At 42.2% G+C, this 237918-nt stretch overlaps 2 protein-coding genes and 4 long non-coding RNA genes across 21 annotated transcripts; 4 read left to right on the top strand and 2 right to left on the bottom strand.

Annotated features, from left to right (window-relative positions):
- Positions 1-7583: 7583 nt before the first annotated feature.
- On the top strand, positions 7584-44608 carry TXNRD1 (thioredoxin reductase 1). Of its 13 annotated transcripts, none has more exons than XR_014935327.1 (16): positions 7584-7779; positions 15927-16145; positions 19721-19967; positions 22160-22282; positions 25804-25876; positions 25985-26104; positions 26934-27076; positions 27183-27298; positions 29322-29547; positions 30849-30941; positions 32333-32409; positions 33898-34054; positions 37105-37184; positions 38271-38366; positions 39746-39880; positions 43047-44608. XR_014935327.1 is itself a non-coding variant. In XM_085518467.1 (16 exons), the coding sequence occupies exons 4-16, from the start codon at positions 22196-22198 to the stop codon at positions 43113-43115; spliced, it is 1500 nt and encodes a 499-aa protein (XP_085374593.1). In that variant the 5' UTR covers positions 7584-7779; positions 15927-16145; positions 19721-19967; positions 22160-22195; the 3' UTR covers positions 43116-44608. The 13 variants fall into 13 exon arrangements, 10 of the variants coding, with proteins under 10 accessions (XP_085374593.1, XP_085374599.1, XP_015719978.2 ...); XM_085518467.1 differs by having other exon boundaries at positions 37077-37184; XM_085518473.1 differs by having other exon boundaries at positions 7584-7684; positions 37077-37184.
- Positions 14518-19731, bottom strand: LOC107314819 (uncharacterized). Of its 2 annotated transcripts, none has more exons than XR_004307608.2 (2): positions 19228-19731; positions 14518-15299 (listed from the first exon to the last, which is right to left on the bottom strand). It is a non-coding gene; the product is annotated as an uncharacterized LOC107314819 (long non-coding RNA). The 2 variants fall into 2 exon arrangements; XR_001555636.3 differs by lacking the exon at positions 14518-15299 and adding an exon at positions 16762-17174 and having other exon boundaries at positions 19228-19725.
- Positions 44609-54825: 10217 nt separating the features above from the next.
- On the top strand, positions 54826-71650 carry LOC146762401 (uncharacterized). Of its 2 annotated transcripts, none has more exons than XR_014935347.1 (3): positions 54826-54963; positions 58245-58325; positions 71524-71650. It is a non-coding gene; the product is annotated as an uncharacterized LOC146762401 (long non-coding RNA). The 2 variants fall into 2 exon arrangements; XR_014935346.1 differs by lacking the exon at positions 71524-71650 and adding an exon at positions 60101-60231.
- Positions 71651-74865: 3215 nt separating this feature from the next.
- Positions 74866-77654, top strand: LOC146762402 (uncharacterized). The gene is made up of 3 exons (XR_014935356.1): positions 74866-75307; positions 76727-76791; positions 77516-77654. It is a non-coding gene; the product is annotated as an uncharacterized LOC146762402 (long non-coding RNA).
- Positions 77655-83969: 6315 nt separating this feature from the next.
- Positions 83970-232628, top strand: CHST11 (carbohydrate sulfotransferase 11). Of its 2 annotated transcripts, none has more exons than XM_015864524.3 (3): positions 83970-84194; positions 146224-146309; positions 228144-232628. In XM_015864524.3, exons 1-3 carry the CDS (start codon positions 84077-84079, stop codon positions 228990-228992), a joined length of 1053 nt encoding a protein of 350 aa, XP_015720010.2. In that variant the 5' UTR covers positions 83970-84076; the 3' UTR covers positions 228993-232628. The 2 variants fall into 2 exon arrangements, with proteins under 2 accessions (XP_015720010.2, XP_015720019.2); XM_015864533.3 differs by having other exon boundaries at positions 83970-84179.
- LOC146762403 (uncharacterized) lies at positions 184200-222204 on the bottom strand. Its single transcript, XR_014935357.1, has 2 exons — positions 217771-222204; positions 184200-217627 (listed from the first exon to the last, which is right to left on the bottom strand). It is a non-coding gene; the product is annotated as an uncharacterized LOC146762403 (long non-coding RNA).
- Positions 232629-237918: the final 5290 nt, after the last annotated feature.

Consider the following 237918-nt stretch of genomic DNA (forward strand, 5'->3'; position numbering starts at 1 on the left):
AGGAGTCTCGGAAGGGGGAGATTAGATGGAATGGATTAGAGATCAAGACATCTTTCATTTTTCCAAAACTCTCACATATATGGAAAAAATTATTTAGCAACTCCAGTGTGGCTTGCTTTTAGATTGTATTGCCCTTTCAACAGTAAAAATCCTGCCACACTTGGAAGGAACTCATTGCTCAGGTGCCATTCATGGTTAGTGGTCCCACAGATCTGAAAGAGTCGTGAGCAGGGTCTGTGTTGTGACAGCACGACTGAGAGGCGGCACTCTGATAGTAGAGAGCTTTGCTATCCCCACTATGAGGACTGAAGGATGTGCTTATTCTGAGTGAACTGGTACCCAGCCAAAAGCGGGATGGGCAAAGCGTGATTCTGAAATAGCCACAGCTCATTTGGGAACCATGGTCCAAAGAGCAAGGTGCGAGCTTGGATTCAGTTCCCTGCACACTACTTGTATAATCTTGGGCAAATCCAGGCCATCAAATCTCAATTGAGAGCTAAGCAAATACATTTGATAGTCTGTTTTGTTAACTGCATTTTGTCTCAATTCCCTGTCTGCTGCATCAGTAACAATACTACTTTTCTAGGTTGAGATGAACTGAATTGCTTAGATGCCAGCATGCTTCGGTACATAGATGCTAAGGTACTTAGTACTAGTACTAGGATACCAGATACTAAGATAACGGTATCACAGCTTACAAGAGGCAAGGGAAGCTATTTCTTGAAAATCCTTGAGGCTGAGATCCTATGTGCAATCTGTAATAGGAGCTGAACAAACTTTTGAGCCATTTCTTCTCACTCAACTGCCTTTCTTGCAAAAGAAGTACAGAAATAGAGTATATAAGTTTGATTAAAATTGGCCAACATGTCCAAAATTATTGAGGGAAACAGGACAAATAGGCAGTGCACGAATGCATATGTCTTGTTCCTTCACATACAAGAAAAATTAGCTTGTTGTTTTCACTAACGAAGCAAGTACATCCAAAGATACCATTTGAAGTTTAGGTGTACTTTAATTTTTGCCAGGTGGTGCTTAATATGGCTAGCAGCAATCCCTTTGAAATGCTCCTGAAGCAGAACTGACTTGTAATCAGGTAATTTGTATGTTAAAACATGACTAAAACATCAAATGTAAACATACCACAAAAGCAACCAAGAACTTCAAAGTACACATGCAAGAAGATGGTCCATACAGAATTGTTTGAAGGCTGATATCTTGAAAGAAGTCTCTAACTTGGCCATGAGTAACACAGCAACAGTAAGAGATGAAACTATAACTGTATCTACACTGCTTTGTTTTCAACAAAGCAACACGGCACTGTTACTAAGATGAAATCTGACAGGAGCCCTGCTTTGCATTTGTGCAATTATTGCCTCCTGGATAGGGAAACTTTTCATTGCTCTGGACTCCTTTTGAAAAACAGGGGAAAAAAACAATACTTATTTACCAAATATAAAATGAAAAGCCAAAGTGTCTCTATTAAAAATTTAACTGGTCATTTTTATAGCTAAGTACATGATGTGTTTTCAAACGTTATTCACATGGATTTACTTGTTATCTGCATTTCACTGCACTGTGGTTATGTGTTTTTTATTTTCTCCTGTTATCAGCTGTGTGTGGGATTGAATTTATCCAGTGGTCTAAGTATGGCGAAACAAATCTTAATTCTACTGTGGAAGAGGACAAGCAGCTGCTTAATGTCTCTGCAGTGAAACTCTACATTTCCCATGGGCTGGGAAGCTGGGTTCCATTAATGCTTTGCTTTGAGTATTGCAGAGAGAGCCAGAAGGTATCTATGTCAGATGGAAATGGGAAGTGAGGAAATGTGGACTGTTGCCCAGGTCAGTTGTGATTACGAAGCTGCAGTTAGGAAAGCCTCATGACTGACAGTGCTGGGGCACTGGAGTCACAGAGTAGGGGCTCTGGAGGACTGTAGGTCTAAAATTTTGCACTGTATCGTCAGAATTTCTTTTCAGAAGTGTATGTTTTCAAGCTTTGTGTTTGCATTTCAAAATGGTAATAAATTTGATTGCTTAGTTTTGCTTCTCATGACTGGAGGAATATAGCACGTTCCTGGAACCATTTGAGTTTTCTGGGAGCTATCTCACTTGTCTCTATTTGTAGTTTCAGTTTCCGTGAGTTCAAGAGAGGTAGGTTCTGCTTAACCAAGTGGATCTCCAATGATCAAGTGAACCACCTGGTGGATGAGGGAAAAGCTGTCAATGCAGTCTACCTAGATTTCAGCAAAGCCTTTGACACTGTCCCACAGGAGAAGCTGGTAGCCTATGGCTTGAACAGTCTTTGCTAAGAAAAGAACTGTCTGAAGGGCTGGACCCAGAGAGTGGTGGTGAATAGAGTTAAATTCAGTTGGCGAATGGTCATGGTTAATGTTCCCCAGAGGTTGGTACTGGGGCCTGTCCTGTCGAATATCTTTATTGATGACCTGGATGAGGGCGTTGAGTACAGCCTCAGTAAGTTTCCAGATAACATCAAGGTGAGATGAAGTGTTGATCTGCCTGGGGGTAGAAAGGCCCTATAGAGTAATCTGGACAGGCTGGATCACTGGGCTGAGGGCAGTGACATGAAGTTCAACAAGACCAAGTGCCAGGTCCCGCGTTTTGGGCACAATTACCCCAGGCAATACTACATGCTTTTGTCAGAGTGGGTGGAAGACATTATGGAGGAAGTGAAACTGGGGCTATTGATTGACACTCAGCTGAAAACGAGTCAGCAGTGTGTCCAGGTGGCCAAAAAGGCCAACAGCATCCTGGCTTGTGTAAGAAATAGTGTCACCAGGTGGTTGTCCCTCTATACTCTGCTCTGGTGAGGCTGAATCTTTAGTGCTGTGTTCAGTTTTGGGCTGATCACTGAAAGAAAGATGTTGAGGCCCTGGAGCATGTCCAGAGAAGAGCAAAGAATCTGGTGAGCGCAAATCTTATGAAGAGCGGCTGAGGGAACTGGGATTATTTAGTCTGGAAGAATGTAGGCTTAGGTGAGACCTTATTGCCTTCTTCAACTGTCTGAAAGGAAGTTGTGGTGAGGTGGTGGTTGGCCTCTTTTCCCATATAATTAGCGGCTGGGCCAGAGGGAATGGCTGCAAGTTGAGCCAGGGGAGGTTCAGTTTGGATATCAGGAAAAATTTATTCTCCAAAGGAGTGGTCACATACTGGAACAGGCTCCACAGGAGGGCGGTAGAATCATTGTCCCTGGACATGTTTGAGAAACGTATAGATGTGGTACTAAGGTATGTGGCTTAGTAGGGAAACATTGGTGATAGGTGGACTGTTAGACTAGATGATCTTGGAGGTGATTCGGTGGTTCTATGATTCACCTGTAGAGGTCACTGTAGGGGATTTCAAACTGCAGAGTTGAAAGTTTACCACTGTATCAGATCACTGAAACAAAATTGCTCTCTAAGCCAGAATCTGTTGCAACAGTTGAATCTTAACTGTGCCCTTTAACCATCACTAAGATTCTGACACTGTCACATTTATAGTGTAGGCAGAAACATAGATTTCTTCTGTCAACTTAAGCATGAAAACTGAAATTCTCACTTGAATTTGTCCAAACAAAGGGCTATGGATAGATAGGCCCACTCTTCAGAAGTGCTTGTCTTTGGAGGGATGAGCTACCATCTGGAGATGTCTTTCTCGGTTGGCTGCAGTCTGAGTTTAGATCAAGAGCTTATAAGGGAGGCCAAATTCTTAGGTAACTGATGTAAGAAGTATCTAAGTTTGCAGAAATGTCAGTTATTTCAATGACATTATTATTCAGAAAATGCAAGGACTGTGCCAGCTATAATGATGTAAATATCTAGGTGATTTTTGCATTCAGCACCAATAATTCAGTCACTTATAAGAAGGTGGCACTGTGGGCTCTTCATTTACTGACAGAAGCCTTCCTCCTAGTTTACAAATAAAAGGACCATACAGAAATATTGCTGAGGACAGAAATTATAATATTATTTTAGTGATCACTTGTGTGGTAAGGAATTGGGAGTCACTTAGCTCATGTACATCCCCACTGATGTACCATTTAATTTATTGTAGCTCTGTTTCAGGGCTCTTCAGCAACAGTCATGCACCAAATACATTTGCCGTACATTTCCAAGACTTCAAGATGAAATGAAACACTTAACATTTCATTTTTTATGAAGAACATTGTCATTTAGTATCTTACTGTGATTGCTATTTTTATTATTAATTCAGGTATTTTGTAGACTTCCTAGACCTATGAATTAATTGAACAGCTAGCTGATCTCTTAACATCAGCAGTGGTATTTTATGCCATCTGTGCTCTATAGTAATCCGGTATTCAACACAGGATGCTATGTGACAGACTTTAAAGCCTTTTGTTTTTTCTACGGGTGTTTCTAATGGGGCAGTTGTTGCTGTCCTGCTTCTTAGCACTACAGTTTTTGAGAATCTGTACTAAATTTTCATGTAGACAGAACTAACATACTAAAAGACAATCTGAAAGCATATTTCAGTCAGTGCTTTGGAATCAAACTGAAACAGGCTTTCAAGGACTTAATTGGTCAGATCTATCTATGACTCCAACAGGGATTTAATTAGTGTCTGTATCAAGTAGGTGTTACAGGAACCAGGGCTTCCTCAAGCTTTTATGATCCTGAATACTGTTTTCCAGTGTGTGTCCTTTCTACTGGAAAAGGACAACATGAAGATTATTTATGAGGAGGACAGCAGTAGATATTGAAATGCCAAGCATTTTCTAAACAGAGAGGAAGATAAAGTCTCTCTCCCAAGGAGTCTAAACAGAGAGAGGAAGTCAAAGAACAAGGGAAAAGTGTGTAATATACAAACAAGGTAGCAGGACATTGTACTATTAATACTGCATTATTTTTCTTTTATCCTCTTCCTTCTCGTTAGCATTCTTGTCATCACATTCTGATTTCTTTTCAGTGGCCCAGCACCAGACCTTGTGTATGTATGTGGCTCAGACAGCTAAGGATAAATTCTAAGATAAATGGATGTACCTGGCTTTTCATTAGCCCCAAGAAGTTTGATTTCTATGAGAAATTGAACTAAAAAATGCTTCTTGGATTTGCCTAGAAGCAGATCTTATGTGGGGAATGCTGTAAGAATAAAATGCCCTTGTGGGAGATCACATAAACAAGGTAAAGAAGTGGATATAACTGGAGAGAGAGGATGATCTAGCAGAATAACAAGTCAGCACAAATGGAAAGAGTTTACAGGATCGTGAAGTTGATCACAACCTGTGACTCATGAGAAATTATGAAGCCTATGGAAGATGTTGAAAGGAGTTATCTTAAAGAGGCCGAGGTAAGGAGTGGCATGATTAAAATAACAGTTGAGGAATATAAGTAAGTACTCAGGCTGCACTTTGAATGGCCTGAAGGCAGTATTAGTGAGGCTTTCTAATGATGAGGGTAAGTGGAGAGGTGTGTAAGTAAAGCTGTGTAGGAAGAAGCAGCATTTGGAGGAGTGGGATGAAGATGGTGAAAATGAATGCTAGCTTTCAGGTGCAGCATCAAGATTCTGTTCTACAATGACATAACATTTGGATTGCCACACATAAAATTAAAAAGTGATGTTGGAAAATAAAGATTTTGGTTGCACTGTTTTTCAGCATTATGGAACAAACACTTCCAATGTTGGACTTCATTTTTTCTACTTCCTCAATAAACCTTCACCACAACAGTGTGAGATCTTTTTTTTTTCTTTTTTTTTTTTTTCCTTTTCCTAATGAAAGGAGATGTTATGAGAACGTAATTGCAAAGCAATAAACAAAATGAAACACAGTGAATGATTTCAAGGACGGTAATAACACACCAAGGTATTTTTAAAACCTGTTTCTTTTTCTCATGTTGACTGCTTGTCTTCATTTTATGAGAATATTGAGATGTCTTTTGACAGAACAGAGTTCCTGCCTTAAACTTATTCATCAAGTGATTTTAATAACTTTAATTCAGAAACTATAATAACCCCTGGATGTGCATAACAGTTATTATCCTAATTGTCATCGCAATTTTCTTATATCACATATATCTATGTTGAAGATATCAATTCTAAAATTTCAGTGATCATACCCACAGTGAGTTCAGAGATTTTATTCCACATACAAACTTAGTCGTAATTTTTTTTAGTAGAAACTCCAGCTTACATGGGGAGATATCACTATGGAGTGAATGAGTAATATAGCAGCATAAATGGGAGCAGCTGAATTCTTCTGTGAAAAAACAAACAAACCACCAGACCCTGAGGACTGGTAGGCAGTGCATCATAAGCTTTAAAATTCAGAAGTTATTATCCTGTTCTGTTTTCCCTTTCTATTATCCCTTTGCTGTCACTATTGTGGTGCAGTAGAGAGCCTAAGTGTTTTGTCATCACCTATGAGAAACATTACTGAGGTCACCTGTGATCTTAAAGAGACACAGTCTTTGCATATTACACTGGAGGACACTGAGCATGAGTGAACTCGGACCACAAAGCAACTTCAGAGTTTTGTTAGGAACCGCCCAGAGATGTGGTGGTTGCCCTGTCCCTGAGATGTCCAAGGTCAGGCTGGAGGGACTCTGGGCAATCTGATCTAGCTGTAGAACATAGAACTGTATAATTATTAGAGTTGGAAAAGACCTCTAAGATTGTCTAGTCCAACCATCCATCTGCCACCATTACTGTCTACTAACCACGTCCCTAAATACCACATCCATGCATTTCTTGAACACCTCCAGGGATGGTGACTCCACAGTCTCCCTGGACAGCCTGTGCCAGCACCTGATCACTCTTTTGGAGAGGAATTTTTTCCAGCTCTACAATCTGAACTTCTCACAGTGCAGCTTGAAGCCATTTCCTCTCATCCTATCTCTGTTACCTGGGAGAAGAGGCCAACCCCCGAGTCATGTAGTGACTACAGTGGCCTTCTTTCAGGCCACTGTAGAGAGGGATGAGTCTCCCCTGAGCCTCCTCTTCTCCATACTGGTCAATGCATGTTTCTTCAGCTGCCCTTTGTAAGTCTTGTGCTCTAGATGTACTTGCAGGGGAGTTGGACTAGGTGATCTTTAAAGGATCATTCCAACCCAAACTATGCTGTGATTATACATAATGGGCTCAGAGCAATCACTGTGCTTTGGAATTCAACATTTTTCCTTTTGGAGCACAGCAGCCTTCACACTCAGCATGCAGCACAGTGACCTGCCTAACCAAAGAAGCTTCATCCACCAACAATGCTGTTTTATTGAGATGGGTTTTTTTGGAACCTTTCAGAAAGTGTTGGTATCTGCTCTAAGAAAACTAAGGAGGCAAATGGCTATGTTTGGTGTGACAAGTCACATGCTTTCCACATGAAGCATGAAAAAAGTTCCAGTTAGAGCTGACAGCAACGGCGGATACCTGCGTGCTGCTCTGTTGGTGGCTTGTGGAGCCTCAGGCCTTTTTGTCCACTCTGTTTATGCCAGAAACTCTAGGCAGGCACTTGGCACGGTTTTGTACGAAAGCGGGCACAGCCGGGCCACGATCTGCTCTCCCGGCCCTGCGCGGCCTCGGGAGCCGCAAGGGGTCGCACCAAGCGCGGGGCTGGACCTGTGCCCGCTCGGTCGCCGTGGCGACGGGCCCGGGCTGTGGGCGCGGAGGGCCGCGCCATGGGGAGCGCCCCGCGAAAGAGCCAGGCGGCGCGGCAGGCCCGGAGCGATGGCGGCCGGCAGGTAGGCGGCTGCCGGCTGTGGTAAGAAGTTCGCAGCGGGGCGGCAGTCTGCGAAGGCCGAAGTACAGAGAGCGGCCCAAGAAACTCGGTTTTTAGGTAAAGCGGGCGGAGCTCGGTGGGGAGCAGCGCGTTCGTGTTTCGGCTTTCGGAGCTTCAGCCTCCGGTGCTGTTTGGATGTAGTTAGAGTTGCCCGCACTGGTGCTGTATAGCGGTCCCACCTACCGTAAAAGCACCCCGGATATAGTATTTCAAAGAGCATCTACTGCTTAAAGAGTGCTCTCAGCTCTCTTGAGAAAGGAGCCTGTTTTTAAGGGTGTTTTTATTGATGCAGTAATTGAGGATTGTTTAAACTAATATGCCTTGGTAGCTTTAAGATAACACAGAGCATCTCAAGGCTTATTATGCAGGATGGAAATTGTCAGTGATGTGGCAAACAGGAGCAGAGGTGCCTGTGAGGTAAGGATCTGTGTAAGGCAGGAGCTGGCAAATACGAAGATGAGGTTCATAGCTGTTTAAAACTCTTGAAATAGGCTTATTGTTATGGCTGCATCTTGCTTAGCATCTTTCAGTTATATAAAGTCCTATAAGCTGAGATAAAGGCATGGCAATGGAAGCACTGGGTGTTCTTTTACTGTAGCAAGAAAGACCAACAAAACAAACAAACAAAAAAAAACAACAAACAAAAACCCACAAAACTCTCCAGCTGCTGCCAGAAAAATAACTTGCCTTGCATTTGGAGGCAGTGCAGCTCCCTGGGAAGACTTCAGGTTGGCCCACAGCAGGTAAGCTCCCTCTCCTAATACTGCCACATGCCTATTATGTGTAGAAATACCTAGTGTGGCTTTACATCAACTGCTAAATGTTAGGCAGCTGTGGTAGCACAGGGTTTGGAGCAGAATTAACAGTCTGTAGTTAAGATACTCAGACCTAATTCTTCTTGACAGTGATGTTATCTTCTGACACAAACTCAAAAGTGAAGCATGCATCTTAATGAGTTTTTTTCATCCTTGTGAATCTGACTCATTTAGGCTAACATGACTTAAAAGAACTTCAGATTATATGCTCTGCTGAATCTTGTTTCCTTCGGTGTAAGAAAGTGTAAGCCATCCAGAGAGACAGGTTGGAGCAGTGGGCCCAAGAGAACCTCATGAGGTTCAACAAAGCTACGTGCTAGGTCTTACATCTGGGTCAGTGCAGCTCCCACTGTCAATACAAGCTGAGAAACAAAAGAATAGACCACAGCCCTGATGGAAAGGACTTAGGGATGCTGGTGGATGGCAAGCTGGACATGAGCCAGCAACATGCCCTCAGAGCCCAGAAAACCAACCGTATCCTGGGCTGCATCAAAAGAAGTGTGGACTGCAGGGTGAGGGAGGTGATCCCGCCCCTCTGCTCTGTGCTGCTAAGACCTCACCAGGAGTACTGCGTCCGGATGTAGAGTCCTCAATGGAAATTTAAAAAAAAAAAAAAAAAAAAAAAAGTGAGTTAATTAATCATTGTTTAACTAATCCTGAAGCATGGAGAATCTTAAATTAACCCTTTTCTGTAGTTAGTCTTACCAGGGAGTAGACTGTTGTTTTTTTTAATGTCTACGTACATCACTCCTACAAGGTATATTCAAAATTTTGTGTCCCTTCAGTAGTAGGAGGATGAAACTGGGTCATTCCCAGCTGTAAGAATTTCTTAATTACTTTCTGCATCTTTTCCCACCCTTCCATTATTTTGTCGATGACAACAATAAATTCAGAGTTACTAATTTGTTGAAATGTCTTAAGCAAACAGTTTCTTGCCAGTAATGAGCAAAATTGACAAGAAAAATGTTGGCTAGCATTGGAAAATGTAAAACTGTTAAGATAAACTGCTTATATATGTTTTATGTAACATAGCTATTAAAAAAAATTCCCTTGTTCTTAGCTTGTGCTTTTGGAAAGGTTATCCTGCAATCCTCAAATAGTATTTGGTTTACTTTACTGGCTGCAGTACTTATGACACATTTTGTGGATGTGAAAGTATGAAAATTGGAATTAACTCAGAAAATAATGCTCTTCTGAGTTAATTTTGCTCATCTATCTTTGTGTTATTTTAGTATTTCTGTGTTATGAAACATGCATTTTATTGCCAAAATAAAAAGGAATCATGATAAAAATCAAAGCTAACTAACATTACATGGCTGAAAATTAAGATAGCATGGTTTTCATCCTTTGCATTATAAAATACAGTGTTTGTATGATATGGGAAAATACAGTATTTGCATGGCTCTCTCTTGTTATCTCCTCACGGGGGATGAATTTCACAAGCGGCTGTGTTTTCAGTTCATGTAAGTTGAAGTTGCCCAGTTCCTTTCAGGTGGAGATAGAAATTTGTTTCAGACTTGGAATGAAATTTGGGTTGGACTCTAGAAAGTGAATTTGGATTGTACTGTTCAAAGCATTACTGCCTGGTTTTGGTAGTATGTGAGAGGTCCTAGCTCTGTGCTGGAATACCAGCATTGAGTGTGATCGAGTTGCTTTGTTATTTATGTGTGATGATGAAGTGAGTAATGAGACCTCAAAATTATGTATTTATTTATTTTTGTAGTATTTCCTGCAAAGTTTTGGCCATGTGATTTGCATGTGAAGTGCTTGGGCGTCACAGTAATAGATGTCATTGCACTCTGTGGGGAAGACTTGCCTCCTGGAGGTGGTGTCATGCCTGCTTGTGCTTCCTTCTGCCCTGGTTAACAGTTAGGCCATCCCTTTGACTTCTGCTGTGAATGGGAGCAGTACTTGTCCTTCACAATGTACTGGTTGTCTTTTTTCCAGTTTTTTTCATGTGTTCATGAAGGAGCAATCCTTTAACTAGTTAAACTTTATTAGATATTCTCTCTCTTTCATAGAACCATAGAGTTAGAGTTGGAAGGGACTCCTGAAGGCCACCTAGTCCAACTCCCCTGCAGTGAATAGAGACACCACATCTATATCAGGTTGCTCAGGGCCTTATTCAGCCCTTTTTTTTTCTTGCTCTTCAGTTTTACCAGCAGGTTCTGGTTCAGCCATTGTTTTTTTTTGCCTTCCTTTCTTGACTTGGTACACTTGGGGATGGAGAGCTCTTGTATCCTGAAGAAAGCCTCCTTAAAGATCTCCACACTCTTGCCCTTGAGTACAGTTTCCTAGGGATTAACTTCCTGAAGAGCAGAAAGTTAGCTTTCCTAAAGTTGAACTTCCTAACTTTAGGAATTTCCAGGAGCCTCCTGGATCGTCTACAGCAAGTTGTGTTACTTTTCCAGCAGATGTCTGGGTGGCTTAAGTTCCCCAGCAGGATGAGTGCTTGTGGTCATGATGCCTCTTGGAGCTGGAGGTAGAAGGCCTCACTGATAGGTTCTGACAGATCTGGTGGCCTATAGTAGTCACCAATCACAAGGCTCCCTTTGCTGCCTAGGTCTCTGTCACCCACAGGCTTTCGACTTGCTCGTGACTGTTCTTTAGGGACAGCTCTTCACATTCTATTCCTTTCCTGGTGTGGTTAGCAATACTCCCACTGCTCCTTCCTCACCTGTCTCTTCTGAACAGTTTGTAGCCATTGATAGCCACACTCCTGTCATGGGAATCATCCCACTGGGTTTTGATGATGACAACTATATTGTGGTTTTCAAGCAGTGCAGTAGCATCCACCTCCTCCTTTTTGTTTCCCAAGCTGCGTTTGTTGGTGTAGAGGCACTGCAGCTCAGCAGCTGATCTTGTCACTTCCTTAAATGATAACTCCTTAGTTCCTTCTAGGTATTTCCCTTGAATTTCCCTGTTGCCTTCTCCTGTTACTCCAGCAGTCACTGCCTCATCATCACAGAGTTTTGTATGTGCTTCAGTGTTGGCAGCAGGTCCTTCAAGGCCCCTGCCAGCACCCTGTCCCTCTAATAGAGCTATGGCATTCCACACCTTATCTTGGGAAGGCTCATTATCTCCCCTGTTCCCATTCACATCTAGTTTAAAGCTTTCTCAATGAACCCCACTAGCTTTTCCTCAAGGATCCTTCTCCCTCTTTGAGAAAGTCTAACCCCATCTGGTGCCAACAAACCCAGCACCATATATGCTAGTTTTAAAAATAACCCCAAGTTCTGGTGACAGGACCAGCCATAAAGCCAGGTATTTAAAGAACTGAGCCTTTCTTTTGATTGCCCTTGACCTACATGTAGCTGGGTCTACATGTGAGACCTATATGGAAAAACAGTAAGGGGCTGTGGTGTGTCAACTGTACCCCAGGTTAAATAGTTTCCTGTTGATGTTCCTCACCTGCATGCCAGGAAAGCAGCAGACAATAGGAGCCTATGGTAGGGTAGTCCCAAGCTTTTCTTTAAGAGTCTGAAAATGTTTTTAAGTAGTAAACTGAGACATCCTCCTATTTCACGTTCCACAATAGCAAATGTCTCAGTTTTACATGTAGATGTAATTACTCAGAGAAGAAAGTATTATTTGGCACAGTGTCCCAGCTGTGGCAGTAAGGAAGCTTTCTACTTCCTCAACCCCACCACTGTGTGAACAGCCTGACACAAAGCAAGCACATTTCTCTACATTGTTTCTCACTTCTCAGAAGTGAACTGTTCATTGTTTTCCACCCATCTTTCACAACCATTTCCAGTTAGACCTTTGTCAGTATCTGTACGCCTCAGTTTGCATTATTAGTTACATGGAAAGGAAGTTTGAGGGCAGTGATCTGCAGGGATACAGTATTTTGATCACATCCTACAACTGCTGAAATTGTTTGCTGAGCTGCTACAAGCAGGAATAAATGGTTCCACCTAAGTTCTTCTGTTTTTCAAGGCTTAAAAACTGATTTCTCAGGCCTAAAATAAGCACGTTTTCCCCTCTCTTAAAATAGTCCTGCTTGGATTAAATACTGAAAAGTATCTCAAACATTCAAGCTTGACTACTTTTCACAGTGTGGTAACAGCATTAAACTTCTTTTACATTCTGGGAGACTATTTCAAAAACCTTGTTTTCTTTTAACCTTGTTTGTTTTTAACACTGACTTGTTTGGCACAAAGAAAAAAGTAAGATTCTAGGTGAGATGTTTTTCTCTTTCTCTTTCTTTTTCTTTTTATGTTCCCCATGACTCAAATGCAAGCCTAATTACAAAGAGATGTGTGGGAATGGATAAATGACTTCAGTGTGATAGAGACAGTAAAGGCATGGCTGATAGCAGTATGGTCTAATGAGTGGTACAGTGCCAGGAAATTCTGTTCCAAGTCCCACTGAGCACTGTTTTACCTCCCTGTGCCTCAGGTCTCATGCTTGTTAAAGTGTGGCTGGTGGCTCTTCCTCCTCTAGCACAAGCGTATTAATCACAGTTTGTGGTAGATACAGGTTTGAGCTGACCACAGGAATGTCAAGAAAAAACAAAAATGAGGAAGCTCAGTTATTTCAGCTTGTCCCAAAGGAAGGGTGAGCCGGTGTTGCATTGGGTATGATGTGCCCACGGTTAGTTACATCAGGAATAATTAACTTTCTATCTTTTGATTTGGATTAGACAAAGTATTATACCACCATGTGTAAATCCAAAAGCAACAGTGACTTTTGAAGGGAATAGATAAAACTTCATGGTAAAAATTGTTGTTGCTACAAGGTTATATAAGATGAGATCTTACAGGTTTTACTACAGTTCCAAAGCTAGAGAAGCTTTGTTTTTCATAACGTAGTTAATGTTGCTCACAATTAAATAGATTGGAAGAGGCAAATGCAAAGATAGGTGATTCACTGAGCATTACTTGCCTTTTTACTGAGGAAGAGAGTCTGAAGTTTACTCCTGTTTATTCAGCTTGCTCTCTTTCAGGCAGTAGTTTGCATTGTAGCTGCTCTAGAAATATTTGAGGTTAGCATGTGATGCTATACTCATGGAAAAACATTCTTATTAATGCTAATTAGAGCAACCTCACTAAATCCTATATGATTCGCTGTAAACAGTTATATAAGACCGAATACTTTCTAGGACAAGTAGCAGTTGCCTTATATTGCTACAGGCTTTGGTGGTGCGAGAGTTGATGGGAAAGTCTGTGTGAAAGCCTGGATCTTGTTGGAGTGGGCTTTCAAGTTCCCTTATTTCTATGGCAAGTACATGTCTCCTAAGACTTTTCAGACTGAAGGCTTTTGTTGAGTCAGTCCCAAGACTCTCGTTAGAAAATGGAGCTGAAAGGAGAGAATTTTGTCACTTCAGGCTTTCATTTGAGTAAGTGTTTTCCAGGGGTGTAGGGAATGTTGAATTAGGCCATCCGAGAAATGGCACTTGAAAACATCTTCATTTGGTGTGGCTTTCATCATCCCTCTGCCAGTGTATCTTCAGTGGTTTGTCTTGGGTTCCTAATTCCTATTCTGCTATGGATGGGTTTCTTTAAAATTTCTTGGTACATTTTTCTTGTCCTTTGAGAAAACAGAAGAGATTTTTTTCTACCTTTTTTCATATGTTAATTGCATTTGATTTGCTGGGAATGATGATGTTTTCTTCTGCTTTTTCTGAAAAGCTCTCAGAAGAAAATTTATATTTACATGCTTTTCCACTTAGGAAAATACTTCTAATGCTCTTTTTCCCCCTCTCAAATATGAATGAAAAAAAAAAAGAATTCATACTTTCATAGAGAGAAGTATTTTGCAGTAACACCAGGACTAGGCTCTTCATTAACAGAAGTCTGTAGCAAAGAAAAGCCTCATAGTTTCTGTTAGTGTACCTCGCTTGTACTACACCAGAGTTATGTTATTCCACATTGTGTTTGATGGTGATCCCATTCAAGCTATGCTTTGTTTAAATAGAAGATGTTTTAGGCACTTAGATATGAAAAGCAGGTTAAGAGAAATACAATTGAAACAAAAGCACTTTTCAACAGTATATTGGAGAGATACAAGCTTGATAACGTAGATAAGACTTCAGATTCAAGAATGTGCTTCACTCTCCTGTTTGTCAGTAATGAAGCTTTGTGGTTTGGGACTTTAAGAGTGAGTCAGAGCCCAGCTTTGTACAAAATGCCCCGTTCTTGATTCTTCTTGACTTTAGGAACACCAAGGAAATGAGCATACAAAAGAACATCTCTGGGCCAGGTCACACATCCCAGTCTTTTGATGATGTCAGAGCTGGCTTGGATCTGATCTCCATATCAATCAATAGCCAGTGGTTGCAAAGCAGAAATATAATTATGTAAGGAGGTGAGCCTCTCCAATGAGGTTAAAGTTTTCTTGACATAAAGCCAAGCTCCTCTCAAAGCCAAGAAAACTTCTACTAACCAGTGAGATGTTTCTTATCTGAATCATTGCATACGTATTTCAGCAATGTTTCAAGTAAGTCACTGGTAGGAGAGGAACTGTTTTCTAGGCTTATGTATATGTATATTGCTGCTTGTGTTACAAGAACAATGCAGGCATGGGAGGCCAGTAGGCAACATAGTAGACCAATCATCCAAGGGAAAAGGCAGGAGGTGATGCCACTGTGCAGTCTGCTTCTGCTTATGTACTCTGCAGGTGAAAGAGCTATTCAAATGCCTGGAAGTTCCTTCTTGTTCATTTGAACTACGCTGAACAGATAAGCAAGGCCAGAGTGCGTGGCTCATTCTTTTATACCTTTTTGCTTCCTCAGTGCTTACATATGCAGGTAGTGAAATTCTAAGGGGAAAAAAACAAAACAAAACAAAATAATAATAATAATAATAATAATAATAAAAAAAACCAACACAACAGACCTTCAGCCAATGGGAAGGTGTATTTTTCTGTGATGTTCCTGAAACCTATTTGTTTGCTACTTGCTGTGGGATATTTTCCTTGCAGGCTTAAATTAGAATCCACGGGGAGTGCATGCAGCTTTTGTAAGCTTCTGCTAATGCATGTAGGTGTGAAAGCTGCACTGATGTGGTTTTCTTATTTGTTAATATTTGACATTTAGGATGGAAAGTAAAGATCTTGAACTGTGTAATTTCTATGGAGTGATCACTTGTGGTGCTTTACTTAAGGGTAATTTCAGAGAGAAAGCTGAAGGCATTACATTTGGGTGTAACATAGATCTTGGCCTTATATATAGGTTTGTGTGTGCTAGCCTTCAGTAGTAGCGCTCATCAGATGTCAGATCTCCGCTGTGATTACACTGCTTGTCAGCGTGCACTGAATTCTGAGTATATAAATAATGTCAGGTGGGTCTGTCTTAACGTTCCTGGCTTATTGTGGGATCAGACTTTGGCAGTGCTCAGGTGAGGAGTTGAATGCACCTCTAAGCTATTGTTTTGCTTCCCCTGACAGGGCAGCCAGGTGCTGAGTCAGCTCTTGGAAGGAACCAGAATAGCCACAGGGCTGCTAGTTTACCTTGTCAAAGATAGCTCTGGTTGGAGCCAGAATCACCAGAGCACAACGTGTTCAGCCTTTTATGTGGGCCCTGACACATCTGCTCAAGCCAGCTCACTTGCTTCCATTGGTTACCTGTAAGGTTGCTGTCTGTCACAGTGAAAATCAAAGCGTGAGGTAAGCTGAGGATTTAACTTACATGACTGACTCAACAAAATAATGCTTCTATGTATTATTTTTTAACTTCTCACCCACTGATCCTGAATGTCTCGAAAGCATGGATGCATTGTGATTCATCTGGGGTAAGGCAAGCTTTATAGGTTTTCATCCTTTCCTGTCTTCTGTCCCACATTTCCATCCCTTCAAAGTGCTGTTAGTTCAGCTGATAGCAAGACAGCCTCTCAGCACTCATTTATGGTTGTAACCTGGATAATACAATGGCTCTGTTGCCCATCACTTCCAAGTATCTGAGCTTATGCAAGTGGGGAGGTAGTGACCTGTGTTGGAAGGGTAGCGGCAAGCTGGTTAGTGGGCATGGTGGGGATGGTTTGATGGTTGGACTAGGTGATCGTAGTGATTTTTTCCAACCTCAGTGATCTGATGTTTCTATGGTTCAAGCATAAAAAGGGGAAAAAAAAGCTGAAACTTTCTCTACCAAGAACGAAAAGCATAAGATAAGTCTTCATCATCACATGAAATACTTTGCATTCCTCAGGTGCCTGTGGACAAACTGTAAGGCAAGTCACATGCCTGTTTATAAGCTCTACATAATTAGAGGCATCTTCCAAACGACTGAAGACAGCTATTTTTTAATTATATTACTTTGTCAAAAACATTGCAGAGTTCTTTCCTGTAAATAATGTCTTGCTATGTGGCATATGGAACCAAACTAAGTCAGAGCACACCTCTGCCTTGCAGAGCCTTCAGTCTCTTCATGGTGAGCAGCTAAGGGCTGGGGGTTGCATATCCCATGCCCTGCCTGCATGGGGCTGGTTCAATCCCTGGGTACATGCTTCTGCAGAACAAGGCAGTTCTTATCCTGGAGCATTTCTGCACATGGACAAGTTGTTCTGCAGGGCTTGCCAGGTGCCCCCATGGTCAAGGCCTCTGAAAGCCTTTTTTCATACTCTCCTTTCAGGAGTTACCCAGGTCTAAAGTTCAGAGGCCGGGACCAGCGTGGACTTTGGTGCATGAGGAAGCTCTCTCCTGATAAAGAAGGATATGAATTTAAAACACCACAGTTTTCTTTTCTTTTCTTTTCTTTTCTTTTCTTTTCTTTTCTTTTCTTTTCTTTTCTTTTCTTTTCTTTTCTTTTCTTTTCTTTTCTTTTCTTTTCTTTTCTTTTCTTTTCTTTTCTTTTCTTTTCTTCCCTTCCCTTCCCTTCCCTTCCCTTCCCTTCCCTTCCCTTCCCTTCCCTTCCCTTCCCTTCCCTTCCCTTCCCTTCCCTTCCCTTCCCTTCCCTTCCCTTCCCTTCCCTTCCCTTCCCTTCCCTTCCCTTCCCTTCCCTTCCCTTCCCTTCCCTTCCCTTCCCTTCCCTTCCCTTCCCTTTCCTTTTTCCTTTTTCCTTTTTCCTTTTCCTGTACAACAAGGCAGTGAGGCCTGATAATGTGGTCTGCTTCAGAAATGGATTCAGTTGAATGCTAAACAGTTGATTTCTCTGCTGATTTAACAGTGTCCTGAGCAAATCTGGCAGCCTTACTGAGTCTGGTAAGAGAAATCTTGCTGCCTGCTCTTCCTCTGCACTGGTTGATGTGGATATGCCATCTCCTCTGTACCAGCTGTGCTACTGGTGGCATACCTCCTGTGAGCAGAGGGAAGGGTCAGCCCAGTCAAAAACCATCCATGTGTCCTTTTGTCCTGGGTCAGGGCACTGGTGCTAAGTATGCACGCAGAGTATTTTGTCAAGAGGAACTAAAATCAGGATGGTGGAAGAGCCTTATTCCCTTGTGACAGTTTGTTGGCTCCATTCGCCCCATGTGAAAGAGAGCTTGGCAGCAGCAGGGAGGTGGTGTCTGATAGCCACCGCCTAGACTGGGGCTGTTGAAGGTTGCTGAGAAGGAAATGCAGGTCTGAAGCCTGGCTGGATCTTGCAGCAGCTGGAGTGAATGCTGATGTTTACCAGCAAGGAGTGCAGTCCTGAGCATTGCATCTCTGAGAACTGCTTGGAGCAGCTCACTGATCCAGGTTCTGCTTAGCAGCCTTAGTCTGAGAAACGGTACATGCAAACAGATTCCAGGAAAGTATTGATTCACCAGCAGGGGGTTATGATAATTGCCATTAATGGATGGAATTTTATGGAGAGCAAGCACATGATACAAAAACAGTTTTTGCTTTGTCATTCTGGCTGTGGCAGATTGCCCAGACAAGACAGGGAGAGGCCCCTGGCCTAACAACCTGCATATAGAAGGCTTTCAAGTTCCTGCCAGAGGTTACGGGTTTGGGACTATTGCTAAAGCTGTATACCTTTAGCAGAGATCTACCTGAAGATAGAGGTGCTTATATAAATGCCTTTGTTGTCTAACTACTTGATTTTTATCTGATTTAAGATGCAGTTTTACATGAACATTCCTGAGACTGTTCGAACTTGTTTTAAGAACAAAATGTAAGACTTCAGTTGCTCTAGGAAGCCACAGCACTGCAGCTTTGATAATGTATCAAGCAAAAAGCCCTCCTTTGTTCAGGCTGTGACCGCTGTTCAAACCTGTGTTCTTGTTTTTCCCAAGTATGTGTGTATACCCACGTGAATTCCCAGGTTCCTTCCTCAGGCTAAAACAGGTCAAGAGTTATCCATTACTAATATTGCTATTAACTATTGCATAACAACCTCTTAGTGGATCTCTGACTTCTTTGCCAACATCAGTCAGAGGATTTTTATCACCAAGTTGCAGAGAGGACAACAGAGACAACAGCATTACTGTTCAGTTTTCAGGCACTGCCTTTGTGCGTATGTGTGTTTGGGTGAATGCTTTTCAGACCTGTGGGCTCCCTGCCCAAGGGATGCATGCATGCTCAGGATGGCTGTGTGTCCAGGTATGCACACGTGTCAGAGTTCGCTAATTAATGATGATTGCGCCGTGCAAAGTATGTACGTGGTTAAGCACCAACTAGCACGTTCTGACCCATTTCTTGGAACTTAGGCTTAACATAACCCAGAGACATGTGGAGAAAGGCAGAGCTAATAATGCCTTCCAATCATCATCGTGCATAGAAATGCTATTATTATTTTTTTTCCTTGCTTCTAAGATATTTTTACCCTTACCTGGTCATAGATCAGTTATGACCAGTGAGCAGGCACAGCTCTGTTCCAGACTCTTGAAAACACTTCTTTAGAAGATTTCAAGGCAGGAGCAACACCACATGGCAGGAATAATCTGGAGGAGGGAGCAGGGAGCTGCCTGGAAAAAAACAAACAACTATTATATATTAAAGTTTCCAGAGGAATAATTGAAAGAGCAGAATCAAAACGTTTAATTCATTGTCAAGTGTATTGGGGGGAAATGAGAAAGGGGAAAAAAGATGGCACATTAAATAGTCACTTTCTATGTGACAAAAGTAAAAATTCACTACTTTCCTTTTAGACTGAAGTTTGAAGCTTAACCAGTGCAGATCTTATTTCCTTGTTTTGTTTCAAGTGTATTCCTGGATTGGCAGAATGTCCTGGAATCCCAGCCAGCTCTCGTATGTGATTTTTGTTAAGGACAAAAATATAGCAAGTCATCCTAACGTTGCAAATGACTCATCGGTTGCCTTAGGGAACACTCCCCTGAGACGGCAGCTGCCGGTGAGGAAGTGATGAAGCCACAAAGGCCACTCCCCCGGGCAGTTTCACTGCTCAGCCTACATAAGGGACGTCCCTCCAGACGCGACTTTGTTTTATCCTTTATTTCACGGAGAGCGTACAGAAGCTGCGAGGAGTGCAGTGCGAAGTAACCACAGACTTCACAGCCAGTTGGCTTTGTAGAAGAGAAGCAAACAGGAGGTCATGAGAAAACTTTTAAGGTAGGGGGAGATGCACTTTAAACTCTATCATTTAGTTTTGAGATTAAAACAAAAAGCCTACATTGATTTTGTTTTTTTTATTATAGTTCTTGGGAGATGAAAGGAAGAGATTTGTTCTCAGCATGGGATCCCATTTCTGATTCCATTAAGTTTCCTTTTTAAATAAGAGCTTGTCAATCTCCTAGTTTTTTCTGTGCAGGCTTCTGGAAGATAATGTCACAGGGGGAGGTTGTAATCTGTGAAGTGTGAGCTATACTTCTAGCATGCTCTCATGAAGAGCTAGTATGATGAACGTGTGAAAAACAAGCCAAACGATAAGGAACCACTGGTGGAATAAAGGCTGAAATTTCTTAATGCATGTGTGAAAATACAAAGCATTTTTTTTCTTTATAGGAAGAAAAATGGCGTAGTATAGTTAATGATCTGAGTAAATTCCATGAGTAGGTATTGTAGTTTTGTTATACTCTGTGTTTGTATGCATCATAATGATGCAGTTCTTGATACTTGAGTCTTATGACTGTGTGGGAGTTAGGTTTGAGACTGTCCTTAAGTTTCACACCATCCCATTGTCACTGAGCAGCCAAGGTGAGTTTTGGAAAAGTACAATGTGTTTCATTACTTTCACGTCCCTAAACATTAATAAAATGAAACTGTATGCCATTATACAGTCTTTTTTCAGTCTTTTTCTGATTGTAGTAGGAAATACAGCTGATAGCTGTGCTAGAAGAATAAAAGAAAGGAGAAATGATTGCAGACTATATTCAGTGGTGGGGTTATATTGGGGTGGCAGAGCAGGAAGAGGAGGGGAAGGAAGCCAAGGTATTTTTTGATGTCTTCACCACAGCAGATGTTTTCTAGGTTTTGTTTCTAGTGTTAACATGCTACCCAGGGTTATGAAAGACTAATACAAATGTAATTTGCTACAAGCAGAAGTGCAGTCTGAACTTCTGCTGGCATTTCAGTGTAGCTGAGGGAAATGATAGGGTTTTGGTATTGGGTTTTTTTTGTACTGATACAGATACACTGGCAGTTATACCTAAAGGGACTAATCTAATCCCACAGGAAGGCAACTGTAGAATAGGTTGAGCACAAAGAGATGCTTAATGCAAAACAAAATGAAGATGAAAAGAGAGGGAAAACTTTTACGTTCTCTTGTATTGTGTTTACCATGGCTATTCTGGTAGTATTGAATCAAGTGCCCGATTAGGCAGATAGAAACACTTTAGTAATATAAAACAGAAATGTTGAGTGTTTAAGTGTGTGCTTCTTCATTCACTTTTTTAGTCTTAAAAGTTTTATAATGTTGTTATTTGAAATTCACTGATTTATATCTGTTGAGAAATCTGATATTTGCTCACTCCAAGTCTTGTCTGCATTTTGAGAAGCATTGAGAAACTGCCAGCAACCTCAAAGGCCTGAAGGTCTGAAGTCCTGGTTGAGTGACGCTCACAAATTGAGTTCAAAGAACCATTTTACATAGGGTATATGAAGATTAATGTAATATACTGTGTGGCATACAGCCATCAACATGCTTTTAGGACTTGGGTGGTTGCTTTTCACTGGTACTAGTATGTATCTGTTCCAAAAGAAATGAACCTCTTCACTTCAGTGATCACACTTGGTCTGTTTAACTCCAGTGTTAGTTATGAAGTTAAGCCAAAGAGCCATATTACCAAAATGTAGCTTTCAGAAATGGTTTTCTTCATGCAGTTCTTTCTGTTCATTTGGATGGTAAGGATGATAACTGCAGTTATTGTGCTGCATATGGTTGTTGTATTTTCCTACTCATACATGTAGCAGAAGGGGGAAAAAACACTAATTAGAAAAGTCCCGGGCAGGGGAAAAGAATGAAATGGGTTAATGAGATGCATGTATCAGCAGGTATGCACCTCATCCTGGAGTCTGAAGTTTGAAGAGGCAGTGTAGTTGTGGTGATGTGGAAAAGTAAGCTATGTAAAGAAACCTAGGTCTCCAAAGAACAAAGTTCATAGCTCAGTCTCATAGCTGTATTGAGATATCCAAGGATGGATTAAGATGACAAGATTTTAAAAAGCTAATTGAAAACAGAGCTGAGAAAATCCAATTGCACTTACATTTCCTTATCATGATATTTACTGCTGAAAATACTTGTTTTTGAACAATATAGGTAATTTTTTGGTGTTCGCTAATCCTTTTTTATTTTCACTGTTCAGGCTCATAAAGAAGACAAGCCTCAGAAACTGCTAGAAATGAATGGGCATACGTTAGTGCCCCATTCCTATGACTATGATCTCATTGTCATCGGTGGAGGCTCAGGTGGTCTGGCTGCTGCCAAGGTAAGAGAGAGAAAATATAGATTTATGCTTTCCTTTTGAGTGGGTGATATCCTCAGTAACTTGTATCTTGGATATGCTTCAACACTGAGGGCATGACATTTGTGTCTGTTCAGCTGGACTTCTGTTGAATTTAGTTCTAGGTTAAAGATGCTCATATCTTACCCATATTCATATGTATGTCATACAGTGTACTACTGTGGTCAGGAAGACCAAAGGTATATTAGGGTGCATCAAGGACTATGGCCGGCACATTGAGGGAGATGATCCTCTTTCTCTATTCTGACCTGCTGAGGCCAGATTACTGAGAATAGTGTGTCCAGTTCTAGGCTCCTCAGCTCAAAAATGATAGGGATCTTCTCGAAAAAGTCAAGTGGAAGGCCACAGAGGTGATCAGGGGCTTGGAGCATCTTCCATAGAAGGATATTGCAACTCTTCAGTCTTGAGAAGACTGAGAGGGGATCTCATCACTGTTTATCTAAAGCATGGGAGACAAATTGAGGGATGGGCTCTTCTTGGTGGCATGCAGCAGTGGAACATGGGACAGAAGCTGGAAGATAGGAAGTTCCATACAAGTAATAGGATGTACTTTACTGTGGGAGTGACAGAGCACTGGAACAGGCTGCCCAGAGAGGTTGTGGTGTCTCCTCTGCAGACACTCAGGACCCTTCTGGACACTTTCCTATGTGACCTACTGTAAGGAACCTGCTTTAGCAGGGCTTTGGGCTCAGCAGTCTCTAGAGTTTCTCTCCAGTCCCTACAGTTCTGTAATTTTGTAATACAGTCTGCTTTTCCATGTGCTTTGAAGAAGAAAAACACAAAAACATCCTGGTATAGCTTTCAGTAGAGTGCAGATTGGTTCATTTGTATCCCCTCTAATGAGAGAGAATGATTTTACAAAACAGTAGGTAGATAACTTTACAATGAGAAAGCAGATAGCTGAGTGGTGGGTTGTAATGTGCAGTGTGGGTCCATAATTTATTTTGGTAGTTTGCTGCTCCCTCATCAATAGGATCACTGTTGTCATGGCTGAGGGTGAAAGATGAATTTTATGATAATTCGGAGGTCCTAGAAAGACGCAGAAAGTAGTTTTTAGGGGACAGGAATGCTCAGGACAAAACAGTAAGAAGAGTAGAGGAAAACTTGCAGTAATACAAAACCGACTTGGAGTAATGAGATGCCATCTGTTGGAATTTCCATAAGGAAGCTGCTTTGTTTTGCTGTATGCATATTCTAGCTTACAAAGCTATAGCTATAATGTTTATTGCATCATTTCTCTGCTCTAGAGCTGAAAATGCCTGTCTAGAAAGATTAATGGCCTTGTTCCTTCAACTTAAGTATGGAAAAGGTAGGGAGATGGGCTCAGATGAGGGGGAAAATAAAACAGGCTACAAGCCAAGAAAAAACTAATTTATTAAAAATGATAGTGGAATGTGAGATAATACAGGATAATTGGAATTGAAGCTAATAAATAAATGAGAGAGAGAGTGTCTGAAAACCAAAGGCCTTACTCTAATGCTGTAGGTGAGATGGCCAGGGAGCACACAGAGCCAAAGCAGGCAAAAGAGGAACAGCCTTGTGACTCCCAGTCAGTTTTATCTTTCCATCTCAATGGGAAACTGAATAATGTAGTCTTCCGGGAGCTGTAGTTTACTTGTCTCTTCTGAGGACCTTGTCCCCAGAACTATCAACAATCCAGTGTCTGGATGAGGAGCTACAAGATATAGTTTAGTAGTTTGTGGTAGCAATGGTAATGAGAGGACGGTTGGACTAGATGATCTTGTAGGTCTTTTCCAACCTTGTGATTCTATGATTCACAGAACTGCAGCATTAACTCTTCAACTCTCAGTTTGCTACATGATGCTATGATGCAGAACATGGATAACAAACCACAAACTGTGACAGAATGTCTTCCTTTTTCTGTCTAAGTGGTGCTCAGCGTTTGGTATTTTGGAGGCTTGTCTCCACAGTGAATGTAAATGCTGCCAGTCTGACTCAGCAACCCAGCTGCAGACCCAGACCAAAACTGCTAGACCACCACTACCAGTTCACAGAGAACTGCTGTTGTTGTAGTCATGCAGCGCTGCACTAAATCTACTAAGGCCCTAAAAGCCTACAGATCAGGTTTTGTTACTGTGGGCATGTCACTGTGCAGAATTAGTTATATCTGCTTGTGACCTCTGCTCAGATGGCAATATGGGGCTGTGCTCTGTGTTAACATACAGCTGAGCTTGGGAATCTGTGCATTCTGGTTAGTTGACTAGCTGACACTAGTAATGTTCTTCCAAATTGTGTGTGAGAGCTGTCATTAAAAGGAAGCAGTAATAACACATCTCAGTCCTCAAATGCTTTTCAGAGGAACTTTCTCAAAGTGCTCCTACTGTACAGAAACAAGCCTCTTGGTCAACCTTGATCTTCAACAGAAAGCAAAAATCCAGTACATCAATATTTTCCTAAGTGGTCTAAACCTATATTCTTTGAAATACATTTTGTATTTTGCATGGAATAAGGTACATTTTAACTTTTAATTTTGATAGTCAACTGTTTGAATTAACAAGTATTACTTAGTAACACAGTGCTGAAGGCTGTCCAGACTCCTCCTAAACCAAACCCAAAGCCCTAGGGCAATACTCTGTGCCTACAGCTGCTATTATGAGTCGGGGAGTTCATCATGTGATGCAGCCCTGTTGTGGTTACTCAATGTATCAAAGCTGTTTTGCTACATCTCTTGGGGGAATCTGTTGTCTCAGCTCTGTAGTGCTTAGCTAAGTGTTCTTCTCTGTCACTGGTTATTTTCAGTGATTTTTGCCTTCCTCTTAGAAAATACAAAGGGAATAATGTAGTCAGTATGGAAATTCTGGTTTTCAGTATCATGCACACATCTGTTGGCTTGCTAATTAAATTTCTCAGGGGAATTACCATAAATCAAATCATTGCTTTTCTAGAATGGATGACACATGCACATCCTGTCAGTCAACTTACCACATGTTGACTAGTCTGTAGATTGTACTCAAAACTGAGTTCTTCTTTCTACCATAATGAAAAAGACTGGATAAGTGCAGCAGTGATGTTTGGTGACATGACTGCTTGTGTCGTTGTGTGACGTGGTTTCAAATAAATATTAGAGAAACCATCACTGAAGGGAAGATGGGATTAGTGAGCAATTTGTTGCATATATTAAATGTCATGTTGGGCAATATTATAAACAAAATGACAGGATGAAAGAGGGATGAAGAGGTTTGACTCCTGGAGTTCTCTGTCAACTGGTGCCATACTCTTGTTTAGCAGGGTAAATGGCTGTTTTTTCCCTTCATCTTTTTTTTTTGTTGTTGTTGTATTTTTTTCCCCTACTGACTACATAGACTAATTCTGATGATTAATGACTGCCTGTCCATTCCCTTGCAAATCATTCATTACTGCTTAATTAAAAGTCACAAAGCTTTTTAGCAATGCATGATGTTATCATCTATTCCAAATTTAACCTCTAATATTTAGGTATGTGTCTCATTGCACTTGTTTTGCAGGAGGCTGCCAAATATGAAAAGAAAGTGATGGTCCTAGACTTTGTAACACCTACGCCTCTGGGAAATTCATGGGGTAAACATTTATTAATTGTACACTCTTTATACTTTACTAAGAGACAGATTGTCTTCTGGGGTCAACCATACCAGTGTGTGAAAAGCACATTCTGTTTCTTTCTCTCAGGTCTTGGAGGAACATGTGTAAATGTGGGCTGTATACCAAAAAAATTGATGCACCAGGCAGCTTTACTGGGACAAGCCTTGCAAGATTCACGAAAATTTGGATGGCAGTTTACCGAAGAAGGTACAGAAGAAAAATGTTTTCTTTTTTTATTTTAGCTGTATCGTTTGTGCTGGAAATACTGAGGTTCCTTGCAAAGTCAAGTGCTTGTTGTACTTAAGCACGTGCTGACTTTAACAATGTGAGGCAACTTCACAGAGACTAAACTTAAGTGCTCTTCAAGGCTTCTTGCCTTGCAGCATTTGATCTGGTTTTAGTATCTACTCATCACCTCATTGTTTGAGAAGAGTGCCATGTGTATAAAAACAGTAAGATACTACTCCATTTCTGAATGTAACACAATACCCAAGAGATTACGCCAGATTGTTCTTCATTAGAATCAGAAACTTGCTAATAATTGCCAACAAGCATTTCTCCATTTCTACATCAGAAATCGAATTTTACTTTGTATTAGCTCTAATATACATTATTATAAGATTGGGATTTAATTAGGGTTCGTTTATTGAACAATGTCACCTGCTTAGTATGTGACATTGGGAATCTGTTGATAAAGTGTGAAGTCCAAATGTTCTGTATTTCAAAGGCTGTGACTGCACTAATACAAGAGGGAAAATATCTCAAATGGTTGGCATAAAAAACATCACTCAGTTTTGCTTCTTTTAAACATATCTCTTTCATGGTGATTTCTTGTGTTGTCTGTGCTAATATAGTTCCTTTGAGTTTCAGTTGAGTTATCCTGAGGTAAAGTAGGAATAAGACAAAGGTGATTGGGTTGTGGGAAAAAAAAAAAAAAAAAAAAAAAAAAAAAAAAAGTCTGTCTGGGAATATAGGGTTGGCTACAAAAAAGGGTTCACAGACTGAAAGCTGAACATCTCTGTTTTGTTTCCAACAGTGAAACACAACTGGATGACTATGACAGAATCTGTTCAGAATTACATTGGCTCACTGAACTGGGGCTACCGGGTAGCACTGAGAGAGAAGAAAGTTACGTATGAGAATGCATATGGAGAATTTGTTGGGCCACACACAGTAAAGGTACTGTGTAGCCATACTTGCTGGATCTTGTAGTGCTTTCAAAAAGTATTTTCTTCCCTTAGTAACACTGTTAAATGTTCAATTTCAACAACTGCTTTGTTCTCAGGCAACAAGTAAAAGAGGAGTTGAAAAACTGTACACAGCTGAGAGGTTTCTCATTGCCACTGGTGAAAGGCCACGGTACCTGGGTATCCCTGGAGACAAGGAATACTGCATTAGCAGGTAAGAACAGTGAAGAATATGATGTCATTCACTGTGTGTAAATACTAAACTTCTAAGGGACGGTAGTGAAGGATAAACAGGACTGCTTGCTTGGTGCTGTTTTTCCAATGTAACTTTTTTAGAGGAAAGTAAGCAGCTATAAACAGATGCTAAGGTGGTGAGAATGTTAGTGTCTGATGGACACCGCCGAATTGTGGGTGGCTGGCTGCAGTCGTTCTGTTTCCAGCTGATAATAGCAGTAACTGAAAATATCATAAATCATATGCATGTTTGTCACAAAGTGAACTGATCAGCTGTGCCCGTTACAATTCCATGTGCTTTTTCCTAGTTCCTTAAGGTTTTTCAGTTCATATACAGAGGTTTGTTCATCATAAAGAGCACAGCCTGCTTGGAGGAGAACTCTCTGCTCAGATTTCAAGAAAAGAGGGTGTTCTGAGGCAGCTGATAGCTGAAGCTCAAGTTGAGTACTGGGAAATGTTTCTTCTCAGAAGGAGCAGTGCTGCAGTGGCACAGGCAACCCCGGGAGGTGGTATAGTCACCGTCCCTGGAGGTGTTCCAGAACCGTGTGGATGTGGCACTGAGGGACATGGATTAATGGGCGTGGTAGAGATGAGTTGGTTGTTGGACTATATGATCTTAGAGGTCTTTTCCATCCCTAATGATTCTATGATGTTGTGAAGGTGGTTGAAATGTATCTGTCATCAGGTATTTTGGAAGTACTGAAACTTGACCAAATTTTTTCCCAGCTACCTAGTGAAGTGAATTTAACTTTTGGTAGAACCTGTTTCAAATGTTTAAAGTGCTAAAGATGAACAATTTTAGCACAGTTTACACACGCACACACAAAAAGGATAGTTGGGGAGGAGAAGATATATACAGATGAAGTGTGTTTTCATACAGACTAATTTCTAAGAATTTCTTACTGTAGAAACACAGGTTGGAGTTACAGGCTCCCACACCTTTAGCAATGAAATAAATAACTGGTAATTTTGTGGAAGCAAAATATCATGTTGTTTGTTTCCCTTTTGCAAAGTAGCAGTGAAATTAAAGGCAATAGATTATGTAGCCTGTAAAGTAGAACTTTAAAATAATATTTGGAGGGTCAGTAATGTCAGATTTAGAGACTGTCAAACTGAAGCTGCCTGCACAATCTTAACTGGGTTTGTTCAGGGTTATGAACAAGGCTACATCAAGGCTATGATGTAGCCTTTAATTATACAGTCAAATTTATTCTACTATAACATTTGAAGAGATCACCTTGTTTAGCCTTTGCAGTTGTTGGCTGAGAGAGAAACACTTTTTAAGATGTAAATCTTTGGAGAATTTCATTACCAAACTCTGACTGAGTCTCTGGTGAGCAAGTGTGACACCTCCCTGAGTCTCTGCTTCCCTGAGCAGCCCTGGTTTTGTAGTCTAACTCCAAAGTGTGGCAGAAGTGACGTATGTTGATGAAGTTGAAACAAATGGAAAACAGGCAAAGAAATGTTTTCCATAACTTTGTACTTATATCTCTGCCTGTTTATGTGGTTTGAATTAATTCATTTTATTGTCTGTATGTATTAGTCACTGTGTATGATGCATTAGCAAAAGAAGAAATCTTCAAAGAAGTTAAGATATGTGTGTCTGTGTGCTGAACCATTCCTGTTCCTTTTAGCTACCAGGAACTAAATTTTGCAGCAAAATATGTAAAGTGATTCAGTAAGAATATCCTTCATTTTTTAAGAAAATGTAATAAGCTTCTGCTTTAAAAAAGAAATAACAACAGCACAGGGTTTTTGTGATGATTCAGAGCATTTCATGCTCTTTTTTTTGTATGTGTTCCTAATTAGGGCTTTTTAATCTGCCATGTACTGATTATATAACTAACTGAATTTCCAAAAATAGCTTTTGTTTTGTTATTGTCAGTGATTATGAAAAGGATTAAGTACTATTCTAACAAAATAAAGTAGACAAATGTGAAGTGCAGTGTTTTCTCTTGGTTTTCTCTAATAGTTTTTTTGTTGTTGTTTCCCCTCTTTTCCAGTGATGATCTTTTCTCCCTGCCTTACTGTCCAGGGAAAACCCTGGTGGTTGGAGCTTCCTATGTTGCCTTGGAATGTGCAGGATTTCTTGCAGGTCTTGGATTAGATGTCACTGTAATGGTGAGATCCATTCTTTTAAGAGGATTTGACCAGGATATGGCAAACAAAATCGGCGAATATATGGAAGAGCATGGAGTCAAATTTATTAGAGAATTTGTTCCAATCAAGGTAGGTTCAAAGTAGTATAGGACTACAGTTGATTGCACTGTACATATCATAGTGTTTTAAGTTACACATATTTTAAATAAATAAAGAGGCTGAATTTGCAATGTAGGACCAACTTCGATATACTACAGGTTAAGTACAATTTAGCCTTAGTTTTGGAATTGTCTGAGACTGCAGAATTTGTTGTTTTTATGAGAATTAGATGGGTTAGTATATGTTTTGTTAAAAATGTTATGTCTCAGTGCTAATCTTGATCCTGCAAATGCTACATATACTTAAAGTTCAGCAGCTCTCCTGAAGCCTGTGAGACTTCTTGCAGGCTGATACATAGGAAGATACATAAGTCTTCTAAGATCAGGGCCAGTGCATCACAAATAATCATATATTTTCATTGTCAGTTCTCAAATTCTCAGCCAACAAATACTGCTTACAATGCTCAGGATCAGCCGGCTGTACAGAAAAGTCTGAAGTACCCATCTATATTGTTTATGTGGCATAAACAATACATTAAATACATACCTAATTTTCTTTGAACTCCATGGGGATACTCACGTAATTAGTTATGTGTGGATATAGGCAAATACAGGTGGTAAAGTAGATTAGGTAAGCTCTGGAGTTTTCCTAATGTTAAATTGCCTTAGGTATTAGGAATGAAAGTATTAAATAGAATGAAGACTGGTTTTGTTGTTTGTTTGTGTTCTAGTCCACACTTAGCAGCTTCAAGAGTAGTTTAGGAAATGCTCTTGCTAGTTGCCACTCTATAGACCTGATGCATAGAGGGTCAAGGATGATTAGCTAGCTTTTAGTTTTTTTCAGATATAGCTTTCTGTGAAGTATCTGGGGGGAAGGAGAAGTAGGAGGTTCATCTTACAAGCATAAGATCATTTCAGGCAAATTACAATGGTCTCCTCCAGCCAGATGCACTTTGTAGAGTCCATCACTCTAGTCATAAAACAGTCTGTGTTTTATCCTGTTCCTTTATTGCCTGTCTTCAATTTTTTGTTTTGTTGATATGTAGGAGTTGCATGTGTATAAACAGAAACATGTCCTTATTGTGTTCATTAAAATAGTAAATCCGCAGAGATGAAACAAAATGTTTAAATATGTAAGTAACGATCACAAATCTAGAGAATGGTGAAAATATCTTTAGAACGTATGTTTGAACTTTATGTCATGGTTAAATGCTCACTTTCAATTGTAAGATATTGAAAACAAATATACATTTACTTACATATTTTGATTTGAAGCTAATCCCTGTATTTTTATTTTTATTTTTTTTATTTATTTCCCCCTAAATGTTGTAGGTTGAACAGATTGAAGAAGGAACTCCTGGAAGGCTGAAAGTTACAGCCAAGTCCACAAAGGATGACCAAATAATTGAAGAGGAATACAATACTGTGAGTCCTGTCTAAATATGTAAAGAAATCGGAATAACTTTCTGTTAAATGTTAAGATTTCTGAGAACTTTATATCCGTATGTTAAGTTTTATTAAAAAATAATTTTAATTATTACAATATGCTAGTTGCATACAATCAACATCCAGTTAACATGAGAAAAATCTAGGAATCCAGGGGCACGAGTGCCTTCTGAATCACCTGCATGATTTTGAAACCTGTATTTTAGCTCAGGGTAAGGAAGAGCTTGATCGTGTGGAAACAGATATAGGATTTTTTTCCCAGGGAAATATATGTCATAAGCTGTTGGTAATGATTTTCATTAGCTGTCACAGTAACTGAAGCATGTTCTTTTGGAGTTAACATTAAGCAGTTGTCCTTACAAGAGCTAAACAAACTGGTGTCGTGTCTTCTGAAGATCTGCTGTTGATGCAGCATCTTTAGAAAAACAACTAATGCCCTGTGGCAAGTCAGGCAAGGAATTTTAATACACACTTAAAGCAGCAAGATTATGGTGCAGATGTATTCGGGTGTGCTATTTTATGTTTGATGGAATGTTTCCATGGCTTCTCAACCTCTCACATCACTCATTTGCTTGTACCTTGATGCTGAAAGCAAAAAAAAAAAAAAAAAAAAAAAAAAATTAAAAAAAAATTTAAAAAAAAGTAAACTTGTGGCCAAATTATGTGAAAGCACACAGAGTATATAAAAATCAGCATTTGTTGACTTGGGATTTTAGAAACTGTGCAAGTGACTTCATCTACTTATATACTGCATCAGTTCATTCCATAACAAGGATATGCATCAGTGTCTCTGAGCGCTGATGATATGAGAAAGCTAAACAATAACAACGTTGTTGGTTCATAGATGTTTTATTGTTTTTTCCTCCTCTGTGGAACTTGCAAGTTGTTTTGGTGTTGTGTTGTTTGTTTTTTTTTTTTACTTTGTAAAGCAGTGTAAAGAGAACCTGTGTAAGTGAATTATACTTTTGACAAAAACAATGATTTTACTGTCTTCCTATTTTCCTAAGTATTTGAGTTTCCTTCTTAACCCTTTCTTTGAAGAGCATTTGATGTCACTTGCTTTGGTAGAAATATGATGTGACAACTCTGTATGAAAGTGCAAGGAAATAAAATAACAGATTTGTTTAGAATGCTCTTTGTGCATTTCTCCAGGGAAAGGTAATTGGCTGTATTTAACCCCAAAGCTGAAACAAGGTATCAGTAGGTTGCAGTGATGGAATGGCTTGTCAGTGAATGTACCGTAGGTAACTGGTGTATTCATCTTAATGTTACCAAGCCTTAGCTTCTGATCTTTAGTATATAATGGAAATCGTAGATGGCAACAAGCAGAGTTTTAGGAAATCAGTAATGCATGCATTTCTGTTTTGCAGATGTTGCTAGCAATTGGAAGAGATGCCTGTACAAGAAAAATAGGTTTGGACAAAGCTGGAGTGAAAATCAATGAAAAGTAAGGAGGAATGTCTATATCACAGACAGCTGAACTTGAGTTATTGACTTGCTCTGTGACAGCAGTGTATCAATTTTCAAATGCTTTGAGGAAAAAATTGTTTCATGTTTGCATGCATTTGCATAGGAGACAATGTAGCAGATATTTGCATTTTCTACATAGTACTAAATGTTTTCTTTTATTTACTGAAATGCCAGTTCCTAAATGTTGAGTTTAAATGTGACTTTCACATTCCATCTATGTTCATGAGCCAGTCTCTCAGCTTCTTCCAATGACTGGACTTTGTAGGATCTGCAATTCATTTCATGTTCCTGTCACCTTGTTTTTATCTCCACCATCTCTTGTGGTAGAGATATGTTTGTTCATATGGACTTTTAATGGGGTGGATTTTGTTTAATGTGCAGTTTAATGTAAATGTTACTATATGTTTATTTATTTTTTTTTAAATATAAGGCCAAAGAAGAACTCTTAAACTCTCAGCAAGAGTTAGGGATGTGTTTTAGTATTTAGAGTTTATTCCCCAACTTTTCCTGCAGGGAATTCCAGGTTCAATATAGTCAGACTGATGCACTGGGGAGTGGAGCTATGGGTAGCATTTTCAATACTGGTAACTTTAAAACAACTTCTACATATGAGGGAGCAAGGCTACGTTCCCTTTTAATGAAAAGATGCTGGACCACGAAATTGACTTGGCATTCTGTGGGAGAGTAGTGCAGAGGGCAGCTTATATATGAGTTCACTGACTGATGTTGCTGAAGCATTCCATTACTCTAAAGTGAAAATTTTGGTCTACTAAAATTTGCCAGACCCATGCTGTCTTGGAGAGCAGTGTACAACTTTATTAGACACTGGGACATTTATTACAAAGTTTTTTGCCTGTCTGATTGGTTTACCTGCTAGATGTGTTTCCTGCAGTGATTACTACACTATCTCATTAATTGAATAGAAAACATTAATAATTTAAATATTCCATTAATCCAGTACATTTGATGCTAAAAGGCTTGCTGGCTGTCCCTTATGCAGGGTGTGTAATGACTTGTCTCTGCAAAGAACTCTAGAAAATAATTCGTTCACTGAACTGGAATTTCAGCAGTGGAGAAATTCCTTTGCCCTGCAGCTTAAGTGGGAAAATGTCTCTTTTTGTCATTTTTCAAGGTTGCCAGTGCACAACACAGTTCAGATGGTGGTAGAGTGTGTGCTGAGGAAAGCAGTTATGTCTCACTGAAGAACTGATTCATAAGATGAATCACGGGTTCCTAGGCTACCTCCTTGACCAGTGTGTACATTCCTGTAATTTAAATGGATACAAAATTTGCATGGTTTACCTTCTTGCCCATGATTATAGGATTGTGAATATGACTTCTTTACCTCATATTTCACATATTTCTTTCTTAAAGCTAGAGGGCTCCACTCCTGCGATGCTATTTACCACTAGAGTCTTCACAGCAGAATACTTACATCTTTTATTTTTGTTAATGCACACTGTAGAACGGGAAAAATACCTGTCAATGACATGGAGCAAACAAACGTGCCATATATTTATGCTATTGGAGATATACTGCAGGACAGGCTGGAACTCACACCGGTGGCAATCCAGGCAGGAAGACTGTTAGTTCAAAGGCTTTACTCTGGGTCAACCACTAAGGTAAGTAACCAATTGCTACAAAACTTTGTCATTGCTCTACTTCTAAGAAGATGTGATGCTTTGATGTTTCAGTGTTATTTACTCTAGTATTTCTTTCCTTTTGTTTTCAATGTCATACATAGTTATGCTACAAATTGAATGTGAACATAAAGATCAAATCTGCCAGTAAGTCAACACATGCTTATACCTGAGAAGCTGAGTCTATGAAAAAAGTGTTAACATCTCATGTTAGTGCAATAGTATGTTTCCATCAAGTTATACTAGTCCAGGTAGAAGTAACATGGTTACTTATTTACACCTTATATTTAATGTGTAAATAGAAGGAAAGGAGAATATCTATAAAGAAATGTTACTGAAGCACCATTTATGTGGGTGTTTGTCTCTCCTTCATAACCATAGGTCATAAGCATAAAGATTTTTCTTTTGTACAGTTTGCAGTATCTATATCAGGTTCTGTTTTCAGACAGATTTAGAACTTGAATGAGTTGTTTATTTAAGGTTGACAGGTATCAGAGTAACAGAATCCTGAATAATTATTACATCAGTCAGGCAATGTTTAAGAAAACCGTATCTGCAGCCAGAATTTTCTCTTACTGCAATACTACGCACACATCCTAATTTACATTTTATGCCAGATAACTATCTCACAGGGCATGAAAATCTTTGTGCTACTAAAGAAGACATCATCACTTTGAATTAATCCAATAAATGAATAACTACTTAGGTGGAATCCTGGCTTACGCTGTAATTTTAGCAAATCTAGAAAGGATGATTGTATGAAATATAATGAAATGTTATGTATAGGTGGGGAAAGAATAATAAACAGCACCTTAATTCATAACTAGCCACAAAGACAATTAGAGTTGAAATTAATAGACTGAAGTTACTAGAAATTAACTAGTTCTGACCTGCCAGCCTTCTGTGACAGAATGACTAATTTGGAGGATATAGGGAGAGCAGTGGATGTTGTTTGCTTTGATTCTAATAAGGCTCAAGTAACATTCCTGTATACAAACTGAAGTATGGGCTAGAGAAATTAACAGTATGGTGGACTGAAAACCAGCCAAACTGCAGGATTTAAAGGACTCTGATCACTATTACAAAGTCCAGCTGGAGGTCAGTCGTTAGTCGTGTGCCATAGGATTTTTCTGCTCAGTCCAATACTGTTTAAAATCTTCAGTAATGATCTGGATGATGGGACAGAGCCCACTCTTGATGATTTGGAAGGCAAATCTAAACAAAGGCAAGCACTGTAGCTTGTTGTGTTGTCACTCAGAGGGACCTCACTGGGCTGGAGAAGTGATCTGATAGGAGTGTCAAGAAGATGAGTAAGGGGAATTGCAAAATCCTGTGTCTGGAGAGGTTTGGCTCCTTGCATCAGTACAGGCTGGGGATCCACTAATTTAAAAACAGCTTTTCAGAGAGGCTCTTGGAGGAGATTGGAGATTAAGAAGTTGACCAGTGATGTACCCTAATGGAAAGAAGGCAAGTGGCATCTTGGACTATATCCTGCAGGTGCAACCTGGCAGACCATTGTCGGTAGTTGCAGAAGAGCCACCTTCTCCCTCAATACTTAGCACTGGTGAGACAAGTCTGGATTCTGTATCCAGTTTTGTCCTCCCAAGTACAAGAAGGATGTGGACATAGAGGGAGTGAGTCCAGCAAAGGGCCATGAAGATGATTAAGGGGTTGCAGCATCTGACACACAAGGAGAGGCTGAGATAAAATTGTAGAATCATAGAATGGTTTGGGTTAGAAGAAAGCTTTAACATATTTAGTTCTAGCCCCCGGTTATAGGCTGGGACACCTCCCTCTAGACCAGGTTGCTCAAAGCCCCATCCAGCTTGGCCTTGAATGCTTCCAGGGAGGGGGCATCCATACACCCAAATCCTTCTCCTCAGGGCTGCTCTCAAGCCATTCTCCACCCAACCTGTATTTGTGCTTGGGATTGCCCCAACCCATGTGCAGAACCTTGCACCTGGATAGCTGGAGCTTTTTGTACCCTCTATAAAGTATGGCTTGGTAGGCTTTATCAGCATGTATAAGTACTTGATGGTAGAGAGTACAGAAGATGAAACCAGCCTCCTTTCAGTGGTATAAATTGCAAGGACAAGAGGTAATAGGAACAAAATGAAGTACAGAAAAATTCTACTTGCACGTAAGAAAAAAACTTTTTTTGCTGTAGGGGTCATCAGATCTAAGAAGTTTGCCCAGTGAGGCTGCAGTCTCGATACATAGAGATATTCCAAAGCAAGTGGACTCAGTTGCAAGCTGCAGCCGGTTCTGCTCTGAGCAGGGATTAGGACTAGGTAGTTTCTGGTGAACCCTTCTAACCGCAAGCACTCTGTTTGTGATTCTGTGCAAACGATAGAATTTGCAATATGAACTTGCAGTGATACACATAAAAACACATACATAGGTAGATGTCTATACAAATATAGCACCTTCCTGTTCTCCATGCATAGCTCTAAGTTGGGAGAACCATTCTGAACAGAGAGCACTCTAAAGCTTCCATGAAGTCAGGGCTATTTGACTCATGGTATGTATTGAGGCAAAGCTTTAGGTCTTGCTGTCCCTTCAAATGGTTGTAGTTCATGCCTTTGGTTCTGTGGCATCTCCTAGGCTATGTCTGAAGAAAAAGATGATGGGTAATGGATGGTGGATGTCTTTGTATCATTACCTATTAAAAATAGGGTGCTTTGGGGAAGCAGCTGAACAGTTTGCTTTTTATTACCAGTGTCACTCATGATCGGATATGCTTTAAAATGGGCCACTTAATGTCCTCTTCTTAATCTCTGCATGTCAGTGTCAGTATGGCTTTAAACAGACTTCCTGTTCATGGCCTGGTTAACACTTATGAGTGGCGGACAACATGATTTAAAATGATCATTAAAAGCAACTTTCAGAGTAGAATAACAATCTAACTTTCCTTCCTGTCTTTCAGACTACTGAATTTTTACCCAGTATGCTGTTTTTATTACTAACATTGTATGTCTTTTGTTTTATTCTGAATACCACACAGTGTGACTATGTGAATGTTCCCACCACAGTGTTCACTCCTTTAGAGTATGGAGCCTGTGGATATTCTGAAGAAAATGCAATACAGAAGTTTGGGGAAGAAAACATTGAGGTAAATGTCTTAGTTTCATTTGGATATTAAGTTCCAAATTTGTAATTTGAAATAATGTTAAGGGTTGATTCAAATAGCATTCTGTGTTTTGATGTAAAGGTAGGGGGAATATACTTCTGACTTCCTTAGCAGAGGATGTTATAAAAAGTTCTCAGTTCAGACAGTTCTGGTTCCAAATGTACTTTGTTTTTGGCACATACAGCTCATAGCTGGCATATTTGTCTTTAAAGAGAAAAAACATTCTGCAAGTGCTTCAGGCTGAATCAAAGGTGTGTGTGTGTGTTAGAGGTAATGCATCAGTTTCAGTGCTGAAGAAGAGATTTTTGTAGCCACAATGTAGTGATTATTGTGCCACAATGATTTTAACTTTATGTTCGCAGTGTTGCGACGTTATTTTCTCTGCTTGACTATGTAAGCAGGTATTTTACTCACTTGAGTAATCCCTTTTCACTGGCATTGCTGTTAAGTGAAATTAGACACTTAGTGCTTCAAGCTGTTCTTACAGTATGCCATAGAGACCACATTACAAAGCTTAAGGAAAGGGAGTCAGACAATAATCTGAATTTGTCTTATGTCCTGTGAAGATCGCTTGAGGAACATTATTTGAGGAAATAAGCATATGGGTGATGTTCAACTTAAGGTGAGGGATATCAAGATTTTGGGGTAGAACTGTCAAATACTGTCAAATAGAAAGAGTCAAAATACTCTTATTATTTTGAGATGTATTCTATCCAGGTGGATGAGGAGCCTCACTTGCAATAAATGGTCAGTCCAGAGATATTGGTTGGGTGGTATGGGGAACCCTGAGTTCATGTTTTCCAAATTTTGTGTACATAGCTGGTTGCTTATAAAAAGCTGCTAGTTGATCGTTCATCCACACACTGCATCTCAGTTGTTGAAAGTTTTTACATGAATGATTTCCAAAAGGGCTTTGCCCTCTGAAGTCTGCTGCAATGGCTGTCAGTAGTGAGGCACTGCCTTTGGTGGCAGACAATGCAAATTTAAGGTAAACTGGCAGCTTTTGGAAGATCATGCTGTCTGCTATGTAACTAGGGAACTTCTTGTTAATCTGTGTTGTATTTCCAGGTGTACCATAGTCATTTCTGGCCACTGGAATGGACTGTACCATCCAGAGACAACAACAAATGCTATGCAAAGATCATTTGCAATATTCAAGATAATGTAAGTGTATCTTTCCTTCCAAGGAAAGCAGAAATTGTGTTCATAATAGGAACCGTTAATGTCACAGCTGTAAACTGATAGAATTATTCTGTTGGAAGCTGTATCGGTGGCATCTTATTCTCCCTTCCCCAGACTGGGATATACTTTTTATGGGAGATTCTTCTCTCTGAAATTGAGGTCGCTCAGAATGCATCACATCTTGTGAACTCTGCAAATCCACAAGTGTCTATAGAACACTTGGGATGCTTCCAACGGAATTAATATATCTTGTCTGCACAAATATCATTTAAAGTGATATGCCAGGATTATTGCAGGACTAAGGTAAAAACCCAAAATTTCTGGTTAAGGAAATATTCAGTACCAGCTAACGCATGAACAAAATTCTAATTGCAATAAGAAAGTAATATTATAAATATATTAGCCCTAATAAAGTGTTGGATCTATTTCACAGATTTTCTTTTATCAGATAATCTTTCTGGAGTTTTCCTAAGCATTACACTATCATTTTGTAAAGTCTGCAAACCTGCCTGGTTTTGCTCATCTCCTGTTACTGGTGGAGTTTGTTCTAGGGTGGATGCTATTTTAATACCCATGCTTATGTTTCTACTCCAAGTTACTTAAGAAAATGGGAAGACTTAATGGCGATTTAAAGCGTTTCATTAATTTGTTTCTGTTTCTTGTCCTGAAAAACAGAAATGTATTTTAACATCTGGGGATAGAGTTGGAAGTTCTCTTGGATGAAAAATTTGTTCAGGAAATATTTGAACTAATAGTGGAAACTAATTTTCTGTACTTAATTTTTGTAGTTTTATTTACACACACACACACATATTTATATATACATACATATATATATTATATATATATTTTATATATATATATATATATATATATATATATACACTTTTTTTTTTTTTTAAGGGAAAAATGAGGATAATTCATATTTTGTTATTCCCTAGTTATAGCTTTTCTTAATTGTATGAACCTGTGGTAACACTGTCCTCAGGCTTACTGAAAGTAAAAATTAAAAAAATAAACCCTTTCATTGTTTTGAGTATCCACACTCCCCTTTATTTAAGAAAAGCAACTCAAGTCAGTACATCTTGTTCCTTTGAACGTTCAGGAAGAATATGTGCAGTTTGGCATATTTTGTAGTTGAAAGGGAAGCTGATTCTTGATGTAATTTTTTCATAGAGAAGACAGCATTTTTCCCACTAAATCCCTTCTGTTGGAGACAACGATAGTTCACGTTTGTGTGGCTGCACTGATTTGTGGTATCATTTGTAAACTGATGAAATTAAATACTCTGAGTAAGAAAACTCAGCAAAAACTCAGAAAAAGTGGATGACTGCTTGCATTTGATTGTCTTTGTTATTTAGGAGAGAGTCATTGGTTTCCATGTCCTTGGTCCAAATGCTGGAGAAGTCACCCAAGGCTTTGCAGCAGCTATGAAATGTGGATTGACCAAAGAACAGTTGGACAGCACTATAGGAATTCATCCAGTCTGTGCAGAGGTTTGTATATGAAGGCACCTTTGTATCCTGGTTTTGGTAGTGTTCTGGAATAAGGTGTTGGAAACCTGAATATCAGAATTTAACTAAAGAAGGCAGAAATTGGGGAAGGTAGAAAAAAAGGTAGACCAGGAAATTATCTGTTTCTAACATTTATAAACGTAGCATTTAGGTTTAATGTGACTTTTTTTCTCCCCCGTTTGTGAAGTATTTGCCGTGTCCCCTAACCCAGTGCTCCCTCTGCTGGGGAGTAATGAATCTTCGTCCCACTCATCCATTTTTGAAGGCTTCAAATTCTATTTCTGCTGAGGCGGTTGTCAGAGTTAATTTTCCTGGATATGTATACTGAAAGTAGGCTCATATAGTGGTGTTGTGGAATGGAGGGACCAGCTACATGGCAGTTTTTCTGTTAAATTCTCTTCTTTTGAAAACCTTTTTTTTACTCTCTAGCACTTCATTTTTGAAGTGAAGTACCCAAGGCCACATAGCTACTTCTTGTGTTTCTTTGGCTGTTTCTCTTCAATGAATAACTGCTTTTTCTCTTTCGGGTGGGGAACAGCTCCTCACAAATGTAAATCAGCGATGGCGTACTAATTTTAGTAGACTTAGGACCTCTTACTTTAGTTGATAATATCAGGTAATGGCATACAACTTTTGTAAGTCATTGTACAGAATTTGGTTTTACCTACATATTTTAGCTACAGGGTGTAAGACAGAGCACTGAGGTACTGGTCTGTAGGAAAGAAATCCAATTCTTTTGTATTGTGTTCCCAAACTGATGTGATATAAGCCATACAATGTGAGCACCTTTAATGTAATTGACTGCAAGCAATCTGAATAATCTCCAATGCATCTGCAGTACAGATTGTTTTTTTTTCCTCTGTGATATCATCTGCTGGTGTTCTTGGAAGCCCTTGAAGAGAGGCAGTACGTTCTTATCAGGGGCCCTATAGAGGGGGAATTTTGAGTGAGGCATTCAAACCTATGAACTTGAGTAGGATATTAGCATATGCAGTGTGAAGAGAAGATTATAGCCATAATTTATTCTGGACATCTGAGCTGCTAAAACTGAAACTGAATAGAATGATGATTAGGTATAATTTAGGGAGGTAATTTCAGATAATCATATTTGTTTAAGTGGGGGAGGAAGAAATTGGCTTAGGAAAAATACACTATTTAAAAGCTCCAGGGAACAGTGATCATTTTTAGTGCCCATCTTCAGAAGGCTTTTTTAGGCCTGTTACTTAATTTAATCTCTTATACAGTAAACAAAAATCAAAGTGCAAGATGGTACTCTTTGATTAAGAAAAAAATGCTTTAAATTTGTTTGGAATTTGTCAGAACTGTGCACATCTGGCTGAAGGTAGTGGATAACGGCATTCCATTTATCATACATCTGTAAAAAAAACGGCTGAAGAAAGTGAACTCTGATCTAAGCAGTAAAGGCACAGCATTGCAGGATCAAATACTGACATCTTCACTGGTATTAGTACTGTCTACTCAGAGTCTCATGTGAAACACAGTATTACTCAGCTTGAAAATGACTATTAGATTGAGGATTCCATTTCTCACTGTTTACAAAGTAGAACCAGATTTCACTTCCCTTATTTGAGCAGCATTTTGTTCAGCAGAAAGCCCTGTTCAGAATAACATCTCTTGTAAGGCAAAATACAAATATCTGCAAGTAAGTCCTCAGCCTTACAGAGAGTTACCTCTCACCCTGCACTGTTCTGCACAGCTTGAAATACAGGCATTTACTGAGTGTCTATGATGGAGAAAGCATCCTCTGAAAACAGGGACAATTCTGTGGGTTTGCTAATGACTGCTTTCCAGTTATGGGATCTACAAAGTTTTCTTCACTTGCATAACTAATATGTTCTGTCAAAAACTCATTTTTCCAATCATTACTAAATTACTTCCAGCTGGCTTACTGGAGCTGGGGAGCTGAGGGGTCCCTGCAGCCAATGGAGCTGGCTAGCAGACCCAGAGCTTGCACCTAAGCCAGAAAGAATCAATTGTGCACTCTCCGATTTCTGTCTTTCAAAGTCAAGTAACAGCAAATGAAAGTACCCATACAATGTCAGTCACAAGTCACAACTAAGAGTTACAAACTCCATCTCAGACCATTCACCATGGTTTAAATCTGTTTCTGTTCTTCCGCCATATACATTAGAAATGCATTTATCTTCCCAAATTACGCATAATGTTCTTATGCTTGTAGAAAGTGGAGGATGTGTATCATTTATTAATGTTTTCTGATGTGCTCTGGCAGCCTTAATGCACCAGAGCTTCTACTTGCAAGACTGTGGAGCTTTCTGATACCTGTTATCTTCAGATACTTTAGTGTTATTTGCATAAAAGAAATATGTATATTCTTTATTCTGTGCTAGGTTTATTCTTCCAGAGAGATGTCTTCGATAGTAGCTAATTATTGCAACTTTGAATCACTTAGATAGAAGTGGATCTTGTTTCCCTTTTTTCCTTTCTCTACCACATCTATGCAAAACTGTGCAATTATTTGCATAGTAAAGTTCTAATATTAAACAGTTTTGTAGAATACTTCCTGTTCAATTTTGACTCTATTTAGTTTTTACAGTAATTACTTTTGAACATGTTATTTTCTTTAATGTGACTTGAAAGCACTAAAGATTTTACTTTATCAAACTGGATTTACAAGGTGTTTCTTAGCTATTGTCCAAAGGGTACAAAACAAAAACATAATACCTACATCAGCAATCAGCTCCACATTCCTATAATATCTAGGAAGATAAAGAGGCAAAACTCATGCTTTCTTCAAATGCTATCGCCTTCAGTTAGCTTTGATTTACCAATGAATAATCAGCTTTGGGAAATAAAGACACTTAATCAGTAGGTGTACGAACTGGAGAGTATTATTGCTGAGCCCTTTTCTACTCTGAAACTTAATAGCAGTAAGACAACAGGCTGTAAAGCAATGCAACATGCTTCACTGGTATAATGCAAATGAGGAGAACACAGGGTGTTTGTATGTGTGTGCTATTTAGTGGCAAGGATTTTAAATGTATGTCTCTCATTGTTATTTTATTACAAGAAATGACTATGGTTTTGAGCATGATGCCCTTGTTGATCTTCCAGAAGAGAAGATTCATTCCAGCCATACTAAATGTTGTCTTTTTTTCTTTCTGTCAAGGTTTTTACCACTCTGTCCATCACCAAACGTTCTGGTGAAAATACCCTTCAGTCTGGTTGCTGAGGTTAAAGACCCCCATTCCTGTTATTGCCAGAGACTGACTTTCATCGCTATGGCTGACTTGCACAGCTCAGAAGAAAGATTTAGAAAGAAGTCATCCTCAGACGGCTGCAGAAATGTTTATGTTTCAGACAGAGCACTCCACAGACCTGAGAAGAAGAGCACAATGGGAGTTAGCCACCAGTGGTGATTGACTGGCAATCAACAAGCAATGGGCACATTCACATTCCAGCTGATGTTTAGCATGGCATTTCACAAATGCTTTCATGAAATCACAGCCTGAACCCTGCACTGTCTGGTGGGCAGTGATGGAAGAACTGCTGGCACAGCTGAGCAACAACTTTTATTTTTTTTCCCTCCATAGTTTGTTACTTGAACAAAGAGCCATCCTGACTCAAGAACATCACTGCAAGTTCAGGCGACTGTGTGCTGAGTTATAACACTGCAATTGCAAGTTCTCCTTTAGAGCATGCATTTTTACCAATGACCGCTGTATGTCAACACTGGGGATATTATCTGCATGTTTGGTTATGAGGCAGAGGTATCACTGGAAAAAAATTAGTACTGTTGATAATAATGACTCTCTTTGCTTCCAAATGGACTGCTATGACTGTTTATTTTAGAGATACTTATTTCTGAAAATAGTCCTGATGAGAAAGAAAATAGTTTTTATTAAGGCCTTGTTATACAGAAAGCTTTTTTTGTTTGTTTGTTTTGTTTTCTGATAGTAACAACCTTGCACATAACACAGAAGTGACCTCCGTAGCTTTTATCTTGCAGTCTACATGATTATAAATAATCCAGTTTGAAACTGACAGAATTCCAGTTTGGATTGAATTATATTTCAAGAGCATGACAAAGCTTTATTCAATTGGATAAATTCTTCCTCTTCAGATGAGTTAGGGATTACTGTACAATTTCAGGTCTGAACTGGTCACTTTGCACACAGTGATACTGAGGCTGCCTTCACATTGATGGAGTGATTAAGTCAATGTTCAGGTTACTTTCATGATGTGGTTCTTGGGAGTTCATTGCGGTGTGAAAATGGGATGAATTCTCCATCCCTCCAGGCAGAACACCATTTGCCTACATTTCTACACAGTAACAAACTTGTGGTTTTATTACTAGAATACTGTTTTAAGTTATTTTTATGAAGTCATAACTGAAGGATTTTAAAGTGAGTTCTGTATGGTATCAAAAGGATTGTTTGTGGTGGTCTTTTTCTGGCCAGTTTATTAAATAGATTGAATTTTTGCACAAACAGGCTCTCGTTTTGATGACTTCCAGGCAAAGAAAACAGGTGATGGCAGAATAGCTTTTTTAATAGGCCAGAAGAGGGCACCTTGATAAAGTCGTGATTTTTTTTCAGCCTTTTGAGTTCTGAAGGTAGATATGTCTCTGAAAATGAAATATGGGGCTATTCCATGTGTGGTTGTTTTTTGCATGTTAAATATATCAGAAGAACATAATTAAAAATAAGGAATAAATTGGGACCAACTCTACCAGTGTTCGCTGTGTGTATGTAGCTTCTGAAAAACAGAGGTTTGACCAAGTTGCTTATCTTGCTGTGGGACTCCTGATTCATCATATTCCTCCAGTTACAAGTTGTGGGATGAGGTGACTTGAGGTGTCTCCAAGCAGATTTTTCCTTTGGTGGCACTTTGAGGTCACTGTGTGATGGAAAAAGATCCCATAGACAAAAACTATGCTGTAAGCAAAAGCTGTTTAGTGTTTTAGTGTAACCATTTCCTGCAAGGAGGGTTTCTTGTCCCAGCACCATGAGCGTATCCCAGAATAAAAATACACCACTGGTATCTTCCCATGCAGGCAGGCTGAGACAGCAGTGTGCACAAGGGCACTGCAGGTCAACACCTGGCTGGCAGATGGCTGCAGAGGAGCTCACTCTGTCCTTGCTTGCACTTTCCTTGGCTCTGCTGGCACAATTTCTCCCTTAGCTATACAGCTGCTAAAAATAACAGCCTTAAGCTAATAGCTTGTGTTTGTATTAAGCTGTTGAACTTGCACTGGTTGTATTAAAACTGCTGCTTATTGCCCACTTAGAGCAGAAATGGGATTCTTTGAGGTTCCCTTTTGGTAGCTGAATTCGGATGGATAACACATTGCATTTGTGCTGTCTGCAGAGACCCTCAGGAGCACTCTGCATAATTATTACTGCAGCACCTGGGATGAAATAAAGCAGAAGTGTGGCTAACACCATTCAAGGTATTGTTTGAAAGAGCCTGACAGATGGGTACCAACCTTTGTTTATTTCTCTGTAGAAGCTGAAAGAAAGCAATGGAAAATGTCTATGAGCTCTGTGCTCAGGCAGCTATTGGGCTCATTTCAGTGCCTTGGGCCAATTAAAGTGCAGTTGTTAGGAACGAGAGTTGGGTAGGAGGCTGGGAAATGTGTCAGGGTGCATGTGTACCTTTCAGCTTGGGAAGCTAACGAAGAACACACGTCAGAGCAGGAGTCAGAGCCTTCCCTATGCTGGGGACACATGCTGAGCCATCATCAGGGTGTGCTCTGAAGTACCTTTGAAAGGAAAATCATAGTGGAAATCAAAGAAGCCTGAAAAGAGAACCGGTGGAGAAGTTGCCATGAAACACCTTAAAGTGGTGTCTCTGCTTTAGACATGCTGCCTCTGACAAACAAGACAAAGGAAAAGCAATGCACTCAGGAAATGATATTTTCTTGTATTGGGGGGAACCAAAGACTTACATGTCTGTCCTGCAGTGCTTTAAAACTCACTGCTGGTACAGATTTATTTCTGCTTTTATCCGCTTCTCCCTTTGTTTCTTTGCAAGCTTTTTGCAGTGTCAGACTTGTCCTGGAGTGTGTTTTCACCAGTCCCCAATCCATACAGCTTGTGGGAAAGGCAGTCCAGCACGATTTCTCACTGTGGAAGAGCTATGGTTAAAGAAGTTGAGCTGTCAGGAAGCTGCTGGCTTCAACAAAAACCATGGAAGGTTGTGAAGATTTTGTTGGTTCGGGGTCTGACATGTAACTAAGGGGAAATTGCAGGGTGTGCCTGAAGATATAACTGTGTTGGAAAACACAAATTGTATGCATGCAGGGTTGAGGGGTTGATACAACCATCACCCCTTGCTCTGCTTATGGCACAGGATGTCCTTCAACCACTGAGTGCAGAAAACTCAGAAAGGCAACAACCCCAAGCTCTCCTGCAAGCCTGTGTTATTCAGGGAAGCAGTTGTGGCACCAAGCTTGCTGGTGTTCAAGAAATGACTGGACACCTCTCTGAGAGACATGGTTTGATTTTTAGGAAGTCTTGTGGATAGGATATTCTGTGGCCATGTGAATATAAAGCAATCATCCTTTCTGTATACTCAATGTTTTTGTAATCATTTTTTTCAATATGTTTTGTATTGTTATTTTTATACATATGTGATTTTAGGGCCTTTACTTTCTTGTCTTGTTCCGGGAGATGGGACATCAGATCCTGTCAGGGTCAGCTCTGGGGCATTGCCTTTCAGCAGCCTTAACTGTGCCAACACCATATATTTGTCTGCTCAACAAGCAGCCTGAAATAATAAGGGATGAACTTAAACTAACCCCATGTAAAACATGCTGAAATTGAATTCAGTACCTTCCCAACGCCTTTTGAATTGTTGAACAAATTGAAGTGGCATCTTGTTCTGCATCTCTACAATGCAGAACTTTTATACTTCTTTGAAGTACATGATGAAACATTTTTGAGTGAAGTGTTTCAGTCTGTAAAGATTTCCTTTCCCCACAAGTTGTTGTTAGCCCTGCAGCTTGTGTGCAAGATGATTTGTTTCCATCTTGCAGTCATCCTGACACAGCACAGAAGTTGCAAAGCGCATTTGTACTGCTGCTAAAGAGTTTTTTTTTTTCCTCCAGCCATGCTGCACATTGATCCGATGGCATTGGGGTACAAAGATAACATTATCCACTCTGACTGAGATCTTCCAGCCATGATCTGCCTTGGCTGCTACACCAACCACTGTGGACACAGAGGGATTATAGTAATTGTCTCTGGAGGATGATTAGTGCTGGCAGCCACAAGCTCAGTTACCTTCAGTGCTTTCTTCTGCCACACTTTATGGAGGAAGGAATGCTCCCCAGCTGGCCCTGCCTTATGGACTTACAGAACATCCTGAGTTGGAAGGGACAACAAAGATCATGGAGTCCAACCCCTGGCTCCATACAGCACCACCCAAAATCCAGACCTTGTGTCTGAAACTGGTGTCCAAATGCTCCTAACTCTGGTACCTTGGGGCCATGCCCACCGCCCTGTGGTGCAGCCCCTGTCCCTGACCCCCAGCTGCCCCTTCCCTGGCACAGCTCCATGCCGTTCCCTCGGGCCCTGTCGCTGTCACACAGAGCAGAGCTCAGCGCTGCCCCTCCGCTCCCTGTCAGGAGCTGCAGCCGCCATCAGGCCTCCATCAGCTCAGAGCATCAGAGCAACCTGAGCCACTTGTCACATGTCTTGACTTACAGACCCTTCACTATCTTTGCAGCCCTCTGGATGTTCTATAATAATTTTATGTCCATGTTATGTTGTGGGCACCCAAAACCTACACAGTGCTCACGGGCAACCTACAGCTGCTGTGTCACTGTGGGAATTCTGTGCACACTTCAGATACGTGGAGAACTGTAGTAAATTCCAGCAGCTTCTGCCCATTTGCTTTCTTCTTGTGCTTGCTGGTGAGCCTTAAATTGCACAGACAGAGTCATTTGGCAGCATTTGGTCCTTGTGTTGGGTAGAAATGTAGAAACTTTTGGCTTAGTGCTCAAGGGGATGGAGACAGTCATATCATGCCCTTGAAGATCTTCGTTGTTATGTTTTAAACAAAATCTAATTTGAACTTTGTATAGTGTGGAAGTTTGGCACATTATCCACCTGATCTGCTCCCCTTCCTTACCTCTCATGTATGGCAATACTGTATGTCACAACAGTGTGCCATGCTGAAATGCTCAAGCTCCCTCTAAGTGTCCTTTACTTCCCAGCCTGGGCAGGGTGCTTCACTGGCTTGGCTGTGCCACAGTGTCTGCTGAAACACAGGGCTCTCAAAGCTCACTTAAATACCTCTTTGTGGTACTTTGCTATGCTGATACATGATTTTTTTCAGAGCACAGGCTGAGCTGGAAGAGAGGAATGCTGTGGTGTGCTGAGAATGGGAAAACCACATCCTCAGTCAGGCAAATCAATGCACTGATTTTGATCTTAGCTACATCAGGTAGGGGATTTGGCTCCTGCCCTACTTTCAATACCTGTGGTTGATCCTAAGTTGATTTTTTTCCAGTCTTTCTTTCATAACTTGTCTTTACAGGACTGTCAGGATGTTGTTGCTTGTAGGAGGCATTTTTTTCCTCTCAACAAACTCTGAAGACCAAAATGTCTAAACTCCCAGGACTTGGTAATTAAAGTCCTAGTCAACAAGCACAAAATTGCACAGAGCCACCCAAAAAGGGTGAGACTGTACTTGTCAGTATGTGCAATTCAACGTTCATTTTAAATCATATCAATTAATAACCAACTGGTTTACAGAAAACAAACCAGTAGAGCAGTTTAGAACTTTAATGAAACTTCACAGCATGTTTTTGTTGTTGTTTTTTTATGTTTGTTTGTTTTGGTATTTTTGGCATTTTATGGGTCCTACAAGAAATCACCAGCTTAGTACAAGTCCAGAGCATTCATGATTTGCAGCTTGGCATAAAGACAAAGCATTCTGTGAGATACAGGCATTGGCTGAGAAAGGCAGCGTCACACAGGCAGCACCCTCTGCCTTCAGGAGTTAGAGCATAGAGCGTTGTTTGTTTTTGCATATGGGATTAAGAGATTTTGTTACAAAACCTATGAAATAGTTCTGTGTGAGCATTAACTGAGGAGAATGAAATCTTGTTTTACGGTGGATGTTTGTATCTGTTTGAACAATGCTGATTTTTCAAAAGAAGGAAAAAAAAAGAAGCGTTGCTATTCCAAAGTGAAAAATGACATTATTATTCACAGTGAAAAATCTTACTGCTGTGCTAATAACTGTTGACAGGTACTTGTAAAGGCTGTGCTCTGTGATGTGCTAATTATTCTGAAGTTCAATCAGAAGGCATTTTATGTTTTCATTTCAGCTGTAACAACACGCTACTCATGACACGTTGACAAGCGCGTGTTTAATTGCTCCATGGTTATCTTCTGAGCTCATATGTTTTCCATTTAGTTTGAGAAGAAAAGATGTGTAATTAGCTCTGAGGCTACAGGGTGTGTTGCTCATTGCTGTACTTTCATTCTCTCTTTAGTGATAAATACAGAACGGTGACAAAGATGAAAGCCCATTTCTGATGCTGAATGCTACCTCAGCTGGACTTTACAGTCCAGGTGGAGAGCTCTGGTTGATCCTGTGAGCCATGGGCACCAAGCAGCTGCAGTGAGGCTCTGTCCTCAGCTTCTCTGTGCCTTGCTTCCTGTTACAGGTCAAAGTTCAAAAGGATCCACATTAATTAGAAATAAAAAGGCTGCCTAATGCATAGCTGGGATGCATGGTCATTAGCACTGCCTGTTGTTTCCAATTACAACTAGGAAGACAGAGTTGGGTTGTTGCTCAGTTGAACATGTCTTTCTCAGCAGAATCTGGATCTAAATATCACAGCAATTGACTCTGCAGGTACAAAATCCACCCCTGTGTTTAAAAACTAAGTCTGGTCTATAGGAGGAAATCAGGATAGGTGTTTTCTCAGCAGATTCTGAGATGTTAGTCTGAGGCTGTGTAGGCCCTGTGTAGGACTTGATGACCTGACACTGCTGTCTTGTCCTGCCTCTTATGGTCCTGCTCCAGCACTGTGAACTGTGGTGATGAGGCAACTCACAGAAGACTGTTGTTTGCAGTAATTCCAGTTTTCATTTAAGCTGAAAGCAGCCATATTGAATCCTAGCAAGGAGAGCTTTAAGGTTAGGGTCAAGAAGAAAAAGCATCAAGATCTTCTCCCCTTTATGCCTTGCAAGGATATTCTTCAGTTGCTCCTCCAAATCACGCAGAAGAAAGCCCATGGGTACATGAATCCATTTGCATATATAAAGGCATTAAGGTGGCATCAATCAGGACTCATTATGCGCTATTGTACAGAAATGTTAATTGTAGCTTTTTTTTTTCAAAGTATGCTACATTAATTCTTTAAAAAACGCATTAATCTGTCTGCTCAGTCAAAAAATATTCTAAGTATAAATTAGTTTGTGTTTTTGTTTCCTACATGGGTAACAAAGCCGTCAGGATTCAGAGGTACATGAGACCACCCCAGAGTGACCACTGTGTGGCCTGGCTTGCTTTCACCCTGTCAGAAACATAGAAGATCTGAAGCACAGATACCTCTTGCTGAAAACCTTTGTGACTGGGAGAAAGGGTGAACTGGTGATAAAAATCATGGCTGTGACCTTTCCTGCTCCACCTGGAAGAACTGGGTGTGTGGCTGTTACTCTGCAAACTTCCTTCTGCTCTCCCCATCATGCTGTCACCTCAGCAGACTCAGTTGGCCCAACAAGCTCCATCACAACTTTAACAGCTTTGAAAGAAAGATGGGTTAGGTCTTGCTGTATTAAGGTGAGTACAGGAGCTTGCCTTCTATTTCCTCTGTGGTGTTCAGTGATTGAGCATTAACAATTTTAGGATAATTTAAATGTTTCAGGACAGTTCTGGCTCATTAATTTTCTCCCTGTTTAGAATTCAGAACAGCCAAACTGTTAGAAAAACCCTTCAATCAAGCTGTCATTTTCTTCCTCTCCATCCTTAAATGTACAATTCCCAGCCTTTCCTTGGCTAAGTAAGCTTCGTGTGCTCCAGCCTGGGAAGAAAAGCAGAGGCTCATCAGAAAGGGTCAAACCCTGAGACTAAATGTCAGTATGTCTTCACCATTCGAGTTACAGGCTTGTGGAACATTACCTTGCCAAGATGCTCTAGCAAAAAGTATGCAGCCAAAGTTTAGTATTTATAGTCTATTTTTCCTATGTAGCCTACTCTAATGAATGTGATTTAGCAGGAGACAGGACTCGATGATTTCCAGAGGTCCCTTCCAACCCCAACAATTACATGATTCTGTAAAACATATACTGGGGAAAAAATAATTAAAATTACAACAGAGAATTCAGACATATTTGCCATGTTCCTTTCTTTGCTGGTACAAAAAGCAGTCACCATGGAATGACAGACATTCTCATCTGAGCCTTCTGCTTTTCTCTTGACATGACCATAAAGTTATTCTGTTCTGCTTTCATGCCTCTTGATGCTGATTTCTTTTAAAATAGCTTTTCTCCTCATAAGATGAAGTCAAATACTTTTGATATATAGCCTCTTACTCTGATACTTGAGGGAAAATGCATTCATTTGGTTTCATTGACTGCTATATTGGCAGTGATCACTCAGTGGATGTACAAGTTATTTCCTGCTTCCCTCTGCGCTGTAACCATTTTTGCATACAACAGCTAGTGAAATGAGTACTTTGTGGGGGAATAAGGAAACATGAAATTTACCCACGTAACTGCCCTGTGTCTCATGTGTCATATACAGTTTAGTGCATTTAGGTGGGTCAAATTTGTTTTACACTCTTACTTTCCTGTATTGTGCATTGGTCTGTATTTATTAGACAAACAAGGAAGAAGCACATCTTATTTGTATGCAGGAGTGATACCAGGCTGATGGAATGGAGCAGCTTCAGGAGCTGCAAACTGATACATCTTTATTTTACACTGTTTTTTTTTTGTTTTTTTTTGTTTTTTTTTTTTTAATGAGTAAGTGTGTCTGTTTGGGTTTTTCCTATATTTCTATAAGTTTGTGGACAGTCAATGGCCTCTCTGAGCAGCATTGTGCATCTAAGCAGAGGGATGAAGGTGCCCAAGTTTCTATACACATACAGCAGACACGCAGGATAGAAATTAATCAGATTTTATGTCTATTGTGCTACAAGAGAAGAAAATATGAGTGTTAAGTCAGAGCACTGAGAGCTGCCGTACTCCAGAGATGTCAGGGCTACAGATATGGATAAACTGAGGTCTGTGTTGCTACAGCTTGTTTTATACCTGTTCTGCATATGAATAGAGAGCCTCAGTCCCTCTGCTTATTTTGGCACCTTTCCTGCATTTAATATTAATTTGTCAGGACTTTATGCTCCTTATAATGTGGTGATTGCCATTTTCCAACCAAGTGACTGCTCAACACAAGGAGTTGAGCCTCTCTCAGCCAGTCCTTGTGTTGGTGTTGTGAGGCTGTGCTGGCATTGATGGGCAGAGACAAGTATCTACCACGTCCCTGATTTGTAGGTCATCCCTTCTGAGAAATGGAAGGTAGAAGCATTTCTGCTATTGTTAGGTATAGTGAATTGATCAGATCAGTGGGTTTTTACTGAACGGGAAGTAAACTATATGGCTGCTCCTTGAACTACATGTAGCTTGCTGTAAATGCTTCTAGTGCCAAATCTAGCACTTGAGTTATGTTCTGCTCCATAAATAAATGTTCTGCAGCAGCTCAGGTTAGTTACATATGTATGCTCACAAGATTTACAGCATTTCTCAGGGAAACTTAGGAGACACAGCATGTTTGTAGTAAAAGCTGGAATATTTCCCTTCCTCATAAATATTTAAATAGTTTTCTTAATGGATGAAGAACCAGTAGATGTCAGCTTACTTTTATCTATATTCCATTAGCTTAGGCTTAATAGAAAAGATTCTCATTGAGTTTGTTGGGAAAATAACATTTTTCTATGCAAAATAATTAGAAGAACATCCTTGGTTTATCAAGAAATGTGTTTAAATTACTTTAGAAAGCTGGAGTGAAGCCCAGCGGTATCTCACCGTGAAGATACTGAAGCTGAAGGGTAATCTCAATAGTGGTCATTGTGCTTCATAGCTGTAGCAGAAATGCTGAGTCATGGCCTGAAACAGTGACTGAGCACCTGGTGGGAAGGTAGGGCCAACCCGGGGGAGCTCAGCTGCATGCAGCGCATCCCAGTGACTGTAAGGGGTGAAGCCAGAGTCCACCCCTTCCCAAACCTCATTTCAGGGTTGGCAGGAGAAAGTGAGGGTATCTCACTGGAGATCCCTGCTTACCTGAGACATTTTTGGCGTAACATTGTGTTACGCTAGCAAAAGGCAGATCTATGATTAAGGATTCCCTTCTGGACATTCCATCCAACGTCCTTGCAAGAAACCCAGAAGTGCTTTTTTCAACATGTTGCAAATGGAGAAAACAACTTATGACTGTGGAAAAATGGGAGATGCCCCCTAGAATTTTAACATAATTGAGGCCCAGACTTTCAGCTGTGAAGTCCAAATATGGAGATGAGCTTGGGTGAAAGAAATGCAGGTTAGCATGATCCAAAGCGTGAACTCTCAAGTTCTTCAAGTTACTCACACATTATCAATAGGGGAAAGAAAAAACACCAAACAACCATCAGCAAAAAACAGAACAGTTCTTAAAAATAGCTGGATTACATGTTAATTAGGAGCCTGTTTAGTGTGGCAGTGTTCACAATGAATATTTTCCTGTTCCAATTCATAATATGTCTCAGCTGTGCTCGTGGTAATGTCAATACAGCACCTTGTTGTTTAGTGATATCAGTACTGATTTTTATTTCTATTCTTTTTTTTTTTTTTTTTTTTTTTTTTTTTTAAGTCTAGCTAAATTTTGCTAAAGAAAAAGAAAGACGTAGTTACTAGGTAACAAGATTCTTTGTTGTAGGCCTATTTCTCTATGAGTCAAAATGTATTATGTGAGCGCAAACCAGACAAAAGCTGAATCAAAGGAGAGTTTCATAGACCCTGCAACCTTTTAGGTTGGCCTTCTGGAAGTGTTCAGAATGGAGGTAATTTTTCTGTCAATCTGGTTAAAATGTGGATTATCATTAATGAAGGCCTCACCAATTGTGCCTGGTTGAAGTTACTGGGTCAAGGTCTTGCACATCAGGTAAGGATTCATCTCCTCTTGCCTCAGGCATCTAAACATGTGTTTCTTATCTAGGCAGGGTGTCAGGTTCTATTCTACAGTTGATGGGCACCTCCACAAGAGAACTCTTCCCTTTTTTCTTAGGTATCTTAAAATGGACAGGTGTGACTCCTTGTCCTGCTAATGCTGCTACGGGCAGTCTCTTGGGACTGGCCCCAAATAAAAGTTGTTTGCTTAAATTAAGAAAATAAATCCCCTTAACTATAGCATTAAGTAGTCTCAGGGCTGACTGTCTCAGACAAGAATGATGTCCTTGGCTCTGAAGGTTGGAGGACACCTGTGCTGGCCTTGTGCGGCTGTTGTCTTGGTACTGCGAGTTGATGCTTATAGCATCATCAGCCTACTAGTAGGGTCAGTAGTATGTTCTCAAGCCTGCATATTTATTCTTATTTGGGATGCTAAGAAGGGACGCTGTTGAAGACAGTGTTCCCTGATGTGAGAGCTGGGGAACTAGCTTGTGTATTTTGCTTGCTTTGTTTGTCTTGTTTTTTTTTAATCCTCATCTTCTCACCTTACACACCTGACTGATGCTGAACATAGCCCATCCCATGGGGAGTGTAGCATTCATTTTTAGTAGGGAAATGTTCTTGCAATCATAAAAAATTGATAGCTGTCTGAAGCAGCAGTTAATCTTGTATGAGAACTGCATCATTAACCTACAGCAGAATGTACACATTATGGACATGCTTATAAATGAGAGAGAGTGTGAATATCAGTTTCTAATTTCCTCCTTGCAGAGACTCATAAAAATCACAGGGAAGACATTACCTTTGACATACTGCCATGCCAGTCCTCTGCTGCTGTAGCTCCTGTCAGAGGAAGGATGGTTCACTGCAGCCACATCAGCGAAGCAGGACAGAGAAGTGACCTTCCTGCACTTGCTTAGGCAGGTGGGTGACTTTGGGATCTCTGTATGGATGTGGACTCATTTCAACAGTGCAGAACTATGGATAAATTTGTGCAGCTATGAGGTCTTTCCAAGATGACCTTATGTTTCACAGGGTGATAGAGTATCACAAGTTGGTAGGGAACCATAAGGTTCATTGAGCCTGAATCCTTTTCATATAACTGCCAACCCTGAAAGGCTTTGAAAGAAACTAGAAGGTCACAACTAGCAACCTGGTTCTCTGTTATATATAAGCACAGTGGAGGTTGTTGAAGAGGACTATTGCAAGCTAAAGGAAGCAGAAAACTTCTGATGTGAGCTCCCAGTGTTACTGCAGGTGAGTGCCTTAAGACAGTGACTGGCTGGAAGTGTAAATAGTGAGAAGTGATAGCTGACACAAACATCTTGTCTAGCTGTGTGCACAAGCCATTTACATGCAATCTCGGAGGTGTTTCCTGTAAGACACAATCTATTTGCCATTCTCCAAGTTTGAAAATGATGGCAGTGGTGCTCTGGTTCTTGCTATGGTCTTATAAGCTATTCAAGCACATAGGGGAGCCAACCAAAAGGAAATTTTCCAGAACTTGTTCAGAGGCTGCCATTGAAAGTGTGCAGGACATACCTATTTCTTAAGCACACTCCTAAAATTTCCACTGCCCCTCGTACATTTACTATGGAAATTAATTGGTACAGAAAAGTTATTTTTGGCAAAAGAGAGATCTGTCTTTGGGAAGTTTCATAGTGCAACCAGTCACTAAAGCCAAACTTTGCTGTCCCAGTAGCGTACCTGTAAACAACTGGGAGTGAATAGAGAGCATAGAAACATTCTCTCCTTAATTTTTATTTTTTGTTTGGAAAACAAACAAACTGGAAGAATTTCTTTGCTCAGGGAAGGAGGGGACTGAAAGTGCCAGTGAGAACTAAGCTCAGTGCTGGTGGTAAGCATGAATTACGTTCAGTTCTACTCATGCCCTGTGTACATGATGTACAGAAGCCTGCTATTTAGCTGGAGCACTCCTAACCTGTAGGATAGTGTCTCGCTCCAATTTAGGAGTGAGGCAAAGGTTCTTTTAATAATGTTATGCCCGGCGTGAGATTAAGAAGAAGAGCATTCAAATGTTGATCCGACCAGTTTATTGGAAATAATAGACAATTGAGGGGATGGGGAAGGGAGAGTGACGAATGCCAAAATTAGGGTGATGGGGAAGGGAAAGTAGGCGATAGAAAAAGGAAGAAAAGAGCAAGAATTACGTTAAAGCGGGGAATAGTCACCTCCTGGATGCAGCAGCGTCCCGTAGCACGTTGTTAACGTTGGTCCAGGGCAAAATAAGCGTAGGGGAGAGCAGCAGCAGAGTAGCAGGCCGCAGATCGATGAAACGCAGAGAAGATGGTCAGAGTAGCAAGGTCTCAGGAAGCGGAGTCTCGGGCAGCGAGGTCCCACGAAGCAGAATCTCGAGCAGCAATCCCAGAAGAGAGTAGGCAGCAGTAGGACAACGGTGGAGGAATCTGAGGTCAGATACCTAGAAACCCTCACAGGTTCTTCAGCATGCAGGCATCTTCTTCAGCATGCAGGCGCTCGCGTAGAGAGGCATCTGATGACAGAAAACCTCCTTGTTTCCGTAGTGAGGCATCTGGTGTCAGAAAACCCCCAAATTCGGGGTTTGTCCGTGCCCTTTTTATCCTTCTTTCCAGCCTTCGAGACATTTCCGGACGGCTCGGGTCAGTGTCCTGTGATTTCCTCAGAGATGTCAATCTTCCTTGAGATGAGCCAACACAAAAGACCACTTAAGGGCCATTGATCAGTATCTTATCTCCCTTTCCTAGCTCCGGGACTTGTCCATCTCCTAAACAAAGGGATTTCTCGAACCTTGGTTCCTGTGTGTCTCAGACAAAGGCAGTCCTGGAACCTTGGCCAGGACTTGCCTGAACTTGTCCATTTCAGCAAACTTTGAGACAGTAATGTAAAAAGCATGGCCTCTTACAGATAGATGTGTTTTCCTTACACCCCAGCTTACCCTCCTTAGCCACTGACACATATATCTTAAGGGATTTACAAATCAAAGGAAGAATGAGGGACCTTTAGAGGTCATATCTGTCAGGAAGCAGAAAGGGAGGACATGCTGGGCCACAGATCCACCTGACTGTCCTCATAAGCCCCAGGTGCTGTGTTCAGGGTTGGCTGGACCCCTGTTCCAGCAGCTGAGCCTCTGGGCTTTGTTACTTTAGAGAGTTGATGTGCAGGGAATGCAAGCTGTGAATCTTCACTCATGCTCCATGCAGATGCTGCATGCATGATGATTCACTCTTTGTATAACTGAAGCATAACCATGCAGGCAGTTCAGGTGCTGTGAACTGTAATTCACCGTCTTGCTCACTGCACACAAACTTATTTTGGGGAGTATCTTAGAGGTGATATAGACAGTTGTAAGTCCATCTCTATAGTGTGTTTACCAGTAATACTCTGGTCCGTTGCTGTGTAGAGCATCATCTCACCTTGCCTCGATATCTCATGTTGTCTTTGTCATGTCTATTTAGCTTTTAAGTGCTGCAAGGACTAATGAATATTTATTAATAGAGGTTGTAATGAGACGCTACCACAATGAAACAAGAACATTATAGTTGTGTCAGAAATGGCATCAGCCACATGAAACTGCACTGGGAAGAGATAGAAGGTGTCATCTGAACAGAGGGAAAAGCCCCGCTGAGTCTGTGTGCTGAGGGTTTTCTTTTGGGAGGCGTGGAGGGGGGGAATTTTGTATTGACAGCAAATTTCTGCTTGACACCAAGCTGAGACCAAGCCAAAAGTAGTTACTGAGAGTTCAAGTATGTATGTCAGCATTTTACCTGAACAAGAAAGAGAAAACTCCTTTACCTTGCTCTAGATGGAAGCCTATTTTTCTTGTTCAGAATTAAATAAGAAAGACAGAAGAAAGCATTGTGAACTATTAGAGCTGGTAGCTCAGTCTGACCTTTTCCACTCCAAAATCTAATCCCAGAGAAGCAGGGTTCCTGGAAACCTAATTTTGCCTTTGAGGCTGATTAATTATTTGATCATGCAAACCTTGGACAGCCAAACAGTTTACCTTTCCTGCATGGCTGCTGCTCCAGCTAACAATGCAGTCTCACAGAATAATCAGTTTAGAGTTTAAACTGAGAAGCTGTAGAGAATTTTGCAAGTTATAACAGGATTCACTCCCACACCTGTTCCTAAGACAAGAAAATTAAGTATGTATAAAAGCAAGTAAGCATATAGAACTGTGTTGTTTTTCCCTTTTGTTGTTACAGGAAGCTACTTTAATTACTGGTGATATGATGGTGCGTAGCCTTGTGAAGATTGTGTAATCTCCTTAAAGTGGATAACACCAGGTAAAACAAGACACTTCTTGACTTGACATTAATGCTTTTTGCAGCGTAGGAAAATGTATGGGATATGTCTGACATCCTTACAACTTCCTCTGGCCAGTTCCATTTGTGTGCAGTAGTTTTGTCCAACTGCAGTTTCAAAAGTTTTAATATTTGTTTGGAGTGCTGACTTGTCCAATGGCTTTTCTGGTGTAAGAACCATGTACATGAACTGACACCTGTTCTAGAAATTGTGCTTAGGCAGATGGAAATACCTATCCCTACAAGGGTAGTGGGGCACTGGGGTAAATTATCCAGGAAGACCATAGTGTCTCCAGTACTGGAAACCGTCTTTAGGCACTCCAGGCCTGGAGCCCCCAGCACAAGAAGGATGCAGAGCTGTTGTAACAGGTCTAGAGGAGGGCCAAAAGGATGATCAGGGGGCTGGAGCACCTCTTATGAATAAAGGCTGAGGGAGCTGGGCTTCATGGAGACCTCAGAGAATAATTAGCTTTCAAGTACTTGAGGGGAGCTCATGAGCAGGAGGGAGATCAACATTTTTACATGGTCTAATAGTGATAGGACAAAGGGGAATGGCTTTAAACTAAAACATGAGAGATTTGGGTTAGATGTTAGGAGGAAATTCTTTACTCAGAGGGTAGTGAGGCACTGGCATAGTTGCCCAAAGAAGTTGTGGTGCCCCATCCCTGGAGGTACCCCAAGGCCAGTTTGAATGGGGCCCTGGGCAGCCTGAGCTGGGGTTGGCAGCCCAGCACATGGCAGAGGGGTGGAAATGGATGGGCTTTAAGGTCCCTTCTAACTTAAGCCATTCTATGAAACAGGTAAGAAACTTCAAGAATGGCATAAACCTAGTTCAGTCCTGCTAGGATCTGGTCCTTTCCAACTCTGTATTCATGAATTCTATGTACATCCATAGAGAAATGTGGGGATGCCCACCATCACTCAGACATTCGCGTTGCAGCCTCCCTGCAAAAGAAATCTCCTCTAACAAGAAATGGCAGTCTAGGGAATAACTTCCACTCTTCAGAATAACCATCTTTGTAACTTGTCACACATCCATTTCAGTGACAACTCCCTTTTTCTGCTGAGGAAAAAGAACTCATCTGTTTCTCACAGTAGAAAATGTCCACATTGTAAATACTTCCTTCCTCCTGTCAAAAGGTAAAGGTGGGGGCTGCAAACTGTTTAAGAAAGGCATTTTGTTGAAGATGTGCCTCTCTGCATGACAATGTGGTTTGGAGAATATTCTGCTCATGAAAAAGGCTGAAGCCCTCGTATCTGTTCTCAACTGCTCATTCCCCCATGCTGCTCTGCTCTGATTGTGGCTTATGGGCCAAGTTCATTCATCTGCTCTGTGCCCAAGTTCACTGTGGCCATAGTAGACTGGAGACATTCCAAATCTTACACAACACTTCCTGTTCTCTGCAGTGGTCCCCTGGGAAAAAAAAAAAAAAAAAAAAAAAAAAAAAAGCATAAGAGAAATCATAAGAGAAATCATTTTCAAAGTGTTTGTTATGTCTGGGGCAAGGAAGAATTTCCAACCAACAGCCACACAACCCCATCTGTTGTCATAATTCCAAAACAAAAGCTATGTGGGAAATGTGACACTGAGACACCTGGTTAGTGGGCATGGTGGGGATGGCTGGTGGTTGTTGGACTAGATGATCTTAATGGTCCTCAAAACAGGGTACAAACTTCAGGAAGGGTGTGAAAACATCTTAACTTTTCCACCTCCTCCCGAACCTCAAAGACCTGGTGTCTGTCACCGTCTTCCGCAGTGTGTGGTGCATGTGACTGAAGAGACAACATCCATCAGCTTGAGGAGTCTTCTCAGGAGCAGGCAGGGATCTAAGCAATGGACCTGCTTTTGTGTCTATGCTCACGACAGAGTGTCACAAGTGACTCCCATGAGTGGTCGCTATGGGTACTGAGAAAGACCTTCAGCCTCCCAGGCCCTCCCGCAAGGCTTCCAACGCGTTAGGGCTGATCTAAGTCTCAGGACAACGCGCCTCCAGCCATCAACGCAGCCTTCATGCCACAGCTGACGGAGTGAGGTCGGCTTCCCCAGCGCGCCGCCAGGTGGCGCTACAACCGCGCGGGCGGGGCCGGCGGCGGCCTTAGGGCTTCCCACAGCGGCCCGCCCTGCTCCTCGGGTACCGCCTTCTGAGCCCGGCTCCAGGTGGGACCTTATGAGAGCAGAGCAGAGGTGTCAGTCCCCTCCCTTGCCCTGCTGCCACCCCTCTTTTGATGCAGCCAGGAGGCTCTTGGCTTTCTGGGCTGCGAATACACACTGCTGGCACATGTGCAGCTTTTTGCCCATCAGGACTCCCAAGCCCTTTTCTACAGGGCTGCTTTCAATGAATTCTTCTCTTTCTGTATTTATATCTGAGACTGCTTCAACCCAAGAGCAACACCTTTCAATTGGTCTTGTTAAACCTCGTTAGAAGTCTTCTCCCTGCATACAACATGCCACTGCAGCACCCTGCGTGCAGGGCAGCCCAGGTGCTCCTGCACCATGTGGGCTGGGCCGTGCTGTTGAGGAGCCTGAGTGCGACTCTGCTGGTACAAAGGAGGAGGAAATGGCAGATGAGCAGCAGGCCACCCAGTGAGCTGTGATGTGGGAGGCAGCTCAATGAGGGGGAATTCCTGTCCCTGTCCCTGTGGAGCTCTGCATAGGGAAGAGGGCAAAAATGTGTTCATTTTCAGGCCTGAGTTCATGTTTTACATTCACTCACTGCAAGGGTCTCTGTTTTTCATTACAGTTTCCATCATAAGTAGGATTGGCCCAGGGAGCCCACAAAAATCCCAAGTGCTTGATGGGTATAGAAACAAAAAGCCCTCCATCATTTTCTTTGTGGGGATCTATTTAGTGAGCCAGACTTTCCAGCATTGATTTCTCCCTAAGACTCAGAAGAATCAATCGATACCACCCTCACCACCCCCAGTTTGTAAATTTGTATCTGATGTAGGAGTTAGATGCCTGTTAGGGCAGCAAAAGTTAAGCACAGCGCAGCTCTACTTGCCTAAATAAATCTAACTCAGCCTCCATTCACACTGCAGGGGTATTGCTTCCCTGCTGCTCTTGCTTTCCTCCCTAGCAGAGCAAGAAGGGCTGTTCCTTCTGCTTTGGTCTGCTGTAATCCCAGGTGAGGTGGTGGCTGCAGCAGTTGGTGGTCCCCTGTGATGGAGCCAGAACTAAAACTGCCTGGAATGTCTTATTCATGAATCTACAGCTGATAACCAGGATGAGAAAGGTGTTTAGCCAGTCACACATGATGTCTGGAAAACAGAGCACGAAAAACCACTTACCAAACCATCAGCTTTTACCTGGAGCTCTTTGCATCCACATATTGACTCACAGTCATCCACAGGTTGTAACCTGACAGGAGTGGGGCTTTTCATGTGAGGTGTATCCAGTTCGAAGTTCTGTGATGACCTGATCAGGGATCTGCAATGACGCCTTCTGTGACCAACAACAATAAGCACTGACTTCAAAATCAAAGAGTGAAGAAAACAACCAAAAATCTTGTGTTTAGTATCACTTGGAGAGTAAATGAGACAGACCATAAAGAGCTTTTAAGCTGGGACTAATAATGGGTGATCTTGAAAGGGTGGAAGGTGGTAGGTGACAGCAACTGTAGGAGAAATAGTAAGGTTAATACAACAAATTCATTGGGATGGAAACACTTAAATGCTCTACTTTGTCTTTCACTACAATTTCTTGGTAGCACAGAAGTCCTGACTCTGTCTTGAAGCACTGATGGCCATGTATGACAGTATCCATGCCACCTGTACTTGGTAGGTAAAGGAGACGAAGTGTAGTGGGTAAAGAGCTGACTTTACAGAGCATCTTTGTAGTAGAACTAGGAGCAGAATACAAGTCTGCTAATGACGTAATTAGCAATATTAGCAGTATTGGTGTACTAGTGTTATTTCTGTAGGGAATAAAAGTCAGCATCCCAAGGGTATAACTGTAAAATCTCACTCCATATGAAGGATAGAGCTAGTCTGGAATTTCAGATCCTATTTGTGTGTACTGAATGCAGATATTTCACCTGTGAGCCTGACAGAGAAACAAAGAACTGCAACAAGTTGCCCTTGAAAAATTGCCTTTCTTAGACCAGTCTTGCTAAAGTTGCTGGGAGTAGCAGATTCTACAATTGAACTTCAATTAGTTTCAAATGGAAACTATGACAGCCAGCCTTAAAGTGGAGAAAACTGGATTTAAGAATTGGACCCTGGGCATAGCAGGATGTCTGGGAAGTTGCTGTGCTATAGCTGATGAACTCACATGGAGCATGGATTTCATGCTGGTGAATAGCAACGTAATAAATGTTCTATGGCATCGTGACAGACATGGGCTGGAGAAATGCCCTTTAAAGAAGTGGTTTGGGTGAGAAAATTATTTGTAGTCAAGTAATCTCCACAGGGCAAACTGAAACCCCCATAGCTACAGACACAATTGGAATCAACGGATGGAGGAGGAGGAAGGAAATGTTCTTTGAAACAGAGGAGTGAGAGTGAAAAGGGCTAAGATTCTGCAAATGCTTTTGAAGAACTTTGTGACTGCAGAACATTTCCAGGGGCTGGCCTTAGTCACACAGACACTTGAAGGACAGCTCCTTGATGAAGAAGCCCTTCAGCAATGTTAACTACATCCTTAAAGCCTGATGGGTTCTCATTCTACAGGGACTGATAAAGAAAAGGTGGAAGAAAGCACAGAAAGTTGAAAGAGGGGATGAATACTTGGATAAATTATGATTAAAAGGCTTTCTGGGGAATGCAACAGAACTCCTAATGTCAGCTTGCTTCACTCATTTGAGGAAAAAAATGAACATTTATTAGCCAAATCACAGCATGAGAGAATTGTCAGGGCTGGAAGGGACCCCTGGAGATTATCTAGTCCAAACCCTCTGCTTGAAAATACTGGGAAACAGCAGTACCAGGAGAAGGGGAAAAGAGAGGAGAGGGAGGGAGCAGCAGTGGCTGGAAGTGTCACTGCGATTACTCTATACACACATGAAGAGACAGGGATGCAAAGTGCTGCTGGGGTGAGTGCTGTGGGGGCAGAAGAACAGCAGTGACATCACTGAGCAACAGGCTGAGATGTCTCTGAGCAAGGCACTGTGATCACAGCACCCTCACTGCTCAGCTTTGGGTTCAGGCACAGCCTGGCTCAGTCAGACTCATGCCTGGACTCCTGCTGAGCGTGTGTGCAAGGTTGGAGGTGGAGCGAGCATTTGTCTTGAGTGCTGGGCTGTGCTTTGGGCACTGCTGGCAGCAGCTCCCAATGCCCATCCCTACAGCCATCACCTGCATTTCCAATCCTGTAAGTGTGACATGGAAGAAGAATCTCTTTTAGAATTACTTGTGAGCAACTTTACTTTTGGAGGATTAATGGTTCACAGGACTAGTGCATAAATGGCACTGGGGATAAACAGGATAAAAAAAACCAAACCAATACGTCATTAACTCTATAGAACTTGTGTGTTTGCTTTTTTCAAGTGGACTTTTCCTGTTGACATGATGTATAAAGAAATATGGATGGTGGCTTTGTGTTCAGATTAATTAACTAAATAATACAAAGTAGTTAATATTATACCTATAATTATTACATAATATGTAGTATGTATCATTATTTCATATCTGTTTATACATATTAAATATTAAATTGTATTATTAAGGCAAATGTTGCTGCTGGTCTCTTTGAGATTCATATTGCTGTTTCCATATGCCTTTTGGCTTCTGCATTTACATCTTGTGTTAGGGCTCTATTTAGAATGCAGTCAGCACTCACAGCAAGAACTATCAATATACTACTTAAAATGGACAAATGAGATCAAAGTGTGTTTTGGTGTTTTTGTTTTTTTTTTTAATTCTTTTCAAGTTCAGAATATAAATGCATAGTTTCAGCATTTTCTGATTTCTCTGTGTAAAGAATCCATGTCCTTTTGCAAGTGCTAAGCAGAGTCCTGGGTTTGGTTCCAATTTACTGCGGACTTCATATATTGACTCATATTAATTCAGCTCTTTGTCTTGTCTCCTTATCTGCAAGATGGAGGTGACAGCACTGTCCTGAAGGGGCGGCATGGGAATAAATATAACCAAGAGTATAAAGAGTGGTGTGGGTGTTATTATAGTAGTAAACACAAAATACCTAAGATCCCTTATCTAAGTATGTTGTTAAGCAGGTGCTAATACAAACGCACTTCTGAGAGACAGCCAGTTTGTATTCTGCTCATCAAATATATGAGGGGGCTTTTTCTATGCACAAAATGAAGTGCAATGGGCAGTGATATCGATACCCTTCAAAATGCTAATGATCAGATTTCCAGCAAAGCCCCCCACTCTAAATGGAGATTTGGCATTTTCTGAAGTGTTCATCTCCCATTAAGAACAAGAAAAGGCTCTGGGAGATTAAGCTCTTTTGAAACAAAATCTGGCCTCTTTACAGGAGCTGAGCTGTTCTTAAGAAGGTAAAAATGGAGGGAGGGTGAAATCAAATCATAAACAAGCTCTGTGATATCACTGGCAACTGTTATAGTTTTATATAACTATATATAACTATATATATATAACTATATATATATATATATATATATATATATATATATGAGTGCAGTGTGCATGATAGTGGTAAGAATTGTTTCAGAACTGATGAGACATCTGGACCTGCACTTCAAAAGGTTAATACGTTTGTCACAACCTAGAAGTGGGTCTCTGCTGACAGCTGCAGATCTTCAAAGTTCTTTTGGCTGTGTTGATGGTTCTATATGCATCAGTATTGTGCTTTTTGGCTGCACAAGTGGCCTTAAAGTCCTTCTGGCCCAGTGTGCAGGCAGGGATACTGAATTTCACTTCCTTCTCTCTGTAATGGGAATGTTTTAAACTCTAATGCCAGGCACCATTAAACTGACACCAATTTCTCTTCTGTCTAGGGTAACTGGTAGATCAATATTTTGATTAAGGATATATTTTATGCTAAATATAATATTTTACAAGATAGCTGACTTGAAAATAAGAAGAATTTAAATGTTTAGCTTTTCGGGTTTTATATGCAATAAAAGGATGACTGGTGTCAAATGGGTGCAATTTAATTTTTATAGGACTGTTTCTCTCTCTCCAATTCTCAAATAAAATGCTCAGCACCTTTTAAAAGGCCCACCTACACTACGAGACAGCTTTTTGTTGGCCTCCAGAGCACTAGTTTTAATTTGCTAACAGGAAAAAAGTCTATTGAAGGAGGACTGAACAAGCTAAGAGAGATTTTTAGAATGGGAGAGAGAAGGTGCAATAGCAGTCAATGAGCTCTAGGAAAGAAGCATGGGATGAATGGGTACAACCTTAACTGTGCATTCTCTTCTGCAACATGTACTCAGGCTCTTTACATCCTGCCCCTTTTGCTTGCTGTATGGGATGAAGTCCTTCAGCTGGATGGTACTGCAGCCTCTTGTGTTACAGTTGGCAGGAAAAGCAGAATTGCTACTGGTCCCATTCAGCTTCTTTTAACTTTTTGGTCAGTGAGTGCCGCCCTCTGCTACAAGAATGGACAAGATAAAGGATTCAAGGAACCAAAAGCCAGCCAGCTTTACCTTGCTACCTGGGACAGTAATGAGGCAGCTCGTTCGAGAAGCCATTTATAAACACACGAAGGATAGAAGGTGACTGGGAGTAGTCAGCATGGATCCATAATGGGGATCTCATGCTTAACCATCCTGATAGCTTTACACAGAATCACAGAATCACAGAATTACCCGGGTTGGAAGGGACCTCAAGGATCATGTAGTTCCAACCCCCCTGCCTAGCAGGGCCACCAAACATACGCCTTTACTAGATCAGGTTGCCCAGGGCCCCGTCCAACCTGGTCTTGAACACCTCCAAGGACGGGGCATCCACAACCTCACTGGGCAGCCTGTTCCAGGACCTAACCACTCTTCTAGTAAAGAACTTTCCCCTAACATCCAACCTAAATCTTCCCTCCTTCAACTTAAAACCATTTCCCCTAGTCCTGCTATTATCAGCCCTTTCGAAGAGTTTACTCCCCTCCCGGGAGTAAGTTCCCTTCAGGTACTGAAAGGCTGCAATGAGGTCACCCCGCAACCTTCTCTTCTCCAGGCTGAACAAACCCAACTCCCTCAGCCTGTCCTCATAGGGGAGGTGCTCCAGCCCCCTGATCATCTTTGTGGCCCTCCTCTGGACCCTTTCCAAAATCTCCATATCTTTTTAGTACTGAGGGCTCCACACCTGGACACAGTACTCCAGATGGGGCCTCACAAGAGCAGAGTAGAGAGGGACAATCACCTCCCTATCCCTGCTGACCACCCCTCTCCTGATGGAGCCCAGGATCCCATTTGCTTTCCGGGCTGCCAGAGCGCACTGCTGGCTCATGTTAAGTTTCTCATCTATCAGGACCCCTAGGTCTTTTTCTGCCGAGCTGCTCTCAAGGACAACTCCTCCCAGCCTGTACAGGTGCCTAGGGTTTTTCCGGCCCAAGTGCAAAACCTTGCACTTTGCCGTGTTGAACCTCATTAGGTTCACCCGAGCCCAGCTTTCCAGCCTGTCAAGGTCCCTCTGAATGGCATCCGTTCCCTCCACCGTATCAACTGCACCACTCAGCTTGGTGTCATCAGCAAACTTGCTGAGGGTGCACTCCATTCCCTCATCGATGTCTTTAATAAAGATGTTAAAGAGCACCGGTCCCAAGACAGACCCTTGAGGGACACCGCTCGTTACCGGCCTCCACCTGGACATTGAGCCATCGACCACCACCCTCTGTCTGCGGCCTTTCAACCAATTGCTTATCCATCTAGTTGTCCACCCATCAAATCCACCTCCCTCCAATTTGGAGATGAGGATGTGATGGGGGACCATGTCAAAGGCCTTGCTCAGGTCCAGGTAAATGACATCGGTCGCCTTCCCTTCATCCACCAACGCCGTCACTCCATCATAGAAGGCCACAAGATTAGTTAAGCATGACCTTCCCCTGGTGAAGCCATGCTGGCTGTCTCGGATCACATGCTTGTTCTTTATGTGATCAAGCATGTTGTCCAGGAGGATCTGTTCCATAATCTTCCCAGGCACAGAGGTGAGACTCACCGGCCTGTAGTTACCCGGGTCCCCCCTGCTCCCCTTCTTGTAAATGGGAATGACGTGACCCTTCCTCCAATCATCTGGGACCTCACCTGACAGCCACGACTTCTCAAATATGATGGAGAGCGGCTCAGCAACCACCTCAGCCAGCTCCTTCAGGACCCTGGGATGCACGCCATCTGGCCCCATAGACTTATACTCATTCAGTCTAAGGAGGCACTCTCGGGCTTGCTCTACCCTTCCAGTGGGGAGGGATTTACCCCCTTGGTCCCCACAAAGAGGTATGGGGGTGCAAGACTTAGGGACGTGAAAAAGACTAGAATCCTGGCCACCAGTGAAGACCGAGGTGAAGAACTCATTCAGCACCTCAGCTTTCTCTTCATCTGTTGAAGCCATTTCTCCTTTTAAATTTACCAGAGTAGGTACGCCCATTTTGGCCTGTCTCTTCTGGCCAATGTACCTGTAGAAGGTTTTCTTATTGTTTTTCACGTCCCTCGCCAAGTTCAGTTCTGCCTGCGCCTTGGCTTTCCTGATCCCACGTCTGCAAGTTCGGACGGCATCCCTGTATTCTTCCCGGGTGAGACAGCCTTGTTTCCAGAGCTTGTACACCCCTTTCTTCACCCTCAGTTCTCTTAGCAGGTCCTTGCTGAGCCATGCCGGTTTTCTACCTCTCCTGCCCACTTTCTTAATCAGGGGAATGGAGACCTCTTGTGCTGCCAGGAGGGCATCCTTGAACAGTAGCCAGCTCTCCTCAACGTCCTTGTCTTTGAGAGCAGCGCGCCAGGGGATCTTGGCCAGCATTCCATTGAGTAGCTTGAAGTCAGCTCTTCTAAAGTTCAGCATCCTGGTCCTGCTCTTTGCCAGGCCCACATGGTTTGAGATCACAAACTCAACCAGGGCATGATCGCTGGAGCCCAGGCATCCTCCAACCTTGACGCCTTTGATGGTCTCCTCAGCGTTGGTGAGCAGCAGGTCCAGCAACGCTTGACCTCTGGTCGGTCTGTCCAATACCTGAACCAGAAAGCTATCATCAATGGATTCCAAGAGCCTTCTGGAGCTCTTGCAGCTCGCCGTGTGGTTTTCCCAAACGATGTCCGAATGGTTGAAGTCCCCCACCAGGACAAGAACCTGTGAGCCAGACGCCTCACGCATCTGGAGCAAGAAAGCCTCATCAGCAGCCTCCCCTTGATCAGGTGGCCTGTAGTATACCCCTAATACCAGCTGACCTTTATTAGTCCCATCTCTAATCCTAACCCACAGGCTCTCAACCTGTTCTTGACTGTTTCTCATGGGGAGCTCCTCACAGTTTATCCAATCTCTGACATAAAGAGCAACTCCCCCACCCTTCCTACCTCGCCTATCTCTCCTAAAGAGCCTATAGCCATCGATGGTAGTATCCCAATTGTGGGAGTCATCCCACCATGTTTCTGTGATAGCAACAATGTCATAATTTTCAGAGTGCATCACAGTTTCCAGTTCCTCCTGCTTGTTACTCAGGCTCCGTGCATTAGTATAAAGGCACTTCAGCTGGGCTGTCCGTCTCACCACCTTCATAAGCGATCCAGGATCCGCTAGAACAGCGGCATCCCCAGCATCCCCCTGCCCTACTCCCTCCTTTTGCACTCTGCAATCATTGCCCACTGAGTTTGGTACAATCCCTTGAATGCACCGTTCAACCCCGGTAGCCCTTATTTTGCCCCCTTCCCCCTTCGTTCCTAGTTTAAAGACCTATCAATGAGTCCCGCTAATTCTTCAGCTAATACCCTCTTACCCCTCAGGGACAGGCTGCTTGCATCAGCAGCCTTGTATGGTGAGACTGGCTTGGTGAATGAGGGGAGAGCAGTGAATATTTTATCTTTAATTTAATAAGGTCTATGACACTGTTTCTTATTGTTTATCCTCATAAACAAACTGAAGAAAGTCTTGAGAGTTTCAAGCCTGGTGCTTAGAGCTGATAATACTTCTGAATTCCAGTCCCAGCTGCAGGGGTTGTTAAGAGTGCAATACTTACACTATTATCAGACAATGTACCTAACTGCAGGCTGTGAATCCCAGGTGGACACAGCCATGAAATGAGATCATGGAAAGAGGCAAGAAGGTACCACATCCCCTGCAGTAACCTCTGAAAACTGCTTAGTGCACTATTTCTTCCCAATCTTGAACACATACCTTGTCCTCAGAGTGTGAGGATTCTCTTGTGGGAATAAAATACCTAATTCCTCTCACAGATTTTCTCCCCAGAATCTCCTGGTATAGAGCTGAGGTAGCACTGCGTTGTATGTACATTAATTGCTTTTCCAGCACCAGAATTACCAGTAAGAAGTTGGAAGCCATCTTCTTTATTCTCTAAGAACGCATGCCCACGTGACCCTTACCAATATAAGTAAGGTTTCAAATTATTAAGGTTTTTTGAATTGAGCTCACTGCTCACCAATAGGGAATACATATATAGGTATTTGTTGCTGCTTAAATGGCTCAAGTAGACAATCTGCTTCTGGAGCAGCTCACGTGTTTTTGCATTTGGTTATGAACTGACCACAGTGTTCCAAGCAGCACTCAGCTGTGAAGATATGTCTATATATACAGCACCAGTTTGGAAGAGAGATGTGTCCACTCTGTGCTTTGGAAGTCAGACAGGGATGGCATGACTTTAAATTGGCACAGCCATGTCTTTGTCATTTCACTTCGCTATCACCTAATTTGTATAAATCAGGGACAATTTTAAAAGGATGTTACCATAATGGGAACATTCCACAAATGCCTTATTTGTAGCAAAGGGAAGCAGTCCTTGTAAAAGTATTTCACTTTGCCTTCTGCAATTCACATGGGATGTGCAATTACAGCATTTGTTCTTAAGCAGAATTATGGATGAGACCCAAGGCTAACTGACTGTTCAGTTATTTCTTCCTGATGCATTTCATTAATAGCCCCCGCCCCCTCACCTCTCTGAAGCTGGCAACCAGTAAGGTGCCTGTAAGAGGCTAATTGCCTCCAGAGTCAGTTGTCCAGGAGCCAATTGTTAATCTCCTGGTGTTAATTGTGAAAAGCAGGAGTAATCAAAATAGGCAGGGTGCACAGGAGTTGCATGCATATTAGAACTGTGTAGCCAAATGCAGAGGGTGTTCAGCCCTGTTCCTTGACACCACTGCAGATCTTAGCAATTGGAAGCATGGTGAGGCATTAGCTGAGCGAAAATCCTGAATGTTTTGCTGCTTTTCTCATTCCTCACCTTCATGTTGTTATTCCACTTGCAAGGCGTAAAACAGATGGGGTGAAATCTGGGCCCTCGAGGAGGTCAAGTAAAATAGACTAAGAGATCTGACTGGGATACCTATACTACTTGATTTGGGATGACAGCAGCAGTGTTGTGACAGGCTTGGAGAGAAAAAGAATAGATGCATAAGAGTTGCTTAACTTGGTTTGCCATGGCTTGTTGATCTGCTGTTGTCAGCCAGAAGACTGAATTTGACCCTAGGATTAAATTAGTCCCTGGAGCTCTTGAAGTAACTTCAGTGGATCCTGCCTACATCAAGGCACACCTTGTCTGACTTGTGCCTTTGGATCTTCCTTCCTAGCAAAGTAATTGAGTACTGAGAGAGAAGGAGATAAACTGAAATGCATACGAACTACAAGATTATACAGAATGTAGTATGGGCCAAGAATCTGGCTTGTGTTCATCCTTCATTTAGTGGGAGGGAAGTATGTTTGATAAAGTACCTATTCTGCACATAATCTGCTGCAAAAATTCTGCCGGGCTCCTTGTTGCAGTCTATCAGGCTTTCGAGCATCCCAGTTTACAGCTTCTGTCTAGACTATGGTTTGACCTTTTGTTCCTGGTGCCAAGAGCCTGTGCCTACTGCTGTCGGGCAGAGATGGAAATGGGTATTTTACTAACCTGAGTAGCTGGAACATCTGCTGGGGGGTTGTTGGTCTGGATGGATGAGTGATAAGAGACTTTGGCTGCGGAGCTTTGTGTCTCTGCATGACAAATGTTTTATCCCTCAGTTTACTGTACCATAACTCTTATGAGCAAGTACAGATTACTTTATAACTAACTTTAGAAAAAAACCTTTTTCTTTTCTTTCTTTTTTTTTTTTTCTTTTTAAACCAGCATCTAGATGAGAAAGAGACAAATCCTCTGTGACTGCTGCATAATTGTAATTGACGCTTTGCAAACGAGTAACAACAATCTAGTTCACTTGCACACTCAAATCTGGCAACTGCCTGCATGACTCAAGGGACTGAGAAACACTTGGCAAATAGCAGATTTTGTGTTGCTGGTGACACAAATCAGAAGGGGATTATATATGAAAAAAAGGCTAAGACTACTGTGCTGATAGCATTAGCAGCATAATGATGATGGACTCAAAGAGCATCATGGTAAAACACAGTTTGTTTTGATTCAGCATGCTGCCTCAGAAGCTGGCTGTAATCTGTACTTGTAAAACGCATCATACATATGCTGAAGGGCCATCCACAAAGCTCTGCCCTTCAGCATCATTCTTCCTCTCTGTGACATAGTGCACTGACACGTAGAGGAGCTGTAAAGGGGGGCAAGGGGAAATAATCTTTGTGACCTAGTTTTATATATACAAATTAAAAAGCTTAATTTGAGGCACAATCATTTCATCAGGTGTGTGTTACAACTTAGACTGGCAGGTTGATTGAGTCCCTGGAGAGAGAATTCCATTTAATATTTTTTTTCCTGCCCTAAATGCAAAGCTACTTGATATCTCATTTAGTATACATAGATTTGACACCCTACTGGTAGCACTGTAATGGCTAAAGGCAGTCACCAAAATTAACATAACCTTGTAAATAAAGTCATCACACGCAAAACCCCTAAGGTTCAGCTAAAGGCAAGGCATGCCAAGAGGTTATTAAATAAATGACCTATTTTTCTTTCAGCCCTATACCTTATGGTGAGTCTGAAATTACTGAGTATAATGTCAAACTGAAACAACCAGGTGTTTTAGGGAAATATTCAGTGTGGAATGAAGAGGGCACCCTTTTCTAGGGGAGCTTTCCTAACTGTCCCTGGTAGTGCTGCCATAGGCCTTCACTTGTTGCTTTCCTTTCATCTGCTACAAGAAGAGAAAAGGTGATCTAGAGCATTTCCTTCCCAATGAGGACCAACATCCATGAGGATGGCTGACCATACTTGAGTATCTGTGAGAGTTTTACCACAATGACTCATACTGCTTCTTCAGGTAAGAAAGCCAACAGTATTCATTGCTGTGTTAACAGATTAAGTATCACCAGCAGGCAAAGAGAGGTGAAACTTCTGTTCTGCTCAGCACTGGTGAGGCCACAACTGGATCCTGGGTCCAGTTCTGGACTCTTCAGTACCAGAGACATGGATATACTGGGAAGAGTCCAGCAAGGGGCCACAAAGGTAGTGAAGGGACTAAAGCACATCTGTGTGGAGAAGCTTAGAGAGCTGGGGCTGTTCAGCATAGAGAAGAGAAGGTTCAGGGTGACATCTCATCAGTCCTCTAGGGAGACTCTGCCTTCATAGCTAACCCTGTGGTTGGCCTCCAAAGGGACTAGCTTTGCAGGGAAGCAGCTAGCCCAGAAGGGCTTAACAGTCGTAACCAGTGCTTCTGGACTGTTCTGGAATAGGGGAAGGTGTAGTTCTCAGCCTTATGAAGGATTTGTGCCAGTGGTACAGATTACCGCTGCTGCTGCTTAGATTTTGTAAAGCCTCAGATCTTGCTACGGTGGGAGTTGTGCCACCCATATCCAAAGCTGTGCACACACTGACGAAATCCACTTCCCTAAAGTGTTTTCTGGTCATGGTTTACATTCTCCTTAGAATGACTCACAGATGTATTTCTTTTTTTTTTTTTTCCCTTAAATCCCATTAGTTACATGGTGGGCTAGCAGACTGTGGTTTGAACTGGGTCTGTTTAATTTTTCACTCCTCAAACAAACTGGTGATAATGTGAGGAGAAGATAGTGTGAGGAGGAGGAGGGGGGAAGGTTTATAGTCCAAGCACCCAAAGCATGGTCATGTCAACTTCCTCAGTGTATTAGGTTTATGTGTCCAAGCTTGGGCAGCAGGGGAGCTGCAGAGGTGGCTGACAGAGTGAAAAGATGCCAGAGATTGCCCCTGTGTTAGAAACAGCTTCCCTGCTGGTCAAAGCTGAGCTTATCAGTAAAGCTGAATGTGCCCCTGTAAAAACATATTTTAGAAAGGGTAAAGTATGCTGTGTAGCAGCTGTGAGAAAGAGAAGTGAAGAAGACACAGGAGAAACAACCCTGCAGGCATAATGATCAGTGAAGAAGGAGGGGTACTTGAGTACAGATTCTTCTGCAACCCCTGAGGAAGACCACGGTGAAGCAGTTTGTGCCCCTACAGCCCATGGAGGATTGTTCTGAGCTGACACCCACATTGCAGCCCATGGAGGACCCCAACACTGCAGCCAGTGGGTTACTGAAAGGAAGCTGCTGCCCTGAAGAACTGATGCTGGAGCAGGCCTTGCCACATGCGGAGGATCCGTACTGGAGCAGTCTTTTCCTGCAGGTCTGCACTCAGTGGTGTGGGCCTATTGCTGAAACAATTGTAGAAGAATTGCAGTCTGTGGGAAGGTCCCATGATGGAACAGTTCATGAAGGGCTGTATCCTGTGGGAGGGAACCGAAGCTGGGGCAGGGGAAAAGATGAAGGACATGGAGTAGTAGAGAAGAACTGTTAAAACCACAAGCCCTATTCCCTTTCTTCCCTACGGGACTTATCTGTGATAGAGGGAGGTAGTAGAGTCAAGAATGAAGGAATGAGACTGAATGCAGGGAGAAGATTTGTTTAAAAATACATTCTTTTAGTTCTTTGTTTCTCACCAACCTGCTGTTTTTAATTGGCAGTGGATTGGTCTTTCCCAAGTTAAGTCCATTTTGACTATGATTATCATTGGTAAGTGACTTTCCTGTCCTTGTGTCAACTCACAAGCTTTCCCATCTTATTTTCTCCCCCCTGTCAACCAGCCAAGGTCAACCTCCCTGACTCAGATGCAGCACAGCCACACACAAAGGTAATTTCAATCTCTAGTTTTGGTGAGAGTTAACAGCCAGCACCATGTAGAGGTGCAAACTTCCCTGAACTGATCTCCTGAACTGACAGCAATTTCTTCTTCCAGTGGTTGACCTTCTCCAAGAAAACCCCCCCTCCTTTTATGTCAGGTGACGACTCAGCTTTATTGCATCATTTGCTGAAAGGATGACACTCTGTCAACAGAAGCAGATAGTTTTACAGTAGCCTGGGTTTAAAGTTCTCTCACTCAAAAGGAAATAGAAGCAGTAGCTTTTACTTATAAAATGGTAGGAAATCCATTTTTCATCACTGGAAAGGACTGGTGCATTGGCAGAAAACTTTCTTCTTAGGGTTAGTTATGTGTTTTTTGGAGGAAAAACAATGAGTCCTCCAGTATTCATCTGCGATATTGTTTGATGCTAAGTCCAGCAAAAAGGCAATTAATGCAGGTTTAAAGTACACTGAAGATGGAAAATTCTGCAGTCTGAATGATTTTTGAGCATTATTTAAATATCAACTACAAGAAAGTAATGATGCAGCATGTAACCTATAGGAAGCACTTCTAAATTTATTTATTTATTTATTTTTGGTTAATGAATTGTGCACAGCAAATGGCTGTTCTTCATTTTGCAGGGTTACACGGACATCTTAATGGTATGCTTTCCTCATCAACTTTTGACAGATGTTGCAGAGTAAATATGAGTGTGTTATTCTGAGCCATCTCCAGGAGGATATACATGCTGATAGACTTATGGCTCATGGTTCATCAGAAAGATCTGAAACCACAACAGAGAGGATCGTGAAAATGTGCTGTAGTTGCTGATGTCACTTTGCAAGAAGTTCTTCACTTGTTGTTCAGAAGAAAGGTGACATAAGTGTTTCTTTTTGCCTTCTAAACTACTGAAGGAAAACTTATTGAGTTACTAGAACAGGGTTGCCTTTCTAATTTTGCCATTTTTTCTTAATATGGTTAAACACCAACCTTTTTTATTCCATGGAATCATGGAATTGCTCAGGTTGGAAAAGACCTTAAGATCATCGAGTCCAACCATGACCTAACCATACTGCCCTAACAACCCTCCGCTAAATCATGTCCCTGAGCACCACATCCAAATGGCTCTTAAACACATCCAGGGATGGTGACTCAACCACCTTCCTGGGGAGCCTATTCCAGTCCTTAACAATCCTTTCTGTAAAGAAGTGTTTCCTGATATCCAAATTAAACTTACCCTGGTGCAACTTGAGGCCATTTCCCCTTATCCTGTCAGCTGTCGCCAGTGTAAAGAGACCAGCCCTGCTTTCTCTGTGAGCACCTTTCAGGTACTGGAAGAGGGCGATAAAGTCTCCCCTCAGCCTCCTCTTCCCCAGGGAAGAGCCTCCTCTGCCCCAGCTCCCTCAGCCTCTCCTCACAGGGCACATTCTCCAAGCCCTTCACAAGCCTTGTTGCCCTTCTTTGGTCCTGCTCCAGTACCTCCATGTCTTTCCTGTGCTGAGGTGCCCAAAACTGAACACAGTACTCGAGGTGAGGCCTCACCAGTGCTGAGTACAGGGGCAGGATGACTTCCCTAGTCCTGCTCACCACACCATTCCTGATACAAGCCGGGATGCCATTGGCCCTCTTGGCCACCTGGGCACATTGCTGGCTCATATTCAGCCAACTGTCCATCAGCACACCAAGGTCCCTTTTAGTCAGGCAGCTTTACAGACACACCTCCCCAAGTCTGTAGGGTTGCCTGGGGCAAACAAAATGCAGGATCTGACACTTGGCCCTATTGAATCTCATACAGTTTACAGTTTACCTTGGCCCATCGATTCAGACTTTCCAGATCCCTATGTAATGCGTTTCTATCCTCCAGCATATCAATGATCCCTTCCAACTTGGTGTCATCTGCAAACTTACTGAGGGTACACTTAATCCCCTTATCAAGATCATTGATAAAGGTGTTGAATAGGAGGTCATTATATACTTCATTTAAACCATGATTTTCCATAGTCAGCTGTCAATGGTTTTTACAGATTCTCATTGCTGGATCTGCATCATGTTCTCTTGTGCAGAGAATTCATAGCAGAGTTGGAATCACAACCCCACTGCAGGTCATTCATAAGAATGGGGAGCCACATCAGAGTGGAAACATAAGGAGCTACTAGTTACATAGATGCAATATTAGTGAAGTGGTGAATGTGTGAAGTGATTTGGAAAAACAAAGTTATGGGTTGCTTAGTATTATTTCAACAGCTTCAGTGTGATTTATCATCTCTGCTCCCTCTCCTGTAATATCACCTAGACATCCTTTAAATAGAAAGATGCCCTGAAGTCACACCTTTTAATTGAAGATGGATGGTGAAAGAGGTAAGGGAAAAAAAAAGGAATTTAATTAGCACTAGAAAAACCTTTTCCTTTAGATGTGCTTTTAAACAGTTCTCTATAATCCTGCAGTGTTTTTCAGTTAAACTTCTCATAGCACTTCTCAGGCCTAAGGTCACGGAGGTGTAGACAGTGAGAGAAGTTTTGGTTATGAGTATGAATTGCTGCTTCTCTTGCTGTCTGCAGATTTTCAGCAGTGCTGCTGTCCATTAGGCACAAGAAACCCCACTTCAGCTGCAAGCCTGTTTTTCACACCTGTGCTTATACTGGCTTCAGTGGATTTTTTTCTCCTAGGGCAAACATCAGAGGAATGAAACATAAGAAAAGTGTGACAATGAGAGCTATGTGCCTTTCTATTTCAGACCATGTTGACTTGTTGACTTTGAAAATGCTTCACTGGATGTAAGGGCTTCAAATATACGTTTAAATCAGTTGTGTGTGCACAGAATTTGTTTCACAAACATGATTTTCCCAGTACATCCTGACCTCAAAATGGCCTTTGGATGAAGCTCCAGATAAAGAGCATGTATATTTAACTTCAGTTTTAGCCTAGTTAGAAGAAGCAAATAAACAAACAGAAAAGATCTTATGGCAGTTATGATAATCTAAAATCTCATACAATGGTATTGAAATGGAAAATGTTTTATGTTTGTCCTGTGATAGATTTTTTTTTAATTTTTTTTATTTTTTTATTTTTTTTTTTGTGCAGAAGAAGAATGTGGAAAAAGAGAGAACACAGAAGTGGCCTAAAATGAACTCTACTGAAATGCATGTGCTTAAGGAGCAGTGGAGAATGTGGCTCTCATTTCTGACTGCAAAGTATTTTCTAAGGTAGGTGATGTGAAAACAGAACATAATGCTGAGCACCAGAATACAAAAAATATGAGTTTTCTTTCAAAGCAAAAAGGGATTGAGAGACCTGGATTGGGATTTATTTCACTTAACCTTCCCTGTGTGCAATGTAAGTGTCTGCAGCAGAGCAAGACATCCAGGAGCTCAGTCTTTGGGTGCTTTTAGGGCATGATTCATCACACTGCACTTTAGATGCCTAAAACAGGCCAAGTGAATGGTGTCATGTAAATGTGTATTCCTTCCTGCGAATTTAACCTTGAGCCAACATGCGTCTGCCTGGAGACCAGCTGGATGGAAATACACACTTGGCGAGATGGATCTACCCCAGAAGCGACAGTAATGATCATTTTGAAAGAAACACAGCAGAAAATGCCAGCAACTTATTTACATAATCAGAAATAATTACAGAGCATTTCAGGAAAGTTAAACAATCATCTTAAGGCACTTCTGCATTCCCCACATACAGGGGATTTCTTTATCCTTTGATCAGAAAAGTAGAAAAGGGGCAATCTAAGTAATCCTTTTTCGTTTGGGTGTGGTGGGTATTTTCCCTCTTCCTTTTTTTTTCCTCCTTACTAATATCCAATGACTCTCTTTATTTCTTCTTCAAATGGGATTTTTGTCATTTTTAAGTATGTGTGTGCTTGTTCCAACTTGGCTGGACTTTTTCCCCCTCAGAGTAACATATAAACCATTCCATTGCCTGGAAACAAATCAATTTGCTCCTAGAAGCAGCTTGCTTGGATTTTAGCTGAGCAAGTGCTGTGGGGTGAATGGAACAAGCACACTTATGTCTTGTAGAGTCTATGTAGTTTGTACTGCTCTGGGGTCATGGTGCCAGCTGCTACTTGCATCCTGCCTTCATGGCTACTATGTGAACCCTCATGTCCAGTGAACAGTATAGCAAGCTAACATCATTATGCTCAGAGGAGCATGAGTGTCTGAGAATAGAATTAAGTTAAGCAACCCTATGAAAAGTCAGTAATTCCTCCTTATTTCAGCCTCTTCATTCTCTGAGTCACACTTCTGATGAAGCTGGTGCTCTAAGGTCAGCAGAAAAAGAGGTATCAGCTTAAGCACGATTTAAGGTTGCCCTTTTGCTGAGCAAAATACTTGACCATTTAAAAAGTCCTTTTAACAAATGCAACTAACTCAGTACAAGGGGAACTTGCATGGACAGACCAGATTGCCTTGCAGACACCTCATCTCGTACATTTGTTAAGCTCTACTCCAATAGTTTCACGTCTTCATAATGAGTGTCCTTAACTGGCAATAGGAAAAAATGTGAAGCAACTGCACATAGAATGAAGAAAAAAAAGCACCTACTTGAATGGAACTTGGCAAATATTACAGTGTCTGCTCTGCCTGAGCACTTGTGTTGGCTTCTGTAGTTGTAACTGTGGTGATGGGATGCACTGGAATTTCCCTTGGATTTGAGTTTGGGGGAGGGGTGGGGGGTGCTCCCCAAGTGTATCCATTTGCATGGCAGGACAAAAGCCAAGCTCTAGAAAGAAAATGTCAGCCTTTTGTCAGACCTAACCGCTGCTACCTGATATAGATCTTACTGATGCTTCCTCTGAAGTGACATTGTCCTGAGCTGTGCTGCACCTCTGGGTGCACCCCAGTGCAGCTGTTGATCACATTGGGCAGAGGTATAAATATCCATCATGTCTGAGAACTGTAAACTCCAAAGCAAAGATTAAAAACTTACTTCTGTGCTTAACTCCCCCAGGTCTAACTAATGGTCTTGCAATTAATATACAGTGGTCTTGCAACTATCAACCTCTGGATTCCCTTGTAGGTATTACTTTAATCTTCAGAGAAATCCTACATTGCTTCTTCTAATTGCTTCTTCTTAAGAATTTTGTTAAGTCAACTGTATGTTTGTCCTTTCACTTATCTTGTTTGACTTAACAGTGATCCTGTGTTCTTCCATATTTAAATCAAGGAAGTTCTGCAACAGAGACAGCATTGTGAAGACATGTAAATGTATGGCATTGTTCTTGTTTTTAACAGACATGAGGATATTCATCTCATCTCACCAGTGAACTGTTTCCAGCAGCACATCTTAGTGTACTTGCAGACCACATATGTGCCACGCTGGCAAAGATGTTCCTTGCAAGGAACCCTACTAGAGGGGAGCTTCCTAAAGCTTGCCAAGATGCTTTTCTACTACTGAGGATAATAGGAATAAATGGGCTATAATTAAGACTAATAGCAGATAACGATAAAGGTAGCACATGTGTTTCAGAGGTGAGAGTAGCTCGGTGTTTAGACCTGGAAAAACTTCTGCTTCTCAGGTTGAACTCTCTGTGGAGAATGGAGTGACATCTAGTACAATGTATTTTAAACTGGAAAATGGTAATCATTATATTCCTGGGGAAGGACAGGTCCTGGTCCTGGAACAGGTTGCCTAGGGAGGTTGTGGATGCCCCATTCTTGGAGGTGTTCAAGGCCAGGTTGGATGGAGCCCTGGGCAACCTGATCTAGTAATTGTGGAAGTTTGGTGGCCCTGCCAGGCAGGGGAGTTGGAACTTCATGATCCTTGAGGTCCCTTCCAACCCAGGTCATTCTGTGATTCTGTGACACTGGAGATCTACTGGGAAACAAGAGATACTGCAAGAATTTCAGCTTGCCTTTTCTAACTACATACTTCAGGTTGCTCTGGTTATAGAGGCATTAAGGCATAACCTGACAAAGGTAAAGCTGAAAAGAAAACCCCACAGGTGAGATTTCTGCCTAGAACCAATTAGTCTATGATTCAAATTAATCTGTTAGTGCTTAGCAATAAACAACCACTCACTCTAGTGAGGCCAAGATACATCCCTGCATCTGTTACTTCTTGAGTGGTTGAAAATGCTCTGATTTCCCATGAGGTGGCAGTGTCCTGAATCTGTATTTCCTGTGTTTCCTGTATTATATTATTTGTAAATCCTGTATTTCCTAAGATTGACAGCATTCATAGGACAGCATAGGAAATAGGAAACACTGTCAAGTACAACCTGTGCGTAAACCCCATGGAGTTAAGTATTGTGATGGGACTGGCTTTGTAACAGTGCAGGGATACAAGGCAGAGTCTGAAATTTGCTCTTTCTGTTGCAGATCTAAAGAAGAGCTTGTGTGCCTAAAAGCTTGTGCATATTCCCTCAATAATATCAGTTGCCCAAACCCATCCCGAAGATTTTTCTTTCAGTATCTAAAGGGGAGCTCCAGAATAGGAGGGGACAGATTCTTTATTGGGGTCTGTGGTGACAGAACAAGGGGAAATGATTTCAAGCTCAAAGAGGGGAGATTTAAGTTGGATATAAGGAAAAAAATCTTTTGCAGTGAGGGTGGTGAGGCACTGGAACAGGCTGCCAAGTGATGTAGCTGTCGCCCCATCCCTGGAGACTTTCAAGGCAAGGCTGGACCAGGCCCTATGGTCTGCTCTAGCTGTGGCGTCCCTGTTCACTACAGAGGAGTTGGACTAGATGGCCTTCAGAGGTCCCTTCCAACGCTAAGCATTCTATGATATTTCCTTCATGCGTCATCCTTTGTTTTTATGAGGATGAAGTTTATCAGTTTAAACAAACTAACAGAGTTGCACCAACACTTGCAGGTGTCTCATTGCCTCCTCTATTTTCTCACAGCTTTCTGGTTCACATTTCAATGTGCTCCTTAGCATTAGCGTGCTTGCCATTTCTTCATAAATTTCACTACGAGGTGGCTACACACTGCAGTGTAGCAGTGACTTCTGTCAGTGCTGCTATTTAGCTGCGGTTTTGTTATTTTTAGAGCTTTATCAATAGCGATGTGGGTGGTTTTGTTTGTTTGTTTTCTTTAAAGCTTTTCTGTTATACAAAACAATCTCCAAAACACTGTCTGGACTCCTTCTGATGTCACCAGCATCTGTTCTTAAGCTCTTAAGTCTTTCTTTCCATAAATCTCTTGACGCTGAGCCTATTTTTGTTCAGAAGTACCGAACGCAGGCTATTGTCATGGGAATGGTAGGTGATCACACCTACAGCACAGTCCAAGGTCTCCCTGCTGCTCTGCAGCTGCTCAACCTTCCACTCAGAGATATGCTTTAGAAGTGCCTGAGCTGTGCCTCTGTAATCTGTTAGAAAACTTGGCAGCCGTCTGCAAAGACAACAGCATTTGCTTGTATTCCCTTTTATGCTCTTTTCTGTAGGAAAACCAAAGCACAGGTGTCTTAACCTCAATGAATGAATGAATGAATAAATAAATAAAGGCTGCTGAGCTGCTGTATTTAATTGTCCTAATTCATCAGTCGCTAGAAAGGATGCAAGGCTTGAAATTTGCATAGATGCTGCAAGCATGAGCATGAATGCTAAGCTTGTAATTGCCAGTGTATGCGATGAAGGTATTGCCTTTATGATGTGCTGTTAATAGCGAATGGCAACACAGCTGTTGCTTCTTTTTCCTGCTGCATGTTAAAAATGCTACATCATTCCATCAGAGGATAATGTCCAGAAAATAGAGTGACCACCTTTAGGCTGCACTGAGCAACCATCCACTTCCTCCAGCAGCATGAAGCCTTACTCTCCTCACATTTCTTGCCTGAGTGTTGAGTTTTCAGCTTCTGCCTTCATCCCTTGGTGTCATAGCCACATTCCTGGACACAGTCCAGCTCTCCACGTTAAAACGCTGCAGTTGCTCATTGTGCTGCAGTCTGTATACTGATGGATGTGTACTGAAATGACAGCCTATACTTCTGGTTGACTTTGGTCCTTTGCCTTTGCCTTTAGGAATGGCCACTTTAGATGTGTTACAGAATGGATATTTCCTAATGAAAGCAGCTTCAGGCCAAGCCCATATGATCCACTGTTACAAATGCTGAGACAAATGGTTCATCCTTTAGGTAAATTTTAATTGTCTGAATGGGAAACCCCAATAACTTTGCATGGTTTTGTCACAATTACCCAGGAAGGAATACTCGCCTTTCTTCTTTTGGTTTTGTTTCTTTTCTGGCTTAAAATGTGCTTTTTTATCCTACCTGCTTTCCAGCCGCCAGCTTTGGGCTGGGATCTGTTTGGGGCTATTTTCAGTTTAAAGACCTCTCCCCTTTGACCCACCTTGGAAGACTAGACAGAAAGCTGGGAAAGAAAATGAAAGTCTTGTATATCATGGAGTCATAGAATGGCTTTGGTTGGAAGGACCTTAGGGATCATCCTGTCCTACCCTGTGCCATGGGCAGGGCCGTCACCCCTCAGCTCAGCTGCCCAGGGTCCCATCCAACCTGGCCTTGAGCACCTCCAGGGATGGGGCACCACAGCTTCTCTCGGCAGCTGTGCCAGTGCCTCACCACTCTGAGTGAAAGATCTGCTAACATCTAATCCAAATCTCCCCTCTTTAATTTCCAAGCCACCCCCACTTGATGGTGTTGGCTTCAGCAAGATGGTTTTTGCTTTAGCGAAAAGGAAAGCAGCAGCAGAGCAGTACTTGGGCACAGCAGGGGAACAGGCGGAATGCTTAAGACTGCACAAGGATGACGTTGACGCGCCAGTCTCATTCTCAAACACGCTTTGCAGCACCTGTCCTGTTCTGAGCAGGCGGACCGTCCCACCGTGGGAGCACTGCGTGAGGTAACGGTGGGAAGCGCAGCACAGGCCTCGGTGGAGGCAGGTCCGTTTAGTTCTGCTGCGTGTCACCGCTCCGTGTCCATCTCGTACGGACCACCCGAGGGCTTTTTATTTCTCCACGTGGAACCGAGCAGCGAGTTGGTTCGCCGGACAGAAGGCACGGACTTAAACCCCGAGCCATTTCTGCCGTGCCAGGTAGCAGAGTGAGCGCTGGAGATGATTCAGTGCTCCCGAAAGGCTGCGGTTACAGATATTCACAGCTACCTGTCGGGACAGCGCAGCGACGGTACGACGGGGACGGCGACAGAGCCGTGCCTTACATAATGACGAGCGAGAGGACGCCTTAGGATGAACGGAGCCACTCGCGCCACGAGGGCAGGGCACGTTTCCCCACGGTCGGATCGCGGGGGCACAACCGGCTGAGGCCACAGCGGCCAAGTTCAGGGCGAGCAGCAGCAGCAGCACATCGCTGCGGCGCCGGCTACGACCCGCCCCTCCCCCCGCGGCGGCGGCGGCGGCGGCCCCTCGAGGCAGCTCCGCGCGTCCCCGCCCGCCGCCGCCGCCGCCGCCGGGCGGGACCATCTCTCCCCCTGGCGAGGGGGGGGGCGGCGCTCCTCCCCGGCTCCCCGCCCGGCCCGCCTCCCCCCGCGCCGCAACGAGCGCCCCTCCGCCTGCCGAGCGCCGTGGTCACGCCCAGCGCAGGCATTAGCGCCCCCCGGTACAGGGCGCGGGCGCCCGGGCATCCTCAGGCGCAGCGGCGGCTCCGGCTCCTCCCTCGGCGGTAGCGCGGAGCGGCTGCTGAGCCTGAGCCGGGCGGTGCGCTGCTGGGCAGCGCCATGAAGCCGGCGGTGCTGGAAGTAATGAGGATGAACCGGGTGTGCAGGATGGTCCTGGTCACTTCCGTGGGCTCCTTCATCCTCGTCATCTTCTATTTCCAAAGTATGTTGCTCCCAGGTAGGGCTCTGCTGCTCAGCTCTCCCCGCCGCAGGTGGCGGCCGCCCCGGGGTGCGCGGGGCGGGTGGAAACTTTGTTGGGGTTCGGTCGGTGCGTGCCCGGCGTCGTGCGGCGGGACCGGTAGCCGAGAAGCGAAGCGGAGATGGGTACAGGGCAGGAAGGTCGGAGCTCGGCTCTTCGCTTCCCAGCTGGCGGCCGCTGAGACGCAGAGGATTAAAAATCGCCTGCCCTGAAGTTTTTTTGGTGGCGTGCGGCGCTGCAGGGCCCCGTGCTGCAGCCGGGAGGCAGCGCACTTACATCTCTACGGAGCGGGGCTCCGTCAGCCGTCTGCTCCCACGAAGTTGGTGCCGTTGGTTTGATGGATGCGTTCTCTCTCGGCTCCCATCTGTGCCGGCTCCTGGGGAAAGCGGTGGGTGTCTTCGTACCCGCTGCGTCCACACCGCTTCCATCGGACCCGGGGATGGCTTTACCGGTGCGCTTCAGGTCACCGCACGCGGCTGCTAGCTGCAATAGAGCTCCGCGAATTGAACTCTTTTTCCATTCATTGATTGCCTTCTGCACGTACTGTAGTCCGAGTGTGTGCGCAGGTAATTGGTGGCCAAGAGTTGCCTTTCCCCAAGTTTTGGGTGAATGGTGCTGCCGGAACAAAAAGTCAGCGTGCGCTACGGGGGAGATCGACACAAAACACTTAACTGCGTGGTTCTGAACGTACCTGAATCACCTTCAAAAGGATTCTCAGTGCATTCCGTAGTTAACCGCTGAAGATCACGGCTTTGTGTTCGTGCTGATGTGGGGCTGTAAGCGGGCTGAGATTCGGTGCCGTTCAGAGCATTTACCCGAAGCTGAGGCGTGAGTGTGGTGCTGTGAAAGCACGGGGAGGATGAGCTGCACCCGTCTTGCATTTAACGCATATTTGGGTTGTTAGCATGCATGGAAATAAATGAGATCCAAACCCATTTTTATCTCTGTTGTATCTTCTCGAACATTACCAGCACATTCTGTGCTTTTTTTTCCTCCTAAATGGAGGTGGTTGTTTCTGTAGAAACCAGACACTAATCTAGGTTGAGATACGGTCTGGCCGTTCAGTTTGAATGTGTTTTGCCAATCTCTGGCAGCTCTTTTAGTCAGGTATCTGCTATGTGGTTGTGCGTTGGCTGTCTGGGATACAGAAACCTTGCTTCCAGTTGCACCCTTTTGTGATAATAGGATTTCCTTATAACCCTTCCTGTTGTATCATTCAACTCAGTGGGGCTGGACTCTGAGCTAAGTGCAAGGCTGGTGATGTATTAAAACTTTTCCAGGTCTCGGCTGGTATCCTTCTTGTAGAGGAGGAGGTTTGGTGTTTTGGCCCGAGGTTGGCACAGCAGTGTGTGCCTTTGGAGGGCTGCAGGAGGGAGCTGCCTCAGACCCTGGGTTGCCAGCAGTCACTTGCAGTGCTCTGTAAGACAAGTGTCTTGCTGTCAGAAATAGTTGAAGAGTTTCTACCTGCCCTTGTGGATGGGAAATAAGGTAGGTGTTTGATGAAGTTCTTTGTGAGGAGTATAAGCTCCTTATTCAAGATCTGGCTGTTTCTTCACTCCCTCAGTGCTCTTGGTGAGCTTTAGGAAAGCTGCTCTCTGCCTGCAGAGCTTTCCGAACCATTTAGGTGCAGCGCAAAAGGTGAAGGTGTTGGAAAGCTGCTGAATGAGCTGTGCTCAGGGGCAGGATGACTCCATAGTGTTAGGGGGACACTTCCCATTTGAGAAGGTCTGAATGTAGGTCATTGCTAGAAGGTTTAAAGTAAAATCATAGAATCATTAAGGTTGGAAAAGAGCACTGTGAGATCACCTAGTCCTACTGTCAGCCCGTCCCCACCTTGCCCACTGACCTCATCCCTCAGTGCCACATCCACACGGCTCTTGAATGCCTCCAGGGATGGTGACTACACAGCAAACCCAACAAGTACTCCAGCAAAAGTCCCTGCTGGCAGATTGTTCCCTGGGGGAAAAATGACAGCCAATGGAAGGCGTTCTTAGGATAAACTGTAGAGCAAAGTCAGGAGCTAATCCCAGCCCATGGGTCCTGTTTGGGGATCTGGGGGAGGCCAGCTCACTGTTTGTTCCTGAGGGAGGAAATGGCACTGGTGACTGTGTGTTTTCCTGTTGTCCATCTAACCCCTTTTGGGGAGGGGAAAGAAAAAAAAAGACAAAAACCACCCAGTGGAACAAAAAATTCTTCAGTACTTGCTTTAGCTGCATGGGGATTTTTCTGGGTTCTTGCTCAGGATTTTTCTCTTTGCTCTTTTGCCACTTGCTGACTGTGGAATGATTAATTGCTTTGTGCTCCTGGGTCTTGTTTGCATATGGAAGGTCAGCCCTGGGCTGTTACGATGGCCCACTGCAGTTCCTGGTGCACCTGCATGTCCTGGCATCCAGTGGGATGGTGCCAGGGTGTGTGCAGAGCTGCTGGGCTGGGGTCAGGCTGGGCACATTGGGTTCCCTCCTGCAGACTGGAGTTTTTTTGCTCCCTTTCTCAGCTCCTTTTTTGGTGTGCTGCTGCTCCTTGCAGGCCAGGTCTTCCGATGAACTCTGGTCTGCAGTCCTCTGAGCAGTTCCTCACGTGGCACTGCCTGACAGACCACTGTGCCTTCCTGGTGGAGGGCTGATGCCTACCTTTGTTCCCATGGCAGAACAACTCAGATGATGCGAGGATTTTTTTTCCCCCTCTTTGTCTGAAGATGAGCTTATGTTTGGTTTTGATGGAAGATTCTGTTTGAAAATCAATGCAGCATTCTGCCGTCTCACAAAGTGATCCACGCTTCCTTCCCTACTTCTAAAAGGGGAAGGAGACTTGCAGAGCAGTGGGTGTGTGGCACTGCTTTGATGGCCCCCGTACACTGGCTTTAAGTTATTCCATTTGGGATGCTGAGATGGAGCTCAGCTGACAGCCACAAGGATCTGGCCCTCATTTAATGGTGTGCAGTGAAATTCATTCCCTGGAGCCCTGCTGTGATTGCTGTTGCTATCCCTGGCAGCTTTGTGCTGACTTCCATGGGTCCACATGCCCAGGGTGCATGGAGCTGCTCAGGTCTTTGCTCTCAGTGGTACAGGTAGTCTGGAAGTGCTCAGAGTTAAGCTGTTCTGTGTCTTCTGCAAGCCTTTCTAGTGACTGTGAGACTTAGCAGAAAGGCAGCTTCTTCTGTCTCGGTACATCTGCATACAGTTTTTCTGCAACAACTATTCACTGACCTTAGGAAATAGGTTTTTATTTCTGAATGTTTCCAAGCCGTGACGACCTGACGCCACAAGCATGTCTTAGGAAACAGTAGTTGATCAGAATGCTTATTGCTCTGCAGTTACCATTCTTACTGTGTAGATTTTCATAAGCTTTCAGTGTTGTTGTTCTTTTTTTAGTACTACTAATTAATGCTGGGGGAGCCACGTGCTGATTTTCATAGCACTAAAACTCCACATTTACAGATGTAAAACTGACTTGGCTGAAGTCGGAATTTCTCAGAGATGAAGAGTTGATGTGAGTGTGAACTCATTTTCCTCTTGAAATAGGAATAAAACAATATTAGGTAATTTAAATGCTCTAGGCTAGGCTGGATGGGGCTTTGAGCGTCCTGGTCTAGAGGGAGGTGTCCCTGCCTATAGCAGGGGGTTGGAACTACATGGTGTGAATGGTCTCTTCCAACCCAAACCATTCTGTGATTCTTAGAAATGAGTTACACAGTTGATGGGGTACAACTAGCACGTCACTTTCCTCTCTGCAAAGGGAGAGTATATTTGTGAGTTCTTAAATAGTTTCCATTGTTTTTGGAATCTCAGGTCATTTATCTTACACTGTACCACGCGACAGGTCTAGAAGTGGTTTGGAGACTGGAAGAAGTGAGGTCCACATTGCTCTTCCCAGCACCAGCATCTGTTGCCAGGCATACTGCATTAAATCCTGGCTGACAAAGCTGCTTCGGTTGTCCTTGTGTGAATGTCATTGTAGAACAGTTTTTTTGTGGGTTTTTTTTTTCCTTTCCATCTCTAGCCTTTTGGGCTCATGCATATGGATTATGTATCAACTCCAGGGTGATCCCAAGGGAGCTGGGGACAGGAGGGTTTCGGCATGATGGGTTTTTCCTGCAGATGGTTCGTGTTGTTCGAGGCAGGTGTTTGAATTCTGTGTGTGACTTGTCGAAGTGTCATCAGACATAAAATCAAGTGTGGTGGTGCGGTTGAAGGGTTGTGCTCAAATCGACAGAGGGAAAAGGCTCTTCTTCCTTTCACATTGAGGAAACAAAAGTAAATTCAAGAACTTTGTTTATATTCAACATGTCTGGGATGAAGACAGATAATGTCTGTGGCAGGTCATTTAGATTCAGTAACCACATACTATGAGGATAATGCTTCAAAGCACGTTCCCATTTCTGTTGGATGCTCCTGCTCCCTGTGGAGCCCATTCATGTGAGATCTTTGTGGATGAAGTAGGTATTTGTCCTTAAAGTAGCAATTCAAACTGTAGAGTTCAGTTAATTCCTTCTTATTTGTGTTTCAGTATCCAAGTCGTAGATATCATCCTTTTGTCGTGGGCAAAATGCTGGTGTGTGACAAAGTGCTGTTTCTGGCACCAGCCTTATGCTATGAGTAGGAGATGAGACCACCAGAGACTGCAGCAAATCGACGGGAGAATGCAGCTCCTAATTATCTCTGGCTCATGCCTCCAGACAGAGGGATTTTCTGGGATTCCAATTTTGTGAATGTAATCAGCAGAGGGTGCAGCGTGTTCCCCTTTCATGTAATTGTTTGGCACCTGAAACTAAGGGTTCATGAATAATTCACAGTTCCACTGTATGTACGTTTGGACTCTGTGTCACTTTTGCATAATGCTGTTATCCTTTTTTTCCATTTAATGCCTGATCAATGAGCAGGGCTAGTAAGAAGTTAGGTGGGTGATGTTTTCAAGGGGAGATAATTCCCTCCCATTAAGCTGCAATCACAGGTCTTCCCCTTGAATGGCACGTGTTAATTTCAGCTCCCTACCTACTGCCTGGTGGGGTTGTCACATAGCTGTAGCATCAGGGAGGGATGTGACGAAGGGTGGCCCAGTGCACGAGTGATGCCTGCTTCTGTACAAGCAGTAAATTCTTCAGTGTTGGGGCTGTCCTACCTGCATGTATGTCTCCTGCTCTGGCCTCTCTGCAGCAGCCTGTTCACTGTTTATGGGGTGTTGGTGAACCCCTGATGTTGGGCATATGAGCTGCAGGTAGGATTCCACGGGGTTGATTTGCTTGTCACGCTTCACTCTGTGAACTTACTTAGCGTGAAAAGCTGTGAACCATAACAGATGATGGCATCCTCCTTTCTGTGTCAAACAACAGGACCTGGACTGCACAGTGTGCTTTAAGTAGGTGCAGCATGCGTATTCTTTTGCAGCAAGTGAATTTGGTATCTGTATGAGTCAGGGAGATTTTCCTGCTTTAAAGAAGTTTCCCTGCATTATGCATTTCACAATTAAATATTCAGCTAGCTTTTATTTTAGACAAAAGAATTCTTTTTGGCTGTTCTGTGCACCTTGCCCAGTGTTTGCAATGAAAGTAGAGCACAGCTTTGCTTTTAACCTTATTAATTTGGCACGTTAGAAAAAGAGGTCCTAAATGAGGCATTAATGTCTGGCTTGTAAAGCATCAGGAAGGAATGTTATTTAAAAGAAATAAAGCTAGATAGCTGCCACTGGAAACTTTGGTGTAGAAAGTCATTGGCGTGTACTGAGTGACACTGAAGTTGGATTTGTAATCTCATCCCCCAAGGAAGGGGAAAGGAAATACTTTAAATATTTAAATCCCCGGTTTAAGAAAGCTGTGCATGAGCACTTAAGAAATAGTAGCTTTAAAACAGAGGGCTGCACGCAAGTGGATGTGCATATACATGCCCACCCACATGTCTTCCCTTGGTTCAAGCCGTAATTGGCTGCAGTGGCAACCCAGGTAACTGTGGATTGATGCAGTGCATGCACTTTCCCCTGAAGATAACTGATGTAAGGAGCATGGAGTTCTTTGTCATTAGAGGAAATCCCAGAAGGGCTGAGGGCTTTATGTAGGTGCCTTTGTTATTTTTAATGATTGAAACATGCATCCAGTGTGGGTTCTTGGTTGCGTTTTTCCTTTCTCAACTTATTCAGTATGTGGAAGCTTGGGAGGAATAACCTTTTTATGAATTCTTTCTAAGCTGTGGAGGAGCGTGAGTTTCCATGGGGGTATCAGCCTGAACAGTAAGAGTGGCTTTTTAAGGCAGCCTTCGTGTGATTAATGCCAGGTTGTAGATGATGAGGGATGACTTTGCATCCTTTGTTATCAACTGCTGCTTCAGTGGCTTCACGTTCTTATGAAAGAACTTAAAAGAAAGTCCTGGAAGGAACAGAAAATGCAATCCAGCAAGATTTCTCATGGCAATGTGATTCCAGGGGCTTGAGGGATAGTAGTTAAACCCAACAAATGGCATGCAGGTAAAATGGAGAAGCTGGTGTGAAGTGATTATGTCCCATGGGCATCTGCTCTTAGTTTTCTGCATCCTTAATGTCAAGGATTTGAGCAAAGTGATCCACATACGGTTCTGCTGGATGAGTGACCTCAGTCTCCCCTCTAGTAGGTGAAAGAGAGAAGGCTGTGCTCATTCTCAGCCATGCTTGCTTGCAGAGGATCTGCTGCTGTATGCAGGCTGGAAGATGCTGTTCTTGGCAGTCTTGTCATTGAAAGATCCTGTCTCTTGATGCCAGTTGTCTGGGTGGTGGAACACGACGGTTTTTAGTTGCAGAATCCATACAAGGAACAAAAGGCTCTGAGCTTCAACAGACACATCGAGCTGTGCGTGAAGCAGAAAACTTTTTTTTTTTTTTTTTCCCTCTTTCTTCTGGTTTGTTTTATTTTAGAAGCCAACGCTTTCTATTCATGTCTATTTTTTAGAGTGTTCACAGAATCCAAGAGATATTTTGCAAGCAGTAAGATCTGTGGTTTGCAGGACCCTTGGAGAGTAGTGCCTTCTGAGTTCACTTAACAGGCAGCATACTTCATAGCTAACTATTTTCATTCCTTTTTGGCTAATAGATGATTACATAAGCAGGTAAAAAAGTTTCAAGTGGGTAACTTACAGGGATTTTTTGGATTAGGAAAGGTAGACTTTTAATTAAGAGGGTGATTTTAATTGGATCTTGTAGATGATCTCTCCTGTAATACCTTATCTTACAAGGAAGAGCCTTTGGTAGTTAAAATCCTTTTAAAGACTATCTGGGTTATTATGCTTTAAAGTTGGTTGGAGTGCTGCCAGGACAAAACCGACTGTGCTATCTGAAGTGACCTGCTGTGGAATAGCACATTCTGCACCCATGGTGGTGGGCACCAGGAGCTGAATGTGTCCTTCGGGTAAGCTGTGTTTTTACAGCCTGTGTTGCAAGTGAGAGTGGAGAATTTATAGTAAGTGAGGGGGAGGGAAGTAACACTTTTTAAGCACTTGGTGATTAATAAAAATGTGTCAGTTGTGATGATCATAAGTCTAAAACTGAAGAAGTTGATCTTAGTTATGAGTTTTGGACTTGATTAGCTTCTAAAACATATTTGAGCTCCCAGATGGAAATAAATCCCATGTCTTTGAGGTTAAATGTGTGTATTTGTGCACGTAATTATGAAGTTGATGTAACTGCTAATTAAGTAGGACAAATCCGCTACTGAATCGGCTGCACATATTGAATGTTGACTACTACCATGCATGCTCTGCTCCCAAGCATTGCTGTTTCCTATGTTCTTCTTGATTGTTACAGGGAGCAGGATCAGTTGGGTGGACACTATGAGCAGAGCTCTTGCTTGTATTGCTTTGACAGACATACGGACCATGCCTGCTGATCTCTTCCTCTTTGCTTTCCTCCTTCTCTTCCCACACCAGACATGGTGGTCCTCTGCAGCAAGCCTGGGGAAACTCAAATGGGATGAATGCAGCTGCTTGCTGGGCTGTTGGGCTTGGGGTTTTGTTCTGGGCAAGCCATAAGATTTTATGATTTCTTTTTCTGAAAGAAGCACAGTGATGAATGGTTTGAATATGCTGGTGGATTGACTGCATGAGTTCTGCATGACTGCCTGGAGGAGTCAGTGGTTGCCTTTCTGTTGATTTTTAGTGAGTGGTGGGTCAGGGCTACTGTGCCAGAATGGAGGCTTTCTGAATTGCATGAAGGGCATACATCCCCTGTGGTGGTAGGAATGTAGGATTGCAGGCCTGGGTGGAGCTCTGAACTGTAAATTTTGGTTTTACTCAATTGAATTGATTATATTAATTCTGGATCAAAGCTACTATAATAAATGGCAGATTTTGTCCCTCCCGCAGCAATATACAACAGCACAACAGCTTTGCTTTTCAGCTTATTTGACCTTCACAGAGTACTTCTGCATTCAAGGAAATAGCTTTTTTTTCTTCCACAGATGTACGTGCTGGAAGTATTGGATGAAGGTACTGTCTGTTTCTGTCAGGTTTTGGTGGGAGTGACACTGACAGGTTATTTACACAACCATTAGCATGCAGACCATCAAAGTTGTCAAAGTTTTCTGGTCATCCTCAAGGGAACTGGAGCACAAGTCTTATGAGAGGTGTCTGAGGGAACTGGGATTGAAGAGGAGGCTTAGGGGAGACCTTACTGCTCTCTGCAATGACCTGAAAGGAGGCTGTGGTGAGATGGGAGTCAGGCTCTTCTCCAAGGTAACTTGCAATAAGAAGAGAGGTAATGGCCTCAAGTTCAGGTTGAAGGGGAGTTCAAGTTCAGTCAAGGGGAGGTTCGGGTTGAATATTAGGGAACATTTCTTCTCTGAAAGAGTGATTGGATGCTGGCACAGGCTGCCTAGGGAGGCAGTGGAGTCACTGTCCTTGGAGGTGTTCAAGAAATGCGTAGATGTGGTAATAAAGGATGTGGTTTAGTGGGCAGTATTGATGGTAGGAAGGTGGTTAGACTAGTGATCTTAGAGGTCTTTTTCAGCCTTAATGATTCTTCGAGCATTTTCTGCATGGGGTAGAGAAGTTATGAATATTTCTGATGCAGCAGCAGAAATATAACTGCATCAAAATAACAACAAGAGAAAAAGCTGGGACTGCAGGAGCTGTTAACTGTTTTGAGATGAAACCGTTTTGAGATGCTCAATGAGCTAAAGTGGATAACAGAAGGCAAAGAATTGAATTGAAATTGTGTTCATGACCAGCTGTCTTGATACAGCTTGCTTTTTTTTCTAGCACACACATCAGTTTTTCTCATGAGTCTTTCCATGCTACCTTGACTTTTCCTCAACACTTCTCTTTAAATGCTTCAGAGAGAAGAAAGAAGGATTTTGCAGAGGATGTCGGGATAGCTAGCAAAACAAAAATATACATGGCGTTATTGTATCCGAGGGATTAGTAATGTGCCAAGTCTATACATCAGTATAATGTCAGTGACTTAGAGCCACATCTATCTTAAGAATGCTGTGACCAGTGTGGTAACACGTTGCTGTGAGAACTCTTTGTGCAGCTAGAAATGTCTCGTTCCCTCCTGTGTGGTTGGGCACCAGGGAAGCAGGCCGTAATTCCTGCACGTCCAAACTAGTGTGGGTTGTTTCCTATTGCCAGACTTCATGATGACTTTTTTCCTTAATTTTCTAGACCCTTTGCTTATTTCTACATTCACTGAGGTGTGATGTCAAAGGGAGACCACGTGGGGTTTATTTCATACTCCCCTTCCAGCTGTGAGGGGAATCTTTTGTTTCTAGGAATCTTTGAGACTTTGGGTCCAAGTCTACTTCTTTAGCAGTAATACTTAAAAACATTCCATGGAGTAGGCCTATGCTTCTTTTTGCTACCTAAGCAACAGGCTCTCTTTTCTTCAGCAGAAAGGTTACTCTTAATGTTGAACACAGAGCAGTGGTTACCTTGGTGAAGGTGTCACAGCACTGTCATTATACAGATGTCTACTGATAGGGAAAATGGTAAAGTTCTCAACCAGTATGCTACTCATGTATCCCCTGTATAGCCCTGAACCATGACCCATGTAGGGGTGTTAGACTATAAAACAGCAGAGTTAGATAATAATAGTGCTGACATTACTATTTAGTAGTTAATAAGTTAAAATCATAAGACAGATGGAATGGACTGGTCTAGCTCGGATGGCTCGGATGAAAGAAGATAATGAATTTTTGGACAAGTTCAAAAGAAGAATAACACGTGAAGCATGAAGTCTGGGCCTGAGATGGAACACAGCGTTTTGGGAAACAACTGAAGATAGACTGATTAATCACAAGAATGAATAACATAAGTGATGTATTGTTTTCCTGAACATATAAATATAGGACCTTTGTAAAGCTTGATTGTCATTCACTAGGAGTGACCCAAGCTCTGTATGCATGTTGCACTGAGCACTGAGCTTGTTAATAAAATCAACCCTGGAGTACCCACGAGTTTGAGTCTCAACCTGGTTCCTTTCTGCAACATCTACTAAGTTTCCATGTTGTGATGCAGATGGAGGCCATGCTTGGAAATCTCTTTTCTAGACTTGCAAACCCATTTATACTCTAGATGTATTGTCCCTGGACAGCTTTTACCTAGAAAGGATTTATTTGCTTGATGATAAACACTGGTGACCAAAAGCCCTACCTCATCCCTTGTGGTTTGGGTTTGCCTTTGTGTGCAACTTGACTGGAGGTCTTGCCAGGAAATCCAAGTTGAAACAAAGACACAGAAAAAGGGTAAGTAGAGAACAGATACAGCGAAACCATATCTGTTCTGTGTTCTTTGTCAAATATAGTGGTGTTTGGTTTTTTTTTGTTTTTTGTTTTTTTTTTGTTTTTTTTTGGGTTTTGTTTTGTTTTTGTTTTTTTTTTTTTAATCACTTTTGGTATAATATTCCGTGAATGTGTTTGCTGCTTCCCAGGAAGGCCTTGAGTTGGATCCTAGCATCTTTTTCAGTTGCTTTGTTTGTAAGTGTGAGGTATTAGAGGTAATGTTGTGTAATGTTCTAGGTGGGGAAATTGTTCTTAGTGGCCGCTGCTAAACATGCTGGAATTGAAAGGATTTTTCTACTTCAGTCTTTCAAGCATACACAAAAATCTTCTAATCTTTCAAGTAAATATGTCTGTTTCCCTCACAAGTGTGTGTACGCAGGACTCGATGCTGTAGTTGATGAACTGCAGCAAGGAACTTTGAACAGGTAGACCTTTTGATAGCTCTGCAAGACAGCTTGAGTCCTTTCCTGCACATATTTCCCCTCCTGTGCTGCTTTGCAAGTCCATGTCCTCCTTCATGCTTGAACAAGGATAGCCAAAAATGTACCAGTGTGTGGCATTCTGAAGTTTGCTTCTTGCTTGTCTTTTGGAGGTTAATTTTGCATTGAGTTATTAGAAAACATTGCTCCATCACAAATTATGTGTGCTACTAGATTGCTAGCACACTACATCTGAATTCAAATATGTAGGATAAAGGCTACTGTAGAATTTCATGTACAGCCTAAAATATATGGAGCCTTTTTTTATAGAATCACAGAATGGCATGGGTTGAAAAGGACCACAGTGATCGTCAAGTTTCAACCACCAGAGCAGGCTGCCCAGAGCCACATCCAGCCTGGCCTTGAATGCCTCCAGGGATGGGGCATCCCCACATCTTATTTCCTTTCTGGAAATGACAGAGTCATGTCACTTCTGTCATATTTTCTAGCTGGAAGCAGTTTTAAGCACTAGAAATGTAGTAAAGTGGAAAAACATGAATAATGCTATGGGCCCACTAAGTACCACACCTGTGGAAATTAAAGGACCTGATTTTTGAGCAGACAACCAGTGTTTACATGTTTAATTTATGTAGTAGCCCTTTCAGACCCCATCTGTTTGTGCCCTTTGGCAAATGGGTTTGCCTTTTTTTCTTTTTTTTCCTAACAAAGACATTGTCAAGTTTAGAGAATGACTGATTTTACTTTGCTTGCTGCTTTCTTTGTTAGGAGATGATCCTTAGGGAGAATAAGTTGACCCCAAAAAGCGGGGAAGCTTTGTCTTTGTGGGCTGCCAATATTCTGCCACTACAATACAAGGTCGAGAGGCCAAAACTGCAAGTTAAGCACTTACAACCCTAGTGTGTCTCGCTTTCTGATATGTAAGTGATGTAGCAGCCAGAGGTTTGTGCTACAAATGAACATGATCTGAAAACAGTGTGTTATAAATTCACAGCGAAAGCATGGCTGAGGCTTCCTGCTTAGGTGCTTCATCTTGCAGAGAGGTTGCAAAGACCCCACATTTCACCTGCAAATTTGCAGTTTTCTGATGTGCTGAACGTGTTGTGGTGACCCTGATGTGTGTAACAGCTGCTTGGAAGCCACACAGCCTAGCATAAGTGGTGAGTAGTTCCAGTAGAACAGGAAAGCAAGTTATTAATGAAAACAGGAGCTGACTAGCAGAACTTGTAGTTCTGGCATGTCATGAAATCTTAAGCATTGATCAAGGTTCACGTGGGCAGTCCTCCTTTTTGTATGCACACCCAATGACTAGCAGCTTTATAAACTGAAGTGTTGTATCTCTGTAAGATAAGATATTTCCCCTGTACTTTTCTCATCCTAATTTATTAGAGTTTTAAGGTCAGCATAGGGCATCATGATGCCGCTAATGTCAGGGCTGAGTATGTTGCATAGGAGCCTGGAGATAAGTGCTTGACAAGGAGAATTTGCTGTACCATCAGCATCAGTGTAAGGGTTTAATCTTTTGTGGAGATGTAGGGAATTGTGATTAACCTTTGCTTTTTAGCGTTAGCTGATTATGTGTGTATGTGTGGAATGTCATGGCTTTTGTTGCTTCCTCATCTGCAGCCATGAACCCACTACCTTCTGGTTTCTTAGCTGTGGTGGTGCTGGCATGCGGGACACAGCAGCATGCACATCTTTGCTTCCTGAGCTGTACCTGGTGGTGAAGCAGGCAACACCTGATGAAAGCACGTACCTAATTGGATTTTCAAATACTCCCATGAATGGGCATTAGTACTGAGGGGAAAACGTGGCTGGGTGAATTTTTGAGTCAGAATTTAAATATAATTAGAAAGAGCTTACCGAACACAATAGTATTAACAGAAATGGCGTTCTGGAGTGAAGAACACATATGAGAGCAGCGGGCAGAGTGCACACCTGTGGGTGCACTGCAGCTTGACATAAAGGCGGGAGCACTGTTCTCACAGTCGTGGGAAAAGGACACTGATGGAGCTGTGCAGCTTTAGGGTCAGTGTTCCTGTCACTGACTTCAAAAGGTTACGTCAGTGATGTATGTGAGGGGCTGCAGCTGCTGACGTGCTTTCCTGGGTCTAACTGTGAAAAGTGAGAGCAATTTATCTGCAGCAGTAAGGACAAGTTCTAATTTTCAATTGCGTATCACGCTCAGTGCTGTTATGACAGGAATTTATTAAGCTTGTCTTAAGAGCATTTGAGTCTGCCACTTCATGTTGCTACTAAGTGCATTTTATGTCATGTTATTCATTAATATTGTTATTGTTTGTGGTTCACCAGTGGTTGCTCTTGGCTATAATTTTTGTCCTATGCTTGACTGCTTTTCTCCTTTCTACTGAAATGTTATTCGGGGGCAATATCTTAATGGGAGACACTTCCACCTGTGCATTGGGCTGGGAAGCATAAGTAATTACTTGCATTCATTGTGAATTTTCAGCTGCTGTTGGACAAGCACTGGAACTGGCGCTACTTCTGCAAAAACCATGTCTGCTTTTCCTGGGCTGTGATGGTGCACAGATCTGTAGCGATATAACAGACCAATGCAGAATACAGTCCCAGCTGAAGTTGGGTTTGTACCTTAAGACAGGACAGCCATAAAGACTTGGGAGACGGGAACATTTCTTAGGAGTTGTTGTACCAAAACTGACTGAAAAGGGAAATTTGTTTTATATTTTGATTTTTACAGCATTGCTGCTTCACTTTGTTAGTGACTGTTAACAGTGCTAGAAGTAAGCTGCAGGCTACCAGGCTTGCCAGTTCTGTTTTCATGAACAGAAGAGAAAATAGAGAAACCACTGATGTGCAAAACAAATGCTGCTTTCTTTATCTCCATGAAATATCAAAAAGATTCTCCTCATTTATTATTCTGAAAGAGACTGATTTTTATGGCATCAAAGACTTTAGCGTGGAGCTTGGAATTGTAGTTAAGCCAAAACTTAACTGGGCTTAAGTGAAAAGCTTGACAGGTGATCTGGCTGTAAAAACAAAATTACACACCAAGAAAGAGAATTTAAATATATGTCAATTTATACAGTGTTAAATCTCTGCAGAGATGATCTTAATTTAAGGCTGACAATTTGGGTCATGTCTGAAATTGATTTGCAGATTGGTCTTGATTGCTTTAGATTCAGTTCCAAAGCTTTATTGTGAGTGTGAATTGAGGATCGAAGCCTAAGCTTCACTTCATCTCAAGCTTGAGGGGCAAACTGAAGGTTCTCATTTTAAAGTGTTGAGTTTCTTTTGTTGCATTACTCCAATTTCAAGTGCAAAATAAACCATTGTACTGAAAATTTCCAGTCTTTCAGGCTTAAAAGACTCATTGAAGATGAAGGTGAAGCTGTTTGTGTTCTTGTAAGCATTATATGAAGAGGCTTCAGTAAGAATAAAAAAATATAAGTGGCACAGAGAACCCTGGCAAAAGAGAAACACTGCAATGGAGCTGAGAGAGAAATGCTTGAAGGCAGCAGCTCTGCCAGTGTTTGAAGTGGTAGCACTAGTGAGTGAGTATGTGCTGTCTCCTCTCAGGGAGGGAGAATCTGGTAGCCTCAAGAGCAGAGCAACTTTGGTAAGATACTCTCATTCTGAGCTACTGCTGCGTCAATGCATAGAGCTGACTTCTGTATTGTTAGCCACCCCCTGATCGATAGGCCCCTACAGACACAGCTTTGAAAACAGGCTGGCAAAGCTGGAAGAGGGTTATGAGTCTTCTGTCCTACTTTGGCATGGGGAAAAATATTTACCACACATCAACTTCTTACCCTGCCTCACCTGTAGGATGCAGTCCTGTGGTACAATGTCTCAACCAGGAGTGAGGGCAGACTGAGAAGGCCACCAGTGGGGGCACAGGGAAATGCTGCAGGAAGAACTGAGTGTAGAGCAGTAGGCAGTCTGTTCACCCCTGTGTGCCCTGGCAAGCTCCTAGTGAGTCTCAGGTCCAGAGCCTGCAGGTCCAAGGAGAATAGAGCAAGGTGTGTGCTGCTGGGGAGGTGGGGGCACGAGCAGGCTACGGGGCCATCACTGCCTGTGTGCAATCCCATCTACATCTACTTCCTGATAACCTGCTGACATGGATACGTGACAGTGGCACTTCTACCTTGATTCCATCAGTCTTTCTTTCAGAAAGAAGCATTTCACTGTCTCCTGAAAGGGTTTTCTTTTCCCCTTCCAGTAAGTTAGTCTTGAGTAGGTTGTAACAGAGCCAGTTGAAGATGGTACAGTGAAGAGGCAAGTCTGTTTAGAGATTGCAAGGAATTAAACATTTGGCAATAACTGATGTCTCTTTCTTGGCAGGATCCAAATAGCTCAGAAAGCATTTTATCTTCATCAGCGATCCAAATTTTATCACTGCTCCTGAGTTTCGTAAGCTCTTTTGGTAAGGATGAGAGGCTGTAATTGCATAAATCCAAGCTTTACCCTTTATTATGAAGGCAGAGATTTAAAGCTGAAATTGTGCAGGTTCTAGGTCACCTCTACATGCGCCTTGGACACAGTGAGCACTGAAAGCCAAGAGGATTGCTGTCAGTCAGAGCTGCATTAGGTTGTGCTGTCAGAGGCTTCTGGGCAATGCTTTGCCATGTGGACACAGATGAAACAGAAAACATTCATTTTATTTATTTTTAGTCCAAACAGTGTAAGCTCTCTGCACCTTCTAGCATAGCCCTCACAGCTCATCATTTTTGGTGGTTCTAAGGATACTTGGGGGGTTTGTGTGGAAACTGTCCCCGATGGCTTTCAACCAGCCCCAGAGTCCTAATTAAATATTTTAGGTCAGGCATGACTGCAGTGAGCCAAATCCTTTGCCTTTGGTGTTTTGTTTTATTTAATCAGTAGGCTATTTCTCAATCTAAAGCACTGCAGTATTCCCATTCAGCTTGCTTGGTTAGCGTTGAGAGTTCCCATTAAAAACTGTTTAACCAACTTTTTCTGTTTTACTCAACTTTTCATTCTCGGAGACCTGTTCCTTCCTGAAACTGTCAAAGGCAGCATTGGGTTCCCTGCAAACTGGTTCCAACTTCAGTTAGTACTTTTATTTTGCTAACAAACGTAGAATCAGTTTTGAAAACATACTTGCAAACAGCCTTCTCACCAGGTTAGGTTTATAAGCCATGCTCTCTGACAACCCACAAAGTAGTTTTCTTGCTTAAGGAAACTGAAGCAGTGAGCCCTGTCAGTTTTTATCCAACTTAAATGAGGAAATGTTATTCCTCAGCTGGTTCCCAGCAAGAAAGGAACTGAGATTAAGTCCCCTCTTCTGAGATTCAAGGCCTTCTTAGTCACTGGGCTGTGTGGTTGTTGGGATTGATGTCCTCTCCACCTTGCAAAGACATTCTTGTCCAAGAGGGTCAGTGAAGGTGACTTTCTGTCCTGCTGGTTGTGCCATTTCCCTCCAGTGTTTTTAATCACTTTCCACAATCAGTTTCATAGTTTATTTTCACAGCTACTTCATGTTAGAAAAAAAAGATCAGCACATTGAAAGAGAGGGGGGTAAAAAAACAAACTTTTTTTGTTGGGGGGGATTCTAAGAAACTTTTGATTGAAAAAACAAATCAAAGACATATTTCTCTTGGTTTTGCCACAGAATTAAAACAGTCCCTTGGGGTTTATTGCATGGCTTTGTATGGTTGTTATCTGGTGGCTGAACTTCAGCACCTGAATTAGCCAGTTGGGTGCTGGGCAGCTTGGTTTTGGGCTGTTCCTTGATGTCCATGCTTATGGTCATTGTACTAGTTTGATTACACTTTTCAGACTCCTCTGAGATTGGAATGTGGCCCATTGGCTGAGATACTGGATGATTTCATACATAAAATATTTACAGATGCTAATGATTTCTTAGACCTCTAATCAAATGTCAGTCATGTATGTTATTTATCATGGTCTGCCCTTCTGGGGTGACAACCAGGCACATCTGTTTACTCATCTAGCTATGTGTGTCTTGAAGAATCTTGAAAGACCATCCATGGAAGCATCCTGGCCAATGCAGGGTGCACGTTGATCCACCCACTTACTTGCATCCTTTGCTGCTTTTACTTTGTGCTGGTGAGTATAACTGAGGTTATATTAGGATCTCTGTGCAATAGGACATTTGCAAGCAAAGTGGAGCCTGATTAAAGCCCAATCTCTAGAAAAATGAAAAAAACATGCAAACTTGAATTGAGAACTTCTCTGTAAGCCAACCAGTTTTGGTGTGAGATGCTTCCTAGTATGTGTTTTTGCAGAGATAATGGAATTTGGGATCAAATCATTAGAGAAGTGTTTGTTTTGGTGTCTGGACCTCATCTGCATTGTTGAATGGTAGGTCCAGTAGGTCTGACTGTTAAGATGAAGTTTAGAAGGTCGTTTGAATATAGGTTAGCTCTAATGCAGTGAGCTAGAAGCTTAATTTGTATTGCCTGTGTTATATTTATGAAATTCTTTTCATTCTCCAGCCCTTTCTCTGAGATCAGTGACCACTTGCAGCTCATTGTTTTTATCCCTCAAGTTTCTGTTCTATGATTTTGTTTTTGATGTAATTTAGCAATATTCAAGTTCAGTTGACAAATGTGCGACCACCATGCAAGATCTACAGCAGTGTCTGGTAATAGCTGCTTGTGTGCAGTGGTTTCCAGATTTTCATTCATTGTTCCCTGGAGCTCCAGGGCAGCTTTGAAAGAGCCAACAAAGCGATCTAAAGAAAGCAAGATTCCTTGTGCTATTTGACCAACTCTGAAGCTTCTGAAGAGGCTGTATGTTCACTGGAAAATGTGAAGGAATGAATATGGAAAACCAGAGAAGCATGGGTTTTAGCACACTTGATCCTTTTCTCCATGCTGCAGGGGCAACAGTCTACTAAAGGAAGGAACTTGAGCTTTCCCCAATTGTTTTTTTTCCTAGTTACAAATTTTCTAGTAGTGTTAGGTGTGTAAGCAGGGATGGTGAATGGAAGGACTTCTGAAGGCAGAGCCTATTTATGAAACTTTTGCTCTTAAGAATCATGGCTGTGTTTTGAGCCCTAGTCTTAACAGGTTGTTGTCCCAGGTCACCTTGTTGCATGTGTCATATGGCCTTTCTTGCTCAGAAACAGATAATACCCTTCTACCAGACTGAAAGCCAATCTGATTGACTGTGCCTCAAAAGAACCAATGATTCTTGGTAGAAATCAAGAGAATACTCTCTAAAGAAAAAGCATTGGAAGTTTGACTTGTGAGCAATAAGATGTAACTGCACTAAAATAAGGAAGGCAATTGTCTTTGGAAAACTAGCTGAACTAAACAGACCTCCTTTAAATATCTCCAGAGAAGGAAAAAAAAAACACAAAAAAACCAAGGCAGCAGAAGATTTGAATAAAACACAATTGGTAACAGTGTGGGAGGAGAGAAAGAAAATAGGATCGTAATATCCCCAAACAGTAGTTGCTGAGAGAGGTCCTGAAGCGTGTTGCAAGTTGTGAAGTTTATACTGGCCAGAGCGCTTGTTGGGAGTAGATGAAGACAGGCATCACAGCATGGAGCAGGGATAGCTGGCCAGGGGTGCTTGCAGTTTTTCAGTGACAGATGCTGGAGGCAGATGTGGAGCCTGTAATGTTGTCTCCTGCAGGGAAGAACCATGCAGTAAAAACTGACTTACCAAGGAGAATTAGGAGGTTTGCAGCGACAGGCGGTCGTTGGCTGTGTGAGTTTGACAAAACCAAGTGGTTAGATTAAGTTGTGTAGGTGGGAAGAGGAAGATTGTTTCAGGTAAATGCAATGGTGTGTCAAGGAGGCAATGCATCCTAAGGCTACTGCATGGTTAATATAAACAGCTACCCACAAAACCAACCCAGCTTGTGGTAAGTGTTGCAGTCAATAGTAAAGCACATAGCAGGTTTCATCAGGGTTCATCCTTGAACCTCCCCAAGCACAGTAAAGTGCAGATAATAACTAATATCTCCAAGGCTGTGTTTCAAGATGAAGCATGCACCATTAAAATGAATGAAGGCTCAAGGAAGTGGTTAACAGAGACCTGTTTGTCAAGTAGAGCTTATTCTTTCAGGTCTGTTGTGTGCCTTTTTGTAAATAAATGCGTAGGTGAATCAGTGCCCTGAAAATAGGATGTAAAAGATATTTTGGTTCCGATCTGTTTCTGCAAGTAATTCATTGACCAGTAATTGAGCAAAGACCAAGGTGTAGTGAAGCATAACAAAAAAAAAATTTCATTTTTTCCTTGGTAGCTAATTATTGACTGCCCTAACAGTTCCTTTGTCCCTTCTGTTAGGTGGTAGAAAACAAAGGAGGAATTTCAGTCAAAATACCTGCAAATTGCTGAGTCTGCTTAATGCTGTCCTTGTTTCCAGTTCTCAGCTTGCAGCTGAAAACTGTTGATGGAAATCAAATACCATGGCTTAAATGGCTTAAAGAAAGTTGGTTCTTAACAATATTCAAAACTTGCACATGTTGTTTGCTCTGAAAGAGTACTTCATTTGGGAATGGAGGCCTGAAATACCAAACCTTCAATACATACAATCAGTTTGGGGTGGGGGGTGGCTTGTGGTTTCCATTGCTTGGAATCTGTCTGCAAGAAGAAACTGCGGCATTGTCTTTCTTAGGTCAAAAGCCTTATGTGAGGTGTAGTGCTTTATGGGTCTTCAAGCAAGAAGACTTGATCATAGCTGCTTCCACTTCTGCCTTTGTTTGAAAAAACAGCTCCTTGGTGTGGAGTTCCCAGGCCTTTCCTTCAGCACCAGCTGCAAGTGCACTCTGCAGCAGATGAGACTTCTGCAAGCATGCCAACAACAACAGCACAGAAAGAGAAGGGGTGATTTGGATTAAGAAGAATGGACATCACAAATATATGTACACTGGTATGAGTACAGAATTTAGAACCAGCAGAAAAACTTTGGCGAAGAAGGAGGGGAAAAAAAACATTTTAATGGTTGGTGCTTGTTTATTTTTTAAATGATGTCATTCAGTATGTCTATCTGCAGCAGCAAGAAGTGATGATCTATCCAGGAAAGAACTCCCTAGGGTGAGTAACCTGTGAGTCATGCCTCCGAGAAAAAGAACAAACCCTAAGAGATTCATGATTGCATTCTTCCACCCTAGCAAATGCAGGGGTAGTACTTTGAAAGATAACACTGAATTTTGTTTCTCTTTTGTTGATAGTTCAGCTCCATACCATGAAGGAAGTCATGTCACAGATCTGTAGGCCACAAAATATGTAACACATGAATGAGTGATGGCTGTTCCTTTTCTTGAGTCTCTGATACAATGCTGTATTTATTTATTTTTTGACTGCTGTAGCAATTTTGCTCACTACAAAAGTCTAAAATGCCACAAGATTACAGCAGAAGTCCATGGTGCTGATTCTAATGGCTTTCGTTAGCCAAATCACAGATCTCTGGGGTATACCTTGTCATGTATCCTCATGAGTCTACAGCATCTGAGGCAGACTGATTTATCTACTTCCTATGACTCCCTATATGTTTTCTTTCTCCTAGATGGAAAAATAACTATATCTAACGGGAATGCTAAGTGAGATCCTGACCATACGTACCAGCTTCTATCAGTAAAAGGCAAATGCATATTTAGAAGTCTTTTTATTACAGGAGTCCTAGGAAATGTATGTTTATGTGGTTTCAGGCAAGAACTGAGTCAAAACATGTAAGTGTTTCAACAGGCAAGACTGGAGAAGGATAGCTGGGCACAGAAATAAAGCAACTTGCTCACAGTCATTTTGGGATTTGGTGTAGAGTCATGTAGGCAGTACATCTGCCCTGATTTGTCTCTGGTCATCTTGTCATTTGCCACACTTCTCTGGGGTGTTTCAGCTGAATGTTTTTAATTTAGTATGTCAGAATAAATGGATTTCTCTCCGTGTTAACTGTATTTGATAGTTTTACTTGTTTTTCATCTCTGATGGCCTGAAGAGCCTCTTTCTGTCCCTGTTTCTCCTGTTTACTTGCCTGCTTTAAATAAGAGACAGTAATTTTTTCATAGTAGCTTTTGTGCTTGTCCCCATTTGTAGTCAGGCTGTGCTGTGGGTCTAGCTTGGGCTCAGGGAAGATGCAGCCCTATCTGGTTAATATTTAGATGATTACGTTTTCCCTGGTGAGACCTCATCTGGAATATTGTGTCCAGTTCTGGGCTCCCCAGTACAAAAAAGACAGGAATCTCTTGGAAAGAGTCCAGCGGAGGGCCACTAAGATGGTGAAGGGCCTGGAGCATCTCCCCTATGAGGAGAGACTTAGGGAACTGGGTCTGTTTAGCCTTGAGAAAAGAAGGCTGAGAGGGGACTTGATCCAGGTTTATAAATACCTGAGGTGTGGGAGCCATAGTGGTGAGTCTGGTCTCTTTTCAGTAGTGCGTGGGGATAGGACTGGGGGTAATGGGATGAAAGTACAGCATAGGAAGTTCTGCACAAATGTGCGGAAGAACTTCTTTACAGTGAGGGTGATGGAGCACTGGATCAGGCTGCTCAGGGAGGTGGTGGAGTCTCCTCTGGAGATATTTAAGACCCGCCTGGACGCCTACCTGTATGATGTGGTGTAGGGAGCCTGCTTTGGCAGGGGGGTTGGACTCGATGATCTCTGGAGGTCCCTTCCAACCCCTACAATTCTGTGATTCTGTGGTTCCTCAGCTCTACACTTGGAAACTCAACAGCTCAGTGTAGGTATGGTTTTATCCTGAACCTTCTTTTCCACGATTCACAGAATTTTCATAGTAGTTCTGCATCTGAGCAGAGGCAGCATGAGAGAAAACTTCTCTTGCATCTGTCTGCTTTCAACACATTCCCCCCTCAAGTCAAATGAAATATCTTAAGTAAGGGAGGTGTTTAGTGAGGCAGAGGCTAAACGTTTTACTTCAGAGTAGAAAGTGTTCTGAAGAGGAATGCATAATACAAACGCAATTCATATTCTCACTGCCTAGTCAAGATATCACATTCAGGGTTCACAGTTTCATTGGAATGAGCTGAGGTAAAACACTGAAAGAAGACTGGATTTAGCCTGTGAAGGATGATGTGTTCTGATCAGGAGCAGAAACAAAAGTCTGTCTGAGCCATGACATTGTTTTGCAAAGATGATTTTTTCCTTGCTTGGAACTCGCTTGAGGGGCTCCTGTATTTAGAGTGAAGTGCTTCAAACTATTCTCCAGTTGACCAGCTTTTCTGTAATGCGAGCAGCTCTTCTCCCCTGTACATATGTGACCTTCACACATACAAGTATCCGTGGAATAAACACTGATGATTTTCATGTGCAATTTTATTTGCTTTGTCCAACCTGAATCATCTTCAACAGCTGATTTATCTGAGGTTTACAATCCATTATTCACTTCTCAATTCTTTAATAAGTGCATAATTTATTGAACTTGAGACTAACCCTCACCAGATTTACCATTTCAAGTTGTGAATTTTCTTACATTAAGCCTTCCTTTATTTTACAAAGTCTTTTTGAAAGCTACTAGCAACTGTCAGCCCACAAAACCCACGTAAAGGATTTTTTGCAACTCCAAATTTCTTAAGCCTACATTAATGTGAGAAGCTGCTCGTTTCTGTGGCACTTCTTACAAATTGATTTTAAAATGTTGTTCAGAAGTGAGACAAATGCAAAGAATGATTCAAGGCCCTGTTCTGTACAGAATAGTAGACAAGGCTTCCACATCTGAGCAGCTTTTCCCACGTACCAAGTAGGGAAATGAGATGTGTAAAGGATCCGCTTTTAAGAAAGGTTTTGTTGTCCATTCTTTATTTTAGAATTTTAGCTCCAGATTTGAGATTCTCTTCTTCCTTTCTTTTCCTCTTTCTTAAATGCCTAGTTTTGATTTACATTGCTAAGAAAGATTTCTGAGAAAAAACTATGTCGTAGTGAGCTTTTTTTGGTTTTACTTTGTTTTTTCTGTAAATCCAAGTTGTTGGTGCTTAAAGAAACTGCTCCAAATCCTGGTTCTCAGCAATTTTTAGAACGGTCCTAGGGGATTTCTGAGCATGTTAATGTGTTTTGATTTTGATAAGTAGCGTGTACTGTATTGCTGTGGCGAACCAGGGGAGTTGCAGAGAAGAAAAGTGCATCGCTTCTTTACAGACAAAGTAAGTGGTAAAAAGCTGAGGATAATCCCTAGACTCACTGATGCGTATTGTAACTGTTGAGAAAAACATTCACTCAGCGTGTGTTGGAATGAAGTTTATATATATATTTCTTAATCTGTCCTGCAAGAAGCAAAGGATGACAAAGCATCAGTTTTGTTTTGGGCAAATCTTTCAGCAAGCTCCTTGGTATGGATGTTACAGGAGTGTGTAGTATGGTCAGGATAGAAATAAGATGCTTTTGTTGTTTTGGAGATTCCTGAAGAACCAAAGCAGAAGTTAAAATCCCAGTTAATGATAAATCTGGCATTTCTGTATTATTGCGTTTTTTTTTTTTCTGGGGTCTGCTTTTTGAATTTTGCTCTTTAGTTGCTTAGCTCAGAGGAAGGCCAAGGTGTATATCACTATGTTGTGTCTGCCTCCAGCACCAACAGTCCTGTGGTGGCAATGGACAGAGGGGCCTTCAGATGCCAGTCAACCATTTCATTTCTGTTTGTCAGTGGGTGAGATGGAAGAAGGGGAAAAACATTATATTTAAGACTAAGTCATGCTCTTTTTTTTTCTTTTTTTTTTTTTCCCTTCCTACTGAGGCATCCGGACACCTGAATCTCTTTAGTTGCCCTGTGGAAAATCCTTGTTTGGGCCAAAACACCCATCTCTGAAGGCCTCGTGCTGGAGCTGAAGCAGTCCCACAGGAGGGGAAGCAGGGGGTGGGACAGCAGTGTCCAGCCACAGGGACAGAGGGGAGATTTATGTGATACTGCTATGGCCTGAACCCCAGGGCACTGGGAAGAAGGTGTGGAAGGACTGTGATTAGTTTAACTGGCCTCAGGTATGGAAGATGATCAAGCTAGAGACAAATTATAGGGCAGGTTCTGGGCCCAGCTATTGCTTTACCCACATGCTGACCTCAGGGCTGGGCATTTCCCTATGCTGGGACTTGGTTGCAACAAATCACAGCCATTGGGGGTGCAGACAGTGAACACTAAGCTGTTACAGATCCCAGGTTTTTGCGCTTTCCCTCAAAAACCTATTAATTAGCTTTTGCTGCTGTTTTCTAAGCCTCTTGCTGAGCTTGGTTCTTTTAAGAGCTAATACTTGTTTTGATTTCCTCGTGGAGTTCACTGTTGAGTTATTTGACATATTACAGGCTTTCTCACAAGGACTTACAGGAAGCTATATTGTGACTTCCCACGTGTTTAATGCATTGCCATTTTAATGGCTGTAAGGGAAATGCCTTTCTGGATCACTAACCTTAATTTGCTTGCATTTACAAAGCAAAATACAGAGCACAGTTGGCTCCAGCCCACTGTTGGTTTACGTAAGAGTAGAGAACTTGTAGATCTCAAGTAGGAATCTTGTCAGAATTTTGTCCAGTACTTTCCAAACAACTTTTCTTGGAGTGTGGACAGAGAAGCGTGAGGAAGGAGGGGAAAAAACATAGTAAGAAACATAAACACATTGTAGATCGAATGCATGATTGGCATTGAGGCAGAAAGCAGATTGACTCAGCAGTCTGTTATTACCTCCTCCCCTCTGCGCAAATGTCTATTGTGTATATAAATGACAGAGAGTCCTTCATGACCCAGATATAAGACTGCTATTCACAGTAGGTAGCACCTTTCTCTGCAGGCAGTCCTATCAGCTGCAGTAAAGCTACTTGTAGTGAAGGATATTAGGCAGTGCCAGTAGGGCACAGCTCATCAGCTGTTGCAGCAGATGGGGTCTGTATGATCACTACTTCTGCTTGACTCCTTGTGCCCCTCTCTGTCAAGCAGTCACCCTTGTTTAGTCAACTATGATTTGTCTGATTGTGCTATGTGACTGACTTGGATTTGATCTCTAACCCAGTTTATTTCACAGGACCAGAGGAAGTCACAGCTAGGCATGCTTTTTTTTTTTTTTTTTTCTGCCCTGCTCAGTTTTACAAAAGTAAGTGTTTTCTCCATTATGGGGACAGTGATAGAAGTAAGTTATCACACAGGCCATTGATTGTAACTAGCCCACAAATGCAGCTAAAAGCCCAGGTTCTGCACTTGCACTATTTTTTTTTATCAGTCTCCCAGTGGCATTGTTGACTGTGAGTGCCTAATGCCCCATCCCCTCCTGAGCTGGCACCTGTAAGCTGGAGTAAGTTGTGCACCACTGGTTCTGCTCCCCTTGGCAGCTCCGTCCTGGCCTGAGACTGAATTATTTGTTACACTTACGTTTTTATACTACTAGCATACAGCACTGATATCTCCTGCAAGGCTCAGACAAATATCTTTATTTTAAAAAATATATAAATAAATAGTTCTGCCACACTGTGTGTAGATGCATTTAGAGGTAATTTAATGAATATAGAAAGCTGCACTTCTCCATGAGGTTATTCTCTGTTTCAAAGAGGTCGCTGCTACTTATGCTAAGACATCTGTCGTCTGAGCATCCTACAAGACACTGAACAATAGGCCTGTTTTTTGGCAAGCCTCCATAGTCACTGGCATCTAAGAACAGCATATGGAAGGTCTCCTTTCAATGTTGATGTTGATGCGTGCGGGCAGGTGAGTATTTAAAATCTTTGTTATATGGAGTCTAAAACCCTTAGATGTTACAGTTCCTACTCTGGACTACTCAGTTCATGGTCAGATCAGATCCCTTTACCAGCAGGGTTGTGGAGAAGCTAGTTGATGTAGGCAAGTATTTTGTTGCAGGAGCACCGTCTCTTAACATGTCTCTTAATATCCTTGCTGCCAGCATCTCTTCCAGTGCGATGTTGGTAGAATTGGTAGAATTGCTTGGTTGGAAAAGACCTTCAAGATCATCAAATCCAACTGCATCCAACCATACTAATCTAGCAACATCCCACTAAATCATGTCCCTGAGCACCATATCCAGATGATTTTTAAACACATTCAGGGATGGTGACTCAACCACCTCCCTGCAGAGTCTATTCTAGTGCTTAACAACTCTTCCTGTACAGAAGTTTTTCCTGATATCCATCCCTCATCCTGTCACTTGTCAGCAGTGAGACCCCCGCTATCACTGCAATCATCTTTCAGGTATTTGAAGAGAGCAATAAGGACTCCTTCCAGCCTCCTTTTCCCCAGACTGAACAGCCCCAGTTCCTTTAGTCTCTCCTTGTAGGGTAGATTCTCCAAGCCCTTCACAAGCCTTGTTGCCCTTCTTTGGACCTGCTCCAGCACCTTCATGTCCTCTCTGAATTGAGGTGCCCCAAACTGAACAATGTAACAGCAAAAGCACGTAAAGGAAATCATTTCAAGCTAAATTATTTCTTTCCCTCTTCTTCTCAAATTTTCTTATACCTACAAATATAAAATCCAACTATTTGGAACAAGGATTACTCCTACTTACCCAAGAATGCTGAAGGAAACAACTAAGTTTTATAATTTTTTTTCTTTTCTTTTTTTTTTTCTTTTCTTTTTTATTTTGCTACCCTTCTGTCACAAGCAGAGCTAAAAGGTCTAGGGGAAGAAACTAGAATGGAAATATTCCTTATGTTTTCCCAAAACACAGTAAGATTTCTCTGTTCAGTGAGGAAATAAAACAGACATGCCAAATCCCATTAGATGACACTCATATCTTACTCAAGATGTCGGATATGATTGTGATGGTAGTCCTGATTGTTGTAATTAAACACTACTTTGGAAAGCTACTTCCACCTACTGATTCTGAGGAAGAAATGTCCTGCAGGAGCATGAAATTTCATTGGAGTGCACGTTTTAGCAAGGTTCAAATGTGCTTACCTATTAAGACCTGGTAACAATAAACACTGAGATTCACAGAATCACTGAATCTATTTGTGGAAGAAACCTCTTATATTTTGTCTGCAGAAGCATGCTGTATGTCTAATACTTTTCTTCAGGTAATGTTTTAAATATTTCAACAGAAAAACATCCCATACTTCACTGGGACGTTATTAGCTTCAAAGATCTCAGTGTCAAGAAGTTTTTCTGGTACATATCACTTAAATTCCTACTTGACTTCATCCCATTACTTTTCTTATTCAGCTAATTAATTCTTTGCTTCATGAGCACAATCTTCCACCACCTGTACACTCACCCATCACCAAGTCTGCCATTAATAGCAAAACTCAGCTACTTACTGTCATTTTCTGTTTTAAATAAATCACTCCACTCCCCTAACTTTTCATCTTCATTTTCTTATTTATTTATTTATATTATTATTAAATATTTTCTCATTACTGGTGAGTTTGTATACCTTTCAGCCTGTAGGTCCTTCTGAATAAAATAGCAGTTTCTACAATTAAAGCAAAAGATTTCAGAATTAAACTCTTCTTCAAAAATAAACAAAAAATGCCAGTTTGACCCTTCGGTATAAGCTCTAGAATTATAATGTAATTTACTGATACTTGCAAATGTTATTTTTAAATCTCTTTTTTTCCCCTCTCTGCACTGCCTATTGGTACAAGTTATTTCAGTAACATTTGTACTGTGAAATACAGAAATCCTCACCACTAAACTGACTTAGCTCAGACTGGATAATTCAAAAAGTCATTTCAGAATCACAGAATCACAGAATTACCCGGGTTGGAAGGGACCTCAAGGATCATGTAGTTCCAACCCCCCTGCCTAGCAGGGCCACCAAACATACACATTTACTAGATCAGGTTGCCCAGGGCCCCGTCCAACCTGGTCTTGAACACCTCCAAGGATGGGAGATGTTAAGTCTTGGTTGTATAATGAGAGCTGGGACATGCAGCAACTTTTTCCTTATGAAGGGACACTGATAATTTCTCTCATCTGCTGCTTATGTTTCCCGGACTTCTGAGAACTGGAGTTTCTTATATCAGGTTTGTAGCAGAATTGCCATACGCTTAATGGAAAGAGAAACACATGCAGAGTGAGGGTACAGAAATATTCTTTGATGATTGGAGCAAAATAAGCTTATGGATTAGAGGCTATTTTTTTTTTTTGCAATTTGTATATCTGGAGTTAACAAGAACTGGAAATTTCTGTTCCACTTGAAAACATAGAACTTTCAATGGAAAAACTTGAGAGTGTGCAATGTGAACTAGAAACCAGAGACTGTGAGCATTATGTCGGTTGCCTTGACGTATGCTACCAATGTCTCTGCAAGTAGTCCATCTGATGCCTGGAAGATCTGAGACCCAAGGCTTTGAGCCTAGGTTGCATATATAGGGAAAGAAGAGTTCTCTGCAATTTGAAAACCAGTATTCGTGGTTCTCTAATTACCTGGACCAGTAAATTAAATTAGGAGAAGTTTCTGAGAGGAAGCTGTCTGCTAGCAGCCTGACCCACACTAATAGGTGATAGAAATACCATGCGTGGAAGCCAGTGAGGACCCTGGAAAACTGTATATTCTAGTGAAAAAGGAGCAGGAGAAAAGGGACAGGAAACAGGGACAAAAATTGAGCCAGTACACTGTCATCTGTGATGAGGACTTCAGCAGCAATTCTGTTGCAGAACAGAAGTTTTATGGATGATCTTATGGAAATTGCAAATAGAAGTCACAACAACTAACAGAAAGAGACAAGTAAGACTTGTGCCCGCAGGCTGGAAAACTATCCTGTTAGGGATAACTTCTGGGTACGTTTTCTTTGCTAAATGGAATATTTTACAGTTCATATTTGGTCTAGACGGTTTAGCCACAATATTTTAACATTCTTTGGAGATCTTTAAAAAAAGTTCCTGCCGTTTTGAACAAATGGCTTTTCATCAAGTACTTGCCCCCACTTCAGCTGTAAGACTAAAACGAAAAGGTTCTCTCTTTTTTTTTTTTTTTTTTTTTTTTATTTTATTCCCTGGTGATCAAGCTGCTAGGGAAGAGAAGAATTGCTCTGTGGAGCACATGTTGGGGAACAGAAGGAGCTCTTTTTCTTATTGATAGGTGCTTATTTATTAACTCTCAGCCCAATAGCAAGCTGCAGGGGTTCAGGCTAGAGTTATCTTTGCTTTGAGGCAATATGTTCCCTTGTTAATTCCTGTATGAATCCCCAGTAGTTCCAGTTGCTTCAGTGCTGATACTGATTTTAGAAATGGTTCCCCCGGAGCAGGTGAGGGGTAAAGATCGTCTGTCTTAATTTTAGTAATTGTCTGTTTTAATCCTTATTAGGCATAAGAATGAAATGTAGCTTAACCTCCCCCCCAGAAAACCCTCAAAACACAGACATTCTATGTGTTCTCTGTATTTAGTTTCTGATGCTTGTAGTGAAATAGTTGATACAGCTGAAAATAAGGATGCATGTGAGTGAGTGTAAAACAGGAGCCTAGAAAAAGGGCATAGCTCTCAGAAAACAAGAACATTGAGGTAAACTTGCCTCCTTGTTATCCCAACCTCTGTCCTCAGTAGTGGGTTTTGCCATGAGGACTGTGAGATTGAGCCTGTGTTTTCTCTGAATGATAAATCCTGCTTAAACACTGGTTAGTGTTGTCACTTAAAAAAAATAATAATAAAAAATGGAAAGAAGTTTGTCCCATCCTGTCCAGTGCACTTAGAATTGAGGTTCCAAAGTTAGTTTGAAGATGAAGGGTTATTCTGCATGCATATATATATATATACACACATACACACACACACACACATATATATATATTTATATGTAAATATATATAAATATTTCTACATTCATTCAGTTTCCAGGAATATTATGAAAACCATTATTGAAGAAAAACCACAGAGCTATTTTTTCTGGGCCATCTCCAGAAAGCTGCGCCAGTGTGCTCAACTACAGACCCATAAAGTTAGGCACCTGCTGGTAATCTGGTACAGTGGTGTGCAGGAATAGGGTTCCCTCCTGCATTGCTGCTGGAGCATTATTGCTGCCATTATCAGCAACAGCAGCAGGTACTCAGTGTCCTGAAAAAATTAAGCTACTTTTAACTTATACAGTTAACAAACAAACAGAAAAGGATTCTTGAGGTATTATTCTGTATTGAAATCCTGCAGTGTACAGTGGATATCTCTGTGTATGGTGCTGCAGTGATTTGTCAGGTTTTTGAAACATTCACAGATTTTTCTTGTTGTTGTTTTGTTGGTGTGAAAAGCAAAGCTAGAGAGGATGCTCTCCTGCTGCAGTTACCTTCTATTTCTGTATGTGGTATTCCCGTGTAGTATTAATGGCTCTGTAGCTGAGCCATGATCTGTGAAAGAGGGTAATTACTGGTGCCTGGGGCTCTCACGTATGTGCCGTCTAGGCCCTTGTTTCTATTTTAGTACTGATGAAATATTTCTGGTTCCTGTGCAAACATTAGTTTTGTTTCCCAGCTTTGTGGGCGCTCTGGTAGGCATTAGCCAAATCCCCAGCTGGGGAGGCATTTCACAGCCTCAGGTCAAAGAATTAATGCAGACACGTCCAGAGTCAGCCTCTAGCAGGAAACTCAATATCTAAATGTGTAGTGAAAAGAGCACATGTACGTGGTGAAGGAGGAAAAAAGCCTGCCTGGAACATGTGTTGAAGTGTGGATTATGCAGAGATCACGTTATCTTCTGGAATTAGTCAGGCAGATGTACAACCCTTCCTTAACAACAGGCAGACCAACAGAAAGTCCTGTTGAGGGTATGGGGAGGAAGGGCACACTGTGGTACATTCCTCATCTTTTGGTGGTTTTCAAAGGAGACTTGCTTGGCTTTTCTGGTAGACGTTAGGCCTGTGGAGTTGAACCCAGCGCATGGGCTCATGCTGCAGGCAGGTCCTGCTGTGGTGGTTATTGTGATATAAGATGGCTGTGCAACTTCTGGATAAAAATTGTCTTAACACTTGGTGAGCAACTGAAAATAATCCAAGGTACCCTGCTGTAGGTGGGCCAGCATAGCTGGGGTTGAACCAGATGGCTCCTGAGGTCCTTTCCAACCTCAGCCATTCTATGGGTCTGTGATTCTAGGTGTGCAGGTGCCCTTTTCAATAGGACGCTCTCATTGCAGTCTGAAGACCTTGGGTTGTCTGCATCTACCATCTGCAGTGCTGGATGAAGTCTCTGCTGCTTTTATTCTGGGAGCTGCCTGTCTGAAGAGCTGCGGGTTCATCTGTTGCTTCATGCAGATATTAAGTAACTACTAGTGATGAAAGGATTGCTTTGTTGTAATGTTGTAACTGTCATAGTTGGAAAAGTTATCACAAAAAAAGTAATTTACTCTTTCATATCTAATTAACAGTGTTACTTTCATCTCAAGGCTTTCTTATTATTTTCCTTTTTTCTTGTCTGGAATAAAAATTTCAGATCCAGATGCTAATATTGATGGTTAATGTTTGGGAAGGGAGAGAGCTTATATAAAATGTTCTGACTACATTGTTGACTTTGCTTCACACATCAAAGCAATTCATTTTAAAGAAAAAAAAAAAAAAGGAAAGGGAAAAAGATGATTAGGAAAGCATGAAAAGTACAAGAAAAGCATTGTTTGATTAAGAAGAAAATCTGTAGACCACTCTGTATGGGAATTAACTCCAGAGAATTTAAGAAAACACGTTTCTGTAATGAGAACTTAAACTAAACAGATTGGCTCCTTTATGAAGAAAGAAAACATTTGGATGGGGAGTATAACTGCCTACACAAGGAAAACGTCTCTGGTCCTGGGGGTTCTTCTCTTCCTGTGGTTCCAAGTTAGTCAGCAGAACTCTGTTAAGGAGGGGAAAAAGCATATTTTAACAGAGAATGCAGTGAATTAGTGACCGTGATTATCAGTGATGTGATAAATCCTCAGCTTCATGGAGTGTTTATTTAAATTGGATAGGATTCTAAATAACATGCTGTATGTTAGCTGAAGGTTATTGAGAGAGGGAAGTTGTTAAAATGGAGGATTGCTTTTTATGCAGCTGTCAAGCTATTTTATTTCTGATGCAAACTGAAATAGACTGAAATATTTAGTTAATGGACTTCTTGGATTTGGATGTATGTACAGAACATTAAAAAAAATAAACGTTTTTAATCATCAATCCATAAAATGTAACAAGGGAGGAATACAATTCTGCGATGTGTTCATGAAGCAAGATGGCAAAATCCCTACTTCCAAAAATCTCAAACAACCGAAATCTGCAAAGGCTGCAACTCATGTTTGATTGAAGCTTCAGTGGACTATATGAGACCACTGTGATTTGGTTCTATTTTTGTTTCATAGCTGACAGCTAAATATGATCTTAGGGGTTTGGAAGACTTGTGGCTTCTTAGCTACTTGTAATACGTTTGGCACCAAAGGCAAAAAAAAACAACCAACCAAACAAACAAAAAAACCAAAATCCCCCTCCCCCCCAAAAAAAAAACCAACTGGCTTGTTTGTTTGAAGTGTTTTTAGCAGTGAGGTCAATGTTCAGCTGAGAGCAACCAGGTTATCGTTCCCTGAAAGCATGCGGAAAAGCTTCTAGCCTCTGTGGAGCGACTTGTGGCTAGCGTCACAGATGGAGATTTGTACCACATCTTAATTTATTCTACGTTTGCAAGAGGCACAGTATTAATTAGCGAGAGTATTGGGAGTTTTGCATCACAAGGCCAGAGCAGGAATGATTCTGTCACTGTGTCTTCGATGCAAATTTGAGCAGCAGTTCTGCAGCATACTCTGGTTACCTGGGTCCTCAAAATCAGGTACCTACATCTCCTTGGGATCAGTGGCAACCCACTGAAGACTCAGCCTTCATCTCACCCTACATCACCTGCTTTCTCAGAGCAGCAGCGAAGGGCTTTGCAGCACCCTGGAAGGATGTGGGGGATGAGTTGCTTGGTGGTGCTCCAGGATGACTTCCCCAGGGGTCTTCTCTCAGTGCTTGGTGTGTGTGGATGTGCAGCAATCCAGCACAGCAGGAACCTGGTGCTTCACTGGGATTGCAGTTAACGATGCTGTAGAAAGGGTTATGCAGTAAACTATCTCCCTCCCCTGCCCTCTCCGCATTGAGCAAAGCAAAATTTGCCTATTTGAGATTGAACAAATGTTATTTCCTGCTTTCCATAAAAATAAAAGCAATCTATAAATGGAGAGAGAGGGAGGGAAAGGCTAGTGTCTTCTGATCATATTTGTGTGATTTACACAAGTGAGACTTTGCCAATTCCTTTCAGACATGGGGCAAGATAATTGTCATGGAAATTCTAGGTGAAAACTAAATTGTTTGATGAAGTGATTTTGATTCTCCGTGGCAGATGAAGTAGTTTAGTGCAGAACATTAATATTTATAGAGATAGGTAGCTGTAGAATTGATTTTAATCACTAATCCTTGTAGCTTTGTAACCATTATAGATATGATTTATTAGTGGTGTAAATATGAATCAGTGATTGCACAAAATGTTAACCCAGTTAGAGAAGACACAGTTGGCTGTTTTTATACCTCTACTTTTTATGCAGTCAACAGTTCTACCTTTTTTGCTGTTGCAGAACCAAAACGGCCCGATCTCATTCCACTGGAAGCTATTAGAGAAAATATCTATGACCTTTAACAGCAGCAAAATCTGTTCTAGTGCTATGCTAACACTTTCACATAACCTTTATCAGGGTAATAATGTACGATGGTTGCACTCTGTCTGTATTGACATTTAGTGGAACTTCTATCTCACCTTTTGAATCTACTATTTAAAAAAGAAAGTAGGGGAAAAGAATCTGCCTGACATTTTCAATATAATTGTTTGAATGGGCAATTTTTGAATAATGGTGCTATAAAAGTGAAGTAAAGAATCACAGCCTTTTAATATGTTCATCTCCTAACAAAGATGCATATTCCTTACCGTCCCCTTAGTGGACCTGCTTTAAAGCTGACTGCTTAGGCCTGCAGATGTGTAAGATCTACAGATTATGACTTGGTGAACTTTTGATTCAGACAGACACTTTTGTCAGTTTAGTTACATTGTCACTTTTGAATATTTTTCACAAGTTAGTTTTTTAGCTTTTAATTAGTATAAGTCATACAAGTGATTTGTGACTCATTTTATGCCCTCTTTATTTAATATCTTCAGTCTTGTACACTAGTTTCAAAAACATAATTTAAACAGTGTTTTTTTCACATACAGATGGGGCTTTAGAGACTTCAGCACGTAAACCATCATGAAAGATCATGGAATGGAATGATAGAATGGCCTGTGTTGAGAAGGACCACGATGGTCACCTAGTTTCAATCCCCCTGCTATGTACAGGGTCGCCAACCACCAGACCAGGCTGCCCAGAGCCGCACCCAGCCTGATGAAGTACTGTAGGCCTTTTAAAACCTCACCCGAATTCTTGACTATTTCCCGGGCAGATGTGGTGCATTGAAATAGCTCCCTTGTTCGCACAGGTTGGAGAGTGCGTCTCAGAAAAAAATGTCCTCTAGAGGAACTTGAAAATATTTATTCTGGTGTAGCATCCAAAGTTTAGTGAGTAATTTTTGAATCGAGTTTTCCCTATGAACATTTTCTCTGAGGCTTTAACTGAAAACTATGCTTGTTTTGTTGTGCATTTACTCACTAATTTCAGCTTAGAAATCTGAGTTGGATCCTTGCTATGTGAAGGAGGCAGTGCTGTGCCGCTGAGCAGAAAACCAGAATATGTGCAATGTACTGCACCCTGTTATTGTGCATCATTTTGTTCTTGTGAGTTCCCAGCTCTGCTCTGGGAAAATATCTCCCTTTTTCATTTCCCTCTTGCCCTCCAGCTCTTTGGGATGTTGGATCTGTGGAATTCAGTTCGAGGTATGTGTGCACACAAAAATCTTCTTGCGGGCTATGGGAAATGTGGAACAAATTGGCAACCTAAAGGATCACTCTTCTTTCTGTTTAAATTTTTTCCCTCCCCTTGTGCACTGTATGATAAAGAAAATAGTGCCTGCTGAGCTAGAGGTTTGGAGGCTACATTGGCCAAGATGAAAACTGGATTGACACAACAGGGATATTGTTCTTTAGCCTTACCTTGACAGTGTTCTGGGTATTGCTTTACCAAAGTTGTGTATTTGTACATATGTTCCTCATTTAACAGGCAGGATCTTCTCCAACAGAGTCCAACGCAGTCGCGATCTGCAGTGGATTTTGTTGGATGAGGAGGTCCCACAGACTATGTGATGTGTTCTTGAGAGCTGTCTGCTGGCACCTTTGTCCTCATATCCTGTTGGGTACAAATACATTAAAACCTTGTACATTTTTACTTCTTTTTTCTTTTTTTTTTTTAATTCCTAGAGGCAGATATTGGTTCATGCTCATGTAGAATCACTTAAGTAGCCAGTCACAGGACTGCATGTGCAAAGACAAGCATGGTGTTCATTGCCTTCAGTAAGCTGTTTTCTCTGCAGCTCATCATTGAAATCTTTCTTTCAGACCTTCTGATGAGATACTGGCAGATGCATGGGAGTTTTTTGGGATGGTATCGAAGAGAATGATCTCAGAAAGTCAGTGAGGAGAAACCAAGTGAAAAAGCAACAAACTTTATCTGATAAAAATCTGTGTGTGTGTATAGTTTGTGAAAGCCTCAGTCTAATGACAATTCAGTGTTCTCTATATCTTACTGCGGTCTTGAGAGCAGCTTGGGGTTCCTTTCTGATGTTAGCCTCTCCATCTTTACCTCTCGGAAGGTAGCGTTTTTCTTCAGGCTGGTTGGTTTTCCTTACTAGTGCTACCTAATGGTTCTTTTTTTCTCCAGCTGAACCCTGAGGTGGGATGTTAGAAGTGCCAAAGTGCTGAGGGTGCACTCTGTCATCTGGTAGTGAAAATGCTAAGCTTTCTTTCATCTGAGATTCTAAGAGAAGCAGTGGCTAAGGGAATATATAAGATGAGTATAAGATTCAGAACTACTCCTAACAGAAGCAAAGGAGAGAAAAATGTAGAGGAAAATGTATCTGGATGGTTCGATTACACTGATCGAAGTGTATCTCATCGCTTGTGAGCATTAACAGTCCATGTAATCACCAGGCCATTCAGTCATTGCATTCAGAAAAAAAATGATTTCTTCCAGCCTTGTTTGCTAGATGCCCTCATTTGCATTGCTGTCTTTGTAGCCATGCTTTTGTGGAACATGTAGTTCTATGGCTAAAATGGAGCACCTGTTATCCAGCTGGAGGCAGCAGGACCAGAGCTGAATCAAGTCCTGAGATGTATTGGGTGAATTTTTCAGCAACAAAGTGGAAAGAGCATTTATCTCCCCAGGGAGGAGCAGAGTGTTTGGGGAGCTCTGAATAAGGTGCTGTTGGACATCTGGGTATCTGTGCTGGTGTTGCTGAGAAACCGGATGGTGCAGAGTGAGTTTTATAGTCATGCTTCCATTTCTTAGCACTTCCAATGAAAAATACCCTGCTGAAGGCTGTAGACTGTTTTGTGGAGAAGTGCAACCTGGCAGCTGTGGGTGGATTTGTGAGGTGCGGCATGCATTTATAGTGCAGTGTGAGTGATGGTGATGCTGGCAGCTCTTGGCAGAGGTAACACGGTGGGTTGTTGGCACCGTGGCACAGAGAAATGTTTCATACCCTCCTCAGTAGCACTTAATGACATATCTCAGCAATCAAAACAATCCCAGGCTTTTTAATACATGTTATGCACATTAGGTATTTGTCAGTGTTCTGTGCAGAAGAAATGGGTTTGGGCATTTCCTGCAGGAGCTCTAGATTTGTCAGAGCTGGATAATTAGGATGGACCCTTTGGAAATGCAGGGAAGGAAAAGTACTGTGACTGTTGCTTCTTCTTTCTTACTAATCTGTTCTTCTGCAATGAGCAGTGGAAGGCTTTTGTATAAACTAATTCAGAGAAACTGGAAGGATTTGTCTCATGGAAATGAATGTGATTATGAAGACACTTGGTACTTTATTATATTGGAAGAGGAAAAAGGAAGATCTTCTCACAGTTCTCTTTAATGTTATGTGTTTAGTTCTAGAGCAGCCTTCAAACCTGAAGAGTTAATGTCAGGAAATGGGCATACTTAAGAGCATATCAATATGTAAAATTTGAAAACAAAAAATACAAAACAGAATGCTTCTGGAATATGTTGGATAAACACTCAATTACCTTAAGTGGATCTTATGGATAATTATCAGTTTCCTTTTGTGTGTGTGCACGCTGCTTAAGCAATATGCCTTCTGGCTTACACAGCTCATTCTGTAGTTTGCAGTAGAAGCACCTATTGCAGGTTAGCCCATTCTTTCCAGTTGCACTCTATGCCCTGATTTAGGAGCCTGGGGAAGCCTCTTCATTTGCTTCCAGACAACTGCAGGGTAACTTTGCTACCTGCCAAAGGTAGCAGCAGAACAAACTTCTTGCAAGAACACATATCCATTACAAAGTTTAGGATGCACTTCCTCTTTCTAATGTAAATTGTATTATACCTGAGGAAACTGTGTGTGACAGAACACTGATGTCAGAGGCTTCCTAGCTTTTTAATGTTAAGATTTTGGGGGAATGAGGTTCAGTTCTGCTATTTGGTAAAACAACGCCTTATATGTCACATTAGGGAGCATTTTGAGAAAACAAGGCTCCGAAACTACCTGAGATAGTGGTTGAATTACAGAGTTACAAAATACATGACAAGTGAATGGCCAAGTGAAATCCTGAGGAAACCCATCTGGCGTTGGATGTGCATTAGGATGGAGGGATAGATGTGCATATGCTTTGTTTTCATCAGGTTGTTCCACTGGGGCATGGACTATCCAGTGTTGAAGCAGCATACATTTGTTATCTGTATTTGAAGGGAAAAAAAGGTCAGAATGAAGACATTTTCTTCAGATTAGTGTTGTCTGAAATCCACATGCTCCCAATGCATTCACTGGCTTTGAGATGGTGGCAAAATGTCTCTCCAGAAGCGAGTGTATGAGAGTAATTGCAAATGCATTGCAAATTTCCTGGCTTCATCAGTGTGCCTTAACATTTTGTTTTCCTTTTCTTGGAGATGACATCTCTTATTTAGCCTAGAAATGACTTCTCTGGGGGAGAGGGCACATCAGTGTGGACATTCAAGAACAGGTGCTATTTGTGTGATCAAAATATACCCTCAAATAATAGTGCAGATTGAGACCGTAGCTCTGCAGTATGCAAAGAGTTCAGTAGAGCAAAGTGATTTACTTTGAGAAATCTGACAGTAATTCTGCCTTTTGTAACCAACAGTTTCAGGAAATTTTGCTTTCTCTCTTATCTTTAACTGCAGACCAAGGGAAAAGAAAACCTTATTTTGTTATTTGAATTATCTTGAGTTGTTGATAGTAAAAATTATATTTGTCTTATATCAAACCTTAGCAAAAAGCCAGAACAAAGCAACTTTAATTTTCCAGCAATCCTCTTATCACAAAGATAGATAAGTAACAGGAAAGAGAGGATTTTACTTGAGAACGTGTTGTGTGGTGTCCTTACATCCTCCAGGTCTCAGTTGCAGCACTTTGCATTTGCAAAGAGCCATGTATGGGAAGTTTGGAAACTGCAGATTCTTGCAGAGAAGTAGCAAATCCCTTGAGTGAAAGTGTGTTCAGCCTCCTTGGTAAGTGATGTTTTCAAAATCATTATAATTGTCCTAATTAACTAGAATATTCTTTTAATTTTGTATCAGCAAGTGCAGTATGTGAATTGGCAGGCACGATGGAATAAAGGCAAGTTCCTGTGCCTCCCAGAGAATAGAACAGGCTTCTGAGTCTGTTTGGATAAGATTGCCAAGATTGACGCTGCTTCACAGAACACAGAACAATTTGCTTACTTTTTTTCTGCTTCCTTATGCCACAAACAAGAAAACATCTACTGCAGAAATGGAGCTAGTGCACTGAGCAATAATCACTGTCACTTCCTTTCACCCTATAAGTAAGGTTAACAGAGCTTGGGAAATTGCTTGAACCAGATGGTGAGGGTTGAATTGTGGAAGCATGTACAAAGCTCTGAGAAAATCTCCTCGAGAAATTAAATCCTTCCCATGTTATGTTTTCCTTTTCCTTATGCAGACAGCGTCTGTATCCTGCAGTCATACTTTCAGTGCAGAACCATAGCCTATTGTCATCCGTTTCCTAAAAATTACAGACTAATGAGTATCCCTTGCTTGAAAAACAAAACAAATGTGAAATAAATGTGCGTGCATGTAACACCTGTGTTATTCCTCTTATTTAACATGCCCTGAGTGCTTTGGTTCTCTGAGAAAAAAACAAAAGCAACCTAAAAAAAGCGATTAGTCTGGCTTTGCTTGGCATTTAATTACTTCTGTAATAAATATTTATATGCTTCTCCAACACACACGTATCATCTTTACATTGTATTAAGCAGCAAGACAATCAATATTTAATTTTATGCAAGCCCTAGGCAAAACATGAAGTTAATGAAGTTTACATTCTTGCCAGATAGCCACTGGGGATTTGTGCTTGTATTTTAGCCAGCGTAATGAATTGGTATCTTGTAGACATGATTAGTTTCTAACAATTTGCTGCAATTGGAGCAGCTGTTTAAGATGAAGGGACATGGTTTGCAGTCCTTTAAGTATGGTAAGCAGAAGACATCTAATGGTAGTTCACATTTATTGTTCTTTATCATCCTACGATGTATACTGTTTGAAACTGATGGAAATGATGTTCAACATGGCGATCCTTCTGCAGGAGGCATGCTGTCCTTCCTCTTCCCCCTGTGTGTGGAAGTGGCTGAGGGATATTTCAAACAGGTTTGCCCAAATGTATAACAGTGTTACTTACTAAGATAAACAAAACAGGAGGCTAAGCCTTGATAATCTTCAGGACGAGGTTTAATCCATTAATAGACTCCATCTCATCCGCCAGATGTAACTCCTTCAGATATGCCTTGCCTCAGTATTTACCTCAGCCTTTCCCAACACCAGTGTGTTGCTTGCTGCCTGTGGTCCTGACATGGGCCTCATCAGCTGCCCTCTCTCAGAAGGGATGTGGCGTGTTCCTCATCCTTGGTGCTTACCTGCCTCGGGTGGGACGTTGGTCTTGGGGTGTCCCTCTGGGCTGCAGGTCCCACTCATCCCCAGCTGGAGGGAGTAGGGAGAAATTGAGTGCTCTCCTTGGTGTGATGTCTCCAGCTCTGCGGTGGAGGTTCCTTGCCTCTTAATATGTTTATTGGATAAGAAGTAGTAGCCAGTGTTAGAGAGATCAGAAGTACAGAAAAACTTGCCATAAGGAATTGGAAGAAGATAAAAAGTGGCAGGATCTGGAATGATGTGAAGGCTACAGGAACACTCCAGGAGGGAGAGTTGGGCTTTTGCAGTGAAGTAAGAAGGGTATGCTTTGGGTTCATTATGGAAATGCATGAAAAGTAAAAGCTGTTTCCTTACTTACTGCATCTTTTTTTGTAGACAAAATATTGTACTATTTTAAAAACTGTGAATGTTTGTTTGTATGTTCTCCTCTTTAGAGCTAAGGTATGGCCCTGCTTTGTGCAAGTGTCTGAAGGGTGTGAGCAGCTCTGGTCAGCCAGGTTCTGCAAACACGTCTTCAGTCTGCAAAGAATAATCTGGAAAAGCTAATAAAACAGTAAATAAAGCTGACCTAGAGACTGTAGCTAATTTGGCTGTTCAGAATTGAAGTGTCCCTGAAAATAAGCTGTTCTGTAAAATAAATAACCACAGGGATGAAGGCAATTTGGATAGAAATTAGGAATTGGTATTGTAGTAGAACGGAGAGCCAGCCTGAGCAGAGAATGGCTTCTCCAGATGCTAACTGTGTTAGTGTAGGTGGCTAAGTCAAGGCTGAGCTGATACAGCTTGATTTGTTTGCTGGTGGCAGTGAGTTGGTTGCATTAGTAAGCACTGCAGTTCTGGTGAGATGCATACATCCCGAATATATGACTTAGTGTAAGGAATTAGCATGTACATGGAGTGCAGGGTACTTCTATCCTGTTTGTAGAAAAGCAGAGAGATCTTGATTAAAAGGAGAAAATAAATAACCTGTTCTTCAGTCTGACCAGTCACAGTCTTTCTTCTGTTAAAGTAAAATGATAATGCTGTGTAAGAGAAGTTATTTGAAGTCAAAAGTGTCATCTTGCTCCTTGCAGTAAATTCCCACGTTGAATATCCAGACAGTAGATTGGTTATGGTAATGACACAGTCGTTAGTAACACAGCATTGGTGCAGACAGAGATAACAGCACTAGCTGAAGATCATCACTTGAAAGACCATGGAGGCTGTTAGGAAATAACTTTCTTTTTTGTGTTTAGCCCAACAGCAGATGTTAAATGAGATACTTTCACTGTACATAGAGACAGACAACAGCAAGCTGACAGCTACTCAGCTAAATGTGCAAGTCATGCTCTACAGCAAACTTCATATTCCTATCCAAAGGGTTGCAAATTTTCTGTTTTTGTGTAACTCTCCTGCCCAGGTTATGATACTTTGCTGACAAATAGATCCACATCTTCCACTTAATCTTTTCCTTCTTGGAAATCTTACTTTCAAAGGCCTTTTGGACTGTGAAAGCTTTCACCTTTATTTCTCCTTTAAACCCTGATCCATGCTATCAGCTTTCCCAGGCTCCCTGGGCTTTGTACTCTAGCAGCATGGCTCCGTGTGTGTTGGCTGCTGTCTTCTTTTCATCAGTGCATCAGGCCTGTGCTTCCTCTGGTGTTTAGTCCCAACATGCCGTGCCATTCCTCCATAATGACGGCTGCATTTTCTCATGTTTCTTTTTACTTCTGGCTCTGCTCAGACAGCATGGAAGCACTTGCCCTTTCTTTGATCCCTCTGATCACTCTGGAAGTGTCCTTACCTGCCTTTTCTGTGTTGGATTTCAGTTTGTGTCCTTCATTTTGCTTCACCAGTTACAGAAGTGGCTTTCCCTCCTTGTTTTCACTGCCTGTCCTCTGCTGTGCTTGAGTCTGACTGTTCCAGGCGAGGAAAGGATCTCTTGTCTCATCTCTCCTGCTTCCTGTCACACACTGTCATGTAGAACTTGTAGCTAAGAAGTCCACATTTGCAAACTGCAGTATTTCAGTGCTGTAGTTGTTTTTGTTTTGTTCTGTTTTGTTTTTTAAAGCTACTGTTGAGGCTGCTAATTTTGTCATTGATACTTCTCATCTTTCATGATCCACACCCTGATGTTTCTCCTATTTCCTTAGGCTGTCACTTTAGACTAGCTTAAACCAATTCAGTTCATGTGCTAGAGGCAGAATCCTATATCTTTCCATTTCACAGCTTGTATTATTCCATCAGCAGGTTAATAAGGCAAATTAAGCTAGAAAAAATGGTGTATTTTAATCAGTGTAGCTTTCTTAATTTAGGTTTAGAAGGTAGATAAGTCATTTAAATATCCCAGATCTACTCTTATGTTTTGTGCTGTTTTACCTATTTATTTATTTAAAATATTTAAAGCAGTGTCACATATTTAAGCAATGTCAGCTTTTTTCTTTAGTTATGCCCTGAATCAGAAGAGGCTACAGAACTTCTCCCATTGAGTTTATTTTAAGTGCTATCTTTGTGTCAAGGTATAGTTGCTTTCATTTCAGACCTCATCTATGTTGATGTATGTAGTGTATGTGTGGCTTTGCTATCTAGGGGAGCTGCAGTTAGACATTTTGCAGCACATTCCTAATCAGTTTCACTTCTGCCAGGATTTTTGTACTATTCTGGGGGTCTTTGTGATATTTTCAGCGGCTTTTCATTTACTGTGGGTATTCTACTTTTGAAATTAACTGGATGTTTCAGCAATCTGTGGGATTTCCAAGAAAACCTGTTATCTTCTTTTTGTGTCACATGTATTTCCTCCAATTGTGGTTTTGTAGTCTTTCAAGTTTCATTCACTTACGGACTTACAAAAGTTGCTACATTTTTTGCCTGCTGTTAATAGAACACTGCTGTCCTGTGTTAGTGATCCTGTAAGTGACAACATTGAGGAAAATATCTCTTTATTTTTCTTTTGCTTTAACTGCTTTGTTACCTTGTTATACTTTGGAACCAAAATCTCAGTAGCTTTAAATTTGTGTGGTGCTGTCAAAGTCAGTGGATTTACTAAGATTTGTACCAGCTGTAGATGTGGCTCTGCATCTTTTGATAGCAATGGAAATCATTAAAAAGAACAGGAAAAAAACCTCTTTTTTTTTTCTTTTTTAATTTTTTAAAAGTTACTTCCCCACAGATACCAGCACTTCTCTTTTCAGCCAAAGAGAAACCTCTACTTGTTGGCTCTAAGTAGTAGCATGTGTGCACATCAAGTGATCTCAGATCATGCCTTGCTTCCTCCAGCGAAAAGTTTAATCACCCTCCCAAGGTGGTCCTTCATTGCTCTATTTAATGAGTTGGTCAGGAGAGAGTTGGCAAAATACCTCTCTGGAAGGGGAGGATGCTTATGTAGTTTAGTTAGTTGAGCTCTGTGCAGGAAGAGATTAATGCATTAAGTCTGCAATGCTCACCAGTTTGCTGACTCCACACTGTCTTTACTCCTTGCCCAGTGAGAAATTTAGTGAGAAGAGCAAAGGAGTGGAAACCCATCAGGATTTACTACTATGTGCTATGTTTCTGGTCTGACTAGGGCTGGAATGGACATTGCTTGAGGTGAGTTAAGAGTCTTTTTCTGTGGTGGACTTATTCAGCAGACACACATACCTGACACACGTAGCTATGGTAAATATAGCATACTGCCTATTGTGTTTATTCATCTCCTGTGCTGTACCAGTGCAGCATTCATCTCAGTGTTTATAGACCTGACAAGTGAGTATGTTTGAACCTCTCCAAAAGACTTGCTTTGCTGGGGCTTGTTGCCTTGTAACAGCTTCTCTGAGAGGTTTAATGAGCATGGCAGGGTGGTTTCTCTCCTGGCAAATGCAAAGGACCTTTACCATAGCTGTGCTTACCTAGCAGCATGCATGTTACCAACACGATGGGCATAGTGCTTGTGGTAGTTTATTAGCTAAAGCAAGCAAACACAATTCTTTTTCCAAATCCCCAAATTTGTCAGTCGTCTTCCTGTGACAGTGCCTTTCACCTTGCCAGTCTCCCTTTGTAGGAAGCCCTCTGACCCGTGGACAAGTGGTGCAGATATCACTGGCAGTAAATTATCCGGTCACGCACACACAGTAAGGACTTGATTAGAATTCATCATCAGAAATGTGGACTTGCAGACATGTGACAAGTGTCAGTTTGACAGGAATACTGACAGCTGGCATCCTTCCAGCTGACCAGTAGTTGCGTAACTGAAAAATGGCAGAAGACAGAGATTTTCTTTTTCCAATACATTTGTCTATAACACAGAGGTGGTGCTAGTGTGATTTAAATCATAGCTCGTTGATGTTACAGTCATTTTCAACTCTGTCCTTCTTTTTCCTCTGGCGAGCGTTGTGTTTTATGACAGGTAGCTCATGAGAGGTCAGTGACTGAAATCAGATGGTCTTGTGCCTTGTTTGATCTTTGTCCACTTCTTCCTGTCCATATTTTGAGACCAAAGTAGGACTAATTTGGCTGCACGCATTTTACAAATGTTTTTCTCAGGTTACAGAAGTACAGAAATTAAGCATTCGTTTCTGCTGAGGTTCAAGTGTGATCTTAAGTATTTAAATGAGTAATTTATGTAAGGGGAATTCCTACTGATTCCTAAAATGATCATTTCTCATAATTTGCATTTGGACTTCCATATTCAATTAATCTAAAAATTCTATTCCTTAGTCTTATTCCCTTATTAGCTCTTTATATTAAAATGTGCTCTCAATGCTTGCCAACAGGCCTGTATTTTAAGCTAATTATGATTGTCATCCTTATCATACTCAATTACTTTTTCCTAAGGACAGAAATTATTGGGCTAGTGGCATGGGGGTGGAAGTTGTTACTTTGAGCCAACAAATTTAATAGCAACAGAACTGGGAAACATTACCTGATCTCTGAAATTACTCAGACCACTTGCAGATGAATTGTTTCTCGTGTTAATTCATGCAAACGTGGCCTGGAGATTAAAGAAATTGATCCTGAGATCAGAAGATCTCTTCTATATTTCCAGCTCTGTCATCAGTTTGCTTTCTGACCTTATGTTATGCAAGTTATGAATATGTCACTTCAGCAAGATACTTGTATTGACTTTCTACTTGTATGTATGATGCATGGCAAGTACTTTGGTGTACAGCTACATTCAGGCTAAAGTGATATTCTAAGGGTGTAGCAGAAATGGAAAGTCATGGCCCAAACCAGTGATTGAGCACCTGGTGGGAAGGTAGGGCCAACCCAGAGGAGCTCAGGTGCATGCAATGCACCTGAATGAAAGTAAGGGGTGAAGCCAGGATCCATCCCTTCCAAGACCCCATTTAAGGGCTGGCAGAGGGGACAAGGGCACTTCTTACTAGGGATTCTTGCTTAATGAGGCCTTCCAAAGGTAAGCAGCCCTTTTCCTTTGTTTCTGGCTGCTATATTTGGGCTTGTTCTTATTTGCTGTAGCCAAAGACTTTGCTACCCCGCTGTTATTGTGGTACTTTCCATCCTGTTGTAGCATTACAAAGGGTTGTATAGGAAGGCTATAACGGAACCAGTACTGGGGCCAGATGTGAATTCCAGTGCAGTGTAAAAACCATAGGGGTCTTTGCTGTCTGTGTAGAACCCAAAGCTAAGCCCATTGGTTTTGAAAAACAAGTGCTCATAGTTAATAAAAGGGCACGGAGTATATGAAGATGGCAGTGGTGATGCAGAGTAAAGCTGTAACTGCATTTGGTCCTTCACAAGTTTCATTGGTTAGCTCCCGCTAAATAAATACGAGCTGTTCTGTGTGACATTTAAATACAGACAAGTACTGATGTGCACATTTTTTTTTTCATGAGGAATCTGAAGCCTGAGGGTTTCTGTGCCAAAGCTGCTCTTGAATGCTCAGTTTTAGACATGGTATATTTTATCATCAACTTGTTCTTTTATCTTTAAATACCGGTTGTTTTGCAGCTTAGTAACTCTGAAATTCTTCATGCCAAGAATAAGTTGTCCTTGCTGTCACTTGTAAAGGAGGAAAGTTAAGGAGAGAGATAAGCAGCTATGGTTAACAGAGATGTAGTTTGATGTATACCTTTGAAAAGCTAATAGATGTTCTTGCTGGTACTGGGCACTTCTGTGGTTTTTTTTCCTCTCTTGGGCTGTAATAAAACCAAAACCAAACCAACAAAAAAAAACCCCTATGACAAAATACTCCTTAGCCAAAGATCTCTAGCATCCACATGGTGCGGCTGGATGAAGCCGTGTAGCACAGAGAGGGTCTGGCTTTCCTCATGTGTGGGTGACCTAGGGACCAGGTGTGGAGTAAGAGCAGACTGTACACAGAGCTTGAGAGGGATGGTTCTCTGCTTCTCTTTATCTGCTTAAAAGCAATCCCAAGCTAACCTCACCTTGTAGCTCAGCTGAGCAGTTCCTCCTAAGTGCCTCCAATTAACAAATTTGCTTCAAAGTCGTGTTCAGATTTGATACGTGGAGAACAAATCCTGTCTGCCGGTGACTGTTTTTCTTATTTTGCTTATGTCTTCTGTATGAATACAAGCCTTAGTAGAGTCTTCTACTATAATACTGTTTTGAGCCCTACTCTGGGTCTTCCCCCATGGGCAGACATGTGCAGTAAAAGCAGCCCATGGCTGAGAGCTGACTGGTGGATGTTTCCAGAGAGCATTGTAGAGAAGGAACATCTTGGGAAGGAAAGGAGCTTTAGGGAGGCAGAAATGTTCTTTCTCTGCTCCACACTTCAGCAGCCAAATAGCAGTGCTGCTTACCGCAGTGCAATGTATGTCAGAAATGAATGGTATCATTAGTAGCCATTGCACGTGATCTACAGTTTGTGCTGCTTCTATCCCCTCCTGTGTGATTTTGAGAGTGAGATTTACACAACAGCCACTCATTTGAGGAATTAATCTACAGACAGGGATGTTCCCAAGAGCCAGGTAGTGAGCCTGACCTTTGCCCAATACACAGTTAGCATGGTGCCGAGTTCTGATGACTGCTTGTAATGGCTATGTTCTGCTGTGTAGTTGGAAGTTATCTCTTGGCTTTTGTCATCTGCATGTTATGCTTGATTCAGCCAGTGAAAAACCATTTGTTTATCAGACTTTTTTCCCCCTTCTAAGCTAAGCTTTGCTGCATGGAGGAGTGGCACTGTTTTGAGGGCAGCTGTTCCTGTGGAGGAGCTCACGGAGCCCGGGTAAAGGGGGCAGAGCTCTTCCCATGTTGTGTCTGGATACTTGGGAAGAAAAATGCTGTTTGGGTTTGGTAGAACCATTTTGATCACTGACTTGTCAATATTAAAGTCTATCTGAGTGTCTAATCTCACCTTTGAAGAGAGCAAAGAAGTCTGTGTTTTGTTTTGTCTGCAGGGAACAAGCAGATGCTATTTGAAACAGTGGCTATTCTTTAAAGAAGAAAGAAGTAGAGAAAGGAAATGAAGTTTTGCTTTTTTTCCCCCTTCAGTGTTGTCCTTGCAACAAAATGCTGTGATGTAGCTTGTTGACTTTTTGATTAGACAAATAGCTCTGGGAAAACCGTGATTCTGGAAACCTATAGTCATGTGCATAACTTAACTGTGTTTTGGCTGTGAGAATAGCAGACAGATGAAAGAAATCCTTGCACTTGCTTGGGACGGGCTGTGCTTTGGGTTTGTTTCCCCTTTCCTCTCTGTGCCCTATGCCCTTCAATTGGAGTTGGACTGGAGGATAGGGATGACTTGACCCTTAGCTACTTTTTGAAAAGAAAAGTAAAAGGCAAATATATTTAAATAAATGTTTGACAGATGGCTGTGATACTCTGCAAACTGATAGGACAAAGCTTTGAGCAGAGCTGGCACCAGCAATCTGAGCCTTTGTTGCTTCAAGTAGGGCGTCCCGAGTGTGGAGGTGAATCTTCTCTGGCAGCAGCTTTCTGGAGCACTGTGTGTCTAGAATAAGTGTGTGGTTCTGCACTGTCCAGACAGAGATGCTAGCTGCTGTGGGGGAGACGCTTGGAAAGCTGAGTGATGCCATCACTATTAGGAAGAAGCCCATGAGAGTAAGCTTATAAGTAAGTTCTCCCCAAGTCCCCAACCATGTATTATTCCTGAAAGCTTGAACTTTGTTCAGCCTGAGATAGTTTGTTTGAACACCGCTGTGCATATGACAAGAGGATGGCAGTGATGCTGCACAGAGAGAAGAGAGCCTGCTTAACAATCTTTTTTCCTCCTACTTAGGACATTTCTTAGCCAGTCAGGAATTAAATGACATCCTGAGGGTGTGCTGGGGTTGGTGTGGCTGTTGGTGGGCGTAGGCATTAGGTCTCTTCTCCTCTCTTTTCACAGGGAAGCAGAAGAGCTGCTGCAGAAACAGAGAAATTTGTCCTGATGCTGTAAGCAGAGTATATACCAAAACACGCTGTATTTTAATTTCCCCATAATATAAAGAGGACACAAATGAACATCTGCAGAGCAAAGAATAAATCCTGTTCACGTGGGAGGATCTAAATAAATCACAGGTTACCCTGCACTCTTTTCTTGCTTTGCAATTACCTCAGGGTGATTAGAAGCTGTGAGGTTTTTTTTTATATATACTTTTTTCTTTCAGGTTCACTCCCATCTTTAGCTACATCCTTTTATAGCCTCCCTTATTCTGTGACAACAAAAAGAACAAAAAAAGTATCACAGCTCATATCTTGAACGGCAAAATTAGCCCATACTGGTGGTTTGGATTTTTTTCTTTGATATGCATATTCAGCTTTCATTAGAAATTAGTACATAATTGGCAGCAAATACAGCAAGTCTGGTTTCCACAGTACTAAAGCCAGTGGGGTTGTCATCCTGGTGTCTTTTCATTTTCTTTTGTATTTGTCATTTGGTCACATCAGAAAATTGCTCAGAGCTGAAGTAGAGGTATGAGTGAGTCTGTCTTCATTCTGAGGTTGTTTGTATTTGCCTCAAATGCTTTTGTTTTCTCCTGACATTGATTTTAGCAGGCGGGGATCTTTGGTGGGACATCTAAATTTCTGGTGCATTCTCTTACAAAGTAACGTATGAAGTCTTGGACTATTTTTCATACTCGCTGCCTTTAATTGTGAGGGGGGGTTGTTTTGTATAAACATATGTAATATAGCATAGAAAGAGAGCATGTAAAATGGAGAGCAAGCACTCAGCAGCGTCTGTGCTCTGGTCTAATCATGCCTTCATGCACCCACAACAGCACACTTGACCTCGAACTCTGTCATCTTTCTTAACTGCATAGCTACAATAAAAACAAAGCGCCAAGTAAAAGCTATAAATAAAAGCAGGCATGCCTCATGGCCGCCCTGTCCTTGTAATTTTCCTGCCTCTGAAGCCTGTTGTTCCTTCTGTTGTTTTCTGTGTAGTTTATTTAGTTCAGGGCTTCTGTGTGTATGTGGCCTCTTAGCAACAGATGAAGGGAGTGCTGAGCTGGGCCTGCAGGCACTAAGACACTCAGGGGAGGTTCAGGTAGGATATTAGTGAAAAAATTTCTTCTGAAAAAGAGCGGTGCTGCAATGGCACAGACTGCCCAGGGAGGTGGTGGAGTCACCATCCCTTAACGTGTTCCAGGTCCAGGTGGCACTGAGGGATGTGGTCAGTGGGGATTGCTTGGTTATTGTACTGGGTGATCTTAGTGGTCTTTCCCAGCTTCAGTGATTCTGTGATTCTAAAATGGAGGAAGTGGGATGTTGGGCTCAAGAACAGGTTATAGACCTGGAAACTCAAGGGTGACACACATGTCAGAGGGCTGTTTTCTGGTTCCTCTTTAATAACCGAAGCTAAGACCCAGCCAAGATCCCATACCATTGCCACCTCCCATCACCCTTCATCACTTCTTGTGTTGGGCTGAGTGGGAGGCCTGGTTTCCCTCCCCTTGTTTGTGGAGTAGGCTGCGTGTGGGGTCTTCCTCAGCTTGTGGCTTTGGGGGGAGGTGGAGGAAGGGAGCTTGGTGGTGAAGTGGTCTTGGAAAGATGAGGGAAGAGAAATTATTAGTGGGAGTGAGCCTGAAAATCTGGTGAGGGACTGCATGGGGACAGCAGCTCAGTGCTGAAGGGAATAATTTGGTGAGAGGGGAAAAAGATGGAACTAAAATTAAGGGATTACAGATAAAGATTTCAGAAAAATAGAATAAATTTTGACAGGAAAGGAGATTGATTAAACAGGAGGATTAAAAAGCAGTTTGTTCTGGAAAAAATAGGTTGTTAAATAAGGGACTGCTACTGGATGGGAAATTCACATAGCGATTTTATTTGAATGCTATATAAACTTTCAGCCTGGAAACTCTATAATGCAATAGGCATAAAAAATGGAGAAGGTCAAAGATAAGCCGAGGTGATGACAAAGTGTCTTTGAACAGTAAAACATAATGCAGCATGCTACAACTCTTGAAAATGAAGTAATTTCAAGATAGAAAAATTCAAGCATCTGGTGGTGTGTAAAAACACTGGTGTGCTTTGTCAGTATCAATAATGCATGTGTGCATTCACTCATGTGCAGTTGTAATATAGTCGCTCATATCATGCCTGCATGAATAAGTGCACATATGCACACAAATGGTGTCTTTCCCCACTGAATTCTGTGCTATAACTGCTTTGCCTGCTGGAGACTTGAGCAGTCAATCTCAATGAATCTTCATTTTACCCTAAGCAGTTCAGGTGCAATTCCTGGCTCGTGGCGGGGTGGGGGGGCATATATCTGTTCACGTTTGTGGAACTGGTATGGTTTATCTGAGCTTAGAGAGGGATAATGTGGCAACTCTCTATTGCAAGTGTGAAATGAAATCAGATTGGTTTTCTTTTTTAAACTTGTTGGGTTTTATTATTTAACAGAGTTTTTATATGTGCCTCCTTGGTAATGGCTGATTAATATTTCATCAAGACAAATGGAATTTTCATCATAAAATGTAAGGATTACCTCAAAAGCAGCAGCATTCTGAGATCTTTCCCTCCAGGTCCTTCCTGTCTACCATTCAACTCTGGCTTTAGAAAGCATCAGTTAAACTATAATTTTTATGATGTTTTATATTTTTGAGATGAAAATGTATGATTTTTGATTGAAAAGCACTTTCATTCTTCCAGCATGCAAGGGCTTGTGACAAAGTTAACCCACGCAGAGTTGAGAGCAATGCGATGCTCGAATACATCACAGAAACCTTCTTGATAGACTAGAAAGGTTAAAGATACATGACCAACCTAGAGCATTTCCTGCAAACAAATGTTTTAAAGTGCACTCTACAAAGTGATCGCCCTCTTTCTTTTAGTGATATGAGAATTTTTGCATGTTGGAGATACTCCTATACTGATGACTTTGGAAATTAATAAAACAAAAGCTAAGTTGGCAAGTAAAAGTACATGCATATTTGGTATGCATAATACTCATTCAAAAAATGTTTGACAGTTTGTAAAAATAGCTGTAGCTGGGAAGTCATCACTGAGCAGGTCACGCTTCCCTTGAGATCCTCAGGGGACCAGATTTGGTGCCGATAATAGTTCAGTGTTCTACTTTATGACCCAGAGAAAAATGCAGTCATTTAGTGTTTTGAGAGAACATGAGATTTAGGGTAATGGTAAATGGAGAGGATGAAAATAACAAATCAGTAATACAGAGCTGTGAACACTTAGTGACTTGGGCTGCAGTGGATAGTGTGAATTTAATTAGGATGAGTGCATGGAGGAATGAAATCTAGGTGATGCTTACTGAGCAGTGGACTCTTTCTACTGAAAGGAAGGTCTGGAAGCAATTTGAGCATGACAATTAACCAGCTGGCTTGTCTACTCCCTGATCAACAGGAGAGCTGGTGCCACCTTGGCCCACAGAAGGGTGGAATACAGAGCCAGGGTTGTACTTGCTCATCATGTGTGTCTTGCTGGAGCCTTTGCTGTGATACTATATAGTGTAGGAGTGCCTTGATTTTAGAAGGTTTCAGTGTTAACTTCAAGTGTGCTCAGAGGATAGCAAGAAAAGTGAGGAAGCACTTAGAAAACTTGCTTCAGAATGGTGGGTAGTTAAGAATGTATAGGTCACAGCGTATGGATTTCTGCACAGAGCTGTGGCTGTGAAGACTGGGTAGGCACATAACAAGATCCAGTGGCTGGAAGGTAGGTAGAAATAAGTTAAATATGCAGAGGAGAGTTTGACATCAAATCAAGGCAAACTCCTGGCAAACTTAGAAATAAGATGACTAATCTATCAGAAAGATGGACTGTCTTAACAGGGCATTTCTTTTAGGGAGATGGTCTTTGGTCTCATTTGTAATGGTTATCAAGACTAGATGTTCAAAGTCATCCTTTCTGATATTGTAGTTGGTACATTTCAGCAGTGATTCAGTTACGGAATCCTGATTCAGTGGCCCTGGAATTTAGTCAGTGGAGAAAGTGGATCTTCACTTTGGGTTTCAGTGGATATAGAGGTAAGCAGGGTAGGAGAAACGTGAGCAATAGTTAGTGGCTGAACTCTACAGGCCTGCAATTGTTTTGTTGTTGTGCGGACTCGATTTATATTACTGTATGTAACTGTGGCAGGGAAGATAAAATGTGGTACTGAACAGGGCAGACAGGTAGAATCATAGGCTAGTTCAGGTTAGAAGAACTGACAGGATATCTGTAGTCCAACCATGTACCCACAGGAGTGTCAGCTATGATGCAAGACCATGTTCCTCAAGGTCTTAAGACACAGAAGTATTTAAAGAACTGCAGTAACACAGAGAGAGGCTTACTGTAACTGTACAGGTTTTTGCTATCCGGGGGGTTGGATTTGTACAGTCTGGTGGTTATTTGATGAGGAAATGAGACTCTGTTATGTTACAGTTGTGTAAAGCAGTAGTAATGAAACTGGAAACAGTATAAGCCACTGCTCTTGCATGAACTCTCCCCTTAGGGTTGAAAGCATTGAATTTACTTCCTTCCCCTCTAGTTTTTATATTCCATGTGTGTTTCCTTTAAGCTTTCACAATGAGAACATTTCCAAGCAGTGCTGTAGTTGGGCCAGGACTCTATCAGTGCTTTCAGTTGTGCATAGAGGAGGCCAGAACATGTATGTGTCAGTAACAATTTTACTTCTCTGGAGGAGATACCTAAGAGGGTTGGCTCAGTCTTGCACCCTTCAGTTATCTTTAAGGACCCTCTCAAGGGAAAAAGAATAACTCTACGTAAGAGTTCTCAAGGATTCTTTCAGTTTTTCCCTCTGTCTCGTGCCCTTTCAGTACCTTTCCACATGAAACTTTGCAAACTGAAAGAACAGAATTTGGGCTTTTTCCTTTGGAAAACATTGGAAGGTTCTGTGTATCTGTTCTGTTGTCTGTTTCCTTCACTACTGTACTGTCACTGATCTTAGATTTTGAGGTGCTTGGTGATCACCTGTTACAGCATTAGTAGAAATCTCACGGGGCATTTGGCAGGTTGTCAGTGACTACTACCAAAGGTTATTGTTTTGTATGCCAATTATGGAATACTATTATCAGTGAAGCTTAGGTAGTTATCTTGTATGCTGAATCTTCAGAAACTGTGCCTCAGTATGTTATCAGTTTACTTCATTCCTGTTTAATCTGAGGGAAAAAAACAACTTGTGTTAGTGGTCTCACATTTGTTACAAAGTTATGCTGCAAAGCATATCCATAATATTTGGAGGAAGAATCTCCACCAGGTTAAAAGGTTCAGCATATCCAACGTTCTCTTTGATGGTGATACTGGGTATGTCTTATGTAACTGCTTGGTTTGCTTCTCCTATAGATGTTTTCATCAGAAGTGAAATCACTTCATGGTCTTTGCTCATTCACTTGTTTTTCCTCTTGAACATGCTCTTGGGAGGTGGAATTGGTTTGCTTGGCCTATCTACTTGGATATGTCTGAAACATGATAGTGTTTCCTGGCTGTAGACAGAATACATCACAAGGTTTTAAGTGAATGTACTGAAATGAGGGGAGCAATGAAAGAGATAGTGAAAGGGGCTGAACTGCTGAAAGATAAGCAGATGCTGAAAACTAGTAGGTTCCAGGCAAGCTCAGCTCTGAATGGTTTTCTTGTGTTTGGGGAATTTCTCCTTAGAGAAAAAGAGATCCGAAGCTTTCTGTGTATCGCCCAAGGTTGGTTACAAAGCTGGGCTCTATCATGATAATACAGATTATGCAAATCAAGATGAAGTTTTATAGTGCTAATGTGTGTTTTACTCTTCTGTGTGCTGAAGTGCAGTGCGGGTCTAAGGGAGCTGACAATGTCCTATTCACATGTAAAATGTTTTGAGGAATCTGTGGTTTGGAATATTTCAGAACAGCCCCATGAGAGTATTCTTCCATATGAAAGCAATATTATCTATATACAGCTTGTTGCTAACAGGGAGAGAATGTAGAGCATGTGAAAGCAGCCTCTTCATATGGATGCTTGGATCCTGCTGGAAGAAGGCTTCCAGCCTCCACCATGCAGTGCAGGTGAGGAGCTGGTTGGGCTGGAGGTGGCCCACAGCGCTGAGCATACATGGGCCCAGCCAGCTGCTGGGAAAGTAAGGGATCTCACAGTGGAGCTGATTACTTCTCTGTGTCCTAGGATTACTTGGAGTTTAGGAGTCTTAAACAGAATTGACAGGACAGCACAGCTGTGTATTAATAATTAGTCTGGATGTTTTGCAACTCACAGGATCAGGCCTTTACTGTCTGTGGTACTCTTAATATCAGCGTTTGGCCTTAACATTGCCAGGGAAGCTACATCCTTATTTTGTAAGAGGTCATCTTCTTATCCAACAAGCTGCAGCTGTAATCCTCTTTGACATTATGAGTGACCGCTCTGGAAGTGATTACTGTGGGATTTCATACTTTCTTCCCTGCTTATCAAATTCTTTAATGCTTCATTTTTTTTAATTTTTTTTTTTTGTAAAGAAAGTTATCATGCATGAAGTCACAGTAAAGTATCAAGAGGATATGGTCACACTAAAAATATCAGGGACACTGCTTCAAAGGGGATAAATCCCTGCCCACGTGGACAAGTGTGTGGAACAGAGATGGTGTGCGACCCTTTCGTTCTGCTTGTGTCAAGTGCGGTGTACACGTGTGTATGCAGGTAGGGTTTCCTCCAACGTTCCAGCTGAGACTAGAAGTCTGAGCATTTCCTTGCTCTGGGCTAAAGTGATTGCTGCAGCTTTGTTTTCTATTCTGCTTGGCTTGTGAGAAGGCTTGCTGTGCTTTTTAGTATATCCACAGCAAACATGATTTTGTGTTTTGTCTTCGCTGCACATCTGTTGAGGAACAGCAAAGACGTAGTGGCTCAAATAGACTGCAGCTGCAGCAGCCATCTTTCTCATTTGGACTGCGATTCAAGATAAATGCTTTAAAAATTACAGCTTTCTAAAGAAGCATTCTTCCTTTAAAGGTTTTTCTCTCATTCGCTTTTTTAATTAGTAAGCTCATACAGCATATTCTTTGAATAGACTGGGACTGACAGCATTATGGAAATAGTGGGAGTTGCAGAAAATAGAGTTCTAGCTTCTTGTTCTTTAAGATGATGTAAATGTAGGTTTGTCTCTTTCCTTCCCCTGGACTTACATTTATGTAGTTTTCATTTGAAATTAGAGTGATGGGAGATCTACTATCTACAGGCTTGAAAACTTGGCTGGTAAGAGCTGAGCAGACTATTCAGTTCTTCACTAAAAAAAGAACCTGAAGGTAGATATGCCTGTGTTGTTATAATGAGCATCTAATAATTGGTGGGAGACACCTCTGGGAACCTGTAAGCTTCACTGGAAAGGTTGGAAAATGTCCAGATTATCACAGCCTCATTTTGCAAAAAGCCTGGTTAACTTATAGTTGACGTGGTTGGTGGCCCATCCAGAATCGACCCATGAAATATTTCAGTGCCAGTGAATCTGCGTCTCATTCCAGTGAAAATAAAGCTGTATCAGAAAAGTTCTGACCAAGTCTAATATAGTTAGCGCCTGCAAAATCTCCCTGCTGCATTAAAAGCAATGTTTGCCTGTGTGGGGCAGAGATAAACAAAACAGAGCTCTCCTAGTGTGGGAAGTGAAGTCTATGGGAAAGTCTCTTGATTTAGGTTTGTGAATAATTTCATGAGACTTCTAAAGAAATTCCACATGCATTAACATTATAAAAACAACAACAACAACAAAATAACTGGAAAAAAGTTACTATTGTTCATTAGCAGGAAAAATGTTATGTTAATTTATGCCACATGCAATGTCCATAGGGTGGCCCCAAGATCTAAGTCTCTGTGTAATTTCACCAAGGATATTAATTTCCCCACTGTGTTCAATTAAAGCCATCCCTAAGCCAATCTGAGAACAAACAGGATAAAATACGAAGCTATTTCTGAAAATCTGTTGAAGGCAAGAAGTAGTTAAATCTCTTTATTCTTTGGGGGGCATTTATGACTTTTGTAATTAGTGATTAGAACTCAGAAACAAATGTCAAGACTCATATCCTTGCTCTGCCAGGATTTGTTTCATGCAATTTCAACCCGTGTAGACTTGCTGGTCAGTGGAATGAAGAGGGAGACCACCTCCATGGGTGTACAGATGAATCCATAGCTGCAGCTCCCTGTTAGTGGTGGGAGCTTAAATGAGTACCTTAGAACAGACACTTCACTTCCTAAAATGAATGTGACCTAAAACAACTAATTTGCTTTGGACATGTTTTTAACCTTTCTGCATCTCTTGTTCTAATCTGTGAACTGAGGAATGTTACTTTACTGGCTCATGGTCCCTTAACAAGTGCCATTGCTGCCTGTGTCAGCCAAAATTGTTCCACTAAGGAGTTGACCTCATTTTTCAACCTTCACTGTCGTTGTGTCCATCCACAGTCTTACTCTTGTAGGTGAGTGAGTGTAGGAACACCAGACAGAGTAGAGTGAATGTGTGGAGGCAGCAAACCAGTACTGCTAAACTAAAACGTCATCCCCCTTCCTTGGGCGGGGCACTAAAACTTTGAGAGTTTTGGGAATTTTTTTAATCCTTGCCATGTCCACATAGCATTGTGCTTAGTGAGGTCACTGGTTTGTCTGGGAGGCGCGATGGTGTTAATGTGGTGAGGTGCTCCAGTCACACTCTTGCACTTGTTTTTTACGCTGAACAATACCCTGTGTTTTCAGTTTCTATAAGGTGTGAGGCAAAAATCTAGTTCTGCAGTAATGCAGAGGGAAAAAATATTGCTTCATTCCCTGCATTGAAGACTTTGGCATGCTCACGTACAATACCTTGTCTGACTTTCACTTTCTAAAAATAGATATCTCAGCATCCAACAAAAAAGCTGCAGTTTTGCCTTATAAAACAAGAGTTCCGTCAAGAGTTTTGTCATAAATCCTTTTACCTGTAGTATCCATATCAAGGACCAGTAACGCAGTCTAAAATCTTCTGCTGAGTGCAATTCAGTGCAAGGACCTGAACATGCCAAAATGTTACTGTCCATCAGTTGGTCTTTGTGAAGGACTAATGTTCATAAATGAATGTCAGGTAGCTATCTGAAATATTGCTGCCGAGGCTCTGGAGCTGGTGCTGTGTGCCAGCATTTGTATTCCCTCCTTGTGCTTCTGGCGGCTGATTAAAAAATAGCCCTAATAATATGTTCAGTGTCTTCAGCCTGATCAGTCTGTTAAAGCAATCACAGGAATTTCTATGAAGTCTGAAATAAGGCCGGTCTTTATTTTTGTGCAGAGTTTCTGATTTTTGTCTGCAAATTGGACTTTGCTTAAGTGAAGTCTTGCAGAGCAGATTGTTGTAAATTATTACAGAAGGCTTGTTTTCCTGAAGCAGAATGATCCTGTTAATGACAAGCTTGTTCAGCATGATTTTAGCTAAGAATCCAAGAGTTATGTGTACAGGGCTTTGCAGATTGCCACATATTCAGTCCAAAAGCCTCTGACAGACTCTGGAAGAAGAATGCTTCCTCAGGTCCCTTATTTCAACTTAGTATCTTCATGCTTGAAGAGCTTTACATGTGCAAAATATGTGTTGAGCTGTGCTTGGTTTGTTTTTGCATAGCTGGTGCTTTTGGAAGTATTTTTCTCCACTGCCTTGGGGTCATTGCAAATGTCTGTGCTGGCATTTGGAAGACAAACCACATCCAAATCTTCAACCCAAGAGAATCGAGTATAATTAAATCATTCTTACTTTGCTTTAAGAACTGGGGAAGCTTGAGGATAGTGACATAGTTAAACATGTCTGGAGATACCGAAAGTATTTTGATGCTACTATCTTGTTGGGCCAAATTGCACTGATTTTTCTGTCTTTGTTGGGTAGAGAATGTTTAATGAACGTTTAGCCCTTCGTGGCTGTTTATGGCTTTAGGATAAGGTGCTATCTCTTTTACCTGCTCACTGATGTCAATTGAATGTGGTTCTGTGGAAAAAATTAACCCTGGATTGAAAATGTATTTGAATTGTCAATAGCTTCTTTCTTTAAAACAAGAATGAGATCACATCTTCAGTAGGTGTCTCAGCATACTGCTTCCAATGCCATATTATGCTTTCTTTTCCTTCACAAGATGTCTTCTTTCCCAAATAAATGCAATGAATTATGTATAGCAGCTTTCAGCAATGCTGTATTAGGGAATTTTGTCTTTGTACTTTAGACCAGTGTAATGAAAAATTAAATATTAATACAACCTCAGAATTTTTCTCAAATGTTTATAATATGAGACAATATATTTAAGAGGCATTGAATGGAGGTGGTGTTTTTGCATTTGTTTTTTGTTGTCTTGCAAGCCGGGACTAATTAGGGTTCTACAAGTAATGTAAATTAAACATTACCAGATAGCAAAGTGGTTGCTAGAAAGCAAGTAGGAATCTTTTATTCTACAGAAATCTAGGAAATGGGAGTGTCTGACATTTGCTAAGTTTACAATGGGAATGGTGTAGATAGCTGATACTGTATACTCAGCATTTCAAATGCCGCTTATTTCTCTCAGAGAGATGAAAGAAGTGGCAATTACTTTGGGTGGCTCATTTTGCAGTGGCCTTTGCTACTTGATTCAACAGGCTTATGAGAAATGGTGTCACTTGCTCTTCTGACACTTGCGAGAAGGTGCCATTCTTAGTTCTGATTGGTCTTATTTACTAAAGTCTGTGCAAAATTTCATTGTGAATAAGTTATTCCTGAAGAGAGAAGAAAGTTTGTCTCTTTACAGCCCTTGTATTAAAGTGATAAGCTAACAGTTCGTTCAGTTGCTCCCAGTCCTGGCTGAATTCTGGGCATTGCTGATTCTGCTGCAGTTGCAGTATTAACAGCACTCCTTTAATCATTCAAGGCGTTATCTACTGTTGTCAGCTGCTTCTCCCACTTGGTGTGCATCAACGGGATCTTTTAATCAGTCCTTGGAGCCATGCATATGCACTGCTTCCTGTTTATAATTAACTGTAATTATGGATGGAGATCAGCCCAAGCCATAAAATGTAAATTTCAATATTTACTATCTTAATAAGAAGATTTGGTGAAGATAAAGGGCTTGATTTCTAATTTTCACTGTCACAATAGTGTGAAGGAGTCTGAGTGACAGCGTTGTTGAAATTAGTATAACTGCAGCTTGCACCCACACTATGATTTTCTTACTGCAGACTGCTATAAATCAAAGAGATCATGTCATGGATACAATAAAATGCTGCCTCAGGGGAGCTGAGACAGCAGAGAACAATTTGCAGGGACCCCAAGAGGTGAGTTTGTCCACATATGTGCTAGAAAGCATTCTGAGATCTTCGTACAATCCTTTGTGGTAGCTATTCACCTTAGTTATGAGTGGAATTTCTGCTCAGGAAGGGGAACGTTCACGTTTATGTCAATGCTGAGGTTACATTCCAGGCGTAAGCATTATCCAGGTGCACACAGAGTTGCTGCTTACAGCTGCACCAGCATGTGCTGTCACAGATGCTGATGTGTAGGGAAGTGAGCTCTGTGTTGAGCTGCTGGGTTGGCGTGCTAACACCACAGTCATGTTCTAAAAGCTTTAATGGAAAAATACACCCGTTAAGTAATACTGGGATTCATAACAATGATTCAGTGGTCTCTATGACTTAAGTTCTATGTGAGTGTTTAGCTTTTCTGGGAAGACAGTTACTTTCTTGTTTATATTTGGGAGTCAAATCTTACATGTTGTGCAAATAACGTGATTTTGGCTGCTCCTGCTGCATGTAACGTGTTGCTGTGTTGATACCTGCTGGTGGAGTGAAGCAGGAAGGGATGCATTTATGCACATTACTGTTGATTGCATTTAATGAAAAAAGTGAAGTATGAGGGAAATTAGGAAACAGTGCTCTGGAGTTCTTCATTTTGGAACAAAGAATCAGTGTTCCAGAGCCCTGTAATCAAAGTACGGTGAACAGCCACTGAAGGTGTCTCACATCCTGGCTGTAGGATTTTCTTCCTTAAGTCACTTCCAGACCCCAGAAGCTGACATTGCTTATGTAGTTATTTTGTAAAGTTCTAGTGGCTTTTAAACATTTTTAGAGTTAAATTTTAACTAGGCACATTGCCACTGCAGCAGAACAGTTGCAACATTTGGCTGCATGTCTAGAAAGGCTCAGAAGCTTATCAGGTATTTAAATACAAATAAATATTGTAATCTCTTACTGCTGTTCTAACTGTTAAGAAAACATTTAGCTTCTTCGCTTACTAAGCGTGCATGTCTGAGTCCTATTAGAAGACACACCGAATGGTTGTTTGCTCAGGGAAAAAGAGACATGGTACATTATGAGGTGATTACCTTCAATTTAAAAATAGATACGTCTGAGTGAAGGAGGCTGTTATGTCTCCAGACTGGAGCTGCATACAGTATTCTGTCTGCGTGGAAACTCTTACACGTGTTCGTACTACTTGACATACTGATTATGATTGTGTACAAGCACTCTGTTTTAAAGCATGGCTTGACAGTGTTCCCTAACTCTTGGCCTGACACCTGTGATAGTATTTCTGTCAGCACTGCAATTCAGAGCCATTACTGCAGGACACTTCAGCAGTTTCCTATTACAAAATCTGGCAAGTGATACCAGGCTGCCCAGGGCCCCATCCAACCTGCTCTCGAGCCTCTCCAGGTATGGAGCACCCAAGGTGCTCTGGGCAGCCTTTGCCAGTGCCTTGCTGCCCTCTCAGTGGAATATTTCCGTGACATCTAACCTCAGTTTCTTCTTTAAATTTAAAGCCTTCCCCTCTGTCCTATCACTATCCACCTGTATGGGAATTTGATTTCCCTTCTGTTTATAAGCCCCGCTTAAGTACTGGAAGACATGGAGGGTGCTTGAAGCAAAATAGCTTCTTATTTAAACTTGTCTGCCTACGGAGGGTCTAACCTGAAACTGATGATCTGTGTGCCTGTTGGGATTCAGATCAGGATCTCTAGTGGAAAGACTTACTATCCAAAATGGTCCCGGATCAGCCTTCTTATGAAGCCTTCAGTTTGAAAATTTGCTCGCGAGGAGCTAGAATAGCAGTCTGTGTTGATTTTTGGACCAATTAAATATTCAGTTGCAATACATAGAGCTAAATACACTTTGGAGTGAGAAAGTGCAGCAGTGATTGGCTGTGTGTGTATTTCATACTGCTGAGCATATGTTCCAGGACAAGCTGAAGCAATAGGCCAGAAACTTTAAAGTGTTTTAATATCAAGATCCTGTGGGCCTCCATATTTAGGATCAAAGAGGCTCAAATATTGCATCTTGGAGATACCAGTTGTAGGAATTTACCCAACTGGTCCACAGTGATCAGGGAAGCAGGTACCTACTGCTACTCAAAATGGGGTCACTTTGGCTTTAGTACTTGTGCCTGAACTCTGGGGCACTCCAGATGGAAGCTTTGGGGTAACAGCTTTTATAAGATTGAGAATTAGAAAGCTTTGTTTTAATACCTTCCACAGTTGATCAAAGATTTAACTCTTGGATAATTCTTACAGATTAAAAATTAGTACACAATGCTGTCTGTAGAAATCCCCAATTTATCAGAAAATCTGTTCTTGCTGTAGGTATTGCAATTGATTACTGCTAATCAGTGTTGCTAACCTGTATTAATTTCAATTTCCCCTTGCAGTAATGCGTAGAAATCCATTTGGGATGGACATTTGCTGCCGGAAAGGATCCAGAAGCCCACTCCAGGAACTGTATAATCCCACCCAGGTGAGCGTCTTGTGGCTGTGATCAAACTTCCCTGCCTGGTGTACTTAAATTAAAGGTGTTTAGGTCTGTGGGTTTTTTAGCTTGTTTGTTTGTTTCTTTTAATCATTTATATGCAGTAACTGCTGTCTGCTAGGAGAAATGACCCTGGGACCTGCAGAGTTGAGATATAAAGTTCTGCAGTTTGAGCTAAGGGCCAAATTTCTGATGGTTTTTAGTTGCCTAATGATGCAGAGCCCTCAAAGTATTTTTCCTAGGTACCTAAAAGCCTGAGAGTATTTTTTATCTCCTAGCAAGATGCTGAAGCATCCTGATTTAATCTGCCAGTCAACACACAGTGCCAGGTTGGGGTGAGAGTAAGTGACGTGCTGGACATTGAATCAGCAAGTGGAGGAAGGCGGAAAATTGCAATAGTAATATATGAAAATCATTTCTATGGTTTTTAAGTAGCCAGTTGCCCATCCTGTCTTGGTTCATTTCTTCTACAAGATCAAGACAAAGCACAGTAGCTAATGGTCTTCCTTACACTGTGCATTATTTGACACCTGATGGTCTTGATGTGAATCTACAACAATTTCCCTGTGATGTGAAGTACAGGAAAGTTATCTGGAATTTGTATTCTTATTTGTTCTCCTGGATCAATTTATTTCCTATATTCGGCTTGAATTGGCACATTCAGGAGCAACATTTCCTGTTGGCAACTGAGGGGAAGTGCTGCCATTGAGAGAAAATGCCAGCTGACTATTAAACATATTTATTAAGGTTTAACAACCGCCTATTATATATTTATACATCAGTGAATACATTGAGTTCCACTAAATTGGCTGTTAAGGGAAGTGACTATCTCAATAAATCTAACTTGTTAGATTTAACAAGCCAGTAAATGCTTTTAAATACTGTTTGATTATGAAGAGTCTCGCTATGCAGTGTGCAAAATGAAATCTAAGTGATTTAAAATATTTATATGAAGAATTGACAACAACCCAAAGATATGCACTATCTGATACAGAAAGTAGTTAAGCTTCATTAACTCCATAGTATGGTTTTCATGAACATAGGATGACTTTCTAATTCAGTTGGAATTTTGTGCATGGCTGGGAGCATGAGCTTATCATACTAATATACTGGCCTTTATTGACTGCTGTGGGAGTTAGTGTTGCGTAAATGGGAAGTGTTAAAAGGCCTGACTAGTAACGATTGGGTGCTACAAAGGAGAAATATTAGAATTTGCTGCCTAAATTTAAATATTTAAACACTCTTTGCAGATACTCAAGAAGGATGGGTAAGGGAAGAAGCTGTACATTTAATTGTTCTCTTTGGGGTATGCAGCGTGTCAGTTAAGACCTCCTTACCCTTTAACACTGTTAAAGTCAATCCCATAAGAGAGAAACATCTCCATCCATCGAAAGGCTACAATCCCAGTGCCTCTGGCAAGCTAAGTCAGCTGTTTCCTGAAGCAGAGGATGCAGCTGGCAGCTTCATTTTCACCTCTCCTTCCCTTCTGCATGCCCTGACCAAGTAAAGTGTTTGCCTGCCTTTCTGGGCTCTCTTAGGAGGTAGGCAGAAAAGTCAGTGTTTGAGTAAGCACAGCATTTCTTGCAGCCTGTGTTGAACTAAGCAGATGACATTTTTCACTCTGAAGTGCTTCCATCTGCTCAGTGACACTCCTTCTCATCAAGCTTTTATGTTTTGTTTCTTTCTTTGTTTTTAGTAGGTATTTACTCACTTTTTAGATGGGGCCTTGCATGCTGCAGACACTGAGTAATATATCAGGCAAGCAAGTGCATGCAGGAACAAGAGGAGGCAGCAAATAGAGGCCAACATAAGACATCAGTCTGGAAATGACTAATCGGGTCATAATGGGCCCCTAATCGGTTTCTGCAGTTCATGACTGGCCATTTGTGAAGTCAGCTCAGAAGTCAATAAAATACTTATGCAGAAGAATTTGTAATCAAGATCTCTCTCTTGCTGATACATTTAATTGAAACATCCAGTAGATCTTTAACTCTTGGTGTTCAAAACCTGTTGGATTCCTGGAACTGAGAACACAGTACAAGAAGCCCTACAGATATGGCTTTGGATTGCTACAAGCTAGATGAAGTGGCAAATCTTTAAGGATGACTTTAAGGAAACTTTAAATATTTACTATGTCCACATGCATGTTTATCTGGTAATAGGAGTACCCAGCTATGGCTCATCATCCTCTACTATGCAGTACTTTCCACATGCTTTAGGCTTCCTCAGGTAGGCAGCAGTACACAACCATATCTAACTCCTATGCTGTTGCTCCTGGGCTGCCTCCAGCATCTCCAGGAGAGGTAGGTAGAGAAGGGGACTTCATGTGGCTACCTACTCTGAGATTATATTAGGGCCCGTATATCCTAGCTTGCAGAGTCTTCCTGGCTGCTCCATATCAAGGGGAATATTACAACATAGTCAGTTGAAAATGGAGTACTAGATGGGGTCAGAAATCTCTCAGATTTAAAATACCGTATTTTAATATGAATAAGGCATTTTACTGTGTGTTTGGCCTAAGGTTGTGCTGCCTTCATAAAGGCAGATGGAGACAGGTTGATTTACACCAGCTGAGGATTTGACCGTGGGTATTTACTGTGTTGACATATCACAGCCTCTCTGATCCTGCACTGTTTTGTTTCCATCTATGGAGTTGTTTGGGTTGTTTGCAAATGCCAGCTTGTCTTTTGAGATTCTTTTTGGCTTGGTGAATGATTGTGAGAAGGAAAAAGAAAAGAATAGGAAATTTTGACTTGAATATATTCAAATGTAGCAGTGATCTAAGGGTGACTGAACCAGTGGTGTACAGGAGCTGAATTTGTGAGAACTGCAGTTAGATTTTTCAATGGACTGATCATAATTGTTCAGATGCTTCATAGAGAAGGAGAGAATAAATGGGGTGGAGGTAGGACTGAGTTAGTTTAGAATTAAGTGTCTATGACAAAGCCCGTGTGTTATTTCTGTCATAGTTGAGTACATGGCCTTCTGGGTATTGTAAAAGTAGGAATAATGCTTTTGCTCCTTTTCCTTCTTAATAGGGCACAAAGTGAGGAGTGCATTTGTCTGTGGACAAAAGGCTTCTTTTCTAAGGCTTTTACTGCAAGATTTTTTTGTGAGCACTAATATACCATGAGGGAAAGAAAAGTCAATATAAATCAACTGGATTTACACTGACTAAGTGAAAGTGTGGTCCCTGAGTACACGCAGACAGCATGCAGCATGTTTCTGAGACCCTATTTTTTCTTTCATTTTCAGTTAGAAATTACTAATAAGGAGCAGAGGTACCAGTGGCAAATTTGGAGGGCTGAATGAAATGAACCATTTCTTTAATGGGCTTGTTAAAAAGCCAACTTGGATCTGTATTAACCAGAACTATTTCCCTTCTGCCAGATAGTTGTAATGTGGTATAGTTGCGAAAGGGAAAATCTAGATGTGTCAAGGCTCTTCATCTGTGTTCAGTTACAGGTTTGCATTGCATATTGAATATTGTTGTTGGGATTTTTTGTGTATCAAACTCCAGGAAATTAAGAACATGGATAAACAAATATTTTTCAAATTTATTCTTGGAAGACAACATATGGAATTGCGTCTTGTAATTTGCACGACTGAGTACAGCCCCATTGCTCCAAAAATAACAGATAATTGTGTATCGGGTTGTTGAGCTGGAGTTACCAGAAGTTCAGAGTTGGATAATGTCATACTTGAGGGTTGTGCACTATGAGTGGTTGATGTGGATTTGTTTGAAGCAATGAAAATGCTTCTGAACTGCAGCAAATTGCAAGCCAGAATAGATTCCTGATATTGAAGGAAAGGGAAGTAACTTCACCTTTTAGTCAGAATTTGTCTTCTGCTTGTCAAGGTTAGCACCTAATTCCCAGGAAATCTTTGTCTGATCTAACTAGCTCCACCGGTGTAAGCAGCATGGCAGAGGTACAGTCCTTTATCCATTAGGATCCACATCCCAAGGATGACTTTGTTTCTATTTCTAGTTTGACACATTGCCTAACTAACTAATGAGTCAGCATGACAGTTTAAACAAAGGTCAGACTGTTTGTCATTTGTTACTTTCCTTTTCAAACACATTTCTTTTTGTTGAGGAACTGCACTTCTAGGTGGCTGCTTTTTGGTGTAACGGGAGCCAGGTTGCCTCATGAGTTGCTAAACCTGGTGAGTCAGAGCTGCAGACCTCACGTTGCCTTTGTGTTATGAAATTGTATTGGACTGTTTCAGAGCAGTCATTTCAAAAGGACCCATTTCTTTTATGATGTCCACTTTTTTTTTTTTCTTCCCTTCCTTCCTGCCAAGTGAAAAGAAAGTGAGCTACTGCCTTGCAGACAGTGTTTATACATCTTCAGGCCGCAAGTGCTCCTTTTTTAGAGATGCTGCATGGTTATTTGTGGCTCAAGCTGTTTGGATAGCATATGCAAACATCAACCCAGTTCAGCCCACATCCCTTAGCTTTTATCTGGGTTGGTATTTCCTATCTTCAGGTTGATTTCCGTTCATTAGAATGACTCTGGTCAACTGCAACTATTAATGGACAGAGGTTTGTGGGGAGCTCTGTGGTTTGAGCATTGTGTATGTGTTGTCCACAGCACTTGGAATCAGAGGCTCAGATGCTTAAAACTGGTATTTCTGCCCTTGATGATCTTGAGGTACTGGGAGCTCTGCAGCTTATTTCTGTGTTCAGCAGCTTTTTATTCTCAGAAATAAAAGAAACAAAGGGCAGGTCACTGAGTAAGATGAAAAGTCTGGTTTGTCACTGACAGCAGGTGATCATGGCAGGTTACCAGTAGGATAAATGACTCACGATGCTCAGCCAGCACACAACAACCTCTGGCTCACAGGCTTCGTGAGCCAAGCATGTGTCTTTGTCAGTGTCAGCAGGCATGCAAGAAGAGTCTGAGTTGCCAAACAGTTATTGCAATCAAGAGGAGTTTCAGTAAGAAAGGAAGATTACATCAGTGCTGTACTCTAACTTTTCTCCCTTTTTCACTTGTGTGTGTTCTGGCTGCTTTATTTTCTCACAAGGATAGTGATGCAGATACTTTGATAGAGTCATTAAGATTGGAAAAGACCACAAAGATTTTCCAGTCCAACCATCAGCCCGTCGCCACTGTGGCATGTCCACATGGTTCTTGAGCATCTCCAGGGAAAGTGACTCTACCATTTCCTTGGGCAGCCTGATGTGAACTTTGGAGTACAAGAAATAGTGCAGCCTATGTAAAGAACAATGCATTAGAATTTATTGATGCCTTGCATTTGGGGTGAATAGTCATAAGTGCATGTTTGTCCTTCTGTGGACAAGAGGTGACCCAGAAGTTGTACCAGTACTGACAATATACGCTGTGTGATAGATACTGATCTATGCAGGCACATTCATGTGCATAATAGTAGCACGGTAAGTGTAGCTCTTAATTGCAGTATGTGATTGATCATAGATTAAAAACATTGTAATGGAAAAGAATGCAGAATGGATACATAGGGAAGAAAATTCAATGTATAGTGACAAACTTTGGGAATATAATGCTGTTAGATACAATATTGTTGTTTACTAATTATTCTCCCCTGCTGCAGCAAATGCCTGCTGTTGAAAGAGAAAGTAATTGATTTACTCTGTGGATGACTTTGTATGCAAAAGCATTACTTACTGTCGTGGTTGTAAGTCGTAAAACAGCAGCTGGCCTGGGATGAAATATTACATTAACCTTAGCAGAAAAACTGCACTAGTGAAAATGCTTTGTTATTAATTACTGATTACAAATGATAAGAGCCTGTTTTAGATGCTGGGGAAATGATGTAGGGAGGGGGGGAAGGTTTCAGGTACGCTGTGCTTCATATATCGTTCCTTGTAACATATTGGATGCCTTTGTAAGGCAAGAAGAATTAATCAGGCAAGTTTGTACAGTAACTAATGGCAGTTAGGGCCAGAATTATCCTCAGGACTAGTTCATTCAAGTTATTTCAGTGCATTGGGATGGATTTTTAGGCACCTGTGTTTAATAGAAGGCTGCATGAAATGAAACAATACTATTGTCACTAAAAGAAGCTCCGATTTCTCTGTTAGAAAAAGAAGCAGCAGAGATCTCTCTTTCAATCGCTTCAGTCCCTGAGTCGTCTTATTATTTTGAGAGTTCATGCATTTGAATGTAAAGGCTTTCTAGAGGAATACAATTATGGGAATAAGGAGTAATAGAGGAGACGTGGCCAAAACCAAGAGAATTCTATGCGTTGGAGGGGAAAGAGGGTAACATGATTTTCACAGGTGAACATCTGTGTGTGTTATGTGCACTCCCTGCCAGACCAGCACCAGCTGTATGGAGGGGAGAGCCGGGCTGTGTGGTCTGATCAGTGTCTATGAGGATTTCTGTGACTGCTGACTTGAATGAGTTTTATCTGTGTGTTGCTTCTCAGAACCAAGCAATGTTCATACGACTCACCTGCCTATTTCTCTACATTAGGTTCCTCTCTTTCTTCCCTAGGTTGAGATTTTATACGAGCTTGACCAGACTGGTATTATTATACTTCAGAATGCAGAGAGATGTGGCTCTGCTCTAATAACCTCAGTCTGGACCTTGTGGTTATTCACAGTGTAGCCTCTCTCATTTATTTCTGGTGCAGATATTCTCAGGACAGTCTTCTCTACTCAGTGTGGAGTAGCAACTGTTGGTTTAAACATTTGCCTATTTTCCCCGCAGTCTTTGTTGTCAAAGAGGTTTCTTAACTCCATGCAGCAGAACCATACACAGGGCAAGGTAATCTCTGCAAATCCCAGGAGCCCAGCTGTAGCCACTCACTCCCCAAAGAACTGTAAAGAATCCCAGTAGGCATAATTATGACAATGAGAAAAGACAGATGTTTTAAAACTGTCCACAGTGCTTGTATTTCTTATTAGCTATATAGATTTAAAGATAAGGAAGAGCAGGGGATAAAAATGGCAGTTATTTTTCAGAGATCAGATTCCCCAAGTCCCATTTTTACAGACTTAACTGTATCGGATGCAGCTTTTCAGGTCCCATGAACTGATGTGTAACGTTCATGCTCTTTAGCTCTGTACAGTATGAAATGTAAATCCACCTCAGTAATGTGACCAGCTGCACCTTGCCCAAGTTTTTTTTCAGTCAAAGTGCAGTAATCTGCTTGTCTGGTTATGTGCACAGATTCAGAATTGCTCTTCTTTAGGTACTGCAGGCAATGCAAGGTTAAAATACTGTCTCTGGAGAGATGTGGCCACAAGCCACCATGCATTATGACACTGGCATGAAAGGAAATTCCTGGTACTGCTGGGAGGCAAGCTGTAGAGTTTTAGCACAGAGGTGTAGCTAGTTAAATCCAGCCTGGATTATCTAATGAGCCTTTGCTGAAGTCTGTATGGTGCCTGCTCCACTTGCCTGAAGTTCTGGTGAGGTAAGCTTACCCTGTGTGCTGCCTGAATGATGATTTGACTAGTCATCACCTGGGCCAGCCATGCTCTGACTGGTTTCAGTCAGTAACTTTCAGACTTTGCTTCTTAATGATGTGGGAGAGATGTAAAAGTGAAAAAAGTGGAGTTTTATGCTTTACTGCATATGAATATAGCAAAAACAGTGTTTGTAAAGCATGTGTTGTTTTCTCATCTAGAAAAACAACTTGTAATAGTTGTATATCCTGGTGTGGCTAAAGAAAGTTGGCAAGCTTACTGTACGCTGAAGTTTATCTATCTTTCTAGTGCCTGGAAAACCCAGGAAGGGGTGTCTCTGTCATTTCAGTCTTAAATCAGTCCGAACAGTATTCTTAGTGTGGTTCGACCACAAAGGTAAAAGCAAAACATGCATTAAAAAAAATCACAGTATTCCTGCAGTTGAGTTGCATGGAGATTGCCTGCCTGTGCAGTAAGTTAGCAAGCCTCTGTAGTATCAAACTGATGACCTAATAATAAATCCTTCCCCTCCTCCTGTAAACGTGGGCTGTGTCTTTTAGATCATTTTTGGACAAGCGTCTGGGGATTAGTAAGAGGAAGCGGATATTAATTCAATTAGAGGACAGAAGACGAATGTACAAGCTGGCATGGGGAATTGACCCTGGGAGCTGAACGAACAAAGACATCTCTGGCTGTGAGAGGACAGTTTCATCTATTCAAGCCATGTTTGGCTTTCGCTGTGCATACATTTGACTCATGAAATGTTGGTTGAAGGAGTTGTATTTACATAGCAATGGAGTTAATGTCATATTTTGGAAGCTAAGCCTTGATGTCAGTAGATGGAAAGCTGGAGAGCAGATGCACAGTGGTAGCTTTCAGTTCATTCTGATACATTAAATATTCATAACAAGCTCAGCTGAAAGAGAAATGTTTCATTGAACTGGTAAGGAGAAGCTGAAATTGCTGAAACTTCTCCAAAGCATAATGTCTTATTTAATGCAAACTGAATGAAGGTTCCCGTGGTGAAGGTGAGGTGCAGTACAAGGTACTTCCACAATTACTTCTTTCTTCCTTTAAGAGATTGTTATGCCAATGACATCACTCTATAAAATAATAGCCAAGAATTACTGCTTTGAGCAGTTTATGTAGGCACAGCACGGGCTTTTTCCTTTTTTTTTTTTTTTTTTTTTTTTTCCTTTTTTTTTTTTTTTTTTTTCCCCCATAGCTTTGGACCTACAAAAGCATGTGTATGGACTTTCTTACATTTAAATGCTACATATTTACAACCTGGATACAAATCCTCCCACGTCAAGAATGTGCTGTCCCTAAGTGGATATCTGTAGGCTTCTGTCACCCTGTCTGTGTGCTCTTCACCTGGCTTACTGTTGGCCCCGAGTTATGTGAGGGGTCCAGACTCCGTTCTCCCTGCCACATGGATCACTGTGGGCACTCTCCCCTCTGCTTCCACACAGTTTCTTCCCTAAGCAGCGCTTGGCTTCTGGCAAGGTCTGAGTTCATGTGTTTGAGGATAAATTTTAGGCCACAGAAATGACTGTGCTCATGTGAGGCCTAGCTGCCCTGTGTCCCCATCCCCAGCAGCCATGGACTCGCTCACACCACATAAGGAGTGCTCTGATATTGACCCCAAAGAGTCAAGTGCCTGATCATAGGGTGGGGTAGGATCTGCTTCTCCCTGTGAAGCTGCTTCTGGCTGCTTTCTGTCATGTAAACATGGATTAGTAAACTGTGGCAGCTGTGTGCAGGAGGCATGGTTGTCTCCTTGCCAAGGCCACCATCTCTTCTTGCCTTTCCTTGTGCTCCCTATTTCATCCAACCCTGGAGTCTCTTCTGTCTAGTATCATAGAATCCTTAAGAGTTGGAATGAACCTTTGAAGGCCATCTAGTCCAACTCCCCTGCAGTGAGCAGGAATACCACAGCTCGACCAGGCTGCCCAGGGCCTGATCCAGCCTCACCTTGAAAGTCTCCAGGGACAGGGCATCCATCACATCTCTGGGTAACCTGTTCCAGTGCCTCCACTGTCCTCCACTCTGCTCATTCTCCCTTTCCCTTTCATAATTTTTTTAATCGGATCATTGAATCCTAGAATTATTTATGTTGGAAGGGACCTTAAAGCCCATCCAGTTCCAACCCCCTGCCATGGGTAGGGCTGCCACCCACCATCTCAGTCTGCCCAGGATCCCATCCAACCTGGCCTTTATCTGATAAAGACTGGAATATTTTTTGCATGAGGTGTTGTGTGGGTCTGTGGTCATGGCTTTATCAGAAAGCATAGTTAGTCAAAGAATGAAAATGGGCAGTTGATGGCAGAGCAGAGAGAGATGAGATACTTGTTCCTCTGAAAATTATACTGTCATTCATTTTATTATTTTCAGCCAACCAGTGCAAAAACAAGCCAAGCAGAAGAAAAGAATGTTGTCTGTCAGCTGGTAATGTGAGCTCATTGTCTTCTTTTGAGTTTGTAAAAAGCAGTATTACTTTTAATGGGAATGGTGGAGAAAATCTGTTGTGTCAAGGAAATCGTGGCAAGCCAAGTATTCTGCTTATTAAAAATGGAGAGGGCTTGAAAACAAGCAGTGAAAGATCTGTGACTTCACCTCCAACAACCTCTTAAAAAGCCATGGGAGTCTGAGATGTGAGTGCATCAAAGGGCTTTGTTTTCCAGAGGGATGTAACAGATCTCTTTCTGTGCATCCTACTCGTGATTGCTGATTTGCACAGCAATGGGGATGCAGCAGGCAGTCTGGGAGAGTTTTAGAGCATCACCTTCCTGCCATGCCCAGGACAGACTCTTCAGTTTTCACTTGGGCTGTTAAGTGAGTTAGCATATAAAATATTGAAGCTGAAGGAAGAAAACTGCCTTTTTATCAAAGTGTAAATGATCTTGAAACAAAATACATGGCATAAAAGAATGATTTTCTTAGGCAGGTTCAATGAATAATTGATTTCTGCTTCTCATAACATTATCAGTGTAATTAAATCAGGGATGAAGAAGTAAGACGGGGGTATCATCTGTTAGACACTGAACCTCTCTCTTCAGTCACTGGCAAAGCACTGCCATCTGCCATTTAAGACTGTCTCATGCAGGTTCAAGATCTGTCTTGCTGCTAACAAATCAGCGTTGTATGAGCACCAGCATGACAAAAAAAAAATAATAAAAATCTATGTGTTCAGTCATTATCTGCATCAGCAAATAACCTAAATAAACTCCCTTCCTTCTTCGCCAAACTTGCTACTGTCTCTGGAAGCTATGCATAGAAATGATTTCAAGTAATGCACACTCTGGGTTCTTGATTTGTACGAAGAGGCTGCACACTGCTCCCTGTGGGTATGGATTTTGGTGCAGTGAGGCAGTGCAGCTATTCCTATGGGTTTGGCACAGAGCTGTGGAGGTCACTAATTTTGGTCACTCACCAAGATGCAGAAAGTGATTGCTGTTGTGGTTTCTTTTGCTGTTTTGAAGATCAGATATATCAGATGGAATAAGAAAATGGGGTAAGGAAGCAGTCTGGATGTGACTGAGCTTGTCCAGCTCCTATATGAAGCTCTTGTTCCTTCGTATGGATTCTGCTTTGGACAAACTGAGAATGGAGGATAATTGCAGAGACAAAAAAAAGATAAAGCTAAAGATTTAGAAATTAAAGATAAAAATTTATTAGTGTTACAGTTGCCATTACTTTATCCTCCAAAATGAATTCTGAGAAGCAGGTTCTGACTGTTAGTAACACATCCACATGTCACTGCAAGGTTGTCTTGGAGTAATATGCTCCCTTGTGCATCCTCCCTGCCTCGATTTCCTCACTGAAGTGTTAGAGTGTTATAGACTCATTAAGACTGGGAAAGTGCAACTGTCAGCCCAACACTACCATAGTGCTAACCTATGTTCCTCAGTGCCACATCCACATGGTTCTGGAACACCTCCAGGGACAGTGACTGTACCACCTCCCTGGGCAACCTGTGCCACTGCAGCACTGTTCTTTCTGAGAAGTGTTCTTTCCGAGAAGAAATGTTTCCTAATATCCAACCTGAACCTACCCTGGTACAACTTGAGGCCATTACCTCTCATCCTATTGGTAATTACCTGGAATAAGAGGCCTATGCAGTATGTTTCCTTGTAAAGCTGGAGGTTCATGTGAAGTGAGAAATCTAAATGCTGTACTGCTTTGTAGGTTGTTGTTATGGTCCGGTGTCTTTTGAAAATCAGTGAAGATCCTTTAGCTGACTCTCACAGTTGGACATTCCATTCTATCCTGCCTAAGGGAAGTCTCATCCAAAGGCTCCTAAAGTCAGTAGAAAGATTCTCATTCATTATGTTGGCTTAGAGTCAGTTCCTTAGTTGAAGAGGCTTGAGGGAAATATTCCATTCATGTTGTTTGCACTCTGATTGTGCTATAAATACTGTATTGAGCAACTGATCCTTCAGAACTGATGCCTGTTCAGTGATACTCAGTCATGCATACTGAATCCTATCAGATCCTAAATTTTAATGCTGGTTTTGCCATTCTTTGTCACCAGATCATTTTGTATGTCTCCACTTTTCTAAAAGGAGAGATGCCATTTTCCTGCTTCTTAGAGATAGTGTGGTGATGTTATCACTGTCTGTGTAGTGTTCTGATTATAGAAAACAATAGGTATAATTACTGGCTCCTAGTTAGATAGTGCATCTACCAGAACTGCTGTAAGACATCTTAAATTCCTCAGACACTTGAAAGGATACCAAGTATTTGGTATTGAATGTAATGAATTTAAACTCTGTTTCCTGATATACAGAGTTGTTACTTCTGCGTTCAGTAGTAACATCAGGGAGAGCCCATGTTTGTGTGGAGGACTTTACAGACCGCAGGTGGACTCCTTCCTCATGTACAAATGTGAGCATGAATCTCCATACAGCCCAGCTACCACTGAAATCTATGAGTTAGGAAAGTGCCCAGTGCTGCCAACAGGTTTTGTGCCAGTCTAAAAAAAAGCACTGGTTTTGTATGCCCAATGCTTTATTATACTTACCAAATGTATATTTGTAAGCCTGAACTTTGATTCTGCAAAATCTGTTTGCATGACTGGGGATGGTTGGTTCTCTCTCTGTTCTCATTGCCTTGGTTTGAGCTAAAAAAAATAAAAAGCAATTCTTGATGGGGAGACTAATTGTTTCAGCTTGGAATTAAGTAGCTAATTACTAGAAATTCCAATGGCATGGAGTGCATGATGCTACTCATGGTACCCTAGTGTGTCATTGTCACGGATGCCATGTGCGCTCTGCTGAAGTGTGTTAATTAATATATGTGTTTTTTTTTTTATTGGAAAGGGTTAATGCCTGTTTAGTTATTAAGCAGGATTTGAAAACATCAGATGCTGGGAGCTGAGGGCTTTTGGAGAGGCCACGCCGCTGCTGTAGAACACAGAAGACAGGTTTTTAAAGGCTGAAACATTTAGAAAATTTCCTCTTACCTTTCTGCAGTCTGGTGTAAATACATGGCTTGAACAAAGTACTCTGTGATGCTGAAATCCTCTGTACCCCCAGCATCCTGCCAGCCTGTGCCCTGCACTACAACCTGCATATGGGGCTGTATCACAGCTGGCTGCATGTTACCCCCCAACACATCTCTAATCTGAAATGGCTGAAAACATGATAATGTGTCATAACAAATGATGATGAGTATTAAGCTTGATTGGCATCTGGCTCAGACTAACTTCAGATGAAGTGTTGCTATCTTGCTGTATTTTCTATTGCAGAGGATTTCCCAGCTGCTAACTGGTGTCTCCTGTTTGTCTTTGGAAACAAAATTATTTATTGTGTTCATTGTTTTGAAGTGAGGCATGCTCTAGTACTGAGAATTAACAGCAGTCTCCTATGCTTAACGCCTGAGGGCATAAATGTAACTTGTTTAAATATCATTCTTCAATTATCCTTTGAATGGTCTGCCTTCCAGCTCCTCCCCTCTGACTGCCTATCAGAAAGATGATACATCTGCTCTTTCACTTCATTTCCCTAAATTGTAATCCAGCACTGTCTGGATAGCAAAACTGAAAAGAAATGTCTGGCTGGAACTGCATTCTTTGCTTTTATTGCTGAAAAATGCATTAATGGTCCTATATCAAATATATCCATTGAACAGATCATTCAATTTCCTTCCACGTTTAATTCTTTCTAATAAAAAGTATACCTAGGCACACTCTGACATTCTCTCCAGGCAGTAAAGGCCAAGCTCAGTTTGTTTTTTTACGTTATAATTTTGTGAAATCTAAGAATAGATTTCAGTAAATAGCTTGTTGACCCCTCATTTGTTTAAAAATAGCTAAAAGATTATAGCCCCTTACTATTTCTGCTCTTAAATTGCCATTTGCATTGCTTTGTATAGTACAGCCTGCCACTGGAGATTATATTTAGATGTAGGGTAAAAGCTCCAATAAGCCTGTGTGTCTTCAGCTGAAATCTATTTCCAGTCTGGCTGGGGCAATTAGAAAAGCGAGCGATTCATTCAGGTTTCTGGCTGTGAAGTCTCAAGGCCAGGCATTCAGGCGCTTTGGAAAGCGCTTCCTTGTCTATCTGCATTCAGAGGAAAAAAAGATGGAGGGAGAACTCCAATTGCTTGTCTTTGAGGCTTATTTTTTTCCGTTTTTGTAGAGGCTTTACGAACATCCTTGAATCAGCAAAGGGATGCAAGCAATGTATCTCGATCTACCAAATACCTTTATGTGTTTGCCTTTTGCAAGGCAGCCCTGCCAAGAGGTGTGTGTCAGAAGAGGTTTGCATCCAGTAGTCCATGGTCCAACACAGCCAGCAGCTCCTGAATGAGAAGAACCCTAATTGCAAGGCTGGTGCTGTCAGCATTAGAGGTGCTCTATCAGCCCGGTGCAAAGCAGAGCTTTTGGCTCCAGCCCACTCATCGCATACATCCTTTTAGTACAGTAGAGATGGTTGTGTGTGTGTATTCAAGGCAGCATTCATCTCCCTGCAGTATTTGGCTCCAGTAATTATCAGCATTTGGCTGTTCTCAGAAGTGCTGAAATTCTGTGGAGAACATGAGCCCCATTAAGGCTCCCTGCTTCTCTTTGCATACAGACAGAACATCGTGTGCAGTCGCTGGGCTTTCCAAGCTGGCTTTTAGTCTTGAAGCATCACATGTGTACTTATTTTAGCGCATCTCTAAAGGTGCATGAGGCAAAAAAAAACAGAAAAAAAAATCCAACGGTTTGGAGAAAATAATATGATGGGGAAATTAATTGGTGTTTTGGAGCATGAGCTTCTGATAAAATTAAAAATCCATGATTATTCAGTAGCTAAGGAAAATAAAGCCACAGCAGAAAAAAATAAAACAAAATCCTGCTGATCTGCCCTTTTAGAACAGAGCTAACATCAATAATTCTTGCATTGCGCATTAAGTTTTAATGCGTAGACAGGCTCTCTGCACATAGTGGGGCGTCTGTTGGGTCATCAGTGTGAACTGATAAATGTCTGTCATATGAAGAAAGTATTACAGAGAAAGCCAAGCTAAGTGAATCATTTAGTTGTCATTAGTCATTTTTCATTAATATTTGTAAGCGTAGTATTATCCATTACGCATTAGGTAGGATAGAGAGGATAACACAATGTGCTTTATCCCATGAACAAAGGCTTTGTCTGAAATACATGGTAGAATCACAGAATTCTGTAGGAATGGTAGGAGGTGATCAGGATGAGTGCTTCAGGTCTGGTCTTATTGGTGTATCTGTGTCTTTTTTTTTTTTTTTTTTTTTTTATTTAAGACTATGAAAATCTAGATGGGAACAGAAATAATTTCATCACGTGGTTTGACATTAACCAGCACCCACCATTTACGTTCATGGGAATCAAATAAGTAATAAGTGTGCTGGAAAGGAATATCTGTAAGCGCATTTAATACCATGGATTAAAAGTAGCATCCAGAAAGGCATTTCCACAAAGGTGTTATACCATCCGGAGCATCTTTGTGGTGCATGTGGGCTCTAAGCGCCTTCAGCTGCAATCTTTAAGGCTTTGCTATGTGCAGTGTAAGTGGGGATGGGGGCAGGAGGGTACCTGGAAACAGCCATAATCCCAAGGATCCCACTGGACTCTTGTCAGCCTGGAAGGGTTACATTCATAAATGTATCTTACATTCATAAATTTTTCCCCAGGATAATACACCTCTGCTAACTTGCACTTTTTCCTCTTAATCTGTTATTTTTTATCACTTTCTGTTCTAAAGTCCCAAGTACTGCATTATATATCCCCAAATGATGGCATGGTCATGCATGTAGCTGATGATATATCCTTCCCAAAGTGCTGTGAAGTTGCCAGGTAGATGTGACAGGAAGGCTCGTCAGCATGGATTTAGCATTTCTCCTGCTGGTTTTTGCATCATTCTTGACATGCATCGATACTGTTCCACTTGCAGAGCTATTTTCCAGTAACCTCAGAAGCTCCAAGAAAGAAATTTAAAAAAAGAAAGAAATTGGAAATGCTTACAAATTTCTTCAGTTTCTTTTCCCTTCTGTGAGAAAAGTGAAAATCAGTCTGATGGCTCAATATCTCTGAAAGCAAGAAGAGAACATCGTGGTTCTCTTTGGTAAAATGAGATATTGCCTTCCAAAGCTTCTAAAGCTTTGGTTTCTGCTTTTGATGAGTTGTGAAATGCCGGCTCCAAAACATGTAATTGTCTTGGAATGAAAATCTGCACATATTCCAGCTCATGCTAATATTATCCAGTGGGAAATGTATTCACGCTGTAGGAGGAAATAGGTACGAATTCTTTCTTGTTGTGAAGCAAATAACCCTTTCTACTATTTTCTATGTAAAGTGCCCCCAATTATTTTATTATATACACTCCAAAAGTAATTTGTGTGTATGTATGGACATGATTATTTTTTTATTTTCAGAAGGATGCTGAAATGTCAGCTGTGGATCTAACCACAAATCAGATATGTTATGACTCCTGCTGCTGTTCCCAAGCACATTCACCAGAGCAAAAAAAGCAGCATTCAGCCATCAGTTCCTTGACTGCCAAGTAGTACTGTGCCTTGAGGGTTAGGACGTGTCTGTGGTGCAACCGCAGCATTTGTTTCTGTGCACCACTGAATGGCTTTGAGTGATAACACCAGCTTGGCTCTGTACAGACGGCTTGAGGTGAGAGCTTTGTGTGTCCCATAGCTTGTCTTTAGGGCTTCTGAGCCTCCAGAGTGTATCGTCAAGAACTTTTTTCCTTCCTTTTAACCAGTGATAGCAACACCAGAAAAAAGCGATGTGAGTGCTGACAGCTCCCATTAGAAAATTAGTTTAAGAGGTAATGATGGTGACTCCAGATGGGAATATTTAAATAGTACGAAAGGTGTTTAAGAGCATGTGCTCTCTCCCTGCCCTCCAGGTAACCCCATTCCCATCCAACGCTTTTGGAAAGGGTGCATCTGTGTTATTCTCTGAGCATGAGGAATTCACAGGAGAATCTTTGACACCACCAAACATAGCCTGTACATCTGTGGCTTGATTTCCAAGTGAGCTTCATGGGAGTGACCCAGAGAGCCCAAGTTGACTGCAGGGATTTCATCTGAGCCCTGTGCTGCAGAGCAGTGGTTGGAACATGGTGTAAATCTTAAGGGGATATAAATTTAAGAGATATTATCAAGCTGTAGACAATTAGCATACCAGACAAATCTCAGGAAAAGTGAGTGGAGCACATAAATTTACCACTTCTCTGTGCTGTGTTCATGTGCTGATTATCCAGTACCAACAACTTCTTTAATGAGAAGAAATGTTTCACTCTTGCATGTTCTCCAGGGCTTAATTTTTGTAAGTGAACTGCTGATTCAGTTCTACCTCACAAAATAACTCAGCTTGGCAATAATTCAAGGCTAAAAATGTGAGCTCTGCCTGCCTGCTATTTATCAAACAAGCAATTACACAAAACAGAGCATCATTCCATTGAACAGTGTTTAGATTCTTCCGATTGTGTTTTATAATGTAACTCTCATTTTGGCTTTTGTTACTTGGTGGATTCTAGTATTCTGGCTGCAGGCAGTCTGTGGTTCATCAGAAGCTGCTGGCAGCCCAGAGCGATGGCTTTTCCTCTCAATGCTTTCTCCTGCTCTCTGCAGGGTTTGAGGGGCCAAGGTTGATGAAGAAACAATGATTTGCTTTTGTTACTAGTGACTTGATCAACCCTGAAGCAAGATTCAATCATCCCACTAGGCCTTCATCTGCTTCTTGTCTTCTTTCCCTTACTCTGCAGCCACTTGGCATCAAGTATTTTACTGCCGGTGCAAGGTCCTTCATATATCATATTCATACATCATCTATGCATCATTTGTAATTCCTCAGATCTTACATAGAGAGCTGCAAGGGTTGACCCTAGAAACTAGATTTTGACTCTACAGCTTGAATGGAATGTTTCCTTTTGGTCCTTAAAGACCACTTGAGCATCCATAATCTTCAAATTTGAGAAATGGACTGTGTCTCCGTTCAGTCTCATCTCTGATACCCATGCTTTTTACTGCCTTTGTGTAACCATACCTGACCTTCCTTGGGCTGTCTGATGAGGGCTATGTGCTACTGAGTTAGAATGTAAGTGGAAGCATTGCACTGTAGTATTGGTGAAAGGAGCTCTTCCCTTGTGGGCTCATGCCTGAAGCTGTTGTGGTCCCATGACAGAGGTGAGATATGTTTTTAGGATTCCTACTGTCCAGGCAGACAGGACCACAGAGAACATGAAAGCATAACTCCGGCAGAAAATACCTCCTTTGCATTTTCACAGAATTGCAGAGTGTGGAAGGGACCTTTGGAGATCATCTAGTCCAGCTCCTTGCTACTAAAGCACATTCCCCACAGCAGGTTCATTCATGTTGGTGCTGCCTCTAAGACTGTGTGCTGATGACAGGAGGGGCATCTTGGTCTTCTTGTTTTGAAATTTAATTTAGGCTCTGAAAATTGGGCAATTTTTTTCTCTCTTTCACTTCTGTTTTCCCCTTCTGTAGTAAGTAATGCATGTTCAGCAGACCAAATAACATCCCCAGTGAAGCTGGAGCAGTCACTGGAGTTTCCACTGCGGCCTGTCTCTGCCCCTTTGCCAGCATCTTAGAGGAGGATGAATGCAGTAAATTTGCTGAACTTCTTATCTTTGGTGCAGTGAGAATTGTGTAAGTCTGAAATGCTCTCAGCAGGATTATTTGGTGGTGGAACAAGAGAAATAGGGTTAAGCTGGCCTTTTTTTAAATTAGGACTGGTTCTGAAGGGCTGAAAATAGTAAAATCCTGCAGGAATTTTAGCGGTTGGTGGCTTGGGATTTATTTGTAATTCCTTAGGATTGTGTATAAATAACAGGTTTTGTGGAGTTGCCTGGTGTTGTTTTTGCATTTTGCTTTTTGGAGCTAAGGTATGTTTTGAAGGAGGAAAATGCTGCTTGCTTTTAGTCTCCATGAATGTCTTAAGGTGGTTTCCTAACTGTTTTGGGTGTACAGTGATTACTACTAGAAAACTGAAGTTTCATTATCAATTTAAGGTTAAACCTGGAGCAGTGCAGGATTTGCCTAAATTTGGAACAGATAATGCTTTGACAATTGAGATGCTCTGATCTGAAATATAATATCTCTGTAGATAACTGTATGAATTAATATTTAAGCTCACATGGAAAACACATCCTTTATAGATAATTATCTTTTGACAAAAGCCTTGAAATGAAAAAGCTGTCACGGTACCATTTCTCTTGCCCAGTTATTTTTGCTGGTATTGCAGACATCCACCAAAACCCAAACTGAAGTCCTGAAGATTGCATTGTGCTGTCAACCAGTATCACAGGAGTACAGTTGCTTTCCATCTTTTGCAGCTGCTGCTCCAAGTATTGACTTTGAAGATACACCCCTAAATTTGAACAATGTGCAATAGCTCAAATCCTTATGACCAAATCAGTTCAAAGTGAAAGAGAGATGAAAATCCTGCCCGTTAACGTGAGACAAAAAAGGGATTAATAAAATGTTTTAAAGAACAGGACTCTACTATGGTCTCTGCAGCAATAAAGTAAGCCTTGTGGTTATGTCTTACCACCAAATGTCAAGAAACCTCTGATAGTGAAATGCAGTAATTTTCAGTCTTGTTTTTTTACATGATAGAGATTGAATTGGGTTTGCCAGATGTTGTCACTGCTGTCTACTTCCTGAGCTCTCTTTTGACCCTTCTTTTGATGAGCTGACAGCTTGAGAGACACCTGGCAATTACTGTTCTTTAAGGAGCCTGAGCACAGGTGAACAGGTGAGAGGAGCCTTGGTGATGTGTGTCGCTTGCTGGTCAGGTACTTGTGCTAAGAAAGCACTGTGATAGAAGGGATGCTCAGGTGAAAACAGAGAAAACTCTGCTACCATCTAGCAATACTGAGCACATTTTAATGTAATCTTCAGTGTGTCAGAAGTCTGCACTTGTCACCACGATGCAAATGTTGCTCAGTATAGTGTGTTGATGGCACCTGTGACTATAACGGCTGGGCTCTGCTGCCTTGTGTCCCCTCAGCTTTGTGCCCTGCTGGATGCCAAGACCTGTGCGTGGCAACATTCACAGGCAAGAGCTTCTCTTCAAGAATGAACTTATGTAAGTTGGCAAGTGGAGGCTTATGTAGGGAATGCTATATTAATAAATCCTCATCCTTTTTACATAAGATATTAGCAGCAGTTCCAGTCTGCCAATCTGACTGTGTGGGTGAATGCTGAGGAGGCAGTGATTAGGGAAACTGAGCTGTGTGGTTGTTCTTCCTTTGCTTTCTTCATTATTCATAAATTCATAGTTATCTCTACTATTTCTGTAGTTAATAATTCTCTGTGCTTCTTACTGCCTTCTATCAGAAGATCTGGAAGTACTGTATGATCATCAATTAATTAGCACCTTCTCACCTTTCTGTGGGCACTTTTAATCCTGTACAGTGCCTGGTGTACAAGTGTGCTCTGTGCTAGCCACAGAACATGCAGCTTCTATTTAGTGTGCCCCAGTGGTGCAGTGGTAGGAATGCTGCCTTGCAACACTGGGGCCCGGAGTTCAAATCCCGCCTGTGGCGCAAGTGGTAGAAGTGCCGCTCTGCTACACAGAGGCTCGAATCCCGGGGGTTGGACTCGATGATCTCTAAGGTCCCTTCCAACCCGCACAAGACTATGATACCATGATGATGATATTTTCAAGGTCATTACTCCAGTGTACTAAAAGTAACCATCTAACCTTAAATTTCCACTCATGAGCTAGAATATAATCTAGATTTGTTTCATCTTACTTTATGAGCCCATTTAGTAATAAAATCCAAGGAAACTTATGTATCTCACAAACTGAAAATTCAAGGACTGGAGGAGTAGAAAATGTTAGTAATTCTTAAGTTTTAAAGCAACTGCAAAACCAGAAAAAGGCAGTTTTCTGTTAAAACTTTAACATAAACCTTCTCTGACTCTACCACTCAATGTGTAAATGACTGCAGTGCAAATCCTCTCTGGGCTGCATAGCCCAGCAGTGGCCATCAGAGATGGTTTATTAGAAGAGATGCTCACTTGACTTGCTTTTTGATACTAGTGTGAACTCCATCTGGCATTGTTCCCCGCTTCTCCCCAGTCCTGTTGGTAGAAGAATTACCAGGGTGACTGCTGATCTGCTGCAGAAGATAAATAGTTGGTGTTTAGGTTATCATGGTGATGAAGGTGTGAGGGCATCCATTCCACAGGAAAGAATGTTAACTATATGTATGAAATGATAATACGAACCACAGAAACTAATCAGCCTACAGAAGTGTTACCTAATAGCTAAGAAGCAAGAATGAGTGAGTAGGAGAATGGCAGTACCATGGATTGTCCCACATACTGCTCTCTGGAGTGAAATTGGCAGCTTTCATTTGCCTGGCTATTAGATTTCCACACCATTCACCAAAAAGCCTGGCTTGCTGGAAGACTTCACATTTAGCACTGGGCAATCGTTTCTTCCTAATACACATAATTCAACAGCTTTGGGAGCTTGTAATTTATAATTGGAGCATTAAAAATAAAGCAGAGGGTGTTAGTTACATGGTAGAAAAGTTTTGATCTAAGAGACTGAAATAGAAGAAGTATCGAGTGATGCCAATTAAATTCCTGGAAACCTTCATTCTGGATTTTGATTGTTATCCCAGCATCCATCTAATGTAGTTACGTCTTATTAGATAAGCTTTCTAGCCTTATTAGGCAGTGCCTAAGTGTTAGGATAAGATTCACAGCTAATAAAGAGAAAGCTAACCTTTAGAAATCTCTTCAACAAATGGGTAAGTTTTCTGCATCACAGAATATCTCCTGGATGACAGGTTTTGAAGTGCTGGAAGTTGTACTCCACAACAGAAGGTCAGTGTGGCCAACACTTAGAGAGAAGTTACAGTGATGGTTTTGGCCACCTTTATGAAGACTTCCTTTCCAGCCTCGGCTTTAGGGGACTTCTACTCACTGCTCTTTAGCAGAATTGTTCAAATGTTGCTCAAACATAAACCTACGCTTGCTTTCATTAAGTCAGGTGTATCTGATGTCACATTCGTCACATCCATCCCCATTTGCCTGATCTTGATTGTAGTCAGTTTGTGAGGTGATGCGTTGAGTGATTCATTAAGTGCCTGGGACGTGCTAAGCCTTTTCTAGATTGACAAAATGGGCACGGTGAAAATGTCAGTAATCTTCACTGCAAATGTCAGTCATTTTCTTATCAGCACGCTTCTGCACAGCTATTGTAGTTCAGTTTTTCACTTCCTTCCCACTCAGTTTTAATGACACAAAGAATTTGCAGTGGCAACTGGAGTTAAGTCTACTGTTTCCATACTGGAAACCTCAGTGTCATAAGAGCATTTTTTTTCTCCCCTTTGCTTGCTCCCTCCTTGCTCTTTTTCCCCATCTTTCATCACAGCTGACAGCTGGATGCTGTTGGGCCGATGGATTTTGTGTATACAAGGGAGTGGAAGGATGGGGCTGCCAAGGTCAAAATGTCTTCTGTATAAAAATGTGCTGCCTTAAGTCTGCAGAGCAGCTCATTGGTGTTCTGTGCCTTGAGAGCACAGTGCTTGCCAGCAGAAGCAAACTGTTCCAGCACAGAAACTGAGAGTGCTGTAGGAGCTGCACATCAAGCTTTTCTTTCTTCTAAGCAGTTCTTTGAATAAAAGGAAAATGAATTTGTCACTAATGTAACTGTATTTGTAATCTAAAGGGATTCTGAATGAAACACCTATAGAATTTGGTGGTAAACCTAAAAGTAGCAGGTAGTTCTCCTTTCCAATCATGGGTTTTGCATGCGTTTGTTACTGAGAAAAACAGGAAGGTGGAATAAAGTAACTATTAAGAAAAACTCCAAATGCTGCAAAAGCAGACAGTGCCAGGGGGAATATAACTCTTCCTTTTGTACAGACGCATTGTCTCTCTTTAAAACATTGAGTATATGTTCTAATATAAATAGAATCCTGGCTTTGCATGACCCCAGTATGTCCCTGAAGTCAATGGAGGCATTTATTGGAAAGTAGAATTGGACCCCTTGTGTTTCATGCTTCTGGAGCAAGTAGACTAAGATGTGTTTGTCTGAAGTGTAAAAGATACCAATTATTTCAGAAGCTGGAGAATTAATATAGAATGTGCTGCTGTACCTGCAAAATTGATTTTATTATTATTATTATTATTATTATTATTATTATTATTATTATTATTATTATTATTATTATTATTATTATTTTTATTAATCAATGCATAGCAGCTCCAAAATTTAGGACTATAGACATAAATTTCTTGTTATTCTACTAGTGCGTTGTTCATGTTGTTAATACCTCATGCAATTCAGAGGGCAAAGAGGAGGCTGCCAGGCTGGGAAGGCACAGGGACTTCTTCCTGGCTCTCCATTGGTATCCTTCACAACCTGTTGCCTTATATCAGGTAGGGAAGAGAAGAACAAGTTGGTTTCTAGAAAACGTGTTTTCAGGATGGGTGACTGATTTTGTTGCTGGCCTGGACATAGTGTTGGAACAGCTGTTTTGGTTGGAGGGAAAGGCTCCTGCCTCCATCTGTGGTTGAAGGCAGGGAGGCTATGCCTGGGGAGGCTATTCCTGCTTAGAGACAAGCAGCATGGGTTGGTATTATTTAGTCTTCAAGTGCAGGGGGAAATAGAGACAGCTCAAGGAAAAAATAACCTAGCTTATTAAGCTGGGCTGACTGCAGTAGCTCGTCCTGGCTGGAGTGCATTACCGATGACAGCAGCAAGCTTAGGGTTGCTCCAGGGGCTCTGGATTCCCATTTGTCAGGATTATGGATGTCCTGCTTGGAAACACCATTACAGAGTGTGGTTCCCCTTTTGGCTTATTAAAAGCTGCATATACTCTTCCAAACGTGCTCTCTATTTAGTCTCATGCTTGTTTGGTATTAGTGCTGTTTGGATAACATACTCTATGGTTTCATTGCTGATCTGGTATCCAAATGAGAAAAATAACAGTGCGGTGCTGGGAAAATAGGTCACACAGTATCACACAGTATTACAGTCTTTTGCAGGTTGGAAGAGACCTTAGAGATCATCGAGTCCAACCCCCGCGATTCGAGCCTCCTGTGTAGCAGAGCGGCACTTCTACCACTTGCGCCACAGAGGGGATTCGAACCTGGGCCTCCGGTGTTGCAAAGTGGCGTCCTTAACCACTGCGCCACCGGAGGCACACCATTTTTATTATTAGGTCTTTTTATTATTATTTTTGAATCTTTTTTCCTGTTCTAATCTATTTCAGAAAAATGAGTTGTAACTATGAATTCAGGACTCCTGTTTATGGTGCTTGACTTAGTCTGCCTCTTAATAAAGCTTAGCATAATATATAAATTTCCAGTCAGTGTTTTGCCTGCATAATGTCACCATTCTCTTTTTGCCTCATCCTGCTTCTATTCCTGCTCTCCATCAAGAACAATCTTCATCTCTTTCCTACTTGAAGAGAGAAATGAAGACCTCCCAGCCTAGTATGTGTGCTTTAAACCTTCTCCAGCATGAACAATTCCTGTAAAACAAAGTATATTAGGCAGACATTGCCAGCCTATTCCATTTGGATGATAAAAGTAGTAAGAACAAAGAAGTTATATACTTAGATGACATAAATGGAGTGAACAGTAGCACGTGCTTCTACCCATGGTAATTTATATAGAATATGCTCTCTGCATTTATGTTAATGTTTGCCTGAATTCTGGTGCTTCCATGGAGATAAGATACTTTCTTCCAAACCTGTAATTGAAGCCTTATCTGTCCATCAGAGTGTCTTTTTCATTATTATTATTGTTATAATATTATACACTTGCAATAGAGCATAAAAGGTGCAAATAGGATAAAATTGTGCTTAGTCAAGAAAATTTCTGTGTTGCACTAATGAGTTGGAGATGAAATCCCATAGCCAGGAACAAAGAGCAGCAGTGTTGGAGGCTGCTTTGACATTTCAGCTTTTAATATTCCTCTGCACTTTATATTTGCACGAAATACTGAATCCAAACACATGACTTTTGGTTCAAAATGACAGTTGTTTTAATAAGCAACAAGATATTACAAGAGCCACAGGAACTTGCATAATAAACTTTTAAAGTTTCCTCCCTTTTTTTCCCCCCGATCTCCTAGTGAGGATAACAGTTATTTCCCTTCACTGTTACACTGTAAGAAAACTGGATGACAGCATTGATGAGAGAGATGTCCAAAACACGTGCTTGAAGAAAAAGCTGCTTTTAGGTCTGTATTCATGCATTGAAGTGCTTGTTTAGGAGCTGGAAAGATGGATAAAGCCAGGAAAAACAATGTACGTGCTCCTCTAATCATTGTCTTTCTCGTCATAAGCCCAGTTTTAAGTTACAATAGATGAAGAGACCATCTTCTGGAATAAGAATAAAAATGTGATCAGTATGAGTAACTGCAGATAGCTTCGTAATTAAATAAACTGGAATGTGAAAAATAACCGGGGCAGTTCCCAGTGGCAGAAAGGAGATTAGGGAGTGGTAGACAATGGAGTATGAGTTTTCTCCTCCATGGGGAGGAGAGGAGTGACCATGAGGCCCTGCAGCCATCCTGATCATACAGCCTGACAGGGACATGGTGTGGGACCTGGAGGGACAGTGCCATGTGTAGGGAGTGTTACCACTTAGAGGAGAGGGGACAGAGAATAAAAGACTTCAGAGAGACCTCATTGCAACCTTTCAGTATTGTAAAGGGAGCTTATAGACAAGACAGAGGCTGGCTTTTTACATGGCCTGATTCTATGACATGCAGACCTGTGAAACAAACTGGGCTGCAGCTCAGGGAATGAGCAGTTGGATTATTTCCTCAAGTTCTGTCTTTCCCTTACTGTATTTGTAGTCTGCTGTTCCCTGTGTGACAGAGGTGGATGTGCAGAGTTGCTGAACAAGAGCTGTGTCACTGCTGGAGGAGCCTACAAGGACAACTGTGTTGACCTACAGGCTTGGTTTTGCTTGATGTCTGTATTAAAGCATGCATATATATTACAGCATCTCTTAGGAGGCAGTTAAAGTCATGGTGTACTGTACGGGGATCCTGGTGAAGCAGATGAGAGGTTCCCGTTCCTGCTTTACAGGTGGGGAAATGAGACATAGAGAGGTTATATCACTTGGTGGAGATTACAGAGGGAGCCAAGGGGAGAAAAACAACTGAATCAAGGACTCAGGAAGAGCATTCTTTGCCTTTAATTAGTCTGTCAGAAACATGTCGTAGTTTCTTACACAGTGTATCAGTAATTACAAAAGCAAAAGCATGTGCAGCAGCCTTTCTTTGGAGAGTTGCCCAGACAGGAAAACAAAACTGTTTATTGAGCAAGTAATGAGATTTGTATGAAGGCATAATAAATGAAATTTATCTTAAGGTAGCTTAGCAGATAGAAATTGGTGGGAGGAGGCAAGACTCGGTACAGTGAGAAAATGCAATAGTTAACATTTTATTTAATTACAGCGTGAACATCCCTACTAATTTATTAAAAACTCTTCTAGTGATTTTCTGTGTCTAGATGCAAAACCAGTGTTACTGACAACACCACCGCATCCAGCAGTAGAGAAGGATATAGCACTTTGTATTGCTGTGTTCTGGCAGCAGTGGAGCTTGCTGTAAAATGGTGAGGAATGGGATGGTCAATGTCTGCCCGAGCAGGGGTGTGTTAAAGGACTAATGCTAGATAAACTGCAATTGGTAGACCTGTCCTATTGATCTGAAAGACATCTTGCAGTGTGGGGAGCGCTGGGATTAGTCTTCTGAGTCTGTCTCTTGCCATACCCCTGAAGATCTCACCCCAAACACTGTTCAGCAGTAAGGATGCTGAGCTCAGGACCCTCTGCGCTGCCCCTGTTAAGTCCTATCTGGAGCGCTGTATCCAGGCCTGGGACCCTCAGCACAAGTTGGGTGTGGAGCTGTTGGAGTGGGTCCAGAGGAGGGCCACAAGGATGATCAGAGGGCTGTAGCACCTTTCCTGTGAAGAAATGTTGAGACTGGGTTCTTCAGCCTGGAAAGGAGAAAGCTCTGGGTAGACCTCGTTGTGGCCTTCCAGTGTTTGAAAGGAGCTTATGGACAGGAGGAAGTCCAAATTTTCACATAGTCTGAAAGTGAAAGGACAAGACTTCTAAGAATAACCAGGAGAAACTGAAAACTAGGGCCAAACTTTAAGATACCCTATAACTCTTTGGAGATTCTTGTCATTTTGTAAAGCCAGACGCTTGAAACATTAATCAGTTAAAATACAGCTGTAGATAAGGAGCAGTTCTTGATTTAAATCTCCATTAACGTCAATGGAAATCATTCACATTGACTTGAAAGGTAAACTTAAGATCTGCCCTTTCGCTCCTGATGTAATGGTGTGAATGTATGTGAAATAAGCAGACTAGGCAGTTCTACACGTGGGCTATCTGCCTCTGACAGCAAAAGTGCTGGAACGTCAGCTGGAGATTTCCTCCTTTTTTGAGAGAGTGACTGATGCGAGCTGAAAGGCTGCAGGCAAAATTTTACTTTCTCTAAGAAGATCTGTCAGAGTACTCAAAACTGTGTCTCCAGCTGGTACTGTTTCACCTCTTGGACCGTTCTGCAGAAAATAATATTGCAGTCTGTTGTTTCAATGTCTTATTTTCTTACCCTTGTTATTGATCCAGTGTTGTGAAGTCTTGCTGACATCATCTTCCAGCAACTTTGGACATTGCAATGCATTCAATCTCCATGAAAAATCACAAATTGGATTAAAATACTCAGTTGATTCAAATACTTGCATTGTTGAAATAGCTTTAAAGAAAATAATCTTACGTTTGGTAGCCAATAATCTCTCTTGAAGTGGACAAAGAAAAGAACCTCGCAGTGGATTTCAGCTAAAATCTGCTAATTATTTTCCTTCCTGCTTTACATGTGATTAGAACTCTGCAGGGGACAGGGAAAATTCTAGTGATCTCATCTTCAGAAAGAAACCTTGGGGAAAGATCTGGTCTGGACGAAAGGGGAAGGACGATTGGTGTGCAAATGAGTACACGTTTTTGTCTGTGCCCTGTAACCATCTCTCATACATCATGCTTGTATCACTGCAGGCTGAGCACCTAAATACAAAGCAGCTGGGAAGTTCAGACCTCTGTGCTAAACCTTCATGTGAATTTATTAAGTCATTCTCAGGGAATTGCCTAAAGTACATCAGGGCTCCCCAGAGCCAGAGTTACCATTTTAATGATCCCTGCAAGACCACCCACTGCCATGTGTAGTAGTTAGGCACAGGGTGGTGTGTTGGTCTCAGAGCAAGAAAAAAGAACATAAATTCTCGTGTATTAAACCCCAAATCTCTTTTCATCCTGAATTGCTCAAATGAGCAGGAAGATTTACCTTTTTTCTGTGCCTTTAAAACCAGTTTTCTCCAGAAGCAGCACACTTTAATGGTGACTTGTGCACCAGTGCAGGTCTGACATTTAGTCCTGCGCATGGTTCTCTATTGTAAAGCTGTCACCTAAGCTGCTTCTAAATTCTGAAGAAAAAGAAAGATCTTTTGATTAAACATTTTTGCAACATTCAACTAGTTTTTCAGTAGTGATGTTGAAGCTTTTATTAAAAACAAATAGCCAATTAAAATTCCTCAGCCCAGACAGTGAACAACAAAGGCGGTGTGTGTTTTCCCTGTGGGGAAAAATACGTGCATCATAGCACTGTGGCGGCTTCACATCTGGGTGATGGTAGTAGGCTGATGATGACAGTGATGATAGCTCCTTCTGCCCAGTTGCAGTGAACATGTTGTAGGTATACCCACCACTGAGATCTGTCAGAACAACTGTGATGCATGTGGGGTAGAGAAAGTTATATCCTGCCAAAGAAACTTCAGCAGTGTGCCGGGTACCTCCAGAATCAGTGCTGGATGTTGAAATTGCTCATGCAAAGACTTGAAAGCTGTCCCATTGACATATGAGAGAGGTTCTTCAAACGAAAGGAAGACTGTGGAGATGGTGTTTGTTTAAGCAACTGGATGCTATGGAAATTATTAACATTAGTGCCTTCAAGTCCCAATGTTCTTGTCGTATTTCAGTCATTCAGTGTGTTACAAAAAGAAACGCTAGTATAGATGTGTTAACAAATAGTGAGAACTGTGCATAATGGCAGGCACTGTGTTTTCCTTATGAATTCTGTGACTTGCTATGAGAATTATCAGAGGAGCGTGCCAACAGAATGTAAGCATTTACTTGTCATCTTTTGGGATTTCAGCCTGGTAAAGGCCCTTGATGATATATCTTCTTACTTCCCACCACCAATAGAAGTATTTAAATATATATATATTTCCCCCAGTGGAATAGAGAGGAAGGGAGAGAGGGATAAGAGACTGAGATCCCTGTTTTACTCTGAGTGATATTTTTTCCCCCTTGTACCAAATTGGAAATTGGCAGCAGTTTTAAGGAAAGTTTAATACTGAAAAAGTAGTGGAGATGTCATTGTAGTGTTTTCCTACAGAAAAATACGAGGTGATAGGCATGATGCTGATGTATCACAAAGTGCCACTTGAAGATGTGACTTCACCATCCCCTGCTGAGGCAGTTTGATATGGGCAAGTGGCAGGCGCAGCTCCTGGCACAGAGGATGCATTGTGTGCTCCCTCGTCAGGCAGTCTGTCTCCATCACTGCTGCTCTGAACCCCTTCTAAAGGCTTCATTCAGAGCTTGTGGTGCTCGCCAGCCTCCTCAGACAGCAGAGCCTGGTGATAAGCACTGAGCTGCGGAGGAAGTGCCTCATGAAGGTCTTAAGGGATGTGCTGATGTAGAAGAGCTGCCCCAGCACTCTCAAATAAATGAAGTGTTCTTTGAATCCCATGACTACTCTCACCAAGAGGACAAACATGAATGGTTTGAATGGGAAGCTCTCTTGACCCAGTATTGTTTGCTCAAGTTTGGAAATGCATCATTTTCTTGGCAGCCACAAGCTTTCAAGAAGTTTTGATTCTTCTGTATTTAAAATGGGCTACAGGAAGATGTACAGTGGCTTTGGCAGAGTTTTCATGCTCATTATTAACTGTAAATGTTAATTATGTGCCTTATGTGTTTTGTAAGATAGGAAAACTTCTCCAAGCCCTTTGCTCTCCCTGTCCTTCTAGGCAGCTGTTGAAGTTGTTCCCATTGAAGCACTTTTTACCAGAGAGAAAACGTGGCATGGCAAATGGTCTTTGGGCTCAAACTCTCATGAATATTCTGGGGAACAAGTAAATGCTTTAATTCAATTGCCATAATGATCCTTAACTGATTGGTATCTGTGTCATTCCTTACACTGTAGGAAGGCCTTTGCTCTACCACCAGCAACTTCGCAGCTGCTCTGTTCACATACTTTAATTCAAATGCACACGCTTTTAGTAACTTGTTATACCATTTTTCACCTTGCAAAACATTTTAAAATCCTCTCCTGGCTTCTACAGTCCCAGGTTCTTGATCATCTGTTGGGTACCTTAATGTTTTCCTTGACTGTTAATGAATTCCATCTCATGACAAGTCATCTTTCACAGGAAAGCCATCAGCCGCTTTCACTGAGGCAGGCAGGCTTTGAAAGAAAGAGCAATACAGAGGGATTAAATCGAGATCTCTCAGCTTTGTCTTCTCATGCATTCCTCTGGTTCTGCCTCTCTTTAATATTCACAAGTGGTGGCGTGTTTTGTGGAGGCCACTCATACAGGGATTTTTTAGAAATCTCTGCAGCTGGGTGTATGTATTGGCGCCAAGGTGTACTTAATGCATATTTTACATTATTGCCTACATTTGCAAATTAAGGCTTTGAATGTGTAGGGTTTAGAAGCTGAGAGATACAGATGATCTTTGGACCAGCACTGCGTGTTTAGGCCCTAATACAAAGTCAGTGGAAAATCAATTTGTCTTTCCATTTCCCTTAATGGGCTTTTGGATCAAACCCATATTCTTAAAAGCATTCAAGTGCATGAATGGTGTCAGATTTTTTAGACAGATCTTTAATTTGCCAGCCTGGGAGATTGCTAGAGGAACCCCAGACATGTGGACAGCTGCAATTGGGGACTTACGCATCCATGGGCACCTGTATGTGAAAAAGGGACAAAGTCCTCTGAAGCCCAGCCTAAAGATCAGTTATTTAGAGAAATTATTATTTATAATTAACAATGTTAAAAGTTATCCCACCCTCCTTCCTTGCTGGGAGTTAGGAAAGGATAGCTTTGCTTTGTGAAGTGGTTCAGTGCTCTGCAGGGTTAGCTATGAGCTTGTGCACCACTGCAGTGATACAGAACTGCCTTTTCTGGAGTGCCACGGAGGCTGAAAGGCTACGAGAAGGGCCCTGTGAAAGATAACAGTAAGTTACCTTGTGCTAAGATAAAAACCAACAGAAGCGCTACTAATCTACATCGTTATGCTATAGATCTTTCAAATGCAAATGGTTTATTACTTTGCCCGTACAATAAATTCACTGCAGAAAACAGTGCCTCATATGCTTATGCTTTTAACATTGGCCTTGACTGCTGAAAATGTTCTTTATTTAAGGCTTCAGCTTTCCTACTGCTTGGCAAGCTTATGGTTCAGCACATAAGGGGAATTTGATGCAAAGGCTGCACTACATTTAGGATCAGATTCTCAGTGGCCAATTCATGATGGATGCAGCACAGCTCAGTTGAAGGAACCTCTCAGGTCTGTGGCAGCGGAGGTTTGTTCTGCCGGAAAGCAGTTGCCTTTTCAGTTGGTGCAGACTGGCAGAAGCCTACTCTTGCAGGTGCCTTGTTGATCTTGTCCTCCGTTTGTGTGAAACATCTCCAAGAGTGGCAGTGCCTCCCAGACGTGCGGAGCAGCCTTTTGGAGCTGGATCTGCCATAAGGTGTGGGAGGGCAGCTTTGCACCCTGCATCTCGCACCTCCTACATATGGATTGAGGGAAATGAGGTACTACAGTTCTGCAAAAATGTAATGGAAATGTGAGTACCCTCCATGGTGCGTGGGTGTGTACATGGTTTAAGCAATTACCAATAAAACACTTTGTAAAGGTCCCTATGAGTCTTGATCTTAGCAGTCTGAATGCTGCTGTGTGCTTGATGTTGCCTGTTTAACTTTTTTTTTTTTAAATTATGTGCTTTAGGTCAGGAATCAGAGGTACCAATCAGAGTTATAAACAAAGAGAAGATACGTACATGAAGAAAGTCAAGAAACTTATTGAATGACTTTTATATCTCCTCTTTTGCATTTGCTTTTTTGGCTTCCGGCTGGAAAGGGGGGTAGGAAATCTGCATGGATATGGAATTACATCTACTCTTTCCTCTTTGAATTTACATGGGCTACTCAATTTTTTACTGAGGCCCAAGGTGTGATTTTATCAAGGTCTACGTAAGCTGCAGATAACATATAAGGTCCAGCCTTCCTGGCCCACCTGGACACTGCATGTGGCTTCACTACTGTGCTGGGAGAGGAACATAATAAATTCCATACTTGCCTGCACAATTGCAAGGTTTTGTTTGTCCTTTGACAAGATCCTAGCATGTCTGGCTCCTGAGGAAGGACTACCCAGTGTGTAGTCCCTGAAGAGCCTAAAGGATACCTGAGGAAGGCTTGGGAGTCTTTGCTCAATGCTGCCATAATGGCATATTGCCATGGCCCCAATCCTGAGGTGCTTACATGCTTTGCCAAATTTGATCTTCAAGTAAATAACGAACCTGTATCTCAGGAGTGCTCCCTGTCTTCAATCATTCTTGTGCATAAAATGCTTTGATAGTATTTGGATAGGAAGCTTCAGCTGTGAAGAACAATCCTTGCTATTATCAGCTGGGTGCTTGGAAATCCTGTCAAGCCTTTATCTGGGGGAGAGTTTAGCTCCTAGTACCCTATGAGCTGTGTTATTCTTGCCGTAACTGTTTGGCCCCTGGGGAGGAAAAAGCAGGCCATAAGTAAACTGCTGTTTTAAAAATAGCTCGTAACCTTTCACAATCATTTTGTTACTTCTTTTAACTTCAGGTTAGTTAATAGAAGTCTAATTGTCAATGAAACAAGGACTTGGGAATGGTGAATGAGGGCACTAGATGGCCAGTCTTCACTGAAATGCAATAGAAAATGAAAATTTGAACTCTTTCCTCTTCTTTTGAAAATCTGAGCCATAGTCCCTATGTTGCAGTGGGGTTTTCTTTAGTCTGGTGAAAAATTATTTCCTTTCAGAGCTAAGTAAATCCTAATGGTTTAAATCCATCTTTTACATGTGTTTGGGGACAAGGGGAGATGTTTGTTTATTTATTGTAGGATACACTAGCTAGCTGTCTGGGTTTTCCTGGCAGAGAGCAATGCAATAAAAGACCCTATTCAAAACTAGTTTTAGCAGTAGACCGAGACTACAGGGAGCAATCTGCAAATTTCAGAACGTACTGATGTGAAGGTTGCCAAATTACCCTTCCCCACCTCTTCTATTTATTTATTTATTTATTGGCATACACCCTCAGTGTAATTTTGGCCTGCACAGTTGCATTTGTTTTTGTTGATGTGCTTGTTTGGTTTTTACCTGCAAGGCACTGGGTTTGCTGCAGGGCAGGGCTTGAGAATTTCACTGACACAGAGCGCTCAGACTAAATAGTGGGGACAAATTTGAGTGTTAAAGAGTGGCCTCACATTTCATTTTGTCTTTTCCCTGAGCCAAAGTTTATCTGGTCATTCAAGAGAAATCTTGATTGACCACAAGCAGCATCAACTTCAAGTTCACTTGAATTCTTGCAGAAAGCTTTGTTTTTAGCTGTTGACAATTACAACAGCTCTTTGAAAACCATCTCTGGAATGGATTTTGGCTTACTTTGAGGTATTGTGTCTCTGCAGAGAAAGCAGGAACAGACCCTACAGGAATTCTACAGCGCCCTGCTGGTCAAAGCACTGCTGATAGACTGTTATGATCTAGTGATGTTGGCTGTGTGTTCTGAAGATCCTACGGGACTGTAATAGCTCTAAGCCATTTTTGCATCCTGCTGCTCTTGGATTAGTCAACTAACTACTGTCGAAGTGTATGTCAGCCTTCCTGGGTTGAGTTACTGGATGCAGTTGTAGGGCAGTGGGAGAAAATGAAGAAACAGGCTCAGACCCTCTCAGATCTTCCCCAGCCTCAGTTCCTGTCCTGTGCTCCTGTGTGCAGCTACAACAAATCCTTATAGTCTTGAGGTAATTGGACTCACTGAAGGGGATTTCTTTCATTTGAGTTGAGTGGGCTGTAAATAAACTCTGCAGTATGCTTTCCTTCTCTGTCATTAACTTTCCTTTCTTCCTGAAATTACAAATTATTCAGTGCAACTTTTTAAGATTTGTTTCTTACATTATTCACTTTCTCCATCAGAAGTTAAGGGACAGCCCCTTTGGATGGAGAGAGAAGTGAGCTTTGAACTGAAGTGAGCAGCTTCTCTCTGCAAAGAGGAAAGGCCTAGAAGCCACGATTGGTGCTTTGTACCACCCCACTGTCTCTAGGGTTGGCTCTTCTTCTCCCTTCTGTCCCCAGAGAGGGAACCTTTAGGTGTTGCAATTCCCACAAAAGCCTCTTTACTCCTGCTTTAATTTTCATCATTTACTTACATACATTATCTTTTTAGAAAAATCTGCACGATGTGCCCTGAGTGCACCTATGTATCTTCGAAGAGCTTTTAGCTGATTCCCTTGGTGCGAGCAATGAGATTGATGAGTGGAATAAAGACCTGTTGAAATAGAGAAGTAAGAGGTCATTTGTTACCCTATGCCATCACATACTGCTTGGTTTCCAGCTATTAAGAATACATGAGATACAGGGCTGTTGAAAGTGGAGACGCAATCCTTACTTTTATACTAACATAGACTCTAACCCATGCAATTTAACAGTGTCCTAAAAGTCCTGCTTGTATTCTATGGGGCTCCCACTTTGAAGCATGATACTGTTAGCACTTGAGATACAATGGGCATTAAATTTCAGCTCTTGTTAAATTATGAATTATTGTCTCTATACTGCTCAGTTTTATGTCAGGTAAGAGCAAAGTAAGATTTCCACATTAATCAGTGCTTAATCAGAGCTTGCTTGTGCTCTGCCTGTGGAGTGACAGAACACACTCAAGTTCCCCATTATATTTCAACCGCTATTTGGGATTTGCAGATATTTATTCCTGGCTAAGGAAGCTGGAGGACTTCAGGGTGACCTGTTGGAAACGTGTGGGAATGTCTCTCAATAAGCAATCTGTGACTGCTTTGGCTGAAGGTAAAATTTAGTATCCAGGCAGGCCAGTGGTGGAATAAAGGCATGCTTTCTTCCCTTCTCCAGCATGGGGAGTCAGATTTGGAAGGTGAGGGTGGAACAACGCTGACACTGTTCCTGACACCAGGCTACCTCCCCTCCAGTAGTTTTCCACAGGGGCAGAGCAATCTGTGGAGGTGAAGCAGGCCTTTAAAGGAAAATTATGTGCGTGAGGAAAAGAAAAATAAGGCAAGGTAGCAGCTCCCAAGCTGGTATCATTGCTCTGTGCCTTCTGTCAGTCTCCAAGCAACCAGCAACGTAAGAAGGACACAATGAGTCAGGCTTGAACTGTGCCGTTTCTGCACCTTTGTGTGAAGGTCTGTATGTATTCATCACTTTAGATCCTATCTTAACTTATTTTATCCATGCTTTTTGAAAGACTTGGTGAACTCCTGGCTGCCCAGCATGTTTGGTACAGGCTCCTCAGCCAGATATCCAGCTGGAGTGCTGGGCTAGGGGCAGCTGTCTGCATTTCTGCCAGGCCTCCCACAGCCACCCTCAGAGCCTGAAGCTCCTTTGTCAATGTCTCCTTTGCATCTGGCATCTTTTCCAAGGTATGCGCTGAGCCTCAGTCTTCCTCCTGTAGATCTGCAGCATGCCTTTACTCTGAAAGTCAAAGCTGTGCAGAGAAGGATAATGATTTGGTCGTGAAAAAAAAAAAAAAAAAAAAAAAAAAAAAAAAAAAAAAAAGCACTAGACCTTTCCATTGGGCAATGAGAGGCTAAGTGTGATGTGCAGGGTGCATTTGGGTATACTGCCCTGTTTTCACAGTGCTGTTGCAGCACCTGGCACAGGCTGTATTGCTCTGCTGAATGCTTGCTCTTGATGGCTACACTGCTTATTGCTGGGCTGTACCACATGCCCTGGTAGCTCCATCTTCTTTGCATTGCTGGAACCAGCTCTGCATAGGTAATAATGTAACGCTTCGTGGCAGAGAGGAAACTACTGAAAGAGAATACTGTTGCAAAATAAGAGTGAGGGAAATTTCCACTGGCTGTGCACAAGCCTCAATGGGTATGACCTTCAGCAGGGTTGTTCAGTGCCCCAGTATCATTCCTTCAGAAGACTGGCAGCTCTTTCTGACATTTATTTTCTTCACAATCAGAAGACTTTGGAGGCAATTGATAAATTTAGGGGATTAGAAGCAGAGTTTTCATTATTCTGCTTCTGAGAAATGATTGCAGTACCTTTTAGAGTTTCATCCCTGGATTTATGTACTTGAGGTCCTTAGGTTTGTAGAAGAGAGGAAAGATAGAAAAACTGGGACAGGAAGGAGAGATGCATTGACCTGAGTTTTACGTGCTTCACCTTGACTGATTTCCTGCCTCCATGTGGCAACCACAGGACAAAGGCTTTTGCAAAGGCTTCTGTGCATGGAGAGGCTTGGCATATTTACCTCAGGCCTCACTTCCTGAGGCCATTCCTGCTCTGCACCCTACTCAGTACTGCTATGATGGCAGCTCCAGTGCCCTGACCAGCCCAAAGGGCTTTGCAGAAGCAGGCAGGACTCAGGCTCTCTGTTGTCCCTCAGGCCCCAGCTTGCTTCTCAGCTGCCTCCAGCTCAGTAGCACAAAGCCTGTCAACTAGCTCCAGACACAATGAGCAGAAAGAAAGAATAAAATTAGACATAAAAGCTGTTTGCTTCTAGTCATTATTCCCTTTATGTTGGTAGTTGTGGTGGGCTAGTAAGAAATGCTGAAGTAAATAACTGTAGCACTGTTAAATTTTAATAAAGATGGCTGCTTGAGCACTAAAGACCCACATAAAGATCCGTTTTTACAGTATTCCTGTAAAAACAGTATGCTCTTCTTCACAGTATGTCCTGGCCTGGAGCTAAAGAGTCCAGCCAAGACACTGTGGGGAAAGTCCTCCTCTGCCAGCAGTACAGGGAGTGCCCGTGTTACAGCACAGCCCCAGTGGCTTTGTGGTGGAAAAACTCGCTGCATTTTAGACACTGTTCCTCTTGCAAAGGGAGGCAGGAATACCTTGACAAAACCTCAGGATTCTGGCATGGATAAAACCCAAGGCTGGGCTCCTTGTAGGGCACCCTGGCATTGCTGTGTTTAGCTTTTAATGGAAATTAATCATCAGGCTTTCACAGTAAACACAGTGGTATGTGTCCTCTCCTTGCCAGTGCTGGACTGAACGGCCACAACAGCTCCAGCATATCATCTCTCCAAGGATAAACGCCCCATTTTCAACTGCTCTTACAGTTTGCTAGAAAAAAGGATTACTATAATTTACGTTTTCATTACTTCTTTCCCTCCTCCCCCATTCTTTACATTCACCTTTGGTTCATACTTTCTATAAAAATAACTCTAATTCTCTTCTGCTCTGGATAAACCAGTAGCTATTATAAACTGGAAGAAAAAGGCCCTTTCATATTGTTGATATTTGATGTTTGTTTAATTTCAGTAGGGCTTTCTAAAGGTGTAATGCAAGTAGGGTTTATTACTTTTTGAGTCTTTAATTGCTGTAGTAATATTTTTTACAGCTCCTTATTTTTATGTTTAAGGGTCCCCAGACACTTTGATTTATTTGCATTGGTGAATGATTGATAAATGATTGAGGTTAAACAGAAAAACTGAAGGCATTGTATAAAATATAAATGGTGCCAGAATGACCACGCAGAACCCACCAATATATTTAATGATACCTACACCACAGCTTCTACAAGCTACAGCCAAAGCTACCACAAATATCAATTGTTCCCTGGGAAGGGAGGAAAAAAATGTAACAACAATAAGAGTGTTTTCTTTCCTGATAATCAGGAGAAGTGTGGTTTGTTCTGTTTCAGACCAGCTTTTCATTTCAGTGTCTCGTGGTGTTTTTTTCTGGTCTATCATAACCACAAAAGAAAGGAAGGTTACAGACAGGCTTTTCATAGGCATCTGAAGCAGTTAGGCACCTCATATTTGTAGTGTTTCAAAAGGAATTAATTGGTTATTTTTATCTCTTTTGTTCCTATGGGATTGGAAGCGAGGGTCTCTGTTTCAGACTTGGTGCACACACAGAACTGCCACTGCCACACATCACTATTCTGCTTACATGCAGATTTTGGGCTCAGGTGCCTGACAAATTGTGCGTATCTTATATTACTTATATTTTTGCCCTGTATCAGGAACAGCTTACACTTGGCAGAGTAAGAAGTAGTGGGTGTTTGTTCCTGGGTGAAGCAGATGACATTTGGAGCTTTGAAAGCCCCTCATCTTCTTTCCTCTTGTTTGCAAGTAGTAACTCCTAGGGCAGGCCTGTCCTCATACTATATGTCCCTATCCTCAGCCACAGGATCTCCCTTTGCCCCACATTTGGCAGCAGTGAAGCCATGGGATCAGCTAGGTTGCCTCACCTCAGTATTTGTGTCCTGTCAGTGAGCTGATCTGACCCACAGCACTGCAATGCCAGGCAGGAAAGGAAAAATGGGACTACCTGATCCAGCAGAAACCCTGAATTACACTGAATGAAGCATGACACAGACCTGCAGCTGGGTGCTGGAGCAAGCCCAGCTATGGCATATGTTTGCAATCAAAAAGCTATTAAAAATTCACATTGACAAGTAACTTGGCTTGAGCCTGTGAAACTGTGTGCTCTGGCCAGCGTGGTAGCCCAGCCTCATTGCTCCTGGTAATCTTTCCTAATCCCATGAAGCTGCAGGAGCTGGGAGAAGGATACTTGTTTTGGCTGGATTTTCATTTTCTCAGTCTTTAGGGAGTGATTTACCTTCCACCAGCATTGCACAGATGTGTGCTCTGAATGTCATCTTCCTTGGTCCGCATTTTGGTGAAACTCAGTGTTGAGAAGGAAAGGAATAATTAATTATGTCTGTACGTTAATCACATGACCAGTGCAATCATCTGGTTTGGACTCTGATTTTAGTTCATGAATATAGAGGTTGTTAAAAGGGTTGCGTGGTCAAGAATATGTAGCAGATCTAAAGCAGATTCTTACGAAATTGCTGCTAGGACCTTGTGATGATCCCTCTCCATGTCTGTGTAGAAATCTGATTCTCCCCATCTTGTGCTAGAGATAGGTGCTGCCCTTGACAACTGGGCAGAGCCCTGGGACAGCAAGAAGAGAGCGGCAAAGCGTATGCAGGTAAGTAGTATTGCAGAACAGCAGCAGCATGCAGACACTGGTGATGTGGAGCAAGGCACATGGCAGTGTGTGAAGAGTTATGTCAAGAAAGGCTTATTGTGGTCTTTTGCAGAGCTCTAACAATAAAAATAACTTGATACCAAAAGAGAAACAAATTATATGTTGCGGGTAATTCACAGTTGGCAACCACACTTGCACTTCAGTGTGCTGGGATTGCCAGATGCTTTGGGCTTTCTGTGATAATCTGAGCCACTTGACAGTGTCCTGGGCTTCACTCAGGACTGCAGAGACCTGGGCATTTTCCACTAAACATGTCTGTCTGTCCTGCCCTTCTCTTACAGGCTGTGTCACCATTGGCTGCTTCTGTGGGACTGGGCTCTTTCTAGCAGCCTCCCATAAATAGCGTTTCCCTCATGGTGTCCTGCATGACGGCCTTTGCCTAAGGCAGAGATGAAACTTGAATTTATGCTGTATCACTTATCAGAATCTTCGTGCCACCCTTCTGCCAAAGGTGCAGACAGCCCTTGAAGTAGGCAGAGAAGTGGGAGAAGGTGATGCATCCGAGGGAGCAATTTTACCTTGGAGCAATTGCTTGAGAAACCAAGTTATTAACAGCTTCTCTGTGGCATGGCAGACTTCGGAAAAATGAAAATCATTAAGCAGTCAATCCTTGCTCAGAGTCAAGCTTTAGATAAATAAGCAACTCTTGAAGGCACAATTTGGTTAATCGCCGACAATTACATACTTTGTTTTTACATTAGGCCAGCTGTGCTGAAGGTTCCTGTGCCTCTGTTGCATTTTCCATTTTTTAATGGGCTTGGTATTCAACCTCAACAATCAGGAGCTTGTTTTTATGTTGGAAAGAGCTCATTGTGTGATCTTTATAATTAACTCGATAATTTTAGCTCCTTGGTATTATTTGCAGGGTATTGTTTGTTTGTTTATGAATCCCTTCTTCCTTCATTTTGGTTATTCATGTACATCCTTTTTTCCTTTGAGGCTATTTTTACATGACAAACACTTTCTTGATCCCAGAATTAGATGCTTCTGGTTTGGATTAGTGTTGGGTCTGAAAAACTTGGCTGTATGCTTTTGGAATATTACACAACTTGATAAGGTGTGAAAGTATGTTTTTATACTTTTATTTGCAAGTCAGATAAATGCAGGGAAAACCAATTTCTGAGTTTGTTTACTTTTGTACGTTTACTCAAGCATGCAAACTAACCTCACTTTTGGGATGTGGGACAAGGACAAACATGGGACTGTGTAAGTGAAATGGGTGTGTTTGCCACATCTGAACGTGTGGTTCTCAAAGTTCGGGATGTGTAAAAATATGCAGTAAAAATACTGATGTCCTGTGCCAGTCTGTGAGTGTCTCTGCAGGTTGGAGCTCCAAAATACAAGTATAGCATTTAGATTTCTTTCCTTTTTATATTTGCTTCTTTAGAAAAGGGAATCAGCACTAAAGGGAAACATAATGATTGCGTTCTTTCCTATGGATTAGATACAGAGAAAGTGTGCAGTAGTAGTAGAACCATGACTTTAAGATGCAGAATACGCTGGGGAGGACAGGGTAATGTCAGCTCAGAGCACTGAGCTGGGCTTTACAAGCAGAGAGATACCAGCACTTCCTTATGTCAGATCGTAGTGACTGCATTTCTGGTGTCCACAAGGACTGAAGTTCTGATAAGTCAGACCCACAGCAGCTGGACAGGAGGAGAGCAGGCAGATGGCTGCTTGATGCTGTGCATCCCAGTGTGAACCAGCCACACTGTGTTCTGGGAGGTGCAGAAAGTACATTTAATTCTCCAAAGTACAGGACTACATGTGCCCAGGGAAGGTCATCCAGAATCTCTCCCAGCCTAGCTCAGCATAGGCTTGTGGTGGTTGAACTGGCTAGTCCTCTGGGGTGGTCATTGGTGAGTTTGTGGAGATGTGCATGCAGTGAGTTTGGCATACTGGTTGCCCTCTCAAAGCCTCAGTAGAGCTAGGCACTATCTGGCAGCTTCGCCAGCTTGGTGAGCGCAGAGCCCAGGTTAGTACCATGGGGTGGTGGTAGGAAACAGTGGGGAGATGCATTACTGTGCCTTCTGTCACTGCCTCCTTCCCCTAGCGACTCTCACAAAACCTAAATAACATCATCGCCTTGTTGAGAGAGGAGCTGACCATATTACAGCAGCCAAGTTTTGCTCCTCAGTGGAATAACTCTTCTTTCTTTTTCATACCCAGTGCAGGAAGTTAGTGCTCTTAGGTCTGAGTAATAAATGTATGTTTTTTCTAAGATACTCCATAAAATGAAACATGCAGTGGATCTGGTCCAAAGCCCATTTTGGTGAATCACATAGACTCCCACGGATTCAATGGAGTTTATGTATTGAGCCCTATAGCTTTCAGTAAATTACTAACGGAGAATGCTGTTTTACTGTTGATGGGTATTTTTTCTGACTTAACTACACTGTGGAGATGCCACTCTTGTTATGGAGGTCTGCAGGCAGTCGGTGCCGAGTTCTTCCCAAGTTTTGGGTTAACTTAAGCTTAACTGATAATAACAAAAACTTTATTTTACTGACACTAATTCATATTGGAGGACTCTTAGATATTTGTGATGGGAAACGCATTAACCTAAAAACATGCTTTAACTTCTCTGCTTTGCCTGTTCTCCGGGGGATTCCTCCAAGCCTTTCTAGCCTGCTGTCATCCTGAATTGCTGGCACACTCCATAAAGTTATGGTCAGAACAGAGAGGCTTTCCTCCAGGTCCCCTTGGAGACGTGCAACCCCTCTCTCCCTCAAGTGGGAATGTTGCCAGTCTTGCGTACGGAAAATCCATTCCCAGTGTACAGAAGGAAAAAGAATGTTCGTCACTTTATGGTATTTTTAGATATTCTTCTAAAGTTGTCTGTCTGTTGCGTACGCTACCTCTTATCTTGTGCTTTCATAGCTCCTGACTCACAAAGACCTTGATGAAGCTTTGAGTATTATGGTGATCACAGGTATCGACATATTTCCCCATTAATGGAAAATCATTGCCTGCATCTCCCACACTTGAAAATCAGGTAGCTCTACAAATAACCAAACTGTAGAGAGATCTAAGAGTTGTCTCCTTGGTGCCACCTCCTTGTTCCTTTTGTGTACTGTTTGCTCTGAGCCCCAGTCTGGGTACATCACGCTTGATACTTGCACAATTATACAGGAGGATGTGATGATGGATAGAAAAGAAAATCATTTTACTATGATCTTACTTGATATTTCCAACCATTGTTTGTTTGTATTAATGAGTGTCTGGTTTTGTCTTGCAAAGGCTTTTCTCCTTTCTTTCAGTACCAAGTATAACAACTGTCTCTTCATCTGCTCTCCATCCTATCCATTTCTCATTCAGACTGTCAAATTGAGAAGTTGCTGTTTCAAATCTGCATTCTGGAAATGTCACTGGGGCCCTCAAGTCATTAGATTGTGAGAGGATTTGTTCAAACTGTTTATCACTGACTCCTGCTCCAGGGGGACTGGTGTTTCAGCTGCTGCTGGCAAATGAGACTCTGACAGGCTGCCCAAGTCCACTGGAGGCTGCAGCTCAAAAACGTCCTCTGCTGCCTTTCTTCTGGGGTTTCAGCAACTTGTAGTTGATTAAGCAGACCTCTGACAAGGGAGCATTTGAATTCTCCCAAGCTCCATGTCCTTCCTTTTCTGCCAGCAGCATAGCTGGAGGTACACTGCCACACAAGTAGTCCTAAACCTCTCCTTTGTTAGAAAGAAAGCATCACCCGGGGCAGGGAGTGTGTTTGGGCTGAATGGTCATATCATCTGGCAGCCATGCTGGGAGGCACACTGGTGGGTCTTGCCCATTACACAGCATTGGTGTTTGGCAGCCCACGTTAGGGTGCTTCACATCTCCACTTGCCTGGGTACCCTGGTGACCTCTGCACCCAGGCTTCCTCACATATTAAATGTGGACAGGTGCAAGTTGGAGTCAGAGAGGCACTGGGACAGTAAATGCCATGTTTCTAAAGCATGGTGAATAATGGACATGTTTAGGTAAGTGTTACTTTTATGACCCCTATTGACCTAAACAACAATTGTCTGTTTGCAAAATATTGTCATCACCTAAGCCTCGAAGTGAGCTTTCTCTCCTACATTGGATGCACTGGCAGGGAGCATTCCCCAGCTTATTCTTCTTCCTTTCTTCTCAATATTAATTTATAACACTTTATAAAGCCCGTGAGATAGTTGGTAATTGTTACACTGATGGAGGCAGGGAGATGGAGATTCAGAAGGGACTAAGTGGCTGTGCAGTGTCACAGGAGCTTGCACCAAACCCAGTTATTAAATCTCATGTCTTCCGGCTCCCAGCCCTTATTTCCAGCAACACATAGAAGACAAAAAGCAGACTACTAAACTAACAGGCTTTTCAAAAAATGGATTTGGACATCTGACTTTGTTAGTGATGATCCTGTCCACAGTGCTTCCCTCAGAGGCTGAGGCCTCTGGTAGGAACAGCCAGTCTGCCCAGGGGGGGCTGTGGCCTACAGGGCTTCGCAATGCAATTATCTGCTCTTAAAAACCTCTTTGAAAGCTGTTTACAGCACTAAACAGGGAAAACCTAAATACAAGAGAAATGATGCTTAAAACTACTCTTTGGAAAAGTGCAGCAATCTGGTCCTTCTGGCTTCATGTGAATTGGCATGGTAACAAGCATCATTTCTCCCTTTATTACCTTCCCCCCCAACTTAAACTTTATGTCTGCTATAAAATGTTGCTTGAGAGATGCTGTCACATCCCTGGCATGATGATGTATTGCAGCAGTAACACAATAGGGATTGGAAGTGTCTGGAACGGGGGAGAGATCTTGGGAGCAAATCCAGAGGTGAAACCAATGGAAGATTTATTTTGCTCCTGTGCTCGCCTGCTGTCTGGAAGAAGGCTCTGCTGCAGCACCACTGAATCACTCCTTATAGCCAAGTTTTGTATTAATAGCTGGCTTGAGTCAGGCTTGGCACAAGCGAGCCCTTTATTTCCTTCTGTCTGAGACACACATTAACCTTGTTCTTTTATATCAGAGGGTCAGCTCCAATTTATCCAAATAGCCCCAAAAGCTCCACTCTGGAGGCTGGGCTGTGATGAGCCCTTGCACCTTCTTCCCATCCCATGCAGCTTCAGCCCCTTCGCTGCCAGCCACAGCACAGTGTCACCTGGCCCTTGTGTGCTATGGGCACATCTCTCAGCCTTGAAGGATGCTTGAAGTCAAAGCTTAAGACTGTCTCCTGTTCTTCTAGAGCGAAATGTCCTTCCCATGGGACTTCTGTCCCCTAAGAGGGACGGACCCACTCCCCTCACATTTAACCTTGGCCTCACCCCATCCTCAGGATCTAGCCTGATGTGAGGAAGGATGGAACAGATTCTGTCCTTACCTAGTGTGGTATCCTCTATGCTGACTGGAATCTTGCAAAAGGTGATAACAAGAAGATAATTTTGCCTCAACTGAGGCTCTATGAGGGTGATGGAAAATGTGTTTCTCCCTTAAACTTATAGTCCAATCTTCAAGAGCCTCATTTTCCCACCACCACTGAAAAACAATAAAAAAAAAATCATGAGTTGTGTCTCCTGAAATCATATAGTTTAAAAACAAAACACCTGAAGACGTGTTTGCTTTTATTTCCTGTTTAGTTTTTGAGTCTGGGGATGTGCTTTTCACATCTATGTGACAATAGGCATCAATAAGCATCCGGCTTTCCCCCATCTCAGGTGGGAGCCTCATTTAGGAAATCCATCCAGGTGGGTATGTCATCCAAGCAGGTGTATCATCTAGGCTAGGATGTCTTCACTGTAACCTAATACCTTCTCCCAGCCACTAGGGCTGCAAGGACATACGGTTGTTATGAAGCTTGTTATATATTTGAAGCAGTTGGCAGCAAGGCATTCCTAGACCTAACTGTCTTCAAAATGTGGCCTATATTTGAAACGCTCAAATGAATTCAAAACATAATTTTCTTGGACATCAAGAGAGCACGTATAAACTGCATCTGACAGAACCACTGGTCTTTTGTAAATTGAACCTCTGGAGATTCACACAGCTCTAGAGGCTAAATTATATCCAGTACATCTCTTGTGCACAATCTGACTTTGACAAAACCAGTGCAGTCAAAAAGAATAATTGTTCTTATTGGTGCTTTTATTCTTATTTTGTCTGGATTGACTACAGGAAGGAGATGTGCTTCAATGAATGAATGTTCCACTGATTCCTAAGATACCAAACACAATCTGCAAACGTTGATAAAGTCAATGAAGCGGTGCAGGTTGTACCCAATGCACAGGGAAGTCTACAGTGGGTTTGCTCTTTCAGACCTTGATCATACAGTTTTATGAGCACAAACAGAAGCCTCTGCAGACTTAAGAGGTGCAGAGTATGCAGGCAGTGTCGAGCTCTCAGGCCTTTAATAGGCTTCATAATGTTTTGCAGCAATCCATGGAGTATGACCGCGCTGCTCCCTGGAGCAGCATCAAGCAGGTCGTTTGAATTGAAACAAATGACACATAGAAATCACTCCTTCCTGCTCCTGAAGGATTTCAAGCAGTCTTGGTTTTATTTGTTTGTTTGTTTATTTGTGGATTTAAAAGAGGAAGGTATTTCAGTGCTCTTGAAAAGCAAGTACTCAGCAGGACCAGGAACAGCCTGAATGGATGCTGGCAGGCACAGGGGTTTTCCTCCTGCTGCCAAAGTCCCCTAGGCCTTGCTGACAATAGTCCTATTCCTGTCCCATACCCCTCCAGAGCAATGAGTGAAAATGGCACCTCTGTGCCGATTTGCTGTTGTTTCTTAAACATATAGCAGCTATGTGTTTAGTCTTTATTAGCCACCATTAAAAAGTAAATGAAACAAGGAACAACAAATGAAGCTTTCATTTCAAGCAGAGCTGGGTTAAACAAATGATCAGTCCTTCAGATGGAGGAGGGAATGTAGTGGTTACAAAAAACAGACCAAAAAATACACAGAACTGCTTTAGGGGGAAAAAAAAAAAAAAGGCATAAATCTGAGACAGTGGGGAACAAGGAGTTTTTCAGTGAATCAAGTGATAGACGCAAATGAGGGGGATAAGGGGTGCACGACCTTGTGTTGAACAGAATTTCATTCTTAATACCTCAGCTTAAGTCTCTTTATTGGGAGGGAGTTTATACTGAAAAAGGCAGGATATATCAGTGTGAGTATCAGCAGTGACAGGGCATAAAGGGCAGCAGTGTTTGATCAGGCTTTCACAGGTAATGTAATGTTTCCACTAGGAATTAAGCATAAAATTTTTCTGCATTTTATAATGCAGAGGAGGGCAGAGGGGGGACAAAGGAGTAATGGATGTTTGCAGCTCAAAACAGAGCACTAAAAAGATGCATAATAGTGTTATTGCTTTCTGGAGGTAAGGCAAAGTGCCTGTCTGTGCAGAATGATACAGCTGTATGCTCTGTGCAGCCCAGGACACAGTGCTGTGGTATTTTTTAAAGCTTTAAAGACAACTATAAGCACATAAATGAAGTAGCGATGGTATTATCAGTGTTACTACATAGCTAGTGTGCCCAAATCAAGAAGAGAACGTGCACTGTATAAATGCAGAGTGAGGAGTTTCCCTCTTATGAGTTGTATGTGCTTGAAGCTGCTCAATCTGCACAAAGAAACCATGTTATGGGCAGCCTGATGGAGATGCAGGGGTGTGGCAGGAGTTCTTCCCAGGCTTCCAGCACAGCCCAGAGCAGTGCATCACTGATAACTCCTGTGCTCCTTGCTGTAGCTGCACCTCCAGAGAACTAAAAAATGATCACAAGGAAGGCTGCAGGCTTGCAGAACCCAGCCATTCTCTCTTGATGTTCCTTGCCTGTAAAAATGGGAAAAAAGGAAGCACCTAACACATTCTTTCGAATACATGAATGATTTAAGGCTTGCAAACTGAATTTGCAAGCTTTGGAGGGAAGCATGCAGTGAGAGCATACTTCTAAAGTATATTTTTAAGTATATGTTTTTAAATCAAAATGCTGTGTATGTAGCCTGTATCACATTGATAACAGGTTTGCTTCAGTATTTCACAGATTTTAGAATAACTTGGTTGGTTGACCATCAAGTCCTTCCCTGCCTGCGGATTAGAAAATGGCCAAACTTCACAGCTCAGCCCCCTGAGGTTTTGCTGAGCAGCAGTGTATGAATCTCATGAGATATCCAAGCTAGCTCTCGAAGGACTAAATGAAGCCTGGGAGTCAAATCATGACATGCTCCATAGCAAGTTTAATTGGATTTTGCATGAGTACAATCATTTCATAGAATCATTATGGTTGGAAAAAACTACAAAGTTCATCTAGTCCAACAGTCAACCCATTCCCGCTATGCCTACTAAACCGGGCTGACAGTTTTGGCTTCAGGTACTGTGTTGGTTTGTGTAGAGGCACCGCATCTCTAGAGATCATGGAGATGGAGACATGCTGAGAGATACAACCTTTCTAAAACTGAATTCGGATATCCACAATCACTGGATTTCAGTCCCTGTAGTTCCTAGTCCCTCCCTGCACTGGAAATCTCAGCCCAGAGGAGCCCCTCCAGTTCCCTGCAGGTGTTTCTGCCTCAGCAGAATTCATAGCTGACAAATGGCATTTAAGCTTGTTCCTAGGCATGTAAATAGTGGTATGGGCTTCAGCTGAAGCTCTCCATAGGGTATAACTTGATTGTCATCTAGAGACAGAGGACATCCCAAATGTGAGTATGTCTGATGATAATAAAGAAGTTAAATTCTCCTGCTCCAGAATGGAGATGGAATGGTGAATGGGTGTATATAAAAAATTGGACAACATTCTGGCCATGAAGGGGTTATAAACCACCTTGTTAATTGTTAGCTACAAGTTACCTTTCTTTTGAATGCTCAGCTTTCATTTCTCTGCCTTTTTAAACAAAGTGCAGATTATTTCATCTCGACCTTAAAATTGGCCAACATATTTCCCTAGGTATATCCCTACTGTTTTCTCTAAAGATTCCCATTTATAGTTTCTGAAATATTGGCAAGTATGCAGAAGATGTAGGCTGTGTTATTGTAAAACCCAGCACATGTCATCACCAAGTACTTACCATACAGAAAAGTTAAAGTAGAAATATAGCTGGCTTGCTTGTAGTTGAGCTGAATAATTGAGTTCTTCAGCTGGTTGGCCAGCCCCAAAAAATAACAGAAATTTATTTGAGGTCAACAAGAGGAAGGGATTTCCCAACTGAAATGAAACCTAAAGTGAGGGGGGATTAAGTCTTTTTTTATTCCTCAGCCCAAGGTATATTATTTTTTATGGAATAGAAAAGTAATTTTTACATGATAGTTTTTCTTTTCTTGCCAGTCTTTTAATTCTATTAATTCTTTAATTCTATTTTAAATCGATTAAATATCTTGGCTTCTTACCCACAAAAGCTTATTTCTATTGATTTAAATAATTTCTTGAATTTATGGACAGGTTAGTATGGACTGAAGTATATTTTTAAGAAAAAAGATTTGCTGTTATAAACTTCCTCTACTTGGTAGCATTTCTGAAGTTCTTTCTACCTCCCTGGATAGTAGGTATATCCTTCCTTTGCTTTGTTTTCCTTAGAGAGAAGATTGGGGTGATTTATTTTAAGTACAGCGAGCAGAATGCTTTGGTGTGTTTCTGTGCTCAGGTTTTTGCTTGAAATCTTGAAACCTAGGATGCCCTTACCTTACAGCATGTACATTGCTGAATGAGCTTGATCCCGACATGAGTTTCTGGACCTGCCACACAGAAAATGGTTGGATACTATGATCTTCAGAGGTCCTTTCCAACCTCAGTGATTCTGTGATTCTGTGTAGGTCATCATACAACAACAACTTAGAGTTGTTAAGACTTCCATCCTATGATATTACACAATGAACATGCAGTAGTTTGAGCACTCATTTGTTTAGACAACACTTTACAAGGGTAGATAATGGCAGGACAAGAGGAAATGGTTTTAAGTTGAGAAAGCAGAGATTTAGGTTAGATATCAGGGAGAAGTTCTGTACCAAGAGAGTGGTGAGGTGCTGGCACAGGCTGCCCAGAGGGGCTGTGGATGCCCCTGGAGGTGTTCAAGGCCAGGTTCGATGGGGCTCTGGGCAGCCTGATCTAGTATCCAATGTGGAGGTTGGTGGCCCTACAGGCAGCAGGGGGTTGGAGCTTCATGATCCTTGAGGTCCCTTTCAACTCAGGCCATTCTATGATTCTGATTTAGGTTAACAATCTAAATTAAATGATGCAATGTTCTTTTACTTTAGCAAGGCATCACATCCATATCACTGACACAGAAAGTTGATATGGTAATAAGCTGACATTTTAATGAATTGTTATCATGCATGCTATGAATAAAGAAGTAGAGAGCACATGCAGGTGCGTAACTGTAATTCTCGGAAAAGATAATTTCTAGAAATGTTTGCTCATTGCCACTATCAATTTGACAGGAGAATGAGGGCATTCAATTTAATGTGGCAGTGAAATGAAGCAAGAGGTGAGCAGTACAAATGGGTGGCAGGTAGGACAGTGTTTGGGAACTGTGACATTATGCTATAGCTTCTTGCTTTACTGCAGGATTTCTTGCTTTACTTTGATTACTGCATTGGCTTTATGGTCAGTAAATTTGGTTTTGGTGTGAAGAACCTGTGGCATCATGTAGCTTTTATTACAGTGTTGTAGGAGTGCTTTGAGCTGTGCTTCTCTGTGTGTGATCATATGCCACCTTCCCAACCATTGCTTAGAAACTTTGCCATAATGCTTAGATTTTGTACAGGTTATCACCATTTTATATTGATGATGTAAATCCTCGATTCTCAACACCCAGAAGTTGAGTTCCCGTAGGTCAGTGAGTGGCAGCAAGAGGGGAATATCGTACTATTAGTATACAGAAGAAACACGCTTGATGTTTTAGGTCTTACTACTGAAGGCTTCTTCAGAGGTGCCTGAAGCAAAGTTATCAATAGGCATTTCTTGAAATTGCATGAAGGATTTTCACTTTGGTTGTATGAGCTTGACAGGGCACTAAAGGTCATTGGCTGGACGTATAACAAAGGGAAACTTGACTGTTCAGCATGAAGTCCCTGTAAAGCATTTTCTTGAAAGTGTTCTTTAAAATCCATTGAGCCTTCAAGTATGGAAGAATTGAAATATTTCATCCTGCAAACAAAAATTTGGAAGCAAATTCTCCACATACACCGATATTGGAATGTAGAAAAGAAAAAGACCCACCAACCTTCATTGAGTTTTGGAGAGTTTTACTAACAGAAAATGTACACAAAATTATATTTCATCATTTCTATTGATGTGAAGCTTCACTGTTTCTTAGTGATAGGTGGCAAATGAGTTCTTTTTATTTTTGTTTCCTTAGGCTACGAAGTAAGTGAAATGAAGTTCTTTGCCAATCCTTTTTATTATTTCCTCCATAAGGAAGAAAAAGGTGCATCTGAGGGGGAACGGTTTTAAACTGAGGCAGAGGAGATTTAGGTTGGATATTAAGAGTATGTATTTCACACAGAGGGTGTGGAACAGGTTTGTCCAAGGAGGCTGTGGTTGCCCCATCCCTGGAGGCATTCAAGGCCAGACTGGATGTGGCTCTGGGCAGCCTGGTCTGGTGGCTGGTGACCCTGTACAGAGCAGGGGGTTGAAACCAGGTGATCATTGTGGTCCTTTTCAACCCAGGCCATTCTATGATTCTGTGATTCTAATGCTTGAAGTCCTGGTTCAGGATTTATTTAACCATAGCAGTCAGAGCAGTGGGCTCATTTGCATCTCATATCTGCTTGAGTATAGGCTGCTGCAGCTTGTGGGCTGCCTGATCAGACATGACCTTGAATCATCATCATTCTGTGTTGACCCTTTAGTGCTTCTGAACTGAAACTCTGAGGGCATGTGCAGAGATCTCAGTCCTATGTATTGCCTGGATAAAACCACATTTAACCCCTCGGAATGCAAGACGTGGTGTGCTGGGGCCACTTCAACAGCCCCAGCTTTAGGAACAGCCTCCACTCCTCCTTCCCAGTCCTCAGCCCCAGGTTCTCTGTGTGCTGAAAAATTGTTTGCACAACCTTTCGTGTTTACAACATGCTGTTGAAGGAGTGAGGGCAGTGCTTTGTTTTTAGTTCCTCACTGATACTTGCCAGGTCTGGGCTGTTAGAGCTGAGTGAAACGTCTGTGGGAGGAATAGCGGAGCTGGTTGGTGTTGCTTTAAAAATGAAAGAAAGGCCCAGCTACAATTCACCTGTGGGCCAAGGAACAAATGTGATAAATTGCAGCCCAGAGGGTAATTCTTCTGGAAAGGTAAAATTGTCTAAAAATAGCACCTTAGAATGAAAGCGCTTCATTGACAATAACTACATTGTTGCTACGGTGACGCTGGGGAGAAAAAAAATGCTGATAATCAGACAGCCACAGAACTGCTCCCTTCCCTGCCATAGCATGAATCAACTGCTAGTATTACAATTACAGACCAATTTTGCATTATACTGCGAGTTTTTCCTTGTCTGGATGCTTTTCTGTTCTATTGCATGGCATGCAGACAAGTGAAAGACCAACAGAGAAGGGCTCGAAGTGAAGTTTATTGGTCACCTCAGTGCAATCTGGTTGTGTTCTGTCTCGAGTGGAGTTTGATGCCATCTCTCGAATTCAGAGCAGCGTGCTTCAGGAGCAGAAAGCTGGCAGTAGGGATGAGACCCAAAGAAAGCAGCTTGTTGGGGCTGTTGACAGCTTTTCTTTTCCCCTGTGGCAAGTAAAAGAAGTGATGCTGGTGCAATCCTGAGCCTTTTGTTTCAACAAGTTCCAGTGGAATAACTCAAGAGGTGCACACTGCCCTGCTTTATGGAGATTAGGAGAGATGAGAAAGTTGACACTACATTTCTTTCAAGAAAGCACAGTTCGGCAGTAAAGAGTTTTTCTTTCAGCATACATCCCAGTAATAGAGAAGCTGTCGAATACCCTTTTGATATACTCAGCCCATTCACGTCCAATTTGGGGGATTTGGAATGCAACACAGCTTCAAAACAGTTGTGACTCTGCAGAGACTCTATTTGCGGGCAGGGAAAGCTTCACAATCTTTTCTGTGGCAGCTGAAACCTACTTAACCGTCTGCCTTAGGTAAAACTGGTAAATGGCTCTGTTTACACAGCAGCTGCAACGCAAATGTGAGCTGTACAGCTGGCAGCGGACCAGTTGTAATGTAGATGATATTTTAATTTCCCCATCAAATGCTGTCTGTAATTTGTGGGGCTTTTCCTTAGACAAGTGAAGTGATACTAAAGCACACAGTGGGTACTGTGTAATATTTTCTGCCTTCGTTGGAGAGCCTGCAGTGTGCTGGTTACACTGTAGACAATATTGTATGGATGAATATGAAAGAAAAATATATCCATGTGTTCTTGAAATTACATTCAATTTCTAAGTGCATATAGAACTACTGTCTCGTGATTTTTTCCATGTTGATGTTGGGTTAGAACCAATGGTGTTAAAAAGAAATCCTTTTTATATGTCACCAGCCCCTACCTAAAGAAGATACAGATCAAGGTCAGTCTCATGGATTTTAGCAATGATATTATTCAGAGGAGTTGTAGCTCTCTAAAGCTAAGAATTAGATTTTATGGGGGGTGATTTTAAGAGTGGTCAGCTGGCAGTGGGGGAGGACGGGATTTTAGATGGCAAAGGATCTTCATTTAATTAGCAATCTTCCCCTGTCTTTGCTCCAGAACAATTCCTGGGCTTCCAAATGCACTAAATGCAGAGGAGGTGGCGGCATCAAAGAATTTCTTGTGTTACATAATCTATTCTAGCAGTGACTCAAATTTATTTTTACTAGTCGGAATGTTTAGCATTTCCCTTTGTAGCTGGTACTCCAGCAGTGAGGAAGAAGAAAGTAGAATAAAGTGAGGTTAGGTTTAGTTTTTCTTGCTATACATGGAAAGATAATGATGGGTTCTTGTCATGAAGAGGAGCTGAGCAAAAGGATTCTGTTCACAAGAGCACATTATAGGAAACCTTTAAGGGATTTCATAATGCTTTTTTCCCACATGTTTATATATAGCATATTGCTTTTGTTCAGCTTTGCATGGTGTTCAGGGTGTGAAAGGCTTTGTTTAGAATGCATGATTATGATTTAATGTATGATTATGATTTAAACTGATGCTGATCTGTGCTCACTGGAAAGAATGAAAGACTTCCTTTGACTTCAGCAAGCTTCAGAAAAGACTTACAAGGCAGGAAGCTCAGAGGCGAGACCTGTCTCACACATCCTAATGCTCTGACACAGATTGCCACAGCTCACAGGGTTGGTTCTGAAGAGCAGGATTTGCACTTCTGAATGTCATTTGGTGCAGATCTTTCTGCTTGCAATGCACAGTGAGAAACAATATGCCAGGGAACAGCAAAATTTGGCACAGCTGCCAAGATGGGATGCAAAAGCTGGGAGCCACAGTATTCTGTCCAAGGGCAGGGTGGTATCTTCTTCCTATAGGGTCTGAGATTCAGTGGTAACCTTGCACAAAGAGGGATGCTGCCATGCAGCGAACTGGTGGCACTGGACCTCTATTAGAGGCAGCTTCTCCCAGCCACTGCTGGAAGCTGCTGTGTGCAACCTCTGCTTTGAGCAAGGGGAGAGCCTGTCCATCCCTGTCCTGTGCTGTGCTAGCTTTGATTGCAGCCTTCTTTGTAGCTCTGAAATGGAATTAGATCAATAGTTTTGAGCACTGAAAAGCAACATTTAGAAGGGCTGTTTATTCTCAAAGTGCTGATCTTTTATACAAAGTGGTAAAGGTTTCTGTCCTGGCTGATCAAGCTATATCCTTTGTGTTGAAGCTGGAGAGATTTTAAAACTGCATATTTGCTGACCAAAAGAAAGGCCACAGTGGAGACATATTTTTTTCCTAACTGGAAGCACAGTTCCTACTGGAGGCTGTGCCTGTGGGAAGTAACACTTAAGTGCTGGCCAAGTCAGACTCCTGAACCAGCTTCAGGCAGAGTTATCCAGTACAGCTCTTCATTTGCAATTCATCTTATAGGATCAGTCTTTTCAGTGTATGGGTGATATGAGATGGCAACAGTTGCAGTCTCTCATTGTCATTGTCTTGATGGGGGTTACAGTTGCTGAATAATTTGTATGTAGGTGAAAAAGAAAGAAAATCTACAAGTAAATCTGACCTCTCTACTCTGGGAAAAGCACATGCTTAAGGAAGTGCAGGTATCTAAAATCTGCTTGCTTTAACTCTGGCTGAGCAGTCAGTCTGAATACAAACTGAGTAATGCTAGATCCCTTGGGGATGCCTTCTAAGTATGTCAAACAACCTTCTGTGTATTTCCCCTTCTTCTCTTAATGACTTACTGACTTTTATCAACGTATATCGTTCCTTTCTCTTCTGCTTTGATGATAAGTAAGTTTGCTTAGCAAATGACAGCCCTGTGATGGCCTCTTAGCTCTCCTTGCAGGGCTTTGAAACAACATTTGCTGAAAAATGTGTAAAAGCTACTGTGATGTTAGCTTAGAGCTTGAAAAGTTCATCTTTGGATGAGTATGGCTGAAGGAAAAGGAAGTCATAGAGGGCTTCATCTGTGATTGCCTTCAGGAAATGGACCACAGAGACCCTTCCTGAAAATGCTGGAGAGTTAACTCTGTGCTTTCACTGGTTGAGTGTTTTTCTAAACAGGACCAGAGGATAAAAGCAGGATCAGACACTTGAAGGGAAAATAGGAGATGGTATGTGAAATTCATTTCTCCATGGGAGGCTTGCATATAGTCTGTGTCCCCTTTTAAGACCCAGAGAAGTTCTTCTTTGCTAGTAGGCTGCTTCTTTGCAGAGTTCTTCCCTATTTCATAGGCTTGGTGATTGCAGCCCTTAGAAAAGCATGTGCATATGTATAAACATTCCTGACACAGATATGTGTTTTTGCCCAGAACTCCCAGTGTGGAGTCATATTTCTAGGACAAACAGCAAAGGCCCCGTTGCATGCATATTCCACTGAAACATTTCCCCAGTTGACCCCAAGCTTATTCACCCACTTGAAAGCACTGCCACAAAGTCTTGATCGGCGATATATCCGTAGAATCATGGAATCACTCAGGTTGGAAAAGACCTTATAGAATAGAATCATAGAATGAACATGTGACGTGCTATACTTATCCTGCGGTTAGTGGAGGTTGAGGGACATGTAAACAGATGTCCTTCAGAATGACCTCAGCCTTGCCATGAAAAACAGTGACCTCTGATAGACAGTAATGCTGTTATGTTAATTACTGGCCTTTTTACAGCACCAGCCTCTGCCCTAGACAATTCCTGCGTGTGTGAAATATCAGCCTTGTGTTTCTGCAACTGAAGAAGCGTAACAGAGAGCTTCAAGTGGGCTGCAGATTGAGGTTTTATCTTCCTGAAGCATCAACTCAGATGATGTCTGAATCTCTGACCACACACAAAACCTGCCCTTTGGGGCACAGTGGTTCTTAGTAAGTGGGGCAACTTTGTTTCCAGATGCTTGCCTGCGCTTCCTGCAACAAGGGTATTCCTGCCAGGAGCATTCTCCTCTCAAGCAATTATATTCCTTTTCTTTAGCCTCAGGAACTACTTTTTTCTCTGCTCCTGGGGAGATAAGCAGGTCCTCTCTCTGTTGACTACCAAAGTGTTGCTTACAGAAGCCCCTACAAGCCTCTGCTATGTCTGGTGCTCTGTGTGATGCACCCATGAGGACGTACTATCCCAAGTAGAGTTTTGTGGGATGGCTGCTCCAAAGGATGCATCCAAGCACCTGAGTCAGGTCTGCAGCAGAGGCTTATTTTTGGTGATCAAATTCAGTGCAGAGTCTTTTGTTAACCTTGAATGTGGCCTTTGTGTAGTAAGAACACTGAAGTATAAATATAGATCAGGCTTTCAATTGTAGCTTTGTAATCTTACGTAAATTTCTGTAAATTGTATGTTCTGCCTGAAGTCCTGACAGTTCATTAAGCACACAAGCACTTACCCTCATGGACAAGCTAGAACTGTTTTTATTCTGATCTTTCCTCTGTGTTTACATGTCTTTTTCTAGCTGATTGCACCAACAGCAGAGGCCATCTGCCCACTTTGGTTGGGTTGGAGTATCACTGCTCTCTTCTTTTACAGTTGCTGTAGCATTAGAGGTAGCTTTTCTAAACACAGCCATCTTTATTACTTCTCAGAGAATTTAAACAACTTTCTCCAGGAACCCTTTTGTTTTTGTTCTGTCTCAATATAACTCATCTTATTCAAGCTTTTAGAGAACATAGTTACAAAGTTCAAAGCCCCTATGGCAGATGGGTTACAGTTCAGTTCCAGAACTGACAATAATCTGTGATCAGTAAAGACATCTGTTGGTCTGAGATTGGTTTCACAACCCTCCCTTGAGTTCCAAGAAATACAACAGTTTCCTAGTTCACAGATGAACTTCAAATCAAAGTCTTCCTTGAGGAGTAACATTTCCTACAGTGGCTTAGTTGAGAACATGTTGATCTTGATTTGACTGACAGGTCTTTGAGTCAATTTTATGAGTTCAGCTTTGGAAGTAAGTGCATGTGGTTCCAAGAATAAGAGCTTGATTGTTGCTTGCAACACTGGGCCTGCCTGTCTCCAGTAGAGCAATTGACAAACGTAGTCAATGTACTGAAGATTGCGCATTGTTTGAGTCTGTGTTGTTGTTCTTGGGGAGAGAAAACCTCTCTGTATTCAGTAAGAATTAAGTGTGTTTGGATGTGTTTGTGTCGATACAGTGCTGAAGGGGATTAGCAAAGGATCGTTTATTGTTGGTAGTTGCCAGAAAAAATATTTCTAGGACATTAACAGCCTCCTTCATCTTTGTCATTCTCCTTTATGGCAACACTTTTCCATGTTATATTTTTTTTCAAAACAATTTAATTTACAACAATTTTCACAGCGGTTTGTTTGTCTGAATATGTGCGCTTCTCTTTGCAAGCTCTTTTGTTTCTGTAACCCAAATGCTCCCTTGATTCCTTTTGGTTCCATTGCTGTTAAAAGTCATGGTCATCATTAACAAGCCTACACACAAGAATGCTGTCAAAAAGTCAGTCTCTCAGAATTTAGGAGTGAATAAGATTAAAGATGCCTGGTAACCTTAACACAGTCCCTCTGGGTCTTACAAAACAGACTTTAATTACACAGTTACATGTGACCTGCGGGCTTTTCTAATGAGCCAAAGTAATACGTAGCTCAGGAAGATAGCCAAAGTGGGACACGCTTTGGCTTCCTGTCCTAGCTGCTCCCAACATCCTTTCTTTACACAAGTCCTGTTGGGCCATTGGTCTATGTGTGGCAGCATTTGCCACTATGTGTATGGCATTCCTGATAGGTTTTAAGGGAAGATTTCTTCCCAGTAGGCACTTTTGCAGACATTAACAAACACAGAAAGCAGCATATGGCATTATAATTGCTTTCTTGTCTACCAGGTAGGCAATTAGGCCTGGTTTTTAGTAATTAAAGCACAGTGCAGGCTTAACGTTCTGGGACAACTATTGCTAATTATTTCAGTAACTGAAAGGTAGTTCCATACTTGTCTGTCCCTAGCATTATTTTCCACAGTCTTGCAGCATATTTTCTTTGAAGCAAAAGATTAAGGAGACAATCTGGCTAGCCTTAAATCCCTCAGAAATGTCTACTTGTTTGAGACTAATGCTTGTGTATTATGGATGTGAAAGATGCTTGTCCTACAGAAGCCATGAGAAGGTTTGCCTTTGTTGTCACACCCCGTGGCCATGGAACAGCACTCGCATGAGGAAGAACTGGGTGATGTGACTGCCCCCAGCCATGCCTCATGGCAGGTCATCTTCTAGAGACATTTGGCACAGGAGCAGAACTAGTCAGGTGGTACAGATTCTCCTTACTCTTTGCATCTGGAGTTCAATAAGCCCTCCATAAAGGAACAATAAAATGCACGGGTTATTGCCTAGTGCATGGTCTACTGCCTGAGTACGTGATTGCTGCCGTATCACAGGATGCTGTTTTCTTCTTGGTCATGGGAGTAAAGGAGGTTGTAAATATGGCAGTGTAGGAAAACCTACTCCCCCTGCACCACAGGCTGAAGCTGAAGCCTTGATGACGGTGACCAAACCAGAATCATTGGTTATTGACCTGAACATCTTCTCTTTCACTGACTTACTTAACTGATTAATTCCACTGAGTGTATAACCTCAATCAAGCCTTCTCAAACATATCAGCAACTCTTTTCCACAAAACTTCCTCAAGAAATGTGTGTTCTTCAGCAATATATAATTATCCATCTCTGTTGCTTAGTTTTGATAGATGAGAGCTAAAAATCTGTATCTGGTGCAGCACAGTATCTGGGTTTCTATCCTCAGTTTGTGATTAAACTTTGTGTAACACAGCTTTTCTCGATTGTTTCTTCTGCTTTTAAATGGAGATAGTATCTACGTGGAAAGACAGTAGTTTGGGAGCTACTACTTACGTATGATGAAGAATTAAGCAAGGTGGTTTGGGTCAAAGACATCCCTATTTTTAGTTAGTCCTCAGAAGTGCCAAAGCACTTGAAATACCTGACCTCACCAAGTTTAATGGAAAATGACCCTTCATATGAACTGCTGTGTATTACCATCCCTGCTTCCTACCTAACATCTTGCAACACTTTCCAGTAGCACTTGGCAAGATTCTCTGAAATCACACATCCACCCTCAAAATGTGACAATAATTACACTCCTCTGTGTTGAGAAACTGTAGCGGTCATGTAGAGAGATGATGATGATGATGATGATTTTGTAAGGGTCTAAAAGATTCCTTGCACATTAAGGGAGATTAAATAACATTCAATAACATACCATATTTCTTAAAAAGCAGAAGGCAGTTCTGCAAAGCGGCAGAACAGCTGCATGATTTTCATGATGATTAAGCATAGGCTTAAACTTAAATGCATACTGAAGTGCATTGCTGCATCAAGATGATGAGCTAAGATGGAGTCTGATATTTTTTCAGAGATACATGAGAGAGAGAACTTTAGTATGTGATCTGCTCAAGCCACTAACTGAATCAGCTGAATGCCACTTCTTGGATGCATGCTCTGAAATAGACAGTGCTTGTAATGTCCATCCATACAAATGGATCCCTTCTCCCTCCTGAATGAAAGGAGAAGCCTATTTCAGCTTGCAGGGCAATGAATGTCTGAAATGGCTCTGTGTTACTGGCTGTGCCTCTGATTTGCTTCTAAATCAGTTGTTATGAAAAGAATTTACCTTTATGGAAAAGACTAAATGGAACTCTGCAGTTGAGCTCTGGGGATGAGACTAAAAAGGAAGCCCAATATAGCCAAGGCCTGCATCTCCCCATGGCTGCTGCTCTCCTTGTAATGGTTGGGGTAAAACGTGTACTGCTTAATCTTTAATTTTAGGGAATGTGCTGATATCAGTGAAAGAGCTTGTCAAATCCTTAGACCTGATATAATGTAAATGCTACTAGGGCTGGTAATTTCTCTGTAAGGACACAATACACAGTGCAAAACTGAGCAGAGCCCAGCTCCGTGGGGTCCTGGCAGAAAGATTTGAAGGGGTGGAGGGATATTCCTGGGCTCACTGTCCATGCCCTCAGACTGTGGCAGAAGGCACCTTTCCACAGGTCTCCCCCAGACACTCAGGGTGCTGACAAGCTGCTGGTGCTGTGGCCAGCATGATGGGTCATGTCAACCCAGCAGCCCAGTGGGCGGAGGTGGAGGTCACTTGGCAGGGCTCAGCAAAATGGCTTTGTACAGTATCTGGGACTCCACCCTCTTGTGAGTGATGCCATTCAGTGAAAGGATGAGTTAGCCATCCTCAGGGGACACAACTAAGCCCAGATAATGAGTAAGCCCTCACAACAAAGCACAGAGGAGCAACAGGGTCAAGTCTGGTTTTGCTACTCAGAAGGAGGATTTAAAGGATCCAGTGCCTAACAGATTTTTGTGGTATTCACTAAGCTTCAAATTCTGTAAACTGTACCTTCACAAACATGCCATGCCTGCGCCCTGTATTTCCTTTTGCCCAGTAACGGAAGGTGCACTGTGATGGGCAGGGATAACACAAGGCTGTACAGGGCATTCAGAAAGGTGTAATGAACTGCTAGAGAGGAGCCTCTGCCACTTGGGATGTTTGCTAGAGTGAGGAGGGATCACAGAGCAATGCAAGCCAGGCCAGTGGCTCCCATGGATCATTCATCTGTGAATCAACTGCCATATGCATCCTCCCCAGGAACAGGGGCCAGACACTGAGGTAACAAGTGTAACAAGTACAGTTGGTGTCCCAGCTGGGTGTGTGTGAGGGAGGTGGTACAAATTGCACAAGAATCTGGTTCAGACAAGATTTCATTACATCAGGCTGTTACCACAGTAGGAAACAGGCTCTTGACTACCATGAAATAGGATTATTTGTAAAGGTTTAACATCTAAATCCCAATCTTACAATGGTATCCAAGAAAGTAAATGTGGAACTGTATCAAGCGTGAAAGCTTACCTGTGCTGAACTAATTTTAGGATCAATATTGTGATATGAATCACAGGTTTGTGCAATTTGTATAAAGAAAAACAGAACTAAATCAAGTAGCGCAGAAGATTTAGTATTATTTCACTGCCAAACAGCAGTAAGAATCAACTTCATTTTGCAGAAGGGGAGAACTGTGGCTGAGTTTTAAAGGTACTTGACCATGAGCTGCAAAAGGAGTTGGTCAAGGTGGCATTATTCCCAAGAACAGTTAAAATCCTGGTTTTCTCCTGAAATCTGCCATCCCACATGCCTGTTCTTACTGTCATTGGAGGCAATCAGGAATGGAAACTTTCCTTTTCTAGCAAGAGTATTGGGGTGCACCCCAAAAACAGATATAATTTTCCCACTGGGAGTGTTTAGTACTAGAGAGTGAGTCTCATGCCCCATCCATTTTCAGCATGGGGAAGAAACTTGCCTTATAGACAATGCTGTGTGAAGACCTCTTTCAAGAAGCTTCATGGGGACATGTGGGTCAACATGTCAGACAGTGCAGAGGCCTTAACGCTGACTCTCAGCAGTAACAAAAATGGGACATTGTTGTCCAGAAGTGCCTAATCTTGATAAAAATTCAATACTGTACTTGTATTATTGTCTAATGTACCCTCAGCATGCCTGTGTGTGCTTGTGAGACTAAAAGGTGATAGTGAACAGTCTGTATCAGAGTGAGAGAGGGATGTCAGGCAACAGAGGAAAAATGGGCATAATGTAATGATAGTAGTGATACAAGTGGGTTCTCAGGTATGTTGTTCCTCCGGGGCAGGACTGCTTGTTGGAAGTATTGGGCACACATTTCAGACTTACGTTTTTGTATTAAGTTGCTTCCACTTCCATAAATACGAGATACTACAAGGAAGTTACTGGTGTTACTGAGTAAATGAGAGTTAGTTAAAGGAGTCACTGGGTGCCAGTTTTTCAGAATGAATGGAAAGATCTGGTGGAGACAGGCATTCCTTCAAGCAGTGCTATTTTATCCAATGCCAGCTTAGTGGAAAGTGTCCAAAAAGCTGTTATTTTTACCATTGGAGGCTGTACTTTGTTCACCTCATTTACCTAAGTATTCTTAGAGGCAAAGACTTGGTAATTGATTCCAGATAATAAATAACTGGAATTTACAACCTATGGTATGCCAGGAGTATCTCACCTCACTCCTGTGGCCCTCCTAGCACCATTTATAGCAGGGTGCTTGGTACCAACTTACAGCCTGGATTACTCATGTATCTGTAAGTTGTACTGTTCCTATTTGCACATCCTCATCGGTCCTCCAATAGTATGTCCCCAAATCCTTCTCCACCCACTTCCCCTGCTGCTGAAATACTTCAGCATAACAGTGGAAACCACTCAGGCAATCCTGCTGCAGATAGGTCCTCCCAGGGCAACTGGGCAAACTCACTAGATGGAGAGAGACTACCAGAGCCTAAGGGCAACCTTCAACTTAAGTTTTTGTAAGACTAAAATATATGTATATATATATATTTGTATAGATACATTTGAAAGCTTTTTGTGCAGTCAGCTAAAAATCTTTGAGCTCTTTCTCTGCAGGTTGCATGAGCTGGCTGTGCTGTGGATTGTTTCATCACTAATCCTGATGATTTGCCAAGAGTGCTGACTGCATTATGCTTTTTGAGTATTGCTTTGGGCCAATAACTCTCTATACTAGAAAATGTAGTGCATTAGGATGCATAGGATTTATAAAGGTTTTGATGAAAAGCTTGAAATGGAGGGCAACATCAACTGTTTTTGTAGTGAAAGCCCAAAGACCAGGAAGACTTTTAAACTCAAAAGCATATCTGAGTAAGAATCAAAACATTTAGCTTTTTAGAGCAGAGAGAGAACAAAGCATGGGATTTTACAGTGAGTAAAAAGAACCAGACTCTATTCTGAGTCCTGGAGATGAACTCCTGTGGCACAGATAGTTTCCCTGCAGCTTCCCCCAGTTGCCCACCAGATCAGAATGACCATGTTTGGACTAACCGGATGCTCTGGGACTATCTGGGAGAGAACGATGTGGTGCCTGTCAGTGCACTGACTGCTGGCCTGAACCAGTGCCGGCCAGTGCTCAGACCTAGAGAAGGTTCCATCCAGCCTGATATATAGTGTGTCTGTGGGCTTGAATCACTCACTTTTAGCTGAAAAAGTCTTGCATATCAATGCATTGAATTAGTTAGCTTCAAGTATTTAACCCATTTTATCATGACTGTGCAACATATGGCATATTAGTAGCAATGTAACCTTTCCATCATTACACTGGAAGAGAGAAGAGAGTAGGATGAACCTTTCCAGTCACCCCAATTCATGCTACCCTGTTGAATTATTTTAATCTAGGAAACTCATCTCGTGAGCTGGCTGAGAGCATATGGGTAACTAAAAAGCAGACCACGAAGGGGCAGTCAATGTAGCTGCTAAATGGATGAGACCTAATGTGGAGCCACAGCTACAAGAGGTGAAGCGTAGCGAAAGTCTGGTTTAATTACAGCACTCAAATGTGATTCTAATGGACAACATTTTAAATCTCTCATAGAGTTAGGTCTTTGATTACCTTTTTAATGAAATACTGATTACGTTGTACTAATTGATGTGAGTCCTGAGCGGCCAGAAGGAAATGTAAACAGTCTGGCAACGTGGCTGCTGCCACACACTGGTGCAACCAGTTCTAACTTAACTGCTGCTGAGGTGTGGACTGGTGGGATGTTATGGATGGAGTGAGAGAGAGGCAGTGTGACAGGATCTGTTCCACCTATTCCGCTGTTGAAGGTGTCCATCATTCATGCGCTTTCTTCTTTGTGCAAATTAACTGAATTCACTTCTAGTACCTGCTTCACTCTTATTTTTATTTGCTTATTTGTCTGGTTTTGGGCAGCCAAGTAAAATAAAGTTGTCCTCAAGTCAACTGCTGGTGAATAGATTTTGTATCTGGCCTCGTGGACTCTCATCAGAATTTTTCAAGCTTGCTTCCTGTTTATGTCTATAGGAGTTCTCTGCCTGTTTCCAAGAACAGAATCTTGTGCAAACATTTCTGTTTAAGATAATCAGTATACTGAATTTATGGCACGTGTATAGCTGAAATGCAAGTACTGGATGGAAACAGTTGTACTTTATTCTCAGGAAGGGATCCTGAAAGCTTTCAGAACATTGACCTTTTGATTGGACCCCATTGCTTAGGATTGACTTTCAATTAAGTGGTTGCTTTACTGTTAAATGAAGATTTCTAGGCATCCTAGGCACGCAAGCCTGAGTTTCATCTTGAATCATCTTAACCTTTGTTTCAGAAAGTCAGGTTAAAAGCCCAGAGCTTGCTGAAAATTAAGCTACTTTAATTTACCTAAAGTTGATTTTCGATGGTTTGTTAGCTGTTTTAAAAAATATGGGCCATTATCTCTTGCAATGTAAACACTGTGCAAAATATCACATTTAATAAAAACTGTGACCTCATTCACCACCTTATTTTAAATGAGTTTCATTATTTTACTCAAGATATTAGTTATTCATGTATTCAAATATATTTATTCAGTGAAGGCAGAGATATTTTGATTAATTCAAAGACTAAATGCTCTGTACTTCACATGCAAATTGCCAAAAAAAAGAGATAAAACTTTCTTTGTACTCCAGAGGCTAAATGCATCATCAGAATGTGATGAATGCTGCTGCTTGTGTGCAGTCAAGTGAGGATTCATGTTATCATCAATCTCTCTGTGTGGCTTTTATTATTATTATAGCAAAAATAAAATTCAGCACATGGGTTATATATCTGCTCGTGCTTATTTACAGACCCCATTTAAATAGGAAGTAAAATAAGTGATCAGATGAGCCTTGGCAGTTGCTCAATGAGTTATAATGGGATGACTCCAATATCTCTTTAGTATTATTCCTGTATTTCTACCAGCATTGTCCTTCTCAATTGAAATGTCATAACTAAAATAAAAATAAAAAGAAACTGTCAAGTGAGATAGGTGGCATCTTCAAAGAAACACTAACCATTATATTAATTAATGTCCCACTGAAGTGGGGAGTTAATCTCATTGAACTGACACTGATGGGAGCAAAATTCTGGCCAATGCCCATAGCTTCAAAACAGCTAGGTTGGCAATGTGTTGTAAAGTGTAGACTTGAGTTAGCTTGAGAAATCCACCTGTGAATTCAGCTTCTTTTGTTCTTAATGCACATTCAGGGCAGTACCTGTACTTTCTTTTCCCCCAATACTATGAGCTGTAGAGCAAATGGCCAAGGATGGTGCAAGGCCAGACCGTGTGCTTCACCGTGCATGCTGGGGTTGTGATGAGGCTCTCCTTGGGGGTGCCAGTGGACAGGGGTCCATGACAATGGAAAACAGAAGGTCCTTTCACAGTGTGCTGTATACTGAAACGCTGCTGATGGCATCCACCAGACATTTTCCAGAGCATCTTGCAGCAAACAGCCTTTGAAACTGCAGGACAAAAATTCTGCTCTCAGATCTGCTCCAATCTTTCACTCTCATGTTGTGTTCAATCCCCAGAAGGGATTTCCATTGACATTAAGTGATCCTCTGTGCATTATGGATGTGAAAGAAGAAATTTTGTGCTCAGGCTGCAAGACCTCATGCAGACACACACACACAAAAAAGAAAGACACTGCTTCAACCCTGTAGAAATCTCTGCCAGAAACAATGGCTTTTTCATTCTGGTTCTTTGTAGATCAGCCCTTCAGCACCAGTCCAAAGGGTCCTGCATCGTTGAGTGCAGCACAGGGTGACATTTTTTATTGTAATAAGTTTTACCACCATGTAGAAATCTGCATTATTATGTATCATGGAAGTTTCCAGTAAAGGCTGCCATTGCCCTTACTTATGGCAGGGACTCACTAGTCACACTGTTCTTAAGACAGGCTGTAGTACATCTGGATTCCAAAGTACAATGTGGTTGTTTTTATCTACTTTTTGCTGTTTGGTTATTTTGCCAAGGCACAAATTAGAGCACTGCAATAAGAACACATCTATTTCTTGAAATATATGAGTGCTTCTGAATTGTTTTAACAAAATTCTATGTTATACTAAATATTTTGTAGTATATGAAGCACAGAACAGTGACTGACTGTCTACCAGCAGATTGCATAAGTTATATCAGTAAGCAGGAAGTATATATCCATCTACTGAGGCAGATGAGCTGGAAGTTACTGGGTTGCTTTTATTAAAAGCCAGTCTTTCATTGAAGACTGGCTTTACCATAGGAGCAGGACTGAGCTGAATCCTCTTATTGGCTGCTGTGAAATGACTCTTATTGCAGCATCTACAGGAACATCTACTAAAGTTGGCCATTGAAGAAGAGCAGTGCTGTCCTCCCATTGCAATTTAGAAGACATCCAGCACAGTGGAACCCTAAGGCATGATAGCAGCACCTATGGAGGTGACCACTGGCAGACGAGCAAGCAGGGAACGACAAACATTCAGCATTTTCAATTGATGACAAAGATGAGTGTGAAGGTCATTCATTCATTAGGAAATGGGCTCAGAGGAAGTGTCCTTCTCACGGGATTTGCTCCAAGAGCTTTCTGTTCCAAAAGTCACGTTACAGAGATTGGATTATTACTGAGAGCATGCATTTTTTCTTAGACTCCCAGTGATAGCACAGGCAGAAAAGCAACCTGCAGGGCTGTGAAAATGTCTTCAGGTTTGAACTTCCCAAATCTCAATGTCTGTGCTGTGCTCTCCAAAGCAAGAGAGCTTAAAACAAATCCCAGCACCACAGGAGGCAGCTGCAGAGCGCTGTGGTCTGTTGATCTAGACATCAAATTCTTGTAGATCCTTTGTACTCCTCACTCAGTTCACATCTCCGTCTGAGCTTTCTGAACTGGGCTCTTGTTTAGGATACCAAAATCTTTGCTATTGTCGTTCTTTTTTCAACACCCCCTGTGTGAAAATTCTGGTGTGGGACTTAATAATAAAGCCCGTGGGCAGCTCTCTTAATAATATAAATCTCTATTATGTTGGTGGATCATCTGCTCAGCCCTCAGCAGGGTGCAATACATCCAGCGCAAACCCTCATAACTTTCTAAGGTGGGTAATCTCATGATCACTTCTGGACAGTTCCCATCATTAGTGACTGATGAAACCAAGCAGCCCCAGTGAAGTGAGGAGGTTTGGGGGGGCATGTGAAGATCTGTTATTTGTTTTCTTAAAAAGTATCAGTTTTTTTTCTGAAGCTGCTTCTGGTGCACCAGCATTAAGGCTTTTTAAGGAAAGCTGACTTTGTGATGAAACAGCTATTGCCATGAAGAGGCGAAGCATTCTGATATTATTTGTCTGTAATCTAACTGTTGTCCCAAATGAAAGGCTTCCACTTTATGTTAGGGTGACAGAAGAGTTCAGTCTGTTCATTGTTTTGTTGGCATTCACCTTTTCAGTATCCACTGGTGAGAGCACTGTTGAATACACACCTTAAATCTTTACTGAAAATACTTTTTTTTTTCTCAAGGTCTTTCTAGGTTAGATATAAAAGACAGGCTACTGTGACTAATTGTAATCTAAATTACCATTGTCTAGATTTAGACCTGTAAGAACCAAGTCTGGGAGCAGTCTGTGGTTTGTCTACTTTGTTAGGCCACAGATGGAGCAAGCTTACTTCATGCCCACTGACCACAGCCATAACTAGTCAAGTGGTTTTGCCAGTATAATTAGAGATTGCTTTTTGTTCTATTCTCTTGCTATTTAAAGGCCCATGGGAGGAACCGATCTACACATTCTCTCAAACTTTCTGTAGGGCTCAGGAAGGCCATGAATGCATGGAATGCAGGGCCACTAAAAAAAAAGCAAAATGAGGGTATCAGCATGTGCATTCTAAAAACACATCCATAAATTTTCCAACCAAAACTACATTTGTTATTCTTTGCAGTAGCTGTATAGCTTTGAGTTGCTTATTGAATAACTCCCCGAACGTAAAATTTTGTTGCATAAATAATTTCTGAAAGTGTTTTCTTATGGTGCCAGGGAATCTTTTTAACGATCCCATCTCTGTATACTCACCCTGTCTGGTCTCAGATTTGTTTTAAAACTCTATGAAGTCAGATGTCCCCAGCTGCATCCCCATGAGTTTACATATCCATGAATTTTGTTTACTTTGTCAGTTTGGCAGCAAACCTCCCACATTGGCAAGTCTGGGGAAGCCAGATGGTTGGAAATGCTCAAGGGTCAGTGAGTCACCAAAACCCAGGCCTGCTTTGCTGTGGGCACTCTCATGGGTGTGTGCAGAATTTGGCTCTTCCTACATGCTTGAGCTGAAAGGAGCCGGGCACTATGGCTGCCCACAGCTTGGGGCCTGCTGGATGCCATTGGCCCAGCTGTCAGCCCAAGCAGCCTCCAACTGGTTCTCATGTCTGGTGGCCAAAGGGACAGCTATGTTATTGACTATCGCAAACCTGCATCCTAGGGAGCTTTTCAGGTGGTCATGGTAGCCGTGGTTGGGACAACAGATGTGTGGCCACACTTCTGTAGCTAACATGGCACCACAGCACGAGTTGGGCTTGCCTGCACATCCTCACCTGGCGGAGCTCCTTGCGCTGGGCATCACAGAGCCCTCCATGCATATTGCATCCTGCTCCCACCCGTGGCAATGCTGGATGAGAGCGTTCCCCAGCCAGCACCTCAAAAATTGTCAGGAATAGAGCACAGTTTGTGAATTTTCTATTTAAAAAAAAAAAACACAAAAAAACCCAATTATAGACTTTATTACTGAGTGCCAAATCCATTTTCTCCTCTTCTGGGAGCCATTCAATAAATTTTATGTTCTGAGGTAGAGCAAAACTGCAGTAGTTTAATGCAGTGTTTTATTCACATTCCCTGCACTCTGACACCTGGTTTTTACTAATACCCCTATGTGGATTTTCCTTTTCTTTCTAAATGATATTAATAGACTGGAATTGAACTGTGACCTGTCGTTTCTCTCTAGAGACTAACTCTCTCTTCCCTGGAACTCTTCCTGTGCTGCCAGGAGCAGTCACCTGCACAGGTCTATAACCCAGCCATGGGATCTCAGTCTTAACCCAGCTCTGCCTTTGCTCAGCATCAGCAGCCCCATCAAATCAGGACAGCTCATGGCTGCCAAGGGCTGCTCCCCCAAGTAGTACCTGAGTGGTTTGGGTCTCTGTGGCATCCACCACTTGCAGCATAAGTACTTTGGGATGAGGGCTCGCTCGCTCTTTGCCATGGCAAATGCTCTCTCCAATGTGATACTTGTGAGGAAGGGATGCAGTGGTTTTATGTGGTTTCTGTAACTCTGAGCCTGGGGATACAGGTTGTGATTACATCGTCTGAAGGCCTTTATCTGAGAAGCTCTATTAAAGAAGAAAACAGTGCAAAGGGCAGAATTTTCAGGTGATTAACATCTGTGTTTATACTCCTTTCACAGAACCATGGGACTTTGTTAGTGCAAGTCCTTGGGCATAAACCAGAGCAAACCATGCCGGGAAATGAAAAAACAACCTTACCTAAAATGAAAACCTCATCCAAGCAATTGACCCACAGAGAAACAAGCACAGAATTGAGGTTGTCACAGTGGTTTTCATTCAGACCTCTTGAATTGACCTATTTCCTCATGCATGATCTTCTGGCCAGGAATATATGTAATTGGAAAGGGAAAAAAAAAGAAAATGTAAACTTTATCTGGGTGTCAGAAGAAATGCTTCTGGAGAGAGAGATGCAGAAGGATTATAAAACATGCTCCTATCCCAAAGCAGTCGGGCTTCAAAAATTAGAATGCTAGAGCGCACACTGAATATAGTATAGCATGACTGCATGGCAGGAGGAAGGTTTCAGAGTGAAAGCATCTTTTCTCTCATGCTTGTGATGGGAAAGATTTTCAAAGGCTCCAAGAGTCCATTAGTGGAGTAACTCCCATATGCAGTTTCAAATATAATCATCTCCGTAGCACTGCAGGTAACGTGCCCCCAGTGACCCACAGGACTTGGGATACTCCATTGTTCTGAGCAGAGAAGCTGTTAACTGCTGGCAGTGAACCTTTGGACCTGCTGCATTTCTCTGTGCCTCTGGATGAGCGGTGGGATGTCTGTAGGGACTGGTTCCAGTTCATAACAGGATCACAAATTCCCAAAGAGTCAAACCAGAAGTTTCTGGAATCCAGGGGGAAAATTTCTGTTCACCTCATTGACTTTTGGATCGGTCTTTTGTATGTGTACTTTTCTTTTGACATTGCCTGAATACAGAGGGGAATTTGTTTCTTGATAGTACAGAACCAGATTGCAGGCTCCGTATTTTCCCTTTAATCCAGAACGGCTCCTCTTTTATTTGGTTTGTGTTATCTCATATTTTACCACAATCTTTTTTGCATTTCATAAATATTAATTCCCCTGACAGTCTCTTGTGTTTAGTAGCTTTTGTCTATCACAGGTTTTTCTGTTTTCCTTTCCTTTCTTGTTCCACAGAGATGTCATACTCTGCCATCAAACGCAAGAGCTTCTCTAAAGCAACCCTGCAGCCCATAGAAGTAGGAGCAGTATTTTTGCTGCAGATGGCCTTTTTCTTCTCTGTGTTATTTCTCCTTCACTTTCTGTTGCCGGAGCCAGACTCTGATTCTCCTGCTCCCTTGGAGCAGGGTTTAATGTTTTAAATATCTGTCTACCAACTTTTGCTACTGGCTTCCACAGGCAAGCACTGTAGAGCGGTCATTCTTCTCTGTGCCAATGCGGAGGTACGAGATGCCAGTTAAACCCAAGGAGCTGCTCCCAGGCAGCCTATGACTTTTCTAGTGGATATTTTTTTCCCCATGGGATGGCTTAAACCACTGTTCTTCCTTCGGGCCTCCCTTTATCTTCTCTACCGTGTTTCGGGTTGTTTTTAATGCAGCAAGTATAGGAGCTGTACCCACTAACTAGCTTCTTCTACCCCTTATATACCCACAAGCTCTATTTTTTTCAGTAACATACCAGCTATTTTCAAGGGTATGGCAAATTCATATTATCAAATGAAAAACCAAATCAGTGTGTATTCTTTCTTTCTTTGGACTTCTGTGAGTTGGTACAACATCTTGGAGTGCTCTGATCGTGCTGAGCTTTGATGGCATTGCAGATCTCTGTGTTGTATCCAATAGTTGCTTTGTTGTGTGTTGCTGCTGTATGTCTTCACAACAAGCAGCATTAATAATAATAATAATTATTAATAATAATAATAATAATTTCTCAGAAAATCCAGCTTGATACAGACGTTGAACCAATGGTGAATCTCTTTCCCTTTTGGTTAGGGAAAGCATAAGAAAGGAGGAACTTGCAAATCTAAATCAAACATTTTGAATACTTGTGATCTGCTGATACCAGAATTCTTTACTGCCACAATTTCTCAGCCTGAATGTTGAGACTTTAATCCTTTGACCTTTATGTAACTGAGAGGACTGGAAACTTGAGGGAGGACAAATATTTAAAGAGAAGTACTGGGAACCAGGACTGAAAAAGATCCAGCTCTCCATTCTCCCTCCTTATCCTTATCTCAAAATACCAGCAGAATCACAGGAAACAGGACATGCTGATAGCAATGGATTGCCATGCATCAAACCTACCTGCTTCCTGTGGGCTCCTACTGCACCTGGGCAGGGCAGGGTTGTCAGCAGGGTCCCTGGGAGGACAAGGCTCACCCTGTGAAAAGGGTAGAAAAATGCAGTAAGTCTGGACCAGTTCTCAGTGGTTTGGTTCTTGCATCTGGAAAGCAGGGATAATGCAGTGTGCCTTGAAGTGTGCAGACAGCATAAGACCAGATAAGTATTATTTTTATCCCAGACCTCAGTTTGCGATAGCAGAAGTTCCAGATGCAGCTTCAGGAGGAATTCTTCATCCTGCCAGCACCTGCAGATTCCTCTGCAGTTTGTCTGAGGTTTGTTTGGGAACTAGCATTTATCCCCATTGAACGTGCACATCTGCTGCCTTCGGGACTACTGCTCCACCACCTCACTGCAGGGAACAGAGAGATCTCACGGTAATTCCAACAGGCTGCTGTTGAATTCCTTGTATTTAGTGATCACACTTGGTCCAGATAAAGTAAGTAGGGGAGGGAGGACAAGAGGGCCTGATCCTGCCGTCAGTGCTAGGGTAGATAAAGAGGGAACTCAAAGTGTCGCCAGGCTGTTGCACAGTCTCTGTATAGCCACGCTGCTTGCTCAGCAGTTCCAGTTTTCTCAGCTAAACTTGGCAAGTGTTTTCTCCTCCTGGAAACGGTGTAAGCGAACCTGTCAGTTTCTCTCTGCTCAGGTGGTCCTTCTCTCGCTGGAGCTGCAGACAAGGGAACATGAATCATTAAAAGGGAAACAGGAGCAGATGGTCTGCATCAGGTTTAAACTAGCAGTGTGTGGTAGCTGCTTTATCTTAATCTCCAAACTACTAAGTGTCTTACGGAGCAGCCCCTAACTCATCCTGTTTAACATTTATGCCTTCCTTTGAAAATGTTTGCATCTCCTGCCTCTGCTCCCAGCCCTGTGTGGGTTTGAAAGTTCAGCTCCAGCTCTGGTAGCACCGAGTGCAGCTCGCAATAGAGATGCTGTGGGGGTTAAATAGAGAGCAGCTGAAGAGGGTGAGAAGCAGCAATGTGAAACGTGAGCGAAAAAGAAATTCAGGCAGAATGAACAGTTAGGCTAACCTTAAAATAACTAGGATTATCTGTACAGTATTAGCAAGGGGCTGGGAGTACACAGTGACATTAAATATGGGGGGCCTTGACTGCTTCCACAGAGCACTGGGGAAGAGATTCAATGTGGGGATATGCACTGGCACTTGCAAAAAGAAAGGCAATGGAGAGTTGAATATAATTACAGTGTGTTCCTGGGAGCAGTGAATCCCATGTAATGCTTTCCCTTGTGAATGAAGCTTGTTTTCAAACAAAACAAAGCCAGAGATAAAGTTAGGTCATGGAGCAGGAAGAAAAGATCTCTTAAAACAGAAGGAGTTGAGAAGAGGCTCTGTAAGACTTCCCTGCTTGTGCTAGCTGGAAAATACACACGGGGATGAAGTATGGGAATGGATGTAGAGTTGCAGATCAAAGCCACATCAAAAGCATTTAAATGTGGTCCTTGCAAATGGGACCTTCACATGATGACCTCCTCCAGCTACCATTAACCTCCAGAAGGGATTTAGAAATAACAGGCTAAGCGGACTTTTACAAAAACACTTTCATATTTGAAATGCAAAGCTAAAAGGGTTCAGAGCATTTGGAAGCCACTGTTAATCTCTAAGTCAGCCGTGCTGATGCATCGCGCCCAAAGCATGAGACGTTCGAAGGGCAAAATCTGCTGTTAATTACTGGCATGTCTATGGGAAATGCTTGTGCCACAGGAGCCCTCCTGGGGTGAAAGGCTCAGTGGTGCTCGGGGCTGCTGTGTGAGCCAGGCAAGGAACTATCGTCCCTGCCTTTGTACGGAGCTGGTGGGTGGAAGCAACTGCATAGAGACAGAAATGACAGCTCTCTTAGCTGCAAACTGTAATTTAGATTGGCTTCTCCTGTCAGTAGTATCTCATCTGTTCCAGCACTGTATGAACTTGTCGCTTTTCCCCACCCCTGAGCGCTTGTCACCTGGCAGCTGTGGAGAAGGACAAGCTCCATTCAGTGGGCCAGGACAGCATCAAGTTGCAATGTCTATCAGTTCCTTATAAGTGCATTTCAGTGTAACTTCAAGATGCTGTGTGCTACCTGTTCTGGCAGCTTACGGCTCCAAGCAGCCCTTTCCCATGAAGGAGCAGGAACAGCACCAGCCCTGTGCCTGGGACAGAAGCCGCCCTGTTCTCTGCTGCAAAGGAAAGGGCACGTTTCCATCAGGCACACGCTCTTGCCTCTCACTGTGTGCACAGCTGAATGCTTCAACTCACTCAGTTGGGCTTCATGGCCACAGCCTGGCACCTCTCCCACTTGCCTGGCCCTTCTGTTGGTGGGCAGAAAGAGATGGGGCAGGGGGATCCCCCTGCTCTTTCCATCCCCTCAGTGAGCTCTGTGGTTACCTGAGAGTCAGAAAGGATCCACTGTGGGGGTTTGATGTGCGAAGGGGCATGCAATTAGGGTAAAAGGGCAATGAAGAGGGAGCTGGCCCCATCAGCAGACAGGGAGAAGACTGACAGGGACACTCAGGAGCCATGGTAGGAGAAGGAGATCATGCTTGGCCAAGCCAAGAAGGGCCCTGGAAACAACAGCTTTTCTGCTCTTTTCTGGCTTGAGAGGTTCAAACAAGACTGAACAGTAAAAAAACAGAAAGGGGAAGAAGAGATTAAGAGCCATTTCTTTCAGTTGAGGGAAGGGTTTAACAAAATACCAGGCATTTAAATAGCAGACTAAGAATTTGTTCTTCCATTGTAACACTTACAGCAGTGGCTAAATGGATCTGTTATTAGATGAGACAGAGATCTCTAGAAATCACTGTAAACACAGCTGTAGAAATGAGGAAGAATAACAAGGCTTCTTGCTAATAATTGTACCTTCCTGTTGTGCTAACCACTGGCAAAAGTTACTTTTAACATTGCCCATGTGCTCCATTGTAAGAAGGCTTAATGTGGCAAGTTAGACCCTGTCAGGTTTGTCAGGATTTAAAGCAGAAAAAGACAGAAATTCTCACAGAAGCAAGCAAATCCCTCTCCTTTGTTGCAGTGCATCTTCGGTCTTTAGCTTAGGTCCTTCTGTGGGCCTGATCCTGGTAGCACTGGATTTGGAGTGAATACAGGTGGCTTGTCTGGGGTTGAGCATCCCTGAGGACTGAAATTGCTGGTGTTTGTCTCAGGGTGGAAGAATCACAGCTAGGAAGCTCTCGATGAAACAGGCTTTTCATGTTATTAACTCAGAATCATTTTTCATTCTGTGGCAGAAAGGTTTCCTGGGAAGCCTATTGTAATTAAGATTATAGATAGATGCTGGCGTTTTAATAGGAGAGATCTTTTGTCTTCTCAAGCAGGCAGAATGGTGGCAGAAAGGTGAGAACTTTGGAGCTCCTGTAATTAAGGCTGTGGAGAAAGAGCAACCCTGGTTAGTCACCTTCTGTGAACAGTAGTGAGCAGCATGGATAAACGGGCCAGAAAAAGGTACCCATGGAGCAGCAAGGTTTCATGTGAGCAAAATACAGCTTCACCAAAGAAAGCAAAAGAAATTCAATGTTAATTTGTGGTAGTGTAGTTAAAGATTAAAAAAAAATCCACTATCCAGAGGATTTAGGTGTTTTTCTAATCTGTTTCCAGATGAAGTCATTCAGGACATTACAGGAGGAAAAAGAGACAAAGATACAAGACAAGCTCTCTTCTCTTGTTCCTGCCGTGCACAGCACCCAGCCCAGCAGTGGGGAACGTGGGCTCAGCACAGCTAAACACACCGTTGTGTGGTGCCCCTCTCCTCCAATGGGGTGCTAAAGGCTTTGAATTATATGTAAAGAAACGAACTATGCAGCTACTATCTTCTGTTTTTCTTATCTGGGTTTGTAAAGCTTGGGAGCAATATTGGCGCATCGCACGCTGAGTTAAAAATTGGAAATGTATGACTCTGATTTAGCATGGGACCGAGTAAATTGTATTCAGTTAAAATAGCAGGTATCCTGCTGGGAAGAAAATAAGTATTTCTACTTGACTGTGTGACACCTAAACTCTAACCCAGAGGTATGAGGGGAGGATCTGGAGGACTTGCGGTGATACCTGCGCACACGGCAGAGTCACTTATGGCCCCTCCTGTCACCTTCCCAGCAGGTTCATGGAGGTTTCTCATGCTGGAGATACCTCACTCTGCTTCAGCACAGATGTACCTTATCCTCTCCATTGGGATTTTTCCCACATCTAGGATGAGTTTCTGTTGTTTAGCTCTATGACTGCATAGTCAATGCAGAGAATGGATTATTCCCTTTCTCCTTCTGGATTTTTTTACGTATTTATGAATTTACTTATCCACTTCATCCTGTTTCCCTGCTCCACCCAGTTTATCTCACCCCTCTACTATAATGTTTCGCAACAGAGAAATAGATGTCAGTGTTTCCGTTGTCTCCTGGATGCCAGCTACGTTTAGACGCAGTTCCTTGCTCTGTTCTTCAAGGACTACTCCCAGCTCCACCCTGGCTGACTCCGTACCCCAGCCCAGTGCTCCTCCTGGTGCACCACTTGCAGATATACCAGGCATGCCTGTTGTTAACTGGCTCTCAAGCCTCTCCTTGAAAACCACATCCGCAGCTCCCGAGTAGACATGCAGTAACAGAGTACAGCAGATGGTGGACTTGAGGTTCACAGTGCGTGAGCTCTTCCTGGGTTCAGGTTGTCCTCTTCTGTGGCTTGTAGTGAAGGGTCTCCAAGGGGAGGCCAGATGCCGTGGACCCCCACTCAGATGGGAGGACACCAGCACAGCCTCATGCCCTCAGACATGGCATGCTGCTGAATCCCACTGCAAGGTCCCCCCTCCCTGACCCAGAACTTCTGTGCCTGGGGACTGGGGAGGATTAGCAGGACCGTGGCTGAGCTCATAGGCTGCATGTACAGGTGGAGCTGGGCTCCAGCCACGTGTGTGCATTGGAGGGGAAAGGCTGGAAAGTTTTCATTTCAAAATGAAATTCATAAGACATCCAGAACTTTCAGCTTTTTAATACGAGCAGTGATTTATGGCAGCACTTAAGAATGAGCCAGGAGCAGGCAGATCCATCAGCAGATCCATCACGTGCTGTCCTCCCCGTCGAAGCTGTGGCAAGGCCGGGCCCCAGGCAGAACTATGCTGCAGGATGGCAGTGTGGCCCTCGCCATCACCCATCTGTCACAGCAGGTCGGGGCCAGCCCTGGGTCTCATCAGCTTGTTTGGCCATGAGAGGAAAACGGATTGGCTCTCTGCTGAATTCCCCTTGCCCCCTCCCTTCACACAGCTGCCTTGAAACACTGAGACGATGACAGCAAAGTGTTCTTTGTACATACAGTGAGAGGCTCCAAGCTTGTCTTCTATGCATTATGTCCCAGGGAACACACTGGCTCTAAGATTTTTTGCTTCCCTGTACTTTCAAGTGATTCCTTTCCTCTCTTAAACTCAGTCACTTCGATTTTGCCTGTCTCATGTTTGCAAGACACCCATGGACACACAGTTCAGTCATGTGGACAGACCATCGATCTTTCTACCTGTTCTTTTCCGGCACTTCCAACTTTTCCATCTTCCTGTTCAAAATAGACCTTTTATAAGTGTGTACATTCATCTTGTCAGCCCCAAGTCCTACTCGCTGAACGAGCCCTGACACCAAACAATTTGTAATAGAATGGGAATGGAAGGGCTCCCAAAGATGGTCAGGGCTACAGAAGGCATTGTCATTTAAAGGAAGCTCACTCTTTTCTTCCCAAATCCAAACCTACATTTGGTATTAAGGATTTGCAACAATACAATGCCAGCAGCTGCTGTGTAAAATGGTTTTCCCTCAAAATATTTGATCCTTTTTTTTTCTTTTTCGTAGCTCCACTGTATTCTGTACAGTGGGAATTTAAAATAACGTGGTTATCTTGAGTTGCAATACAGAGAATTACTTGAAGTAAATGCATGTTTGGCCTTATCTTCTCTGCGGGGCAGTAAGTTCAGTGAATTAAATGGAGAAAAGAAAGCGGCTTTGTAATATTTTATGAGTTTTTCTTCAGAGGATACGATTTGTCTCTAACATTTTCTTAGCACAGATGCTCCTAAGTTAATATTAGTTTTATTATCTTATACTATTCATCCACTCTCTACAGACATTTTCATAGACAATTTGCATTCCAGTTTGTCCATCTGCAAGTTCTCAGGGATGATGTTAAGTGTTTGCCATCTCCCATAGGCACTGTCTACTCTCTACTGTGCTTTACTGGGCTCCAAACAAATATTGGTTGAGGTTTTGATAGGGTTGTTTGAGTTCTGAGATTTCTATGAAAAAGTTAAATCAAGAATAATATACTATGAAATGCCAAATAAATCAATGTGTGAAACATTCCAAACCTATTACCTCTCTTTTTTTCTCAGCTCAGGTCAGCTTAAAGTCTCTTAATCTAAAATGTCCTTATTCTTTTGGGTTTGTTGTCTTGACTGATGTGCCTATTCTTTTCTGCCATTTGCATAAATCTATAAAGGGTAATTAATAATTACGTGTCATTTATTAGAAGTGCTTGTATTCAGACTATGAAGTGTGAAGCCTGGTTATTTCCCATTTATTGCCTAATGATGAGTGTTCTGAAGAAAACAATCTAGAATCATAGAGTGATAGAATATGCCAAGTTGGAAAGGACCCATAAGGATCGTCATGTCCAATTCCTGGCTCCACACACTGGACCACCAAAAAATCAGACCATATAACTGAACTAGATGTTTAGAACTTGGTGTTTGAGAGCCTTCAGACAAGTGAGTTCGTAGTTGCTGTAGATGTCACATAATCAGGACTGTTAGTGCCACCTGTAGCTAATCTGCCTGACACTTTCCACTTTAAGATCTTGCTTTCAGTGAATTGTGGGTCTGCTCTGCTCACCTTCTGCATAAAAACTCCTAAGATGTTGGTGGAGATGAGCAATGGGAGTAGATAAACCCCTGCCTTTTAGCACTGTGAGGGGTTACTTCTTTGCACTCTCATTTTATACAGAGAGCATGGATTTTATAAAGTTTGTGTTGGGTTTTTGGGTTGGATTTTCTGAGTGACAGATCGGTGTTCCTGTTTTTCCATTCAAAAAGTGCTTTGAGTGCAGGCAGTTCCATGAATTCAGTTGATCTCTGCTCCTGAGGAGCAGTACACTACTCTGCTTGGTTTTATAAATGTAATAATAATAATTTAAAATGTCCTGTGTTTAAATCTGAACATGCTGTTTGACCGTCTGGCTTGGAAAGGCCATTGAAGATTATTTTAGTCTGCTATGCCTAAGCAGTCAGAAAGAAATACCTCCCCTCTCATTACTGTGATTTACCTGGAATAACCTCTGTGTGTCGGGGCTGGAGGCTGTCAGGTAGCCAGCACACGTATGGGTGTTCTCTGGCAGCCTGTTCTCTAGTGCACTGTGGAGGGGCAGCTCTAAATGGAGGTAAATGCCACGGCCTCACCTCCTGCTGGAACTGGAGGTGGGCTGCCAGGGCACGCTCAGGGCTTCCCATCGGAGGCTCCCACTGATTGTGTTGCTTCCCTATTTAACTCAGTTTCTTTCAGTGCTTTCAGGGCAGTGTAGCTGCTTCTTTCAGGCCCCTTACCAAGCCCTTCAAGGCCCAGCTGAAGGCCACACTGAGCTGCTGGAGGGCAGTGGGGCACTGCCCCTCCCACCGCCTCCCACACTGCTATCAGAGAACCTGGCCCTTGTTGAGCAGTGCCTTCTTTCAGGGCGCTGGTATATGTTTAGTGAATGTGGCTGACCACTTTGGTGCCATTTCATCTTGTTTCTTCTGTGTTAACAGTGGGAGGCAAGTGCCACTTCTAAATGCTCAAGCATTGTCTTTTAAGTGAATTTATTGCAGCGCAAGCTCATTTGCAATTGCAAATGGTAAGGCTGCATTCTTCCCCTGATTCCGAATGCTTGAAAATCTCATTAATGTTAATGGGTGGGGAGGAAGTACTTAGCCTATTGATGCTGGAATGAAATCAGGAGCAAAGCACAGCTCCACAAGGACTCATCCATAGATCAGGGTTGGAAGCAACCATTAGATTATCAAGTCTGACCTTCTATCTAACACAGGTCATGGGATCTCATCCACTTAATTCTGTGTTTATCCCAAGACCAGCAAGTACAGTGCATTAACATACTGTAAGGTAGTGGTACCTACAGGTTTCTCTTATTTTTACGCTGGAACCAGAGGCAAACAGTAGTACTGTGCTATATGATGCTGATAAATAATCTATAGGAGAAGAGAGATTTGGGCATTTCATCTGTGTGTAGAGAATTTGTAAGTGTCTGTGTTCACACAGGGTTTTGTTTAGTGCTTTGAAAATTATTCCCTAGTAACGAACCAGTGCAGAGCTGACTGCTGGTTCTATATCTCTCTGAGGGTAGCATAGATTGAAATAGTGATTTATTTTTTTTTTTCCTAATGAAAAGGGGGGTTTTCTCCCAAAATCTGTGTGGTCCACGACAACAGCTTTCTAACATCTTACTTTGGGAACTCCTGAGCACTCATTTCCCTAGGAAACGTGAAGTGCGTTTCACACTGGTCTTCTCTCTTGGACTCCGACACAAAACTGCCCTTGAAATGCGCCTGGGAGGTGTTCAGGGGGATACCACACATGCACAAAAGCTGAGCCAAGCTGAAAGAAGGAGTCACTGGGCTACTGCATGTTTTAACCATTAGCCAACATTTTGCTGAACAAGGGACTAAAGAGATGAAATGTGGAAGGTCTCAAGGAATCCAAGGGAAGTGGTGGTTGGCAGCATGAAAAATATAGAGGTCCCGGGATAGACACATACATGCTGGCTTGAAGGAAAACTTCTCCTGTGCAAATCTGAGGTGCCTTTGGTGTGCCCTGTCCCTCAAGAACATCCCCCTGCAGCACAGAGAGGAGGAGAGTGTTGGCTGTTGAAGCTTTGAAAAGTTTCTTCTGCCATTGGATGGACGAAGTCTGTGCTTTTAAGGGCTTATTGGTAAAAGTCGCAGTTCTGTCTTCTTTCATTCCAAAGCTCAGGTGTCCTATGTTTGTCTTAGGTCCATTTTTCTGTCACTAGGGTGTTTTGGGGGATCTTGTTGTGCATTGTTTTTTGCCTCTAAACTGTGTTTTGAACCTGTTTGTTGACTTTTTTTCCTTCTATGAACTGTGACTACTGGTATTGAAAGCAGAGATCTGACCCCAAGCTGGTGCTGAGCCATTTGCCCAGGGTGTTACAAAGGGGAGAGGAAGGCTTAATGCTGGCTCAGAGGCCAGCCCCTGCCCCGAGCTGATGCAGTGTCTCAGCTGCTTCACTGTAGGATTCTGCGATTCATGTTGAAGAACTGCCTAGAAGGCATTCGATGAATACACTTGAAAGCTCCAGTGCTCAAGGAGTCATCTCAGACCTTTTGCCTATCAGTCTGGAAGGTCAATACGTGCTTTAAAACTTGGCTTTGAGGCTAAACTAATTACTGTGCATAAGGCTCTTTGAAATCCATAGGTAAGCAGTATTAAGTTATCGTAAATGCCATTACCAAAACCTTTCCCCTGCTGTTGTGATAAAATTCATTCAGAATATGTAGAAAGGCATTTATAGCAGCTAAGGCAGTCTGCACAGCAAAACATGGGCCCATGCTGGGACACCTCAGGTAGCTCTGAATAACCAAAGGTAGGAGCCCTGCATCAGCATTGTCCTTTGCCTGAGCTAACAGTCCCTGTTTCCCAGAGGGTTCATTACAGCAGAAAATCATGCTGTACAGAGTGTGGTAGCTGGTGGCTGCTGTGCAGCAGCCCAGTGGACCCTGTGGGCTCCCCTCAAGATAGATTACAGCCTCTCTGAAGCATCCAGTAGCAGTAGTAGTAGAAAATTAGGGAGCTATTAACAAAATAATAAAGGGCTGTGGGTGAAGACAGTGCAGTGTGTGTGTTAGAAGGCCACGTGCTCACTCTTTCTGTTAGTCTGGCTTTAGAGAGGCAGATTTATGGTTAATATTCTCCCTGCTCCTCAGGAAATGATGTCTGTGTGAACACTCCCCCGGGGGACCAGCAGAGTCTCCATTGGCTTCATGTCTTTTGCCAAGGTCATGGCCAGCAGACAAGCTGAGATTATTCATTCTCCAGCATAAAAGACACCAGCAACAAAACCACACACTGTTTTCATTTTTACAAACTTTCCATATCTGGTGTAGATCCAACCCCATCTCAGCAGCAAGAAGTCAGGCAGGGAATGCTTGCTGTAGCAGGAAGAGGGATTGTGGACCGGGGACTGGTTCTTCAGGGCTCAGAACAGCGGTGATGACATCTCAGGCTATGAGTTTTGTGTAAATACATTTGCCACCAGGATGTGTAAGTGCCTGTGCTCCTTCGCATTGGCTTCAAAGCAAATCCCTGAACAATGTGAACAACATTTAAGCAGCTCTTGTCCAGAAATTTGGAGGCAAAAAAAGGCTCCTCTAGCTTCTCATGTGGGAACATTTCTCCTCAGCCTCACTCCTTTAAGTTTCTACAGGCACTAATCTACTTCTCTCCAAATTGTGTAATAAGTAAAAAGGCAGGAAGTTTCCAGTCTGCTTGACTTACTGGTTCATGTGCTTTCCTTGCAGTTGTCCAACACAGCCATCCTCCATCAGATTAGACGAGACCAAGTGACAGATACGTGCCGAGCAAATAGCATATTGAGCAGGAAGCGCCGTGTGCTGACACCCAATGATCTCAAACACCTGGTGGTGGATGAAGATCATGAAATGATCTATTGCTACGTCCCTAAAGTGGCCTGCACAAACTGGAAGAGAGTCATGATGGTTTTGACGGGAAGAGGCAAATACAGTGATCCAATGGAAATCCCAGCCAACGAAGCCCACGTGTCCTCAAACCTGAAGACCCTCAACCAGTACAGCATCCCAGAGATCAACCACCGCTTGAAAAACTACATGAAGTTTCTCTTTGTTCGTGAGCCTTTTGAGAGACTGGTGTCAGCCTACAGGAACAAGTTCACCCAGAAGTACAATACTTCCTTCCACAAGCGCTACGGCACCAAAATTGTGAGGCGCCAGAGGAAGAATGCGACCCAGGAAGCTCTGCGTAAAGGAGACGATGTGAAGTTCGAAGAGTTTGTGGCCTATCTCATTGACCCACACACCCAAAGAGAAGAGCCCTTCAACGAGCACTGGCAGACCGTGTACTCCCTCTGCCATCCTTGCCACATTCACTATGACCTCATAGGAAAATACGAAACACTCGAAGAGGATTCGAATTACATTCTTCAGCTTGCAGGAGTCAGCAACTACCTGAAGTTCCCCACCTATGCAAAGTCAACGAGAACTACTGATGAAATGACCACAGAGTTCTTCCAGAACATCAGCTCGGAGCACCAAACGCAGCTGTATGAAGTCTACAAACTTGATTTTTTAATGTTCAATTACTCAGTGCCAAGCTACCTGAAATTGGAATGAGGGACAGGTTGGGGGGAGAGAGGGTAGAGAAAGCCTGTTTTATTTAAGATTTTTATTTGTCATAATAAATATGGAGAGTGGGTTATTTTGTAAATTAATATTTTTTTTTTTTTTTTTTTTTTTGAATGATGCTGCGAGCAGCACAGTCAAATTTATTTAAATCAACTGTAAGAAAGGACAGCTCTCTTTGCAGGGTAACGGGATTGTGACCATCCAGCCATAGAAATGAATAATACTGCCTCGCTGTTGAAAAAAGCATTAATTGTGTTCCGGTGACTTTCATTGATCTTGCGTTCCTCAAATCCTAATTAATATTATTTATACTTATTTAAAATGTCTCTTGGGAGGTTTTCCTGTAGCAACAGAGGTGAGATAACATTTGGACAAAAGGAATTTGTTTTTGTTCTGTCTTCGGTTGAGCTTTTCTCTGGATAATAATATTCTTCCTTTAGCCTTTCATGCACGTAAATACAGGAGTGGTTCTTAATACCACACACCTTGAGAATAATGATGGAAATAATTACTTTAGAAAGTGATACTGCACTTAAACATACTACAAAGCTGTCTTTCTAGTCTGAAAGGGGAAAATAAAACCAATTTTCATATATACATGATCTCTAAACTGATCTCTAAACCTCTGATTACACAAAATGTGAATGTAGTCCTTAGGAAGAGAAACCATGAGCTTTTTGTTAAAAAAAAAAAAATCTGGACTTAATGGTTTATCAAGAACACGATGAGTCCCATTGTCTCATAGTTTGAAGGCTGCCCACTCAAATGAATGCAGATTTGGCAGATAGCTCCATCTGAAAAATCGGCACTTTGAATGTGACCGTGAGGATATCTGAATGCCAGAGCAACTGGTGCCCTTCACTTAATTCATATCCAAGATGGGGGATTTGGGGAGCTCCAGCCTCTAGAAGTTGTGCCTCCTCCTTGATCTTGAGATGGGCAACTAGAATTGAATAACGTGCTCAGGAACCACCAGCCACGATATGTTGCTGGAAGGGATGTGTGCACGTTATTTTAAAAACCAGAAGGTCATCTTTGTGTTGATCTCTAAGCATGCAGGGCAATAAAAGAGGTCTCCAAGCTTCCGACATGCTGGTTTCATGGCTTTTTCCTATGGGGAAAAGGGGAATCTTTTTTTCAGTTGTCACTGAATGTGACAGGGATGCATTGACAAGAATGTTTCTAGTCTCCTGTTGATCAATATTTCATCTAAATCAGGTCTAGTGTTAGAACATGACCTTCTTATCTAAGGCGAACATCTCTGTGGTGGTTGTTTTGCTTGCTTTAATGCAATGCCAATAATATGTGCAGCCCTGAGGGCAGTAGGAGCAGGGTTGGGATCTGATTTGGACACAACATTTGTTTGGGACAGAAAGCAGAGGCTTTCTTCCAGTGACATAGGCCAGCATCACGCTGCTAGTCCTCAGGGCTGCAGCCCTTGTCCACATCACCAGGCAAACTACAGCTCTCCAAAAGGCAAGGGACAGGTTTGATTTTGCAAGGCTTTGTTGGCAGGGGGTTTTGTTCAGGGAACAAAAGAGAAGTGACTGGCACAGGCTTTAGTCGAGACATTTGTGCGCAGCTAAAATCTGCTCTAAGGTTGGTTGTTACAGTGGGGCTTTGCTCTGTCTGCATGTCTGTCTTCTTTAATCAGACCCAACACTCCCAAAAAGAAGAGCAGATTTAGGTAAACTCAGCTGGAGCCAGAGCCTGGCAGGTGCAGTGTGCAGCAGCTGATGGTGGCTGCTGAGTTACACAGCCCTCAGGACACCACGTAGCTGAAGAAGTGACACAGGGCTGTCTGCTTTTGCAAAACCAAGTCGCTGAGTACATCTCAGTGATGAATGAAAGAACTATTTTCTTAATTGCCATCTACTCCATTTCAACAGAATATGATCTAAATCTTTTCGTTTAAGAAAAAAGTTACTTTAGAAAGTACACGTGTTATAAGGAGGAGGTGCTGTTCCCCTTCTTATCATACTTGCTTTGCTCTCTGCACTACATTTTTATCTGTTCTTAAATATTCTCTTCGGCATTCACCACTTTGGAGACACGGAGAAAACAACACCATCTGGCCACTTTGAAATCTGCAGGTGAAGAGGCCTGTTCAGGAGCTCTGAAGGCTGCCACTGTTGGTGCCAGCATTGGTCACCCCACAAAGCTGGGTTACGGGCCCTGAAATGGCCTCTGTGTGCCCAGGAGGTACTGAAAAACTTCATGCTTTTTGAAACCCCCAGTCCCAAACTGCTACAGTCTGTCACTGTAACACAGTAGATCTGCTCTGGGGTGCTCTGATTTGGTTGGAGATTCCTATTTAGATGAAGAGCTGGCACTCTGGGTATGACTGCATCCAGCCTGCTGAACACAAAGCCCTCAGCAGGTCAAAGGAGGACCACAGATGTTAACAAATTTAGCTTGGGTAGGTTTCTTTTTCAGACTACTGGGTGTGCTATTCTGACTGAGCCAAAACTAGTCTCTTTTCCCCTGTCCCCATGTAGGAGGAAGCTCGGGGCTATACCTCCTTGTCACTGTGAGATAGAGGCCACCTCCTACAGAGAATAGCCTGGCACTGGGCTGTTTTCAACCCCTATGTTCACTGGGTCTCCCAGCTGGAGGAGCAGAGGGTCTGATCCTGAGTGCCACCTCCTTCTGGAGCTCAGTTTTGCTGTGTCCACAGCTGGTCCCAGGAGATGAGCAGACAAAATGCAAACCACAGATGTATGCAGGAGGTCCTAGGGACCAGCTAGGGAGATGCTGTTTTGGAAGGAGGTACTGCCCAGGGAGGTGGTGCAGTCATCATCCCTGGAGGTGTTCCAGAACTGTGTGGATGTGGCACTGAGGGATGTGGTCAGTGGGCACAGTGAGGGTTGGCGATTGGATTAGGTGATCTTAGAGGCCTTTTCCAACCTTAACAATTCCATGATTCTGTGATCAGTTGCAGTCAAGCAGTGGTAAACAAAGAGAGGAACCAGCAGGGACAGTCCCACCTCTGCCACCAGCTCCCTCAGAGCCTGGGCCAAGGAGCAGCCATCCCACAGCCCCTTCCCTGGCACCGCTCACCCCAAACACCTTAACCTGGAGTCCACCTGAGTTCAGCCCATCCAAACACAGCGGTGGCTCCAGGACATGGATCTCCCCCAAGCCTGACTTCTCCCATCCTTCAGCCTCTTAATTGTCACAGAAACTTGCAAACTGCCTGAACCACACGCTGCATAAGACAAGTGAACTAATTCACAAGCTGAAGTGCTTTTAGAAATTAACCCCAGATGTCTTAGGGTTTCACTGTAGTCTGCTGCACTTTTCAGGTACAAAAAGGGACTGTCCTTACTATTACTCTTGTTACAGAGAGTGTTATTTTCTTACATGCATGCACAATACAATGTGTACGAATAATTTAACATCGATGTGGGGTTGGATTTTTTTTTTTTTTTACCTATTTGTATGCAGTAGAAGGCTTGTTGTAGAAAAGTATCTCCTCATACCTAAATATACTGTTAATAAAGAAAAAAAAGCTAAATTATACATTGCCAACACAAGTGTGAACTGCTCATGAATCTTTCCTTAAAAAGCCATTCAAGCCTGATTATTTTTCTAAGTAACTTCAATTAAATTGAAGAAAGAAAATTCCTCTCTGTGTGCTTTATTTCTGACTCGTGCTCTCAGGGCTGGGAGTTTGTCCACAAGCCTTTACTTTCTCACGAAGGATTATTGTGGTAGGACCAGCAGAAGACTTAAAATTGTCTACTGCTTTGGAGCAGGAAAGCTGATGTCAGCCACTGGCATCCCCTCCTCCACAAGTTCCTGGCCGACAAAGATGAGGGCTGTTGATTTAAGACTGCAGCATTGCAGTCTTGAACGCAAACTTGTGTGAGGAAATCAGAACCATTAAGTACTGAGGAAAAGCCTACATTAAGGAAATAGCTGCTCACTGTGGGGCTGTGTTGTTGGAAGAGCCCTTGGTGTTCACCTGGGCCTGCTGCTCGAGGTCACCAAAACTAGGCTGGGTCTGACTAGTCAAGGTGCTTTCAAGGACAGAGGGCTCATGGGTGCCCTGTTGTAGTGCTGTGATGTTTTCCAAGTCACTCTGAGACTCAGCCCTCAATTTGCATCAGCTCTCTATCAGTAGTAGAAGTCCCCAGCAAGTAGGCTGCCATTAGGTTCCCAGTTCACCATACTACCACTAAACTAAGCCAGGCCAGATACCCACCTATCCCCTTGTAGGTTATATGCCTTATGCCTCCAAACATCACAGCCCATTGCTAGATCCTCTCCAGCCATTCAGCATACCCCTTGAATTAGGACAGCCCTAAAACTGGCTGTATTCTGGGAATAGGCCAACCCATGGCAAACAGACCTGCAGGCTCTGCACTTCACAGGGTGCACCATGAGCTTTGTTATTCACAATGGGGCAGAGTGTTAAACTGAAAATAGGAAATCTGCTCAGTAGGTGCCATGGCACACATTGGGCATCGTCCATCTTTGGAGACCAAGCCCATTTCCACCACTAAAGCTTCCCACACGCCCTAAATAACAAGCAGAAGTGGAGCCTGGCTTCTTGAGCACACAGCCTTTCCAAGTACAACCACCTTCACGCTGCCAAACACTGCTCATTTGTTTCGACTGTGGTTTTGTTCCAATGGAGGTCATTAAGGAGGTCTCAAACTAAGCAAAGGCTCAGACTGGCTCAGCCACTGTGCTGACTGCTCTGCCTCCCCCAGTAATTTGGCAGTGATCACACATGCTTCAGAGCAACCCAACCCTATTCCATCAGTACACAGGGCTAAGGAAGCTGCCACCATCCACAGCCTCTGCAATACCCACATCACAGGAATGGATGCCCACTGCTGACCCAGGACAGCGGAGCTGGCAGAGGGGGTGGTCATGTAGCCCAGAGAGATGCAAGGGGACAGCCAGGTCCTGTTCAGCCCCTGCAGTTGTACTGGCTGCTGCGTGGGCAAGAGCTCTGCCATCACTTCCCAACATTTCACATGGATGAAAAAGCATTTCCTTTAATTCTACTGCAATTCTAAAACGAAACTCTGGAAAATGAGGAAAAGAGAAAAAAAAATAATCAAGTGGCAGAATGGAAACGGGAGCATCTGCTTCCCAGGGTGTTGTGTAGGGCTGTTCTCTCTGGATGCACTGCACAGAATGGCACACGAAGCTCCTGGTGGCACACCGAAATAGCTCACCTTTCAGGTTGCATTTTACAGTTTCGCCAAAGCTTGAAATTTCTGAAAAATGACAGTCTAGTTTCATTCTGCCCAAAGGACAGCAGATCCCACAGCCACCTCCCTGATCAGCTTTTAGGAAAAGGGTTGTTAAAAGAATCATGGAATCATAGAATGGCCTGAGCTGAAAAGGACAACAATGGTCACATAGTTTCAACCCCCCTGCTGTGTGCAGGGTCACCAACCACCAGACCAGGCTGCCCAGAGCCACATCCAGCCTGGCCTTGAATCCTCCAGGGATGGGGCATCCACAGCCTCCGTAGGCAACCTGTTCCAGTGCATCACCACCCTCTGTGTGAAAAACTTCCTCCTTATATCTAACCAAAACCTCCCTGTCTCAGTTTAAAACAATTCCCCCTTGTCCCATCACTACCCACTCACATAAACAGCCTTTGCCCCTCCCCTCCCCCCCTCCGTTTACATGCTCCCTTGAAGTACTGGAATGCCACAATGAGGTCTCCCCTTCTCTCTTCCAAGCTAAACAAGCCCAGTTCCCTCAACCTTTTTTCATGAAAGAAAGAGAAGAACCAACTTTATTTTCCCTACTGAAGTGATGCAGTGCTCCCGTCACGGCACTGCTGGGCCCAGCACAGTGTCAGGGCTGAGCATGGAGGCTTTCTCATGGGGATGAACAGAGACAGTTTCATTCCATGATACATCCAAGGTCAGGCTGGAGGGGCTCTGAGCACCCTTATCTAGCTGTGGGTGTCCCTGTCTCACTCCCCTCCTTCCTGGGTTTGGAGCTATATGGGATTTATTAAAAGTATTTCCTTCAGTAATATGTAAGTCCTGGGAGTTTCATTGAGATATTTAGAATTAAATGAAAGGAAAGCATTCAAATTACAGCAAAGCGAGCAATGCTGCTTGGCTTATGGCAGCGTGGCTTGGGCTGTCCAGCCAGCCTTTGGCAGGAGGTGGATATAAAGCTACAAATAACCCATACAGAACATGAATGAGCACTGCCATGCTGGGAAATTATGGCACACGGGCTCCCTCAAAGTTTCTCAGCGCAGAGTTGCACGCTTTGTTTGCAGTGTTGGGATTCCAGCTTCATTTTTCACGAGCGTAAAGATGTCAGGTGGAAAAGCCTCAGGTCAGCACTTCTGAAATGATCTCCTGCTTTCAGGTTTAAGACACTGTGTGCTTCTGTTCCATGCCCACCGCCCTGTGGTGCAGCCCCTGTCCCTGACCCCCAGCTGCCCCTTCCCTGGCACAGCTCCATGCCGTTCCCTCGGGCCCTGTCGCTGTCACACAGCAGAGCTCAGCGCTGCCCCTCCGCTCCCGGTCAGGAGCTGCAGCCGCCATCAGGCCTCCATCAGCTCCTCTGCTCTGGGTGAGCAAACCAGGGCCCTCAGCTGCTCTTCACGTGTCTTCCCTCCCAACCCTTCACCACTGTTGGAGCCCTTCTTCAGACACTCAGTTATAGCTTTATGTCCATATATTGTATCTCCAAACCTGCACCCAGTGCTCAGGTGAGGCCACACAGGACAGAGCACTGCAGGACAACCCTTGGCCCTGCCTGGTGACAGTGCTGGGCCTGGGACACCCCACGGATTTGGCCCTTTGGACTGCCAGGGCATACTGCTGGGTCCTGTTTAATGGAGTGCTGAACACCTTAGTTTGGTCATCTGCCACAAAAAGGCTGCAATGCTGCTGAGTGAGAACTACCAGTCGTAAAGGTGAGCACTTAACGATGTTTGACAAATGAATGCATGTTGTGAGAGACTTCTTAGGGGAACAGGACCTTACTTCGTTTTATGGCAAGGAGTGCTGCAGACATTCAGGCTTGTCTCTCTCTGTGCTGTTCTGAAAGCTATACACATTCCAGAGGTGTGTTTGCATTAATCAGGGCCTTAAGTGCAGATTCTGTATCTATTAAACATTTATGTAATGCAATAATCTCATCAGAAGGACTTTAAAATATTTACACGCCTTAATAAATGTTTAAAATTCTTTGTACCAGTGGACCTGGACTTCCTCTGAGCCAACGGACATTTCTGCATCTTCCTGCGTTTCCAGGAAGAACTGAGGAGTGCAGCACAATATGCAGACTGCCCCTTTCCAGCCAGGTAAAGCAGAAAGGAAGCAGATGGTTGAGATGCCCTGCATGGGGCAGAGCGAATGGTTGGACAAACTGTTCTGCAGGCTTTTTTTCCTGCCTGATTTTTCACAGAAAGTCTTACCTTGCAACCAGTATAAAACCATCCCATGACCACAGTGGTTGTCTGGGTGGCTGCTCTTCCAGCCATGGGGCTAACAGAGGTGAAGTATTGCATACTGAGTATAGTGCCAGTCCTACCTAGTGCCATATTCAGTTTCATGCCAAGATTCTACAATCAGGCTTTGCTCTAAGCAAAGCAAAGCAAGGAAGTTAGTTCTCCCTAAGAGGCTAACACAGCCACTGATCATTTCAGTCTCATGCACATAGTACATAACCAGACATGGAATCTAGATGAGCCAGGTTTCATGTTTTGGGGCATGGTTGTCTTACAGTGATTTATAAAAAGTCTTCAAAAATTTAATCAGCTTTCAACTATGAGCAAAGGCCAGCTGGGAATTAAACCTAGCGATGAGTGTCTTTCAGTATCCGAATTCACAGCATTTTAAATCATTCATTTTGTATAAGTGGCATGCAGGGCTTTTTGGCAGGGTTTTGTTTGTTCGCTTTCAAAGGCCTCAGTGTCTTCTGCTCCAGACGAGGATCACAGTTTCCACAACACTTAGTGCAAAAAAGCAATTTCAAAGCATTAAGAGTCTAAGTAGTTGAGATTTCAAATAGGGAACAGAGGGAAGAGCGGTCAGCTGTTCTTCAAACATTAGATAAATACAGTTGACTTGCATCTCCAAATCATCTACCCTTTTTGTACATGAATTCAGATAATCTTGATACCTGAATTGTCCTCAGATCACTAATGTGGTCAGCTCCAAAGAGCTAACTTCTATTTTGGAAAATCAACAAATCCCAGAGACAGATTTCTAAGCGAAAGCTACCATCCGTCCCTCTAGAACTAGAATTAATAGGACAGGTCTATATTTTCGCTTAGTAAAACCTTACTGAGTAAAAATTGGCTCAGTACTCAGAACGATTGAAATGAAACATTCAACATTACTCCAGAACTTGGGATACTCCAAGAGAGAGAAAAAAAACCTAGTAGTGCCAACACAGGGACGAACACTTGCTTCAAACTGAAATTGGAAAACACGGCTATGCATGATGTAAGGGCAGCCACAGGATTCTCAGGAAAGCAGCCTACTGGCTGATTGCTTTCCAACTATAAATTGACTTTGTGCAAGTGTTATTGATCATGATTTTTGGAAAACCATTTAGAATGTCAGTATGACTAGAATGCGGTTCTACTTCAGCCAGAACACGGCAACAACTTCATTAATCAAAACCAGGAGACATCAGAAAACATGAGTAAGCAGACAAATCTTTCTTAATCCTTGGTCACAGTAAAACTCGTAATGTAGATCAGAGAACTTGTAGATATTAAACTTCAAGGCACTACTAAGAAGTCAATCATTCCCAAAGATGTCTACCAAACAATTCATTCAGTAACCTCCTTCGCTAGTAAAAAGATTTAAAATTTTTGAAGGAAAGCACTACCTGGGCCTCTCAAGACTTTTATAAAGCTCTGTGGAGAGAACAAACCCTCAAAAGAGAAATTAGAAGAATGTTCAAT

This window comes from Coturnix japonica, chromosome 1 (genome assembly GCF_054131305.1).
Source record: "Coturnix japonica strain WE chromosome 1, WE-NBRP24, whole genome shotgun sequence".
Classification (NCBI taxonomy): domain Eukaryota; kingdom Metazoa; phylum Chordata; class Aves; order Galliformes; family Phasianidae; genus Coturnix; species Coturnix japonica.

Bases quoted from the DNA above. Each gene is read 5' to 3' on its own strand.
- TXNRD1 (XM_085518509.1), top strand. From the start codon at position 7,622: ATGGGGAGCGCCCCGCGAAAGAGCCAGGCGGCGCGGCAGGCCCGGAGC. The intron at 25,877-25,984 runs GTAAACATTTAT...TCTTTCTCTCAG, and splicing joins GCCTCTGGGAAATTCATGGG to GTCTTGGAGGAACATGTGTA. The intron at 27,077-27,182 runs GTACTGTGTAGC...CTTTGTTCTCAG, and splicing joins TTGGGCCACACACAGTAAAG to GCAACAAGTAAAAGAGGAGT.
- CHST11 (XM_015864524.3), top strand. From the start codon at position 84,077: ATGAAGCCGGCGGTGCTGGAAGTAATGAGGATGAACCGGGTGTGCAGG. The intron at 84,195-146,223 runs GTAGGGCTCTGC...TTCCCCTTGCAG, and splicing joins CCAAAGTATGTTGCTCCCAG to TAATGCGTAGAAATCCATTT. The intron at 146,310-228,143 runs GTGAGCGTCTTG...CTTTCCTTGCAG, and splicing joins AACTGTATAATCCCACCCAG to TTGTCCAACACAGCCATCCT.